We start from the raw sequence: 288,358 nt of genomic DNA, 5'->3' as shown, positions 1-288,358 counted from the left end.
TTCATGGTACAGTTAAGCCCTGAATCTAGAGCCCAATGCCCAATGATCCTATATTCTGATGATCTGTTGTCATATATCAAAACACCCCAAAACTTTTTGATTTAAAACAATAATAATTTTATGATTCTCACAGGTTCTGTGGGTTAGAAATTCAAACAGCACAGTAGAGATAGCTTGTCTATATTTTGCAGTATCCAGTGCTTCAGCTTGAAAGATTTAAAGGGTTTTATGTGACTCAGATGTTCAGGAGATGGAATAGCTGGGGTGGGGAAGTCCACTTAAAGAGGGCATTTTTGCCCTGTGAACATGCTTGGATGCCTGGAAACCACCAAGCCCAATGGGGATTGTCAACTGGAGTGCTCATTCATGGCTGGCTTCCTAGCTCGGGCTTTCTCTCAGCATGGTGGTCTCAGAGTAATGAGACCTTTTACCTGGAAGGCCAGGGCTCCAAGGATAAGTATTCCAGCAACTAAGGTGATGAGGCACTCTCTTCTATGACACAGTCTTAGAAGCCATGCAGTGTCACTGGCCTTTATCCTTGGTTAAATCAGCCACAGACCACCCAGACCCAATGAGGAGACCCACCTCTTGATGCAGGAGTATAAGAGAGTATGCAGCCATATCTTGAAACAGAAGTTGCATTCTTTGCACTGAGACCAGCTTTCTGATGGGGTTACTCAGCTACCACACAGGAAGGTCTGCAGTGGCCCCACTCTGGCAACACTGTTTTGCCTTATGCTGGCAACACCCTCCTAAGAGATAATCATAAAACTAGAGACCCTGAGCCAGCGGTTGTGAAGTTATTCTGAGCAAACCATCACCATAGGGGAAGAAGAAGAGATGGAACTCTCAGATATTAAGCAGCTTCTATGTGCCAACAGCTTATAGCCACCCTGGAGGGTATCATGGGACAGTATAATAGGAGCAAAATAGAGTCTGGGATACAGAAATGTTCATTTTTAGTGGTAATACCATTCTTCTTCATGTTTCCCAAGGAAGGTTCTGTGGATTGCATTTCCCTGTAAATATCTTCCAAAGAGAAAAAACAAAGGCTGTGGTCCAGACATTTAGGGAGTGCTGTGTTCCCACTACCCCACTTCTTCTGACCACATTAAGGCCACTGCATCAATTCTCATAGGCTAGTTGCTGTGATGATCATCTCTGGCTTTCTCTGGCTCCTCTCTGGGGCCTCAGTTTTCCTAACTGCTGGCCCTGCCAACTCTGGCTACCCATGACCAGGTTGCCTCTGGATCCTGGGGGACTGCTGGGAGAGGAGACAACCCTGCCCTTGCTCTGCTGCTGAGCCTGGAAATGTGCGGTTTCCACATGCCTTCCAGTCATAAACCAGATACTGCCCCGGCCACCACCACCCCTCCCACCCCCACCACCCCCAGAACCTCTGCCAGCCTCCAGGAGAGTGCTGGGTGGTCATTTTGGAATTTTCCTCTTTATGTCCCTGCAATGTGGCTTTCTGGGAAGTCTAAGGGTAGAATCCAGCCAAGCTGTAGTTGCAGCAGGCCTGGAACTGGATACAATCACAACCAGGAACCTCCTGACTACATCCAACAGACTGGAACAGGACAGAGGCCAGAACACACAGTGCATGATTGTCACTTTCACCCCTGTCCAGGCCTGCCTCTCAGCCACTGCCTTCGATGCTCTTTCTGACTGAAAATCAAGGGGCCCTCAGGAAAATGGTTTAGGATCCATCAAGGACAGGAACAGAAGTGCCTGCACCTGCTGTTGCCCCTGGGCCCCAGGGCTCAGGACAGGGACCATGGAGGATATTCCATGGAGGATGTCCTGGAATAGCCCCCAACTATTCCAGGACAGGGACCATGGAGGAAACCCTGCTCTGTGACAGGAAGCTGGCCTGTCAGGGACTTGCTTTGTGAATTTTGATGTCTCTGTCCCTCTCTAGTTTCACTGTTGATGAAATTTTTCCCTGGGTCTCCCTCCTCACACTATCCCTGGACTCTGAGCAAGAAGATACAAACTCAGAAGGGCTCCCAGTGGCTAACTGGGCTCAAATTTAAAACAAAATAAGCAAAACAAAAAGAAACACAGAACCTAGCAGTGATTTCTACACAGTCTTATCATGCAAACTGCACTTCAGGGAAAAGCCTGCACTGAACTAAATGCCTGCACTGTGTTCATGACATCTGAGCCAGCCCTTAGAAAGAAGTTCTTGGAGTCTTATTTCAACCAGTGGAATTGAGGCTTTCCCCATCCAATCGAGCTGCACAACAATATCCCCATCATCTTTCATCAACCGATCAGAGAAGCTCTTTTCTGACCAATCAGGACAATGCCTTTTGGACCAATCAAACTGTAAAGATTCGCAGTCTTTATTTACATAAAGACAGAAACAAGCAGAAACCAGGGGCATAGACTCCTGTCTATATAAGTCAGGTCCCCACTGGCTCTGGGAACTTCTTTCCCTTTGCACTGGAGACTGAAGACTACATTTTCCTGGCTGGACCTAAAACACTGGAGCAGAGCAGACCAGCAGGGAGCAGACCACCAGTGAAGAGTGAAGCAGATCACTTGGGCAACACAGAAAACCATTTAGCCAGAGAACCTCAACCTAAGGCCGCGTTACCCCAAGGCTGCATTACCCCAACACCTAATAGCCATGCTGTCTTCACAGCCATGCTGTATTACTATTGAGCTGTTTGCACTGAATAAATTTTCCTTCATCACAGCACCCCAAACTGGGAATTCCTGATATGTTAAATTGATACCAATGACCGTCAGTTGACCTATTTTATTTTCATCTATCTATTTTATTTTCATCTATCTATCTATCTATCTATCTGTCATCTATCTATCATCTATCTATCTATATCTACCTATCATCTAGTTATCTAATCCACCATCTACTTATCTTTTATCTATCAGCCTGTCTATCTATCTTTTATTTGTCTACCATCAATCTAACTTTTATCTATGATTTACCTGTCATTTATCTCATTGTGACTGGGCTCCACCCCAATGCTTTGATTCAGGAAGTTTGGGTGGGCCTGGTGTACATTTTGTTTATTTGTTTATTCATCCCCTAAAATCCTGGTAACTGTGTACATGCAGGGTTGAGAATAACACTGCAGCTCTTACAGATTTCAGGGTGGTTTCTACCCTTAGCTAAGCCATGTCTTCTTTCTTTTTAAGGAGAGGCATAGACCCAATCTCAATAGAAGACCTCTTGCTTCATGGGGTATAATATAGAAATGGCCCAGTGGATTGGCCTGGATTCTCCTTGTGGTTTCCTTGTTTTCTGGACACATGACTGGCTGCAGGCTCAGAGTAGAGGGCAGCTCAGATCTGGGCTTCCTGGCCTGGGGTTCCAAATGCATCATTCCTATTGCTCATTCTACTCCACAGATAGCCGTAGGTGTTGCCTGCACAATTTGGGCTGAAACACCTCTCATAGCTATCCAGCACTCCCTTTCTGACTGGGTTCTTCCCCCAGTTGATTGTTCTGCCCATCACTGCCTTGTCCATGAAGTCATTCTTGGTCCCAGTGTGTGGGTGTGTGGGCCTGACACTGTGAATGGCAGTGTATGTGTGTGTGTGTGCTCACAAATGTGCATTAGTCTATCATGTGGACTTAGAGCTCTATCATGCTCTCATAAAGGTCAGTGACAGCTGAGCATTTAGGCTCAGAGCAGCCTGACCCTCCTTCCTTGGGGCTCACACTGTAAGCAACTTTGATTTCTGTGGCCATCACACTGTTGTGGGGGGGTGTTAGAGGCATGAAGGCAAGTGATCACTCTTGTCCATTATTGTCTCCCAAATAACAGTACCTCAGCCCAACTGTTTAAGCGGATTCTGGAATCCAATTGGGTCATATGATGAAACAGATTTATCTGGATTCAGGACTGCCTCAATACAGGTGTCTAAGTAATTTCTGGTAGGTTTCTGATTTCCTCTCTATCTTTGGGCTCCACTTCCTGTTTTTGACTTGAATCACAGACAGACCTGTCCCTGGCAGTCACAGAAGGCCACTAGCAGCTCTTACATTACACCTTTCCTGATTAAAGAGCCGCAGACAGGTGTGAGACTCTGCCAGCGTGCCAATGGAAAAGGCAGGCATACAACTAGTGATTGAAAAAGCCTGTTCACATGTTCCAGATAGGATGAAGCCCCTGCCTGACCCACAGATCAAGTGGGAGGAGAGCAAAGGAGTGGGCTCCCCAAATGCTGATCAAGGAAGATGGTACACAAGGCAGGGGTGGATGTGGAGGGGCTAAAGCCAAAGGCTGACAACAACTAATAACCAACAACCAGAGCTGGTGAAGGGAGCACTTAGCTGGGCATGGAGTCAGGTGCTTCCCATAAATCACTTCTAACTATCCCTCAGCCATGTGGGGGGCCTCATTGTCCCCATTTGACAGGTGGGAAAGTTGTCATGCAGCAAGGAGAATTCTTACTTCAGGAAACAGTTCTGAAGTGGTACAGGTAGCACTGGGGCCCAGTTGTTTTTGATGCAACTCTAAGTAGGATTTCCATGGACTCATACCCTTCAAGCTTAACCCATGTTTGTTGAATGAATAATACAAAAAATGGAAATGAGTGTTAAGTATGGTTGGGGCTAAGGGGCATGATGGGTATGATGTGTGAGCAAAGGTAGAGGTCAACTTTCTGGCAGGTTCCAGATCTCCCTCAGGACACCTTTCCTGGTGGAAACTTCCAAGAATCCTTGCTGTTCTATTCTCAGGGCACATTCCAGAGGGTTGGCACCTCAGTGGATAATATCCCCACAGGACAGGGTTTTGTAGAGTAATACCACTGATGACTGGAGAAAACCCCAGATGCCTCAGGAGAAGGTATCAAGGTAAGGCAGGTGCATATTCTGACCAGTGCCTGTTGCAACCATTTTATCTTCTTTCCCCTAGAGACATGTGTACTTGGCAACTTCCTGCTCAGACCCGATGAACCAACAGACAGATGTGGAGGCAATAATTCATGAATAATCTAAGTAACTCCTTCCATAAAGAATGCTGACCAGGGGGCAAAACCTCCTTTTCATCCCAGATCTCCTAAAAGACCACCTGCCCTGAGTCTGGGAGTGCTATGCTGTCAACAGCTTTCCTGGGGTCAACTTCCTAACAGGCATTTTAAAAATTAAAATACATTCGACATATAACATTATGAAAATTTAAGGTGTACAACAGGTTGATTTTATACCTTTATATATTGTAATAAGATTGTTACTGTACTGATAATTATGACCTCCATCATATCACATAATTATCATTTCTTTTTAGTGGTTGAAATAATTAAGTTCTGGTCTCTTAGCAACTTTGATCATTATAATATAATATTGCTGTCTATATTCACTATACTGTGCATTAATCTCTAGGGCTTATTTGCTACTAGTTGCAAATTTGTACCCTTAAAACAACATCTGTCCTGGTAACCACCTCCAAGCCCCTGGCAACCATTGTTTTTCTATGTTTGGGTTTTTTAGATTCCACATATAAGTGAGATCATATGATATTTGTCTTTCTCTCTGTGACTTATCTCACTTAGCCTAATGTCCTTGAGATCCATCCACACATTGTCACAAATGGAAGACTTTTCTTCTCATAGCTGAAATGTGTGTGTGTGTGTGTGTGTGTGTGTGTGTGTGTAATTTTCAACCTTTGACAGATATTACACTTCCACATCTTGGCTCTTGTGAATAACGCTGCAAGGAACATGGATGTGCAGATATCTCTTCAATATTCTGTTTCCATCTTCTTTTAATATATAACCAGAAGTGAAATTGCTGGATTGCTTGGTAGGTCTGTTTTTAATTTTTTGAAGATCCTCCATACCATTTTTCATAGTGGTTCTACCAATTTACATTCCTGCCAACAGTACACAAGGGTTCCTTGCATATTTGAGGATAATGTCTCTTCATTTTCTAATTGGAGCCACTGATTCTGGGGTCTGGAATTGGTACCATGGAGTGCAGCCCCAGGTACTGAGATGAGAAAAAGATCTGAAACTAGTTGGCCAGTGAGAGCGTATTATTGCTATATTTCAGGATATTTTTAATTAAATTTTTATTTTGAGATAATTGTAGGTTCACAAGTAATTGTGAGAGAAAAAATGAGAGATCCCACATGTCCTTCATCCAGTTTCCCCTAATGGTAATATCTTGCAAAAGTGAAGCACAGTTTCACAGCCAGGATAATGTATGGATACACTCCAAACACAGAACATCCATCACCATAGGAATGTTAAACACTCACAGCTACACCCGTGGCTTTCCCTCCACCCAGTTCCTGCACCTAACAACTAGTTTCTTCTTCATTTCAATACTTCTCTCATTTTTGAAAGTGTCATTTAAATAAAATCACACAGTATGAAACCTTTATGATCAGTTTTTCTCCCTACTCAGCATAATTCCTTGGAGATTCATCATGGTTTTGTGTTCATTTGCAGTTCATTTCTTTTTATTAATAAGTAATATTTAATGGTAGAGATATACCACAGTTCATCCATACATTCATCAAAGAATAGCTGGGCCACTTCTAGTTTTTAGCTATTACAAATAAAGCTTATATGAAATTCAGGTACCAGTTTTTATGTGAATTTTATCTCCATTTTTCTGAGATAAATGCACAAGAATGGAATTGCTGGATCTTCTGGTAATTTCATTTTTAAGTTTAAAAAGAACTATGAAAGTACTCTGCAGAATGGCTGTACCATTTCAAATCCTCACCAGTAATCTATGAGGGATCTGGTGTCTTCACACCTCATGGCATTTGGTGCTGATAGGTAAGTAAGTATAGCCAATTGCTATTTTATTTTGCATTTCCCTAATGGTTAGTGGGGTCAAGTATCTTTTCATGCATTTATTTGCCAACTAGTATATTCAGTGCAATGTCTGTTCACATATTTTGTGCATTTTATAATTGTTTTGTTGAGGTTTTTCTATTGAGTGTTGAGAACTCTATATACATTCTAGATAGTAGTCATTTTTTTGATATGTAGTTTGTAAATATTTTCTTCCAGTCTTTGTCATCTTACCTGAGTCTTACACAGAGCAAAAGATTTTAATATGATGGGTCCAATTTATCAACTTAGCTTTCATAGATGATTTTTTTAAATTTTTGTTTATTTATTTATCTTTAGAGGGGAAGGAGAGAGGGAGAGAAACATCAATGTATGGTTGCCTTTCGTGCATCCCCTGCTGGGAACTGGCCTGCAGGGAACCGGTCTGCAACCCAGGAATATGCCCTGACTGGGAATCGAGCTGTGATCCTCTGGTTCACAGGCCTGTGCTCAATCCACTGAGCTACACCAGCCAGGGCCATAGATGATTTTTTTAATTGTTATTGTTCAAGTATAGTTATCTCCATTTTCACACCACCTTGGCCCCCTGCCCCACCCATTCCTGCCTCCCACTCTTGGACTTACCCCCTTTGGCTTTGTCCATGTTTCCTTTATACATGTTCCTTGATGGGCCTTCACCTATTTTTCCCCATTGTCCTTCTTTCCCCTCCCCTCTGGTTACTGTTAGTTTGTTCTGTAATTCAATGTTTTTTTTCTGGTTGTATTTTGCTTGCTTGTTTGTTTTATTGGTTAGGTTCCATTTATAGGTGAAAGACAAATACCATATGATCTCGTTTTTTTTTAATGTCAAATGTAAGCATTCTTTGCCTAGTCCTAGATCCTGAAGATTTTCTTTTATCTTTTTAGAAGTATTTCTTGTTCCTTTTACATTTTATATTTAAGTCAGTGATCCACTGGAATTAATTTTGTATAAGTTATGAGATTCAGAGCAAGGTTAATTGTTTTGTTTAGGGATGTCTGATCACTTCACCACCATCTATCGAAAGGCTGGCTGTCCATACTCCCTTGAATTGCTTCTGTACCTTTGTCCAAAACCAGTTGGCTGTAATCTGTGGGTCTTCTGGGTTCCCTGTTCTGTCCCATTGATCTCTGGTTCTCTTTCCCACTGGCACTTCACTGTCTTTTCTGCTGTGGCTACAGAACAAGCCTTAATGTCAGGAGACTCATTCCTCCCTCTTCATCCATAAAAAGTTGCTTTAGCTACCCTTGCCTGTGCTTTCCCATACAGATTTAGAAATGAGCTTGCCTAAGTGTAACAAAAACTTTCTCAGATTAGGTTAGGACTTGAACTGAATGTATAGATCAGATTGGAGAACTGACTTCATCATGTTGTGAGTTGTAATTCATGAATCTGGTATGAGTCCATTTATTAGGTTTCACTGATTTTTCTTCATACAACAGTTTTGTAATTATCAGCATTTCAGATCCTATCCATGTTCTGTTATATTTATACCTATGCATTTTATTTTCTTTGGAGAGAATGTAAGTAGCACTGTTTTGAATTTCAATTTTTACATGTTCATTATTAGAATATAAACATGTGATCAATTGTTGTATGCTTCTAACCTTGCTGAACTCTAGGAGGAGTTGTTTGTTGTTGTTCTTTTTTGAGGGGGGATTGTTTCTTTTGGATTTTTTTACACAGACAATCATCATATCTATAAATAGAGCAGTTTAATTTCTCCCTTTATCATTTGTATTCTCCTTTACCACCCAGCCTTATTCCAGTGGCTAGAAATTCCATTCCTATGTGGAATAAGTGTGGTAGGAATGGGCATCCAAAGGGAAAACAGTAAATCTTTCCCCATCAAGTTAGATGTTACCTGTAGGATTTCTGTAAACATTCTTTATAAAGTTGAGGGAGTTCTCCTCTGTTCCTAGTTTGCTGAAGTTTTTATCTCGAATGGGTTTTGGATTTTGTCACATGTTTTTTGCATCAATTGAGGTGACTATAAGATTTTTCTCCTTTAAACTTTTTGGTATGGTAGATTATATTGATTGATCTTAAAAAAATTGAACTAGGCTTGCATTTTTGGAATAAATCCTACTTGGTTTGGTGTATAATTTTTATTTTATACTATTGAGTTTATTTTGCTCATGTTTTGTTGGAGATTTTTGTTTGTGAGTTTATGACAGATATTGGTTTATAGTTTCTTTTTTGTGGTGTCTTTGTCTGGTTAAGGTACCAGGGTAATGTGGGCCTCAGTATTCACCTCATCAGGTAATTTCAACATCTGATTTATCTCAGCTTGACATATGTTAATTGTATTTTCTTATCATGTGGCAAGTTAATTTTTTATTGTATTGTGGACATTTTTGATATTATATTATAAAACTCTGGGGGAGTTCTGAGGAGGATGGAGGCATAGGGAGAAACCCTTCCACACAACCAAAAACAGAATAACAACAAATCTAAAATCAATAAACAACCAGAAGTGCCAGAAAAACAAACTGCACGGAACTCTGACAATCGTGGAATTAAAGGAACAGTTGAACAAAACAACCAGACCCATAAGGCAGATGTAGATAAACCACAGTGAGGCAGTGGACTGTGGGGGTGGGACTGGCTGCAGCAAGGTGGCAAACTGTGCGGGAGGGGTTGACTTACGGGGAAACTGAGACTCAGAGGTAGCTGCTGTGGTTGGAGAAACTTCAAGTCTCACACCAGAGTTCATTGAAAAGTGCATAGAGACTAGCAGGCAAGCTGCATTTTCCCTCTCTGGCCTCTCCCCCCACAAGCAGCACTGCAGCACAGCAAGGAGAATTGCCTTTCCTGAGTGAATACATGGGACCCCCGCCTCCTTATAGCTTAACAGGGGTCCCAAACAAAGAAATAGGGCCAAAATGAAAGAACAGAGCAAAACCTCAGAAAGAGAGCTAAGTGATGAGGTTATAGCCAACCTATATGATGGAGAATTTAAAGCCCTGGTAATCAAAATGCTCACAGAACTGACTGAGCTTGGTTGAAAAATTTAAAAAACAAATGAAAGATACCCAAAATGAAATAAAGCAAAATACCCAGAGAACCAACAGTGACAGGAAGGAAACTGGAACTCAAATCAATGATTTGGAACAAAAGGAAGTAATATACATCCAACTGGAACAGAATGAAGAAACAAGAATTCACAAAACTGAAGAGAGAGTTACAAATCTCTGGGACAACTGAAAACATTTCAATATCCAAATTATATGGGTGCCAGAAGGAGAACAACAGCAGCAAGAAACTGAAAACTTATTTGAACAAATAATGAAGGAAAACTTCCCCAATCTGGCAAAGGAAATAGACTCTCAGGAAGTCCAGGAAACCCAGAGAGTCCCAAAGAAGTTGGACCCAAAGAGGAACACACCAAGTCACATCTTCATTAGTTACCCAAGATTAAAGACAAAGAGAATCTTAAAAGCAGCAAGAGAAAAGGAGACAGCTACCTACAAAGGAATTCCCATAAGGCTATCAGATGATTTCTCAAAAGAGACCTTACAGGCAAGAAGGGGCTGGAAAGAAGTATTTGAAGTCATGAAAGGCAAGGACCTACATCCAAGATTACTCTATCCAGCAAGGCTTTCATTTAGAATGGAAGGGCAGATAAAGTGCTTCCTAGATAAGGTCAAGTTAAAGGAGTTCATCATCACTAAGCCATTATTATATGAACTGTTAAAGGGACTCATCTAAGAAGAGGAAGATAAAAAATATGAACAGTAAAGTGACAACAAACTCACAACTGTCAACAATAGAACCTGAAAAAATAAAGAAAAATGAAGAAAACAAAAACTAAGCAAACAAGTAGAACAGGAATAGAATCAGAAAAATGGATATCACATGGAGGGTTTTTAGTAAGGAGGGGTGGGGAGGAATAGAGGAGAAAAGGTACAAGGTATAAGAAGCATAATTGGTAGGCATTAAGTAGATGGGGAGAGGTAAAAAATGGTATAGGAAACAGAGAACTGAAAGAACTTATATGTACAACTCATGGACATGAACTAAGTTGGGGAGAATACTGGAGGGTTGGGGGATGCAGGGTGGAGGGAGGATAAAGGAGGAAAATTGGGAAAACTGTAATATAATAATTAATAAAATATACTTAATAATAAAATAAAACTCTGGATTTTATCCCTCCCCCTCCCCTCCCTCTCCCTTTCCTTCTTCTCCTTCTTCCTTCTTCTTTCTTCTTCTCCTTCTAATTCTTCTTCCTCTTCCTCTTCCTCTTCATTTTCTTCTCCTACTCCTTTTTCTTGAATCTACCTATTTCTTTGTAGCCAGGTGGGGGTATATGTTTGGATCCCTCTTTGGCCCAGATGGTTCCACACTTCTTGGCTTGGTTGGTTCTAAAGTGTAGAACCAACATAATCCACCTCATAATCTGTGGGTAGGGCTGTAAGATCAGCTTTCTGCTGGGTCTACTGATTCCACGGAGCAGCAAATGAAGTGTTTATTAGTTCTGACTTGTTAAATCTCCTGGAGGTGATGGAGTCTCAGCTTGCTGCTGGACCTCAGTAATATTATTCTGGAAGGGAAATCAAAACATCACCTGTTTCTGGAGTGGGTTCAGAATTTCCTTTCTCTTTGGTTGGAGTAGGGTAGGTATTGCCACAAAGGTTACCTAATTTTATGGAGGTTGAATGGCTGAGGAAAAAGACTTTGAAATTTTTATATTTTATTTTTCCATCGTGGTAAAATTCATATAGCATAAAATTTTCCATTGGTGATATTTAGTACATTCACAATGTTGTACAACCATTGCAACTACCAAGTTCTAGAACATTTTCATCACACCCAAAAGAAATGCTGTACCCCTTAAATTGTGGTTCCCACATTCCCCTCAGCTCTGGCAACTGCTAGTCAGCCTTCTGTCTCTATGGATTTGCTTTTTCTGGACACTTTATGTAAATGGAATCCTACAATATGTGGCATTTTATGTCTGGCTTCTTTCATTTAGCGTAGTGTTCTTGAAGTTCATCTACTCATACATTGTAGCATGTTTCTATGCTTTAGTACTTTATTATGGCTGAATAACATTACAGTTCATGAATAGAACACATTTTGTTGATCCATTCATCTATTCATGCACATTTGAGTTGTTTCTACTATTTGGCTTTTGAGGAAAATTATGCTATAAATATTTGCCTATAAGGTTTAGTTAACACCTCTTTTCAGTTCTTTTGGGTACATATCCAGTAGTGGAATTGCTGAGTCATATGTTTAATGTATTGAAACACCAGACTGTTTCCACATTGACTACATTATTTTACATTCCACCAGCAATGTATAAGAGTTATAATTTATCTACATCCTTGATAATATTTGTATTTTCTGTTTATTTCTCTAAATTTTAGCCGCACTGATGGGTGTGCATAGGTGTGCAGTAGTATCTCATTGCAGTTTTAATTTTCATTTTCCCTTATGGATAATGATGTTGATCATCTTTTCATGTGTGCCTTGGCAATTTGAATATCTTCCTCAGAGACACATCTACCTAAGTCTTTTGCTCATTTTTAAATTGGGTTGTTTGTTTTTGTTGTTTTTATTGTTGAGTTTAAGAGTTCTTTGATTATTATGGATATTAGCCCCTTATTATTAGGTATATGATTTGCAAATATCTTCTCCCATTTTGTTGGCTGTCTTTTTACTTTCTTGATAATGTCTTTTAGTGCAAAAAAGTTTTGATTTTGATCCAATTTACCTATTTTTTTATTTGTTACCTGTATGGAACATATTTTTTATACTCATTGATGACCATTTGAGGTTGACATTACAAGTATTTTCATTTGTACAGGAGACAACCAAAGTCCAGGGAGGCTGTGTGGTTTGTCAAAACCATTCTCTGGTTAAGCCAGAGTTGGAACCAAGACAACCAAGCTGTGGAGCTCTGCTGTGTTTCAGACACAAAACTACTGAGAGCTTACCTCTCGATTTCCAGTGTCATGAAAAATTAGAACATAGCACAGTGGCATTCTTTGTATAGAGACCAACAATCTCACTTTCAATAAACCAATTGGAACTATCAGAGAACCACATAATTCATAGCCAGGCATTAAACTGTCACCTTATATAAAGGTCTCAGCCTGAAAATTACATAGCAGGTAACTGTTTACTAATGTTTAATACACTGAGAGGTAAGTGATGCAGGAAGACTTTTTTGGAACTACTTTTCCAATGTGGCTTAACCATCTCTTTTCTATGGTTCAAAATTCCATAGGCACAGAAGGTCACACAAGAATACCCCACCTTTTCACTCTGGGCCAACTACCCCATCCTGCTCATTTTCTGCATGTACTTCCAGAATGTCTATGCACAGACAGCATTTTTTCTATAAATTATTTCATTTTTATCAAATACTGTTGAGTTGTACAAACCATTGTGACTTTGTTTTTTTCCCCTTACTAGTACCTCTTAGAGAAATTCCTCATGAGCACAAGGTATGCCCTTGTTCTTTCTTAGAAGACTCACCCTCATCCTCTTTCCTCTTCTCTCTCCATTCTTGGCTTGGAGTCTTTGGAAGAGAGGGCCAAGGAAGAAACCCCAGTAGCCCTGTCACCCACCTGAGACCTTGAGAGCTCTGAGGGAGCCCAGAGTCCTCCTAAGATGCTGGGCTTTTTTGCCTTCCAGGGTGGAGCTGGACATAGCAGGAGGAGATGCGGGAAGGAAATGGGAAAGGAGTGCAACTTGACTCAGGGTAGGAATGATAGTTTCTGACCTGCCCATGGCAGCCACAGTGTGAGGCTCAGTCCATCCAAGGGTGCCTGCACAAGATCTCCTATGGCCTTTCAGAGCCCCAGTAGGGAAGGCATGCTCCTGCAACTAGCAGGTAAAGAGACAGGTGCAGGGAGGAACAAGACCTGGCCCACATGCTCCATCTGGCAAGCAACCTGATCCCCTATGAGAATTGTGGAAAACACTTCTCTGTTTTCATTGCTCTTGGAAGATCATACCCATCCAATTCCCTTGCCAAGCTCAGGTTTGGGACTTGATAACCCACACCCCACTCCTCAGAGGTGCATCCTTGGGTACCTTCTTTGACCTCTCTGAGCTGCAGTGTACCACCTGGTACTTGATTCTGAAGGCTGGGGATTTGAAGCCTCCTTGGCAGTGCCTGGTAGGCCCCACATTAAGAGGAGGTTGAAATTTGAGGGTCTAATTATGCAGCCCCATGTCTGTATTGCATGCCACCCTGTTGGTGTGCTAGTCCTATTGTTGTTTGTTTTCACTGTGTCATTTCCATTGTGATTTATTTGACTTTGGATCAAGATTTAGAGTTTTATAAGCACTCCAGATGTGTATTACTGGTCCTTCTTCTCTGTTTCAGCCCTGACTAACACAGATGTCTGCACCATGAATGGCTTCAGAAAAACTGACTCTTAAGAATGGGTTCTATGCATTGGCTCTGGATATCTGAAGTTGCTAGACTTAAAGACACCAATGACCCTACTTTTACTGGTAAAGAAGATAACGGAAGTCCATGTAAAGATGTGGCAGCAGGTTAATTAGATGATTGCTATTAGACATTTGTAATCATATACTTACATATGGTAAATGTCTCAGTAGCCATATATTTTCTATCTTAGGACATTTTAGTCAAAATAAGCAGTATAATGTCATTAAATGGTTGCTCCTAAATGAGCTGAAGAAAGTGGAGAAATAAGAGGATGAGCTCAGGGCTCCAAGTCCCAGCTAAAACTTTGCATTAATGACCTGAAATCTACAGCTGCCCTGAAACTCTCATTTCCTGTAGCCACAGGGCTGAGATATCTGCAAACCAAACACAGAACCTCATCCTATGAGTGGCTGAATAGCAAAGCAAATTGAAGTCCCAACCTGTGTGCTGTTTGTATTAAGTGAGGGCATTGATTGGGAAGGAATGGAATCCTGAAAGTTGGAAGGAGAACACATGGAAATATGCTAATGAAATTGGGAACATGGAAACTATACATTCTGCTGGGCCACCTTTGCTAAGAGAAGAGCCCTCTTACCCCTGACTGAGAAGTTATCCCTCCTTTACCTGAAGAGCCTATAATGAACCTCACCTCTCTTTACTTCTAGATTTATTTATGGACTCAAATCCCAACAGGCCCCAAGAGATGAGGTACAAAGTGTGACCCATGAGGAAGTCCAATGCAGCCCCAAATTTTCATGATTTTTTCTAGTTTATACAAACAGAAATCCAAGGAACATATATGGGAGTGTATATTAAGAATGTGAAGTAATGATAGAAGGAACACCAAATTGGATTAGGAACACATGGTCCCACTAAACAGATATTCTGGATTTAATGTTGCAACTTGTGGGATGGGGTTGGGGGAAAATGGCTCTGACAGTGTGTTTGGTGGCTTGGCTGAAACATGAACCAAAAGGTGGCCCACAGTAAATGAGGCTGAACTGCCAGAATGGCCTTTTTTACTATAAAGAAGAGACTCCGAAAGCTTAGGGCACAGGTGGCAAACACAAGGCCAGGGGACCAAATCTGGTCCTCCACCTTGTTTTATCTCGCCCAGCACCTTGTTTCTAGCAGCAGCGCTGAACTCCTTGCCCCTAGTTAAGGAGTAGTTACGTTCTTATGGTCCTAAAATTACATTCGGCCCTTTGAAGGCAACTGTGAGGCTGATGTGGCCCCTGGTGAAAATGAGTTCGACACCCCTGGCTTAGGGAGAACAGCATGTTAGAATGAATTTATCACATAAGATCTATTCGGCACCTTGAAAAGATATTCCTTCAGCATGACTCTGAGAAATAAATGTGTGTAAAGAGCCACAACATCCTTGAAGAGTTCCATGATCCTTCTCTGTAGGTCAGAAATTATAGTAGAAATTGCTGTTATGAAATTGGAAAACCAAAATGCAATGGGGATAATGAATCCTAGGGTGGCAAAGCCCAAGTGGCAACTTTTAATTGCCAAAGGCAAGGAGGGTGTGGTTACCATAAAGGCCATCAGAGTCAAAGCAGTGATCAAAATAGTCTGACATGCAGAGGTCTATCTGCTGATCACAGTGTTCCTGAAAGTGAAACAAATGGGTAGTATACTAAATACTTACTTGATCTGTATGAGCATAAAAGTTCTAAGTCAAGTGTACTGAAGTTTGACATGGATGAACAAAGCAGAGTCACACCTTTCAATTCAAAGACTTGAGTCAGGTTGCAGACCCAGACTCTTTGAATAAAAGAGAGGCTGTGTCCTGTGGACAAAAAAAAGGTCAGGGAGTTCTATGGAAAGTAACCTCACAGGGTGATCTGGTCAGAAATTCCTAACTGGGTAGGTTGTGGTGGATAGTCATGCCCCAGGCATACAACTTTTTAGTAAAAATTTATCTTTGCCTGGCTGGTGTAGCTCAGTGGGTGGATTGAGTACAGGCCTGTGAACCACATGATTGCAGTTTGATTCCCAGTCAGGGCACATGCCTGGGTTGCAGGCCAGTTCCCAGCAGGGGACTCACGAGGTGCAACCATACATTGATATTTCTTTCCATCTTGCCTTCCCTTCCCCTCTAAAGATAAATAAATAAAATCTTTTAAAAATTTTATTTTTGCCTTAAGTGAGGTCTGTCTACTGTTTATTTTCATTTTGTATTATTTTATTTTTAAATTAAATTTATTGGGGTGATATTGGTTAACAAGATTATATAGATTTTGTGTGTACTATAATTCTATGATACCTCATTTGTATATTGCATTGTGTGACTGCAACCCAAAGGCAAATCTTCTGTCACCATACTTTTTTTTTGTGCATCCAGGTTAACACACATGTGAAATAAGTGTAGTCATACTTAAGAAAGCACATAATCTTGTTAACTCTTCTGTAATCCAATTCCTGTCTTGCTTTCTCACTCCCTCATGTAATCTTCCTTATATTTTCTCCTTAATTTCAAATGCATAAAAGGAACTGCAGAAACTATTACACCCTTGAAACACTTGAGATCTCGTTTCCCAGCAATTAGTGTCAGTTTGGCTCAAATAAAGTACTAAAAAAATTATCTGTATGTTTAGACAGTCACCTTCAGGAAGAATCTCAGTATGCAGTGGAAAGCTTATTCTGTTCATCGTTTACCAATCTTCTTGAAAGGAACCTATGGCCATTTACCAGGTTGACTGTGCATTGAGGAAAAGCAAATAATCAGAATTTTGAGGAAATTCTGGATAGTAGTTCTGAACTGACACTAATTCCAGGAGATCCCAAATATCACTGTCACCCACCCAGTCAGAGTGGGGGTTTATGGAAGTCAGGTGATTAACAGGGTTTGAATTTAGATCAGTATTACTGTGAGGCCAGTGGTTCCTTGGACCCATCCCGTGGTTATTCCTCAGTGCCAGAGTGCTTAGTTGGAATAGAAACACCTAACAGCTAACAGAATCCCAGTATTAGTTTCCTGGCTTATAAAGTGGGAGCTATTATGGTGGGAAGGGCCAAGTGGAAGCCACTAGAATTGTCCCTACCCTAAAAATAGTAAACCAAAAGCAATCTTTGAGAGATTGCAGAAAATAGTGCTACCATCGAGGTCTTGAAAGATGTGGGGATGGTGACTTCCACCATATACCCATTCAAGTCTCCTATTTGGCCTGCGAGAAGGCAGCTAAATCTCAGAGAATGACAGTGGATTTCATAAGCTTAACCAGGTATAACTCCAATTGCAATTGGTGAACCAGATGCAGTTTCATTGTTTGAGCAAATTAACATTTATTCTGGTACCTGGTATTTAGCTATTGATCTGTCAAATGCCTCTTTTTTCACCTCTTTTGATAAGACCCATCAGAACAGTGTACTTTCATCTGGGAAGGCCCACAATACATTTGCACTATCCTCCCTTGGGGAGTGTCAACTCTCCATCCCTAGACACAGTAGTTTGTAGGGATCCTGATCACCTTTGTCTTCCACAAACAGTGTACTGGTCTGTCACATTGATGATATTATGCAGATTGGATCTAGTGAGCAGGAAGTAGCAACCACTCTAGAATTATTGGTAAGATGTTTGAATATCAGAGGGTGGGAAATAAATAGACAAAAATTTAGGGGTCTCCCACCTCAGTGAAATTCCTAGGGGTCCAATGGTATGGGCTCATGTGCAGATACTCCTTTTAAGGCAAATGATAAGTTGTTGCATCTGGCCCCTGCTACATTAAAAAAAAAAAAAAGGTATGAAGCCTAACTGGCCTCTATGGATTTTGGAGGCAGTATATTCCTCATGTGGGTGTATTACTCTGATCCACTTATTGCATGACTTCAAAAGTTGCGAGTTTTGAGTGATTTCCAGAATAGAAGAAATAGAAGAAAGCTCTGCAACAAGTCCAAACTTCTGTGGAAGCTGCTCTGCCACTTGGTCCACCTGACCTACAGATTCAATGGTGCCTGAAGTGTCAGTGGCAGTTAAAGATGTTGTTACAGCCTTTGTCAGCCCTTAGAGGTGAACTGCAGTGTGGGCCTTTAGGATATTAAAACAAGGCCCTGCCATCATACCCTAATAACTACTCTCCTTTTCAGAAATAGTTATAGGCCCACTACTGAGCCTTAGTAGAGACTGAATGATTAACCATGTAGAACCTTGGTTAAAGGCACAATCTCCTAAAAAAAATGGGATTAAGTTTGGCTGTAATTGATAGAAAAGCCCACATTACAGTAGGTTAATAAAGATGAAAGTTTATTACTTTCTCATATAAAAAGCACAGAGGTAAATGTCAAGGACTCTGGCTCTCCTACCTTCCTCCACAACTATCTTCAACACACAGCTTCTATATCATGGTCAAATATGGTTGCTTGAGTGACAGCCATTACATCTGCCATTCCAGGAAGTTGAAAGTACTACAACAAGCAAAGAGCTCACTACCCTCAATTTACATCACTTCCATAGGTCCCATATGACACTTCTGCTATCATCCCATTGGTTGGAATAAGATAGAGACATGGCCAGGCCTAGCTACAGGGAGGTTAAGAATGTCTGTGCATTCCCACAGATACATGATTCTTGATGAGTAAGAATCAGAGGGAGAATGGGTCATGAGACACAGCCACCTGCTGTTTCTGCAGCTTGGGTGCGCTCCAAGTCCCTTTGGCCTCTGTGTCTGTTTTCCTGTCGTTATTCCCAACTCATTAATAACTCTATTACACTGTTATGAGGAGGAAAAGAATGGGTTGTGAGTCCCTGATGGGCAACCTGTCACTGGGAGCCGACCCTCATGGTCAGTGGATGCTGGCAGTAGTGATCAGTGAGTGATTCCCAGGGAAAATGCCCATAGCTGGCCACCCCTATAATAGGTGAGAGTCTTTCCAGAGCTGTTCTGAGACAGGTGCCTTTCCTCAGGGTCCTACTCAATTCTGAAAACCCCACCCATCACTGATGGTGATGTGAGGTGATGTCAGTGTAGTGGGAAAAACTCAGAACTGGGACATACAGACCTAGTTTGAATCTGAGCTCCACACTGATACACTGAGTAGTCTGGGTGAGTTCTATCATTTTTGAGCCTTCGGGGAGGGTCACTGATTATGGAGGAGTCATAGGAATAGCAGGTAAATAGCACATCTAACAGTCACATTTATTGAGCACCTACTGTGTGCTGGGCATGTCCTGCCACCAAGTATAAAATGGGGCAGGAGTGGTCAAGTCCCTTATCTTGGACTTTACAATCTAGTAAGACAGAAAGTTTGGAAACAATCCAAGTGGGAGTGTGTTACCAAGGGGGTTGGATCCTCCAGGAACCTGCCCAGGGCACATAGGGTCAAGGTACCTCTCCTGTGAAAAGCCATAGTTGTTGAGGCCTGAAGAATAAATGGAGTAACTTAGGCAATATATTAAGCAGCCCGGGAGTCCCCACCTCCTACTACTCACAGTCTTGTGGTCCCTTCTACATGGACCAGGATTGTGTGTGACCAACATGTATTAGTCTTCCAGGGATACAGTAACAAAGCACTACAAACAGAGGAGCTTAAAATGACAGAAATTTATTCTGTCACAGTTCTGGAGGTTGGAAGTCTGGAGTAAAGTTGTTGGCAGGGTTGGTTCCTTCTAGAAGGTTCAATGGGAGAATCCATTCCAAGGCTCATTCCTGGCTTCTGATGGCTACCAGATATCCTTGGTGTATAGATACATCACTCTAATCTCTGCCTGAATTGTCACCTGGCCTTCCTCTCTGTTTCCTCTGTGTCTCTGTCTGCACATTGCCTTCGTATGACCTTAAAAGGACATTAATCATTGAATTTAGGGCCCACCATGCTCAGAATGACTTTATCTTAACTAATTACATATGAAAAGATCCCATTTCCAAATAAGTTCACATGACCAGGTTCTGGGTACATGTGAATTTTGAGGACATCATTCAAACAAGTGTACAACAGAATGTGGCAAAGGTGATACTATATTGCTTCCAAAATCAGGTCATAAAAAGACTGGGCCTTGTGCACCAATTCTCTCTTGAATCACCTGCTCTGGAAGAGCCGGTCACCATATTTTGAGACACTAAAGCAGCCCTGGAACATGTCCCTATGGCGAGGAGCTAAGCCTCCAGCCATGGCCACGTGAGTCAGCTCGGAAATGGATCCTCCAGCCCAGTTCAGCTTTCATATGATACTGAGTCAGCTTGACTGGAACCTCACAAGAGACCCTAAATCAAAGCCACCCAGATAAGCTGCTTCTGGTTTTTTCACTGTTGGAAACTGTGCAATAATAAGAGTTTGTGGTTCTAAGTTGTTAAATTTGTGGGTAATTTGTTACACAGCCATAGCTAACTACAAATTAGGAAAGGGAGGGGAAGTACTCTACCCACAGGAAAAAGCTTGAGCAAAGGTCCCACAATGGGGAGGGGTAGGGCTGAGAAAGGCCAGTGAGAAGATGCCATTAGATGAGGTCTGAGCAGTTGGTCATGGCCTCCTGACCAGACCTGGCACCCAGTATAGTATATCCTCTGTTAACAAAGTTGCTGGTATAACATTTCTCCCAGTAAATGTAGATGGTGCCTCTTCCCTAGCTTCCTGCACACTGTGGAAGAATAGTCTGCTCTTACCACAGAATGGGGGTGTCCTACTGGCCCTTCCCCAGCTGCCTTTTGTTTATGTCGTGTTTTGTTTTTTCTGGGTTCCTCATTTATAGTCACCAGATGTTCAGTGCTTTTAAATGCACTGGCTGGTGTTCATGGAGTGCTGGAGAGAGAGGCTGCCCAGTGTTGCAGAAAGTTACAAATGAGTCCATTAAGGAGGTGAATTTGCTAAAAGGCTGTCTTCCTTCCACCTGGTCCAAAGCAGTGCTCACATGATCGATGATTGCAGAGCCTTCAGTCGGGCGTCTTAAACCTCGGCACATTCTTAATGCCTCAAAAGTTTCCAATTAAAGTCAAATGGCTCTTGGCAATGTCCAAGGCATTTTTACTAACTAAAATAAATACCTGGGCAGGCTCCACAGTTTATGACTTCTTCACGCCCTTGAGGAGAAACAGCTAGAGGCTGGGGTTAGAGGCAGGTTAGGGACGAGAAGCCAGCCAGCCCCCAGAAATCTCCTAGTTGCCCCCACAGGGCCATGGTGGGGACTGACTAGAAGTCATGTCTCCACAGGCACCAAGCTCCCTGCTAGCCACCTCATGCTTTCTGATCCTGTCTGCACCGGCCCACAGGGCCATGGTGCTAAATGGGTGGGAGAAGTCTCTAGAGCCTGTGGGCATATTAGCCATCTCTCAGTGTTATCGCTCCCTTTGCTGCCTCTGAGTGCAAGTGGCCCCTTTACTTTAAAGGAAGCAGCCCACCAGACTACCTCCTCTCCTTTGCTTTCTTCTCACCCTTGTCCTTTATGCTACTTGGCTACCTCATGCCCATTGTCCCTGGGGCACACACAGGTTAATTTCAGCAGCAGCTGGAGTTTGGGAGCATTGCTATGGGGTTGAGTAACATCAGCTTTGTGCTCTGAGAAGAAGCAGCTCCAGAGATCACCGAATTCCATTCTGGGAATAATAGTAACCCTGGCACCACGACTTCTTGTCAGGGGTCTCTTCTCCTCAAACTTTCTGAACTTCCTGACCTGGGCAGGGTGCAGACTCTCTGTTTCACTAGGTTCCTACAAAGAGCCTTCTGACCCAGAGTGCCCTAAGCATTTGGTTGACACCTTGAGAGACCTGTGAAATCCTCTGAGGCCTCCACCATCTGCTCCCTCCCCTTACCTTTCACAGGTATGACCCTAGGTTCCCCCATCTTCCCTCCTTCCAGCTGCTCTACTGTTCCCCCCTCTCCAGCCTCCAGACCTCACTACAGCTCCTCTTGCCCCAGGTCCAGGGTTGTCCTCCTTTCCTGTGTCCATTCTTGGGCCTCCACTTGATTTGCATAGGATTTCTTGTTTTAGGGCTATATGTGGAGTAGGCCTCTGTGCCTTGGAGGGGCCTGGGCCCCACTGGGGTCACAGAACCCTTTCCAGAAATTATGGATACTGAGGCCAGCGAGGTTCAGCCAAAATGTGGGATCAAGCTCCAATCTTAGTACCTGTGCCTGTGTCTAGGGGCCCATAGACTTTGCCTCCTGGTTCAGTATTACCCTTAGGCTCATAAAAAGGCATCTGAAGAAACAGTGAACAAAGAGCTCCCCACAGACGGACCCAGACACTGACAACTTCAGCTCCTTGTTGCCAAGCAAGGACTATGGGATATCTGCTGAACTGACTATACAATATTGATTGAACCCCTATTCTGTACCAATCACTGTCCTAGGTGCTCCCCCAAATCTGAGAGCAACATAGTCACTGTTTTTTTTCCAAGGGGCAAAAAGGGAACCCCCAATCCAGCTGACCAGACTGAATCCCCAACCCTGCATGAGGTGCCCGGGACCAGGAGTCCCGAGGCCTCCAGAGCTGCTGCTTAGGTCCCAGCCTGGTATCCCCTATCCTCAGCTTCCTCATCTTCAAGATGGGCTTGTAGGGATGACATAGCTACCACAGACAACAGGAAGCCCACGCCTGGGGAGGTGGCTACATGGTGAGATAGCACAGGAGTCTCAGCGAATGAAGTTACAGTACCATAGAAAGGCTGTGGCCATGGATTTTATGGAAAGAATAAACATCAAAAATATAATCTTGTTTCCTCACCTTAGAGCCCTTGAGTAGATCAGTCAAAAGGGCCATTCCTGAGGTGTTCCATTTACAATACCCACTGCTTCAGGGGGCTGGGATCTCGTCTTGCTTGCCTTAAAACAAATATTTCTCCTGTTTTTCTCCTTCCTGACCACTTTTTTTTAGTTTTGATTTGTCTTGAGTTATAAATTGCTTTATTGTCTTTTTTCTGTTTATTTTTTAACTTTTACAAACAACACTCTATCAATTCTGAAAAGTATGAGAAACAGAACTGAAAGTATTACAATGTCAGGGTGGGCAAGGGTATGGAGCATGGACTCCTTCCCATCATCAGGCATGTAGAGCTTCCTGGTACTTATAAAACCAGTTTGACATCAGTTGGCCAGGCTTACAGGTGTACACCCTATGCCCATGCAAATTCATTCCTGGGCAAGTGCCTGCTCACAGGCACATGGAGACAGGCACAGGAGTATCCCCAGGAAACTTTTAGTAGAAGCAAAGTTGTCCCCTGGCAAGACAGTAGCCAAATGGTGCATATTGGTACAATGAAAACAACAAAGCCTAGTTGAAGAATTAACCACAGCTACATACTTATCCATGAAAACAGGCAAGTCACAAAAGAATATAGATCACATGGTTGTATTTATATAAAGTCTGATGGAATGTGAGATGACACACTATGTCAGGTAAGGGTAGCACACACAGGCTTCGTGATTATGTCTGAACAAACAAGAGGAGAGTCACACAAGTCTTGGGGATTGGTCATGTCTGGGCAGAAGGACAGAAGGTAGGGCTGGGATGCCCCAAGGGAAGTATAGTGCTCATTTCTAGGTCTTCCTTATACCTCACACATGAGATATAAATAATCACTTTTATGAACTCAATGTCATTAAAAGGGAGCTTTTGAAGATGAAAGTTCTCCTTAGGATTCTACTCCTTCGTGCTCCCATCCTGGCCCTCATGCACCCCGGGCACCCTCATCCTTCCCATCCACTTCCCAGTCTCTCTCCTTCTCATAGGCCCCTGTGTTCTGCTGCCCTTCCACCAGAAGAGTCCTCTGCATCCCCACCATGGGAAGTCTCTGTGATGTCATCCTCTAGATCCACCCTCAGAAAAAACAAGCATTTCACGATGAAATATTCTGGTTTCCTATTTGTAGTGTGTCGTCCCTGCTACATCACTTCATCATGGATGTCCCAACTCTCTCTGTACCTTTCATTCTAGCATGCATCTAGAACCCTCCCAGTGTACCAAAGTGCATCTGTTAAGAAAACTCTTAGAGGCTTAAGGTTAATGGTGAGGAGAAGCTGCTCTAGACTTCAGATCCTTTCCTGGCATTCTTGGACATCCTGACAGGGATCCAGCCTCATCCTAGGGCACAGACAACTTCTTTTTCCAGGCTCCAGGTCCAATCTTCCTTGCAGGGCAGCTCTGCCATTGGAACACTCTATCTAATGAGCTACCCACAGCACTGGGGGAAGCTGTGACTCTCCTGAAATACAAAGGGTCCATGCCCAAATGATGGGCAACTTTGTTTCCTGAGTCATGCTCTACCCACAATCTACTGATGGCCATTTCTAATCACTATGTCCCACCACGTCGGCCAAAGTTATGTTTAAGTCCTAATCTGCAGGATCTCAGAATGTGACCTTATTTAAAGATAGAGTCATTAGAGATGCAATTAGTTAAGATGAGGTCATAGTGGAGTGGGATGGCCCTAACCCAACACAATGGGTGTTTCTATAAGAAGAGGGGCACAGCCACAGACTCAGAGGGGAGAGGACAAGTGATGATAGTCAGAGATTGGAGTGCTGCCACTGTTAGCCATGGAGCCCCAATATTGCAGGTGGCCATTGAGCCGGGGGAGGCAAGGATGGGTACTCCCATGGTCTCCAGAGGAGATGCAACCTGCTGACACATTGATTATGAACTTCTAGCCTTCAGAACTGAGAGGTAAAAAGTGTCTGTTGCCTGTGGTGCTTGGGTATTGTAGGCATAGGAAATAAACACATGGGGTATCACCACTGAATGAAGGTAAATCCTCCTGAAATGCAGAAATTGTAACTAAGGTTCTGATGACAACTTCTTCTGGCAGTTTCTGTGTGCACAGCTGGATACTGACATACAGTTTCTTAGATTATTTAGAGACCTGCTTTGACACTCAAGGATAGATTGTGGACATTAAAACATGAACCTGCAGCATCGTATTAAATAACTTCAGCATTTCAGGCATGGATAGAACATACTTTAGCAAAGCCCCATTAGTGGATACTAGAGTTGGTTTCTCTAATCTTCTCAGCACTGCCTCCTCTCTTTCTTCCTTCCCCCTCATCTTTCTGTGTGTTTCTGTGATGTCTCCATCTCCTCCTCTCTCTTTCTTTCTCCTTCCCCTTCCTTTCATTGTGTTTCTGTTTCTCCCTGTCTCTGCCCCTTCCTCTGTCTCTGTCTCTCTCTTCTCTTGCTCCCTCACTCTTGCTTTCAACCTCTCTGACTCTGTAAAGAAATGAGAAAACACAGACCTTTCTGATTGCAAATGTTTTTAAATGCCTGTGTATTAATGACTGGTGACTACGTGTGTTGGCAAACAGAAGGCAATCTTTCTTGTTTTAAATGAGAAAAAGTCATAGGAAAAATGGGCTTTGTGTTGTCAAACATTAGCCTGAGCAGACGCCCTCTGAGAGCTGGACCCCAGGGCCTTCCTGAAACCAATTTCATTTTTCCTGAAGGAGTGTGTTTAACATCAGCACCTTGAGGAGATTGGCTGAGAAGAGCCCTAAAGACCAAATATTTACAAAGCCAACTCTGAAGCCCATGGAAATGACCTCATAAATGTTGTTTTTAATTCATAAGACGTGGTGATGAATAGAAGCCACTGCTGTGTCTAACACTCATTTCTGGACAGTGTAAGCTGGGGGTTGGGTTCCTGAGTTGTAGTGATGCAGGCAGGGGAAAGGCAGGTCAATGTCAGTACTGGTTCCAACCTCCTCACTGTGTGGTCTTACCTAAATCGCTGTACATCTCTGATCATCAGAAAAAAATTATAATATGTAGATAGGAATGCCACTAACTCCCAGATGCATGGTGAAGATGAAATATCCTGGTGCATGCAGACGTCTGTGTCAGATAGCAGTGGGGCTGGAACCTGAGAGCCTTGTCATCCTGGGTTGCTGTTAAAATCTCCGCAAAGAACCACTGTACCTACCAAGGATTAAATGAAATTGTGTACAAGTTTCTAGGCAAACAGCCAACCCATCAAAAGTCATCATACGTGATCTCTTTTATTCCAAAATTGGGAAAACTCCAACTCATGAGTGGTTGATAGGTGCCTGTCCTTTGGTTTACCACCAAGCCCTTGCCCCTGCAACATTGGAACTCTGCAGCTCATATCCATTGCCAGCACATGAATGTCCACCAGAGGCCTTCTTCCCCCAGACCTTTGCTCTGTCTATATGAGGCAGGCCAGAAATATCTAAGGACTACTGCCTCTCAGGGCCAACCCTCAACCAATGGTTGATGGGTCCTAGGAGATCAATACTTCACCACCTGTCTTCTTTGGATTGGCTACCTCTGAGGAGCAATCTCTACATTGGCTCCCAGAATTTTCCAGTGGGAGTAAGTGTCAGTTGCCTAAAGCACTAACTTTCTTGACAACATACCCTCTGTTTGTCTTGCTTCCTTTCCCTGTCTGACATCTCTTGTACTTTCTGGTGTGCCTAGAACCATGTCTCAAATAAAGTACTTGCACTGTACCTTATCCATAGCTCTGCTTCTGAGATAGCCAAAGGGGCATGTTTTGTCCATCTCTGAATCAACCAAACTGATTTCTCATGTCCTGCACCAGCTATCTTCCCCTTTTCAACAAATTACATTTCATCCTTCCAGTTGCTCAAACTCAAACTCTTGGCAACATTTTTGATGGTTTTTTCCTTGAGTCTCCACATCCAATCCATCACGAATGACCTGCCAGCTCTAACTTCAAAACATATCTTCACACTTATAGTCTTATTTCTGAAAAGTGATTGTAAAAGGAAAATCCTAAGAGTAAAAGAAAAATTGCATGAAGACCAGAGCTAAGAAAAACAGCAGATTTTTTGTCAAATCTATGCAGGCCAGAAAATAATAGAGAAACATCTTTAAGAACTAAAAGAAAAGATTCTTAACCTAGAATTCTAAACTTAGCAAAACATATTGTGGAAAATGAAGGAAGCAATATTATGAAGGCAAAGACAATATCAAAGGATAGCAAGGACATGAATCAACAGTACTCTCATTATTGGTAGAAATGCAAAATGTTGCAGCCACTTTTGAAGTCAGTTTAGCAGTTTATTACAAAATTAAACATACTCTTACCATATGACTAGCAATTACTTCCCTGGGTACTTACTCAAATGTAAAGCTTATATTTACACTAAATCCTGCACACCAGTGTTTATAGCAACTCTGTTTATAGAGCTGAAATTGCCAAAAACTGGAAGCAACCTATAGGTCATTCAGTAGGTAAATGGATAAACAAACTGTGGCAACTTCATAAAATGGAAATTAATACAATTCTTAAGAGGAAAAAAGTGATCTACTGGGTTGACCATAAAGTTCATTTGTTGCTTTCCATAAGATAGCTGTAGTAGCACTTAGTTGTCTTTAACTTTATTTGAAAAAATTTTGTTAGATCCTTTGAAAAAAATTTGTTAGATTGTATTGTGACAGCTGTCATATTGGTGTGCATTTAAAAAGTCAAAATTGGTGAATTTTTGTGTAGCCATTTTCATATTGAGGATGGAAGAAAATATGCAACATTTCTGGCATATTACGCATTATTATTTCAAGAAAGATAAAAGTGCAACTGAAACACAAAAAATATTTGCGCAGTATATAGATAAGGTGCTGTGACTGATTGAACTTGTCAAAAGTGGTTTATGAAGTTTCATGCTGGTGTTTTCTCACTGGACAATCCTCTATGGTCAGGTAGACCAGTTGAAGTTGATAGCAATCAGATCAATACATTAATTGAGAAAAATCAACATTATACCATGTAGGAGATTGCCAACATACTCAAAATATCCAAATCAATAAAGTTATTGTTGAAAATGAAAAATATGTCCTTTGCTTTACAGAAAAAAAAAAACTAAATTGACTTTTGGGTCAACCCAATATTAAGTCCTACAAAAACATGGAGGAAAATTAAATGCAAAATGCCAGGTAAAAGTAACGAATCTGAAAAGATAACTTATTGTATGAGTTCTACTATATGACACCTAGAAAAGGTGAAACAATGAATTCAGGAAAAAAGATCAGTGGTCACAAGGAAAATGGCTGGCCTCCAGTTCTCCAAGGAAAACTGGAGAGTGAGACAGGAACACAGAATCAGAGCTTACCTTGAGCTGGTGCCACTTCTGTAGTCAGGAACTGATAGGACCAGTTGGGGTAAATGACTAATTAGTAGAGACTGAGCATGCACTAGCTTGAGAGATAAAAACTCCTGGAGATCCAGATTTAGGGGGAGCCCCACTTTCGCGAATTTTACCGCTAGGAGTGTTACCAGTTTCTCAGGATGAAGATCAGAGAAAAATACCTTCATATTCCCAGAAGGAAAAGGGTAATTGCAACCCAGGGCATTCTTTTCTTCCCCTAACAAAAGATTTCCCTCAAAAGAAACTATTCAGCCCTGGCTGGTGTAGCTCAGTGGATTGAGCGCGGGCCTGCGAACCAGACAAACGCGGTTCGATTCCCAGTCAGGGCACATTCCTGGGTTGCAGACCAGTTCCCTGAAGGCCAATTCCCAGCAGGGGATGCATGAAAGGCAACCATACATTGATGTTTCTCTCCCTCTCTCCTTCCCTTTCCCTCTAAAGATAAATAAATAAAATATATATAAAAAAAGAAACTATTCATCACAACTGCAACTAAACAACAACAAAAAAATAAAAACTCATTACTAAATTAAAACAATATATTTACAGGAAAAAAGAAACTATTTACCAGAACCTAGCCAACCTGAGTTTTTTCAGAGCCTCACATACTTGAAGTGATGAAAATATCCAATTCCAGCTTACTTTTTAGGCTTCTTGTCTTACATAAGGAGGTGAAGTTGAGAAGCTCTAATGAAGTTCACAGCCTGGGGACACGGACTCACTAAACAACTATCTATTAAAGTACTACAGAATGCTTCCCCTACCCCTATACCTTATCACTAATCAATACAGTCCCTGTATAGTCACATGGGACTATAGTAGAAAGAACTGCAAGAATTAGACCTACTTAAGAAGTAAATCTCTAGGGAAACAAACAAACAACAACAAAAAACAATGGAAGAGGAGACGGCGGTCTGCCGGGGACGCGCCTGTGTCTGGTCTCAGGGCCCTGCAACCAGCTTTCCCATGTCACCACCCCAGGCAGGCCACCAAGCTCCAGGAGGTGGACCCTGAGGACTCTGATGAAGAATGGGCTCCAAGGCAGCAAGACTTTAAGAATTCTATGTGAGTATGCTGGGAAGATGGCGACGGAGTAAGATGGAGCTGATGCTAGCTCCTGTACTCATGGGTGAAAATCCTGGCAGAACTATAGAGAAAGAGCACAATAAACCATCGGTTACCCAGCATTTATGAAATTAAAAGACCAGAGATTGTGACCGACGCTGAAACACCAGACGGCGGCAGAGTCAGCTACTGGAGCTGGGTCTCACGTGGCCCCGGTGCTGCCGCCAGAGCAACAGGCCTGGAAGCCGAGGAGTCAGGTACGGGAGCCGAACACTCCAAGCCCCTATGACGGTCCTGGGCAAAAGAGGAGTCAGGAACCGGAGCGGGGAGATTCTTGGCCCCTGTGCCGATGCCATAGCTAACAGCCTGGGCAACGAAAGGGTCAGTTGCAGGAGCTGGGACACCAAAGGCTCCTGTGACACCGCCATAGAGACAGGCCTGGGCCCTGAGGAGCCAGCTACGGGAGCCAGGACATTCTCAGCCCCTGTGCCGCTGCCATAGTGACGGGACTGGACATCTGGGAGTCAGGTACGGAAGCCTGGATGCTCCAAACCCCTGTGACACAGCAGAGGAGCCAGCTAAGGGAGCAGGGAAGTTCTCAGCCGCTGTGCCGCTGCCATAGCGACGGGACTGGACACTGGGGAATCAGGTACGGGAGTTGGGACATTCTAAGCCTCTGTGCCACTGCCAAAGAGACAGGACTAGACGCCAGGGAGTCAGGTACGGAAACCAGGACACTCCAAACCCCTGTGATGGCCCTGGGTGGCAGAGGAGCCAGATACGCAAGCTGGGACATTCCAGGCCTCTGTGCCGCTGCCGAAGTAACGGGCCTGGGTGCTTGAGGAGGCGGCTACTAGAGCCGGGACATTCAGCAGTGGTAGGCGACCAATGCAGGGTCCAGCGCGGGGACCAGCGTGAGAGTAGGTGGAGACGAAGAACATCAAGAAACTACAAGGAGTCTGCACCACTGAACTTCACAAGGATCATACCACAGAAGTTTACACCATAAAACCAGGGTTTCCGAACAGATCAATTTTAGAAGCAGAGACTAACAAGAAGAGTCTCAAACAATGAGAAGACAAAGGAACAATCCCCAAATGAAAGAAAAAGCAGAAACTTCAGAAAGAATGTTAGATGAAATAGAGGCTGATCAACTATCAGATAGTGAATTCAAAGCACTGGTTATTACAAAGTTCAAAGAGCTCATAGTGAACTACCAGAAACTACAGGGGAACTACAATGATCTCTCTGCAAACTACAGCAACATGAAAAAGGAAATGGAAACTAACAGCAAGGGACAAGAGGAAATGAAGAATACAATTTCCGAATTGAAGAACACAGTAGAAAGTTTCAAAAGGAGGATAGATGAAGCGGAGGATAGGATTAGTGAGTTGGAGGAAAAGGTAGAAAGCATCTCACAGAAAGAGCAAGAAAATGAAAAGAGGCTCAGAAAGAATGAAGAGGGATGAAGAGAAATGCAAGACAATAGAAAACGTAATAATACCTGAATAATAAAAATACCAGAAGGAGAAGAAGAACAACAAGGGATAGAAAACGTATTTCAAAGAGTAATGAGAGAAAATTTTCCTAATTTGATAAGAGAAAAGTCTCACAAATCCAGGAATCACAGAGAGTCCCAATCAAGAGGAACCCAAGGAGGCCCACTTCAAGACACATCATCATCAAAATGGCAAAATTACAAGACAAAAACAGAATCTTAAAGGCAGCAAGGGAGAAAAAAGAAATAACATACAAGGGAGCCCCAATAAGGTTAGCTACTGACTTCTCAATGGAAACACTTCAAGCAAGAAGAGAATGGCAAGAAATATTCCAAGTAATGAGAACCAGAAGCCTACGACCAAGGCTACTTTACCCACCAAGGCTCTCAATCAAGGTAGATGGCCAAATAAAGAGCTTCCAAGACAAAAGAAGCCTAAAAGAATATGCCTCCACCAAACCAGCTCTACAAGAAATACTAAAAGGACTGCTTTAAGGGAAGGAAGGAAAAGAGGGAGACAGAGAGGAACACAGGTACAAAAATGGCAATGAATAAGAACCTATCAATAATAACCTTAAATGTAAATGGATTAAATGCTCCAATCAAATGACACAGAATAGCTCAATGGATAAGAAAGCATGACCCACACATATGCTGCCTACAAGAGACCCACCTAAGGACAAAAGACCATCACAGACTAAAAGTGAAAGCTAGAAACAAGTTTACCAAGCAAATGGACAAGAAAAAAAAGCTGGGGTAGTAATTCTCATATCGGACAAAATAGACTGCAAAGAAAAGGCCATAAAGAGAGACCCAGAAGGTCACTTCATTATACTCAAGGGAAGAATCCACCAAGAAGACATTAACATTGTAAACATATATGCACCAAACATAGGGGCACCCAAATATATCAAGAAATCTTAGAGGACTTCAAGAAAGATATTGACAGCAACACAATTATAGTAGTGGATTTGAACACCCCACTATCAAAAATGGACAGATCTTCCAAACAAATTATCAACAAAGATATTGTGGCATTAAACAACACCCTAGATGAAATGGACTTAACTGATATATATAGAGCCCTTCATCCCAAAGAAGCTAAATACACATTCTTTTCAAATGCACATGGAACATTTTCAAAGATAGACCACATGATAGGACACAAAATGAGCCTCAACAAATTCAAAAAAATTGAAATCATACCAAGCATTTTCTCTGACCACAAGGGACCAAAATTGGAAACCAAACCCAAAGGAAAAAACCCAAAGCACCCAAAATCATGGAGACTGAATGGTATGCTATTACACACCGAATGGGTCAAGAATGAAATTAGGGAAGAAATCAAAACGTTTCTGGAAACAATTGAAAATGATCTCACAAAAACCCAAAACTTATGGGACACAGCGAAGGCAGTCCTGAGAGGGAAGTTTATAGCAATACAGGCCTACTTAAAGAAGATAGAAATATTTCAAACAAACAACCTAACCCTACGCCTGCAGGAACTCGAGGAACAACAACAAAGATAGCCCAGAGCAAACAGAAGGAAGGAAATAACCAAGATTAGAGCAGAATTAAATGACATAGAAACTAAAAGCACAATTTTAAGGATCAATGAATCCAGGAGTTGGTTCTTTGAAAAGATAAACAAAATAGACAAGCCTTTAAGTAGGCTCATCAAGAGAAGAAGAGGACACAAATAAACACAATCAGAAATGAAAGAGGAGAGTACAACTGATACCACAGAAATAGAAAGGATTGTAAGAAATTACTATGAAGAACTGTATGCCAAGAAATTTGAGAACCTAGGGGAAATGGACACATTTCTAGAAAAATACAATCTTCCAAAACTCAGTGAAAAAGAAGCAGAAAATCTAAATACACCAATAACAGCAAAAGAAATTGAAGCAGTAATCAAAAAACTCCCATCACACAAAAGGCCTGGACCAGATGGGTTCACAGGAGAATTCTACAAAGCATTTAAGGAAGAGCGAACCCCTATTCTCCACAGACTATTCCAAAAAATCCAGAAGGATGGAAAACTCCCAAATCCTTTTTATGAAGCCAGTATCATCTTCATTTCAAAACCAGATAGAGACACAACAAAGAAAGAGAACTTCAGGCCAATAACGCTGATGAACATAGATGCTAAAATCCTCAACAAGATATTGGCAAATCGCATCCAACAATATATCAAAAAGATCATACACTATGACCAAGTGGGATTCATCCCAGGGATGCAAGGATGGTTCAATATTCTCAAATCAGTAAATGTAATACATCACATAAACAAAAGCAAAGACAAAACCACATGATCATATCAATAGATGCAGAAAAAGCTTTTGATAATGTACAACACCCATTTATGATAAAAACACTCAGCAAAGTGGGAATACAGGGAGCATTTCTCAACATAATAAAGGCCATATATGAGAGACCTACAGCCAATATCATACTCAATGGGAAAAAACTAAAAGCTTTTCCACTAAGATCAGGAACAAGACAAGGTTGTCCACTTTCACCACTTCTATTCAATATAGTATTGGAAGTTTTAGCCACAGCGATCAGGCAAGAAAAGGAAATAAAAGGCATCCAAATAGGAGAGGAGGAAGCAAAACTGTCACTGTTTGCAGATGACATGATAGTGTACATGGAAAATCTTATAGACTCTACCCCAAAACTGCTCAAACTAATTAATGAATTTGGCAAAACAGCTGGTTACAAAGTCAATATCCAGAAATCAAAGGCATTTTTGTATACCAACAATGAATCAGCAGAAGCAGGAATCAAGGAAAAAATCCCATTCGATATAGCAAAAAGAAAAATAAAATATCTGGGAATAAACCTAACTAAGGAGGTAAAAAACCTATATGCAGAAAACTACACAGCACTGAAGAAAGAAATCAAGGAAGACACAAACAAATGGAAACATATACCTTGTTTATGTATTGGAAGAATTAACATCATCAAAATGTCCATACTACCCAAAGCAATATACAGATTCAATGCAATACCTATTAAAGTACCAATGGCATATTTCACAGACATAGAACAAACACTTCAAAAATTTATATGGAATCATAAACGAGCCTGAATAGCAGCTGCTCTTTTGAGAAAGAAGAACAAAGTAGGGGGGATCACAATACCTGATATCAAACTGTATTACAAGGCCACTGTAATCAAAACAGCCAGGCACTGGCATAAAAACCAGCATGTAGACCAATGGAACAGAACAGAGAGCCCAGAAATCAACCCCATTCTCTACAGTCAATTAATATTCGACAGACAAAGGGGGCAGTAACATAAAATGGAGTAAAGATAGTCTCTTCAACAAATGGTGTTGGGAGAACTGGACAGCTACGTGCAAAAAAATGAAACTTGAGCACAGACTTACACCATACACCAAAATAAATTCGAGGTGGATAAAAGACTTAAATGTAAGTCGTGACACCATTAAAGTCCTAGAGGAGAACATTGGCAAGAAAATCTCAGATATTTCACGCAGCAACTTTTTTACTGATGTGTCCCCTAGAGCAAGGAATATAAAGGAAAGAATAAACAAATGGGATCTCATCAAAATAGAAAGCTTCTGCGTGGCTAAAAAAAACAGTATTAAATTAGCAAGACAACCAACTGTATGGGAAAACATATTTGCCAATGATACCTCAAAGGTTTAATCTCCAAAATATACAAAGAACTTACACGACTCCACTCTAAGAAGACACCTATCCCAGTTAAAAAATGGGAAAAGGACTTGAACAGACACTTCTCCAAGGAGGACATACAGAACATTCAGAGACACATGAAGAGATGCTCAATATCGTTAGCTATCAGAGAGATGCAAATGAAAACCACAATGAGATACCACTTTACACCAGTCAGGATGGCTATCATAAACAAAGCAACACACAACAAATGTTGGAGAGGTTGTAGGGAAAAGGGGTCCTTAGTTCATTGTTGGTGGGATTGCAGACTGGTACAACCATTATGGAAAACAGTATGGAATTTTCTCAGAAAAATAAAAATTGACCTGCCTTCTGACCCAGCAATTCCACTGCTAGGATTATATCCTAAGAATCCTAAAACATCAATTTCAAAGAACCTATGCACCACAATGTTCATAGCAGCACAATTTACAATAGTCAAGAGTTGGAAGCAACCTAGGTGCTTGTCAGTAAATGAATGGATCAAAAAATTGTGGTACATATACACAATGGAATTCTATGCAGCAGAGAGAAAGAAGGAGCTACTACCCTTTGCAACAACATGGATGGAACTGGAAAGCATTATGCTGAGTGAAATAGGCCAGGTGTTGAAAGACAAATACCATATGATCTCACCTTTTACAGGAAGCTAAACAACAAAACAAACAAGCAAGCAGAAAAAAAAAACAAAGACACTGAAATAGAGTACAAGGGGATAGTGACCAGAGGGGAGAAGGAAGGGAAGTTAAGGGGAAAAATGGGGAGGGATTTGGAGGAACAAACAGGTAGGACACAGGGACGAGAACTAAGGAGGGTGGAAATGGGAGGGAGGTGGGGAGCAAGGGGCAGGTGAGGCTGGGATGGGAGAAATAGAGAAAAAACTGTACTTGAAAGATAACTAAAAAAAATTAATTAATTAAAAAAACGAAAAACAATGGAAGAGAAGAAACAAGGAAACTAGTAGAAATTTGAAGTTCTGAAACCCATGGGTGGTGCAAACAGTAAACACAGTGCAATTTTTGTACAGATAAACCTAAGGCCTCATACCAAAGACATCTCAGTTTTTTTACCTGAAACATAATGTTCAGTTTTCAATAAAACATTACAAAACATATAAAACAATACAGTATGAAAAGACAGAAGCATAATGATCAGACTTAAATGTTGCAGAGATTTTGGAGTTATACATCAGGAATTTTAGTACACGTGATTATTGGTTAAGGGATTTAATGGGAAAAATGGATAACATGCAAGAACAGCAGTGTAATGTAATCAGAGAGATGAAAAATTAAGAAAAATTCACTAACATTCTATAAAATAAAAACACTAACAAAAATAAAGAACATATTTGATAGGAGAGAGGAAGATGGTGGCAAGGTAGGAGTGAGCAGATTCCACTTCCCCCTACACAGGGGAGAGAAACCTACTCAATCTACAGAGGAACGGAGCAGACAGACAACAGTACCCCAGCATATATGAAGATAGGTGACAAATAAAAATGTAGCAGACACTGAAAAACCAGAAAGTAAGGAGAGTGCTTCAGGACAAGAAGGTCACAGAAACTGGGGTGGGGACCAGGGTGGCTACAGCCCCAGGTCCAGTGCCCGCAGGGTCTGCCACAGGTCTCTTGGGAGAGAGCTGGGTCAACTGCGCCCTCTCCAGCCAAACAAGGTTTGAGCAGCACCAGGACAGACCTGATTGCTTGACGTGACAGAGAGGGGAGTGAGGACTAAGTGGCAAACACACAGGGGCTGTGAGCATCCACGGAGTCTGTGGACAAAGGCTGGGGAGAGTTGAGAGTTGGGCCATGGTGGGCCTGATACAGGGTGCAGCGAAGAGAGGGGCCCAAAAAGGGATTTGGAATGGGGTCCAGAACTCAGGGTGTATAGGAATTATTGGAGAGACACATAAGATGTCCTTACCCCTTGGCCCACAGGTGTGAGTTAGGGGAAGGGACACATGGAACAGGAACATACAGGGCTGTTTTGTATAGCCACAGATTTGCAGCTAATCCATGGCATGGTCATTTACCATATCTACAGCCTTTGGTGGGTCACTTGGATATGTTAAATGGCTGTGGCCAGGCTTGGAGCCAGGGGGATGGAAGTCACTTCCCCCAAGATGTAACTTGGGAGCAGGTCCCCCGTTATAGCACCTGCGTGAGAGCTTGGAGATGATTGACTACATGCCATGGGGCCACGCCTGCCCAGACTCATGATGGCAGCTCAGTAAACTTGGAATATACAGGAATTCTGGCAGGTGTAGCAGATTGTGGGAGGAGTCAGAAATGGAGCAGCAAAGGAGGACTGGAGCGGGGATTAAACACCCAGTCATGCCTTGGCTGGTTTAGCTCAATAGATTGAGCATGGGCCTGCAAACCAAAGGATTGCAGATCAATTCCCAGTCAGGGCACATGCCTGGGCTACAAGTCAGTTCCCAGTAAGGGACGTACGAGAGTCAACCACACACTGATATTTCTCTCTCTCTCTCCTTCCCTTCCCCTCTGAATATAAATAAATAAAATGTTTTAAAAAACCCCAGTCATGGTAGCCATTGACAGAGAGCCACATGGTTTTGGCAAAGTGAGGACCCCCTCTTGGCCAGGCAAAGGAGAAAACCACATGACTTTGCCAGAGTGGGGACCCCTGAAGCCAGGTGAAGAAGAAAGCCACGCACTTTTGGCAGAAGGCAGACCCCTGCAGATTTGGTAGAAGAGAACCACGGGGTTTTGAGGTTCTCCCTTTGGCCACGTGGCCTGGGAAGCAGGAGCAACTTTGCCTGGAAAAATGGGTACAAAGACCTCTTGCCAGTGTACTGTGAGAAGGTGCCACATGACTTTGGATTAATTAGAGATCCTCCTTGGACAGCCACCCATCAGACGATGGCAGTGACCTGAAACATGGACGTGTGCTTCTTTTCCTGAGATATGGTACCCTGAATTAGGGCAGGGGGAGAAGGAAGTACTGTGGGTGTCTGTGGTTATCCTAAAGGACTTTGATATTTTAATGGGGACATTGGGTCCCTACTTTAAGTCTGTATAGCTTTAAATAAACCTTTCCTTTTCTTTTCACAAGTCACTGGCATTGAGAGACACCTTTCCTCTGACATTGGACAGATGAGCCCAATAGGTGGTCCAGACGGTATTAGTATACTGGCCTTGATGGGGGGGCCCTGTTCCTCTGTAATAGTTTTTGGCATCGCTGGGTGGGCCAAATATTGCCCCCTCCTTGGACCTGTGTTCTGTAACAGGCCCTGACCCCAATAGTCCCAGCCTGGTTGCAGAATTGGGCTGTGTGAGAGGCCAAACCATTGTGCAGAGGAACAGATTTGAGTAGGAGGAATTTCTCAGAAAGAAAAAGTGAAAAAAGAGACACTGTTTTGGGGAATTCTCTTGCAGCAACAGCTGCAGCCTCCACTGCACCCAGCTGGGCAGTGCTCTAAGGTGACCCACCCCCATATAGCACTGGGAAGAGTGAGCACCTGAACCTGAGAGACAGCAGGACTGGCTGAGAATGCGCCTGCAACCTGGGGAGAGTGTGCTCTGTGGTGGGCCTGGATCCCACACCCAGTGCCCCTGGGTGAGGCACCCTGCTAGCCCTGGGGACAGTGCATGCCCAAGGCAGATCAGGGAGGGAGAAAAGAGAAACCGATCACCCCTCACCCTGCTGCAGCCAGCAAGACCAGAAACAGTGGTTTGGCCAGTTTGAAACCAGAAAGGGTTTCTTTTTTTTAAGTAATTCTTTATTTTTTCCTTTTATTATTTTTTTTACCTCTCAATTCCTTTACCTCTTGATCCCTCATTCTTGTTATGTTCCTTCTTCCTTTCTTTCCAATTTTATCTCTTCTTCCTATTTTTTGGCCATCTTTTTAATACCCACAAATGAGACAGAGAAGCCTGGAACTGTGAAAAGACCACAGTGAGACCCAAAGAGGGGGCATCCCAAGAGCTGTGACAGTGAGACAAATTTTACTTTGCTATTACACAGAACCTGCAAGTTATCACAAATTTGTATTATTATTGTTACATCTTTTATTTTAATAGTATTTATGTATTCCACTTCTTTCTGTTTAGTCTTCATTGCTTGCCTGGTTAAATTGTATCATTTTCCATGATTTCCCTGTTTTCTCTTTCAAGTGTATTGCTAATTTACTGTCCTTCACTTTGCTTCTGTTCCAATAGCATACTACTTAAAGTCCTATACTCCCTATTCCAGATCACATAGATTCTGTCATATGGGCGTTGCTCTAATATTATTGTAAATAATAGCTGTTCCATGCAATTGTAAATACTACAAAACATCCCTCCCAGATCTTAGCCCACTTCACGGTTTCTTGAATTCTATGACTGCAGTGCTTAACTGTATTCCCTCACACACTATACCTACTTACTATCCTTTAATCTCACCTTACCTCAGAATCTGACCTCCCACAACCTCACTGCTTTCTAGATCCAACTCACACTCTTTTCCGCCCCAACAAGAGTCTTATCTTCTTTCCATGCTTTCTAAAAAGTGGCTACTTGGAGCCCTGGCTGGTGTAGCTCAGTGGATTGAGCACAGGCCTGTGAACCAAAAGATCAGGTTCGATTCCCCATCAGGGCACATGCCTGGGTTGCAGGCCCGTTCCCAGCAGGGGACACATGAGGGGAAACCATACATTGATATTTCTCTCCTTCCCTTCCCTTCTAAAAATAAATAAATATTTTTTTTTAAAAGTGGCTACTTGGGTGGAAGATCAAAGTTAACAGTATACATAGCCAAAGGACTTCCTATCTCTGCTCTACCGGATGCTACTTCAAATATCATAATATACTCTCTTGCTGTCTTAAACCATTTTGCCTCCCCTGTCTAACTGATCACAAAAAAAGAGTGAGTGGAAGCTGTGAACGCCAGGATACCTGCTGGAAGAGGAAACCCAATGACAAAAGAACCACCAACAGAGAACAACAGAAGAAACTGAAGGAGAAAGTGGAAGCCACACTAACCTCAATCAAGAACCTATCTGGAAATATAACTACATAGTGGAGAAATTACCCAGAACAAACAACTGAACAAGAGCAAGAGAGAATCCTCAAAACCTTGTACACATGGAAGAAACAGCTCCACCACAACCTGACCTCACCAGCACAACAAAATACAAGAACTGGTGGACAGAATGACCATCAGTTAACCATCAGTTAACCACCTGGTGGGAAGGACCCTCCCACAAAAAACCCAACAACAATCAAAACACAAAGAGAAACACACAGTTAACTTAAATGACAGCCCAAGAGCAGTGATCTCAGGAGATCAAGGAGACTGCATCACTGAATCCCACAGGTTTTCTACCACAGAAGATCACACCATAAACCCAGGGAGTCAGCACAGATCAATTTAAGAAGCTGAGGCTAACAAGAAGAGTCTCACAAAAATGAGAAGACAAAGAAACAATTCCCCAAATGAAAGGAAGAGAGGAAGCCTCAGAAAGAATGCTAACTAAATCAGAGGCAACTCAACTATCAGATATTGAGTTGAAAGCAATGATTATTAGGAAGCTCAATGAGCTCAGAGTCAATTACTAGAAACTATAGGGAAACTACAATAAGCTCACTGCAAACTACATAAACATGAAAAAGGAAATAGAAACTATCAACAAGGGCAAGAGGAAATGAAGAATACACTTTCTGAATTGAATAACACAGTAGAAGGAGTCAAAAGCAGAACTGATGAAGCACACAATTGGATCAGTGTGCTGGAGAACAGAGTAGAAAAAAACACCCTGAAAGAGCAAGGAAAAAAAAAGAGGCTAAGAAAGAATGAAGAGGAATTAAGAGACATATAGGACAATATGAAAAGTAATAATATCCATATAATAGGGATACCAGAAATAGAAGAAGAAGAGCAAAAGATAGAACCTATTTGAAAAAGTAATGATGGAAAACTTTCCTAATTTGATGAGATAAAAAATCACACAAATCCAGGAAATACAAAGAGTCCCAATTAAGAGGAACCCAAAGAGGCCCACTTCAAGACACATCATAATTAAAATGGCAAAATTTCAAGACAAAGAGAGAAATCTTAAAGACAATAAGGCAAAAACAAGGGGTAATATACAGGGGAGCCCTGATAAGACTAGCATCTGACTTCTCAATGGAATCCTTCCAAGCCAGAAGAGAATGGCAAGAAGTATTCCAAGTAATGAAAAGCAAAGGTCTACAACCAAGACTACTCAATGTAGTAAGCTCTCAATTAAAATGGAAGGCCAAATAAAGGGTTCTAGGCAAAAGAAGCTTCAAAGAATACACCTCCTCCAAACCAGCTCTGCAAGAGATGCTAAAGAGTTTACATTAAAGAAAGGATAAAAAGTGATAGAGAAAAGAAAACAGGTAGGAAAAATGGCAAGAAATAAGTATCTATCAATAATAAACTAATACATAAGTGGATTAACTACTCCAATCAAAAGACATAGAATAAATGAATGGATAAGAAATCATGACCTACAAATATGCTGCCTACAAGAGACCTACCTCAGAACAAAAGACCTACACAGACTGAAAGTGAAGGGCTGGAAAGAAATTTTCCAAGCAAATGGACAGGGAAAAAAGCCAGGGTCACAATAGTAATAGAGAAAATAGACTTCAACTCAAGGGCCATAAAAAGAGACTCAGAAGGTCACTTCATAATACTCAAGGTAAAATTCACCAAGAAGACATAAACATTGCTAATATATATGCACCCAAATGTAGGAGCATCCAAATATATAAGAAAAATCTTGGAGGACTTCAAGAAAAATATTGACAGCAACACAATTATAGTAGGGGATTTCAACACCCCACTGTTAAAAATGGATAGCTCTTCCAAACAAAATATCAGCAAAGCTATTGTGGCATTGAACAATGTCCTAGATGAAATGCATAAGTGATGTATATAGAACCCATCATCCCAAAGAAGCAAAATACATATTCTTTTAAAATGCACATGGAATTTTCAAAGATAGATCACATGATAGTCACAAATGAAGCCTCAACAAATTCAAATTATATCAAGCATTTTCTCTGACCATGAGGAACTGAAACTAGAAACCAACCTCAAGGAGAAAATGATAAACACTCAAACGCATGGAGATTGAATAGAATGCTATTAAACAATGAATACATTAAGAATGAGATCAGGGACTTCCACCAAGATGGAGGCATAGGTAGAGACGCTTTGCATCCTCGCACAACCAAATCTAAAAACAATAAAGTTTTAACAATAATAAACGCAACCAAACCACACAGAAAATCTAACAATACAGAGTCCGAAAATAATAAACTGCTCAGCCAAACCAGTGAGAGGGGCAAATCCAGCAGCAGAGCGGGTTGGGCAAAAAAGATCCCCCAACCTGGGCAGTGCACAAGCAGCCAAAGGTGCGGATCCCAGGTGCAGGCTAGCTACAGGCGAACCCAGGGAAGAGGCGCAGCTCGGCTGGCTGTTTGCGGTCGGTCACGCATTTGAATTCAGATAAAGCAGTGAAGAGGTGAGCATTGAGACAAATCACACAGGACTCAGTGGTGCAGGGGATAACTGCAATTGAACAACAATTTAAAGAATTTTAAAAATATGCAGTGAAAGAGGGGCCACCACTACTGGTTGCATAGATATTAAAAGGGTAATAAACACCACAAACACTTCCATGCCCACAAATTTGTTAACTTAGATGAAAGAAGCCTATTTCTTGAAATACACAATCTACCAAGACCTACACAGGGGAAATAGATAGCTTACTGAATAAATTTATCAGCCATGGCTGGTGTGGCTAAGTGGATTGAGTACCCATCTGCAAACCAAAGGGTCACAGGTTCAATTCCCAATATAGGCCACATGCAAGCCAGATCCCCAGTAGGGGGTATGTGAAAGGCAACCGCACATTGATGTTTCTCTCCCTCTCTTTCTCCCTCCCTTCTCCTTCCCTTCCCCGCTCTAAAAATAAATAAATAAAATATTTTCAAATAAATAAATAAATAAATAAATAAATAAATAAATAAATACCTCCCAAACAGAAATCACTGGATTCAGATGGCTTCGCTGGTTAATTGTACCAAACATTTAAGGGATAAATATTTCCACTTCCCTATAATCTGTCCCAGAAAACAGAAGCAAAGGGGACACTTTCTAATTATTTTGTAAAGCCAGAATTACCCAAGTACCAAAATCAGACAAAGACATAACCAGAAAGAAAAACTACAAACCAGTATCTCTCATGTAGATGTAAAAATTTTCAATAAATTATTTACAAACAAAATCCAACAATTTATAAAAACAGTTATATACCATGACTAAATGTATTTCATTCCAGGAATAAAAAAATTGGTTCAACATTTGAAAATTAATTAATGTAATCCAGGCTAAAGAATAAAAATTATATGATTGTGTCAATAGATGCAAAAAAAAATTTAATGAAATCAAATGCCCTTCATGACCAAACTTCTCAGCAAACTGGGAATGGGGGGGTGGGAACTTTCTCAACTTGTTAAAGAACATATGAATAAAACCTTTAGCTAACATTATACTTAAAAGTAAGGAACTAAGTCAACTATGGAAGCTGGGATATTCTCGGCCCCTGTGCCGCTGCCATAGCTATAGGCCTGGACGCTGGGGAGTCAGATACAGGAGCCGGACACCCCAAGCCCCATGTGACGAACCTGGGCGTCAGAGGAGTCAGCTACGGGAGCTGGGACACTCAGTGCTAGGCGACCAGCATGGGGACCAGTGAGAGGACCAGCGTGAGAGTAGGTGGAGACGAAGAACATCAAGAAACTACAAGGAGTCTGCACCACTGAACATCACAGGTATCATACCACAAAAGTTCACACCATAAAACCAGGGTGTCAGAACAGGTCAATTTTAGAAGCTGACACTAACAAGAAGAGTCTCAAACAATGAGAAGACAAAGAAACAATCCCCAAATGAAAGAATAAGCAGAAACCGCAGAAAGAATGTTAGATGAAATAGAGGCTAATCAACTATCAGATAGTGAATTCAAAGCACTGGTTATCAGTAAGTTCAAAGAGCTCACAATGAGCTATCACAACAAACTACAGGGGAACTACAATGATCTCTCTGCAAACTACAGCAACATGAAAAAGGAAATAGAAAATATCAGCAAGGGACAAGAGGAAATGAAGAATACAATTTCCGAATTGAAAAACACAGTAGAAAGTTTCAAAAGTAGGATAGATGAGGTGGAGGATAGGATTAGTGAGTTGGAGGACAAGGTAGAAAGCATCTCACAGAAAGAGCAAGAAAATGAAAAGAGGCTCAGAAAGAATGAAGAGGGATGAAGAGAAATGCAAGACAATATGAAACGTAATAATATCCGAATAATAAAAATACCAGAAAGAGAAGAAGAACAACAAGGGATAGAAAACGTATTTGAAAGAGTAATGAGAGAAAATTTCCCTAATTTGATGGGAGAAAAAATCACACAAATCCAGGAATCACAGAGAGTCCCAATCAAGAGGAACCCAAGGAGGCCCACTTCAAGACACATCATCATCAAAATGGCAAAATTCCAAGACAAAGAGTGAATCTCAAAGGCAGCAAGGGAGAAACAGGAAGTAACATACAAGGGAGCCCCAATAAGGTTAGCTACTGACTTCTCAGTGGAAACACTTCAAGCAAGAAGAGAATGGCAAGAAATATTCCAAGTAATGAGAACCAGAAGCCTACGACCAAGGCTACTTTACCCACCAAGGCTCTCAATCAAGATAGAAGGCCAAGTAAAGAGCTTCCAAGACAAAAGAAGCCTAAAAGAATACGCCTCCAACAAACCAGCTCTACAAGAAATACTAAAAGGACTGCTTTAAGGGAAGGAAGGATAAGAGGGAGACAGAGAGGAACAGGTACAAAAATGGCAATGAATAAGAACCTATCAATAATAACCTTAAATGTAAATGGATTAAATGCTCCAATCAAAAGACACAGAATAGCTGAATGGATAAGAAAGCATGACCCACACATATGCTGCCTACAAGAGACCCACCTAAGGACAAAAGACCATCACAGACTAAAAGTGAAAGCTGGAAACAAGTTTTCCAAGCAAATGGACAAGAAAAAAAAAGCTGGGGTAGCAATTCTCATGTCGGACAAAATAGACTGCAAAAATAGGGCCATAAAGAGAGACCCAGAAGGTCACTTCATTATACTCAAGGAAAGAATCCACCAAGAAGACATTAACATTGTAAACATATATGCACCAAACATAGGGGCACCCAAATATATCAAGAAAATCTTAGAGGAATTCAAGAAAGATATAGACAGCAACACAATTATAGTGGGGGATTTTAACACCCCACTATCAAAAATGGACAGATCTTCCAAACAAAATATCAACAAAGACATTGTGGCATTAAACAACACCCTTGATGAAATGGACCTACCTGATATATACAGAGCTCTTCACCCCAAAGAAGCTAAATACACATTCTTTTCAAATACACATGGAACATTTTCAAAGATAGACCACATGATAGGACACAAAACAAGCCTCAAAAAGTTCAAGAAAATTGAAATCATACCAAGCATTTTCTCTGACCACAAGGGACTGAAACTGGAAACTAACCCCAAAGAAAAAAAACCCAAAGCACCCAAAATTATGGAGACTGAATGGTGTGCTATTAAACAACGAATGGGTCAAGAATGAAATCAGGGAAGAAATCAAAACGTTTCTGGAAACAACTGAAAATGAACTCACAACAGCCCAAAACTTATGGGACACAGCGAAGGCAGTCCTCAGAGGAAAGTTCCTAGCAATACAGGCCTGCCTAAAGAAGATAGAAACATTTCAAACAAACAACCTAACCCTACACCTGCAGGAACTCGAGGAACAACAACAAAGATAGCCCAGAGCAAGCAGAAGAAAGGAAATAACCAAGATTAGAGCAGGATTAAATGACATAGAAACTAAAAGCACAATTCTAAGAATCAATGAATCCAGGCGTTGGTTCTTTGAGAAGATAAATAAAATAGACAAGCCTTTAAGTAGGCTCATCAAGAAAAGAAGAGAGAGGACACAAATAAACACAATCAGAAATGAAAGAGGAGAGATTACAACTGATACCACAGAAATAGAAGGGATTGTAAGAAATTACTATGAAGAACTGCATGCCAAGAAATTTGAAAACCTGGGGGAAATGGACACATTTCTAGAAAAATACAATCTTCTACAACTCAATGAAAAAGAAGCAGAAAATCTGAACACACCAATAACAGCAAAAGAAATTGAAGCAGTAATCAAAAAACTCCCATCACACAAAAGGCCTGGACCAGATGGGTTCACAGGAGAATTCTACAAAGCATTTAAGGAAGAGCTAACCCCCATTCTGCACAGACTATTCCAAAAAATCCAGAAGGATGGAAAACTCCCAAATTCTTTTTATGAAGCCAGCATCATCCTAATTCCAAAACCAGATAGAGACACAATAAAGAAAGAGAACTTCAGGCCAATATCACTGATGAACATTGATGCTAAAATCCTCCACAAGATATTGGCAAACCACATCCAACAATATATGAAAAAGATCATACACTATGACCAAGTGGGATTCATCCCAGGGATGCAAGGATGGTTCAATATTCTCAAATCAGTAAATGTAATACATCACATAAACAAAAGCAAAGACAAAAACCACATGATCATATCAATAAAGGCAGAAAAAGCTTCTGATAAGGTACAACACCCATTTATGATAAAAACACTCAGCAAAGTGGGAATACAGGGAGCATTTCTCAACATAATAAAGGCCATATATGAGAGACCTACAGCCAATATCATACTCAATGGGAAAAAACTAAAAGCTTTTCCACTAAGATCAGGAACAAGACAAGGATGTCCGCTTTCACCACATCTATTCAATATAGTATTGGAAGTTTTAGCCACAGCAATCAGTCAAGAAAAGGAAATAAGAGGCATCCAAATAGGAAAGGAGGAAGCAAAACTGTCACTGTTTGCAGATGACATGATAGTGTATATGGAAAATCCTACAGACTTTATCCCCAAACTGCTCAAACTAATTAATGAATTTGGCAAAACAGCGGGTTACAAAGTCAATATCTGGAAATCAAAAGCATTTTTGTATACCAACATGAATCAGCAGAATCAGGAATCAAGGAAAAAATCCCATTCGATATAGCAAAAAGAAAAATAAAATATCTGGGAATAAACCTAACTAAGGAGATAAAAGAACTGTATGCAGAAAACTACACAACCCTGAAGAAAGAAATCAAGGAAGACACGAACAAATGGAAACATATACCTTGTTCATGGATTGGAAGAATTAACATCATCAAAATGTCCATACTACCCAAAACAATATACAGATTCAATGCAATACCTATTAAAGTACCAATGGCATATTTCACAGACATAGAACAAACACTTCAAAAATTTATATGGAACCATTAATGACCCCGAATAGCAGCTGCACTTTTAAGAAAGAAGAACAAAGTAGGAGGGATCACAATACCTGGTATCAAACTGTATTATAAGGCCACTGTAATCAAAACAGCCTGGTACTGGCATAAAAACAGGCACAGACCAACGGATTAGAACAGAGAGCCCAGAAATCAACCCAACTCTCTACAGTCAATTAATATTTGACAAAGGGGGCAGTAACATAAAATGGAGTAGAGACAGCCTCTTCAACAAATGGTGATGGAAGAACTGGACAGCTACATGCAAAAAAATGAAACTTGAACACCAACTTACACCATATACCAAAATAAATTCAAGGTGGATAAAAGACTTAAATATAAGCCGTGACACCATTAAAGTCCTAGAGGAGAACATTGGCAAGAAAAATCTCAGATATTTCATGCAGCAATATTTTTACTGATATGTCCCCTAGAGCAAGGAATATAAAGGAAAGAATAAACAAATGGGGTCTTATCAGAATAAAAAGCTTCTGCATGGCTAAAGAAAACAGTATTAAATTAGCAAGACAACCAACTGTATGGGAAAACATATTTGCCAATGATACCTCAGACAAAGGTTTAATCTCCAAAATATACAAAGAAGTTACACGACTTCACTCTAAGAAGACACCCAACCCAATTAAAAAATGGGAATAGGACTTGAACAGACGCTGCTCCAAGGAAGACATACAGAACATCCAGAGAAACATGAAGAGATGCTCAATATTGTTAGCTATCAGAGAGATGCAAATGAAAACCACAATGAGATACCACTTTACACCAGTCAGGATGGCTATCATAAACAAAGCAACCAACAACAAATGTTGGAGAGGTTGTGGGGAAAAGGGGTCCTTAGTTCATTGTTGGTGGGATTACAGACTGGTACAACCATTATGGAAAACAGTATGGAATTTTCTCAGAAAAATGAAAATTGACCTGCTTTTTGACCCAGCAATTCCACTGCTAGGATTATATCCTGAGAATCCTAAAACATCAATTTCAAAAAAACTTATGCACCACAATGTTCATAGAAGCACAATTTACAATAGTCAAGAGTTGGAAGCAACCTAGGTGCTTGTCAGTAAATGAATGGATCAAAAAATTGTGGTACATATACACAATGAAATTCTATGCAGCAGGGAGAAAGAAGGAGCTACCACCCTTTGCAACAACATGGATGGATCTGGAAAGCATTATGCTGAGTGGAATAGGTTAGGTGTTGAAAGACAAATACCATATGATCTCACCTTTAACAGGAAGCTAAACAACAAAACAAACAGGCAAGCAGAAAAAAAACAAAGACACTGAAATAGAGAACAAGGGGATAGTGACCAGAGGGGAGAGGGAAGGGAAGTTAAGGGGAAAAATGGGGAGGGATTTGGAGGAACAAATAGGAAGGACACAGGGAGGAGAACTAAGGGGTCTGGAAATGGGAGAGAAGTGTGGAGCAAGGGGCAGGGGAGGCTGGGATGGGAGAAATAGAGAAAAAACTGTACTTGAAAAATAACTAAATAAAATGAAAAAAATAAAAAATAATTTAAAAAGTAAGGAACTAGATTTTTCCTATAAAATCAGAAACAAGGAAAGATTTCCCCTCTCACTATTCCATCATACAAGAGTCTTAACTAATGCAATGAAACAAGAAAAAAAAAGACATACGTATTTTGAAGGAACAACTATAACTTTCTTTGTTTACAGATAACATGATTATCTATGTAGAAAATCCCAAAGAGTAAACAAAAATACTCCTGGATCTAACAAACAATAATATCAAGTTTTGAAGACATAGAGTTTATATGTAAAAGTCAATTGTACTATGTTATACAAGCAATGAATAATTCAAATTTGAAATTAAAAGCACAACATCATTTACATTAGCACTATAAAATTAAACTTTTTGGGTATAAGTCTAATAAAAGTGCCTGAGATATTTTTATATGAGAAATACAATATATTCTTACATGAAAACTACAAAACTTTAATTAAAGACTCAAAGGATCCATTCATTTACTGATGAGCACCTAGGTTGTTTTCACTACTCGGCTATTGTAAATTGTGCTGCTGTGAACATTGGGGTGCATAGCTTCATTTGGATTGGTGTTGCCGAGTTCTTAGGGTATAATCCCAGGACTGGAATTGCTGGGTCAAAAGGCAGATCCATTTTTAGTTTTCTGAGAAAATTCCATAGTGTTTTCCATAGTGGTTGTACCAGTCTGCAATCCCACCAACAGTGCACTAGGATTCCCTTTTCTCTACAACCTCTCCAACACTTGTTGATTTGTTTATAATGGCCATTCTGACTGGTGTGAAGCGGTATCTCATTGTGGTTTTAATTTGCATCTCTCTGATAGCTAGTGATGCTGAACTTCTTTTCATGTGTCTCTGGACCCTTTGTATGTCCTTTTTGGAGAGCTGTCTGTTCAGGTCCTTTGCCCATTTTTTAATTGGAATGTTTGTCTTCCTGGTGTGGAGTCATGTGAGTTCTTTATATATTTTAGAGATCAAACCCTTGTCCAAGGTATACTAGCAAATATATTTTCCCATACAATTTGTTCCCTTTTCATTTTGCCAGTGTTTTCTTTAGCTGTGCAGAAGCTTTTTATTTTGATGAGGTCCCATTTGTTTATTCTTTTCTTTATGTCCCTTGCTCTAGGAGACATATCAGTGAAAATACTGCTGCATGGAATATCTGAGATTTTCCTGCCTTGAAAAAAAAGGCTGCAAGTTGCTCCCAGTGACTGCAGAAAATTAAAAAAGAAGGTTGGAATCCATCAGTGTTCTATTAGTCATCTCCTTCATCTTCCCCTTCTTTCTCCCTCATCATTGTCTTCATCTTCTTCACCTTCATCCTCATCATCTTCTTTATCAACATCTTTCAACTCTTCTCCTTCTCCTTCTCCTCCTCCTCCTCCTTCTCCTTCTTGTTCTTCATCATCCATATCAGGGACCAAGTAATACTGTAATGGATTTGGCTAAATATCATCTTTGATGACTTCTCCTAACTCATCTGGACCTGCATCAGAATGGTCAGTAAACCAGGTAAAAAAGCTCTCTGGTTCCTCATAATGACTTTCCCTGCTGGCTTTATTCAGTGTTTCACTTGAATGTTTCATCAGATCCTTTCCAAATTTCCATTTGATTTCAGTGGACTTTGAAGATGGATCACCACTTTATTCCATTGAAATTCTTTGGAGAGAACTTTATTTTCAAAGTAATTTCATCAAAATGAAAGTCTATTGTGTAACCTGATTTAATATCTTCAATTCTGTCACTTCAACTCTTGTCAAATAATGCAGCACCTCTTCATCTTCTTTCCCAAGCAGTGCAGACACTTGTGAATGGTTGACAAATGTTGTTACCCCCAAATTTGGGTTTTGGTGATAAATTCTGTCCTCTTCTGAAAAAAATGTTTGGTGGAGTTTGTTATATTTTTGTTCTACTTTTGAAATGTCCCCACTGGCTTGTTCATTAAGTCTGTCTATTTCATTTTGTACTTCATCAATATGATCAATTGCTTCTTGCTGTTCTTTTTCTTCCTTTGGCAAATCCAGAGCAGTTGACTTCTTCTCTGGCTTGGGGGAAGGAGGAGGTCTTGGTTTCTTCATTAGGGGTGAAAGCAAAGACTGGCATTTGGGAGCCAAGCTGTAAGATAAGTTGGAGAGTCTGATGGAAGGGAACTTGAAAGGCTGGAAGAAGCTCTGCAAAAATCATAAGGCAGGTCTTTGATAAATAAGCAAAGGCAATTCAGTGGAGAAAGGACTGTCTTAAACAAAGGGTACAAATGGATGTCCACATACAAAAAAATTAATCTAAGCAAAGACCTCACACCTCTCACAACCATTAACTCAAAATATAGATGTATATAAAATTGAAAATAATAAAACTTGTAGAAAATAAGATAAGAGAAAATCTAAATGACTTCACATTTTGTAAATAATCTTTAGACAAAACACCAAACACGTGCTCCATGAATTTTTTTTTAAGTTAGATTTCATTAAATTTAAGAACTTTTGATCAGTGAAAGACACTGTTCATGTAATGAAAAGACATGCCACAGGCTTGGAGAGAATATTTGGAAAGAAAATCTAAAAAGGAATTGCATCTAAAATACACAAAGATCCCTTATAACTCAACAATAAGAAAACGAACAATCCATTTAAGAAGTGGGCAAAAGATCGGAATTGACAATACACCAAAAAAGACATACAGATGGCAAGTAAGTATGTCAAAAGATGGTCAAAATCATACATAATTAATGAATTGCACATTAAAAATGATAGTCCACTACACACCTTTCAGAATGGCTAAAATCCCAAACACTGACAATACCAAATGCTGACGAACATGTGGAGCAATAAGAATTCTCATTCATTGCTTATGGGAATGTAAAATGGTACAACCACTTTGGAAGACAATCTGGTAGTTTGTTAGAAAGTTAAAGATTTTCTTGCCATACACTCCAGCAACTATCTTCCTGGTACCTTTTCCACCAGCTTTATTGAGACATTATTGAAATATAACATATCTAAGTGTAAGATGTACAATGTGATTATCAGATACGTTTATATATTGCAAAGGAATCTCCACAATAATGTTAGTTAACACCTCTATCCCCCCACATAGTTACCTTTTTGTGTGTATGGTGATATTTTTAAGATTTACTCTCTTAACAACATTGAACAATATAATGGTATTGTTAATAATAGTTACTACGCTGTGCATCAGATCCCAAGAACTTTCTCATCTTAAATGTGGAAGTTTGTACCCTTTGAGCAATTTATCCCACCCTTCAGGCCCTGGCAACAACCATTCGGTGTGATATTTCATTTAGTATAATGCCCTCAAGATCATCCATGTTTCAAAAGACAGAATTTTCTTCATTTTTATGGCTGAATTACAGGTATATAACATTCTGTATTCATTTATGTATTGATGGACATTTATGTTGTTTCCAAGTCTTGGCTATTGTAAACAATGTTACAACAAACATGGGGTCATGAAGAGATCTCTCTTCAAAATAGTGTTGTCATTTCCTTCAAATATGTACCCAGGAGTTGACTTGATAGATCATATGGTAGTTTTATTTTTTTATTTTTTGGGGGGAAAAATCCATACTCTTTTCCATGGTTACTCTACCAGTTTATATTTCCACCAACATGAATTTTCTTCATAGTCTCACCAACACTTTTTTCTTGTCTCTTTGTTAATTGCCATTCAAACAGGTCTGAGGTGATTTCTCACTGTTGTTTTCATACGCATTTTCCTCATTGTTAGTGATGTTGAACATCTATTCATGTATGTGTTGGTCATTTGTATGTCTTTAAAAAATATTTTATTTATTTATTTTTGGAGAGAGAGGGGAAGGGAAGGAGAAAGAGAGGGAGAGAAATATCAATGTGCGGTCACATCTCTAGCACCCCCTACTGGAGGTGTGACCTGGCCTGCAACCCAGGCATATGACCTGACTGGGAATTGAACTGCCAACCTTTTGGTTTGCAGGCTGGTGCTCAATCCACTGAGCCACACTAGCCAGTTATATGTCTTTTTTTGAAGAGATATTTATTAAGTCCTTTTCTCATTTTTATTTATTAACTTTTTTATTGTTCTATTACAATTGTTCCAATTTTACTCAGTTCCTCTCCCCTGCTCCCACAGTCAATCTGCACCCCATTGTCCAAGTCCATGGGTCATTTATACTTGTTCCTTGACTAGGCCCTTCCCCTCCTTTCCCCACTTATCCCCCTCTCCCTCTCATCTGGTCACTATCAGTCCATTTCTTGTTTCCATGCCTGTGGTTCTATTTTGCTCTTTTTTTTTTTTTTTGATTCATTAGGTTCCTCTTACAAGTGAGGTCATATAGTATTTGTTTTTCAGGCCTGGCTTATCTTATTTAACATAATACTCTCCAGTTCCATCCATGCTGTCATGAAAGGTAGGAGTCCCTTTTTTTCTTTCTGCTGTGTAGTATTCCATTGTGTAAATGTGCCACACTTTTTTTTATCCATTCACTTACTGCTAGGGACTTAAGCTTTTTCCAGTACTTGGCTATTGTAAATAGTGCTGCTATGAACATTGGAGTGCATAAGTTCTTTTGAATTGGTGTTTCAGGATTCTTAGGGTATAATCCCAGCAGTAGAATCACTAGATCAAAAGGCAGTTTCATTTGTAATTTTTTGAGAAAATTTCATACTGTTTTCCACAGTGGCTTCACCAGTCTGCATTCTCACCAATAGTGCAGATTGTTTTTTATACTGAACTGTATGAGTTCCTTATATATTTTGAATATTAACCCTCATCAGACAAATAGTTTTAAAATATTTTGCCCCATTCTGTAGGTTGCCTTTTTATTTTTAACGATTGTCTTTTGTGATACAGATTTTCAGCTTGATGCAGTACCTTTTGTTTATTTTTCCTTTTGTTGCTTTCACTTTTAATGTTATATCTAAAAAAATCTTTGCAAATACCAAGGTCAAGGAGCTTTTTTTCTATATATTTTTCTCACTGTTTTAACTTTTTGAGTCTTACATTTAAGTCTTTTATCCATTTCAAGTTAATTTTGGTGATGTATTCAAGACAGAGTTCAAATTTCATTTTTATACCTATGGCTATCCATTTTCCCCATCACCACTTGTGGAAGAGACTCTCTTTTCCCCATTGAGTCTTCTTGGCTTTGCTGTCATACATTAGGTGACTGTGCATGTGTGGGTTTATTTGGGGACGTTTAATTCTGTTCCACTGATAAACGTGTCTATTTATGTCAGTACCATACTTTTGCTTACTATGCTTTTGCAATAAAGTTTGAAATCATTAATTGTAAAGTCTCAGATTTTGTTCTTTCTAAGGATTGCTTTGGCTATTCTAAGACTTTTGTCGTTCCATATAAATTTAATATATTTCTTCTATATTTGTGAAAAAATATCGCTGGAGTTTTGATGAGGATTGTGTGGAATCTATAGGTGGCTTTGAACACTATGGACATTTTAACAATATTAATTCTGATCCATTAATACAGAATATCTTTCCATTTATTTGTGTCTTCTTTAATTTGTTTCATTTCTTGTCATTTTTAATGTACAGATCATTAATCTTGTTGGTTAAATTTATTCCTAAGCATTTTTGATGCTACTGTAAATGGACTGTTTCCTTTATCTTTTGTTCATATAGTTTATTGTTAGTATATAAGAACACAACTAACTTTTGAATACTGACTTTTATATTTGGCAGATTTATTGAATTTGTTTATTAGTTGTAATAGTTATTGGTGGAATCTTCAGTGTTTTTTAATATATAAAAACCTATCATCTGCAAACAAAGACAGTTTCATTTCTTCCTTTCCAATTTGGATGTCTTGTTTTTATCTAATTACTCTGACTAAGACTTCCAACACTAGTTAAATAGGATGGTGTCTTCTTCATGATTATAGTGGCAAGACTTCCAGTGTTTCACCATTAAGTATGATATTTGCTGCGGGTTTGTCACATATGGCCTTTATTGTGTTAAGTTACATCTCCTCTACACTCAATTTGATGAGAGTTTTTTAATCATAAAATGATGTTAAATTTTGTCAAATGCTTTCTCTGGAGTTCTGGCCAAGATGGAGGCATATATAGATACACTTTGCTTCCTTGAACAACCAAAAGAAGGACCACAGCAAATTTTAAAACAAAGATAACCAGAACTGCCAGAAAATTGAATTGTATGGAAATATGAGATGAGTTGAAGAAGAAACATTTATGCAGACTAGTAAGAGGGGAAGAGAGGAGCAGCTGTGCTGGAGAGGACTTCCAGCAAGGTGGCAGCTGGAGGACCAGGTCGGGGGGCAGTGGCTAGCAGACCAGACAGTCCCACATTTGCATGTGGATAAACAGGGAGAAACAAATGGGGAGACAGGTGGCACAACCCAGGATTCCAGTGTGGGTGAATAAAGCCTCAAAACTTCTGACTGAAAAAACTTGTGTGGGTGTGGGCAGCAGGGTAAACTCCCAGCCTCACAGGAGAGTTTGTTTGAGAGATGCACAGGGTCCTAGAATGTGCCCACCTGGTAATCCCCACCCACCTGGTAATCTGCACCAGAAGGTCCCAATTCCCTTATGAAGGTCAGAAGAAGTGACTGAAAGCCAGCTGAGAGCCAAGCAAGCCACATTATGCCCTCTCTGATCCCTCCCCTACACACAGCACCACAACACATTGATGTGGGTTGCCCCACCCTGCTAAATACCTAAGTGTCCGCCTCTTATGATGTAACAGGCACACTGAGACAAAAAAATATGGCCCAAATGAAGGAGCAGATCAAAGCTCCAGAAAAAAATAGAACTAAGCAATGAAGAGAATGCCAACCTATCAGATGCACAGTTCAAAACACTGGTAATCAGGATGCTCACAGAAATGGTGGAGTATGGTCGCAAAACAGAGGAAAAAGTGAAGGCTATGAAAAGTGAAATAAAGGAAAATGTACAGGGAACCAACAGTGATGGGAAGGAAACTGGTATTCAAATCAATGGTTTGGACCAGAAGGAAGAAATAGACATTCAACCACAACAGAATGAAGAAACCAGAATTTAAAAAAAAAAAAAAAAGAGGAAAGGCTTAGGAACCTCTGGGACAAATGTAAATGTTCCAACATCTGAATCATAGGGGGGCCAGAAGGAGAAGAGGAAGAGCAAGAAATTGAAAACTTATTTGAAAAAATAGTGAAGAAGAACTTCCCCAATCTGGCAAAGAAAATAGACTTCCAGAAGTCCAGAAAACTCAAAGAGAGTGCCAAAGAAGTTGTACCCAAGGAAGCACACACCAAGGCACATCATAACTGCATAACCTAAGATGAAAGATAAGGAGAGAATCTTAAAGGCAGCAAGAGGAAAGGAGACAGTTACCTACAAAGGAGTGCCCATCAGACTATCAGCTGATTTCTCGAAACAAAACTTGCAGGGAAGAGGGGGTTGCAAAGAAGCATTTGAAGTCATGGAAAAGAATGACCTACATCCACGATTACTCTATCCAGCAAAGCTATCATTTACAATGGAAGGGCAGATAAAGTGTTTCCCAGATAAGGTAAAATTCAAGGAATTCATCATCCAAGCCCTTATTACATGAAATGTTAAAGGGCTCATCTAAGAAAAGGAAGATCAAAACTATGACCAGTAAAATGACAACAAACTCACAACTATCAACAACTGAACCTAAAAAATTTAAGAAAAACAAAACCAAAAATGAACTAAGCAAACAACTAGAATGGGAACAGAATCACAGAAATGCAGATCACCTGGAGGGTTATCAGTGGGGAGGGGGGAGAAGAATGAGGGGAAAGTTACAGGGAAGAAGAAGCATAGATGGTAGGTACAAAATAGACAGGGGCAGGTAAAGAATAGTATGGGAAACAGAGAAGCCAAAGAACTTATATGTATCACCCATGTACATGAACTAACATGGGGGAATGCTGGTGGGAGGGGGTAAAGGGGGTTTATTTATTAGTTTTTACATCTTTTATTTTATTAGTATTTTTTCATTTCCCTTTTTTCTGTTTAGTTTTCTTCACTTTGTTTCGTTTGTTAAATTGCATTGTTTGACTGGTTTTCCTTGTTATCTCTTTCAGAGCATATTTTTAATTTTCTGTCTTCCACTTCACTTGTGTTCCAATAGCACACTATTCTAGGACTTGTATTCCTATTCTTGTTATGTAGACCATATAGATTCTTGTTCTTGTAGACCATATGATTTTTGTTTCTTTACTATTGTAAATAACTTCTGTTCCATACAACTGTAAATACCACACAGCACCCCTCCCGGATCTTAGCTCACTTCACTGTTTCTGGAACTTTTTTGCTGTTGTGGTTAACTCTGTTCTCTCACACACTATACCTATTTTCTATCCTTTACTCTTACTTTACCTCATAATCCAACATCCCACAAGCTCACTGCTTTCTAGATCCAATTTACAATCCTTCCACTCCTGCAACAAGAGTCTTACCTTTTTTTTCACCCTTTCTAAAAAGTGGCTAGTTATGTGAAATATCATGTGAAAAAAGTGGCTAGTTATGTGAAAAAACTATACATATCCAAAAGATCTCCTATCTTTTCTATCTTTTCTCTATGGGTTGGTACTTTAAGTCCCATAGAATACACTCCTGCTATCTTAAACCATTTTGCCTTTCCCCTTCAACTGATCACAAAAAAGAGTAGGTGGGAGCTGTGAACACCAGTATCTCTGCTGGAAGAGGAAACCAACCAACAAAGGAACCACCAAGAGATAACAACAGAAGAAGATGAAGGAGGCAGTGGAAGCCACACTAACCTCCCCACCCAGGACCAATCTGGAAGTACAACTAAGTAGTAGAGAAATTACCCAGAACAAACAACTAAACAATTGTGAGAAAGAAGCCTCAAAACCTTGGACAGACAGAAGAACTAGCTTCAACACAACCTATCCACACCTGCACAACAGAATACAAGATGTGGTGGGTGGAGTGACCCAAGTCAATCATCTGGAGGGAAAGACCCACCAAAGAAAGACCCAACAACAATAAAAAAACAAAGACATACAGAGAGCTAACATAAATGACAGCCCAAGACCAGAGATATCTGGAGATCAAGGAGACTGCACCACTGACTCTCACAGGTCTCTTACTGTAAAAGTTCACACCATAAATCCAGGGAGTCAAAACATATCAATTTAAGAATCAGAGGCTACCAAGAAGAGTCTCACAAACAATCGGAAGACAAAGAAACAATCCCCAAATTAAAAAAAAGGAGGAAGCCTCAGAAAGAATGCTAAATGAAATAGAAGAAAATCAACTATCAGATGTTGAGTTCAAAGCAATGGTTATCAGGGAGCTCAATGAGCTCACGTGAATTACCAGAAACTACAGAGAAACTACAATGAACTCACTCCAAACTATATCAACATGAAAAAGAAAATAGGAACATCAACAAGGACCAAAAGGAAATGAAGAATACAATTTCTGAATTGAAGAACACAGTAGAGGGAATTGAAAGCAGAGGATCAGATCAGCAAGTTCAATGACAAAATAGAAAAACACCCAGAAAGAGCAAGAAAAGGAAGAGAGATTCAAAAAGAAAGAAGAGGGTTATGGGAAAGGCGGTATAACATAAAACATAATAAATTCATATAATAGGAATACCAGAAGTAGAAGGAGAAGAAGAGAAAGAGATAGAAAACTTGTTTGAAAAAAAATGATAGAAAACTTTCCTAATTTGATGAGGGAAAAAGGCACACAGATCCAGGAAACACAGAGAGTCCAAATCAAGAGGAACCCAAAGAGGCCTGCCCACTTTAAGACACATCATAATTAAAATGGCAAAATTCCAAGATAAAGAGAGAATTTTAAAGGCAGCAAGGGAAAAACAGGAAGAAACATACATGGAGCCCCAGTAAGACTAGCAGTTTACCTCTCAATGGAAATGCTCCAAGCCAGAAGGGAATGGCCAGAAATATTCCAAGTAATGAGAACCAGAGACCTGAAACCAAGAGTACTTTACCCAGCAAGGCTATTAATTAAAATGTAGGGCCAAACAAGGAGCTTCCTAGACAAAAGAAGCCTCAAGGAATATACCTCTTCCAAACCAGCTCTGCAGGAGATGCTAAAGGATCTACTTTAAGAATAGGAAGACAGCCATGACTTGTATAGCTCAGTGGATTAAGCAGGGGACTACAAACCAAAGGGTTTCTGGTTTGATTCCCAGTCAGGGCACATGCCTGTGTTGCAGGCCAGGTCCACAGTTTGGGGAATGTGAGGGGCAAGCACACATTGATGTTTCTCTCCCTCTCTTTTTTCTTCCTTTCCTCTCTCTCTAAAAAATAAATAAATAAAATATTTTTAAAAAGCATAGCAAAAAAAAAACAGTGAGGGTGGAACACAGGTATGAAATAATGGCAATGAATCATATCAATTACAACCTTAAATGTAAATGTAAATAGATTAAATGCCCCAACCAAAAGACATAGAATAGTTCAATGGATAAGAAATCATGACCCACACATATGCTGCCTACAAGAGACCTACACATACTGCAAATGAAAGGCTGAAAACAAATATTCCAAGCAGATGTACAGGAAAAGAAAGCCAGGGTAGCAATACTCATATAAGGCAAAATAGACTTCAGAAAAAGAGCCATAAAAAGAGACCCAGGAGATCACTTCATAATACTCAAGTGAAGAATCCATCAAGAAGACATAAACATTGTAAATATATATGCACCCCAACATAGCAGCACCCAAATACATAAACAAAATCTTGGAGGACTTCAAGAAAGATATTGACAGAAACACAATTATAGGCAAAAACTTAAAACTTTCCCACTAAAATCAGGAACAAGACAAGGATGTCTGCTTTCACCACTCTTATTCAACATAGTATTGGAAGTCCTAGCCACAGCAATTAGACAAGAAAAAGAAATAAAAGGCATCCAAATTGGAAAGGAGGAAGCAAAACTGTCATTGTTTGCAGATGACATGAAGAAAATACTATAAACTCCACAAAAAAACTACTCAACCTAATTAGTGAATTTGGCAAAACAGCGGCATATGAAGACAATATTCAGAAATCAAAGGCATTTTATAAGAACAATAAAATGTCAGAAACAGAAATCGGGAAAAATCCCATTCAACATAGCAATGGTAAGAATAAAATACCAATGAATAAATCTAACCAAGGAGGTAAAAGACCTGTACTCACAAGACCTGAAGAAAGAAATTAAGGAAGAAACAAACAAATGGAAACATACATCATGTTCATGGATCATAAGAATTAACATTATCAAAATGTCTTTATTACTCAAAGAAATTTATACATTCAGTGCATTCCCTATTGAAGTACCAATGACATATTTCACAGACATAGAACAAACACTTCAAAAATTTATATGGAACCATAATTGACCCCATATAGCTGCAGCAATTTTGAGAAAGAAGAACTAAGTAGGAAGAATCACAATACCTGATGCCAAACTGTATTACAAGGCCACTAAAATTAAAACAGCCTGGTACTGGCATGAGAACAGACATATGTAGCAATGCAATAGAATAGAGAGCCAAGAAATAAACCCAAATCTCTATGGTCAATTAGTATTTGATAAAGGGGTCAGCAGCATAAAATGGGGCCAAAATAGACTCTTCAACCAATGGTGTTGGGAGAGCTGGATAGATACATGCAAAAAAAAAAAAAAGAAACTGGATCACCAACTTACACCATAAAGAAAAATAAATTCAAAGTGGATAAAAGACTTAAATATAAATTGTGACGCCACTAAAGTTCTAGAGAAGAACATAGGTAAGAAAATCTTAGATATTCTATGCAGCAATATTTTCACTCATATGTCCTCTAGAGCAAGGAACGTAAAAGAGGGTTTGATATTCAAAATATGTAAAGAACTCACACAACCCCACTCCAGGAAGACAAAAAAAAAAACAACTAAAATATAGCCCTGGCTGGTGTAGCTCAGTGGATTGAGCGCGGGCCTACCAACCAGACATTTGCGGTTCGATTCCCAGTCAGGGCACATGCCTGGGTTGCAGGCCGGTTCCCTGCAGGCCAGTTCCCAGCAGGGGGTGCACAAAAGGAAACCATACATTGATATTTCTCTCCCTCTCTCCTTCCCTTCCCCTCTAAAGATAAATAAATAAAATATTTACAAGAAATAAATAAAATATGGGCAAAAGACCTGAACAGACACTTCTCCAAGAAGGACATATAGAGGGCCCAGAGACATATGAAAAGGTGCTCAGTATCACTAGTTATCAGAGAGATGCAAATTAAAACTACAATGTAATACCACTTCACACCGGTCAGAATGGTCATCATAAACAAAGCAACAAACAACAAGTGTTGGAGAGGTTGTGGAGTAAAGGGAACCCTACTGCACTAATGGTGGGATTGCAGACTGGTACAACCATTATGGAAAACAGAACAAAATTTTCTCAGAAAACTAAAAATGAATATGTCTTTTGACCCAGCAATTCCACTGCTAGGATTATATCCTAGAACCTTGCAACACCAATCCAAAAGAACCTATGCACCCCAATGTTCATAGCAGCACAATTTACAATAGCCAAGTGCTGGAAGCAACCTAAGTGCCCATCAGTAAATGAATGGATCAGAAAAACTATAGTACATTTACACAATGGAAATCTACATAGCAGAAAGATGGAGCTGCTACCCTTTGTGAAAGCATGGATGGAACTGGAGAGCAATATGCTAAGTGAAATAAGCCAGGTGGTGAAAGACAAATACCATATGATCTCACCTTTTAGTGGAACCTAATCAGCAAAACAAACAAGGAAGCAAAATATAATAAGAGACATTGAAATTAAGAACAGACTGATAGCAACTAGAGGGGAGATAGGAAGGGATAATAGGGTGGGGAAAGGGGAAGGGTTTTCAGGAACAACTATAAAGGACACATGGACAAATTCAAGGGGAGGTTGGATCAGGTGAGGGAGGTGGTGATGGCTGTGGTGGGGGTAGCGGTGGTGGAAAAATGCAGATAACTGTACTCAAACAATAAAATAAAGTAAAATAAAATAAAACTAAACTAAAATAAACTAAACTAAACTAAAATAAAATATATTCCCTAAATTTAAGAATAAGAGAAGAACGTGTGCTTTCACCAGTAGCATTCAATATAGTACTGGAAGTTCCAGCCATAACAACTAAGCAAGAAAAATAAATGAAGTCATCCAAATTGGAAATGAAGAAGTAAAACTATACTTGCAAATGACATAATATTACCAATAGACAATGCAAAAGAATCCACAAAAATATTACTGCACTGAGTAAAAAAACTTCACCAAATTTCAAGATATAAGATCAACACTAAAAAATTAGTTGCATTTCCACTTCTGTACAAGATGGAGATATAGGTAGATACACTTTGCCTCTTCACACAACCTAAAGAAGGACGACGATTAATTTAAAAAGAAAAAAAACAACTGGAACTGCCAGAAAAATTGAACTATATGGAAGTCCAACTACCAAGGAATTAAAAAAAAAACACCATTTGCCCAGACTGGAAGGAAGGGTGGAGACTGGAAGCTGGGGCAAAGAGGAGTTGTAGCAAGTTGGTGGCTAGAGGACTGGGGTGGGCAAGGCAGCAGCTGGCAGGCTGCGAAGTCTAACATTTGTGTGTGAATAAACTAGGAGGAACAACTGGGGACTGAGACAGGCCATACAATGCAGAGTTCAGTGTGGAGGAATAAAGGCTCAAAATTTTTTACTAAATAGACCTGTGAGAGATGTGACAGTGGGAGAAACTCCTAGCCTCACAGGGGTTTGTTAAGGAGACTTGCAGGGTCTGAGAATGTACACAAAGCCACCCACCCTAGAATCAGCACAAGAAGGGCCCATTTGCTTGTGGGTAGTGTGGGCAATGACTGAATGTGAGATGAGAATGAAGCAAAAGACATTATTTCCTCTCAGACCCCTCCCCCACACACACAGTATCACAACACAGTACCTCGGGTTGCCTTTCCCTGGCAAATACCTAAGGGTATGCCCCTTATTACATAACAGGCACTCCAAAACAAAAAAATAACCCAAATGAAAGAACAGATCAAAACCCCAGAGTTAGAACTAAGCGATGAAATGATAACCAACCTATCAGATGCACTGTTCAAAACACTGGTAATCAGGATGCTCACAGACATAGTGGAGTATGGTCACAAAATGGAGGAAGAAGTGAAGGCTATGCAAAGTGAAATAAAGGAAAATGTACAGGAAACCAATAGCGATGGGAAGGAGACTCAAATCAATGGTTCAAAGCAGAAGGAAAAAATAAACATTCGACCAAAACAGAATGAAGAAACGAGAATTCAAAAAAATGAGGAGAGGCTTAGGAACCTCTAGGACAAATGTAAATGAACCAGCATCAGAATAATAGGGCTGTCAGAAGGAGAAGAACAGCAGAAAATAGAAAACTTATTTAAAAAAAAATGGAGAACTTCCCCAATCTGGCAAAGAAAATAGACTTCAAGAAGTCCAGGAAGCTCAGAGATTACCATAGAAGTTGCACCCAAGGAAGTACACACCAAGGTGCATCATATACATTATCATAGATTGAAGATAAGGAGAGAATCTTAAAAGCAACAAGAGAACAGGAGGCAGTTATCTACAAAGGAGTTCCCATCAGACTATCAGCTGATTTCTCAGAAGAAAATTTATAGGCATAAGGGGCTGGAAAAAAGTACTTAAAGTCATGAAAGGCAAGGACCTACATCCAAGATTACTATGCAGCAAAGCTACCATTTAGAATGGAAGGGCAGATAATATGCTTCCCAGATAAGGTCAAGTTCAAGAAGTTCATCGTCACCAAGCCCTTATTGTATGAAATGTTAAAGGGACTTATCTAGGAAAAAGATAAAAATGTAAACATTAAAATGAAAACAAACTCACAACTATCAACAACTGAACCTAAAAAAATTAAAAACAAACTAAGCAAACAACTAGAACAGGAATCACAGAGATGGAGATCACATGGAGGGTTATCAGCGGGGAGGGAGAAGGGGACAATGCAGAAAAAGGTACAGGGAATAAGAAGCATAAATGGTAGGTACAAAATACACAGGGGGAGGTTAAAAATAGCACAGGAAGTGCAGAAGGCAAGGAACTTACATGTATGACCCATGGACATGAACTAAGGTGAGGGAATGGTGGTGAGAGTGGGGGAGGGTGGAGGAGAGTAAGGGGAGAAGAAAATAGGACAACTGTAATAGCATAATCAATAAATTACATTTTAAAAATTAGCTTTATTTCCAAATACCAGAAATGAATAACCTGAAAAGGAAATTAAGAATATAATTTCATTTGCAATACCTAAAAGACTAACACAACTAGGAATAAATTTAATTATGGAGGTAAAAAAAAACAACAAAAGTTGTTCACTGAAAACTACAAACTATTGTTGAAAGAAATTACATAAGACCTAAATAAATGGATTTATTTATTCCTTGTTCATGGATTGGAAGACTTAATAGTGTTAGATGTCAATACTACCCAAAGTGATGTACACATCAATGCAATTTATATCAATATTTCAATAGTGGTTTTTTACAGAAATAAAAAACAACAATACTCAAATGTATGTGGAATTGAAAGAGGCCCTGAATAGATGGTGAGGAAAAATGATGACAGAGTCAGAGGGAACAGATTCCACTTCCCCCTACACACGGGAGGAAAACCTGGCTGATCTACAGAGGGACACAGCAAAGAGCCAATAGTACCCCAGCATATATGAAAATAAGAGACCAAAAATTGTAGTGGATACTGAAAAACCAGATGATAAAGAGACTGTGCAGGACAATAAGTTCCCAGGGGCTCAAAGACTGGGGCAGCTGTAGCCTCAGGCCCAGCGCCTGGCATCCGTGCTGGTGCTGGGTGTACCACAGACTCTTTGGGAGCTGCGGGCCTGCTTCAGAGTCCTTGGGAGAGAGCCATGTTAACTACTCCCTCCCTGCCCCACCAAGCAGGGTTTGAGCAGCAGCAGGAGAGACCTGGTTGCTTGAAGTTCCAATAAGGACAAAGAGGGAAACTTGCAAGGGCCATGATCACCTGCAGAGTCTGTGATTGCAAGCTTAGGGGAGTTGAGTCCCGCAGTGATGTGCACTGACCCTGATAGTACTGGTCTGGCTGGAGAATTGGGCTGTACTGAGCGGCAGGCTTGAGTAGGAGGAATTTCTCAAAAAGTAAAACTGTTTGGGGGAGTCTCCTGTGACAGCCGCTCAGCTTACTCTCCACCTAGCCAGGCAGTGATCCTGAGGTTGGGTGGAAGGCATTCCCCCATGGCACTGGGAAGGGTTTCGTGCCCAAACCCGTGGGATGGAGGCAGCTTGGCAGGGCATGAGCGCCTGCACCCCAGCCCACAGAGATAACTCTTAGGAAAAGAGTCCTCTGAAGAAGACCTAGACCCCCCACTTAAGGCGCTGGGGAGGGGGGAGAAATGCCAGACTAGCTCTATGGAGAGTGCTTGCAAGACTGGCTGAATACACACCAAGAAGGGAGAAAGGCCACACCAATCACCCCTCAGCCTGCTGCAGCCAGCAAGACCAGAAAAACCAGTTTGGCCAGTTTGAAACCAACAAGAGGTGGGTTTGTTTGTTTGTTTGTTTAAAGTAATCATTTATTTTTAAAATTTTATTATTGTTTTATCTTTCAATAACTTTTTCCTCTTTTCCTTCTTTCTTGTTTTATTCCTTCTTCCTTTCTTTCCAATCTTATCTCTTCTTTCTTCCTTCTCCTACCTTTTTGTCTTTTATACCCACAAGTGAGACAAAAAACTTGAAACTGTGAAAGGACCAGAGTTGAATCCAAAGAGGGGGCAACAGTTGAGACAGTAAGAGAAATTTCACTTTGCTATTGAGAAAAACTATAAGTTACTGCATATTTGTATTATTGTTTTTCATTATTCTTACATCTTTTATTTTAATAGTATTTTTCTATTCTTTTTCTTTCTGTATAGTCTTCTTTGCTTGGCTGGTTATATTGTATCATTTGACAGGTTTCCCCTGTTCATTCTTCCACAGTGTATTGGTAATTTACTATCCTTCACGTCACTTGTGATCCTTTAGCACACTACTCAAAGTTCTATACTCCCTATTCGTGTTATCCGTATCACATAGATTCTGTCATATGATTGTTGCTCTAATATTATTGTAAATAATAGCTGTTCCATACAATTGTAAATACTTTGCAACACAACTCTCAGATGTTAGCCCACTTCACAGTTTCCTGAACTCTATTACTGTAGTGGTTAACTCTATTCTCTCACACACTACACCTATTTACTATCCTTTAATCTCACCTTACCTCAGAATCTGACCTCCCACAAGCTCATTGCTTTCTAGATCCAACTCACACTCCTTCCCTCTCCAACAAGAGTCTTATCGTCTTCCTATCCTTTCTTAAAAGGGGTTAATTGGGTGGAAGATCACAGCTAACAGTATACATAGCCAAAGGATGTCCTATCACTTCTTTACTGGCTGCTACTGTAAATATCATAGAATACTCTCTTGCTGTCATAAACAATTTTGCCTTTTCCTCCAACTGATCACAAAAAAAGAGTGGTTAGAATCAGTGAACACTAGGATACCCAGTGGAAAAGGAAACCAAACAACAAAGGAGCCACCAACAGATAACCGAAGACTGTGAAGGAGAGAGTGGAAGTCACACTAACCTCAATCCAGGACCTATCTGGAAATACAACTAAATAGTGGAGAAACTACCAAGTACAAACAACTGAACAAGAGCAAAAGACAAGCCACAAAATCTTGTACACATGGAAAACCAGGCAGAGTGACCATCATTTAACCAGCTGGTGAGAAAGACCCACAAAAGAAAGACCCAAGAACAATCAAAACCCAAACCCAAACACAGAGCCAACTTAAAGGACAGCCGAAGACCAGTGAGCTTGAAAGATCTAGGAGACTACACCACTAAATCTTACAGGTATTCTACCACAGAAGTTCACACCATAAACCCAGGGAGCCAGAACAAATCAGTTTGAGAAGTTAACCCTAAAAAGAAGAGTCTCACAAACAATGGAAAGACAAAGAAATAATCCCCAAGTGAAATAAAAAGAGGAAACCTCTGAAAGAATGCTAGATGAAATAGAAGCAAGTCAGCTAACAGATATTGAATTCAAAGCACTGGTTATCAGGAAGTTCAAAGAGCTCACAATCAGTTACCCAAAACTACAGCAGAACTACAATGAACTCACTGCAAACTGTATCAACGTGAAAAAGGAAATAGGAATTATCAATGGGGGCCGAAAGGAAATGAAAAATATAATTTCTGAACTGAAGAACACAGTAGAAGGAATCAAAAGCAGGACTGATGAAGCATGAGATTGGATTAGTGCATTGGAGGACAAAGTAGGAAAAAAATACGCAGAAAGAGCAAGAAAAGGAAAGAAGGCCTAGAAAGAATGAAGAGGGATTAAGAGAAATGCAAGACAATATGAAACATAATAATATCTGTACAATAGGGATATAAGGAGAAGAAGAAGACCAAGGGATAGAAAACCTTTTTGAAAAAGTAATGAGAGAAAACTTCTCTAATTTGATTAAAGAAAAAGTCACACAAATCCAGGAAACACAGAAAGTCCCAATCTACAGGAACCCAAACAGGCCCACTTCAGGACACATCATAATTAAAATGCCAAAACTCCAAGCAAAAGAGAGAATCTTAAAGGCAGCAAGGGAGAAACAGGAAGTAACATACAAGGCCCAATAAGGTTAGCTGCTAACTTCGCAATGGAAACACTCCAAGCAAGAAGAGAATGGCAAGAAATATTCCAAGTAATGAGAACCAGAAGCCTACAACCAAGGCTACTTTACCCAGCAAAACTTTCAATGAAGATACAGGGCCAAATGAAAAGCTTCCAAGACATAACAAATCTAAAAGAATATACCTCCACCAAACCAGCTCTGCAAGAGATGCTAAAGGGACTGCTCTGAGAAAAGGAAGGAAAAGAGGGAGACAGAGAGGAACACAGGTACAAAACTGGCAATGAATAAGTACCTATCAATAATATCCTTAAACATAAATGGATTAAATGCTCCAATCAAAAGACATAAAATAGATGAATAGATAAGAAAGCATGACCCACACATATGCTACCTACAAGAGACCCACTTCAGGACAAAAGACCTACACAGACTGAAAGTGAAGAGCTGGAAACAAGTTTTCCAAGCAAATGGACAGGAAAAAAAAAAGCTGGGTAGCAATACCTATATCAGTCAAAATAGGCTTCAAAAAAATGGCCATAAAGAGAGACCCAGAAGGTCACTTCATAATACTCAAGGAAAGACTGCACCAAGAAGACATAAACATTATAAATATATATGCACCCAACATAGGAGCACAAAAATATATAAAGAAAATTTTAGAGGACTTCAGGAAAGGTATTGACAGCAACACAATTATAATAGGGGATTTTAACAACCTACTGTCAAAAATGGACAGATCTTCCAAACAAAATGTCAACAAAGATATTGTGGCATTGAACAATGCCCTAGATGAAACGGACTTCACTGATGTATACAGAGCCCTTCATCCCAAAGAAGCTAAATACACAATCTTTTCAATGTACATGGAATATTTTTGAAGACAGACCACATGATAGGACACAAAACAAGCCCCAACAAATTCAAGAAAATTGAAATCATACCAAGCATTTTCTTGGATCACAAGGGACTGAAACTAGAATCCAATGCCAAGGGAAAAAAAAACAAAACACTCAAAATTATGGAGATTGAATACCATGCTATTAAACAATGAATGGGTCAAGAATGAAATTAGGGAAGAAATCAAAAAGTTTCTGGAAACAAATAAAAATGAACTCACAACAACCCAAAACTTATGGGACACAGCGAAGGCAGTCCTCAGAGGGAAGTTCACAGCAATACAGGCCTATCTAAAAAAGACAGAAAGATTTCAAACAAACAACCTAACCCCACGCCTACAAGAACTCGAGGAATAGCAACAAAGACAGCCCAGAGCAAGTAGAAGGAGTGAAATAACCAAGATCAGAGCAAAATTAAATGCTTAGAGACTAAAAGCACAATTCTAAGGATCAATGAATCTGGGAGCTGGTTCTTTGCAAAGATAAACAAAATCAACAAGCCTTTAAACATACTCATCAAGAAAAAAAAGAGAGAGGACCCAAATAAACACAATCAGAAATGAAAGAGGAGAGATTTCAACTGACACCACAGAAATACAAAAGATTCTAAGAAATTACTATGAAGAAATATATGCCAAAAAAGTTGAAAACCTAGGTGAAATGGACACATTTCTAGAAAAATATAATCTTCCAAAACTCAATGAATAAGAAGCTGAAATCCTGAACAGACCAATAACAGCAGATTGACTTGAAGCAGAAATCAAAAAACTCCTGACACACTAAATGTGGCCCTGGACCACATGGTTTCACAGAAGAATTCTATAAGGCATTTAAGGCAGAGCTAACCCCTAGCCTTTACAGACTATTCCAAAAAGTGCAAAATGATGGAAGACCCCCAAACTCTTTTTATGAAGCCAGTATCATCCTAATGCCAAAACCAGATAAAGACACAACAAAAGAAGAAAACTACATGCCAATTAGCTGATGAACATAGATGCTAAAATCCTCAACAAAATATTGTCGAATTGCATCCAAGCATACATTAAAAAGATCATACACCATGACCAAGTGGGATTTATTCCAGGGATGCAAGGATGGCTCAATATTCGCAAATTAGTAAATGTAATACATCACATAAAAAAAGCAAAGATAAAAATCACATGATCATATCAATAGATGCAAAAAAGGCATTTGATAAGTACAGCACTTATTTATGATAAAAGCACTCAGCAAAGTGGGAATAATGGGAGCAATCCTCAACACAATAAAAGCCATATGTGAGAGAAGTACATACAGCCAACATCATACTCAATGGGTAAAAACTAAAATCTTTTTCACTAAGATCAAGACAAAGTTGTCCACTTTCATCACTTCTATTCAACATAGCTTTGGAAGTTTTAGCCACAGTGATCAGACTTAAGAAAAGGAAACAAAAGTCATCCAAATTGGAAAGGAGGTAACAAAACTGTCACTGTTTGCACATGACATGATAGTGTACATAGAAAATCCTACAGACTCCACACTAAAACTGCTTGACCTAATATATGAATTTGGCAAAACAGCAGGATACAGAGTCCATATCCAGAAATCAAAGGCATTTTTTGTATACTAACAATGAATCAGCAGAAGCAGAAATCAAGAAAAATATTCCATTTGGTATAGCAAAAAAAAATACCTAGGAGTAAATCTAACCAAGGAGGTAAAAGACCTGTACTCAGGAAACTACACAACACTTAAGAAAGAAATCAAGAAAGACACAAACAAAGGGAAACATATACCGTGTTCATGGATTGGAAATTAACATCACTGAAATATCCATACTACCCAAAACAATTTACAGATTCAATGTAATACCTATTAAAGTACCAATGGCATATTTCACAGACATAGAACAAACACTTCAGAAATTTATATGGAAACATAAACGACCCCAAATAGCAGCTGCTATTTTGAGAAAGAAGAGCAAAGTAGGAGGGATTACAATACCTTGACATCCAACTGTATTACAAGGCCACTATAATCAAAATAGCCTGGTACTGGCATAAAAACAGGCACATGGACCAATGGAACAGAATCGAGAGCCCAGAAATAAACCCAAGTCTCTATGTTCAATTTATATTCAACAAAGGGGGCAGCAACATAAAATGGAGTAAAAATAGCCTCTTCAACAAATGGTTTTGGGAGAACTGGACAGCTACATGCAAAAAATGAAGCTTGAGCACCAACTTGCACCATACACAAAGAGAAATTTAAGGTGGATAAAAGATTTAAATATACGTTGTGACATCGTTAGAGTCCTAGAGAAGAACATTGGCAGGAAAATCTCAGATATTTCACACAGCAAATTTTTCACTGATATGTCCCCTAGAGCAAGAAACATCAAGGAAAAAATAAACAAATGGGATCTCATCAAAATGAAAAGCTTATGCACAGCTGAAGAAAACAGTATTAAAATGAAAAGAGAACCAATTGCATGGGAAAATGTATTTGCCAATGATACCTCAGACACGGGTTTAATCTCCCAAATACACAATGAACTTACATGACTCCACTCTAAGAAGACAAGCAACCCAATTGAAAAGTGGGCAAAGGACTTGAACAGACACTTCTCCAAGGAGGACATACAGAGGATCCAGAGACACATGAAAAGATGCTCAGTATCTCTAGCTATCAGAGAGATGCAAATTAAAAGCACAATGAGATACCACTTTTTAAAAAAAGATTTTATTTATTTATTTTTAGAGGGGAAGGGAAGGAGAGAAGGAGAGAAACATTAATGTATGGTTGCCTTTCGTGCATTCCCTGCTGGAAACTGGCCTGCAGGGAACCGGCCTGCAACCCAGACATGTGCTCTGACTGGGAATCGATCTGCAGGCGTGTGGGTCGCAGGCCCATGCTCAATCCACTGAGCTACACCAGCCAGGTGTGAGATACCACTTTACATCAGTCAGAATGGCCATCATAAACAAATCAACAAACAACAAATGTTGGAGAGGTTGCGGAGTAAAGGGAACCCTAATGCACTGTTGGTGGGATTGCAGACTGGTACAACCACTATGGAAAACAGTATGGAATTCTCTCAGAAAACTAAAAATGGATCTGCCTTTTGACCCAGCAATTCCACTGCTAGGATTATATCCTAAGAACCCTAAAATGCCAGTCCAAAAGAACCTATGCATTCCAATGTTCACAGCAGCACAATTTACAATGGCCAAGTGCTAGAAGCAACCTACGTGCCCATCAGTAAATGAATGGATCAAAAAACTATGGTATATTTACACAATGGAATTCTATGCAGCCGAAAGAAAGAAGGAGCTCCTACCCTTTGCAACAGCATGGGTGGTACTGGAAAGCATTATGCTGAGTGAAATAAGCCAGGTGGTGAAAGACAAATACCATATGATCTCACCTTTAACAGGAAGCTAAACAACAAAACAAACAAGCAATCAAAATATAATGGAAGACACTGAAATAGAGAACAGGCTGACAGTGATCAGAGGGGAGAGGAGAGGGAATTTCAGGGAAAAGGGGAAGGGTTTACAGGAACAAATATAAAGGACACATGGACAAAAACTAAGGGGTGTGGAAAGGGGAGGGAGGTGGGGAGTACTGGGGGGCGGGCTGGGATGGGAGTAAAAGACAGAAAACTCTACTTGAACAGCAATTAAAATAAAATAAATTTTAGAAAAAAGAAAGAGGCCCTGAATATTCAAAATAATACTGAAAAAGAAAACTTAAAAATTGAACAAGTCACACCTCTCAATTTCAAAACTCACAACAAAGCCATGGTAATCACAACAGAGTGGTACTGATATCAGGATAAGCATTACAGACTACTGGAATCAAATTGTAAGTCCATACATAAACCTATACTGCTAGGGTCAATTGATTTGCAATGAGGGTGCCAAGACCATCCAAAGGTCGAAAGAATAATCTCTTCAAGAAATACTGCTGGGACAACTGGATTTTCACATATAAAAGAACAAAACTGTACCCCTATCTCACTCTTTGTGTAAAAATTAATTCAAAATGGGTCAATGACCAAAACATCAGGACCAAAGTGGTAATACTTTTAGAAGAAAACAGGGTAATTTTCATGACCATGGATTTGGCGAGAGATTCTTAAGCATAACAACAAAATTAAAACTAGACCCACTGGGTTTTATCGATATTAGAAACTTTGTGTATCCAAAAATATTTTTCAGGAAACATAAAGACAACCTCCAGAATAAATGGGAAAAAAAATAAATCATGTCTAACAGAAGCCTTAGTGATCAGATAAGTAAAGAATTCCAACAGTTGAACAAAAGACAAAAAAATTTAGTAGGGAAAGGACTTAAATAGTCGTTTCTTCAAAAAAGATTTACAAATGGCCAACAAGCACATAAAAAGATGTTCAACATCATTAGTCATTAGGGTCATTAGGGAAATGCAAGTTAAAATCACAATGAGCCCTGGCTGGTGTTGCTCAGTGGATTGAGCACAGGCTGTAAACCAAAGGGTTGCCAGCTTGATTCCCACTCAGGGCACATGCCTGGGTTGCAGGCCTCGTCCCCAGTGGGGTCCATATGAGTGCCAAGCACACGTTAATGCTTCTCTCTCTGTCTTTCTCCTTTCCTTGTATTCTCTTTAAAAATAATAATTAAATAAAATCTTTAAAAAGTAGTTAAAAATAAAAAATCACAATGAGATACTACATTACATTCTCTACAATAGGTAAAAACTGTTTTAAAAAGCAACAATACCAAGTGCAGCTAAGGATGATGCCAGTGACCTAGAACTCTTATTACAGTATGAATAAAAACCTGTAAAGACACTGTGGAAACAATTTTCTGATTTCTTATAAATTTAAACATATGTGTAATGTGACCCAACTATTACCCTTCTAGTATGTACCCAAAAGAAATTAAAAGACTCACAGATATCTACACAAAGACTTGTACTTTAATGTTCATATTATTAATATTTATACTAGGCACAGGTCGGAAACAATTTAAATATTCATCAAGTGATGAAAGGATAAACAATATTATGGTACATCCATATAATGAAACACTACCTAGCAACCAAAAGGAAGAATTGACTAGACATACAACAACATGGTTGCATCTCAAAAGCATTTTGCTGAGTGAAAGAAGCCACCCGAAAAGGATGCTTAAGATTATTTATATGAGATGCTGGAAAAGGCTAAACTACAGTAACAGAAAACAGATAGTGGTTGCCAGGAAATGAGAGTAGATTCACTGAAAAGGGACATAAGAGAATATATTGGGGCAATGAAAATGTTCTATATCATGAATGTGGTGATAGTTACATGATTGAGTGTATTTGTCTAAACTTATTAAACTGTATATTTAAAATGGTTACATTTTATTGATGTAAGTTACATGTTAATAAAGCAGATTTTAAAAATAGTATACAGTATCTATCCTCTATTGCCATCCCACAATGTCACTTTGGACTCTTGTCTAAACAATTGAATTTGTCACCTTAGTGGAACCCCCTACAGTAAAGAACCTAGAGGGTTCTTCCTTACTCCAGAATAGCCAGATGGGTCTTTATAAATATAAATCAAGTCTCGTAATTCCTCTGTTTAAATCCCCACAGCAACTTCTTTTTTCACTTAGAAGAAAACCCACACAACTTCTATAGCTTTTAGGGTCTCTGATGACTTCTGACCTCAAAACTCTAACCTCTCCTCCCCCCCTTATCCCACTCACTGTTGTTAATAAATAAAATATAAATGAATAAATTTGAGAATCTAATTGGCTCTATTATAGGATTCCTGAATTGGGCAGCAAGCAGAGAGATACTCCCAGAGGTTAAACAAGATAAAAGGCATTTATAGAAAAAAAGGTGAGACAAGAAGTCCCCAGTAAGAGAAAAATTAAAGTTCACTGGAGGAAAGATAAGAGCTCAGGTGATGATAGCTTCTCATTGGCTGAGCTACTGTGTTTCAATTGGCCAGGCTTGTTGTTGGGCTAGAGGAAAGTTTTCCTTCCTTCTTGCTTGGGTAGTAAAGTAGCAGTGATTCCTGTTTGGGAGTGCAATGCAGGTTTCCTCCGTTGGGGTCTGTAACCCACATCCCTCTGTTTGGGGTAATTAACATGGAGGGTTAGGGCCGGAGAGCTCCCTCTACAGGCCTCTTTAACTCTAATTTTAATTAGAGTTTCCTTTATTAATCTTCACACTGCCCTCCAGCCACACTGGCAAAGCTTACTCTGGCTTCAGGAACCTTTGAAATGCTATCTTCCTGCCACCACTTTGACCCTGGTTCTGCCTGTCAATCATAACTATTCCTAGCTAGTGCCACTTCTAAAACTCTTCAGTTGGCTGTTTCCCAAACTTCACCCATTTGTGAAATTTCTTTTAATCAGCATATTGCTGCTACTACCATTTTGTAATATTGTATTTAAATGTATGACATTTTTAGTTAAACAGATGTATTTCAAAAAGGAAACTAGAGTATGGAGCAGTAGGGGACTGGGTGTGGGTCTAAAAAGATAATACAAGGTACCCTTGTAGTGGAAATATCCGTATCAGTCTCCTGGTTGTGATGCTGTACTATGTAGTCTTGCAACATGTTATCAGTGGGAGAAACTTCATAAAGGGTGCTCTGGGTCTCCATGTTATTTTATATAACTTCAGGTGAATCTAGATGTTTTTCATCGAATAAAATAGATTTCTATACTGTGTGATCACACTTTGAAAAACAACATGTCATCATACAAAGAAGGATATGTATTAAAGTATTAACATAGGTGGTGGGAATGTCATGTCTTTATTTTTTACTTTAGCTTGTCTGTATTTTTTATTTTTCTCCAACACATACTATACTGATTCTGTAATAAAATTTTGTTTCAAAATTTTAAAAAATAAATTAAAAGTTTAAATAAAAAAACAGAATTAATGGTGTACAAGAGACAGAAAGGGGTAAGTAGAATAATTTGTTCTAAGATCTTGGCACTGGTTCAGCAATTGGTAAAAATAGAAATTAAAATTATATTTTAATGAGAGGGTTCCATATTGTAATCTCTGTGGTTACTATGAAAAAAATAGCAAACAAAGGTATTATATAACTAAGAAGCAGATAGAATGGAAAAATGAAAAAGTAAAACCCAGAATAAAGCAAGAAAGTAGAGAAAAAGGAACTTAGAACAGGTGAGGCCAATTTTAAAAATAGTGTATTTAAACACAAATAAATCAGTAATGATATCAATTGTAAATAGAGTAAATACCCTTAGTTAAAAAATAAAGATTTCCAGACTGGATAAAAAAACAATTATACACTTTTTATAAGAAATACCCCTTGATTATAAGGTTAAAAAATAAAAGGATATAAAAATATATTTCTGAAAATGCAGACAACTGTAATTGAACAATAAAATACTTAAAATTTAAAAAATACATAGGTTAGCTGAATGTATAAGAAAACACAGCCCACATATATGCTGTCTACAAGCAATCTACCTTAGAACAAAAGGTATACACAAGCTGAAAGTGAAGGCATGAAAAGAAATATTCCATTAAAAAAAGAAAAAATATATATATAAAACCACCCAAATATAAGCCAGTACCAGGCAAAAAGCACAATAAATATAATTAAAAATGAAGGGAGACATCTCATAATGTGATTTAATTTTACTGTTTTAAGTTTGCAAACATTTTATAATAGAGCCATGAAATATATACAGCCAAAAGTGACAAAATGAAAAAGAAAAAGAGATAAGTCTACAATCATAGTAAAAGATTTTGACTTCTTGGTAACTGCTAGCATAAATATATCTGTAAGTTTATAAAAGATTGGAACAATATGAATAAAATACAATATCTGCAGGGATATGTTCCAAGACACAATCAATGGCTGAAACTACGGGTAGAACTGAATCCTTTTATACTATACTTTTATCTGTGTATACATACATACCTAGATAAATTTCAATAAATTAGACACAGTAAAAATTTATAACAGTACCTCATAACAAAATAGGACACATGTAACAATATGCTGTAATAAAAGTTATATAAATGTAGGCTGTCTCTCTCAAAATATTTTGTTGTACTGTACTTTCCCTTCCTCTTCCTGTAATGATGTATAGATAATATGATGCAGATGTGATGAGATGAAGTGAGGTACTCAGCATGGTATACAATTTAAAACCTATAAATTATGTATTGCTAGAATTTTTCATTTAATATTTTCAGAGTGTGGGTAACTGAAACTGCAGAAGGTGAAACTGTGAGTAAGGGGGACTACTGTAGTGTTACTTGAAAGAGCAATGATATATGGTTTATCCTTATTTTGGTGAATCATTTGACAATGCTTTTCGTGAGAACCTGTGATAATGGGATAAATTATGTAGTATGAATATGAGTATAAAATCAGGAGGATTTAAAAGAGTTTGTGGGAATTCTCGAGTGCCAAAAGTTATGTTCTTGGTTCGGTCCCTATTCTATTTAAGTCTTTTGTAACTAATACCAGTGATGATGGAATCAGATTCAAAACTCTTTTAGTGGCCTGAAACAATGGTTATATGGTTTGAAACTGTGAGATGAAAACTTAGTTGGCATAAAGGCTAAGTCCTGTACATTGTATTTTTGTGTCGAAATAGTTTAGCATTTAAAAAAAATGAGAATTACAAGAGTGTCTGACTCAATGACTTTTCCCTTAAGTATACATCCATGTAACTAGGACATGGACTATTTCCAGCACCCTGAGAATCCTCTTCATACCTCTTCTCAGCTAATACCCTCCCCCAGGGAGGTAACCAATATCTGCCCTCTATTATTGTTGGTAAGTGTTGCCTGTTCTTGAACATCATATAAATGAAAACACACATGTATATGCATGTTATGTATATGTGTGTATACATGTATATACTCTGTGTGCACATCTATCTACTTATCTATCATCTATTTGTCCATATTTACCTATGACTACCTTTATCTATGTATGTATGTACAATATGTATGCATCTATAATTTTTCTATCACATCTCTATTTTCCTTTCTATTAATATGTCTTTCTGTTTACTATCTATTTATGTACTTCTTATTATTTATCTGTCTATCTATCTGAATGAAGCTACATCATGTTCCCAAGGGTGCCCTCCACTCACCCACCACTCAGCCCTGGAGCTACATCTGCTCTGGGTTCCCAAAGAGGAAACCTCACTCTGGACTTTGGGCTCAAAACAGATCTACTTCCACCCACCCTGCAGTGACCAGTTAGGTAAGCTTGGCCGGTCTTTCTGTTGAGCACGTCTTCCCCTGACAATGGCACTGACAGTCCCAGGGCAGAGTGACCACTGACGCCACACCATAGGTGCTCACGCTGGACAATCACCAGCAGAATGGTAGTGGTTTCCACACCCCCTTCTATGTTCCCTCTCCCAACTCAGAACCCCTTACCCACCCCCACATAACCCCTTGACTGTAGGGAGCAGCTGGTGATTGTGTCTGAGTAATTCGGGCCCCTGTTTAAGGAGAGGAAGCAATAATAGCAGCCGTAATTGTCCAAATTACTGCTGCCGCTTCAAGCTTGACATCTGCCTGATGTCTGCGGATGGAAACCTGACCCAGGCAGCTTGCAGGCCCAGTGTGCTGGGGTAGCCAGTCTCCCAGGGCTGACCTTAAATGGTGGGAGGAGCACCTGGCTTTGGACCCCTCAGCTTCAAGAGGGGAGAGCCCACTTCATCTCAAGAGAATGAAGACTTATGTCAGGACCACAGTCAGTCAACAAATGCCTATTGAGCACCTGCTGTGTGCAGAGGCCCAGCTGACAGGCCCCAGGGACAACTTTCTTAGAAGGACCTAGAAGAGCAGCCAATGCAGTTGTGAGCCCAGGGGGGCACACACTCTCCTTTTTTTCCTGAAAAAGGGATGAATCCTTGCCCTTGGAGTTTCCTTTATAAGAATTGGAATGGGAGGAAGGGAGCTAGGGTCAGAGGACATTATGGGACCCTGTGTGGGTCAGTGGAGTGAGAAGGGGCCCAAGGCTCTGGTCCACTGTGAGAACTATAGGAGTGTCTTCCGGGAACAGGTGGACTGGAGGGTTAGCAGAGCCTGGCAGAAAGAGGGTCCAGCCAAGGGAGAGGAGAGAGGATGCACTGAAGGGCAGATGGATGAGCAGTTGGAGAGTAGAGAGAAGAAAGCAGGGAGGGAAGGGTCTAATCATGAAAGGTAAGTAGGTAAGGCCCTTAGGAGGTTTTGTCTGTGTCTTTTTTTTTTTTTTAGCAGGGTCTTGATGCAATTCATGAGCATTTCAGAAAACCTGGTAGGCTGCTCTTCTGCAAAGAAGTGGGGAAGTTGAGGCCTTAAACTGGGGTTGGGGGCTGTGGGAAGGCAGATCCCAGGACTACTCCACTCTTGTACCTGTCCCCACTTACACCTTCCAAGTTTTCCACTGTGACAATGGGACCTCTAGTTCCTCATTTGGTCATTGTTCTGGAGAAGCTGACCCTGGGACAAGGGTCCCAGTAGGCCTTTATTAAAGGGTTAATTCTAGGAAGCATCAGTTGGTTAGAAAAGAGTAATAGGGAGGAAACAATGAAAATGAGGCCCATTCCATCCCTGTCAATCACCATGAGCAGATGCACCTCAATCCTTAGGGCTCAGGTGCCATGTGGACAGTGCCCCCCTTCCCAGGTAAAGACACATTCCCTCTCCTGCTCTTCCTGGCCACACATGGCAGAGGATTCACAAGTTCTGGGACAGAGGCTGCTTTAGGGGAGACCTGAGGGGTAATAGGGTGGGTGTCTTGGTATATTTTGAAATCTGAACCAGTATGGCATCATATATTAAATTTAAAAACATAAACAAGACAGCTACTCTTCACCTCTTGCTTAGATGTCTCCTAAAAGTCGGAGACTCCTGGTGACCTGGCATACAGGTCAGAGACACCTGCTAATTTAGCATCCAAGGAGAGACATCTGGTGACTAGGAGACCTCAGGGAAGGTACACAGCTATGATGTCTGACCCTCCCCTCAGAAGGCTGTGAGGGTCGATAGGCCCAGGAGTCCCTGGTCTTGGGATTTCATGGGTCTGGAACCTTCAAAGTGTGAGGGAGAAACCTGCCCATGGTCATGCACTGGGCCGTCAGGCAAAGAACCTCTGCCATTTGGTATAACAAAGGTCTCAGCATCCAGGACCATCCTTTTAAAGGACAGGGTAAGGATGGGGTAATGGCTTTGGGGACTTCTAGAGGAACCCCTCTCCCAAGACTTAAGGAAAAAGGAGGAGCCGTTCTCATAGTCAGGAGGGGAATGCCCAACAGGTCCCTTGACATCCCGGGGTAGACTACCCTCCACTTCCCAGCTCCATTTCATGGGTGTATCTCCACATTTAGGCAGGACCTCCACTGTCCCCCAGCTTCCTCCTGTATTTGGAAAAAGTTAGGCTAATGGAAAATATGGAGTTGGGTGTCCTGGGGTCTTCGGGGGCAAAGCGGGAAGGCAGGAGAATCCAGGAGATAGGCTTACAGATGGCCTATCCAGCCCTGCAGGCACCCTGAAGCCAGTGGCCTCACCCAGATGACCAAGCAGGGGAAACCATGGGCTTCTCAGAGGTAAACAGAGGACCAGTGCCCTCCCTCCACTGGGACCAGAGGGGCCAGGCACAACTGCAGCTGGAGATCTCCTGCTGAGGCCAGCCCAGGGTCTGGGACTTAGTGCCAGGCTTGGGTTGATACGAAAAAGATGAGGAATGCACTATTTTTTCCTCTCCAGTGTGGCTCATAACCAGTCTCTCTTCATCTGCTTTTCCAGAAAACTTGAGCTCCACGTGTGCTGTTACCTGGCATTGAGAGGGACATATCAGTGCTACTGATCGAATATTAGATCACCTCTGTTTAACCTTTCTGGAGGGTTTCTTTACTTCGTAAGTCATCCATTTTATAGGTTCTTCATGTCTGCCAGCCAAGGGGCAGATGAATGATGGCAAAGAATTCTATACCTGGAGCCAGATGCACACAACTTGAATCCAAAATCCTTGAGCAACTCTGTTTATATTCTATGGGTCAGTTTATCCCTCTAGAAAAATGAGAATGTTGATGCTAGTGTTGTAGGGGCGCTGGGTCCATTAGCCTCCCATAGGCCTCAGGCTTTCCCTGTACAGCCACTAGCAGCCCTAGGCCTGCGGGCTCCCTTCTGTGGGTCCACTCACTCCCACCCCGTCAGCCTGTTGCATGTCACCTAACTCTTATATTTGAGGACTGGGGGTTGCCTGGAGCTTCAGAGTCACAGGCTGATGTACTGGGGGGATTCCAAGAAACCAGGATAGCAGGTGGGATGAGCAGACCTGGGGTATAGGCTGGAGAGAGGGCATCAGGCCTGCGATGCTGAATGCTGTGCATCGTGGCCTTGGACACACAGGTGGCCTGGGGCTTAGAGAGTGGGCCCCCTGTTGGCTCTGATTTCCCCCACCCACTTTATGTCCTCAGATAGCTGAGAGTCTGTTGTGAGTCAGGGGGCTCTGTCCTGGCCACGCTGCAAACGTGGGAGAAGGAGTGAGAAGGGGAAATGGAGGGAAAGCTCAGTGAGCACCTCCCAGGCGCCAGTCCTCTTCCACAGACCCTCAAACTGCAACAGAGGCTACTACAGTCACAGGCAGAGCCCCCCAGGCCTCTAAACCTCTGTATTGTGGGCTGTAGTACTGCTTGACTAGGCACTCTGAAGACAATGGGACATTCCTCAAATCAGAGACCCTGTGAGATACTGTGTGCCCTCACTCCCACTGACCCAGCTGCTAGCCCCAGGCACTTACCACGTGCCCTCCAGAGACTTGGCCTGCAGCAGGCTAGCAAATCCCAAAGTCTGGAGCTCAGGCTGACTGGGTTGGAAAGGGGCTTAGCCCTTGACCCCATGTTCCCTCTCACGCCTGGAACCAGCCACTTCCTTAGGCCACTTGCTAAAAGCCCCAGGTCCTTCCGGCTGCATGGCAGCTGGAGCCTCAAAAAGAGCATAAAAATGTCTGGATGACACTCTTTCACCTTTATTATATACAGAGGCCCCTCATCTCCTGCCTTTCAAGAGAGCCCCTCTGGCAGGCTGCTGTGGGGGTGGCTACTCAAGGCAGTTTATCTGGTGCAGGAATGTCTGTAAGACAGGGGAGCAGAGTGGAATGGACCCTGCCCCACCATCCATCACAGCCTGCTTGAGAGCCCCTCGCTGTGCAGAGCAGTGGGGAGGCCTGGAAGACAACAGCCTGAGAGGTGATGTCAGAGGCCTGCTGGGGGCCCTCCTGGCTAGTTGGGGTTTCATGCAGCCTAATACCAGTAACTCCCACCTGCCTGAGTTAGCCTTAGGCCAGGCCTGCCTCCTGGGAGCAGGGTCATTAGAGCTGAGCAGCCACAGAAGTGGGGTCTGGAGCTTTGCCCACTCAGCATGGCTAAGGAAAGGCCAGGGGAGATGGGGTCCAGCACAGGGTCAGGCTGAAGACCTGTGAGGGACATTTGGAGGTTTGTCAGTGAGCATGCAGATTTCTGAGAGCTGGCTTTTGCCCAGGTCCATGGGGCAGAACACTTTTCAGGGTCCTATACACACTCACAGGTGAGAGTGCCCCAGCTCTGTTTTATACAAAAATGTAAGTTTCTTTTCTATGGCTCTGATATGCTATGAATTTTTCAGGAATGCAATGCCAGTGTGACGTGAGAGACAATGGCTCCACATTTGGAAAGCATTCCTAAGCGCTACTCCACCTCTGCAGGAAACCGAGACCTGAGTGTGCCTGGTGCTGAGGGTCCACCCGGCTCCACTCAGCACTGCCTGGCATCCATCATGACTGTATCATACAGGTGCATATTCATAACCAAGAGACTACTTTCAGATTTCTCATTGGTAACAATGGTGTTGACAGTTTACAGCTGAATACCATCTCTCATTGGGTTCATACCTGCTGTACCATGCACACATCTGCATGTCTCCACATATGAGTAGTGTGGCCAAGCCTCCTGCATTTGTGTATGTTGAAACACACATTTAAAACCATCAGGTTAATGCCTGAATGTCATCTGTTGCAGCTGAGGAATAATGTGGGGATTTGAAATGATGGGCATGGGAGGTTCTGTAGTTTACTGATTTCACCCTAGGAGAGTCACCAACGTCACAGAATACATAAGGAGCTGAGGTGCTGGTTCTGGCCTGGCAGGTGGGGCCAGAGGAGGGCCCATAGCCCTCTCCCCATGGCTATGGTTCCAGGATGGTTCCTGGGACTTGGAGGAGGGTGGCTGTGGTGGTGCCCACACACCTAGCCTGTGCATCCTGAGGTTACTGGTCCAACTGTGGTCCCAGCTCTCACTCACCTATTTGCAATTTCCATCAGGTCACCTCACTGAGTTCTATTACCCATAATCAAGTCTATTGGTACTCCAGCAGGAACAGAGGAAATGGGAGCTAAAGCTGCAGAATAATGCAGCCTTTGGACTGACATTATGCTGAGTGCTCATTCATGTCCTAAACATTTGGGGGCACATATTCCTCACAGGATTTTCTCCAGGTGGCAGACACACATGTGAGCAAAGCAAGCCAAAGCCCTGTGTTCTGATATGATATTCCCATGAGGAAGGCCAAGAGGAATATCTAGACAGAAACAGTCATTTTGGAGAGAGAGAAGAGCTATGAAGAAAGTAACACAGGTCATGTATTGGGGGTGTAGAGCTCTGGCTCAGTTGGCCCAGGAGGGTTTCTTGGGGTAGTCATGTGTGTCAGAGGTGTGTGACATGAGCTGGAGCTGGATTCACACAGGCCTAGGGGGTACAACTATTTTCCCCATGTGGGTGCTGGGCTAGGACCTCTGTAGTACCTCATGAGCACAAGTAGCTGACATTACTCCAGACATCACTCCAGACATCACTCTGGACATCATGTGCACACAGGACCACAGCCAAAGGCAGGATGTGCGGTGGGGAAATGGGGGAGGCTGGAGGTGGTACCCAGGACAGGTATCTCTCATCTTCTCAGGAAAAATAGTATCTCTCAGATGCTTCTTCCCTGGGAGTTTTAACTATTAATCTTTGGCTGAAACTGCCTGCCCCTCTTCTGCCCTGTTTTGCTGCAAAGTCTATCTCTTTCATCCTCTCAGTGAGAGTGTAGGCATGGGTGGGGGTCAGCTAGCCCCTGCCACAGTCCTATCTCTCTCTCCCCCATCTCTCTCTCCTTCTACCCATCCTCTCCTACCCCCTTACTGGACTCTACATGCCAGCCTTTTTATTGTTCCCTGAACCCTCACTCCACTAGGCTGGTCTTTCCCCAGGGCCTTTGCACATGCTGTTCCCTGAAGAACTCGTCTCCACACATGGCTGTCCACTTAGCTCCCTCCCTCACCTTCTTGGGTCTTTTTGTTCAAAGCCCCTTTCTCAGCAATACTCCTCCCCACTTGATTTTGGTATTCCCCCAGGATCTCCTGTAGCACAGACCACAATCTGCCCCTGACATGCTGCCTGGCACGTGGTAGGTGCTCAGGAATTCATTTATTCCTTTATCCATTCATTCAGGAAACACTGATTAGTGTTGACAGGGGAGGTGGAGGTCATTAAAATCCCTCAAGAGCCCTCTGTCTGGTACGGAAGACAGCCTTGTAAACAGACCATCAGAATCCTGTGGTAAGTGCTGGGGTGGGGCGGGGGTGGTGGGGAGGGTTTGGCAGAAAGGCTGCCACATGAATCCCAGTGAACTGAAATGAACTCTATGCCAGCTCCACAGAGAGGCCAGGGCACCGCCAGGTGCCAGGTCTGGAGGCAGAAGGGGACATGGTATTGGGGCCCTGAGTGTCTGGTGAGAGCACAGTGGGTGCATCTTCATCTCTGTCTTCCCCTGTGTGCAGAGACACCCAAGATGCTGAATGCCCTTGTAGGGCAGACAGGCCCTGGCATGCCCCTATGGATGGGGCCCAGCCCCTGCCTCCAGCTCAGGTGTGCCAGGTGCACCCCTGCCCTCCCCACCCTTTAGCTCCCTGAGCCCTCTGTTTATATAGCAGCAGCCAGCAATACAAATCACCTGCCTCCAGTAATGGACCGCCTGCCCTCTAAAGGGGCCCCTGACAGCTGCGAGATGCTTTAGGGAAAGCTTTGGCATTTGGGTGTAATCTCCGGTTCACAGCTCCCCCCTGGCCCAGCTGCAGGGGGCTGTAAGGTAGAGATTCACACAAAGGAGCTTGAAGGACAAAACACTAGTAGATGAAGGAGGAGCAGGTCACAGGCACCAAGTCCTCCTCCCAAAGTTGCCAACAACATTCTCAGGAAAGGGAGCTCAAGCTACAGCCTCTGATATTCTGAGAAGATGCTGAAGTCACATGCTTGAACAAAGACTTGGCCAGATGGTTCGACCCCTGCACTACCAGTGATAGGTGGCCCTGGGCAGGTCCTGGGTCATAACACATCAGTTTAGGAGCACAGATATGGAGTGTCCTCATGAGAATAGGGGGCAGTATCTCCTTTTCTGTCCTCTAGGACTCTCCACTGGGTCCTGGAGCAAGTCCCTGTCCACACAGGCTCTGAGCCATAGCAGGGAGCAGATCTGGTAAGGATTTAATATTACTGTTTGGCTCCTAATGTCTCCATTTTCCAAGTTATGGTTCCCTTTATGGGTTTTATGGTGGTGGTAAGTCTCCTTTGAAGTAAATTAATTTCAGGAAAAGGAACCAAATCCACGGATGGGAAAATAGGTGTGCCACAGTAGGTGAACCAAGCCTTGGCCCAGCCTAAAGGTGGCATGTGATACCAGCCAGCAGGTATGGGTCTACCCTGGCTTGGCATCCAGTTTTGCCTAGCAACCCAGCAGAAGCTGGCCCTCACCTTTGTGCTGCTGTGGGCACTGGTCCCACCACCCGTCCCTTCCCCTCCCCTGCCTCATTTAGTATTCCAAAAAGTACCTTAGGGGGGGTACTGGTGGGAGATGGAGGATGAGAGGAAAGAAACAGTCCCTTTCTCTTTTCTCTTTTTAAAAAAATATATTTTATTGATTATGCTATTACATAGCACAATCAACTGTATGCTATTACAGTTGCCCCACTTCCCCCACTTCATTTCCCTCCACCCTGCACACCCCCTCCCATCCACATCCCCCACTCTAGTTCATGTCCATGTGTCATAAGTTCTTTACCTTCTACATTTCCCATTACTATTCATGCCCTCCCCCTAGTTTCTACCTACCATCTATGCTACTTATTCTCTACATTTTCCCCCTCTCTCTTCTTCCCACTTCCCTGTTGCTAACCCTCCATCTGACCTCCATTTCTGTGGTTCTGTTCCTGTTCTAGTTGTTTGCTTAATTTGCTTTTGTTTTAGGTGTGGTTGTTAATAATTGTGAGTTTGCTGTCATTTTACTGTTCATATTTTTTATCTTCTTTTTCTTAGATAAGTCCCTTTAACATTTCATATAATAAGGGTTTGGTGATGATGAACTCCGCGAACTTGACCTTATCTAAGAAGTGCTTTGTCTGCCCTTTTATTCTAAATGAAAGCTTTGCTGGATAGATCAATCTTGGATGTAGGTCCTTGCCTTTCACGACTTGGAATACTTCTTTCCAGCCCCTTCTTGCCTCTAAGGTTTCTTTTGAGAAATCAGCTGACAGTCTTATGAGAGCTCCTTTGTAGGTAACTGTCTCCTTATCTCTTGCTGCTTCTAGAATTCTCTCCTTCATTTTAATCTTGGGTCATGTAATCATGATGTGCCTTGGTGTGTTCCTCTTTGGGTCCAACATCTCTGGGACTCTCTGAGCTTCCTGGACTTCCTGGAAGTCTATTTCCTCTGCCAGAATGGGGAAGTTCTCTTTTATTATTTGTTCAAATAAGGTTTCCACTCGTGACTCTTCCCCTTCTGGTACTCCTATAATTCAGATATTGGAATGTTTAAAGATGTCCTGGAGGTTCCTAAGCCAGTACTCATTTTTTGCATTCTTGTTTCTTCATTCTTTTCCGTTTGGTTGTTTCTTTCTTTCTTCTGGTCCACTTTATTAATTTGAGTCCCAGTTTTCTTCCCATCACTATTGGTTCCCTGTGCATTTTCCTTCAGTTCAGTTAGTGTAGCCTTCATTTTTTTTCATCTAATTTGTGACCAAAATCAACCAATTCTGTAAGCAACCTGAACACCAGTGCTTTGACCTGTGCATCTGATAGGTTGGCTATCTCTTGGTCGCTTAGATGTATTGGCTCTGGGGCTTTGATCTGTTCTTCCAATTGAGCCATTTTTGGGGGGAGGGGTCTTGTCCCACCTGTTACTTAATGAGGGATGGAGCCTTAGGTATTCACGGGGCGGGGCAAGCCAGTAGCTGGGTTGTGACACTGTATGTGGGGGTGGGATCAGAGAGGGAACAGTGGTGCTTGCTCCACTCTCTCCCAGATTTCAGTCCCCTCTGCCACCTCTCAGAAGCAAATTGGGCCCTTCTGGTGCTGGTTCCCAGGTGGGTGGGCTTATGTAAGTTCTAGGACCCTTTGGTTCTCTCCAACGAACTCTCCTTTGAGGCTGGGAGTCCCTCCCGGCACCTCCACACCCACAAGTGTTTTCAATCAGTCCTTTCAGGTTTTATTTCTTGGTGCTGGAGCCCTGGGTTGCTCGGTCTCACTGCTCGTTTTTGCCTGGTTTATCTGCTCACGAACATGTGTCCAAGGTCGCCAGCCACCTTGTGCGCCTCACTGGGTCTCCCAGTTGCCACCCTGTGCTCAGGGTCTCCCAGCTGCCACCTGCAAGCCTGGAGTCTGCCAGCTGCACTGACGGTGCATCTGGGACCACCGACCACTGCTTTTTTCTGCTGCAAACCCTCTCTGACGGCCACCAACTCCATCCCTCTTCCTGGTCTGGATGAATGGTTATCGGACTTCTGTACAGTTTAATTTTCTGTCAGATCTGGGTTTTTTGTTGTTGTTATTTCTAAGTTTTTGTTGTCCTTAACTTTGGTTGTGCAAGGAGGCACAGTGTGTCTACCTTTGCCTCCTTCTTGGCTGGAAGTGTTGGAACAGTCCCTTTTCATCTCTGCTCAGCACCATCTTGCAAGTGCTGGGGCCATGTGGTAGGGCTGCCCACAGACACCATTACATCCTCCAGCACCTGCACAACCAGATTTCTGCATGAGAGACCCTCTCTTCTTTTTTAATATTATTTTTATTTTAATTTTTGTTCAAGTACAGTTTTCTGCCTTTTACCCCCATCCCAGCCCATCCCCATCTCCCTCCTGTTTCTATCCCCCCTTGTTATTGTCCACGTGTCCTTTATACTTATTCCTGCAAGTGCTCCCCCTTTTCCCCTGAAATTCCCTCCCCTCTCCCCTCTGGTCACTGTCAGCCTATTCTGTATTTCAGTGTCTTTGGTTACATTTTACTTGTTTGTTTTGTTGTTTAGGTTCCTGTTAAAGGTGAGATCATATGGTATTTGTCTTTCACTACCTGGCTTATTTTGCTTAGCATAATGCTTTCCAGTTCCATCCATGCTGTTGCAAAGGGTAGGAGCTCCTTCTTTCTTTCTGCTGCATAAAATTTCATTGTGTAAATGTACCATAGTTTTCTGATCCATTCATTTACTGATGGGCAGTAAATGAATGGATTCTAGATTGCTTCCAGAAATTGGCTACTGTAGACCGTGCTGCTATGAACATTGTGGTGCATAGATTCTTTTGGGTTGGCGTTTCGGAGTTATTAGGATATAATCCTAGCAGTGAAATTGCTGGGTCAAAAGGCAGATCTATTTTTAGTTTTCTGAGAAAATTCCATACTGTTTTCCACAGTGGTTGTACCAGTCTTTAATCCCACCAACACTGCACTAGGGTTCCCTTTTCTCCACAACCTCTCCAATACTTGTTGTTTGTTGCTTTGCTTATGATGGCCATTCTGACAGGTGTGAAGTGGTATCTCATTGTGGTTTTAATTTTCATCTCTCTGATAGCTAGCAACATTGAGCATCTTTTCATGTGTCTCTGGATCCTCTATATGTCCTCCTTGGAGAAGTGTCTGTTCAATTCCTTTGCCTATTTTCTAATTGGGTTGCTTTCCTCTCTTCTAAACACACAAGGAGTTTCCTGCTATCCAGGTTCACCTCATCTGTGAGCTGAGATACACATTTCTCCTCAGCCCTGCTAGCCTCTACCCCCTGGGAAGACTTGGAGTGAACCCATGTACAGGTGTCTCCCCAGCAGGTCCTGAGGCATTCCCCACTTGATGGGCTGTCCTATCCTCAGGTTTGGACTCTGTACCTTCTACCTGACCTGTGGGCATCCTCTGATTTCTCAGGGTGCTTGTTTGATATAAAATGTGAACCAAGCATGGAAATATCATGAAACCACAGTCAGACCCACCAAAGTCACTCACCTTTGACACCCTAAGCTGTCTTGTTCTACACCTCAGTCTCCATTTGTAGCCTGGGGAAGGACTGCTCTCCCTCTAACCTTGAGACAGGTCACCTGGTGAAATATGTGCCAGAAGCACCCACATGTACACAGGTCTTGGCTCTTAAAATAATTTCTCAGAAGAAACTTTCTCAAGAGTGAATTATTTTGCCAAAGGATAGGAGCATTTGGGAGACTGGTTCCAAATGCTCCTATCCTTTGAGTCTGATGGGTCATTTTTTCTTTATTTATCAACCATGGGAGGGCTGGTCACTCTGTTACAAGATTCCAAGCAGTCAGTTATTCCCAAAGATTGTAGGGATTTGCATGAGATTTAGAGTCAAATGGCAAGAATCCATACTCCCCCATGAAATCTGTTAGCCCCTCACCTGCCTGATGAAAACTTGGGGCACACTGAGAATGGCAGAAACAGCTTTGAGACACCAATCAGTGCCAACTCAGATAATTGCTACTTTTTTATAAAACAGTTGTATTGAGATGTAATTCACATGTCATAAAATTTACCCCTTTTAAATGTCCAGTACAGTGGCTTTTAATATTTAAAGTTGCGCAACCATCACAAGTAATTCTGGAACACTTTTATCATCCCAAAGGGAAACCCTATACCCCTTAGCAGTTATTACCACCCTCCCACCCCAGCCCCTGGCATCCAGTAATCTTCTTCCTGCCTCTATGGTTTTTCCTATTCTGAGCATTACATATAAATGGAGTCATACAATATATGGTCTTTCGTGACTGACTTCTTTCACTCCACATAACGTTTTTAAGGTTTATCCATGAATTAGTGCTTCACTCCCTTTTATGACTGAATGATATTCCATTTTGTGGATAGACCAAATTTGTTTATCAATTCAACAGCTGATAGGCATGTGAGTGGTTTCTACTTTGGGGCTGTTGTGAATTATGTTGCTATGAACATTTTTGTACAAGTTTTTGTGTGACACATGTTTTTAATTCCCTTAGGTATATGTGTAGGTGTGAGCTGCTGGGACATGTGGTAACTCTGTTTAACACTGTGAATAAACACCAGACTGTTGGCCACAACAGTCGCATCATTTTCTATCCCATCAGCAGTATATGGGAGTTCCAATATTTGTATACTTGCCGATACTTGTCACTATTTGTCCTTTTGAGTTTAGCCATCCTGGTAGGTATGAAGTGGTCTCTCCTTGTGGCTTTGACTTGCATGCCCCTCATGACTAATGATGTTCTGACTTTTAATTTTAGTTGTGAGAGTTCTTTGGGTATTCTGGATTTATGGCCCTTATCAGATACATGACTTGCAAATATTTCCTCCCATTCTGTGGTGGTCTTTTCACTTTCTTGATGGGGTCCCTGAAGCACAAAGGTCTTTGATTTCAATGAAGTCTAGTTCAGCTGTTTTTTGTTGTTGCCTGTGCTTTCTGTGTCATATCTAAGGCATTGCTGTCAAATTCAAGGTCACAAAGGCTTGCTCCTATATTTTCTTTGAGGAGATTTATAGTTTTATCTTGCACACATGGATCCTTGATCCATTTTGAGTTGCTTGGAACAGTTACCTTTCCCCACCCTCTCACTGGAGGTGGAACTTGATGAGGATTGTGGGTGAGTCCAGGTGTTCATTTCTCCATCAGTCACAATACACCTCACTTTAAGGAACACAGCATCATACCCATTATCCCTTACCCTCCCACCACAGCCCCATGTGAGCATGTTAGTGACCCCACTTCACAGAAAGAACAGGCTCATGAGAGGAAAAGTCACCTGTCCAGAGAAACATGTAGGCCCATGTTCTTTTCACAACCCTTTCTTCCCACAGCCAGCAAAATCCAAGGTATGCTGTGGAGTGGAGTGATTTCTTAACCCATCAGTCATCCTCCCCAGAAACCCCAATCTACTGACTATTCAGGTTTGTTAAGGAGCAGACAGTAACTGAGGACAGAAGGAAAGGAAAGGAAAGGAAAGGAAAGGAAAGGAAAGGAAAGGAAAGGAAAGGGAAGGAAAGGAAAGGAAAGGAAAGGAAGGAAGGGAAGGAAGGAGAGGAAGGAAGGGAGGGGGGGGGGGGGGGGGGGGGGGGAAGGGGAAGAAAGGAAAGGAAAGGAAAGGAAAGGAAAGGAAAGGAAAGGAAAGGAAAGGAAAGGAAAGGAAAGGAAAGGAAAGGAAAGGAAAGGAAAGGAAAGGAAAGGAAAGGAAAGGAAAGGGAAGGAAAAGAAAGGAAGTAACCTACTTCCTTAAGCAGGCACTTAGCTTTCCTGGCCCTAGTAGACCACGACAACAGGAGAATGTGAGTTAAACCACACACTAGCTTGTCTCTTGGGAGACCCCTCAGTCCACATGCATAGCGTCTGATTACCATGTTTTCAAGGATAAGGAAATAGCCCAGATGTTACTTGGGGTGGCTGAGCTCAAGGCTCCAGGGCTAGGTGGCCAGGCAGTGATCCTCAAAACTGTGTACCCTTGTGAGACTCCACATCCCATCTGTCACATGATGGCAGCTAAATAGGAGCCCAGGGCCTGACAGGTTGAAATTCTGTGTGCTGCCTGAGTGAGAGCAGCAAAACCACCTGGGAGCCTGTCAGGGATAACTGGTAGCCTGGGTGAATGATGGTCTCTGGGAAATGACCTGCTGTTTGGCTGACCCATAAACATGGACTTACAGTTCAGGATGACACCCATCCATCACATCTGAGGCCACAAATGGCTGTCTTTTGTAGCCTGTGTTGATGCTGCTTTGGCCTCTCTGGGTGGGGTGCAGGTTGTGCTTGACTGATGGCAGCTCCCTGATGGATGGGTTCCTCCTTGCAGAGGTGCCACATCCCCCAGGCCCAAGAGAGATCAGGGTCTTTAGCAGGAGGAATCTATGTGAAAAAGAGCTGTCCTGCTGGACCACAGTCCTGAACCCTGAGAGCACCTCTCAGGGTTGGGGACAGTGATTACATCTCTCTCTAGCTGTTCTGTGGATCTGGTGGCCTTGAATTCAACCTGAGAGCAGGTTGAAAAGGCAATGTCTCTGGGCCCATGAAGGAAGCCTCTAGCTCAGTCACACTTATACAGTAGACCCTCCAAGTTCCCAACCTGCCACCATCTTCTCACTCCCCTACTGTCGAGGCCAGGCAGTAGGGTTCTCTTCTGGGTTCTCTTTGGCCACAGAGGGAACACCAGCCCCAACCTGGTGGGAAATTGCTAGCATGGGTCCTCTGTTAGGGGATAGTAGGGACTGGTGGGGCAAACAAGATACAAGTCGTCCAGGTCACTCAGAAATCTGGGTCTAGAACAGCTATGTCTTCTGCTTCTTCTAGGAACCTCCTGAATGACTCAAACAGTTATTCCTCTTAAACTTGTTGTTCTGGCCACACAAAACTGGCTAGTTCTTCCTCCCTGCATTTTGTGATGTTGGAATCAGGGCTGAGGTCTAAGGAGAGAACAAACTCACCTGGAGCTCCTGCCAGGCCAAACAGTTGGCCACATGCTCACTGAAGCTTCATACCAGCACTGTTGGTGGTGCTATGGCCTGACCTCATGAGCCAGTAAGATAGGGAACATCACAATGTGAGAATAAACAGTTCCAGCAAATTGTCTCTTCTGTTCACATTTTCACTGCTGCATCATGCCTCGGAGTACCAATAGGAGCTGGGAGGAGGATGCAGAGGGACTGACCCTGACTGCAGACATCTGGTACTGAGCTTGGGGAGGCAGGGCATGGTGAAAAGAGCTGAGATTTCCCCTACTTTCCCCTAATTGCTTCAGTTTTGTTGCCCTCCCCACAGCCTGCTTCCTGCAAATATGTCTTTCTTCTGGGCCTGGCTATTCTACACCATGCCTAGTTAGAAATTTAGGCTTTGGGGAACAGAAGGGCTCTTGGTATCCAGAATTACCTCTACAGCCACCCTAGATTTAGGGAATCTATCCCTGCTTGTATATCTCAAGTGACAGAGAGCTCATCACCTGTTAGACAGCCATCCCTATCCTAGCTTCCTTACTTCTGGCATCTGCACCTTCCCCTTTTCATCCCTGTCCCTGCCCTATCTCATCCATGGCTCTTGCTCTGCTCTTCAGACCCTAGGATTCCCTCAGCTCCCCCTGCCCCAGGACCAGCCATGCAGAGGGTTGGGGACAGTGATTACATCTCTCTCTAGCTGTTCTGTGGATCTGGTGGCCTCAGCTCTCCAGGGTTTGGAGTCTCCACCCCCCTTCTCACCTTGGCTGCCTCCAGTGGGCACATTCATGTTCCTCCCCAGGTCAACACCCCAGACAGTTCTCCTCCCACACATGTTCATCAAACTCACTTTGGGGCAGAAAGTTTTCTTATCCACAGACCTATTAGATAGTTTTTTTTTAATTTTTAAAAAATGTATTTAATTATTGTTTAAGTACAGTTTTCTGTTTTTTACTCCCACCCCCCCAGTGCTCCCCACCTCCCTTCCATTTCCAACCCACTTAGTTGTTGTCCATGTGTCCTTTATACTAGTTCCTGTAAATCCACACACCTATTAGATGTTGGTCCGACATGCCACTTTAAGCCTTTATTGCACACCAGTATCGGTGGATAGCTGTGCAGATTGAGTGTCCTTTCTCCCTGTGGTTGTCCTCAGGGCTACTTCTAAGTGCTGACTCCTGGCACTCCCAACTCCCTTCTCAGCTGGGCATGGCACATGACCTGCTTGGTTAGTGAAACATGAGCAGAAGTGGATCCACAAAACTACCTTTAGGGCAAACCCTTGCCCTTTTTTATAGCAGCATCTTCCCCCACTGCCATGGACCATTACTAATACATGAGAAACCCTCTTCCTAGATCCCATCACTTTCCCCACACTGTCTGGGACAGAAAATCGGGCCAAAATGCTTGTTGAATAAACAAAAGAGCAAATCTCTCTTTACCCAATGTCATTCCAGGGCTATGATCAGCCCCCATTGTACCTATGGCACTAAGACAATCCCGAGCCCCCCACCTGAACCTGCTGGGTTGCTGTTGACATCAACAGTTAACTGTTGCTGTTAACTCCCTAGTCCTTACTACTGAGTTACCCAGCCCCAGTAAACCAAGCCAGTCCCCCCCACCCCCACCTAGGGCCTTCAAATACTACTTCCTCCCACCAAACACTGTCTCTCAGTTGTCTCTTCTCACACTTCAGGCCGCTGCCCACTACCCACCTCAAATCATCCACCCCAATCCGATTTCAAGTTACCCCTTACCCACATCATATGTTTTTTACTTTTTATTTGGAAATCATTTAAAATTTGCAGAAAGTTGCAGGAATGAGAATGGGACAGAGAATACTGGCATAATCCTCACCTACTGTTAATTTTTTATTGTTTACTGTGTTGTTGCCTCTTGTTCTTTTTGTCTCTCTCACATACACAATTTGAAGGTGAATCACAAGCATTGGGGTTCTTTGTCCCTAAATACTTCAAGGTGTATTTCCCAAGAATAGGGCACACTCTTACATGATCACAGTTCAATCCTCACTTTAGTAAATTTAACATTGATACCATACTTCTCTCTGATTTGCCATTCATATGCCAATTTTTTTCAACTAACCTCATAATGCTCTTCATAGCATCTCTTTCCCCTTCATCCCCAGATTAGATCCAAGTTCAGACATTGCACCTGGCCATTATCACTCTTTGGTCCCCTTTAATCTGAAACTATGTTCAGGCCATTTTGTCTTTTACTGCAGTGGCCTTTTGAAAAATGCAATCTCTTTAATGGAATGCTCCCCACATGGATCTATTTGAGTTTCTTCCTGTTTGGGTTTGGGTTGTGTCTTCCCAGCTGGGTATGAACATGTCCTTCTTGGGGCGCCATGTGTAAGCTCATGGACCCATCTGCTCTCTGTGGTGATGGTAAACCTTGTCACTTGCTAACATGCTGCTTGGTTTCTCTGCTCTGTAATTTTCCTTTTTGCATCTAATCACAGTCTGTGAGAGAACTCTGCAAGAGCATACAAATATCATCTCCTTATAAAACTTTCCACATTGACTTCCGCCAAGATGGAGGCATAGGTGGATAAACCATACCTTCTCACACAACCAAGTTTAGAGACAACTAAATATTAGCAACAGAAAACATAGCCAGAACACAGAAAATTGAACTTTTCGGAAGTCTGTTAACAAAAAATTCTTCAGCCTGACCGGTAAGGGGCAAAACCAGCAGCTGGTGGAGCGGGGTTGCACAGTAAAACTCGGTCAGACAGACTCAGGCGCGTGGAATCCAGGTGCAGGGTTGGACCTAGTGGGCAACTCAGCAAGCAATCGCAGGGAAACAGCGAGGGAGCAGGGCTGCAGGTTGACTGTGGTAGCGCATTGGTGCGCAGATAGACAAGTGAGGGAGTGGGCAATTGGACCGGGACCCAGCTGGTCCCGCAGCAAGCGGCAGGGAGGGTACCGGCCATTTCCCTGCTCTGACCCCACCTCCACATACAGCGTCATAACCCAGTGACTCTGAGTGGCCCGGCCCAGGTGAACCACCTAAGCCTCTGCTCCTCACCCAGTGGCACGAAACAGCAGAGGGAGCCGCCATTTCCCTGCTCTGACCACGCCCCCACATACAGCGTCACAACCCAGCGACCTGGGAGTCCAAGGCTCCGCTCCTCACACTTAGAGGGCGCGAACAGACCAAAAATGGCTCAAGAAGATCTCAAAGCCCCAGAGCCTATAAATCTAAGTGATGAAGAAATAGCAAAACTCTCAGACGCACAGTTTAAAACACTGGTGATCAGGATCCTCACAGAACTGGTTGATTATAGCCACAAATTGGACAAATATATGAAGGTGAAACTAATTGAAATGAATGGAATTGCACAGGAAACCAATAGCAATGAAAAGGAAACTGGGACTCAAATCAATGGAGTGGACCAGAAGAAAGCAAATAATGGCCAAACAGAAAAGAGTCAAGAAGCAAGAATTCAAAGAAATGAGGAGAGTCTTAGGAACCTCCAGGACACCTTTAAACGCTCCAACATCCGAATTATAGGGGTACCAGAAGGGGGAAAGGAACAACCACCAGTGGAAAACTTATTTGAACAAATAATAAAGGAGAATTTCCCCAATCTGGCAAAGGAGATAGACTTCCAGGAAATCCATAAAGCTCAGAGAGTCCCAAAGAAGTTGGACCCAAGAAGAAACACACCAAGGCACATCATAATTATATTAGCCAAAATTAAAATGAAGGAGAGAATCCTAGAAGCAGCAAGAGCTAAGGGGACAGTCACCTACAAAGGAGTCCCCATCAGACTGTCAGTGGATTTCTCAAAAGAGACCTTACAGGCAAGAAGGGGCTGGAAAGAGGTATTCCAAGTCATGAAATCCAAAGACCTACAACCAAGATTGCTCTATCCAGCAAAACTTTCATTTAGAATGGAAGGGCAGATAAAGTGCTTCTCAGATAAGGTCAAATTCAAGGAGTTCATCATCACCAAGCCCTTATTATATGAAATGCTAAAGGGACTTATCTAAGAAAAAGAAGTTAAAGAAACATGAGCAGTGAAAGGACAGCAAACTCACAGTTATTAACAACCACACCTAAAACGAAAGCAAACTAAAAGGACAGCTAGATCAGGAGTGGAAACATAGAAATGAAGATCTCAAGGAGGGTTAGCAACAGGGGAGTGGGAGGAGGAGAAGGGGGGGGAGAAGGTACAGAAAATAAGTAGCATAGACAGTAGATAGAAAATAGATGGGGGGGCAAGAATAGCATGGGAAATATAGAATCTAAAGAACTTGAGACACATGGACATAAACTAAAGGGGGGTAATGGTGGGGATGGGGGGGGTAGGGTGGAGGGAAATGAAGGGGGGAATAGAACAACTGTAACAGCATAATCAATAAAAATTTTTTTTAAAATAATAAATTTAAAAAAAAAACTTTCCACATTTAGCTTCCATGGATGTTGCCTGCCTGAGATGATCATTGTTACACAGTCTGTAAAGTGCTGATTTTCAACCCAAGCTCTCTTCCACACTTGCCAGCTGGTGACAGAATCCTTGGTATTCTTCTGTTAAAAAGAACCCTCCCTGCTCTATTGTTTATTTATCTATTATTATAAGTATAGATCATGAATTCTTATTTTTCCCAGCTTCATAATCATTGCTCTGCTTATTTGGTACTCGAATTATCTCAGATTCAGCTAGTGGAGCAAACTGGCTCCTGTAATCTTTGACATGCCACCATCATTTTGTTCTAGTACTTTCTTTATCCTGAAATTTGTGGTCCATGTTTGTATTGTATCAACCCTGGCCCAACTTTGAAATGAGCTATATCATAGAAAACAGGTTCCTTTACCTAGTCCAAGGCCTTAGAGACCACAGTCTGGGTGCTGGATGTGCTCACAGCTCCAGAAGTGTCTTAGATTCAAAGTTGTCTTATCAGACAGAAGTAGACACACATTCTGGGGAATATATTTAAAAACTGACAAAAAAGTAGGTTCAATATGGCAGTGTAGGAAAATTCTGAACTCACCCACTCCCACAGACATACCAATACTACAACTAAATATAGAAAAACTCTATGAAAAAGATCTGAAGACTAGAAGAACAGCTGACCCACAACTAAGGACAAAAAGAAAAAGTCACACTGAATGGGTAGGAGGGTCATGTCATGACCCACACCCCTGGCATGATGACCAAAAAGCAAACAGGATATTGAAAACACATAGTTCCTCCCTGAGGAGTAAGGGGTTTGAACTTCACATCAGGCACCCCAACCCTGACCTATACCCAGAAGATGGCTTCTCATAATGTCTGGCTTTGAAAATCATCAGCAGGGCTTATGTCCAGGAGAACCAAAGGGCTATAGGGAAACTGAGCCAACTCCATACTTAGTGCTTGTGCCCAGACTCACTCACTCAGAGTTTCAGTACAGAGGCAGCAGTTTGAAAAGTTCCTGGACCACATATGAGAGATTCATTTATGAATCTTAGAATGTGTGCTGGAGGTGCAAGTGTTTGTTGAAACTGTCTCCAGGGATAGAGACACTGTGGGTGCCATTTTTTACACTCCTTCTATCTTGCTAGCCCAACACTCATAGGGACCATTTCTTTTGTTGCTCTTCATCTATCTGGTTAACTCTCCCAACATGGCATAACCCTGTGACCCAAGCCCAGTCAGCACTCCTCCATGGCAGTAGCCTTCCTAGTACCCCTCCACTATGGCCCCCATCCAACCATGTCTAGAAGGTGAGCTCTGCTAATCACAGTGCACCTCCACCACGGCCCCTTCCCCACCAGCACCAGAGGGTGCATGCACTTCACACAGGAGACACCCTTTGAGTTCCTGGTGCTGATAACCAGGGGGGCTTGTATTTCTGGGCTCCACAGGAATAAAGAAAATGGAGAGCCAGTTTTTGGCAGGATACCAACACCAGGACACTGCGGAGGTAACAGACTGAAACCTACCCACAGTCTTCCAGTGACCATACATTCAAGAATGAGAAACAGCTGTTTCACCTAATACATAGAAACAAACACAGAGTCAAGCAAAATGAGGAAACAAAGGAATATGCTTCAAATGAAAGAACAAAATAAAGCCTCATTAAAAAATACTAATGATCCTCTTCCTGGGTGGACAAAGCCAAAGAGGGTGGGTTTGAGGGTGGGAGGTGAGAATGGGTGGGGCAGGGGGAATAGTGGGGTAAAAATGGGGACAAGTGTACCTGTGCAACAACAGCAACAACAAACTATACTAATGAATGCACATAAGAAATCTTCCTGATAAACAATTTAAAATAATTGTCATAACAACCAAGGAGTTAAAGAAGAAACATTCATCCAGAACAGTAGGAGGGGTGGAGGCAGGCAGCCAGGTGTAGGCTGGAGGACCTGTATGGGCAAGGTGGCTGCTCACAGACCTGGTGAGGTGGGGGCTGGAGGAGTAGGTGGGCCTACATTTGCATGGAGATAAACTGGGAAAAACAACTGAGGAGCAAGACAGGTCACGCAGCCCAGGGTCCCAGTATGGGGAAATATAGCCTCAAAACCTTTGACTGCAAAAGCCTGTTGGAATTGAGGCAGTAGGAGTAACTCTTAACCTCACAAGAGAGTTTGTTGGAAAGACCCAGAGGGTCATAGAACATACACAAAACCACCCACCCACGAATCAGCATCAGAAGGGCTCGATTTCTGCTTGTGGGAAGCAAAGGAAGTGGCTGAAAGCTGGCAGAGAGCTGAACAAGCAACATTGTTTCCTCTCAGACCCCTCCCCTACACACAGTGCCACAACTCAGGGACGTGGGTTGCCCCATTCTGGTGAATACCTAAGGCTCCACTCCTTACTATGTAACAGGCCTGCTGAGACAAAAAAAATATGGCCCAAATGAAAGAACAAATTAAAGCTCCAGAAAAAATACAACTAAGGGACGAAGAGGTAGCCAACCTATCAGATGCACAGTTCAAAACAGTGGTAATCAGGATGCTCACACAGAAGTGGTTCAGTATGGTCACAAAATAGAGGAAAAAGTGAAGGCTATGAAAAGTGAAACAAAGGAAAGTGTACAGGGAGCCTACAGTGATGGGAAGGAAACTGGGACTCAAACCAATGGTTTTGGCTGGAAGGAAGAAATAAATATTTGACCACAACAGAATTAAGAAATAAGAATTCAAAAAAAAAATAAGGAGAGGGTTAGGAACCTCTGGGACAACCTTAAATATTCCAACATGCAAGTCATAGAGATGCCAGAAGGAGAAGAGAAAAAGCAAGAAATGGAAAACTTACTTGAAAAAATAATGGAGAACTTGTCCGATCTGGCAAAAGAAATAGACTTTCAGGAAGTCCAGGAAGCTCAGAGAGTCCCAAAGAAGTTGGACCCAAGGAAGCACACACGAAAGTGTATCATAATTACATTACCTGAGATTCAAGATAAGAAGAGAATCTTAAAAGCAGGAAGAGAAAAGGAGAGTTACCTACCAAGTAGTTTCCATAAGACAATCTGCTGATTTCTGAAAAGAAACCTAGTAGGCAAGAAGGGGCTGGAAAGAAGTATTTTAAAGTCATGAAAGGCAAGAACCTACATCCAAGATTACTCTCTCCAGCAAAGCTATCATTTAGAATGGAAAAGCAGATAAAATCCTTCTCAGATAAAGTCAAGTTCAAGGAGTTCATCATCACCAAGCCCTTATTATATGAAATGTTAAAGGGATTTATCTAAGAAAAATAAGATAAAAATATGAACAGTAAAATGACAACAAACACAACTATTAACAACGGAACCTAAACAAAAACAAACTAAGCAATCAACTACAACAGGAACAGAGTCACAGAAATGGAGATCACATGGAGGGTTATTAACATGGCAGTGGGAGGGAGGGGGGAAAGGTACAGAGAATAAATAGCATAAATGGTAGGTAGAAAATAGACAGGGGGATGTTAAGAATAGTATAGGAAATGTAGAAGCCAAAGAGCTTATATTTATCACCCATGTACATGAACTAACGTGGGGGAATGCCGATGGGAGGGGGCGTGCAGGGTGGAGGGGAATAAAGGGGGAAAATGTAAAAATTGTAATAAAATAATCAATGAAATATATTAAAAAATAAAAAGTAAAGTAATTGTCATAAATACTCACCAGTCTTGGGAGAGAAATAGATAAATACAAAGAGCTTCAACAGAAAGATAGAAAATATAGAAAAATCTCAAACAGAAGTAACAGAGCTCAAGAATACAATAATTAATCCAAAAAATATTAGAAGACTTCAATAGCAAACTGGATGAAGCAAAATAACAGTCTGCAAACTGGAAGACAAAACAATAGAACTCACCCAGAGCAGTTAAAAGCAAAAAAGAATTTTTAAAAGGTGAAAATGGCTAAAGGGCCCTATAGGGATAGTAGAATAACATTCATGTTATAAGGGTCTCAGAGGGAGGATAGAAAGAGAAAGGAGCAGAAAATATATCTGAAAAAATAATGGCTGAAAACTTTTCTAACCTGGGAAAGGACACAGGCATCCAGGTCCAGGAAACCCAGACAGTCCCAAATAAGATGAACACAAAAAGACCCACATCAAGACACATTATAATTAAAATGTCAAAAGTTAAAAATAAAGACAGAGTCTTAAAAGCATCAAGAGAAAACAAATTGTTACATACAAGGGAAACTCCATAAAACTATCAGCAGGTTTTTAGAAGAAATTTGCAGCCAGAAGGGAGTGACCTGATATATTTAAAATGCTGAAAAGAAAAAACTTCCAAACAAGAATACTATATCCATTTGAAGGAGAGATAAAGGAGTTTTGCAGGCAAACAAAAGTTAAAGGAGTTCATCACCAACCATACAAGAAATGTGAAAGGAACTTCTTTAACCTTAATGAAACATATTGAATAAAAAATTTCACTGGTAAGGGTAAATATATAGTAAAGGTAGTGGATTAATCACTTATAAAGGTAGTATAGAGGTTAAAAGATACAAATAGTAAAATTAAAACCACAACAATTAGTTAAACAATTCATAAAATAAAGAAGCAAATGTAATATTAATAACATAAAACCAGGGGATGTAAAAATTTAAAGCTTAGGAATGTGTTCAAATTTAAGCTGCTGTCAACTTAAAATAGACTGTTATATATAATATGTTATATGTGAACCTCACAGTAACCACAAAGCAACAATTTATAGTTGATACACAAAAGAAAATTAAAAGGGAATCAAAACATAATACTAAAGAAAGTCATTAAAACCACAATAGAAGAGAGAAACAGAGGAAGAAAGGAACAACAAAACAGAAAACAATGAAAATGACAATAAGTACATACCTAAAATACTTACTTTAAATATAAATAACTAAATTATCCGATCAAAATATAGAATGGTTGGATAATTTTTAAAAAAAATCCATTTCTATGCTGTCTTCAAAAGACTCAGTTCAGAAGTAAGAATTTGCACAGACCAAAAGTAAAGGAATTGAATATGATATTTCAAGCAAATGGAATGAAAAGAGAGGTAGGGTATCTCCACACATATCAGAAAGGCATTACATAATGATAAAGGGTCAACCCAACAAGAAGATATAACATTTGTAAATGTAAATATACTTAACATAGGAGAACCAAAATACATAAAGCATATGTAAAGAGAGAAATTGACAGTGATAGAATAATAGTAGCAGACTTGAACACTCCACTTCTATCAATGAATAAATCATCTAGACAGAAAATCAATGGCACATTAGATGATATGGAAATAATATAGATATATGAAGTCTGTCCAGAAGGTATCCAGCCATGTAATGTGAAAAATAGAGACACTTATTGAAGAATGTACAAGATACAAGAAACATTGTACATGGGACAATGATGTCTCAATCCCCTTCAAAGTGGGCATCTTGGGACCTCACACAGTTCTCCCAGTTGTCATTAGTTGCCCCATCACATTTTCCTGAATCTCATCAGTGGTCTGAAATCTCTTCCCTTTCAAAGATGATTTACATTTTGGGAAAAGCTAGAAGTCACAGGGCACCAAATCTGGGTTATAGAAGGGCTGAGTCACCTGGGTGATTTGATGTTTTGCCAAAAAACTCCATGAGACATAATGTATGAGTGGGTGCATTGTCATGATGAAGGTGCTAATCACCAGTTGCCCATAGCTGCAGCCTTCTGAATCATCTGAATAGTTTCTGCTGAGAAGTGTTCAAGCTTAATGCAAAATATAATGCCAATTCATTGTTCTACTTGCCTGGTCGTTTTGAATGTGATGGCCACACAGTACATACGCTGACTTAAAGGCATCTACCACCACCACTGGCTAGTATAGTAAAGTTGTCATTGTGCATGCATGCACATTCCAATCCATTCTCCTTGACTGCATTGATGTTGCACAAACCATTCTTGTTATGTTAACAATGGCTGGAGTTTTCTGGACAGACCTCATATACAAAACATTCCATCCAAAAGCAGCAGAATATACATTATTCTCAAGTGCACATCAAACATTCTCCAGAATAGATAAAATGTTCAGCCACAAAAAAGTCCCAATAAATTTAAGAAAGTTAATATCATATCAAATTTTTTTCAGACCACAATGGTTTGAAACTGGAAATCAGTCACAAAACGAAAAGTGGAAAAAATCACAAATATGTGGAGACTAAACAATATGGTATGAACAACCAATAGATTGATGAATAAATTAAAGGCAAAATCAAAACATATCTTGGAACAAATGAAAATGGAAATACAACATTCAAAAATCTATGGGATGTAGTGAACACAGTTCTAAGAGGGATAGTCACAGAGTTACAGACCTATCTCATGAAACAAGAAAATTTTCACATAAAAAATCTAACATAGGAACTATAACAAGAAGAACAAACGAAACCTAAAGTTACTGGAAGGAAGAAAATAAATATCAGGGCAGAAATAAATAAAATAGAAATGAGAAAAAGAAAAGATCAATGAAACAAAGAGCTGGGTCTTTGAAAAGATAAACAAAATCAACAAATCTTTAGCTACAATCCTCAAGGAAAAATGAGAGAGGGCCCAAACAAATAAAACTAAAATAAAAAACATGACATTACAACTGATATCACAGAAATAAAAAAAAATTATAAAAGACTTTTGTGAACAATTATATATATCAACAATTACATATATCAACAAAAAACAGAGTAGTTTCTAGAAACAGTCCTCTAAGACTGAACCATGAAAAATAGTAAATCTGAGGAGACCGATAACTAGAAAAAAACTGAATTAGTAGTTTAATAAAATCCCAGACTTCCAGTCAATATGGCAACATAGGTAAACAGTTTGCTTACTAGCACAATCACATCAATGTTACAACTAAAATATAGAACAACCATAACTCAGAACTGTCAGAAATCTAATGGAATGGGAGTCTGACAACTACAGTATTAAAGAAACCATATCCATCCAGACTGGTAGGAGGGGCAGAGATGCCAAACAGGCTGGTGTCACATCCGCATGTGGTGGATAAAAATTCGGGAGGGATATCTTGGAAGCAAGGAGTTTCAGCCCCATACCACTCCATCCAGCTCAGGGTTCCAGTGCCAGGAAGATACGTCCCCATAAATTATGTCTGCAAAACCCAGCAGATATTGAGTTAGTGGAAAAAACTTCTGAAGTCATAAGCAGTTCCCCTTAAAGAACCACATATTAACTTACTGAGATTCATTCCCTCTGAGCTCCAGTACCTGGGTAGGCACTAGTGGCATACAGAGAGGAAATGAAGTGTACAGCATCAAGGCAGGAATTAAGGGAGAGCTTTATCCCAGACAGAAAGAAGGGCAGAGGCCATGGTCCCTTTTCTGAGTGCTCTCCCTACACAGCTGCAAGTGGGTGCCACATCTGAAACACCATCAACCTGGCTAACAGTTTGCTCAATCCTGGAGATCCCCTGAGACTCCATCCCACCCAATTTAAGGGCCCACCCAAACTGTTAACCATGACTTTTCCATATAAATGGTTGGACTTGGTTCATGCTTCACGACTTCCTCAATCCTATTAAGCAAGCAACAGCCTCTGTAAGTCCACAGCCTCCACACCTGTTGTTAAGTTGCCCCAAGATCAGCACTAGCAGCAATCAGCATAGATTCACAGCTTGGCTGTGCCTGGGAACCTCCAAGCCCAGCAAAAATAGCAGCCATCATAGATTGCTTTATGGCTCATGCAGAGTGGCCCCAGGAAGACCACAAGTGGGGACTGACCTTGGCCTGAACTACCTAGGAAACCCCAGAGCCTGTGCACCCAGTGGACAGCTACAGTCCACCTCAGATGACCACTATGCTATCCCTGTATAGCTGATCCTCTCCTGAGGGCAGAGGTTGGTGACCAGTGGTCACAGCTAGTCCTTGCAGCTGACTGGCCTAGGTAAATACTTCCCAATTGACCTGCCAACAGCAATCAAGGCTCAACTACAAAAGTAGGATGTATTCAGCTCACACAAGGGCAGACCTTGAGTACACAGCTTAAGTGATAGGGGAGGCTGTGTCATTGGACCCGACAAAACACCCACTACATTAGGCCACACTACCAATACAGAAAGTCAAAGCAGCTCTACCTGATACATAGAAGCAAACACAAAGAGGCTGCTAAAATAAGAAGACAAAGAAACATGGCCCAAATGAAAGAACATATTAAAACTCCAGAAAAAGAACCAAACAAAATAGACATGAGCAATCTATCAGATGCAAAGTTCAAAACACTGGTTAAAAGGATGCCCAAGGAACCAAGTGAGGACCTCAACAGCATAAAAAAGATCAAGTCAGAAATGATGTATACACTAATTGAAATAAGGAACAATTTACTTGGAAATAACAGTAGAGTGGATGAAGGTGAGAATCAAAGCAATGATTTGGAGCATGAATAAACAAAGAACAACCAATCAGAACAACAAGAAGAAAAAATAATCCACAAAAATGAGGATAGTGTAAGCAACCTCTATTTAGGACAAGTTCAAATGACCAACATTTGCATTATAGGAGTACCAGAAGGAGAAGAGAAAGAAGAGGAAATTGGAAATCTATTTTAAAATAATAATGAAAGAAAACTTCCTTAACTTATTGAATGAAATAGACATGCAAGTCCAGGAAGCACAGAGAGTCCTAAACAAGATAGATGCAAAGAGGCCCACTCCAAGATACATCATAATTAAAATGCCAAAGGTTAAAGATAAAGAATCTTAGAAGCAGTAATAGAAAAGGAGTTAGTTACTTACATGGGAGTTCCCATAAGGCTGCCAGCTGATTTCTCAAAAGAAACTTCGCAGGCTAGAAGGGATTGGCAAGAAATATTCAAAGTCATGAAAAGCAGGCACCTATAGCCAAGATTGCTCTACCCAGCAAAGCTATAATTTAGAATCGAAGGGTAGATAAAGAGTTTCCCAGACAAGAAAAAAAAAAGGAGTTCATTATCACCAAACCATTATTACATAAAATGTTAAAGAGATTTATTTAAGAAAAAGATCAAAACTATTAACAATAAAATGGAAATAATGCATATCTATCAACAATTGAATCAAAAAAATAGACTGAGAAAACTGTTGGGAACTTCCCTGCTTGGTTTCAGGAGCTGTAACCGCCCCCCCCCCCCATGGCTGAGGCTGAGTAAAGAACCTTCCGACCATAAGCGACTAAGGAGACAAAGCTTATCTCCCTGGCAGGAGCACTGCTTCTGCTTCTTTTTTCATAACTGGCCCCCAGTGCTTAATCAGTTAGCCAATGATGGGTAAGATTCCCCTAGGAAGGAACCACCTAAGATAGGCATGATCACATGGAGGCCCCAGAGAAGGACTTGGGGGAGCTATGGAGAAAGGGGGTGATGGACCCTCATCCCTCAGTTTTGATGAAGCCTGACATCCCTGAGTTCGTGAGAAATCTCTGAAAATTCCTTGGTCATCTGCCTCCTCTGCCTGACTTAAGCCTGAAACAATGACAGAGGGTGGTGCAGCCCTGTGATGGAAAGGGCGGGCTCCCGGGGTGCTCAGGCCTGAGAAAGGGTATGTAAAATTCTGTGGAGCCTGCTTTGCTAAAAATGCTCTTAGTTAAATGATAAAGGTCCAAGCAGGAAATGAGTTTGTTTCCCAAAGTTTTGTAGCCTTTTAGCTGATAGACCCTGACTCAGAAGAAGCCCTCATAGTTCTTTGTATGCTATCTACTGTTTGATCCTTACTGCCTGATAATGATTAATGTGCTGTACCTGTATTCCTGCATAAATTAAACCCAATAAAAGCCTGTCTAGGCTAGGGTCAGCACGCTCTCCCCTTGAGAGAGTTGCCAGGCTACTCTGAGGTGCTCTCCCCTTGAGCGAGTAGCCGTGGCATCCCTTTTCCTTCACGGGACTCAGTAGTCCATGTGAATTTGTCTCATATCTCATCCATAACTCTATGGGCACCATGGCCGGTGTCCACGTCAGCAAACAAGAAGAACAGAGACAGAATCATGAATGTGGAGAGCATTTTGATAGTTGCCCACGTGAGGTGGGGTGTGATAGAATGGGTGAAGAGGTGAGGGGATTAAGAAGTACAAATAGGTAAGTACAGAATAGTCATGGAAATGTAAAGTACAGTATAGGAAATGGAGTAGCCAAAGAACTTATACACATGACCCATAGACATGAACAATTGTGTGGGGATTACCTGAGGGAGTAGGGGGTGCTGGGTGGAGGGGCAAAGGGGGAAAATTTGGAAAACTGTAATCACGTAATCAATAAAATATAATTAAAAACAAAGAACTCCCAGTAAACAAAAATCCAGGACAAGAAGTCTTCATTGGGGAATTCTAACAAATATTTCAAGATTAAAGGTCTATCCTTCTCAATTCTCCCTGAATACTGAGTAAGCACGAATGCTTCTAATCTTATTTTATGAGGCCACCATTATCCTGATACCAAAGCGAAGCAAGGACACCAAACAGAGAGAATATTACAGACCAATATCCCTGGTGAACATAGATGGAAAAAAACTAAAAAACAAAAAAAAAGCAAACAGAATTCAACAATACATTAAAAGGATCATACACCATACTAAAATGGGATTTGTCTTGGGGATAAAATAGTTTAACATTCATAAATCCATCAATGTGCTAGCTCACATCAACAAAATGAAAAATAAAAATTATATCACCACCTCAGTGATTGTACAAAAAGTACTTAACACAATATAACATTCATCTATGATTAAAAGCTCTTGTCAAAGTTGGTATAGAGGCCATATATGACAAACACACAGGTAACATTATACTCAATGTTGAAAAGCTTAAAAAGTTTCTCTAACATTACAAGGATGCCAATTTTCACCACTGTCATCCAACATAGTATTGGAAGTACTAGCTACAGCAATAAGGCAAGATTAAAAATAACAAAAAGCATCCCAAATGGAAATGAAGAAATAAAGTCAACTCTATTTGCCGATGACATGATATTATATTCAGAAAACCCTAAAGCCTACACACACACACACACACACACACACACACACATTCCTGTTATAATTAATAAATGACTTGGTAAAGTTGCAGGATATAAAATTAATATACAGAAAATTGTGGAATTTCTATATATAAATGTCAAACTATCACAAAGAAAAACTAAGAAAATAATCTTATTTACAATTGCATCAAAAAGAATAGAGTACCTTAGGAATAAATTTAACCAAGAAGGTGAAAGACCTATACAATAAAAACTAAAAAACATTCTTGAAAGAAAATTAAAAACACAAATAAATGAAAGGATTACTGAACTTATGCACTGAAATACTAAATATTGTTAAAATGTCCAAACTATACCAAAGCAATCTACAAATTTAATTCAATTGCTATGAAATTTTTCACAGAACTAGAACAAATAATTCTAAAGTTTGTATGGAACCACAAAAGACTCCAGGTAGCCAAAACAATGTTTGAAAAGAACAAAACTCTTGGTATCCCACTCCTCAACTTCAAACTATACAACAAAGTTATAACTGTCAAGATAGTATTGTACTGGCTTTAAAACAGGCACACAGAAAACTGAGACATAATAGAGAGCCCAGAAATAAACCTGTCCATATATGAACAATTTATGACAAAGGGGCAAACAACATACAGTGGGAGAGGGAGAGTCTCTACAATAAGAGTTATTGGGAAAACTGAATAGGCACATGGAACACAATGAAATTATACCACTATCTTACACCACACACAAAAATTAATGCAAAAAGGATTAAAGACTTGAATATAAGACCTGAAACCTTAAAGTTCCTAAAAGAAAATATAAGTGGTAAGTTGCTTAACATCAGTCTTAATGTTTTTCCTAGCAACGTTTTTTCTGGATATGATTCCAAAGGCAAGTGAAACAAACACAAAGCTAAATAAATGGCACTACATCAAGTAAACCATCTATTGGTAATCTACTGAAAAGACTAAGATATTTGCAAATTATATGTCCAATAAAGATTAATATCCAAAATATATAATAAAATCACACAACTCAACAACATAAAAACAAACAACATTGTTTTAAAATGAGCAGATGATCTTAATGGATATTTTCTGAAGGCATACTGATGGCAAACAGACATATGAAAAAATATTCAATGGCAATAATCATCAGGGACATGAAAATCAAAACACAATGAGATATCATCTCACACCTGCCAGAATGGCGATCACCCATAAATTAAAAACAAGTCTTTGTGAGAATGTGGAGAAAAGGGGATTCTCGTACACTTCTGGTAGGGATGTAAAATGGTGCAGCCACTATGGAAAACAGTATAGCGATTTCTCAAATAATTAAAAATAGAACTACTACATGATCTAACCATTCCATTTCTGGACAAATTTTTGAAGAATAAATAAACACAAATTCAAAAATATTTTGATACTTCCATTTTCATTAGAGCACTATTTACACTAGCCAAGATATAGGAGCAACTTAAGTGTCTATCAATAGATAAAGAAGATGTGATATCTCTCTATATCTATCTATCCATATAGATGTAGATGTATATAGATATATATGTGTGTGTGTATTCATTCTACCTGGAGAAAGTCCAGGTAGAATGTTATATAGTTATAACTATATAAAAAGTCTTGTTATATAGTTAATATAACAAGAACAGTTTGTACAACATTGGTGTAACCTGGCAGCCAAGGAGAGTGGGTTGGAATGTTCATGCATACACAATGACAACTTCACTGTACCAGTCAGTGGAGGTGGTAGATACCGTTGAGTAAGCATGTGTACTGTGTGCCATCACATTCAAAATGACTGAGCTAGTAGAACAACAAATCAGATCAAATTTTGCATTAAGCTTGAACATTTCTCAGCAGAAATTATTCAGATAATTCAGAAGGCCACAGCTATGGACAACTGGTGATTAGCAGCTTCATCATGACAATGCACCCACTCATGCATCATGTCTCATGGAGTTTTTTGGCAAAATATCAAATAAATCAGGTGACTCAGTCCCACCATAGCCCAGATTTGGTGCCCTGTGACTTCTGGCTTCTTCTAAAATGTAAGTCACCTTTGAAAGGGAAGAGATTTCAGACCATTGATGAGATCAGAAAAATATGATGGGGCAGCTGATGGTGACTAGAAGAATGTGAGGTCCCAAGATGCCCACTTTGAAGGGGACTGAGACATCATTTTCCTATGTACAATAGTTCTGGTATATTAATCAATAGGTGTCTCTATTTTTCACATTACATGGCTGGATAACTTATGGACAGACCTCATATGTATGAATATATACATGAATATTACTCTGCAATAAAAAGGAATGAAATCTTGTCATTTGTGGTAAAATGAATGAATCTTGAGGATATCATGCTAACTGAAATAAGTCAGATGGAGAAAGACCAATACCATATGAACTTGCCTTTATGTGGAATCTAAAACAAAACAAACAGACAAAGCAAAACAAAAACAAACTCATAGAACAGATTTGTGGTTACCAGAGGGTAAGGGAATTGTGGGGAGAGTGAAATGGGTGAAGGGGATCAATTGTATTGTGATGGATAGTAACTAAACTTACGGTGATAAACACTGTACTATATACAAATATGGAATTATAATGTTGTATACCTGAAATATATATAAAATTTTATACCAATTTTACTGCAAAAACATGACATATATGTACATACACCACATAATGTTCCATCATATCACCCTATCATGATTTTCATAGGAAGCTTTGGAATGATCTGTGTTTTTTTAATCTTTGCCAGTTTATCAGTCCATTTTTTTTCCATCCCCAAGACCACTGAAGCATCAGTTGGCCTGTCTTGTCCTTCACAGTGTGCCCAGAGCAGAGGTGGTCTTGAGAACTCGCTAATGAGTGGATACACCTCTGTAGACCTTGTAAGGATTGGTCTCAGTTTATGGGATTTGGAGAAAGGTTTCACAGAACAAGCCAGCTGGCTGGGCGGAGTGGTCTCAGCCCCTGGTCCCTGCCTCTCAGCCACACTCTCCCCAGAAGGTGAGCCCACCTGGGGATAGCAGATTCAATACCTGAGTCATCACAGTGGCCCTGTTCTTTGAAGAACCAGAATCTTATTTTTCAGATTAGGAATCCAAGGTTCAGAGAGGCCCTGTCATTTTTGTGGAAAGAGGTTGTGGAATGGAGTTGCCCAAGTGCTTCAGTCCAGATGGATCTATTACCCCTTGGAATAGGTGTCTTGTCTGTGCAGTGAGGCAGCTGCACCCTTGGTACCATCTGACTCCTTTAATCCTCTTCTGGTGGCCTTATTCAGGCCACTCCATCTGACTCATTTGTCTCAACCCCAAGGGTTTAAAGTCTCCTAGGGCTGCCCTCTGGCCCTTACTGGGCCTGACTCCCACCTGTCTGGGTTTTTGGTCCTTGCTTTGCTACCACCCTCAGTATGACCTTTGGCACTCCCCGCGCTCCCCACCACTATACTCAGTTCCTTATCGGTAACTGGGGTAAGTCTCCTCCCCCTTGCAGGGTGACTTCCACCTCCCCCTAGTCCTAGGAATGAGCCCCATGGAGGTCCCATCTCTGTCCCCAAACTTAACTGGCTGTTGGACCGGCAGACATGAGAAAGGGGAGGGCAGCTCATTTTTCAAACAAAACGGTATCAGATGTGGGATTTGGTTTAAAAAAATATATTTCTGGCAATGGCTTGAGCTTCGCTCAAGAGAGCGCAGTGGGGGAGGAGTAGAGGGGACCCATTCCAGTGGCTTAAAAAACCCCAGATAAGTGTGTGGTGATTAAGTGCAACCATTAGCTCTAATGGGCAATAATTGGCTATGAGAAATAATTTTCTGAGGCACAACTGCCCCTGGTGCCCCCACGTCCCAGCTTCAGTGCAGGGATGGCCAAGGGGCTGATTAATTCCTGGGCTGGAGGAAATGTCGGAGGCACAAAAAGTTTCCAGATTCAAGGGTAATTGGGAGAAGTTATTTCACTTTCCACATCAGGCTGATGAGGGGCCACCCACCTGCCACTGAGGGAGGGGCTGAGCTGTAAGCTGCTTCCTGCCAAAGAGCAGAAAAGACTCATGAGAGCTGGAGGGAGGAGGAAGGCGTTCCCACCTGTGTGAATGCCCACCCATCAACCTGGGCAAGTTCCCAGCAGTGCAGAGACTCAGGTTCTCACCAGTGGGGCTGAGGATAATACCCTGCATGAAGGATAGCTGTGGGTCTGACAGCAGAGGGAAGATGGAGGCAGTAAGGGCTGAGGTCCCAGCACAGTAGGCCAAAGGTTTGTGTGCCCCTCCCCTTCCTCCAGACTTGCTTTTCCCATTAACAGGGTCCAGTCCGTCCCACCCTAAAACCCACAAACAGACCAATACAGGGGTGGACTGCCCTGTGGTCCCGTGTCTCCCTCCCCTCCAAAGCCCACCCAAGACCTCTGCTGGCCTTAGGACATCTTTGTGGGATTCAAGCGAAATCCCCTCTGGTTAGTGCAGTCTCCCTCCAGAGCACTGAGGGTGTCCAAAGTGAGCCCCTGTGTGCAGTCCCTCTACAGCCCTTCACCACCCACCTCCCCACTCCTTCTACTCAGCTTAAACCCAGAAAGGATCTGATCACTTCACATGGCTCAACCCAAAACTCACCTCCATTCCATCTGCCTTTCCACTCTTTTTTCAAGGCCTGGCCACTCTCTCTACCCTGTCCTCACTCCGACTTCCCCAATCCAAAGAACAGTCCTCATCGCCACTTCTCCCTTCCCTTTTTCTCTCTTTGTCTACCTCTCTCTTGCTCTCTCTCTCTCTCTCTCTCTCTCTCTCTTCCTTTCCTTTCTCTCTCTCTCCATTTCACAGTGACTATGATTCAGGAAAGGAAGATGAACATGTTTACTGTCCTGCTGAAGCTTATGTTCTAACAGGACTCAGATGAGAGTTGACCAACCTTTGAACTAGATCATCTCAGAGAGGAATAAGCACATAATTAAACATGTCCAAGGGTGGGGAGAGAACAAGGTGGATGGTCAGACTTCTCTGAATGAATGCCTGAATGATTAAATGAATGAGTGATTGAGAGGGAGAGATCTAAGATCCCACTGGGGGACCTTAAAGCATAGACTCAAGGTCACCAGGGAGGTGGCTTCATTCAGTAGGAGGATCCTTCACAAGTCTCAGGGCTGCAGTATTCTACCAGGCATAGGGCTGAGCTCCCTATCTCAGGATTCATTCGGACAAAGCTTGGAAATTGCCAAGGGGAATCCTGCTTTGTGAGCGGCTAGGTTGAATATCTGCAGGGTATGCTGGCTAAGACTGAGCTGAGGCCCCTGAGCTGACCTCAAACACCCCACAGTAGTGTCCCTTGAACATCCCTCTCTGCCATCTGCAGGCCACGAGCTCAGCTCTGAAATTGCACATGGGGGCTTCAGGCTCAGGACACCTCCACCATTGACCAGCCATGGTTATTATAGGCCTCTCTAGGTCTTCTGAAAATGATACTCAGGGTGTCATCAACCTTATGGGACAGGTGTGGGGGACACCTACAGGAATGACTAGTGCAAAAGTCTCCAATGACTATAGCTGCTGGCCTATTTAAGAAGACAAGAAACATGTGTGGACAGGCTCCAAGCTTCCCCAGGTAGGTTGCCACACAGTGCCTTCTTTTTGTACAGTGTCTCCAGGCAGCATGGTGACAGTGACAAGTGTGCATACCACTGCTCAGCGCTATTCCAAGCAAGTTGATATATGTATTTATTCTGCCCCCAGCACCTCTAGGAGACAGGAACTCTCATGTCCCCATTCTATAGATGAGACTGGGAGACAGATGTGGAATGACTCATCATGCATTGTCTAAGCCCAGGCACTCAGGTTTTTATGTATACCTCATGTGTAATATTGCTTGCTGTGGTGGCATCTCTCATTCTATCATCATGCCCTGTCCATAGAACAGCAGACTAAGTCTCTGGCACATCCCGGTGGGGGGAGGGTGCTGTGGACTGCAGTGGCCCACAGGTGCGTCTGGCCACTGACCTGGCCCCTCCACACACCTGCACAGTGGGCGCCTATGCGGCGGGAGCTGGCCAGGCAGCCAGGGCTTTCAGCAGCTTGTCGGCGGAACATTTGCATGTAATTTGGGAGCAGGTCACATGTGGGAGTCATCAGGCAGAGGAAAGGCTCAATCAGGGCCTAATCACTGTCTGTTTGGAGGGGTCTAGGCCTAAGTGAAAAATGAAAACGGGCCTATTTTGCTTGAGTGACAACCATCAGTGGCCACCTTTGACCTCCCCCTCCCTCGGCTGGTGCTGGGGTCTGCAGGAGGTTTAAAAACCAATCACAATCACAGGGGCTTCTCCCCCTCTCCCTGTGCTCACTGGATCTGGTCTGGCAGAATTCATTCATACAACCCTCCCAATTTCATTCTTTCAATAGCCCAGCATCAGACAGCATTGCCCAGCAGTTAGGGCTCTCTGGAATGGACTCAGTGTTTGAGTCCTGACTGTGGCACTTACCAGCCAGGCAACTTTGGGCTGTTGGCTGTCAAAGGCTCAGTATTTTTATCTGTTAAGTGGGCACACGTGGCATGATGAGAATAGTGCCTAGTAAATGCTAGGGAGTGTGATGCAGGCCCCAAGAATGATGCAAGAGTGGGGGCTGCAGCACTGTGTGCAGCAGGCCAGTACCTCTCTCTGCCCTCTACCAGGAAGGAGGCTCCTGTGTGTAAGTCATAATGTGGTCCCCATTCTACAGAGGAGGAGTCTGGGGCTTGTGTGGTGAGTACCACACAGTTTGCCATGAGAACAGGAAGAGGAGCTGTGCAGTCTGGGAAGGTAGAGCTTGGAGACCTGAGAGAGGGCAGAAGCAAACACTTCTTTAGGGAGCTGTCCATGGCAGTAACACTCAACTAAGCCCCCACTAGCTGGGTACAGAGTTCCTGCCCTTTGTTCACTCCGCTGAAGGGGTCCCTTCAACAGAACTCCTCCAAAAATGGTCTCCTGAGTTCAAGGACCTATGAAAGGGCTGTGAGATCCTTCTCTTACCATTTCAGGGCTTGTCCATGCACAGGGTTCACTAAATGAATGACCAACAGCCTGAATGAATGAGTGTGTGAGTGAAAGAGAAGCATTAGGACATGGTCCCTGTCCTCGTAGCACATACTCCTGAACAATCCATTTCTTTCCAGGTGCCAGGACCAGGCCACTGCTGGGGTGGGAATAGAGGGATGGGAACTCAACCCTTATGACACTGTTCAGCACTTTAAGTGAGTACATGCTAAAAACCCTGTGAGAGGTGACTGGCAGGGCTGCCATACATCTTGGGGCCATCAGGAGGAAGCTGTCACCTGCAGCAGGGGCTCCTGGTGGTGAGTGCAGGGTTCCTGCCCAGGAAGGTGGGGAGGGAACAGACTGTCTACCAGGACCAACTCATGGATGCGCTGACAACCACAGCCTATTGGGAGAAGACTGGGACCACCAGGGGCCCCTGCTGTGCATGAGTTCCAGGCAGGGCTGGGCTTCAGGTCGGGCCCTTTCAGGCCTGAGAAATTGCTCTCAGTGGGGCATGGGGCCATGGGGTTGCTACATTAGTGCCTGCCTTGCTCCCTGATGGTGTTTATCGGGATGTGGACAGGCCTCCAGGAAACCGTCTGGCAGGCCCAGCTTCAGCAAATGGATTGCCAATTAATCAGCATCTATTTATGAGAACATTTAAACCATTATTAGTGTAGTGTAAATACGGAACCGCTGGCGTCCCAGGGCAGGCAGGCCAGTGGGGGCCATCAGCTAGGAAAACACCATCACATTCCTGGGGTCTGTTCCCTCTACACCTTCCTGGGCAGGGCCCCCACCCTCACCACCTGCTGTAGGTGACAGCTTCCTCCTGATGGCCCCAAGATATATGGCAGCCCTGCCAGTCCCCTCTCACAGGGTTTTTAGCATGTACTCACTTAAAATGCTGCACATAAGGGCTGAGTCTCCATCACTCAGTCACTTGGCAGAGGCTGAGCAACAGCCCATGGCTCCCTTGACTGGGTGTGTCTTCACCTGTGGGGAGCACTGGACATGTCCCCAAGTTGTTCCGTATTCTCCTGCCCTCCACCCCCTGCTCTGGATCCACCAACTGTGTCCAGGCCCTGAGTCTGCATCCTTGGATACAGCAGCAGGAGGTGTAAGTGTGGGAGTGGCTGGTGTTCCTAGCCCCAGCCCTCAGTGCAGGCCCAGCTCTCAGACTTAGGGAATAGCTAACCCTCTGTGCCATCCAGTTACTCTACCTTGTCCCCTCACCTCATTCACACCTTTACTTCTCTTCAGAGATGCCAGCCAGCACTGTCACCTCCTCTCACACTTGTACTCTGGGCCTCCAGTATACTTCCAGACAAGCTGGACTGGCTTCTCTCAGAGCTAGGTACTGAGCTAAGCACTAGAGACCAGTGCTTAGTAAATGCTAGCGAGTGTGATGTGGACTAAAGAAACCCTCAGCCTCACTGGGGTTGGACCACTAAGCACCCATGATCCTTCTTCCTCAATATTGCCTCAGTTGGTTTTTATTTGCCATTGAACCCATTTTACAGAAGAGAGACTGTGGCCACAGAAACATAGTGAACCAGGACCACAGCTCCTTCCTGGCTACACCCAAGCCCATGTGGCCCTGTCTTCAGGGAGAATCAAAGTGTGGTCTGACCCTATGTGGCTACATATTTCTATGATTTATGAGTTTTTACAAATGCTCCCTAGACTTTCCTAATTTTTCCATTTTATAAGACATTCTTCCTGCTTCTTGCTGAGCACTCGAATTGAGATAAATACGCATCTGAGAATTGGGTGTCAAAAAAGCCATTAGCCTAAAGATGGTTCTCTGTAAAAAGGGGGAAAATTGGCTGTGGTACCAGTTGTTATCTCGCTGGTCTCGGTGTTCCCAAGGACATTTCTTCTCTGGATAACTGAGGTACTGCTTCACCAGGGCACCTGACAGAATGAAAGTCTGCCACTCACCTCCACCCATAAGAAGGCCAATGGCACGGGCCCTAAAGACATGGTCATATCCTTTAAAGCCAGGCCTCTGAGCCCTAAGCAGTGAGGATCCATCCCGCCTGTCCCTGATCTGGGCATCCTGGGGCATCTGAAGCTCCATCCTGGACCACTACTCTGACACATGGTTGCTGGACATGTGGTTTCTGTGTGTGTGTGATGTCTTCACTAGACTCTACACCTCCCAAGAATGGGGACAGTGTCCTAACTACCTTCATATTCTGGTGCCACAATAAGACACTAACAAGTATTTGTTGACTGACTAATCAACAATTTGGGAAACTCTTGCTTACAGTAGCTTCCCTAGGCTCCTGCCCTTTTCCCCTGGTTGTCTGCCCAGCTGACCTCCTCTCCTGTACCCCACCAGCCCCCAGAGCAGGCCCAGGGCTCTGAAGCCTGGAGAAGACCAAGGAGCCAGGACTGTGTGTTCCTCACTGACAGTCTGGACACCCACAGACCCATCTGTCCTACCCACTAGGGCAGGAATGTGAGGCCTTGAGGGGCAGGGTCTTGCCTGTGGTCACTCAGCACCAGAATCCTAGGTTTTAGTGTTCTGAGGACCAAAAGCTGGTCTGCTCCGGAGCCCAGGCCACACCATGCTGCACAAGCATGTGGGAGGGGAGAGAACAAAGAGCAGCATGTGCCCCCATTTCCCGGCCCCGCTCCCCAACCCCCATTAGCTGAGCGAGGCTTGTTTATATTACAGCAAGAATTATTCCAGCCCTAATCAGAGGCCCTGCTAGGTTTCGGCATTCGAGGTATTTCTTTACCCAAGGACACTCTCCAATCCTATAATTTCCATTTCCCCAGACGCCCCTGATTGAAAGCAAACATTTTATATTTGGAAAGGAAAAGGGCTGTGTGCTATTCATAGCCCAGCCAGGCTGTCCAAGTTAGGCCCTGGGGGTTCTGGCCTGGGCAAATGGACAGATCTGAGAGGGCAGCAGGGGGTGTGGGCAGGGTGCCTGGGAGGGTACCCTGGGTTGGAATACCCCAGAGCACCATTTCAAGGGGAAACTGAGGATGAGGGTGAGTTAGGTGCAGTGTGAGCCCCTTCCTTCTACTCATCATGACAGGTAGCTCTTACTGCCTTTTCTAGGTGAGGGTGCTGAGCTCCCCCACCCCCACAACCCTCATGGGATGGGGTTGAATACAGTACTAATTAATAGCAGGGGGCCTGTTTTTAGTTATTTGGGGGGCAGAGTCCAGCATTTCCAAAGGTACTTTGAGGAGTGTGTGCTCTTAGGGACACTCATCTTCATTTTGGCAATCTCTATCTTTGTTGGTCCCATAAGATTACAATGGATTATAAACAAAAATTTGTCTGCAATGTTGCAAGAAAAAGCTGGACCTGACCATGATGTTGAATTTACTGCTAGTTCTGGGAGGTTTAAATAGATGAGTAAGGAGGAAGCTCAGCATGTTGTCCACTCACCATGTACCCATATGCCTGTAGTCCTGCTCACAGCTGGGGTCCAGAATTGGCAAAGAAGGAAACAGAGTGGACCTAGGAAGAGTGGATCCCAGGAGCCCACCTACCCTTGCGTGCACACACACACATACTCATTTGCAAACCTACTTCCCTTTCTTTCCTCTTTTCTCTTTTTTTTGTTTCCTTTCTTTTCTCTTTCTCTTTTTTTCCCAATCACGTTTCCCCTTCCTCCCCTTCTCCCTCTCCCCTCACCCTCTTTCTTTTATTATTTCTCATCTCAAGCTTTATCTCTCTAGGTCTCTTTTGACCTCTGCTCTCCCTTTCTTTTCCCTTGTCTCTCTTCCCTCTCTCCTTTCCTCCTGCCTTCCTCCTGACATCTAATCTCCCTTCACAGCCCTCCTCCTGCCTCTTCCAATGTACACAACGGCACACACTTTATCTTTTATATCACATTTTTACAATACTTTTTCCATGTTTAACTGTGTTTAGATGCACAAATACTTGCCACTGTTACCTATAGGATTCAATACAGTAACATGATATAAAGGCTTGTAGCCTGGAAGCAATAGGCTATACCATAGAGCCCAGGCATGTAGGCATGTAGTAGACTATAACATCTAGGTTTGTGTAAGTATACTCTATGATGTTCATACGATGATGAAATCAATTAATGATGCACTTTTCAGAAAGTATACCTGTTATTAAGTAACACCTAACTATTACTTTTTCTTTTACTTTTTAAAAAAGATTATTTATTTATTTATTTTAGACAGAGGGGAAGGGAGGGAGAATGAGAAGGAGAGAAACATCAATGTGTGATTGCCTCTCATGCACCCCCTACTGGGGATCTGGCCTGCAACCCAGGCATGTGCCCTGACTGGGAATCAAACCAGCAACCCTTTGGTCCACAGGCCAGTGCTCAAGCCATAAGCCACACCCAGGACTTTTTTTTTTACCACTTTAACTATATTTTGCTGCTGACTTCTGGCCTCCACTGTTTCTGATAAGTCAGCTAGTAATCTTATTTAGGTTTCATTGTATATGACAAGTCTTTTTCTCAATGCTGTCAAGATTTTTCTCTTTGGCTTTCAGCATCTTTACTATGATGTATCTGGGTGTGGATTTCTATTTGTCACAATTGGACTTTGTTGAGCTCTATGAATATATAGATTAATGCTTTTCAACAACTAAAATTTTCACCTATTATTTCTTCTAACATTAGTTCCTATTTTCTCCTCTCATTTTAGTATTTTCATTACATATATGTTCATGTGCTTAAAGGTGTCTCACATTTCTCTGTGGCTTCTTCAATTTTCTTCATTCTATTTTCCCTCTGTTCTTTGAATTACATAATGTCTATTGATCTGTCTTTAAGTTTACTCATTATCTCCTAGTTCAAATATACTGTTTGAATCACTGTAATAAAATTTTAATTTCATTGTTATTCTTTTTAATTCCAGAATTTTATTTGATTATTTTTAGTAGTTTCTATATCTATTGATACTCTCTATTTGATGAAACATTGTCTTCATATCTTCCTTAACTTTTAAAATTATATTTTATTGTTCATGCTGTTACAGTTGTCCCAGTTTTTCCCCCTTTGCCTCACTTCACACAGCTCCACCCTACTCTTTTAGGTAATTGCCACAGTGTTGTCCATGTCAAATATGTTCTTCGGCTACTATATTCCCTTTGTGGTACTTTGCATCCCCATGACTATTCTGTAACTACCAATTTGTACTTCTTAATCCCTTCACCTTTACTGCCCATACTCTCAACCCCCTCCCATCTGGCAACTGTCAAAATGTTCTCTCCATCTATGATTCTGTTTCTGTTCTGCTTGTTTATTTATTTTTTAGATTCAATTATTGATAGATATGTACTTATTGCCATTTTATTGTTCATATCTTTTTTCTTTTCTCCTCCTCCTCCTCCTTCTTCTTCTCTTCCTCCTCCTACTTCTTCCTCCTCTTTCTCCTTGAAGAAAACCTTTTAACACTTCATTTAATAGTGGTTTGGTGGTGATGAACTCCTTTAGCTTCTTTTCTGGGAAGCACTTTATTTCTCCTTCAATACTAAATGATAGCTTTGTTTGGTAGAGTAATCTTAGTTGTAGGTCCTTGCTTTTCATCACTTCAAATATTTATTGCCAATCCCTTCTAGCTTGCAATGTTTCTTTTGAGAAATCAGCTGACAGTCTTGTGGGATTGTAGGTAACTAACTTTCCTTGTAGGTAACTAACTGCTTTTCTCTTGCTGGCTTTAAGATTCTCTCTTTGTCTTTAACCTTTGGCATTTTAATTATGATGTGTCTTGGTGTTGGCCTCTTTGTGTTAATCTTGTTTAGGACTGTCTGTACTTCCTGGACTTGTATGTCTATTTCCTTCACCAGGTCAGGGAAGTTTTCTGTTGTTATATATATATTTTAAGTAGGTTTTCAATTTTTTTCTCTCTCTCTTCTCCTTCTGGAACCTTCATGATGTGAATGTTGGTTGGTTGAAGTTGTCCCAGGGGCGCTTTACACTATACTTGTTTTCTTTATTTTTTTTTCTTCTTGCTATTCTGTTTGGGTGTTTTTTGCTTCCTTATATTTCAATCTGCTGATTTAATTCTCAGTTCATCCACTCTACTGTTGATTCCCTGTAAGTTGTTCTTTATTTCAATTAGTGTGTGCTTTGTTTATGATTGGATTTTTTTTTGCTATTGAGGCTCTCACTAAATTCATTGGCCACTCTTATTTTTTAGAGATTTGTTTATTTTATTTTTTATTCTCTTCAATAATTTTTAATAAATTGTATTTACACATTATATATACTTTCATGAACTGTATCTTAGTAATATTTATTTTTTTAACATTTAAAAATATATTTTATTGATTATGCTATTACAATTGTCCCATTACCCCACACTTTATTCCCCTCCACCTTGCACCCCCACTCCCACCTGCATTCCCCCACCTTACTTCATGTCCCTGGGGTTGTACATATAAATTCTTTGGCTTCTACCTTTCCCATAATGTTCTTAACCTCCCCCTGTCTACTTTGTACCTACTATTTATGCTTCTTATTCCCGGTACCTTTTGCCCCATTCTCCTTGCCCCTCCCCTCTGATAACCCTCCATGTGATTTCCATTTCTGTGATTCTCTTCATGTTGTACTTGTCTGTTTAGGGTTTTTTTTTAGGTTCAGTTGTTGATAGATGTGAGTTTATTCTCATTTTACTGTTCATAGTTTTTTATCTTCTTTTTCTTAGATAATCCCTTTAACATTTCATGTAATAAGGGCTTGATGGTGATGTACTCCTTTAACCTAACCTTATCTGAGAAGCACTTTATTTGCCCTTCCATTCTAAATGATAGCTTTGCTGGATAGAGTAATCTTGGATGTAGGTCCTTGCCTTTCACGACTTGGAATACTTCTTTCCAGCCCCTTCTTGCCTGTAAGGTTTCTTTTGAGAAATCAACTGATAGCCTGATGGCCACTTCTTAGTAGGTAACTGTCTACTTTTGCTGCTATTAAGATTCTCTCCTTATCTTTCATCTTGGGTAATGTAATTATGATGCACCTTGGTGTGTGCTTCCTTGGGTCCAACTTCTTTGGGACTCTCTGGGCTTCCTAGACTTCTTGGACATCTATTTCCTTTGCCAGATTGGGGAAGTTCTCCTTCATTATGTTTTCAAATAACTTTTCAATTCCTTGCTCTTTCTCTTCTTCTCTCACCCCTATGATTTGGATGTTGGAACATTTAAAGTGGTCCTGGAGGTTCCTAAGCCTCTCCTCATTTTTTAAAAATTATTGTTTCTTCATTCTGTTCTAATTGAATGTTTCTCTTTTGCTCCAAACCATTGATTTGTGTCCCAGATTTCTTTCCCATCACTGTTGGTTTCCTGTGCATTTTCATAGCAATTCCTGTGCATTTTCATAGCAATTCCTGTGCAATTAACTTTTCATAGCCTTCACTCTTTCCTCTATTTTGCAACCATACTCGACCATTTCTGTGAGTATCCTGATTACCACCAGTGTTTTGACTGTGCATCTGATAGGTTGACTATCTCTTGAACTCTTAGTTGTATTTTTTTCTGGAGCTTTGATTTTTTCTTTCACTGGGCCATATTTTTTTTTCAGCTGGCCTATTACATAGTAAGAGGCAGAGCCTTAGGCATTCACCACAGCGGGGCAACCCATGATGCTGCATTGTGACACTGTATGTGGGCGAGGAGTCCAAAAGGGAACAATGCCCCTTGCTGGGGGCACTTGGCCACCTTTCAATCACTTCCTCCTCTACCCACAAGCAATTGGGCCCTTCTGGTGCTGATTCCCATGTGGGTGGTTTTGTGTACCTTCTATGGGCCTGTGGGTCTCTCCAACAAACTCTCCTGTGAGGCTGGGAGTTTCTGCCCCCACTGTAAGCCCCACAGGTGTTTTTTTTTTCAGTCAGGTTTTGAGGCTTTATTTTTCTCCACTGGAAGCTTGGGTTGCACAGTCTGTGTTGCTCCCTAGTTTTTCCTCCTGGTTTATCTATACGCAAATGTGGGACTGCCTGCTCTGCCAGCCACCACCTCACCCAGTCTGCAAGCTACCACATTGCCCTTCCCCATCCTCCAGGCACTGGTTTGCCTGGAGTCCTCTCCACTCAGGCTGTCCATCTCTGCTCCTTCTACTGGTCTGGATGAATGTTTCTTCTTTAACTCCTTGGTTTTTGGACTTCCGTACAGTTTGATATTCTGGCACTTCTGGGTTTTTTTATTTTTTATTTTTTGCTTTTAAATTTGTTGTCCTTTTGGTTGTGGGAGGATGCACAGTGTATCTACCTACGCTTCCATCTTGACCAAAAGTCCCTCACTGAGCATTCTTATAATGAGTGTTTTGAACTCTGAATCAATCAGATTGCTTGCCTCCATTTGTTTAGTTGTTTTTGGAGTTGTATTCTGTTCTTTCAATTTGGGTTATGTTTCTTTGTCTCCTCATTTCGGCAGATTCTCTGTGTTTGTTTCTATGTTTTACATAGAGCTGCTATGTCTCCAAGGCTTAGCAGAGTGACCTAATGTAGTAAGTGTTCTATAGGGTCCAGTGGCACAGTCTCCCTGATCACCCATGTTGGGTACTCCAGGTGTGTCCACTATGTGGGTTATGTACACGCTTCTCTTATAGTTGAGCCTTGATTGCTGTTGACACATCCAAAGTTAGCCACTACATGTGTCCTGTCCAGGGCCACCTGGCATAAGCTACAAAGCAATATGCAGATGACTACTACTTATTCTGGGCTTGGAGGTGTCGAGGCAAGGCCAGATGCTGCTAGTGTTGGTCCTGGGGCAAGAGGTACAGGGACCACTGAAGCCAGATGCTTCTTGTTGGAGAGAATTAGGAAAATCTGAAGCAAAGGGCAATATAAACCATTCATAAGAAGATGCCACTGGAAACAGCTTGGGTGGGCCTGAAAGTTGGGTGGGGTGGGGCCTCATTGATTCACCAGGGTGGGGCAAGCAGTGTGAGCCAGGCTGATAGAGTCTCAGGTATGGTTCCTGCCTGCCAGCTCTGTGGGGGGAGGGCTCAGAAAAGGAACAGTGGCCTCTGTCAGCATGTCTGTCTGGAAGAAAGCTACCCCTTAATTCTCACTCTGATGCTAGACAGTTTAGTTTCTCCCTGTATGTCTCTGGTGCCTTTCAATCTGCTGCCTCTGTGTTGAAGCTCAGAGAGTGAGTCCATATAAGTCCATGTGTGGGGCCTTAAACAGGAACTGCCTTGTACTCCAGAAGTTTCTGTCCCATAGTCTCAATACCTGCTAGTTTTTTCAGCCAGAAGTTATGGAGACTTTTCTTCTTGGCACTGGAACCCTGAGAAGGGGGGCTTAGTGTGGGCCCGGGACACGTGGGACTCCTTAGATATCCCTTCTTATTTTAATCCAGCACACATGGGACTAACTTGTTCCATGCCTCCACCCCTTTACCCATCTCAGTGTGGTTTCTTCTTTAATTCTGTAGTTGTAGGATTTCCTTTTAGCTCAATTTCTGGCATTTGTGAATGATGGTTGCTCTGTAGTCTAGTTGTAATTTTGATGTGGTTGTGCAAAAAAGCAAGCTGTGTTTACCTATGCCACCATGTTGACTGGAAGTTCCTTAACTGCTTGAAGCATGATTTGCTTTAGTTCTTTGAATATTTATAATAGTAACTTTGAATCAGTCTTTACCTGTTATGGACCCTCTGGGAAACACTTTCTTTTTCCCTTTGTAAAAATATTTCTGTTTCTTTGCATGTCACACTTCTTGTTGAAAACTACACATTTTAGGTAATATATTGTAGCAACTTTGGATCGCATTTCCTCCTCCCAGGGGCTTGTTTTTGTTGTTTTGTTGTTTGTTTGGTGACTTGGCTAGACAATTTTAGTGACATCTATTTTCCCCATAGTGTGAAGCCATTGCTGTTTCTCCTCTGGGGGTAAAGACTTGAATATGTACACACTTACCCTGGGGTGACAGTGATTTCAGCGGGGCTCTCCTTGACAGTCTCTTTCCTTGACTTCTCTGTTAGGCTGTCTTCTTCATTTGGTATTACTCTTCATCCTTTAGGCACCACCAATTACCAAGTAATTGCTTTATAATTTTTGACAGTGCCCTGGGGCATACATTTCTCAACTATGTGATACAATTACATTTGGACAAGAATAGATTTTGAGGTCACTCTTTGAAGTTTACTTTGTCCTCAGGTTGGGGTAGGGGTGTCTTTTTAGCTGTCTCTTTCCCTGGTTCTCTCTGGTAAACTAGATGGCCTATGCTTACCTTGTTTATATATATTTTTATTGTTGTTCAAGTACAGTTTTCTGCCTTTTCTCCCCATGCCTCCCCACCACCCCAGCCCAACTCACCTCCCTCCCCCCGTGCCTCCCCCTTGTTGCTGTCCATGTGTCTTTTATAATTGTTCCTGTAAACCCTTCACCCTTTTCCCCCATTACTCCCTCCCCTCTCCCTTCTGATCACTGTCAGCCTGTTCTCAATTTTAATGTCTTTGGCTATAGTTTGCTTGCTTGTTCGTTTTGTTGTGAATGGATCAAAAAAAAATGATGGTACATCTACACAATGGAATTCTATGCAGCAGAAAGAAAGAAGAAGCTCCTACCCTTTGTGACAGCATGGATGGAACTGGAGAGCATTATGCTAAGTGAAATAAGCCAGGCAATGAAAGACAAATACCATATGATCTCACCATTAACAGGTATATTGTTTATCTTAATACAGAGGATCTATTGTTTTTGAGAGCAGACTTAAGATCAAAATTCACGTTCTTTTCAAATAATGTCAGTTTCTTTGGGGCTCTCTTTTCTTATGGTCTGCCTTTTCTCCTGATAAAGTCTCTGATCCACTATTCTGGGCCCTGGATGAAGCAATAAACTCTGGTCTTTAGGGCTTGTTTTTCTTGATGTGGCAACTCTGCCCTAAGGTAGGGCAAGGATGGTTAGGGCCCTTGTATTATTGGTCTTCTGTGCTAGTGTAGAACCTCTGTCTTATAGATGAGGACTTGGTAGAGGAAGAGAGCTACTGACCACTTAGCCACAATCACCAGGAATACTTTAACTGGAGCTTAGAGGAATTAGAAATGCTGGTGGCCTGCTCTTCTCAGTGAGATATAATAAGGTTCGATTTGGTGCTGAAGGGAAAGGAAACATCATCTTCTTAGTCACACTCACCCAGGGAACTTCTATTGAGCTGAGAGTGGGGAAGGAGAGAAGAAATGAGCCATGGCTCAAATACCACAGATTCTTACTGTTCTTACTGAATTTTAGAATATTTTCTTGAACAATGTTTCTTCATTTGTTTTATGCCCTTAGAACAATTTTCAGAACTTTTATCTTTTTTAAAGTAAAGTACATTTCATTGATTATGCTATTATAGTTGTCTCATTTTTCCTCCTGTTTATCTTCCTACTCACCCTGCACCCCCCTGCATTAGTCCCCTTAGTTCATGTCCATGGGTTGTCCATATAAGTTCTATGTCTTCCCCATTTCCTGTACTATTTTAACCTCCCCCTGTCTATTTTATGCCTACCAATTATGCTTCTTTTTTTTTAAAGATTTTATTTATTTATCTTTGAGAGAGGAAGGGAAGGAGAGGAGGAGAGAAACATCAATGTGTGGTTGCCTTTTTATCCCCTGGGATGGCTAAATCCACTGAGCTATGCCAGCCAGGGCCCAATTATGCTTCTTATTCCCTGTACTCCCCCTGCCCTATTCTCCAACCCTCACTGATAACCCTCCAGGTGATCTCCATTTCTGTGATTCTGTTTCTGTTGTAGTTGCTTGCTTATTTTGCTTTTGCTTTTTAGGTTCAGTTGTTGACAGTTGTGAGTTTGTCATTTTACTGTTCATAGTTTTGATCTTCTTTTCCTTAGATAAGTCCCTTTAACATTTCATATAATAAGGGCTCGGTGATGATGAACTCCTTTAACTTGACCTTATCTAGGAAGCACTTTATCTGCCCTTCCATTCTTAATGATAGCTTTGCTGGATAGAATAATCTTGAATGTAGGTCCTTGCCTTTCATGACTTTGAATACTTCTTTCTAGCCCCTTCTTGCCTGTAAGGTCCTTTTGAGAAATCAGTTGATAGTCTTATGGGAACTCCTTTGTAGATAACTGTCTCCTTTTCTCTTGCTGCTTTTAAGACTCTCTCCTTGTCTTTATTCTTGGGTAATGTAATTACTATGTACCTTGATGTGTACTTCATTGGGTCTAACTTCTCTGGGATTGTTTGGTCTTCCTGGACTTGCATGTCTAGTTCCTTTGCCAGATTAAGGATGTTTTCCTTCATTATTTCTTCAAATAAGTTTTCTATTTCTTGCTCTTCCTCTTCTCCTTTTGGCACCCCTATGATTTGAATATTGGAATGTTTCAAGTGTTCCTATAGGTTCGTAAACCTCTCCTCATTTGTTTGAATTCTTGTTTCTTCATTCTGTTCCAGTTGGATGTTTATTTCTTTCTTTTGTTCCAATTTGTTGATTTGAGTCCTGGTTTCCTTTCATTTCTTTTTGGTTTTTTTTTTTTGCATATTTTTCTTTATTTCATTTTGCATAGCCTTCACTTTTTTCTGTTTTTTGTTTTTTGTTTTTTTAACCATACTCCAGCAATTCTGTGAGCATCTTGATTACCAGTGTTTTGAACTCTGCATCTGATAGGTTGGCTGTCTCTTCATTCTTAGTTCTATTTTTGGAGTTTTGATCTGTTCTTTCATTTGGGCGATATATACATATATATACATATACATATATATGTATATATATGTATATGTATATGTATATGTATATGTATATAGGCATGCCTGTTACATTGTAAGGGGTGGAACCTTAGATATTCTTCAGGGTGGGGTAACCCCGTGTTGTGGCATTTTATGTGGGGGAGAGCTCGGAGAGGTAACAATGCCACTTGCTTAGCTCTTGGCTGGATTTGTTACTTCTCTGGCTATCCATAAGCAAATTGGGCTCTTCTGGTGCTGATTCCTGGGTGAGCAGCTTTGTGTATGTTCTAGGACTCTCTGGGTCTCTATAACAAACTTTCCTGTGAGGCTGGGAGTTTTTCCCACTGCTGCAATTCCCACAGGTTTTTACATTGAGAGGTTTTGAGGGTTTATTTCCCTGTGCTGGAACCCTGGATTGTGTGGTCTGTCTTGCTCCCCAGTTGTTCCTCCTGGTTTATCTGCATGCAAATGTGGGGCTGCCTGGTTCTCCAGCAACCTCCTTGCCTGCCCTGGCCTGCAGAGCTCACCCAACTCAGTCCTTCAGCCTCTGCCTTCCCACAAGTCCTCTCCATGAGGGCTCCTTGTCTTTGCCCCTCCTACTATTCTGAATGAATGTTTCTTTTTTAACTCCTTGTTTGTCAGACTTGCATACAGTTTGATTTTTCTGTCAGCCTTGTTATTTTTTGTTTTTTTTAAATTTGTTGTCCTTCTTTTGGTTGTGCAAGGGCACAAAAACGTATCTATTTACACCTCCATCTTGGCCAGAAGCTGGATTATCTGTATTTTTGGTGTTGAGTTGTATGAGTTCTTTATAAATTTTGGATATTAATCCCTAGTTGGATGTATCTTTGGCAAATATGGTCTATTTGGTAGGTTGTCTTTTTGTTTTGTTGATGGTTTCCTTTGCTGTACACAATCTTTTTAGTTTGATGCAGTCCTATTTGTTTATTTTTTCTTTTGTTTCCCTTGCCCAAGGAGATATGTCAAAAAAATTGCTAAGGGCAATGTCAGAGGGCATAGGATTTACTGCTTATGTTTTGTTCTAGGATTTTTATGGTCTAGTCTTACATTTAATTACATTTTGAGTTTATTCTTATGTGATATAAAAAGGTGGTCTAGTTGGGTTTTTTTTTGCATGTATCTCTCCAATTTTTCTGATACTGTTTATTGAATAGACTGTCTTTACCCCTTTCTATGCTCTTGTCTCCATTCTCATATGTTAATGGACCATATAGGCATAGGTTTATTTCTGGGCTCTCTATTCTGTTCTATTCATCTTTGTGTCTGTTATTATACCAGTACCATGCTATTATCATTACTATAGCCTTGTAGTATAGTTTGATATCAGGAAGCACAATATTTCTAACTTTGTTCTTCTTTCTCAAGATTTCTGTGGCTATTTGGGGTCTTTTGTAGTTCCCTATAAATTTTAGAATTTTTTTAGTTCTGTGGAAAAAATGCCATTTGTATTTTGATAGGGATTGCATTGAATCTATAGATTGCTTTGCTATGTATAACCATTTTAATGATGTTAATTTTTCCTATCCATGAGCATAGTATATGCTTCCATGTATTTGTATATTCTTCAATGTGTCTCTTCAATGTCATAATTTTATGAGTGAAAGTCTTTTGCCTCCTTGGTTTTAAATTCATTCCTAGGTATTTTATTTTTTGATGCAATCATAAATGGGATTGTTTCTGATAGTTAACTGTTGGTATATAAAATGCAACTGATTTCTGAATATTAATTTTCTATCTTGCTACTTTACTGAATTTATATATCAATTCTAGTAGTTTTTTGTGGAATCTTTAGGGTTATTTCTATATAGAATAATATCATCTGCAAATAATGACAGTTTTACTTCCTTTTTAATTTGGGTGAGTTTTATTTCTTTTGCTTCTCTGATTGCTGTGGCTACGACTTCCAATACTACATTGTATAAAACTGGTGAAAGTGGACAACTCTGCCTTGCTCCCAATCTTAAGAAAACACTTTTAGTTTTTCTTCATTTAGTATGATGTTAGCTATGGGCTTATCACGTATCACCTTTATTATGTTGAGGTATGTTCCCTTTACTTCCACTTTGCTTAGAGTTTTTATCATAAAATTATATTGACTTTTGAACATTAAACCAACCTTGAATTCCTGGTATTAACATATGCATGGCACATGTGTACACACACACACATTTTTTTCCTGGAATTTGTTTGCTAATATTTGTTAAGGATTTTTTGTGTCCACATTCTTAAAGGATATTGGTCTTTAATTTTGTTTTTTGATAGTGATCTTCGATGGTTTCATATTAAGATTTTGTTAGCTACATAGAATTATTTCAACTAAGTCTAGAGTTCTCTCAGTGGGGTAACTGAAAAATTTTAAGTGTGGGGCTATTGATGTTTACTCTGTGTGTGTGGTGTGTGTGATGGGGGAGAGGATTAGAGAAAGAGATGATTTTGGCTCAAGTTATTTGTTAATTTCATCAAGATTGTCTGATCTACTTGTATAAATTTGTCTATATTATTCTTTTGTTCTCTTCGAGACTTGTAATTGCATCTCCTCTTTCATTCAAAGTAATGGTAATTTGTGCTTTCTATCTTTTTACATTAATTGACCTACCTAAGGGTTTTACCAATTCTATTGATTGTTTAAAATGACCAACTTTTATTTCATAGAGTGTGTGTTCACTTTATATTTTGTTGATTTCTGTTATTATGTTTATTATTTTCTTCTTTCCACTTTGAGTTTAACTTGTTCTTTTTCAAAATTTTTAAGGTGGATACTTAGATAATTGATTTTAGACCCTTCTTTGCTAATATAAATCTTTAAAGCTGTAAATATTTAATAAATTCTCTTATTTCCCTTGTGATTTTGTCATTGACCAATGGGTTATTTGAAAGTGTGTTGCTTTTAAAATTTTGAGGATTTTCTTAATCCTTTACAATTATGAATTTCTAATTTAATTTTATAGCAGCTAAAGAACATATGCTGTGTACTTTCAATGATTCTTAATTAAAACTCACTTTATTGACTTAAAAATGTATTAAATATATTCTCCAGTACTGTGTTTTGTAAATGTCAGTTAGATTAACTTGTTTCATAATGTTGTTTAGATGTCCTATATTCTGATTTAATTGTGTATTTTTGTCAGTTATTCAGAAAGGGAGATCAAACCTACAACTATATTCTTCGGTGTGTCTATTTTTCTTCTTACTTCTCTCAGTTTTTACTTCTATGCATTTTGAGTCTCTGTTACAAGGTGCATTAATGTTTAGAATAACTATATCTTCCTGAAGAATCCACCCATCATCATAGAGAAACCTTGTTTCTCAAGTAATATTTTTTGTTTTTATATTTTCCCACATATTTACCATTACTGGCATGCTTCATTTATAAATGTAAATGTGGTTCCATCTAATATCATTTCTTTTTAGTCCAAAGAACTTCATTTAAAATCTCCTGGTGTTGAATTATCTCAGCTCTTGTTTGGATAAAAATGCCTCTTTTTTTGAAAAAAAATTATTTTAATTGTTGTTCAAGTACAGTTTTCTGTCTTTTAGTCCCATATGAACTCACCCCACCCAGTACTCCCCACCTCCCTCCCATTTCCACACCCCTTAGTTTTTGTTCATGTGTCCTTTATGCTTGTTCCTGTAAACCCTTCCCCTTTTCCCCTTTAATTCCCTCCCCTTTCCCCTCTGGTTACTGTCAGCCTGTTCTCTATTTCAGTGTATTTGGTTATATTTTGCTTGCTTGTTTGCTTTGTTGTTTAGGTTCCACTTAAAGGTGAGATTATATGGCATATGCCTTTCACTGCCTGGCTCATTTCACTCAGCATAATGCTTTCCAGTTCTATCCATGCTGTTCCAAAGGGTAGGAACTCCTCTCTTTTTGCTGCATAGAATTCCACTGTGTAAATGTACCATAGTTTTTTTGATCCATTCACTTACCGATTGGCACATAGATTGCTTCAACACTTGGCTACTGTAAATTATGCTGCTATGAACATTGGGGGGGTGCATAGCTTCTTTTGGATTGGTGTTTCAGATTTCTTAGGATATAATCCTAGCAGTGTGGAATTGCTGGGTCAAAAGACAAATCTATTTTTATTTTTTTGAGAAAATTCCATACTGTTTTCCATAGTGGTTGTACCACTCTGCAATCCCAACAACAGTGCACTAGGGTCCCCTTTTCTCCACAACCTCTCCAACACTTGTTGTTTGTTGCTTTGTTTATGATGGCCTTTCTGACTGATGTAAAGTGGTATCTCATTGTGGTTTTAATTTGCATCTCTCTGATAACTAGCAATATTGAGAAACTTTTCTTGTGTCTCTGGATCCTCTGTATCTCCTCCTTGGAGAAGTGTCTGTTCAAGTCCTTTGCCCACTTTTTAATTGGGTTGCTTGTCTTCTTAGAGTGGAGTCATGTGAATTGTTTATATATTTTGAAGATTAAACCTTTGTCTGAGGTATCCTTGGCAAATATGTTTTCCCATACAGTTGGTTCTCTTTTTATTTTAATACTGTTTTCTTCAGCTGTGCACAAGCTTTTTATTTTGATGAAATCCCATTTGTTTATTCTTTCCTTTATGTCTCTTGCTCTAGGGGACATATCAGTAAAAAAGTTGCTGTGTGAAATATCTGAGATTTTCTTACCTATGTTCTCTTCTGGGACTTTAATGGTGTCACAGCTTATATTTAAATCTTTTATCCACCTTGACTTTTTTTTTGTGTATGGTGCAAGTTGGTGTTCGAGCTTCATTTTTTTGCACGTAGCTGTCCAGTTCTCCCAACACCATATGTTGAAGAGGCTATTTTTACTCCATTTTATGTTGTGCCCCCTATTGAATGTTAATTGACCATAGAGACTTGGGTTTATTTCTGGGCTCTCTGTTCTGTTCCATTGGTCTATGTGCCTGTTTTTATACCAGTACCAGGATGTTTTGATTACAGTGGCCTTGTAATACAGTTGGTATCAGGTATTGTGATCTCTCCTACTTTGCTCTTTCTCAAAATTGCAGCAGGTATTCAGGGTCATTTATGGTTTCATGTAAATTTTTGAAGTGTTTGTTTTATGTCTGTGAAATATGGCTCTGGAACTTTAACAGGTATTGCATTGAATCTGTAAATTGCTTTGGGTAGTATGAACATTTTGATGATGTTAATTCTTCCAATCCATGAACACGGTATATGTTTTCATTTGTCTGTGTCTTCCTTGATTTTTTTCTTCAGTGTTGTGTAGTTTTCTGAGTATAGGTCTTTTACATTTTTGGTTAGGTTTTCCTAGGTGTTTTTTTTTTTTTTTTTGCTTTACGGAATGGAATTTTTTTTCTTAATTTCTGCTTCTGCTGTTTCATTGTTGGTATACAAAAATGTCTTTCCTTTCTGAATATTGACCTTGTATCCTGCTCTTTTGCCAAGTTCATTTATTAGGTGGAGCAGTTTTTTGGTGGAGTCTATAGGATTTTATATGTACACTATCATGTCATCTGCAAACAATGACAGATTTGTTTCCTCCTTTCTAATTTGGATGCCTCTTATTTTCTTTTCTTGTCTGATTGCTGTGCCTAAAACTTCCAATACTATACTGAATAGAAGTGGTGAAAGTGGACAACCTTGTCTTGTTCCTGATCTTAGTGGAAAAGATTTTAGTTTTTGTCCATTGAGTATGATGTTGGCTGTAGGTCTCTCATAATGGCCTTTATTATGTTGAGGAAAGGTCTCTACATTCCCACTTTGCTAAGTTTTTTTTTTTTATCATAAATGAGTACTATACCTTATCAAATGCTTTTCCACATCTATTGATATGATCATGTGATTTTTGTTGTTGCTTTTTTAATTTGATGTATTACACTTACTGATCTGTGAATATTCAACCATCCTTGCATCCCTGAGATGGATCCCACTTGATCATGGTGTATAATGTTTTTAATATATTGTTGAATGCTGTTTGCCAATATTTTATTGAGGATTTTAGTGTCTATGCTCATCAGCGATATTGGCTTGAAGTTTTCTTTTTTTGTTGTGTCTTTATCTGGTTTTGAGATTAGGATGATGCTGGCTTCGTAAAAAGAGTTTGGGAGTCTTCTATTATTTTGGATTTTTTTGAATAGTCTGTGAAGGATAGGGGTTAGCTCTTCCTTAAATGCTTTGTAGAATTCTCCTGTGAAACCATCTGGTCCAGGGTTTTTGTGCTTCGGGAGTTTTTTGATTACTGCTTCAATTTCATTTGGTCTGTTCAGGCTTTCAGCTTCTTCTTCATTGAGTTTTGGAAGATTATATTTTTCTAGAAATTTGTCCATTTCACCTAGGTTTTCAAATTTCTTGGCATACAGTTCTTCATAGTGATTTCTTAGAATCCTTTGTATTTCTTTGGTGTCAGTTGTAATCTCTCCTCTTTCATTTCTGATTGTGTTTATTTGGGTCCTCTCTCTTTTTTTTTCTTGATGTGTCTGCTTAAAGCCTTGTTGATTTTGTTTATCTTTTCAAAGAACCAGCTTCTGGATTCATTGATCCTTAGAATTGTACTTCTAGTCTGTATGTCATTTAATTCTTCCTTCTACTTGCTCTAGGCTGTCTTTGTTGTTGTTCATCGAGTAATTGTAGGCATCAGGTTAGGTTGTTCATTTGAAATGTTTCTATCTTTTTTAGATAGGCCTGTATTGCTATGAACTTCCCTCTCAGGACTGCCTTTTGCTGTGTCCCATAAGTTTTGATTTGTTGTGAGTTCACTTTCATTTGTTTCCAGAAACTTTTTTATTTCTTCCTTAATTTCATTCTTCACCCACTTTTTGTTTAATAGCATGTTGTTCAATCTCCATGATTTTGAGTGTTTGGGTTTTTTTTTTCCCCTGGCATTGGTTTCTAGTTTCAGTCTGTTGTGGTCAGAGAAGATGTTTGGCATGATTTCAATTTTCTTGAATTTGTTGAGGCTTGTTTTGTGTCCTATTATGTTGTTTATCATTGAAAATGTCTCATGTGCATTTGAAAAGAATGTGTGTTTAGCTTCTTTAGGATGGGGGCTCTATATATATCAGTGAAGTTCATTTCATCTAGGGCATTGTTCAATGCCACAATAGCTTTGTTGATACTTTGTTTGGAAGATCTGTCCATTTTTGACAGTGGGGTGTTAAAACCCTCTACTATAATTTTGTTGTTATCAATATCTTTCTTGAAATCCTCTAAGATTTTCTTTATGTATTTGGGTGCTCCTATATTGGGTGCATATATATTTACAATGTTTATGTCTTCTTGGTGGATTCTTCACTTGAGTATTATGAAATGACCTTCTGGGTCTCTATTTATGGCCATTTTTTTTGAAGTCTATTTTGTCTGATATAGGTATTGCTACTCTGGCTTTTTTTTTCCTGTCCATTTGCTTGGAAAATTTGTTTTCAGCCCTTCACTTTCAGTCTGTCTAGGTCTTTTGTCCTGAGGTGGGTTCCTTGTAGACAGTATATGTGTGGGTCATGCTTTCTTATCTATTCAGCTATTCTATGTCTTTTGATTGGAGTATTTAATCCATTTATGTTTAAGGTTATTATTGATAGGTTCTTATTCATTGCCATTTTTGCACCTGTGTTCTTCTCTGTCTCTCTTTTCCTTCCTTTCCTCAGAGCCGTCCCTTTAGCATCTCTTGCAGAGCTGGTTTGGTGGAGGTGTATTCTTTTAGATTTGTTCTGTCTTGGAAACTCTTTATTTGGCCCTGTATCTTGACTGAAAGCCTTGCTGGGTAAAGTAGCCTTGGTTGCAGACCTCTGGTTCTCATTACTTGGAATATTTCTTGCCATTCTCTTCTGGTTTGGAGGGTTTCCATTGAGAAGTTAGTAGCTAACTTTATTGGGTCTCCCTTGTATGTTATTTCTCTTTTCTCCCTTGCTGCCTTTAAGATTCTCTCTTTGTCTTGAAATTTTGTCATTTTAGATATGATGTGTCTTGAAGTGGCCTCTTTGGGTTTCTGTTGGTTGGGACTTTCTGTTTTTCCTGGATTTGTGTGACTTTTTCTTTCATCAAATTAAGGAAGTTTTCCATTATTTCTATTTCAAATAGGTTTTCTATCCTTTGCTCTTCTTCTTCTCCTTCTGGTATCCCTATTATATGAATATTACTACATTTCATATTGTCCTGCATTTCTCTTCATCCCTCTTTATTATTTCTGAGCCTTTTTTTTTTTTTTGCTCTTTTTAGGTATTTTTTTCTACTTTATCCTCCAGCTCACTGATCTGATCTGCTTCATTGATCTTGTTTTTTATTTCTTCTACTCTGTTCTTCAGTTCTGAAATTGTATTCTTCATTTCCTTTTGGCTCTTTGTTTATAGTTTCTATTTTCTTTTTCATGTTGATATAGTTTGCAGTGAGTTCATTATAGTTTCCCTGTGGTTTTTGATAATTCTCTGTGAGCTCATTGAGCTTCTTGATAACCATTGCTTTGGACTCAGTATCTGATAGCTGACTTGCCTCTATTTCATTTAGAATTTTTTCTGAGCTTTCCTTCTTTTCTTTCATTTGGGAATTGTTTCTTTGTCTTCCCATTGTTTGTGAGACTCTTTCTATTAGCTTCATCTACTTAATACTATACTGTCTTTATAAACCCCAGTGACTGATTCTGTCTTTGACACTAGAGAAGGCTTTCGAGAGTCAATCTGAAATGTCTTTATTTTTCACTTATTTTAAGAGGTGTTTTGCTGTCTATAGAATTCTAGATTGACAAGTTTTTTTCTTTCAGAATTTCAAAGATGTAACTTTATTGTCTTTTGCTTTGTTTATGATGATAACTGGGTGGTATTTTTATCTTTGTGTGTGTGTACATCTTTAAAGATGTGTATATGTATATATATATATATATATGTGTGTGTGTGTGTGTGTGTGTGTGTGTATATATATACACATCTTTAGTCTGGCTTAGTTTAGGATTTTTTTATTTATCTTTACTTCTTAACCATTTGAATATGATGAACTTTGGTGTGGTTTTCCTTCTGTTTATGCCACTTCAGTGTTATTATGCTTCTTGCACTTGTAGGCCTATAGTTTTTATTCAAATAAAACAATTTCTGCCACTATTCTTTCAAATAATTTTCTGCCCCAATCCTCACCCCTCTTTCCTGTTAAGACTTCAATTGCACATATATTACAGTAATTGATTTTTTTCCACACAATTCTGAGGTTCTGTTGATTTATTTTTTGGGTCTTTTTTCTTTGCATGCTTTGTTGAATACATCTGATTGCTTTCAAGTTTTACTAATCTTTTCTCCTGTAGTTTCTAAATTGTTATTAAACCCATCTAGAAAATTTCACTTTGCAAATATTTTATGTGTCAGCTCTAGAATGTCCAGGTGATTCTTTTACATAGTTTTGTTTTTCTAATAAAATTCTATTTTTTCTTTTCCCCATCTTGTACTTTAAATTCTTGACCATGGTATAATATATAATATAGCATAGTATAATAATCATTTGAAGTTTTTGTCTGCCAATCTAGTATGTGTTATATGCATGTCTGTTCACATTGATTCACATTTTGCTCCTGATTGTGAGTCCTCTATTAGTGCTTGTTTGCATGTCTAGTAGGTTTTTTTAAACCTGTTTCAAATATTGTGGATGGATGCTATACTATCATGAGTCTGGATGTTGTTGCTCTCTAAAGACTATTTTCTGCTCTTCTGAAAGGCAATTAAAGCCGGCAGATGAACTTGATCCTTCTGAGGTTTGATTTTAGGAGTTCTAGGGTGGTTCTACAGTAGGAAGACCTCCAATGTCTCTGATCATTAAACAACCTTCAGATTCTCCATTTAGATCTCAAGTATACAATAGTTTTTCAGTTAAACTTGGCAGAGTCCTGCCCTGTACACTTAAAACTCCATATTTTTCTAAGAACCTGAGGTTCCAATGCAGAATTATGGTACATCTCTGCACATCATCCTCTTTCCCAGTACCTTGCCCCCATAGTCTATCTACCTCAGCAGTCCTGAGTTCCAGTCATTTCCTATTCCCAGTGAGTTCTCTGTTTAGGTTCTACATCCCTGTGCCACACTTTGGTGAGTAGCCCCACACATAAAGCCAGAATGGAGAGATTTCCTTGTGTGTTTTCATTCTCTCAATAATCACATCTCTGCTTTGTCTGATGCTCAGTGTTGAAAAGGGTTTCTATACTTTGTTTAGTTTTATAGTTACTTGTGGGGATAGGGTGAATCTGACACTCAATACTTCATTATGACTGCAGCCGGAGTTGTGACTTACTCCTTACTTTTCATCTTTTTAAAACTTTTAACCTTGTGCTTGTATTATCTTTATATTAATTTTTAATGCTGCTGTAAAAAATCCTAATGCATGCTTAAAGACTGCTTGGCTAACCATCCATGCAGGCTGCTTTGAATCTCTCCCCTCTCAGTGTGAGTTTGGGAATTTGGAATGAGCTAAATCTGGAGTAATGGTTCAGCCACTTAACTAGTTCTGTGAACTTGGATAAGCTGCTTATTCTCTCTGATCTTCAAGTTCTTATAAGCAAAATAAAGAAGATAATCCCTCCCTCATTAGGTAGCATTGAGAAACAGATAAAACTGATCCTCCAAAGTGCATATCAGAGTCTATGCTATAGTGTACATGCTCCATAAGTCTTGTTTCTTTCTTTCCATCTTCCCCACTTAGTGCTTCAGTAATAGAAATATGGTCCAGAGCCTCAAACTTTGTCTTTCTCCTGTTACAATTTTCATCTTGGGTGAGTGAGTGCAAGAAATCGTCTGTGTGTTCAAGAGGCCACTGGACCCAATCCCTACAGGACAACCCTGGATGGACAGATGAATGGGTAAATAGATGGATGAGTGGGTGGATAAATGTGTGGGTTGTTGTAGAGGTGGGTAGAGAGATAGAGGGTGAATGAATAGATGCATAAATAGGAGAATAAATTAATGTTTATCTTATTTACCTTTCTATATCCCTTTCTAGAAACTTAGCTCTTTGAAGGCAGGACTATACCTCCTGCATCTTGTATATCTAGAGCCCTTGAACAAAGAATGAGTCTTCTACTTACATGTCATTACCACCTGGAAGCTAAGGACATGTTTTGTCCATCAGAATTCTCTTTGTCCCCCACCCTCAGGATCTGCTAAATACCCTCCAATAACTCCCTAAAATAAATTCCCAGCTCTTTATCTTGCCCACAGTTCTAATGACCTCATCACCACACTGGAGCCCTCGTGCCCATGCCCAGACACTTGACCTCCTCACCATCCCACAGATGCACTATGCCCAGCTTGGCACTGAGACACCTTATCAAACAGGCTTCATATATCCAGTCATTTCAAATGGTGAACAGTCCTGCAAGCAAAACAAGACAGGGTAATTGGTCAGAGTAGTAGAGCAGAAAGACTTCCAGCAACATTATCCCCAAGCAGGGCACCTTCCTCCCTCTGGGATGAGTGAAACTTCCCTGTGGGACCCAGCTCAGGACCCAGTGGTGGAGGTGCCTAGTGTCCCAGGAGGAATGGGGATTGGGGAATGACATAAACCCATTCAGTCATTCAATCACCAGGCTTTTATTAAGCACCTACTATGTACCAGACACTGTTCTAGGCACTGAGGACAAAGCAGTGAACCTATCAGACAGGTTTCTGCGTTCAGAAGCCTCAATTTTTTTGTGGGGAGACAAATAAAAGGCATATGAATCAATAAGTATGTAATATAAAATAAAGGCTGGGAAGAAAACAAAACAGAGCAATAGACTGCAGTAATGCATGGTCAGGGCCCTAAGAATGGAGAATGAATCAGATGTGCAATTGTTGAATCAAGGTTGTCCTAGGCAGAGGAAACAGCATGTGCAAAGGCCCTGAGACAAGAGCAGGGAACCACAGAGATAGCTGGAATGTGGTGTGAGGAAAAAGATGGGAGGTGAGAGAATGGATATGAAATAGGTGCTAAAGTTGGAATAGTGGGGTATTTCATATCAAAAGCCAGATTCTTTTGAAATTTGTCATTGCTAGTGCCACCAGGCTCATTAGCTGAAGCTATGAGGCACTGCCCCCTCCTTCCCAGGCTGTGCATAAGTCTCCCTTTTGCCCCCACCAGGGCCCAGTGTGGCTCTCAGTCCCATATAATGGGTCACATCTGTATACCCAGACCCCACATTTACAGTTCTGCCCCTCACCGCACCTGTGCTGTACCCTCCTCAGACCCTACAGGACAGAGGCTTCTCATGTTCCTGAACCCCAACTCTGGCCTGGAGCCTGACCATGCTGAAAGGATCCCATGCTTCTGCCTTCTTGCTGGCTGCCTTCTCCTCAGCTCAGCTCAGCTGTGCCAGGTCTGTGGACTCCTCATGCCTGAAGGTACCCTGGGCAGCCTGGGATAGAGGGTGAGAGCCCAGGGGTAGAGGAGACTCCATCCTGCCCTGCAGCCTGGCCTCTCCCTACTCCAGGAAAAGCATGGCCTCCCTTCTTTGATGGGACACAGTCCTTCTGCTCCCTTTAGCTGTCTTCCCCCTCAAGCAGTTTCTGAAGCTGTTCTTACCACATCCCTCATTTTATCCTCAGACAGACTTTGGTACTCCCTCTTAGAGAGAAGGGCTGAGGCCCCTCGATGGGCAATGTTATGCCCAGGAGGAGCCATGTTTGTCTTTGACCAAGGAAGGGCACAGTCTGGCCCGGGTGGATAATGAAGTGTGAGAAACAGGTAGGTGGGTAGAGAAAAGTGTTAGATTTCAAGTTCCCTTTGGTATCAACTGTGGCGGGGGAGGGAAAGAGCATCTGAGCCAAGTCATTGGTTTGTTGCCTATGTACCCACATTCTATTTTCACCCAAAAGACATAGACAAGGTGGTCCTGTCTAGCTGCTCTCACTCATACCCAAGCCTCTGAGTAGAGGTCCACCCCTCTAGATCCCAGGGGTCATAGCCCAGAAGCTACATGCCAGATCGGGGGGCTACTGTCCAGTAAAGTGGGAGCTCAACTGCATCACCCCACACGGAAGTGCCCACCCCAACATCCTGCATCCTCAACAGCCCATGAGCAGGATTTTATAAATGTGGCTTACAATTAAGTACATAAGAAAATCCCGCCAGGCAAGGGAGATGTCTGATTCCTACAGGCCATAATTTCTAGGGAAAGAGACATTTTTTTTTCTCCACAAATGATGGGAAGTTGGTGGTTACAGTTACAGCTGGCTGTTGACGTTGGGAAGCTGTTCTGATGCCCAGAATCCCACCTACCTCAGCTAAATGGTATCTTTATGAAATTAGCAGAGCTAGGCCGCACTGAGGGGAGGTAAAAAAAAATGAACTTTCAAATTTTAAGTATAATTGGAAAACTGACCTTTGGAAAATATTTTCCCACCCCAGCCCCATGTTAGAGAAGAATGGGCACTTTATGCTGTGGGTGAGCAGAGACCTTAAGGGATTAGCTGGTCTCTCTGGAGGTAGAGGTGGAGTGGTGTGATGGGTTGCAGGGTCCCTTTGGGCCTCCTTGAGTTACAGGGTTACAGTGAACTACTGAGGAGGGGTTGGGGACTCTGAGGCAGTCCTGGGCTGGGAGTGTATTGAGGAGCAGCTGACGACAGGCAGGGCCCAAGAGCACTTGGTAGGTCCAGCTGAAATTGCCTGGTGGGAGGTGGGAGCCTGCTGGGTGATGTCCACAGCATCAGAAAATGTCAAACCAGAGAGACTGGGAGTAATGCACACTGGAGTGATCCTGCACCCAATCCTGGCCTGATGGAGCTGAGGTGGAGAGGGCAGGAAGGTGCTGACTGAGCTTCCAGAATGCACCCTACTCCTCACTAGGTACTGGGGGCTCAGGATAGAAACAACAAGGTCCTATTCCATCCAGCAATTCTGTGAATGTTGATTCAAGTCTGGAATGGAACAATGATATCCCCTCTGAGCCTCAAGTTGCTCATCTGTAAAATGGAATAATAATAACAGGAGGAGGAAATGACATGCAGCTTGGGGAGGCCGGATGAACCCTCATTGTTAGGACTTGCAGTGTGTGTCTCTCTGGCAGGTTGAGCTCTGGCTGTTTGGCTCATGGTTCTATCCTCCATCCAATAGGACCCTCACTCTGGACAGGTACTTTCCACACTGCTGAGTGTCCAAGGATGCATGCTGGGACACAGCCACCAGGACTCCCCTCTCCCAGTGACCTCTGTCCTCTCCTCCCAGGGTGCTGACTCAGGCCACTGGTCCATGAGAGGGCCAGAAATTGTGTAAAGTGTAAGAATGTAACCATTGGGCTGTCCTGGGGCCTTTGCAGGGAGGAGCCAGAAGCCCTTCTGGAGGGAGAGGAGGCAAGCCCAGCCACACTGAAACCCATGGATGCTGTTTTTCCCAAATCTTTCAATGATAGGGCACTTCTTTGGGGTCATCCCCAACATTATGGAAAACCAGGGGGTTCTGTCTTCTGTGGGGCCCCTGGGCTTTGTCTGACACCATGCCTGGAGTCAGTATTCATGGCTTCATTTCGCAGAGTCAGTTCCATGCTCCTGGGTGTGCTCCCTGTATAATTTACTACAGCTTTTGACAATCCTGAGAGAGGGCTATGATTAGTCCTGTCTTCAGATGAGGAGGAACCCAGTGTGGTGCCAACAAAAAATAAGGGGCAGAGTGGAGTTGGGCCCTCTGGCTTGGCTGCCATCTTCCAGGTTAATGTCAGTCCAGCTTGGTGCCCCCTTGGGGCTGGTATCTCTGCTGACTGGTAGGCTGGAGATGTACTGAATGTGGAAGGAGGTGGCAGGACCTGTTGATTTCAGCTGGTTGGTGTCCAGGGCTCCCTGGTATTTACCATGGGAAACAGGTGGCAGAAAGCCCTACCCCCACCCCCCACTCCTGACCCTGAGCAGGTTCTGGTAGTTCTCCCTTCCTTCTCAGAGTGTCTGCCCTTCTGGCCTCTCTGAGAGTCTGCTGCTCCCTTCTCCTCGCCATGGCTCCTGTGGGCAGTTCCTCAAGATTTCTGGGTACAACAGTGACAATGACACTCATGTATGTCACCTATGTGCCAGAAACTGCTAAGTGTTTGGCATCCTTTCCATTCCCTCCTCATGGCCCCATGCAGTCAGTATTATCACCCTGCTTAGAGATAAGGAAACTGAGGCACACCTGGCCACATCCAAGGGCACAAGGCCCTTCCCAACCCCCCAGCCACCAATCCCACAGTCAGCTCCAGCCTGCAAAGCTGAGGAGAGGGGTACAGGGCAGATTTCTCACATGTGTCCTCCTTGGAAGAAAGGAGAGTGTTTACTAATTACTGCTGAAGCCATTTTCACGATTGTCTCAAGAAAGGATTTTATCAAACAAGCTGGGGAGAAAACCTAAAGGCATATGCTCAGAGAGCAAAACAGGGAAACCTAGAGTCCAAGTCCATTCACACCCCTTCCTACCCGCAGAGGGAAAACGAGGGCCATCGAGGCAGGTGACAGGACAGGTTCACAGAAAATCTGTGCAAACAGAAGATGTGCGTGTTCCTCTGGTGGTGCTGTGTGGCCTGGAAGTCCACCCGCGCACATCATGCTCAAGAAAGCCCTCGAAAAGACAACGCATGATTCCTTGACGCTAATTGCTTTAGTTTGAGGTAATATCGTCACAGAAACACCAGCAGTAACCTTTGGTCTTGGCAAATTCTCCCTTCAATCATGTAACGTAAACAGCGATAAACGAGGGCTTTTTAAGGCTTTCTTCATAATGCGATGCACATGCATTTGTTACCGAATCTGCCTTCGCTCCAAGCCCTGAAACCTGAGCGGCTTGGAGGTGAGCAGCGGGGCGCAGGGGGTGGGGTCAGGGTTCCCCCGAGACAGCCCAAATGCCAGGGCCGCCGCCCTGCCCCCCACCCCCCTGCCTCCCTCCCCTATCCTTCCCTTATCCCTGCCCCATCCCTTCCCCCTCTCCTCCCCTTTAGTTTCTCTAGTTCTCTCCCCCTTTCTCTCTCTTTGTCTCATCTCCTTCAATCTCCCTCTCCCTCCCTCTCCCTCCCTCCCTCTCCTTGCTTGATTCTGTCTTTATCACTCTCATTGTTTCCTCACTGCCTGTCTCCCCTGGTCTCTCTCTGTCCTTATCTGTCCAAAGCTAACTTCTGATTTTTCTACCCCAACCTTTGCTTTCCTCCCGGCTCTCACCCTCCAACTTTGCCCCTTCCTCTCACACAACTCCCCACCACATTGCTCCATTCCCTCCCTTCTCAGCACCTGGGACTCAGAGGGTACTTGGACATAACCCCTGGGCTGCAACCCCTGGGCTGCAACATCCCCTGGGGTATGGGATGTTGCAGTGGAGAATGAACAAAGTGTACAGAGGGACACAAGAAAGACCAGTCTTTTGGTGGGGGTGAAGAAATCAAGGCTGACTACATGGAGGTGGTGACATATGAGAAGAGTCTAGAAGGAAAAATGGGAAGTGACCTCATGAAGATGATAGGAACAGAGGACTGTGTAAAGGGCACAGAGGGTAAAGTCAGGAGAGGCTTTGCTGATTGGGGTGACTGGCAAGGGCAGAATGGAAGGGTGCACATCTGGGGACTAAGAAGGGCACTGCATTGTGGGCAGAAAGAGAATCCCAAGGGCCCTGGATAAGGGGCAGAGCATAGAAGAGAGGGCCTGTTCAGGCTGTAGAATTTGGGGCAGCCCCATTGCTGGGCAGGAAGGGTGGGACAGCTGGCAGGGGTTCTGGGGGCCTCGAGGAGAAAGGCAGCCAGAGCAGGGTTCACTGTAGGCCTGGGCACCAGGGCCCAGCACTTCCATGAACCTTCACATGATGGATTTTCATCTCCAGGCCTTATGTCTCTTCCACAAGTGAGGATGCTCATGTGGACCAGCTGAGAGGGTTCAGGGACATCGTGCATCAGCCTGTCTCTGAACACCTCATCACCCCAGTATCTGGCATGCATCTTAGGCACACACTTGTTCCCTGCAGTCATGTGACAACCAGAGGATGGCTGCTGTATCCCCATTTTAATAGGCTTGGAAACAGGCACACAGAGGTTCAGCAACTGGCCCTGTGCTGTGCAAACAGAAGGCACAGGGCCAGGACTGGAGTGCCACCCTGGAGCCTACACCCCTGTCACTGCAGTGCTGTGAGTGTGGTCCTGAGTGGGGCACAGAATCCAGACCAGAGGGTCCCCCTTTTTTCCATGGCTCTCCTGGCAATCGGGGTCAGTGAGGTAGAGCTAGACCCAACCTGTTGCCTGACACCCCCAGGCATCGTGCTTCCTATCCCAGATTCCCATAGCAGCTCACCAGGTAGACAACTGTCCCCTTGCCCACCCACTGAGAGAGCACATGTGGACTGAGGAGACACATCCATGGAGTTGGGCCTACAACTGGTCGGGAGAGGCAGGCAGTAAAAGGAGCAGAGCAGACTGGAATTATCTGGGTGAAGACCAGAGCCTGCCCTGGTTCTCAGGCCGAGAGTTCACTGACTACTCCCTATCCTGAGTGGATGGACATCCAGACACAGCATGGACCGCCAGGCGGGACCTGGTCCTAGGAATGTCTGCCATTTAAGAATTGCTAATGAAAGGTAGTATTTCATTGTTAAAATTATTTTCTGCTTCAAAGGCTTTGGCTCCTCAGAAACATACAATGCTGCTTCCCTGGAACATAACCTGGACTTTCCTTGTCAGGCAGAATCCTGTCTCCACAGAGAACAACCTGGACTCCTGCCTCTCTGCCGCCTTGGGACCGGGAGCTGAGCTGCAGGAGGGGCGGTAGGGAGAGGCCTTGAGGACCCTGTGAAATGCCACAGGGCTATATTAAAAGTCCATCAGTTTTCCTCAGATTTGCCTCTTGCAACCCTGCTCCTTTGGGCCATAAGCCACAGTTGTCCTCCACCATCTCTATACCTGCCATCCAGCACTTGTTCTCAGCCCTTGCGTGTCAATCCCTTGCCTCCACTCCTCAACCCACCTTAGATGACAGGTTGCCCCTCAGCCCACTCCCCTCAGCCACCAGGGTCTCTCAGAGAGAGGCCAATACCTCAGAGATTCCCCAAGTCCCCTGCCTGCTCTGACCTCTGAGATACTGACTAGCCCCCCCTTCACCAACCCACCATTTGTCCTGGAATGCCACTTTCTCAGTGGCCCCCTGCACTCAGCCAGGCCCCCCTCTATGTTTCCTTCATGGCTATTTCTCTCTTCACATGTTATGTAATCAACTTACTTCTGAGATTATTCTCTGTTCTACCCTGGACATGGCTCTGGAGGGCAAGGGGCTCCCCTGGTGGGGCTCAGCATGTGTCTGTGGAACAAATGAGTCTGTAAGTCCCATTCCCACACTGACCCCAACCTTGGACACAAGACTGCACGCGTGGAGGAACAGGAGCCTGGACAGGGAGGCAGGAGCAGGCTGGGGGTGCTTCAAGTGAGCTGGCAGGGTTGGGTGATCATGGTAGGATGGGAGGGGTCTGCCAGAGTGTGTGATGCCAACCCTGAAGCTTCCCAAGGGCTGGCAAGTGGAGGTTGGGCTGAGGCTACAGACCTGGATTCAATCTAGGAGTGGGAGCCCAGCTATTGAGGCAGAGGGGGAAATGGCCATCTGTGCCTTCACCTGAGGCCCTTTCCTGTGGACACATCTGGCCCCTGGGTGTCCTGTGCCCCTTATGGAGCTGTACCCTGCTTGCTGGGCTCTAGAGTTGTCCAGCCCTGGGCTGCTCCAGAAAGGGAATCAGAGCACTCAGTAGGCCTGTGCTGCTCAAATGTCAAGCAAATTGAAAATTGAGGCAATTTAATATAAAAAGTCATCTTTCTATTTTTAAACTTTGTATTGTTATTCTATTACAGTTGTCCCAATTTTTGCCCTTTGCCCTCCTACACCTAGCCCACCCCCACCACAGTCAATCCCCACATCACTGTGTCTGTGGATCATTCATACATGTTCTTTAAGTAGTCTCTTCTCCTTCTTTCCACCATTATCCCCCTCCCTGCCCCCCACCCCAGTCACTGTCAGTCTGTTCCATGTTTTGATGCCTCTGGTTCTATTTTGCTCATTAGTTTATTTTGTTCATTACATTCCTCTTATAGGTGAGATCATATGGTATTTCTTTTTCTCTGATTTGCTTATTTCACTTAGCATAATAGCCTCCAGTTCCATCTATTCTGTTGCAAAAGGTAGGAATTCCTTTGTTCTTTCTGTTACATAAAATTCCATTGTGTACCAATGGCGTATTTCACAGACATAGAACAAACACTTCAAAAATTTGTATGGAATCATAAACGAGCCCGAATAGCAGCTGCTCTTTTGAGAAAGACGAAAAAAGTAGGAGGGATCACAATACCTGATATCAAACTGTATTACAAAGCCACTGTAATCAAAACAGCCTGGTACTGGCATAAAAACAGGCACATAGACCAATGGAACAGAACAGAGAGCCCAGAAATCAACCCAACCCTCTACAGTCAATTAATATTCGACAAAGGGGGCAGTAACATAAAATGGAGTGAAGATAGCCTCTTCAGCAAATGGTGTTGGGAGAACTGGACAGCTACGTGGAAAAAAATGAAACTTGAGCACCAACTTACACCATACACCAAAATAAATCCAAGGTGGATAAAAGACTTAAATATAAGCCATGACACCATTAAAGTCCTAGAGAAGAACATTGGCAAGAAAATCTCAGATATTCCACGCAGCAACATTTTTACAGATATGTCCCCTAGAGCAAGGAATATAAGGGAAAGAATAAACAAATGGGATATCATCAAAATAAAAAGCTTCTGCATAGCTAAAGAAAACAGTATTAAATTAAAAAGACAACCAACTGTATGGGAAAACATATTTGCCAATGATACCTCAGACAAAGGTTTAATCTCCAAAATTTACAAAGAACTTACACGACTCCACTCTAGGAAGACATCTAACCCAATTAAAAAATGGGAAAAGGACTTGAACAGACATTTCTCTAAAGAGGACATACAGAATATCCAAAGACACATGAAGAGATGCTCAATATCGTTAGCTATCAGAGAGATGCAAATTAAAACCACAATGAGATACCACTTCACACCAGTCAGGATGGCTATAATAGACAAAGCAACAAACAACAAATGTTGGAGAGGGTGTGGGGGAAAAGGGGACCTTAGTTCACTGTTGGTGGGATTGCAGACTGGTACAACCATTATGGAAAACAGTATGGAATTTTCTCAGAAAAATAAAAATTGACCTGCCTTTTGACCCAGCAATTCCACTGCTGGGATTATATCCTAAGAATCCTAAAACATCAATTTCAAAGAACCTATGCACCACAATGTTCATAGCAGCACAATTTACAATAGCCAAGAGTTGGAAGCAACCTCGGTGCCCATCAGTAAATGAATGGATCAAAAAATTGTGGTACATATACACAATGGAATTCTATGCAGCAGAGAGAAAGAAGGAGCTACTACCCTTTGCAACAACATGGATGGAACTGGAAAGCATTATGCTGAGTGAAATAGGCCAGGCATTGAAGGACAAATACCATATGATCTCACCTTTGACAGGAAGCTAAAGAATAAAACAAACAAGCAAACAGAATAAAAACAAAGACACTGAAATAGAGAACAAGTGGGCAGCGACCAGAGGGGAGAGGGAAGGGAACTTAAGGGGGAAAAGGGGGAGGGATTTTGAGGAACAAGTATGAAAGACACAGAGATGAGGACTGGGGGGGGTGTGGAAATGGGAGGGAGGGGGGAGACCGGGCGGGGGGGGGGGTGTGGTGGGATGGGAGAAATAGATTAAAAAAAATGTACTTGAAAAGTAACTAAATTTTAAAAAAAATTCCATTGTGTAAATGTACCAGTTGTTTGATCCACTCGTTTACTGATGGGCACTTAGGCTACAAGACAAACAATCCAATTTAAAAAGGCTGTCTTTCTTTACCACTTACTTTAGTGAGCCAGAGGCAGACCTGAAAATGATTTCTTGAGGGCCCCAAACTCAAGAACACCCCCACCCCTCGTCCCTATTCCCTATAGCCGAGGTCAGCAGAGTCTGGGGCCCACCTTTCCCAGGCTTCCTGAGGCTCCAGCCTCCCCAAAATGCTTTTGTCCACTTCCCTCTCTTCCAGAGACCACTTCCTCAGTGGTATCTCTCTACCCTGACCTCAGACCTCCAATCTGGGTCTCATAGCATCCTCTTTTTTGTGCATTATGAGTGTTTCAATACTTGTTTTTCCAATTCCACCAGCAAGCCTGAAACCACCACTTATTGATTCAAGGAATCCATGCCCAGTGCCTGCTGCTCATTTTCCTAAATGGAACCCTCAGTATGGGCCATTTGCCCTGAGCATCATCAGTTCTTATGGTAACTCAGCTTTCTTATCTGTAAGGTGGTCATAAATTCTCCCAGACTTGTTGGGGGTTAAAGTTGAAGCTGCTGACAGAATGCGTGGCATAGGTATGTGCAGTGGGTGTAGGGTGGGGAAGACAATGGTGATGGTGAAGAAAGCAATTGGTGTGTGTGCATACATGTGTGTATTATGTGTGTGCTTGTGTGCATGTGTTTGTGTATTTGTGTGTGTAGTATGATTGTATGTGTGTACCTATATTTATGTTTTCTCATTATGTGATTTTTTACACCAACACCATGGGTTTTCACTTCCAGACCCATATTTGTGTCACTTTCCTGGGGACCTGGGGGTCATTAGCTCAAAGCTAAAGGATATTGGAGTCTGTGCCCTGGGCATTTATTCTGAGCTGGACAGGACTCTAAGAGTCTGTTACTTTTAAGAGTGTTCCTATTTCACAAAGGCCCCAGAGGAGACAGACAGGGGATATGAGGACAGTCTTGTTGAGACAAAAAGGAGCTATAAACAGTGAGGGGAGTGGACAGTGACATTCAGTGGACACATTGCTGAGAAGACCAGGTGACAATAAGAGGTGCAGGTGAGCCTTAAGAACACAGGGCTAAATGGAAAAAGTAAAAAATCCAAATTAAAAACTCTCAGACACAAAACAATATGTGTTCGGTGAACAAATCCCAGACAAAAAGTAACACCAACACATCAGAGTGGGCCTCACTGGCAGCAGTTCAGAAATGGAAAAGTCAGAGGCAGCCCATGCAACAGCTTCCAAGGAGCTGAGGGCCCCAGTTCATTTGCCCAGGTGATACTAGTCACCACAATTTACTCACAAAGGGCACAAACCTGAGAAACACTGTCAAAATGGGGTGTGAGGGTGTCACCCAGGTCCAGGGTTTCTTGAGACTTTTGACAGTTTCCCATTTGATTGTTATGGGGGTGGATTTGATCTTTGCAATAGAGTGGTGCTTTGGAACCAGTGCAGGCCTTTCAGATCAGCGTGTGCGTGCATTTGCAAGGGGAAAATAACCCAAATCCAAAGCATGACCTGGGTTCCCTGTGCACTGGGTACTGCAGGTGGAAGCCTCACATCCACCCTCAGGATCCATGGCAGGCAACTCAGGTTTGGGATGCTTGACCAAGGTCATGGTCATGCAGTGGTCCCCTTGCCCCCCATCACTGAACAGAGAAGTCTTTGATCCCCTACTTTAACTAGACCAACACCCTTCTTTTACAGTTGCAGACACTGAGATCCAGAGAGAGGAGGTTAGCTTTAAGAACAAACTGAAAGTGAAGGAATGGGAAAAGATATTACAGCAAATGCTAACCAAAAGCAAGCAGGGGCAGCTATACTTATAGGAGACAAAATAGACTTTAAGTTAAAATGGTCATAAGAGGCAAAGAAGGTTATTATATAATGATAAGGTATCAATTCATTAAGATATAACAGTTATAAAAATTATGCATCCATCTTTAGAGCACCTAAATATATAAAGCAAATACTAACAGAACTAAAAGGAAATATAAACAACCATAAATAGTAGTTGGGGACTTTAATACCCCACTCTCAACAACGAATAAATCATCTAGATACAGACTCAATAAGGAAACAGCAAATCTCAACAACACAAAAGTCCAAATAACACTAGCAGAGCATACACAGAACATTCCGTACAACAGCAGCAGAGCACACATTCTTCTTGAGCACACACAGAACACTTCATAGGATATATCATATGTTAGGACACAAAACATGTCTCAACAAAAGACAGAAATGATATCAAGTATCTTTTTTGAGTACAATGGTATAAAACTAGAAACTAAGAGGAAAAAGCTGAAAAACTAATAAATATATTAAAATAACACACTCCTGAACAACCAATGTTTTAAAGAAGAAATTAAAAGGGAACTAACAATATGACATATGAGAATGTAAACATAATATTGTACAAACTTATGGAATGAGCAAAAGTAGTTCTAAAAGGAAAGTTTGTAAGTGTGTGCATCAAAACAAAAAGACCTCAAGTAAATAGCTTAACATTATACAACAGGAAACTAGAAGAAGAACAAACTGAGCCCAAAGTTAGCAAAAGGAAGGAAATACTAAAGATGAGAGTAGAAATAAATGAAATAGAGACATGGAAAAGATTACCAAACCTGAGCTGGTTCTTCGCAAAGGTAAAAATTTACAAACCTTCAGCTAGACTAACCAAGAAAAAAAGAGAACCCAAACAAAATTATAAATGAAAAACAAATCACACTGATACCATAGAAACGCAAAGGACTATGAAAGTACTAAAAACAGTATACACCAAAAAATTAGACAACTTTTTTTGAAGAAAAGAATAAATGTTTAGAAATAAACAATCTGCCAACTCGAAATTATGAAGACAGAGAAAAATCTTAACAGTCCAATAAAAAGTTAGGAGATTGAATCAGGGAGCAAAAACTTCATAACAACAACAAAATGCCCAGGATTGGACAGTTTCACTGGCATATTCTACCAAACATTTAAAGAATTCATGCTCACACTTCAAAAATTAAAAAAGAACACTTCCAAACTCATTTAATGAGTCCAGCAGTACCCTCATATCAAAGCCAAACAAGAAAAATGCAAGAAAACTAAAGGCCAATATCTCTGATGAATATAAATATAAAAACTTCTCAACAAAATATTAACAAAGTGGATTCAAAAGCACATTAAGAAGATCATACACAATGATTGAATAGGATTTATCTTTGGGATGCAAGGATGATTCAACATATATAAATCAATAGATGTGACACATCACATTAAAGGAATAAATAATAGAAATGATGTAATCATCTCAATGGGTCTAGGAAAAATAACATTTGACAAAATCTAACATATATTCATGATAAAGAGACTGTCAACAAATTGGAAATAGAAAGATTAAAGGCTAAATTTGACAAGCCCACAGATAACTTTCACCACATGCTCAGTGGTGAAAGTTTGAAATCTCTTCCTGTGAGAGCAGAAACAGGAATAGCGTACCCATTCCCATCACTCATATTCAACATAGGCAATTGGGGGGGAGAGAGACAGAGACAGAGAGAGAGAGATTTAAATGAGAAAAGAAGCAAAATTGTCCCTGTATGTAGATTACATGATCTTATACACAGAAAACACTAAAGGATCCAGCAAAAAACATACATATATCAAATCATCACATCGTCCGTCTTGAACTTACATAATGTTAGACTTAATAAATAAATTTAGTAAAGTTGCAGGATACAGAATCAACATATGAAAATCAGTTGCATTTCTATACACTAACAATGAAATAACTGAAAAAGAAAGAAAACAATGCCATTCACAATAACACCAAAAACAATAAAGCATTTTGGAATAAATTTAACCATGGAGATGAAAGATCTGTACACTAGAAACTATAAGACATTGATGAAAGAAATAGAAGACATAAATATCCTGTGTTCATGAATCAGAAGAGTTAACATTGTTAATTTGTTAAATTGTTCATACTATCCAAATACAGCTATAGATTTGATGAATCCCTATCAAGATTTAAGTGGTATTATTTACAGAAATTGAAAAAATACTCTATGGAACTACAGAAGACCTCAAATAGCCAAAGCAATCTTGAGAAAACAAAGGGGAGAAAGCTGGAGGCATCATACTTCTGTATTTCAAACTATGTTACAAAGTAGTGTAGTGCTGGCATAAAACAGACACATGGGCCGACAGAATAGAATCAACAGCCCAGAAGTAAACCCATGCACATATGGCCAATTAATGTTTGACAAGTGGGCTAAAAATGCTCAATGTGGAAAAGATATAGGGTTCTCAATAAATGGTGTGGGGAAAAAACAGGTATCTCCATTCCAAAGAATGAAATCTTGGACCTTTACCTTACAAAAATTAACTCAAAGTAGATTGAAGACCTAAATATAGGACTTGAAACTAAAGATTCTAAAAGAAAGCATGAGGGGAAAGCTCCTTGACATTGATCTTGGAAATGGTTTTTTTTGGATTTGACACTAAAATAAAGGCAGCAAAAATAAACTAGTGAGAATACATCAAACTGAAATGCTCCTGTGCAGCAAAAGAAATGATCAACAAAATGAAAACGAATATAGAATGGGAAAATTAGCAAACCACATATACAAAATGTGTAAGAAACTAATACAATTCAATAAGAAAAACTCCCAAATAATTTGATTAAAACATGTACAAAGGACCTGAATAAAAGTTTTTTCCCAAAGAAGATATGCAAATGGCCAACAGGTACATTAAATGTGCTCAGTGTTACAAATGATCAAGAAAATGCAAATCAAAACCACAATGAGAGATTACCAGTTGCCTATTAGAATGACTGTTCTGGAAAAACAAATAACAAATGCTGGTGAGCATGAGGAGAAAAGAGAACCCTTGTAAACTGTTGGTGGAACTACAATTTGACACAGCCACTATGGAAACAAGATAGAAAGAATTTTAAAAATTAAAATTATAACTACTATGGATCCAGCAATTTAACTGCCTATTCATATTTGATGAAAAAGAATTCACTATCTTAAAGAGACATTTGTATTCCCATGTTTACTGCAGCATTATTTACAATAGTTAAGACAGAAACAATCTAAGTGATGATGAATGAATGAAGAACATGTGATGGGTATAATGGGATATTATTCAGCCATAAAAAAGAAGGAAATCCTGCCATTGGCAACAACATGGATAAACCTGAGGGCATTGTGCCAGGTGAAATAAGTCAAGACATAAAAAGACAAATATCATATGATCTTATTTATATGTGAAAGCTAAAAAACTAAACTCATAGAAATAGAAAGTAGATTAGTACTTGCCAGGGCAAGAGGGAGGGAAATAGATGAAGTTGGCCAAAGGGTACAAACTTGCATTTATACAATGAATAAATTTTGGGAATCTGAAGTATAGCATTGTAACTGTAGCTAACAATACTGTAATGTATACTTGAAAACTGCAAATAGAATAAATCTTAAAAGTTATCATCACACCCCCCAAAAGGTAACTATACAAAATATTAAGAATGTTAACTAACCTTATTATGGCAATTGTTTTGCAATATTTATATACGTATAAAGTCATCACATTGTATACCTTAAACCAACAGAATGTTATATGAGAGAGGACCACCCAAAACAGGATTCATTTATAAAAAATTATGTATTTATTCTTACATGTTTAAACTTCAGTTGCCTTCAGAATACTCTCCATTTGATGCAATACACTGATTGAGATGGTTTTCCACAGCTCAAAACAGTTTTGAGCTGTTTCAATGCCGTTTAGTGCTTCTACTGTTTTTTGTTTCACCTCTTCCACATCAGGCAAAATATTTCTGTTTGAGGACTTCTTTCACCTGAGAAAATAAAAAAAGGTCGCTTGGGGCAAGATGGGGTGAATAGGGAGAGTGGGGCATGAAGGTCATGCCGTTTTGCATCAAAACCTGCTGAACACTCAGTGTGGTGTTGGCAGTCGCACTTGTAAATCACCCATTAAGAAATGGGTAAACACATTGAAAGTCTTAAAAAAATTTTTACTGAAGCCAAACAGCCTCTCACAACAACACCCCCTGGTACACTGATACAGATGGGTTGCTAGAACACTCATCTAGTGGGGGAAGCCTGTACAACAAGAGGCCCACCCTCCAGAACCTAATTCCAGTTTTTTAGGTTCCCCTTCATATGTCAATTATGTCTCAAAAATGCTGGGGGGTGGGAAATAAAGCTCAAATACATTAATAAAACTTTGTCAGATTTGAAGGAAGAAGTACACAGTTTTAAATTAATGATTAGAGATTTCATTAATAATAACTAGACAGAAGTACAATAACAAAATAAAGGAACTAAACTAACTTAGACCCAACAAACATAAAAAAAACCCTCAACCTAATAACAGTAGAATACACATTTCTCTAAAGTACACATGGAATATTCTCCATGATATACCATATGGTAGACCAGAAAACAAGCCTCAGTAGATTTTTAGAAGGTAAATATCATGCAAAGTATTTCAATATCTTCTCTGACCACAGTGGACTGAAACTAAAAATCAATAACAGAAGGAAATCTGGAACAAAAGGAAGTGTGTGCAAATTGTAAAACATACTCTTAAACAACCAGTTAGTCTAGAATAAATAATAAGAGAAATTATAAAATGCTTAGAGACTAATGAAAAAGAAAACACAACATAACAATACTTATGGAATGCAGGGAAAATAGTGCTAAAAGGGAATTTTTAATTATATATTCATTTATGGTGTAAAGCTTAGTGGTTAGACAAGCATATACTTTGCATAATGTTCCCCTCAATATTTCCAGTACACCAACTGACACTATACATAGTTATAACAATATTATTGATTATATTTTCTATGCTTAACTTACTTCCCATGACTATTTTGTAGCTATGCATTTGTGCTTCTTAGTTCCTTCACTTATTTAACACAGTACCCTAATCCCCAGCAACCCACAGTTTTCTTTTTGTATCTATGAGTCTCTTTCAATTTTGCTTGTTTATTTATTTTGTTCTTTAGATTCCACATTTAGGTGAAATCATATGACATTTGTCTTTCTCTGACTGACTTATTTTACTAAGCATCATACCCTCTGGGTCAATCCATGCTGTCATAAATGGTAAGATTTCATTATTTTTATGGTCTAGTAATATTCCATTGCATATATGTATTACAGATTTTCACCCGCTCATGTATTGCTGTGCCCTTGGATTGCTTCCATAGCTTGACTATTGTATGTAATGCTGCAAAGGGGTGCATATATTCTTTTGAATCAGTGTTTTAGGTTTCTTCACATAAAGCTCCAGAAGTGGAGTCACTGGGTCTTAAAGCAGGTCCATTTTTAATCTTATGAGGAAACTCCACACTGTTTTACATAGTGGGTGTGCTAATATGTATTGCCACCAACAGTGCAAAAGGATTCCCTTTTCTCCACCTCCCTACCAACACTTGTTTGTTGACTTATTGATGATAGCCATTTTGACAGGTGTGAGATGGTATCTCATTGTGGTTTTAATTTGCATTTCTCTGATGATTAGTGACACTGAGCATCTTTTCATATGTCTATTGGCCATCTGTAGGTCTTATTTGAAACAGTGTCTATTCAGTCCCTCTGTTGCTTTTCAATTGGTTTATTTATTTGTTTTAGATATTAACCCCTTATCAGATGTGTCACTGGGAAATATATTTTCACATTTAGTAGGTTGTTTGTTTGTTTGTTTGTTTGTTTTTGATGGTTTCCTTTGCTAAGCAAAAACTTTTTGGTTTAATCCAATTGCATTTGTTTTCTCTTTCTTTTCTTTCCCTTGTCTGAGAAAGTATATTAGAAAAAGAATGGTACAAGAAATGTCCAAAATTTTGCTGCCGAGATTTTTTTCTAGGATTTTTATAGTTCTGAGTCTTACATTAAAGTCTTTAATCTAATTTGAGTTTATTATCATATGAGGTTTGAGGAGGTGGTGTAGTTTCATGTGTTTGCATGTATTTGGCCAATTTCCTCAGCTCCATTTATTGAATAGATATCTTTCTTAAGTACATTTTATTGATTATGCTATTAGAGTTCTTCCATTTTTTCCTACCCTTTATTCCCCTTCAACCTGTACCACTCTCTGACCAGCATTCCCCCCAACCCTTAGTTCATGTCCATGGGTTGTACATAAAAGTTCCTTGGCTTTTCCATTTCCTATACTATTCTTAACCTCCCCCTGTCTATGTTGTACCTACCACTTATGCTTCTCGTTCCCTGTACCTTCTCCCCCATTCTCCACCCTCCTCCTCCCCACTGATAACCCTCCATGTAATCTTCATTTCTGTGATTATGTTCCTGTTCTAGTTGTTTGCTTAGTGTGCTTTTGTTTTTGTTTTCTTTAGGTTCAGTTGTTGATAGTTGTGAGTTTGTTGTCATTTTACTGGTCATAGTTTTGATCATCTTCTTTTTCTTAGATAAGTCCCTTTAACATTTCATATAATAAGGGCTTGGTGGTGATGAACTCCTTGAACTTTACCTTATCTGGGAAGCACTTTGTCTGCCCTTCTATTCTAAATGATAGTTTGCTGCACAGAGTAATCTTGGGTGTAGGTCCTTGTCTTTCATGATTTGCAATACTTCTTTCCAAGTATTTCAAGTATTTCCAAGTATTCCCCCTTCTTGCTTGCAAGCTTTCTTTTGAAAAATCAGCTGATAGTCTTATGGGAACTCCTTGGTAGGTAACTCTCTCCTTTTCTCTTGGTGCTTTCAAGATTCTCTCGTTGTCTTTAATCTTGGGTAATTCAATTATGATGTGTCTTGGTGTATGCTTCCTTGGGTCTAATTTCTTTGGGACTGACTGAGCTTCCTGGACCTCCTGGAAGTCTATTTCCTTCACAGATTGGGGCATTTTTCCTTTATTATTTCTTCAAATAAGTTTTCAGGTTTTTGCTGCTCTTTTCTCCTGGCAACTCTATGATTCAGATGTTGGAACATTTAAAGTGGTCCCAGAGGTTCCTAAGCCTCTCCTCATTTTTTTTTTTTTGAATTTTTGTTTCTTCATTCTGTTTCAATTGGATGTTTATTTCCTCCTTCTGTTCCAAATTGTTGATTCGAGTTCCAATTTCCTTCCCTTCACTCTTGGTTCCCTATATATTTTTCTTTATTTTACCTTGCATAGCCTTAACTTCTTCCTTTATTTTGCAACCATACACAATCTCTTCTGTGAGCATGCCGATTACTAGTATTTTGAACTTTGCATCTGAGACATCAGGGGTGTCGAACTCATTTTTGCCGGAGACCACATTAGCCTTGCAGTTCTCTTCAAAGGGCTGAATGTAATTTTAGGACTGTATAAATGTAACTACTCTATAACAGTTAAGCAAGAGTTTGGCACTGCTGCCAGGTAGAAACAAGGTGCCAGGCTGGATAAAATAAAGTGGAGGGCCAGATTTGCCCCACCAGCCTTCTGTTTGTCGCCTGTGTAATAGGTTGTCTATTTCTTTGTCACTTAGTTCTTTTTCTGGAGTTTTGATATGTTCTTTCAGTTAGCTATATTTCTTTGTTTCAGTGTACATTTTACATTGTAAGTGGTGGAGCCTTAGGTATTCACCAGGGCATGGTGACCCACTTCAGTACCTTGTGGTGCTATATATTGGGGAGGGGTAAGAGAGGAAAAAATGCCACTTTCTAGGCTCTCGCCTCAATTTCAGTCACTTCCCCTCACTTTGAATACACTGTCTATACTCCATTCTCTGTTCTTTACTTCTTTGTCAAATATTAATTGACCCTCTAAACTTGGATTTATTTCTGTCCTCCCTATTCTGTTTTATTCATCTATATGTCTTGTTTTATGCTAGCACCATGCTGTTTTGATTACTATGGCCTTGTAGTATAGTTTCATGTCAGGCAGCATAAGTCTTCCAACTCTGTTCTTCTTTCTCAATATTGCTGAAGCTTCAGGATTTTTTGTGGTACCATATAAATTTTTGAACTTTTTGTACTAGTTCTTCAAAATATGCCATCGGTATTTTGACAGAAATTGTGTTGAATTTCTAGCTTGCTTTGAGTAGTATGGATATTTTAATAATATATTTCTTTCTATCCATGAACACAGTATATGCTTCGATTTTTTTTTGTATATTTTTAATTTTTTTCTTCAGTGCCTTATAATTTTAAAGTACAGGTCTTTTACATTTTTGTTTAAATTTATTACTAGGTATTTTATTTATTTTGAAACAGTTGTGAATGGGATTGTTTTCTTAGATTCTATTTCTGATAATTCATTATTGGTGTACACATATAAAAATGTAACTGATTTCTGGACTTCTGGCCAAGGTGGAAATGTAGGTAGATGCATTGTACCTCCTTACAAAATCAAAAGGACAGCAACAAATTTAAAAACAAAAATAACCAGAACTGCTAGAAAATTGAACTGTATAGAACTCTGACAACCAAGGAGTTAAAAAAGAAACATTCATTAACTCCAGTAGAAGAGGCAGAGAGGACATGTGGCAAGCTGGGCAGCTGGCAGAGTGGAAATTTCCACATTTACATGCAGATAAACTGGGAGGAACAAGTAGGAATTGAGACAGACCCTGCAACCCAGGGTTCCAGCGTGGGGAAAAAAAAAGCCTCAAAACCTCTGGTTTTAAAATCCTGTGGGAATTGAAGCAGTGGGAAAAACTCCCAGCCTCACAGGAGAGTTTGTTTGAGAGATCCACAGGGTTCTGGAATGTACACAAGCCCACTCACCCAGAAATCAGCACCAGAAGGGCCCAATTTGCTTCTAGGTAGCAGGGGAAGTAACTGAAAGCCAGATGAGAACTAAGCAAGTGGCATTATTTCCTCTCAGATCCCTTCCCTATATACAGTGCTACAATGCAGTAACATGGGTTGCCCCACCCTAGCTAATACCTAAGGCTCCATGCAATGTAACAAGTACACCCAGACAAAGAAATACGGCCCAAATGAATGAATAGGTAAAATCTCCAAAAATAGACCTAAGCAATGAAGAGATAAACAACTTATCACATATAGAGTTCAAAACACTAATAATCAATATGCTCACAGAAATGGTTGAGTGTGGTCACAAAATAGAGGAAAAAATGAAGGCTGTGCAAAGTGAAATAAAGAACAATATACAGGGAACCAACAGTGAAGGGCAGGAAATTGGGACTCAAATCAATAACTTGAAGCAGAAGAAAGAAATAAAATAAACATTCAACCAGAACAGAGGGAAGAAATAATAATTCAAAAAAATGAGGAGAGGCTTAGGAATCTTGGGGACAACTTTAAACATTCCAACATCCAAATCACAGTGGTGCCACAAGGACAAGGGGAACAGCAAGAAACTGAAAACTTATTTGAAGAAATAATGAAAGAGAACTTCCCCAATCTGAAAGGAAAGGAAACAGCTGTAAAGGAAATAGACTTCCAAGAAGTCTATACTTCCTAAGCTCAGACAGTCCCAAAGAAGTTGGACCCAAGGAAGCATACACCAAGACACATCATAATTGAATTACCCAAGATTAAAGACAACGAGAGAATCTTGAAAGCACCAAGAGAAAAGGAGAGAGTTACCTACCAAGGAGTTCCCATAAGACTATCAGCTGATTTTTCAAAAGAAAGCTTGCAAGCAAGAAGGGGGAATACTTGGAAATACTTGAAATACTTGGAAAGAAGTATTGCAAATCATGAAAGACAAGGACCTACACCCAAGATTACTCTGTGCAGCAAACTATCATTTAGAATAGAAGGGCAGATAAAGTGCTTCCCAGATAAGGTAAAGTTCAAGGGGTTCATTATCACCAAGCCCTTATTATATGAAATGTTAAAGGGACTTATCTAAGAAAAAGAAGATGATCAAAACTATGACCAGTAAAATGACAACAAACTCACAACTATCAACAACTGAACCTAAAGAAAACAAAAACAAAAGCACACTAAGCAAACAACTAGAACAGGAACATAATCACAGAAATGAAGATTACATGGAGGGTTATCAGTGGGGAGGAGGAGGGTGGAGAATGGGGGAGAAGGTACAGGGAACGAGAAGCATAAGTGGTAGGTACAACATAGACAGGGGGAGGTTAAGAATAGTATAGGAAATGGAAAAGCCAAAGAACTTATATGTATAATTCATGGATATCAACTAAGTGGGAAGAATGCTGGTGGGAGGGTGGTGCTAGGTGGAGGACAGTAAAGGGTAGGAAAAATGGAACAACTGTGATAGCATAATAAATAAAATATATTAAAATAATAATTAAAATGTAACTTATTTATGAATATTTATTTTGTATCCTGCTGCTTTACTGAATTCATTTATGAGTACTAGTAGTTGTTTTGGTGGAATCTTTAGTATGCTCTCTATATAGTACTATGTCATTTGCAAGTAATGAAAGCTTTACTTCTTTCCAATTTGGATGTCTTTTATTTCTTCCTCTTGTCTGATATCTGTGGATAGGACTTCCAGTACTATGTTGAATAAGAGAAGTGAAAGTGAACATCCACATCTTGTTTCTGATATTAAGGGATTTATTTTTCAGTTTTTAGTTTCTTAGTTTTCCTCATTGAGTAAAATGTTAGCTATGTGTTTGTTATATATGGCTTTCATTATGTTCAGGCTTGTTCCTCCTATGCCTGCTTTGCTGAAAATTATCATAAATGAGTGCTGGACTTTATCAAATGCTTTTTCTATGCCTATTATCATGTGTTTTCATTCTTCATTTTTGTTATGCAGGGTATCACAGTTATTGATTCACAGATATTGTGCCAATCTTGCATCCCCAGAATAAATCCCATTTGATCATGGCGTATGATCTATTTAAGGTATTCCTGGATCCAGTTTGCTAATATTTTATTGAGTATTTTTACATCTATGTTAATCAGGGATATTAGCTTATAATTTTTTTCATGTTAGTGTCTTCTCTGTTTTTCAAATTAGGATAATGCTGACTTCATAAAATGAGTTTGGGAGTCTTGCCTCCTCTTGAATTTTTTGGACTAGGTTTAGAATAGGTGTTAGTTCCTCTGTTAATGTTTGGTAAAAATTCACCTGTGAAGCCATCCAGTCTAGGACTTTAGTTTGCTGGGAGATTATTTTTTTATTAATGCTTCAATATCATTAATTATAATTGGTTTGTTCAGATTTTTTGATTTTTCCTGATTCAGTTTTGGAAGATTGTATGTTTATAGGAATTTATCCATTTCATCTAGGTTTTCCCATTTGTTGGCATACGTGCATAGTTGCTCATGGTATTTTCTTACAATTCTTTGTATTTCTCGGTGTCAGTTTTTACTTCTGTTTCATTTCTGACTTTATTTATTTGGGCCCTCTTTCTTTCTCTCTCTCTTTCTTTCTTCCTTTCTTTCTTTCAAGTCTGATTAGAGGTTTCTCAATCTTGTTTAGATTTCAAAGATCCAGCTTTTGGTTTCATTGATCTTTTGTATTTTTTTAGTTTCTATATCATTTATTTCTGCTCTAATCTTTTTCATTTCCTAACTTCTACTCACTTTGGGATTTGTTTGTTATTCTTTTTTCTAGTTCCTTTAGGGAAAAAGGTAACTTGTTTATATGAGATTTTTCTTGTTTCTTGAGGTAAGCCTGTATTGCTACAAATTTTCACTAAGAGGGAAATTTATAGCTGTAAATGCTCACATTAAAAGATAAGAAGGGTCAAAGATCAATAACCTAAGTTTACACCTTAAGGACCTAGGAAAAGAGAGGAAACCAAAGCTAATAGAAAAAAAGAAAATGACAAAGTTCAAGCAGGAATCAATGAAAAAGAGAGTAGAAAAACAATAGAGAAAAATAAATGAACACAAAAGTTGGTTACTGAACTGAATTATGCCCTCTCCAAATTTATTATGTTGAAGACTTAATCCTGTTCTAACTGTATTTGGACTGTATTTACCGCCTTTCAGGAGGTAATTTATGTTAAATGAGATCATAAGGGTGGGGCTTAATAACAGAGGGCTAGTGTCCTTTTAAAAAGAGGAGCAAGCACACAGAAGAAAGACTATTTCCTTTTCTTGTCTAGTTGTTCTGGCTAGCCCAAGTGCAAAGTTGCATTATAGTGGTAAAAGTGAGCATTTTTGTTTTGTCCCTGATCTTAGAGGGGGTACATTTTCAGTCTTTCATCATTGAGGTTACCAGAGCCAAGACTCCACAAAAAAAAAACTTCATTGCTAGGTAGACAAAGCATTTGGGGGCTGAGGTTGTTTTCCTCAAGAGTAACCACAGCCTTGGCTGGTGTGGCTCAGTGGATTGAGCACCAGCCTGGAAACTAAAAGGTTGCCAGTTCAATTTCCAGTTAGGGCACATGCGTGGGATTTGGGCCAGGTCAGGTGTCCAGTAGGGGGGCATGCCAGAGGCTACCACACATTGATGTTTCTCTCCCTCTCTTTCTCATTCCCTTCTCCTCTGTTTAAAATAAATAATTAAAAAAAATAGTAACTACATGCCTGTGTTTGGGTCACTCCACCAGCCTCTGTTTCCTTTATTTTTCTCTTAACAAATGATTTTTCTGTCCAGTGATAAAGTTCAAGTTGCTTCATTAAGAGGACTTTCCAGATGGCAGCAGAGTAAATGGGAAGTAGGCACTCACTCTCTCCCAGGACCAAACTGGGATTACAACCAATTTATAGAACAAACATCCTGAATAACCAACTGAAGACTAGCTGAAGAGAAGTCTTATAACCAAGGATTTACAGAGGAAGCTACATCAGGACTAGTAGGAAGGGTAGAGATGTGAAAAGGGCTGGCCCCACTCCCAAGAGTAGTGGCTGAGATTCAGGAGGGTTATCTCAGCTTCAGGGTTTCCGATAAGACTGGGATCTACTCCCCAAGCCAGGCTTCCCAGTCCAGAGCACTAGATCTGGGAAGAGACACCCATATAACATCTTGCTGTGAAAAGCAGTGGGGGTTATATTCAATATATGGTGTTGAAAAAAATGGATAGATATGTGCAAAAAATTGAAGCTAGACCACTTTCATACAATGTACATGAGAATAAGTTCAAAATAGATTAAAGACTTAAATGTAAGATTCAAAGTCATAAAAATCCTAGAAGAAAACATAGCCAGTAAAATCTCAGACATTTCTCTTAGCAATATATTTTCTGATATATCTCCTCAGGTAAGGGAAACAAAAGGAAAAATAAACAAATGGGGCTACATCAAACTAAAAAGATTTTGCACAGCAAAGGAAACCATCAACAAAATGTAAAACCCACTGAATGGGAGAGCATATTCACCAATGATACATCTCATAAGGGGTTAATATCCAAAATTTGTAAATACCCCCATCTCATACAACTCAATACCAAAAAAACAAACTATTTTTTTTTAAATGAGCAAAGGACCTGAATAGACACTTCCCCCAAAAGGACATACAGATGTCCAACAGACATTTGAAAAGATGCTCAACATCACTAGTCATCAAAGAGATGCAAGTTAAAACCACAATGAGATATCATCTCACACCTGTCAAAATGGCCATCATCTATAAATCAACAAACAAGTGTTGGTGAGAAAGTGGAGAAAAGGGAACCCTCATGTACTGTTGATAGGAATGAAGATTTGTACAGCCATTGTGGAAACAGTATGGAAGTTCCTTTAAAATTTAAAAATTAAACTGCCTTATGACTCAGCAATTCTACTTCTGGGTACATATCTTAAAAACTACAAAACACTAATTGGAAAGAATATATACACCCCTTTGTTCACTGCAGCATAATTTACAATAGCCAAGATTTGGAGGCAGCCAAGTGCCCAACAGATGAGTGGAGGCAGGGGAGAGTAATGGGGGAAATGGGGACAACTGTAATTGAACAAATAAAAAATCTTTGGTACATTTAAATAATAGAATACTACTTGGTCATAACAAGAAATAAATCTTACCTTTTTGACAGCATAGATGGACTTGGACAGCATCTTGCTAAGTGAAATAAGCCCATCAAAAAAAGACAAATATCATGTGATTTCACTCATAGGTTGAACCTAATGAACAAAATAAGTAAGCAAAATAGAGACAGACTTGTAGATTAAGGGTAGACTATCAGCTGTCAGGGGGATTAAGGGGCTGGGTGGTACATGTTGTGGAGGAATTGAGAAAAAAAAAGAAAGAAAATAACTCAGGGACACAGACAACAGTGTGGTAATTGCCAGGAGGAGGGAGGTGAGGGAAGGTGGAGAAGGGTATAGGAGGGATGAATGGTAATGGAAGGAGACTTGACTTGGAGTGATGAACACACAATACTGATGACGTGTCATGGAATTGTGCACCTTAAACCTGTACAATTTTGTTAAGCAGTATCACCCCAATAAATTTTAAAAAAAAAAGAAAAAAGAGCCCTGGTCACAAGACTCAGTTAGTTGGGCATCATCCTGCAATGTGAAAGGTCACCAGTTTGATTCCTGGTCAGGACAAATGCCCGGGTTGCAGGTTCGGTTCCCAGTTGGAGTGCATACAAGAGTCAGCCATTCAATGTTTCTCACTTATACTGAGGTTTCTTTCCTTCACTTTCTCCCTCCCTTCCCCACTCTCTAAATAAATAAATAAATTGTTTTTTTAAAAAGAAAAGAAAAAAATGTGATCTATTACATGAATTGATTTCTTTAAGTGTGAACAAATTTGCATTCCCAGGATAAAGCTCAATTTATCATAGTGTATAGCCTTTGTACTATTCTGTTGGGTTCAGTTTGTTACTTGCTATGGACATGAATGTTTGTGTGTGCCTCCCCATTCATATATTGAACCACTACACCAACAATGTGAGAGTGGAGCCTTTAAAAACTAATTAAGTTTAGATGAGCTCATGAGGGTGGGATGCTCATGATTATACTAGTGCCTTTATAAGAAGAGAAAGACAGATCTCTCTGTGTTGTGGTTTCTGCAGGAAAGACAAGAAAGAGCGAATGGGCTTGGGTTGGTCCACTTGAATCATTTCGGTGAGCTCTTGGTCACAGGGCTGTGCCAAGTTGTCTGGCACTTGGGCCTAGAGTGACAAGGGCCAGGAAATGGCAACTCATGCAGGGAAATTTGACTGCCCAATAAAGCAGCTGGTGGGACATGTGAATCTGGCCACAATAAAAAAAATGAATTAGAAGGGATATCAGTTAGCTAATGCTGTATAACAAATCACCCCATTACTCAGAAAGCATTCATCATTGCTCACAATGCTATGAGTCAGTTGGGTAGTTTGTCTGGTCTTGGCTGGACTAACCAGATGTCAGAAAAAAAGTGTCGGCTGGGCAGGCAGCTCTGTCCATCTTGGCATTTCACATACCCAGTGTCTGACTAGCTGGAAGCTGATCTCAGGTAGCCTCAGTTGGGGTGACAGCTCTACTCCATGTGACTGTCACCATCCAGCTGGCTAGTCTGGGATATTTGTCCATGGTGATCAGTGCTGAGAGAGGTGGAGTGTGCCAGACTCTGAGGCTTGGATCCAATACACTTTTGACATTTCATTCTGCTGACCAAACAAATGGTGAAGCTATTTAGCCCAGATTCACAGGGCAGGACACTAACCACCCCTCCATGGAAGGAGCTGAAAGTCACACTACAGAGGGCATGGATGCAGGAAGGCCTAACAAATGTTTCTGTAATCAATCTTGCACTGAACTTGGGGAGACTATACACTTACTTAAAAAAAGTTTTATCAAGACACAGCCAAACCCCTCTGTTTAGTCATCTCTGGCTATCTTCATGCTACTATATAGCACGTAGAATACTTGTGACAGAGATTATAACCCACAGAGCACTTCACAAAAGTTTGCTGGCCCTGCTCCAGCATGAGGAAAGGAGCAAAGGCACAGAGGCTTGTGGGATGCATCTAGAATGGCACAGAAGGCAGCTAAACCAGGCCAGGGTTAGCCTGGCCACACTGGGAAGGAAATGCTGAGTCTGGGTAAGAGGCAGAAATCAGTGGCAATTCCAACTCCAGTGCCCCTACTCTTTCCTGGCTGTGTGACTATGGGTAGGCCACCTGACCAACTTGAGCTCAGCATCTAGGCATCTTTGGGCTTCAGAGGGAGAACCTGTAAAGCATCCTCCCCAGAAAAGTGCTCAGCAGAGTGCAGACAACCAGGGTCTCCAGGGCATCTAGGGCTGGAGTTCTTCAGGCTGTAGGCCCCTCTCACCAAGCTCTGCTCTAGTGGGAGGGTGCATTCCTACATCCGCATCTGTGGGGAGATCACCTTTCCTGTCTGTGTTCTGCTAATAAAGAGTAACACACTTGGCGAGGTTAGACAAACAGCGGGAGTGATTGACACCACCACAGCCCTTGGCCCAGCCACATGTCCATCCAGCAAGCTGCTGAGAAAACACCATGCAGCTCCACATCCCTCAATGTTAGCTTTCAATTAGCCTCACTTTTTGCCCGTTAGTCACACTCTGTCTATCAAGGCTAGTGGGGAGGAGCCTACTCCCTGACAGCCAGCCACTATGGGGCAGTGCTGCAGGTCTCCGTGTCCCTCAGTGTGTCCTGGCTAGTCCCCACCATCTCACCGAGCTGTGAATGAGGCTCTTTCTGGGACCCCACACTTAGGGCTCTGAGCCTACCTCTGCCTGGAGTCACACCCAGCCATCATGAGAATTGAGTTGAACTGGGCCAGAGCCTGGATTTAATAGCTTCCTGGACATGTTCCATGTGCCTCTAATCAGATATCTACCTGGGACCCAAGAGGAATCCAGACTAGAGACGGGCAGGCGGCAATCTTGTCTCAGGGCAAAAGGTCCAACACACCAACTTGGCCCATTTCTAAAATGTCCCTGCCCAGGATGGGAGGCCACACCCCTTACCCCTTGCTGGGGAGGGAATGAAAGGTCCCTGGGCTCTGCCTGGTCCTTCCCTCACCCCAGTGGTCACAACAGTCACATGACAGACAGAAAGGGTATGAGCTCCAAACCCAAGCCCTTCCAGCCTTTCCCATGGGGCTTCCTTCTGCCTACTCCCGCCTCAGGTGCCATCTCTTTAGTTCCAGACCCTGGTCCTGTTTATATCACAGAGCACTCTCCCTAGGGCTTCATGCAGACTGTCCATGGTCATTTCCCAAGCATCTTTGGAGGTGATACTCTGCAGAGCTGTGAGCAGGATTCAAGGGTAGTAAGAAAGCAGGCAGGGAAGGATGTCCCAGAACTAAAATCTTGATGTCCCAGAATGGCAGGAACCTCATGGTGGTCTGATTCACCCTAGCAAGGCCCAGGTCCTCTCTGTGAAACATAATTTTGTGCAGATAAAAAAACTGAGGTTCAGTGTGAGCAAGCCAGCTGCCCAAAGCCCCAGAAGGTGAGCTAGTAACCTGCCCTAGCCTCCACTCTGTTTTCCACCCACTAGTAAAATGGTTTTGCAGGCTTTGTGGCCCTCTTGGTCCTTCTATCCCATGCCCTCTTGTTTGGTGGCATTGTTGACAGCTCAGACTCAGACAATGCTGGGCTCTGGCCACCCACTGAGTGTGTTTGGCCAAGCCACAGCTTGCTCAGGCCTCAGTTTCCCCATCTGTCCATGGAGATTCTGGTGGGAAGGGGTTGAAAGGCTCCAGATGGGAAGGCCTCATGCTGCCTGCTTTCCCAGCAAGGCTCTCTTCTCCTTCCTCCTTCCACTGAAGGGGAAATTACCCATTAATAAGAGAGAATTATAAACGCAGCGTCTGGCCCCACGCCCAAGGTCCTTGGGCAAGCAGGGAGGGAGGGAGCGTGCTGGAAGGGGAATTGGAAACAAATGCATGGGTGTTTTCTTTGGTGGATCCATAGTCCGCTCCCCACCCCCAACTTCTACCACTGTCCCAAATTTGGACTTATACGGAAACGGATTCCATGCCTGGGCTTCCCATGAACTCTCTTAATTCAATTGAGGGGCCATTATCAGCACCGGTTGTAATGGGCTGTTTCCGTAGCCTGGGGGAGGCCTGTGGAGGCAAGGGGTGGTTCATCTCTCCTCTGCAGGGGGGGAACAGGGGGACTGCTGGGCTGAAGTCTCTATCCTGATAGGTGCCCAGAGGGCTGAAAGGGGAGTATGAACCTCCTTTGGGTGGAGGGCACCATAGAAACAGAAGGCAAAGGAACAAACAGCAGGTGAGTCTGGGGCCAAAAAGGCCACCTATGGTGCGGGTGGCCAGGGGTTCCATGGGACTTGGTGGGAGGTGTTGTCAGAGCCATGGGTGGGAGGAGCCATGTGCTAGTATGCAGGGTCCCTCTTCCAGGAAGCACTTTGCCCATGCTCTATCCTCATCTAAGGATTCTGTCTCACCTACCCCATCCCCATATAGTGGCCCATCTGCTCATTCTTTGGTTAATCCCATGATTACCTCCTCCAGCAAGCCTTCCAGGGGCCCATTCAAAAGTTCCCACTTCTGCCCTCATGGCCGAACGAGGGTGGGACCTGACTCAATACTGCATCTGGGAGGGAGAGGCTGAGGTACAGTGAGGGAAGACAGGACCGGATGGTTCCTCTTAACAGGAGGGGGAGGGTTCCAGGCTGGGGTGCCTTCTCCCAGATGGACATCAGGGAGCAGGCTCTGTCCCCAGCCCCGCAGCCTCTCCTTATCAGAGGGGTGCTCATAGTCAACCTCAAAGACTGGAAGCAGTGTGAACATGAGCAGAACCTAGCTAGGTTACTGGAGCACCTCCTGAGGGATGCTTTGTTTCTGCAGAACAGGTTCCCAGTCCCTCCATAAGTACCAGCAGAAGGGAAAAATGGACCCCAGTGCCAGCCCCTATGGCAGTCCCTCCAGAAGTTCAACATTGGTCCAAACTCTGTCCTAGCAGAGCCATGTGCCCCTGCCCCAATGGAGGCCATTGCATCCTGGTCTAATGGGAGTGCCTGGTGATGTTAGCCCAGGCTGCAGAAAGCAGACCCAGGAGGGGCCTTTGTCCTAAACCAGATCCAGAGCAGAGGCTCCCAAAAGCTGGGGGTGATGCCCAGAAGCTGAGGTGGGCTGACAGGGTGGAAGAAGTACAGCCGAGGCCTGATATACACTGGGCAGGTACAGAGGGGAGGACACCTCGGTGTCCTCCAGGCTCCAGCATCAGTGGACATCTCTGGTTTTTCACACAAAATGGCTTAGCTCAGTAAACACTGCATTCCCAGCCTCCTTGAAATCAAGGAGGGCTGGAGGACTAGTTTTGTTGGAAGGTCTGTGGGCAGAGTGAGGGGTCTCCCTGCCAGGCTAGAACAAAGAAGAGGCAGGTTCAACCTCCCTGTGGGGCCACAAGTGTCACTGCAGGATGGTGGAGTTCCTAGAAGCCTGGGGCCCTGATTTTTTCTGTAGGGTGCAGAGTCCTAGCCGACTTTTGCAAGATGTGGAGTGCATGTGTGAGAAATGGCCTTCAGGGTGCTAAGCTTGAAAGTCAAGCAATTTGTTTTTGTAGCAGAACCTGATTTATCCTAACTCACACCAAGGATTGGGTTAGTACCAGAAATGGGGAGGTAATGGAAAACAACTGCAATGTGTGGCACTGGGGTGCTGACAGTGGTGAAGGGCTTGGGCAGGAGGTGGGGTAAAATCTATATCAGAGATTGGAAAAACAATGGCCCACATGATTACAGTGACACATAAAACTTTGAATGAGTGGTTCTAGGAGAAAAGGTGAGAAAAGCAGACATTGGCAGTGTATTCAGTGGTTACAGGAAAGACAGGAACTTGGGAGAGAACTAGTTGGATTGCTAGCAGAACAGAAAGGAAGTAGTTTCCAGAATATCTGGCCTGGAAGAAATCAAAGATGAACTGCTTCCGAACTCACAATACAAGGTGAGCCTGAGAGGTGTTTGAGGGACCATGCCTAGAAACATTGTGTAATCCATCAAATTTCCTTAGGCAAGATCAGGGTAAAAGTGCATCCATCCAGGATAGCTCTATCCCCACAGAAGCCTGATGGCACAAAGAGAAATTATTTCCTGGGGCTAAATAATAAAGCATTACGACCTGGGCAGTTTAAATAGTAGACATTTATTCTTTCACAGTCTGGAGGCTGGAAGTCTGGGATCAAGGTGTCCGCAGGGTTGGTTTCTTCCGAGTCTTCTCTCCTTGGCATGTAGATGGCCATCTTCTCTTTGTGTTCACATGGTTGCCCCTCTGTGTGTGTCTGTGTCTTAATATCCTCCTCTTTTACAGACACCAGCCATGTTGGATTAGGGCACACCCCAATGACTTTGTTTTACCTTAATCACCTCTATAAAAGACCCCCATCTCTAAACAGTCAGATTCTGAGGTGCTGGGGGACACAATTTAGCCCACAGCAGAAAGGGGACAGTGGAGGAGGAGGGTTAAGTCTGAGGGCCAGAAAGCAAAGACATACAGCAGAGAGCTGAGAATTGTGCCTCAAAAAGTGCTGTGGTCATAGCTGCCTGCATGGATGCCAGCTGCACTGCCAAAGTCACAAGACAAGCCCTGGGCTCCTAACCTTCCCCAGACTGGAAGGAGGCCTGCAGGGGTCTACAAAGCAGCCAAAGAAAGCCAATAAAGCCGGTGGGAGAGCAGACTCTCCTTGGGCAAAGGGCCAGGGCCCAGAGCACCCAGAGGACAAGGGAACTGTGTCCAGAGAGTGGAAGCAGGACCTGCTCAGGGTACCACGCTCTCCACTTTGTGTCGGGCCCTGATATTGCTGTCACCAGTAGGACATATTCACTAGGAACCCCAGGAAAGAGGCCCTCTACAAAGGAGAGACCTGAAATCCTGAAGGGCTAAGAACTTCCTGAGACTCCGTCTGTGGCTCTAATAACCTGAGAGTATAAGTCTACTCTCGGGTGTTCCTGTTTCCAGGTCTGGAGCTGGGTTCCCCAGGGCAGAGCTGAGGGCCGGGTACAGCCAGGCTGGGGACCTGAGTCTGAGCCTGCTCCAGCCCAGCCCACAGGGAAGGCAGCCAAGGCCGGCAGAACTTCAAATGCTTTGGGGTTATTTTATTTTATTTTACATAAGTGGAGACAAAAATTGGTTTCTTATGTGGTCCTATGCTTTCCAAGTCATCACATCACTCCCAGCTCCTGCCACTCTGGATGGAGTCTGGATGGAAGAGGAGGGGTGGATGGTGGGCTCTAACTCCCTGTCCTCACACGAAGCCACCTCCAGGGATAGCCGCAACAGCCTCGGCCTGGCCATCAGTGGCAGGCATTCTCCAGTCCAACCCCTCTGGGCCATCTGTTTGAATTGGGCAGGTTATCCAACGTCTCTGAGCCTCAGTCTACCAACTATCATTTAAGCTGTCTCCGATGTGAGTTCCTCACCGCCCAGAAGTAATAGTAATATGTTACAATCCTACTTTACAGCTCACCTGGGCTTGGCCTGTTCCAGCTGGAGCTGGACTGGCTTGCTATAAACCAGGATCCCTAAGGCAACTCACTCCCCCCACAGAAGCTCAGCCCACCCTGAGCAGGGGTGCCGATGGCTTAAGCTGGAGAGCCAGGGCGTGTGCCTTGTTGCTTAGCTCTCCTTCTGAGGGGCCCTCAGTCACAGCCTCCCCTTCCTCTTCACCCCCAACTGCTCCCAGCACTTGCCCTCAGTTTAGTACTGATGTCCCCAGGGTTCCTGGAGAGAAGATTCTCAGGGTGAGTACCCTAAGTCTTCTGACTGATTCCCCTGTTCCACTGTGTCCCCCATAACTTCATGCCAATGACCAAACCTCTAGGATGGCTTTGTCCTCGTGCTTCACAAACTGCTGCCCTCAGGACAAATCACCCAAGGCCCTCGAGGTCCTGCCTCTGCCCACCCAGCAGCCTCATCTCCCTCACCCAGATCCTGAAAACCTGTGCTCTATACTCTGTCCCTCTGCCAGAAATGACCTTCCTTCCTCTCTCCTTCCCTTACTTACTCCTACCTTCTTCCTCCTACCTTCCTTCACTCCCTCCTTCCCTCTCTCCCTCCCCTCCTTCTTTTCTTCCTTTGTTACCTGCTCAGCTCAAGCACACCCCTGAATCTTCCAGACCCCCAACCCTACCATTCTCAAAGTCCCCAGAGATCCCTGTATTGTGTCTCTCCAGCCTTTCTTCCTGGCTTGTAGGTGTTGACAAGCCATATCAGTTAGCTCCTTTTGTGTAACCAAGTACCTAGAACTTGAGGGTCCAAATCTACAAGTGCTTATTTTTGCTCATGAGTCTACTGTTCATCTAGTTCTCTTAATTTCTACTGATCTTGGCTGAACCCATGGAGACATGTATGGTCAGCTGGCAGTTTGGCTGGGAACTGGCTTGTTTAGGAGAATCTCTGTACTCATTTTCTATGCTGCATAAAGAATCACCTCACACTTATTGGCTTAAAACAGCACCCATTTTGTCAGCTCACTTCTGCAGCGTGGAAGTCCAGAATGGCTTCGCTGGGTCCTCCATCCACTGTCTCACAAGGCTAAAATTAAAGTGTTGTCCAGCTGCATTCTCATCAAAGGCTCTAAGATAAACCTACCTCCAACCTCATCCTTTTTGCTGGCAGAATTGAACTCCTTAAGACTATGGTCCTAGGGTTTTTATAAGTGGGATATCTGCTGCCACGAGCAAGTCCCAGGCAGCTAAACCAAAAGGCCAAGAACTAGACTCCACATCTTGGTGGGAGGAGCTTAGTGGCCCCTGGGATGGGTACCCATTGCTGCCATCTCCCCACACTGGAGTGGCCTGTTTCTGTGTCCTCCACATGCATTGGGTAGGGGCTACTAATGAGATCAAGAGGCCATGGGGCTGGGCATATATTGACTTACCTACAAGGCAGGCAAGTCAAAAAATCCTGTGGCCCCCTCCAGGCTCCCCTCATGGCCCTCCAGGGCAGAGGGCAACTGGTAATCATGCCCAGTCAGCAGCCCAAGGGCATTAGAGCCCCTGCCATAATTGCCAGGGCCACACAGAGGATGTTCATCACTTGGTAATATGGCCTCTTTGTCCCAGGTGCCCAGTAGGAGAGAGGCTGGCAGCATGCCTGAAAGGTACCACCCCAGGCCTTCCACAGCCCTACCATACTCCGTTCTGTCTCATATGCCAGCTAAGCGGAGAGGTGGGAGGGGTGGCCAGATCAGAGTTAGGCCAAGCCTCAGTGGGAAAGGAGCAGGGGTCACCCTGGCCATGTGGGGCAGAGCTGGCTGTGGCTCTGGCTATGGCTAGGGTATGGCTCCTGGGAAGACATGCCTGTGCCTACCATGCCTGCTCCTGGGCCCAAACTCAACCTCTCCTGATGGGTCAAACTAGCTTGAGGCCCCTGGAGATCCACAAGGGAGCTTTACCATATACAGTGAAGCAATGCTGTTCAGCATGCTGTCCAGGAATGCTGTTCAGCTGTGAGGGATTCTGAGTGTAAGATGGATCATTTCAGAAAACTGGCTGTGGGGGGATATGGAGAGGGAATAGGAAAGAGGAGGAAAAGAAGGAGTGGAGGTTGGGGAGAATGAAGAACACACAGAGAAAAGGGAAGTAGCGAAAGGAATGGGCCATAGTAGGAAGGTGCCACCTTGCCAAGCATGCATTTGCCTCAGGACCCTGGGTCCACAAGCCTCGGCTATTTCTACCGCGGAGGGGCACAGGCTCAGGAAGCTCTGGGGCCAAGGCAGAGATGGGGCAGGAGCCTGCCCATAACACAGGTGAGCTTTGAGACCCTCATGTGTGGCATCTGGTCTCAGAGGCTGACTTTTCCCTCCAGACCCCTGGAGTCAGGGAAGCTTCTCTCCCCATCACAGGCAAGATTCAGATGCTGAAAGAGCCACCTGGGCTTCCCTGTTGTGCCCTAGTTCCCTCAAGAAGACACATCCCCCATGGATAAATGGATACATTTGGGGGCATTTCCCAATGACACACCCCAAACTCTTCGCTAACCAGAGCCGCTGAGCCGCTGTCTGCCTACTTCTCAGTTACATCCTAATCCATTCAACAGACATCATGAACACCTAGCAGCCAGGTTGCCTGTTTGATCATCTGCAAATGAAGAATGACAGTGCCTGCCTTGGGGGCTTACAGAAGAAATCAGGGACTACAGGGTGTTGCCAGTGTGGTGTGCACTCGGGGTTAGAACCTAGGGTTTAAACTCTGGTCTTGCCTGTCTCCAGTTAGGTGACTTTCGCATGACAGTCAGAGAAATAAGGCCACTGGGCACAGGATGGTGTGAGTGTACTAAGCGACCAGGGAGCCACCCTGAGAAGGAGTGATGACAGATGCTCAGCTATTACCGTGTCTGGAGCCGGGGCCTTCCCACTCACTGGGGGCAGAGGCAGTCCCAGCAAGGATTCACCCAAGGTGCTGTGTCACTGTCGGGCCTGTCATTCAGGCCTAATCCCTGCCCTTTGTCTGCCTGCCAAGGGGCTTTGGGCTGCCACCTGCCTGAGTCAGGTGATGTCACAGGGAAAGAATGTAGTGGGTGGGGGCAAGTGAGGGGAACTCCTGGAGAGGCGCCAGGTTCCCACCCCAAACAGGCATTGGGCTTTTGGAGACAATGTAGCAACTCAGAATACCCCTTTGCACTCCAGGGGCCTTGGGTGTAATCCTGTCCTGCAGGTGGCAAGGTCTCCAAGAGGTCAAGGACTCAACAGCCACAGAAACTTCCAGAGCCCTGGGCCACAAGCTGCCAGTTCATGGTTACAAATCGGTGCATGATACTGAACAGCAGCTTGTCTGTTTCCAGGGCTCTGTCAGTCCTCAGTTGGATGCAGAACCACGTGGGCATTTTCTAAAGGAGCATGGTATTGACTTCATGGGATTCCCAGGGAAGTGGGAGCCTGCCATCTTGTGGGATCAAAGCAGCAGCAGCCTCAGCCCTCCTTGAACCTCAGTTTCCCCATCTCTGAAGCAACTTTGATGTCTCCTATTGCTCTTCCACCAGCCCAGGAAATCATGGTCAGTTTCCTTAATCTCCTCTGGTCACTCTTGGTCATCTCATTCTTGCAATATACCTCACCCCCTGTAAGGGTGGGACTGGTTCCCAAAGAGAAAGGGAGAAGAGGCTTTGCATGCTCAGGTACAGGTGCTCTGTTCACTGCTCTGAGGATTTCTCCCCTACCAGCCCCTCAGGGCTCTTATCCAGAGGCCTTTGGGACCTCTTCATGTCCCTGCTGAGGTTTCCTTCCCTCAGTCATGTGATGACTGGGTATCCAGCCTCCTTCCACATGGGGACTCCACCATTTCATAGGGCCTCAGCATTCTCAGTTGGGCCCTCTGCAAGCACCAAGAGATGATAAAAAATAAAGAGTCCAAGGGGTTGGGGGGGAAGCCCAGAAAGGTACACATCTCCCCCCTTGCACTGCCAAAACCATTCAGCCACTCCTGGGATTGCAGGAAAAGGCACTCCTCTCACATTCCAAGGAAATAAAATGGGGTACGTGGACTCTTCTCATAACACTTGGTGCATCCCATAACTCCTGGTCACCTTTTAGGAATGGAGATACTTAGTTGTAAATGAGTCTTATTTCAAAAATTAGAATGTCCTATCCTGCAGAAAATGAAAGCTCTGAACTTGATAGGAATCACACCATCTCTCCTCCCCAGGAGCCAGGGTAGATTCCTTTCCTGGTCCCCAGTTGCCCAGTCTGAGCATACCTGAGAGGAGGAGAGGTGGGCAGTGGGGGAGGGGCTGTGAATTCTTCCGCAATTGGTCTCACTCCTCTGAACCTGGCTGTGAGTGAAGTCCATGCTCAGAGCATATCTGTGGATGTTTGGGAGATGCTCTTGCTGCCCTCTTTCTGTGACCTCTCTGGCACAGGCAATGCCACGTCTTTTCCTGACTGACCTGTCTTCTCCCCTCAGCTCTCACTGCTGGTTTCATTGTCCAGAGTTGTGGGCAGGATCCCGAGGTGGGCCAGGGCCCACCCCAGAGACCTTCTTCCCTGACTGTGACTATAACTGTCAATCAGTCAGTCCTGGGTGGACCTGACCTAATCGAGGATGGGAGACTTTAAAAGAAGGTGAATTGTCAGAGAGATGCACTCCTAATGCCCTGGAAGGGCACTGTTTCTGGGGGCCACGCAGCCACATGGGTGGGTTCTGGGGACACCACAAGCTGGAAGAGGCAATAAGGACCTTCCTGAGAGTCTCTGGGGGAATACTGCCTCGCTGGCAGCATTATTTCAAAATCTGGCCTCCAGACTTGGGGGAAGACACATTTCTGTTTTAAGCCCCTAGATTTGTAGCATTCCCATGGCAGCCACAGAAACCAGTACAGACCCCGAGGTCTCATCAGTCGGCACCTCTTCTGTCTCCGCAGTCTGCCCTCCTGGAGGAGTCCATTGGGCAAGACTGGGTGAGGCCAGACAGCAAACAGTCCAGGCCACGGAAGGGAGCCCAGCCAGATATAGGGATTCTTGCCTCTGAGACCCTGTCTCTTGGATGCGAAGCACCTTCTCTGTCTCCACAGAGAAAAATGAGGACTTGGGTGTATGACCTCAGGGAGTCCAACAGAATTCAGACATTCCTGCTCCTGACGAAGGAGAAATCGAGGCTCAGAGAGGGGAAGTGGTATGCCCAAGAGCCAGCCATTATCCCCAGAAAACACTCAGAGGGTGCAGAAAGAGAAAGGCAAGAATGTTAATTGCAGCCATGTTTTTGTAGCAAAACCCCTGACCAGCTTAAATGTGTCTTCGTCAATAGAGGTGTGACTAAATAAATTAGGAAGCCCTCTGATGCTTTCTGCAGGTTTGAACAGGACAGGTCCCCAAGACACATGGGGGAGTGGAGGAAACGACCTGCACAGTGAAGTGCAAAAACAGGATCCCGGGAGCCTTTGACAGCCCCGTAAATCCCGAGTCAAACAAACCCATCCCAGGAAGACATTTTTGAAACAATCGGAGAAATGTGAAGACTGATGAGGCATTAGATGTTATTAAGGAACAACTGCTGATTTTGTTAAGTGTGCTGATGGAATGGTGTTAAAGGAAGAAGGAGCCTTACCTCAAGGAGATGCTTGCAAATGAGACAGTGATGCCTGGGATTTGCTTGGAATAATCCTTTGGGGGAGGGGCATAAAGAATGGTTTTGAGAGGAGATGGGTATGGTTTTTAAATGGGCACACATTTTGTGTATTTGAAAATTTCAACAAAAAGTTAAACCCCATGAAACAATACTATATGTTTTCTATGGGTACACATGCAGATAAAACCAGACATGTTTTAGTATCTGAAAGGATGTGCTCCAAATAGGCAAAGGTGGACCCCTGTGGAGGTGTGACAAGGGATTGGGAGGGTTTGCTATCCATGTAGCTGTGAATCTTAACTTTTGAGCTTTTACAGGTTTTACAAAAAGCATGCAGGAGATTTTATTCATGCTGCCCCAACCAAATGATCTAAGAGAAGAGAAAAGACTGAGGGTATAAAAGTTTACTTATAAAATGAATTAGTTTTTCCATTTGCTATACAGCGTGGTGACTATAGTTAACAATACTGTAATGTATATTTGAAATTACCAGGAAGGTAGATCTTAAACACTCTTACCACCACCACGACCAACAAAAAAAGGTAACTAAGTAAGGTGCTAGATATGTTAATTAGCTTGATTGTTAATTAGCTTGATTGCTATATATATACATTTCGTAATGTATATATATATCAAAACATCACGTTATACACCTTAAATATATGGAATATTCACTTGTCATGTTTTTAAAAAAAGAAAAGCCTGGAGCTATAGGACTCTATGCTGGCTTGAGAGCAAGGTGTCCCCATGGACCCACCCACCCTGCCACTAGGTTCCTGAGAGGCAGCTGCCCCTTCAGTGCTTGCCAGTACCCCCTGAAGCCACCTCTACCACTCCAGGGACAGGAAAGCACAAACATGGAGAGAAGAGTAGGGTCCCCACCAGCAGTTTGGTTTTCACTAACCCCAAGAACTGAGAAAGGAAGTTCCTTGGGCAGAGGGGAGCTGGGAGCAGGCTGTCCATAGGACCAGTGTGAACGGCAGGTTTGTTGCTCAATGATGCAGCTAGGGAGCCACTTCTGGATTCCGTCTTCATAGTGGATGTGATAGTGTCCCTAAAAAGATATATCCACTTGGAATCTAAGAACATGACCCTATTTGGAAGTAGAATCTTTGTAGACATGATTAGTAAAGGAGATCATACTCATCTTGGAGTAGGGTGTACCCCAAACTCAATGACTAGTGTTGTTATAAGAAAAGGAGATGCAGATACAGAGGCATACGAGAGGAGAGACCACATGAAGACAGAGGCAGAGATTAGAGTGATGCAGCCACAAGCCTAGATACACCTGGAGCCACCGGAAGCTGGAAGAGGAAGAAAGAAGCCTCCCCTAGACCATCCGGAGGGAATGCAACTGTGAAACATCTTGATCTCAGACTTCCAGCCTCCAGAACTGGGAGAGGATAAATAACTTGTTTAAACCCCCAGTTGATGGCACTTTGTCATGTTAGCCCTAGATTTAAATTAAGACCACGGCAGTGTCTGAGTTACAGATGTGGCTGTTCTTTGGGAAAACATAGGTGATATTCACTGAATAAAGCTCACATTGTGAGGATACCCTGAACAGAAGCTGGTGAAAATGGCACAAACCAGATCAGTCACTGGGGTTGGTAGGGGTGGCTAGAAGCTTGTTTGGACACAAGGCTCAAATGGCAGGATGGAGACTCAACTTCCCTTCTCTCAGGCTCTGAAGATGGTGCACTGCTTCTCTGTGGGGCCTCTGCCTTCAGGTTCTCTCTTAGCTGCCAGGACAAGGACTCTTAGGCTCAGGCCATGTGGTCCTTCCAGGAACTCAACAACCTGCTCAACCACTGTTACTGGAAGTAATCCACTGACAGTGTGGGACCAGGTCACTTCCTACAATTCTGGGGCAGGAATATAGAGGGCAAAGAGGAGGAGGGAGGTTCCCCACACACTGTGGGTGCCACAAACCAACAAACGTCTTTCACACAGTTGGTGTCAGGGACAATGCTAATCAAGGAAGGAGATCCACACAGAACTCATCTTCTCCATCCTTGTCTTGGGAAACATAACAAATCACCACAGTCTGGGCATCAAAGATCAAGGCACCCACATGCTCGGGTTCTGGTGACAGTTCACTTCCAGGTTGCAGATAGCAGCCTTCTTGCTGTGTTTTCAAATGGCAAAGAGAGAGCTGTATTCTTATGTCTCTTCCTCTTCTTATAAGGACACCAGTCTTACAGGATTAGGGTTCCACCCTCACAACATCATGTAACTTGAATCACCTCCTCACTGCCCTGTCTCTAACACAGACAAACTAGAGATGGGGGCTTCACCTTGTGGATCTGGGGGGCAGAACTCAGTCCACGGCTGTCCCTCTGCTTTTCCCCACTCAGCCTGTCCCCCGCCCCACTAGCCCTTAAAGACCCAGACCTGACTTGGTTCCCACCCAAGGCTTTCCCAACCCTGTCATCAGCAGGACCTTCTATGTGGCCTGGGACCACATGAACTTTCTGCTCCTTTGTCCCCATATCTTCTCCTCCCTGGAGGGAGGAGTCCTTTCACCTCCCCTCATGTATGGACTGGCTTAGTGACTTGCTTGGACCAATGGAAGGTGGTAAGAGGGACCTTGTTGACTGCAGGCTGGGTCTTTCAGGGCCTCGAAGCTCCCAGGACCACTTCCCGGGACATTCCCTCTCAAAGTACTCTGGCCTTCCAGGTCACTAGAACTGGCAGCTTCCCTGGACCCCAGCAAGATGAGAAGCCATGCCCCACTGAGAGTGGTAGACCCGGCCTTCACCCATGTGCCAGGTCTGTAAGTGGGACCACCAGGGAGCTACTGAGTTGTCCACTGGACACCATGTGGAATAGGAATGAGCAATCCCTGCCCAGCTCCACCCACATTGTAGAACCTGGAGCAATTAAAGTATTGTTGTTAAAATACTAAGTTTTAGGGTGGCTGTCACACAATATTAAGTGATACAGATCTCCACTCACCTTTGGGGGCTGTGACCAGGGAAATGAGGTACATACTGAGCATAGCTGCTGCCCTTGGTTCCTTAAAGAGAAGCTTCAGGATGGTGAGTGGGAGGTGAGAGAGAGAGATCTGGGAGTGTGGGTCAACTTCTATCCCTACTCTGGACCTCAGCGTTGGATCAGACCCCTGACTTTCAGACATTATTTAGCCCTTCTAGTGAACATAGGCAATTTTCAGCAGCCAGAATCCACAGCAACTGGAAGTAACACCTGGTTTCCTCTCCACAATTCCCAATTCCCTTGGATATGATCACCTTGGACTGCTGTTCCTGTCCCTGTCCTCACTGCTGTGGAGAGATTTAAGGAAGGACCCCTGAAATCTTATATCAGAGCAGAGCACTGAGACCCTTTTCCCAAGGCATCCTCAGCTGAGGGTTTTTTGCAGCCCACAGAAACAGAGCTAGCCACCTGGGACCAAGGTCAGGGTGCTGTATAATCCCAACGCCCCTACTCACCACCTGTGCAACCTTGAGCAGGTTGCTTGCCCAGTCTGTGCCTCAGTTTTCTCATCTGTGCAATGGGCTAATTATGAATGCTGAGAGAATCCAATGGCAGGTGCCCAGCACACTATGAGCCATCATACAACCTGGGCCCATGCAGCTGTAGTGACGTTATTACCATCAGTCCTGGTTTCAGGATCCCCTGGGGCTGGTTGAGTTACTGTCCCTTTCCAAATCTAGCACTTGGGCTGCTCCTCACCCTATAAGCTTCCAGTTCATGCCCTCCTTGCTGATGCTGGCTGCAAAGCTTCCCTGGTTGGCACAGCTTACACCAGCTTGGTGTCGCTGCACAGAGACTCCTAATGGGAAAGAAATAGATGAGCAGCCTCATATACATACACTGGAATAGGAGTGGCCAAAGGCCACTCTAGGAATCCAGAGGGTCCCAGCTCAGCCCCCAGCAGGCAATACAGAAGCCCTGGCATTCATGCACCCACCCTCTCCCCTGGGGAGAACAAGGCCAGAACATGCACTGTGGGAAGTCTTATTGAGAGAAGACCATTGGGCAGGCATTTGAATGATTCCCATGGAGCATCTGCTGTGGGCCAGCCCTGTGTCTGGGGTCCTGTTGGCCACAAATATCAATAGCATAGAAGTCAGAGCCCACAGCCACCCTCAATATTAACTCGGCCCCCACTAGACAGTAGAGACGTAATGTCCCATTTCATAGATAAGCAAACTGAAGTTGAAAGAGCATCTCCAGTGGAGCCAGTATTGGGTGCAGACAGATGGCTGTAAGTGGAAGCCTCATGCTGGTGAGCTCGCGTCACCATCCTATCCCACTCCTCCTGGCCACACTCCACTTCTGGTCACCTTAGTGTGTGACAAACACAGTAGGGAGCTGGATAGGATGGGGAAGCCTGGAGCCTAATTCCCCTGCCCTAACTGAAATAGTCAGGGGAAGTCAAGGCAGAGCCCAGCATGCTGCCTGCCGAGACCTAGCAGCCACAGAACCTGCAGTCATGTAAATGATTAATGTCAGCTCCGTGGAGGGCTGGGGTCCACAGGAAATTAGAGCCGATGAATTTAAGAGAGAAAGTCCTTTTTTAAACAGAACTACTTTAGAAAATAAATACTGCTGAACTTGATGGTAAATAGAGATATTTGTGCAGAACGGAGGTAAAAATATGAATTTAATAAAGGTGCTAGCACGTGACCTTGCGAGCCAGTGTCACGGCAGTCCAGGCCTCTCAGAGCAGGGTTGAGCAGCCTGTTTCCTGTCCCACTCCACCACCAAGTTGCTCTGTGACCTTGGCAGCTTTTGTGCCCTCTGAGCATTGGAGTGGGCTGCAAACTAACCCACGTGCAAATGTAGAGCTATAGGCTCCCCCACGTTCCTGACCACAAACTCACAGGCACTGAAGTCAAGGCCACGCAGGCTGTGAAGCTTCACTTGTTTGTTCCCCACCCACTGGGAATCCCTCCTATGTCTCCCTTTCTAACAACAGGGAGGCGCGTGATGGCTGACACTGTCCCATAAAGATAGGGTCAGCCCTTGCCAGCACCCCAGGGGACCCCTCTCTACATGCACATAAGGACCCCACAGAGGCCAGTCATACTGCAAGCCCTAACCTCTGCCGTTTCCCTCCTGGCAAAGTGCCTGGCCCCTCAGGAAGCCCACAAAAACCCCTGACAGATATTCCAGCCACTCTAGGTCTAGCCAAGTGTTTTGGAGAGCTTGGTGCTGAAACCCTCACAGTGCCCTGAGAGGGATGTGCTGTCAACACCTTCACCTTTCAGGTGGGGAAACCAAGGCACAGAGTGGGTAAGAAACCCCCTTAAGGCTGCACAGTATATGGCAACTCCAGGATGCACTGAGGTGGCTAGGGGACTGTAGGGGAAGACTTCTTGGATGCTGGAACCCCGTGTCCCCATCAGACTCACAGGTCAGCTCTGCTGCTGGAGCTCAGCTGGAGCAAGTGGCCCACCACATGCACCCCTTTCTCAGATGATAATACTGAGCCCCCAGAGATGGCTGGCCAGAGGGCCAACTTGCTGGGATGTCTCAGGGCCCCCTGAGTATGACTGCCCACCCCCCCCCGCCCCAGCACTGGAGACCAGGCTTGGAGCAGTGATGCTGCTGTGTCAAAGTGTGTGGATATGGTGATTTACATGGGCCTCCTAATCCCCTGCCAGGCACCCTGACTCATGCAGCCTGGCACCCCTGCTTGTGCCCACAGGTGGACGGGCATTCACTGCGACGGCTGCACTGTTATTTTTTCATAAGCCTGCCTTGAAATTTGTCAAACCACATATTGTTCATGCACACGCCTGTCAGCAAAGCCCAGGCCAGATGGGCCGGCTCCCCCCATGTGCTCCAGGCAGTGAAGTTACATACACATCGACTTCAGTTTTATGTCAAATCTTTAAAAGGGGAAATAAAAAAGAAGACGGAGGAAAGATTTTTTAAAAAGAAGAAAGAAACAAGTCGGAGTCTGAACAGGCAGGGCTGTGATGGTGCACAAATCCTAGCTCACCGGTGCCTGGGTTTTATATGGAAACTTGGGCAATAGTAAATAGAACTTCCCGGCTGTCAGGCGTTCATTAGCGAGGTGTGCATAATTTATGTATTTAAGAGCTGCCTCAGCCAAGCTATCACACGGGGAGCATGCTTTATAGGTGTTAGTGTTTATACGGACAGTAAATAAATGTCAAACACACACAAAATCCACTCTCAGGCGAGCGCTGACGGGGCCCCATCCATCATCCGCCCAGCTGGAGGCTTCCAGGGGCTGCCAAGGCCTGAGGGTAGGCTGGCCTGGCAGTGAGGCTGGCAGGGCCGGAAAAGGGAGTGTGAAGGCAGGAGGCCTTGGGGCTTTCACACCTGTTCAGAGGGGCAGGAGCCCCAAGGCGTGTGGGGCCTGCCCATCCCCTTTGTTCTTCCACATCAGGCCAGGTTGGGCTGGTGGCAAGGGTTTGCCTGGGTAGGGTTGGAAGACATGGTCATCTCTGCTCAGCCAAGGCTGAGGGCCTGGAGCTGCCTCAGAGACCAGTGTGACCAGGAGCTAATAATAGAAGCTCTGCTGGGTGTTTCCATCCATTAGCCCACTGGTTCCTCATGCTGCCTCCCAGGTAGGTCCTGTTTAAAGGTTTGAAGCTATTTTTAATGAGCATTTTTTAGAAACAGTTTCGCATGGTCCACAATTTAAATTAACATTGAGTGGAAAATCAGAGCCAGCTAATCACTCCATATCATCCCTGTCCCACAGACTGGGTCTTCTGCAGTTCAGAGGGCTATTACAGAAAAGTGTGCATGTAAACAGCACCCCCTGCCCACATACACACACACAGACAACCTTGTCCCTGTATTTCTCCCTAAGGCCAAACCCCCAAGTCAGCTGGCAGACACAGGAACTACTCTACTTCCTGGGAGGCATTCCCCACCAAGTTCACACCCCCACTCCCCTAGCTGCCCACAGCCAGCCAGGGCCACAGTCACAGGACTGATGCTCACACTGGAGGGCTGTCATGGGTGAAATTGTGTCCCCTCCAAATGCATATGTTGAAGTCCTGATCTGTGGTACCTCAGAAGGTGACCTTATTTGGAAATAAGGATATTGCAAAGATAATCAACTAAGATGAGGTTGTACTGGGGTATATTTGTACTTGAGAGGTGCGTGTGAGTGTAAACAAGTATGTATGAGTATATATGTATGCTGTGACTGTGAAAGGAACTCCCAAGGCAGAGGCAGAAGTCCAGTGGAGATGTTCAGCTTCCCACTACCCAAGATGGTACAGGCATGTGTCAGATGGTGATGGGAGCCAGGGGATATGTCATATAGGTAGGCGATTCCAGGAGACAGCCTGGGCTGCCACAAAGCACAAAAGCCTTTGCTCCCTGTACCATTTAGAAGGTTGGCAGGCAGCACAGCCCCAGAGCCAGAGCACTCACTGTCTACTTCCCAGCCTTTTGCCCCTTGGCTTATCAGAGGAGCCCATAGCTTCTGCCCACCAACAAATGGAGACCCCAGAGGGCTGGGTTCTCAAGAGCAGCCTTCACACAGAAGTTCCCAAAGGCCTGGGTCCTTAGCAGGGAGAATTCCATGGCCATGAGTGGATGATGACACTTGGGTCTCTCTCTTCCTCCCTGACAGGTGGCACCAAGGAGGCTACACCACAGGGCCCAGTACTGGGCTTCCTGCCACCACCCCACCCCCACCTTTCAGAAACCTCTATGAGGTCCACACCCACCTACCCAGTCACACACCCTGACCTAGCCCCACCCCACTGAGCTCACTGCTCCCTCCCCAGACCTCCCCCACCCTTGATCTTTCTAAAGCCCAAATCAGATCTTCATCCTGATAGACACTTCACTTAGTGCATTCCTCTTCAACTCCTTTTGTACAGTAAGCACTCAGGAAAGGAATGGAGGGTTCACTTATGTGGAAATGGTTTGCCTATTCTACTGTCATTAAGGAGCCTTCAGACTCTATGCCAATTGTTGCCACTCTGTGCCTCAGTTCGCCATGTGTACGGCAGATGGTGATGATCACACTGCTCCCCAGGGCTGCTCTGAGGGTAACGAGCTAGTACAGAGCACCAACCCAGGGTGGGGTGCTGCCCTGAGTTGTGGAATTTGCCTGGCCTTCAGAAAACTGACCTGGTGGCTCTATTGATGCTGAACAGCATTACCCTAAACCCCCCTCACTCATCATTAACCAAGTCATGGTGTTGTGACACCCCCAAAACAGAGGACTGCAGTCCTTCGCTTTTCTAGATGTGGAACCCTTGATGCCTGGAACTGCATGACAGTGACATAGAGGAAAACAGCCTCCCTTGGGAGCCCTGCTTTCTTTCTCCCATCTTTAGATTAAAAAGTGCAGTAGTTTCTGCCTTGCCAGTGTGGCTCAATTGGTTGGGCCGTCATCCCATAAATTGAGGCTGCGGGTTCAGTTCCTGTGAGGGCACATCCCTGGTTTGATCCCTGGTTGGGGCACATATGGGAGGCAACTGGTCAACATTTCCCTCATTGAGGTCTCTTTCTCTCTCCACCTTCTTCTCTCTCTGTGAGCAATGAGGATTAAAAATAAATAAGTGCAGTAGTTCTGTTTGCAACTGGCCCCTGGGCTCTATACACCCCACTGTGGAGATCCAAGCCCACAGACATGTTTGTGAGCAGTCTTCTTGCTTCTGCCTCATCCCCTTCTCCCCTCCCAGATTCACTGAGCAGCTCTCCACCCACTTCTCCCACCTGACCAGTCCCTATCTCCCATCAGATGAGAGGTCATTCTTTTCGATCTGGTCACCTGGTCCTTTGTCACATGCTACCCCCCTTTGAGTCTGTGCTGGGTCTGTCTCCCCCAGCCCCTCCATGCTGGTCTAGTGTTTGCTCCAGTAGACACTAGAACACATTGGAGACTGGGGGACAGGTTGCTCCTGGCATCTGGTAGGTGCTGGTGGAAGGAGGCAACCCTGCAGGGCCCTGTGGCCCCAGAACAGAGGGTGATCCAGCCCCAGAGCTGAGCACTAGAGGGGTTTACTGAGAAGAGTGGCAGGCTGGGCTCCTAACAGTCCCCAGCACTTCCCTTTGCTTTTCTCTTCCCTGATTCTCTTGCCAGAAGAGAGCCAAGGAAAACACTCAGGAGTCTCCACAGACCAGAGTACAGTACCAGCCTGGAAGGATTAGGTTTCATGGTAATTAGATCCATTGTGGGAGTATGTAAGGGAGGCCAGTCCGTGCCCACACTATAGGGATAGGGGGCAGGTAATGGGGAGAAGGGTCTGGGGTCACAGTGTGAGGAGGGGTACCTTTGGATGTGCACTAGTCTATCTTTGTACATGAGGGATCCAGACTAGACTCCTACTAAGTCCCTAGGCCTATGCCAGGTGGAGATGGACAGATGCTACTGTACACTTACACATAAGATGCCCTCGAGGCTTCCACCCCCTGAGCCATTGCTGCACATGATACATGCCAATGAGAGAACCACAGGGGTTTCTAATCCCCCACATCCCAAGTGGAGCCCACCGGGCCCCCAGCAGACCTTGGGGAACATAACCAGGGCAGGCAGGTTCTCCTCATCTCAGAGCACTGGTGTTCCCACCCATTCCCCTGATCAGAGGCCTCACCTATCCTCACCACATCCAGCCACTCTGTGAAGCAGCCATTTTTCTAGATAGAGTATCTGCCCATGTCCCCCTGCAAGGCCATACAGTGACCCCAAGGCTGGTCTAAGCCCTTCATCAGACTTGTCTCCCAAATCTGATGCTGCAGCCTAAGGAGTCCTACTAATAAAGCATCTGCACCTGACCCATGACCTTTGGTCAAATTTGCAAGAGGAATGAACACCAGAACTAAGATGGGCAGTCATGGGCTTGGGTCACAGGCTGGTAAGCCCCTGGTATGTGGTGGTACTGGCTCCTGGCTTGGGTGACTTCTGTCACATCTGGCCCTCCCACAACTGTATATGGGCAGCTGAGCCAAGGTTGGAGTCAAGGGAGACAGGTGTGTGGCACCAGCCACATTGCATCATCAAAGAAAGTTCTACTGGCCAACACTATTCCAGCCTTTAGTATAGGTGTATGTAAAATTTCCAGCCTTATCTAAATAGGGCCATGCATGATAGAGCTTGTATGCCCACACTGGGAATACTAACAGAGGAGTAGCCCAACATGAAAAAGGGATCTGGGCAGCATGGCTTGGCTTGGAAGTCCTGGTGCTTCCATTCATGAGGATGTTCTCTGATTTCAAACCCAATAGTACCTGGGCCTGACTGCCTAGCTCTTGTCATGATGCTCAATCAAGACATGTTGGAGGAATTATGTTGTAGAAAGAAATGAGAAAATGCTTTAACCTATGCAATAGGTTACCTATGCATGGCACAGGCTGATGTCTACACCTCTAAAATCTTAGAAAAGTGGAAGAGACAACTCCATAGGCTTTTTTGCCCTCAGTTGGTCACTGATTCTTTGCTGCGCCCCCACCCCAGCACACATTCCGCCTCCACAGTGGTACCCAGCAAATATTTGATGATTGAATTTTAAATAAATGAGATGCAACCTCAAGACCTCAAAAAATATTTTGTTAGCAAAGCTCTGCCACTATAGCATAGCCCTGATAACCACCTTCTGGTAGAAGACTAATGCATTACCTCCTTGTCCAAGACCTGCGGGGGCACACAGTGAGTGACGATCCTATATGATCAGCGTGAATCCTCACAGGACCTGCTGGCTACTCCTCCAATCCAAAGTCAAAGTCGAGAGTGAGCTCCTGGTGACTCCCACAGGGAGTGTGTGAGTCATTCAGAAGAGGCAGCATGAAAACCTGAAATCCTAACACTCCTACTGTGAGCAGTGTGACCTAGCAGCTGTAGAAGAAACCGTTAGAGGTCCCTTCCTTCCACTCAGGTCCATCAGTGATTTTCCTTGGAACTCCTCCCTCAGTTCTTGTGGTTACCAGGGCTAACCAGGCCCTGAGGCATGGGATGAGTACATAGCCTGGTCACCCCTACCTGCCGCCAACTATGGTGACTACTAATGGGATAAGCACAGGATCCCAGGACAGTCAGTCCCTCCTTTACTTGGGCTATTGAAAAGTGAGGTTTCTTTCCATAAGGTGGCTGCTGGGCTTGGAGGACAGCCTAGAGCCCCCACTACCAGCTTTCCCCCAGTATAACAGGGGTCAGCAAAGGGGGTGGGGGGTGGCTGGAGGATATAGAGGAGGGACACCCACTGAGAGCATTTGTTCCCTTTCCTGGATCTTCAAGCCCCTGGGCTTCTCAGTGATATGAGCCAACAATTCCTTTCTATGTTCAAAGCAGTGAGGATTGGTTTCTGTCACTTGCAATCAGGAGAGTCTGTGCTGCGTGAGGTGGCTTAATTCCAACTTCTCATTTGTAAAACAGAGGCTGCCCAACTTTTGCAAGATTCTCTATGAGGTAAACATTGCCACCTACACAATTCAATGCAAGGGTGGCTGGCTTATGGACAGTGAGGTCAAAGCCATGGCTGGGAGCCACAAACCTGACCAGAAACAGGGCTGAGCAACAGAAGGGTCAGTTGTCAAGTGGAGAGGAGGGACAGCATCTGGGAGTCCAGTGTATGTCATCTAGTCAGTAAACCTTGGAAAGGATGGAGAAGAAGCAGAAAAAACCACTTATTGCCCCCATAGAAACTTATGCACAGGAATTCAAAAAAGTAGACTGTATGAGTGGGGATAGAGGCAGGAGCAGGAAGGATGAGGTGAATTTCAGCTGAGGAGTTGGGGAGGCTCCAGGGTAGAATTTCAGAATGTAGCCTCATCATTCGGCTCCTCCTTACTTTCTGCAAGCACATCCCTCCTCTGCCCTGCCCTGATCCCCAGGCCCCTCACACATGTTGGCCCTGACTTTGCTGGGTGACCTCCTGCTTTTCCTCCAAGCCCTGATCCAGAGTTTCCTGCTGCATCAGGACTTCTTGACACATATGAAGTCATCCTTCCCTGAGACAGACCTGATCCACCACAGTATTGTCATGAATCTCCTCCTGATTCTGTCCCCCAGGATGGCAGATCGGGCACTGCCATCAGGCCTTAGGTCCAGCTCTGATGGCAGAGGGTGGGCACTGACAAGCCAGGATCTGGTTCACCTGACAGCCATCTGGGACCCAGTAGCTCTCATGGAAGGCCAACTCACAGAGGCATGCTGATCGTTAAAAGATGACAAGAAGAAAGAAGTAACAAACAGCGAGAAAGAAGCGTGCTGGGAAATAGCACGTGGCTGGTGGAATGGGTGGCTTCCCCCTCCTTTTCTGACTTTCCTGTCCTGCTCCATCTTGGTCAGACATTCAATACTTCCTTTTGGAGAACACATAGATTTGTTTGACTTGGAATATTGAATTTGGAGGCTGTTCAGCAATTTCAAATTTCAGGAGTGGGACGGTAGGGAGACACTGTAAATTAAAAAATTCTTTCCTCTTCAGTTTCTACCCAAGATTGTATATTTTTTGATGGCAAAATTAAGGATTAACTATAAACATCTGTTTGTTCAATACCGACATGGCTGTGAGAACAATGGCCAAACCATTGGCGCTGGGGGTGTTCAGATGCTGCAAGTCTATGGTGGAAATTCTGGGCCTCCTATCAGGATTCTTGGAGTTGGAGAAAGGAGAGGTATAGAGCAGAGACAGGGAGGAGGAGGGGAGATCCAGGAGAAAGAGCAGAGAACCTTTCAGCACCCCAGAGTTTCTGCATAAACTTCAGCCACGACTCGTCCTCACCCCACACCAGGCCTCCCCATCCTGCTCTTCTCACCCAGTCCTCATTTTGAAGTCTCATTTCCTCACTAGCCTCCCAGGTTCTTCCTGAGCACCTACTGTGCACCAGGCAATGTGCCGAGCTCTGGGATTGTGTAGAAGTATGGCTGCTGGAAACTGCGGGGAAGTGCCACCAAACAACTCATGGCATGATGAGTCAACTTATAACAGTGTTGATAAGTCAGTGCCTTGAGGATACAGACAGAAAGCTATGTCTATGAATGGCAGTGGCTAATGGAGGCTCTTGGAGGAAATGACTTTCAAGTAATATTTGAGGAATTAACTGGGCAAGAAAGTGGGGAGAACATTCCAGTCAGAGGTGTGGCCTGTTCAAAGGCCCTGGGGTGGGCTAATGTGTAGATCTGGGGCTAAAACAAAGCCAGTGAGTACAGAGAGCATGTAGGGGTATAAGGAAGTAGCTGGAGGCTTAAAGCCACCAGAACCTCCAAAGACTCCTAAGCAGAGCCAGGAAACAAAGAAGATTTTACCAATAGCATTTAGGAAACAGACTCGAGGTGAAAAGAGAGCTGTTGGGAAACCTGCCAGAAGGCCAGGATCTCTATAAAGGTGATGGCAACTCAGGTGAAGGCCGAGGCGGTGGATGATAATTTGATGATACTCGGGCTTGGGGGAGGAAGAGTTAGAAGGAGAAGATGATGAGTCCGAGCTGCCTTTTGGACATCCCAGGAAGAAATCAGGTCTGAAAGATTGAGCCAGGGATGGGACAGGCCAGGAGCACATATTTGTAGTTTTGAAAGAGAGGAGTAGGGGTTAAAGGTAGACCCCCAAAGAGCCCTGCATGACAGATTAGGAGATGGAAGAGTATTCTGAGAGGATAAGGCAGCAGGACCTGAGAGAACTAGGCAAGAGGGGTCATTGAATTGGGATGGTAGTTCCCTGGAACCCCTTGAAAGGGGTTGAGGTCACCTATTGGGGAAGGTCAGAAAATGACCATTGACCATGCTACCTCTTGACACAAAGCACTAGAAGGGAGCCGTGGGTTTCAGTCAGCTCAGGATGCATAACAAATACACAAACTGGGCAGCTCCAGCAACAGAAATTTATTTTCTCACATTCTTGTAGGCTAGAAGTTTGAGATCAAGATATCAGTAGGGTTGGTTTCCCCTGAGGCCTCTCTCTTTATCTTCACTTGTTCATACCTGCGTGTGGGTCTGTGTCTTGTTCTTAAAAGGACACCAGCCACATTGCATTAGAGCCCACTCTAATGACCTCATTTTACCTTAATTACCTCTTTAAGTCACAAAATACTGTCACATTCTGAGGCCCTGGGGGTTAGAACTAAACATATTTCTACCATAATGATCCAGCAATTACACTCAATATTAACCCAAAGGAATTGAGTTGAAAGCTTATATCCACAAAAACCCCTCCAAACAATGTTTATAGCAGTTTTATTCATAATTATCAAAACTTGGAAGCAACTAAGATATCCTTTGGTAGGTGAATGGGTAAATAAACTGTGGTACATCCAAACAGTGAAATATTATTAAGCACTAAAAAAGCTCTGGCCAGTGTGGCTCAGTTGGTCAGAGCATTGTTCTGTTTACCAAAAGATCTTGGGTTTGATTCCCAGTCAGGATATATGCCTAGGTTGCAGGTTCCATCCCTGGTCAGGATGTGGTTGGTGAACATATGGGAGGAAGCTGATAGATGTTTCTCACTCACATCAATATTTCTCTCCCCCTCTCTCATCCTTCCCCACTCTCTAAAAACAGTAAGCACATCCTTGGGTGAGGATTTTTTAAAAAGAGCTATGAAGCCTTGAAAACACATGGAAGAATCTCAAATGTATATCACTAAGTGAAAGAAGGCAGTCTGAAAACTCTACATACTGTATGATTCCAACTATATGACATTCTGGAAAAGGCAAAACTATGGAGAAGGTGAAAAGATCAGTGGATTCAGGGATTAAGGGAGAAGGGAGGGATGACTAGGCAGTGGATTTTTAGGGCACTGAAAATACTCTGTGTTATACTCCAGCGATGAATACATGTCAATATAATTTGTCCAAACTCATAGAATGTACAACACCAAAAGGATTCTAAGGTAAACTATGAACTCTGGGTGATAATAATGTATTAATATAAATTCATCAATTGTAACAGATGGATCTCTGTGGTGGGGTATATTGATGGTGAGGAAGGCTGTGCATGGGGCTGGGGACAGGGTATATTAGAAATCTTTGTATCTTCCCTTCAATTTTGTTGAGAACCCAAAACTGCTTTAAATACAAAGTTTATTTTTGAAAAGATATTGCAAATTTCTGAAATATAGAAGTAAGAAATTCTTGCTTTTTAAATAAATTAAAAGGTCCACCAAACCCTCCAAAAGCAAATAGCTATAAAGAGAAACATGATTCAAACCATGGTGGATCAGGTCTGCAGGTAGGACAAGTATGAGGCTGAGGATGTGATGACCAGAGTGCCCTTACTCTGGAGTCTCCGCTGCAAGACAAGGACACAGCTCCAAGGCTCAGACTCATCGTTTCATTCAGCATTCAGATATTATGCACTGAATACCTACTGTGCACTGGGCCAGCTGTGTCCTTGTGTTGGGTCCTGAGTGTCCAGGATAGCACTGGCCCTGCCCTTTTAGGTCCCCAGTCAGCTGGAGAAACAGATAATTGGACAAACAATGGTGCAACAGAATGACCGGTGAGAGCACCAAGGAGGCTTCCTCTCAGCCTCTGAAGAGCATCTCCACACTACTGGGGGCAGCCTCTAAATCAAATCTGAAGGAAAGCAGTTCCCCCAAACAAGTGGTCAAGTGAACATTCCAGCAAAGTGTCAAGGATGTAGCTGGCCAGGGTAGTGGGGGAGTGGTGGCCTGAGATGGGAGACCCTGAGCACAATTTCTGAAAATGGAGCTTTTCAACCACATTTGTAAGACGATGTGTTGACAAAAAACATTATTAAGATAATGGCTAAAAGATGACAAAAAGAGGAGGGCTTGTGAAAGCAAACCAGAAAGGCGCATTTCTATTTGTCCCCTGTTACTCTGGGGCCCCGTCACTGGGGCAGTCTGAGGAATGGCCTAGCAGTGCACACCAGCTCCCAGCAGATAGGAAGGTGGGGCATGATGGGCACTGGTCATGCCACAGGGACCAAGTTCTTTTGCAACCCATGCAGTGACCAAAGCGTTTATCCAGAATATGTACAGACTTCTACAATTTAATTTTAAAAATAAACCAGATAGCTCCCATATGAAACTGGACAGAAGTCCTGAATAAGCATTTTACAAAGAGCATATACACATGGCAATAAACTTAGGAAAAGCCACTAAATGCAAATTAAAATCCCACTGAGCCACCACTATAGCCACGGAACAGGTAGCATGAAAAAGACTCACATTGCCATGTACAGGGACCAGAGGGTACCTGCTCTGGAGAGCTGTTGGCAGTTTCTACCTGAGCTGAATCTGTGCACATTTGTGGCCCAGGAGTTCCCAACTAAAACACGGGCAATATATCCACCAAGAGATGAGATTCGGTCAATCAACACATCTGTCCAGTCAGCCCCAAACATTTACCAGACCCCTGCCTATGTGCCAGGCATTGTGCTAGAAGCCGAGGACCCAAGTGCTTGGAGATTTCATTCTAGAAGAGGCACAGATATAAATAAGAGGAAATAAAAAAAATGGATAATGTGTCCCACAGAGAGAACACTGGGGCAGGGAAGGGAGGAAGTAAGCTGGGGTGCTTGGCTGAGAGCTATAATGTGAGTGTGGGAAGGGTGGAGGGTCTTGCAGAGAAGACAGCTTCTGAGAGGCAGAGGGAGTTGGTTGTCTATTTATGTGTCTAAAGAGACAGCACTCCTGGCAGAAGGAACAGATCAGGCAAAGTCCCTGGGACAGGTGTTAGGGAAAGGGCCCAGAGACCAGTGTGACTAGAGGTTTGAAGCAGAAGTGGGTGTGAAGGGAGCCAGAAGGACCCAAGGGCCTTAATGAGAGCAAGAAGGAAGGTGGGGTTCATTAATCTGTCCATCTCTCCATCAGCATGAGCTGATGGAGTCAGGGCTGGCTCTCATTCACCTTTGCATCTCTGGAGTTGCATTTTTGAGTGCAGGTTCTCAAAAATGCAGTAAGTCAAGTTGGCCCCACAGGATCAGGACTTGGCTGCTCAGTCCACTCCTGTGCCTACACAGGATCAGACAACATTTCTCACCTGACCACCACTTTCCCTGGGGCCTTACAGCAGGTCCTGGGGTCCACAGGTGGGCATCTCATGCTGCTGTGTGCAGGAGGCTGCAGTCTACATGCTCAATCCCTGAGTTCTGAAGCACTCCAGAGAGAATCGCTGGGCACAGGCACCACCCGAATCCTGTGTAGTAGAGCTGCCCTCCACACTGTTTACCATTCTGGGTGCCTATAAATACCCTCGAAGAGAGCCTCCTGATCATATGATGACCAGCCTAAATAAGATGCCTTTAATAAAAAGAAACACATGGCCCCATTTATAACAAGAGTGTAAAATATATTAAAATAATTTTAATTGCATGAGTCATTCAAAGGGAGTGTGTTTTTTAAAAACTCACAAACAGTATTTTGTAGTGAAGACAGCAGTGAACAGTGGCTTGTCCTGCAGACAAGGGCCAGCAGAGAAGGGGCAGGAACAAGTGTGGGACACTCTTTCCTGTGTCCACTAAAACTCTGCATTCCTTACACAGGGACACCAAGTGCATGCTTGCACCCAAGCAGTCGATGGTATTGCCCAGGTCAGAGCCTGAGTCCTCCTCACTTTCCATACTTCAGCCACCAGCACAGACACCGCAGACAAAGAGCATAGTCTTGTAGTTAGGGGGCCTAAAAATGACACCCTGGGTCTTATTCACTCATCTATTTTCAATGTCCTCTTTTATGAACTGGAAAGACAAACCCTGACTCTAAGGGCTCGAGGTGCCTTCAGATGTAGATCTACCTGCCACAGCAGTCCTCCTATGCACAGCCCCTTTGCATTGTACACCTCCCATGATGAAAAACTCAACCCCCTCCAAGGCATCCTTGGCAGCTGACATTGGGAGAAAGCACCTCCTTGTGGGCACTAGCCTCCTGGAGAAAAGAGAGCACATGGGGCTCCATGCAGAATGAAGCCCCCAGCCTGTTGCAGCTCTTCACCAACTCATAACTTTGGAGGTTAGGGTTTCAACATATGAACTGGGGTTGGGGAACAGGTTCAGTCCACAACACCTAGCATCCTACACATGCAACCACAGTGATGTGCTGAGTAATGACATTTCTGTCAACAACGGACTGCACAGATGGCTGTGGTCCATTATATGGAAGATACAAAACATTTCTATCATCTAGTGATGTTTTAGCCATAGAGCAATGTATTACTCACATGTTTGTGATGATATTGGTATAAACAAACCTATTGTGCTGCCAGTCATATAAAAGGACAGCACATATAATTATGTGCAGTACATAACACTTAATAATGATAATAAATGACTATGTTATTGGTTTATGTATTTACCATGCTATAGTTTTTACCATTATTTTTTGAGTGCACTCTTACAACTTAAAAAAAATAATTTGCTGTAAAACAGTAGCATATTGTGCAGGCAACAGACTCATATATCTCCTGTTTACTATGTTTCTTGATCACACCATTTTTTCCTGTGATTAATTTAATCTTGTATTATTTTGTACAGTAACAGGCCATACAGGTTTGTAACCATGAGCAATAGGCTGTACTAGGTGCATAGTAGGCTAGACTGTCTAGGTTTGTATAAATATACTTCATGATCATCAACAATGAAGTTGCCTAGTAACACATTTCTCAGAACATATCCCAGTTGTTAAGTGGTGAATGAGTGTAATGACTTTTTCTTGGTATCATAAAATCTCCAGTTTTCAAATAGTTGAAGTGTTTCAACCCATGGTAGTTATTATAGATGGTCAAATTGTCCCATCTTTAGCCATGAGAGGCCCTTTTACTGGCCCTTGCATTCTTGGCACTGTACCCATTAGTCCTTGTCACTTCCTTGCTGCCAATGGTGACAAAAAGATCCAGGCTCAACTTACGTAATTCCTACCCCAGACATGGACCAGCCATTTCTTTATGGATCCCTGATTCCTTTTGGTAGAAATGATATTTATAGTCCACAGTGAGGGTACTAGGTGTACTCTTGTGACTTGACGTATTGTATCTATGAATATTCCATGAATAAAATGAGAACGTATGTATTTTCTAACAATTTTTATTGTGCTAAAATACATGTAACATAAAATTTATCATTAATCATTTTTAAGTGTAAAGTTCAGTGGAATTAGATACATTCACCTTGTTACAGAGCCATCACCACCCATTCCTATAACGTTTTTTCTTTTAGAAAATTGTACCCATTAAATGTTACCTCCCCATTTTCCCCTTGCCTAGCCTCTAGCAACCACCATTCTACTTTCTGTCTATATGTGCTTGCTATTCTAGAAACCTTACATAAGTGGAATGATGCAATATTTGTCTTTTTATAACTGACTTCTTTCACTTAGCATACTGTCCTCAAAGTTAATCATTGTTGTAGCATGTGTCAGAATTTTCTTTTTTTATTGTTGTTCAGATACAGTTGCCTCCATTTTCCAGCCACCACTTGCCCCTAGCCCACCCACCCACACCTCTCATTCTCAATCCCACCACCCTTTAGCTTTGTCCATGGATCCTTTACACATGTTCCTTGATGACTCTTCACTGTCATTCCCTGGTTATCCCCCTTCTCACTCCCCTCTGGTTGCTGTCAGTTTGTTCTTTATTTCAGTGTCTCTGGTTATATTTTGCTTGCTTGTATGTTTTGTGATTAGGTTTCACTTACAGGTGAGATCATATGGTATTTATGTTTCACCATCTAGCTTATTTCACTCAGCACAATGCTCTCCAGTTCCATCCATGTTTTGGCAAAGGGTAGGAATTCCTTCTTTCTTTCTGCTGCATAGTATTCCATTGTGTAAATATACCATTGTTTTTTTTTTAACTTTTTAAAAAAATTTTTATTTAGTTATTTTTCAAGTACAGTTTTCTGTTTATTTTTCCCATCCCATCCCACCCCTCTCCCATGCACCCCACCTCCCTCCCATTTCCACCCCCCTTAGTTATTGTTCTTGTGTCTTTTATACTTGTTCCTCTAAATCCCTCCCATTTTTTTCCTCTTAAATTCCCTCCCCTTTCCCCTCTGGTCGCTGTCCCCCTGTTCTCTATTTCAGTATATTTGTTTTTATTTTGCTTGCTTGTCTGTTTTGTTGTTTAGCTTCCTGTTAAAGGTGAGATCATATGGTATTTGTCTTTCAACCCCTGGCTTATTTCACTCAGCATAATGCTTTCCAGCTCCATCCATGTTGTTGCAAAGGGTAGTAGTTCCTTCTTTGTCTCTGCTGCGTAGAATTCCATTGTGTATATGTACCACAATTTTTTGATCCATTCATTTACTGACGGGCACCTAGGTTGCTTCCAGCTCTTGTCTTTTGTAAATATACCATTGGTTTTTGATCCAGCAATTTACTGATGGACACTTAGGTTTCTTCCAATACTTGGCTAGTTTAAATTGTGCTGCAATGAATATTGGGGTGATAGGTTCTTTTGAATTGGTGTTTCAGGATTCTTAGGGTATAATCCCAGCACTGGAATTACCAGGTAAAAACACAGTTTCATATTGAGTTTTTTGAGGGAATTCCATACTGTTTTCCACAGTGGCTGTACCAGTCTGCATTCCCACCAACAGTGTACTAAGGTTCCCTTTACTCCACAGCCTCACTAGCACTTGTTTGTTGATTTGTTAGTGATGGCCATTCTAATCAATGTGAGGTGGTATTTGATTGTGGTTTTAATTTACATCTTTCTGATGGCTACTGGTGTTGAGCATCCTTTCATATGTCTATGGGCTTTCTGTATGTCCTCCTTGGAGAAGTATCTGTTCAAATCCTTTGCATGTTTTATTATTGGGTTGTTTGTCTTCCTGGAGTGGATATGTGTGAGTTCTTTATATATTTTGGAGATCAAGTCCTTGTCTGAGGTATTGTCAGCAAATATATTTTCCCATACTATTGGTTGCCTTTTCATTTTGCTGATATTTTCTTTAGCTGTTTAGAAGCTTTTTATTTTGATGACGTCCCATTTGTTTATTTTTTCCTTTATGTCCCTTGTTCTAGGGGACATATCGGTGAAAATATTGCTGTGCAGAGTATCTGACATTTTCTTGCTTATGTTCTCCTCTAGGAAGATTATAGTATCATGACTTATATTTAAGCCTTTTATCCACCTTGAGTTTATTTTTGCATATAGTATAAGTTGGTGGTCAAGTTTCATTTTCTTGCATGTAGCTGTTCAGATCTCCCAACACCACTTGTTGAAGGGACTATTCTGAGCTCTCTAGTCAATTCCATTGGTACCTGTGTCTGTTCTCATGCCAGCACAAGACTGTTTTGATTATTGTGGCCTTGTAATATAGTTTGATATCAGGTATTGTGATCCCTCCTACTTTGTTCTTCTTTCTCAAAATTGCTGCACTTATTCAGGATTGTTTATGGTTCCACATAAATTTTTGAAGTGTTTGTTCTATGTCTGTGAAATATGCCATTGATATTTTAATAGGGATTGCATTGAATCTATAAATTGCTTTGGGCAGTTTGGACATTTTGATGATGTTAATTCTTCCAATCCATGAGTGTGGTATATGCTTTCATTTGTTTGTGTCTTTCTTAATTTCTTTTTTTAGTATTGTATAGTTTTTCCAAGTACAGGTCTTTTACCTCCTTGGTTAGATTTATTCCTAGGTATTTTATTTTTCTTTTTGCTATATCAAATGAGATTTTTTCTTGATTTCTGCTTCTGCTGTTTCATTGTTGGTATACAAAAATGCCTTTGATTCCTGGATATTGACTTTGTATCTTGCTGCTTTGCCAAATTCACTTATTAGGTAGAATAGTTTTTGGTAGAGTCTATAGGATTTTCTATGTACACTATCATGTCATCTGCAAACAATGACAGTTTTACTTCCTCCTTTCCAATACAGATGTCTTTTTTTTTTCCCCTTGGGTGATTGCCATGGCTAAGACTTCCAATACTATGTTGAATAGAAGTAGTGAAAGCAGACATCCTTGTCTTGTCCCTGATCTTAGGGGGAAAGCTTTTAGTTTTGTCCATTGAGTATGATGTGGCTATAGGTTTCTCATATATGGCCTTCATTATGTTGAGATATGCTTCCTCTACTCCAACTTCACTGCGTGTTTTTGTCATAAATGGGTGCTGTACCTTATCTAATGCCATAGTCTGTTAACCCCCTGTTGATAACAGGTACAAATGCTTGTATCTGTTATTAAATGCTTTCCCCACATCTGTTAATATAATCGTGTGATTTTTGTTTTTCGTTTTTATGTAACAAATTATATTTATTGATTTGCAGATATTGTACCACCCTTGCATCCCTGGAATGAATCCCACTTGATCATGGTGTATGATCTTTTTAATGTATTGCTAGATACGGTTTGCCAATATTTTGTTGAGGATTTTAGTGTCTAAGTTTATCAGTGATATTAGCCTGTAGTTTTCTTTCTTTGTTGTATCTTTATCTGTTTTGGGGATTAGGATGTTGCTATCTTCAAAAAGAGTCTGGCAGTCTTCCCTCTTCTTGGATTTTTTTGGAATAGTCTCAGAAAATAGAAGTTATTTCTTTCTTAAATGTTTTGTAAAATTCTCCTGTGGAACTTTCCTGTCCAGGGCTTTTGTTTTCTGGAAGTTTTTTGATTACTGCTTCAATTTCATCTGCTGTTATTGGTCTGTTCAGGCTTTCTGCTTCTTCTTCATTCATTTTTCTAGAAATGTGTCCATTTCACCCTGGTTTTCAAATTTCTTCACATATAATTATTAGCAGTAATTTCTTACAATCCTTTGTATTTCTATGGTATCAGTTGTAATTTGTCCTCTCTCATTTTTTATTTAATTATTTGAATCCTCTCCCTTTTTATCCTGAAGAATCTGTCTAAAGTCTTGTCAATTCTGTTTATCTTTTTGATGAACCAGCTCCTGAATTTATTGATCCTGTGAATTGTGCTTATAATCTTTATGTCATTTAATTCTGATCTTATATTGATTATTGTGTTCCTTCTACTTGCGCTGGGCTTTGTTTGTTGTTTTTCTCCAGTTCTTGTAGACACAGGGTTAAGTCGTTTATTTGAAATGTTTCTATCTTTTTTAGGTAGGCCTAAACTTTTTAGGTAGGCCTTGTATTGCTATGAACTTCCCTCTCAGGACTGCCTTTGTTGTGTCCCATAGGTTTTAGAGTGCTATTTGTTCATTTGAATTTGTTTCTAGAAACTTTTTGATTAGGAAACTTCTTCCTAATCTCATTATTACCACATTAATTATTTGATAGCATGATATTCAGTCTCCATGAATCTGAATGTCTTTGAGGTTTTTCCTTGAGGTTGGTTTCTAGTTTCATGACATAGTAGTCTGAGAAAATACATGATATGATTTCAATTGTCTTGACTTTGTTGAGGCTTGTTTTATGTCCTATTTTTTTGTGTCCTATCATGTGGTCTATCTTTGAAAATATTCCTTGTGTATTTGAAATGAATGTGTATTTTGCTTCTTTGGGATGAAAGTTTATATATATATATATATATATATATATATATATATATATATATCCTTAAGTCCATTTGATGTAATGCATCATTCAGTTCCACAATATCCTTGTTGATATTTTGTTTGAAAGATCTATCTATTGTTGCTGGTGGGGTGTTTACATCCCCTACTCTCATTGATTTGCTGTCAACATCTTTCTTGATTTCCTCCAAAAATTTTCTTATATATTTGGGTGTTCCTATGTTGGGTGCATATATGCTTAAAATATGTATGTCTTCTTGATGTATTCTCCACTTGAGTATTATGAAGTGTCCTTATGTGTGTCTTTTTATGGCCTTTGTTTTGAAGTCTATATTGTCTGATATCAATATTGCTACCTGGCTTTTTTTCCCTATCCATTCGCTTGTGATATTTTTTCCAACACTTCACTTTCAGTGCATGTAGGTGTTTTGTTCTGAGGTGGGTCTCTTTTACGCAGCATATGTGTGGGTCATGTTTTCTCATCCATTCAGCTATTCTGTGTCATTTGATTGGAGCATTTAATCCATTTACTTTTAAGGTTATTATTAATAGGTACTTAGCCACTGCCATTTTACCCTCTTTGTACCTATGTTCCTCTCTCTCTCTCTCACTCTTTTTCTTCATTTCTTAAAGCAGTCACTTTAGTGTATCTTGAAATGCTGGTTTAGTGGAGGTGTATTTTTTAGTGTTCTTTTGTCTGGGAAACTCCTGTCACTTTAATTATGAAGGGTCTTGGAGGGGACCTCTCTGGGTTCCTCTTCACAGGAACCCTCTCTCCTTCCTAGACTTGTGAGACTTTTTCTCTCATCAGATTAGGAAAGTTTTCCATCATTACTTTTTCAGACAGGTTTTTTTATCCCTTGTTCCTCTTATTCTCCTTCTGGTACCCCCATTATACAGATATTACATTTCATGCTATCCTGCAGTTCCTTTAACATCTCTTCATTCTTTCTGGATATTTTTTCCTTTTCTTGCTCTTTCTAAGAGTTTTTTTTTTTTTCTGTCTTGTCCTCCAGCATGCTGATTTGATCCTCTGTTTCTTCTAGCCTGCTTTTGATTTCTTCTAATGTGTTCTTCAATTCAGAAATTGTATTCTCCATTTCCTTTTGGCTCTTGTTGATTGTTTCTATTTCCTTTTTCATGTTGATATAGTTTGCAGTAAGTTCCTCATAGTTCCCCTGTAGTTTCTGGTAATTCTCAGTGAGCTCATTGAGCTTCCTTATAACCATTGTTTTGAACTCAATATCGGATAGTTTACTTGCCTCTATTTCTTTTAGCATCATTTCTGAGAATTAGTCCTTTCTTTTTAATTGGGTCTTATTCTTTGTCTCCCCATTATTTGTGAGACTGTTCTTGTTTGCTTCTGCTTCTTGAATTGATCTGTTTTGACTCCCTGACTTTGTGGTGTGATCTTCTATGGTAGGAGACATGGGATTCAGTGGTGCAGTCTCCTCGATCCCCTGAACTTGATGCTCTTGGGATGCCCTTTATGCCATTTCTGTTGGCTTTCTAGATGTAATTGGGTTTTTGGTTGTGGTTGGGTTGTTTCTTGATGGGTCCTTCCCTTCAGCTGGTTGACTGAAGTTTACTCTGGTCACCGTATCTTGTGTGCTGTTGTGCAAGTGCTGTCAGACCAAAACCACAAAGCCCAGGAAACACACCCACACCCACAAAAATAACTCCCCACCTGCAAGCCCACTATCAACAGCAAATGAACAAGTATTAATAAAGGTGTAAAGAGATTAAGAATATTATAAGACAGGAGCATGAATATGAGATGACCTACTAAAATAAAAATGATTTTGAGAGAATAGAGGGAGGGAGGAGCACTACTAGGAATTGTGAGTCAGAGCAATGGGAAGAGAGAAAAATTTACATCATGAATAAAAAAGGGAATGAAGAAGGCAGAATACGCACAAAACTGATGGACAAGAAATGAATGTTAAAAAGCTATACAGGGAAGAAAATATTGCAAATCATGGAGAAGACCACAGTGGATTTTGCCTTGGGGCCTCTAGTGTTCACCACTATTTTTTCTTTTTGGATCTTCCTCTGGTGATGTCAAATGTTAAAGCTGTTTGACCTTAGGCAGCCTGTTCAAGATTTCCAGGAATCTGCCCTGACTGGTGTGGCTCGTTGGATTGACACCAGCCTGCAAACCAAAGGGTCGCTGGTTCGATTCCCAGTCAGGACACATGCCTGGATTGCAGGTCAGGTTCCCAATAGGGGGCATATGAGAAGCAACTGCATATTGATGTTTCTCTCCCTCTCTTCCTCTCTCCCTTCCTCTCTCTAAAAATAAAAATCTTAAAAGACAAAGACTTCCAGGAATCTACTGTCTCTGGCTGCCTCCTTCAGTTGTTAATCTAGTCACTCTACACTCAGCAGTCAAGCTTAAGCACCACAGGATGGGGTAGAATTCTTCCTGGAACTAGGGTTATTGTTTCTCCTCAGGCTGCTGCCACTTGGAGGGAAGTGGTCTGCTGAGCAAGATGGCTGTTGTTGTATGGGGATGACTAAGCAACAGGATCCTGGCATCTACTCTCTCAGTTCTCTCCCCAGAGCTTGTGTCCCCAGTCTCTCTTCAGGTGTCTCTAGACCACTCTGCCACCACCTTTCTTGGAACCCAGGACAAGTGGCTCCAAATAAAAATTTGTATATTGACCTTTTAAATGGCCCTTTGCAGCTCCATCCATTTGTCTCTGGCAGAGAGCAACCCTGCCACTCTTCATCACTGGTTGTTTTCTGTGTATTTTTTGGCTCTGGCACTCTAGGCTGGGGATCCTGGCTTAGGGATTAGACCCCACTCTTCCTAGGGGTCTAATTATCAAACAGACACTTAATTATCCCTCTGGCACTGCCATCTGTGGGCACCCAGCCACCCTTCTCAAGTCTCCATCATACTTCTTACCAGTCAGGTTGTGCTGAAGCTGATTCTTCTGTCTGTGCAAGGTTATAAGGCTTCTCTCTCACTATTGTTCAGTTGTTTGTTCTGGGTGATTTCTCCACAATTTAGTTGTAATTCCAGCTTGGTCCTGGGAGGTTAGTGTGGCTTCCATTCACTCCTCCTCCATCTTGCCAAAAACCAAAATTTCCTTTTTCTAAGGCTGAATAATATTCCATTGTATGTATGGGCCACATTTTGTTTATCCATTCAGCAACTGATAGACAACCTGGATTGTTTCCACCTTTTGGTTGTTCAGAATAATGATGCCATAAACATGGGTATAAATATAGGTGTAAGTAACTTTTTGTTGCAGTATCAAAGGAGGGAATGAGCATGTGAGTACATGAATGAATGAATGGTGCATGCTCAGAGCATCTAGGCCTGGGATTTCTCCCACAGACCCCGTGGTGTGGCTCCTGCATCCTCTTTCCCTCTCCATGAGTTGCACTTGTGCCAGTGGGCAGGGTTATGGCTACAGACAAACAAATTGCGCCTTGCTTAGAAAGGCTCCTGCCAATTTGTTTCATACAATTCTAAAGGTCTCCCTGACAAGCAGAAAGTGCAGGCAGATATCTAGGATTTTTTCAGCAGCAGCAGTTGGTATTACACAGACAAAACATGCGGGCGGCACTGGTATTATTCTTTGCTTTCTCTTTTCTTCTGTCTGTCCTCTGCTTCCTTCCCTCCCCTTCCTTCTTCTTTTCACAAATGAGGGTGGCTATTGCACAGTAGAAGCAAAGCCACCAGCTGCTTGAAGGGGGACACATAGCTCCAGAGGATTCCAGCAGCTGTGAGTTAGAAAGGGTCCTCAGAAAATATCCATTTTATCCAATAATATTAAGCCTCATTTAGCAGCTATTCTCTTGTCCACATAAAATCCTGCTATAGCCCCAATAACTCAGAGCTGTGAGTGGAAGCTGCTTTGTTATTACTTCTCCTGATGGCCCTCATGGAGTTCACCCTATGCACTCATTACAGAGGGCAAAACACCACATACCAGACAAAGGGTGTAGTGTCTAGCAAGTTCCCCTTGGGATCAATTGGTGGTGCAGGGTTGTGCTTGCCCACCTACTCCCTGGCAGCCACTGGTTGGGGGTTGCTCACAGAGAGCATGGGGTGTGACTCTCTGCAATGGTGGCCTTGTAGCAGAAGTCCTCAGCCATTGGGAAGCCAGCACTTACAGGCAGAAGTTGTCCTGGCTCATCATTCACTCATTCATTCATTCATTCATTCATTCATTGCAGGCCTGACATTGTGTGTTCACAGCCTGGAGAGAATGTGTGTGAGTGTTCAGGTTCTGGGCAGGCTCAATGGACATGAAAGCATCCATAGCTGCCCAATGCTGACGGGGATGAAGTCAGAAGAACTGCTGGAGAAGCTGTGCCTGGAAAATATCTGAGGTTGGCCAACCAAAGAAGAGCAGATATGATGCCTCAGGCAGGGGAATGGGCCATCATTCTGGATGGTGAGAGGGTCTGGACTTGGAGCAACCCACAGGATGTGACAGGAAATGCCAGGCAGAGGGTGGTAACAGGAGAGGGTGAATGGGTAGTTTGGGGGACTGGGTACTGGGTTGGCTAGGGAGATGGTAGCTATTGATGAGCAAGATGGAAATGACACAGCCCTGAGTCCCACTCTTCAGTGAGTGGAAACCATCCCAGACCCACACCCAGTCTAACAAAGACCTGGCAATCATCCTGTCCCAGCCTCAGTTTACCACCACAAGGCACTAGGAGAAGGGGAAACTTCATTCTAAAGCTTGTTGGAGGGAAGGAAAGGCTATTACTGTAGGATATCTTCATAAACACCTTCAGGACATAGGTGGGGTGGGGTGTTGGCCAAGGATCTTTCTGCCTGTCATGGTTTTCATGCTTGAGGCCCACAGGTGCTTCCTGTGTACTCATTGCATGTCCTAGGCAGTGTCCATGAATGAAGGAACAGGGATGGAAGGATAGGCAGGGTCCAGCGATGATGGGGCAAGGAGGGCAGGATAGGCAGGGTCTTTACCCTCCCAGGGAAGTCATATCAGTGGGAGACATGGCCAGGGATCTATCAACTGATGACCTCTTTAAAAACTGTACATGATGGTAAATCACACTAACTCTAAAAATCCTTGTGAGGAAAGCCTGCTTGCTAAGCAGTCAGGAATTACAAAGATGATGTGAGATTTTTGTTAATGGTCCTTAATTTAAAGAGAGGGAAACTGAGGCACAGAGAGGACAGGTAACTAGCCAGAGGTCATACAGCCAATGAGTGACGAAGTTGGGATTTGAACCTCTAGCAGCCTGGCCTTAGATCCCTGGGCCATACTACCCCTACTATTCCACCTCCTTTGTGGGGACCCACTCAGGCTTAAGGATACAGAGCTAGCCCAGGAAGTTGCTATGGCCTGAATTTACACCTCACCTTCACGTGGGTGGACATGGGCAAGTCACCCCTTTTCTGTGGTTTAGTTTCCTCATCTGAGAAATGGACTCTGCAGTCAGCTGAGGAGGATTAATCAAGGCAGTCAGTACCTGGCTTTCATTCTCTGCAAATGGTGGAGTTGGTGTTGCCACGCTTACAATCTTAGGGAAGGTACCGGGTTGTGGTGGCTCCAAGACTTGAGGATTGCCCTGACTGTTGTGGCTCAGGCTCAGTTGGTTGGAGCATTCTCTCTCTCTCTTTCTATCTCTCTTCCTCCCTATCCCCCTAAAAATACTATAAATAGTATAAAAAGAGAAAAAAGACTGGGAACTACAGCCCCATGAGGCATCCTGGAAGGTGCCTGGCTCCAGGGCCAGCCCAAACCCCTCCAGACCCCACTGTGCCCACAACCAGCCTCTATTAAGTCAGGACAGAAGAACCCACACAGACCTTGGAAGAAAAGAACCCAGTCAAGTAGCCCCCCAACTCTGGGAGTTTTCTGAGCATTTGCAATAGGCATTGGACACAACAGAAGCCAGGAGTCTGCAAGTCAAGTGTTCCTTGTTGCAAAGGAAAATACCAGGTGGAAAGGAGCTTCTGCCAGGGGCCTCAGGTTGGGCCGGGACCAACAGAGACAGCCATGCCCCAAGACAGACCCGAGACAAATGCGCAGGACATCACAGCAGGGATGAATGCCAGCAGCAAGGCAAAAGCAGTCAAAGCAGACAGCCCTGGGAATGATGTGGTAGCCCAGAATGGAGAAGGAGGAAGGACAGGGCAGCAGTGGAGTGCAGGGAAGGACATCACAGGCCTGGGAACAGAATATGCAAGGGTCCTGAGGAAAAGGGGCTTTTTGGTGTTCGAGAAGCTGAAATGTGAGTGAGTAATGGACAAATGCACCCTAGACTGCTTCCATTCTCCCCTCCCTCCTCGCCTCCCCCCCCCCCCCATCTACCAGGCAATACTCACTCCTGCCCAAGGTCATATAGTAGTCTGGGGAAGAGTGTGCCTCAGAAAGAAGCCCAGTTCTGCAATCACTTCCTTCCAGCCCTGCCTTTTTCCACCTTCCTCTCCTTCTAGCCCCTTTGTCTTCTGTCTCTTTACTCTTCAAACTTCAGCCCCTCATGCCCATCTCTGCCTCTCTCTCTCTCTCTCTCTCTCTCTCTCCTTCTCTCTCCTTCTTCTTTTCTCTCTCTCCTCTTTTTTGGGTTTCTGTCTTTCTTACCCGCAACCCACAGCCACCCCCACCCAGGCCCCACAACCCCCAGGGCCTGTTCCACCTCCACCTGCCCCTTCCCCAGCAGGCACTGACTCCAATATCTTGGCCCTTGCTAATGCATTTCGCATGGTTTGTCAGTCAAACGCATTTCTAATGTCCTTAAAGCACGCAGAAAATTGCATCCTTATGAAAAGGGGGGAAAAAGCAAATTGCCTATTGGAGGCTGAGCTGCCAGGGGTCTGGCAGTGCACACCAAGTTCAGAGGAACTGGGCTGGTAGAGGTGTCTGCCTGGGGCTCAATCCAGGATGCAGCCTCCTCCCTACTTCCAGGCAGTGCTTAGGTTCACTGTGTCACCTCTTTACCCTCTACCCTTGCCCATCCCTCCACACTACTCCCTCCACTCTGGAATTCCCCCCACACCTTTAAGGCCAAGCTCCTAACTGCCTCGGGGGCCTTTGTATATGCTTTGCCAGCTCCCTGGCACACACTCTTCTTGTCATTCGGGTCTCAACTGAAGCATCAATTCCTAAAAGACCCTTCCTGACCACCCTGACTAAAGCCCCTATTCACTCATTGTCTGCCGCCTGCTTTATTTTCTACATAGCATTTGTTAATCCCTGAAATCATCATTTGGATTAATTGTGGCTTCTTTGCTATCTATCTAAGCCTTCTCACTTCCAGCGTGAGCACCTTGGGTCAGAGGCTGTGTCCCCCATGCTTAGCACAGTGCCTGGCACAAAGCAGGTATTTAATGAATACTTGGTGAACAAATGGATTACAGACAGGCAGAGGCCATGGGGGACCCTGAGACATCTGGGACACCACACCCCAAAGTGAACCTTGAGGCTATTGGTTAAAGGACAGTGGAGACCCCTAGAGCTGAAATCAAACCCAAATTCTGCAGTTAATAGTTGTGTGTCCCTAGGCAAGTTGCCTCATATCTCTGAGTTTTATTTTCACCTGAAAAGTGGGAGGAGGGCACCTCCCTTACTGGCCATTACTGGATCAAGGAGGCAAGGCAGGGACTGTGTCTCAGCATTGTGATCTGCCTGCCACACTCAGTAAGTGTTTGTTAAGTGAATGAATGGACCAGTAAAGGTTCGATTGATATTAAAGTCTGTGATGCCACTGATGTCAGACATCATTATTTCCTGAAGCACAAAAAAGGAAAAATTTAAAAACATTGCCATTGAAGCCCTGACCCAGTGCTTATCTATCTCTTTTTGGCTTATTTGGATACATGTTTATTACAGACCACTGCTGAATTTACATAAAAAGGAAATTATCAGGGAACTCAGTGGGTTAAGGTGTCCCTAAAACTTCCTGGAGGTCTCAGTTTACTCTGGAAGGACCCCCCCAGCATTCCACAGCGCCATCCCAGTTGACCACTGCCTCACAGGTGAACCAGCCAAGTTCTCTCCATGCCGCGGCCCCTTGTCTTTCTGCACCTAGAGGAAGATCCTGTCTCCCTTGCAGACTTCTTGGCTTTCTCCATCTAGGCTTTGTGCCCAGAACCACCTTTGTCCTGTCTGGAACCCCTCCCTCAGGGACAGCCACGTGCTGCAGGCACAAGACCCACAATGCCTGGGACCTCCCTCACAAACTGCCACATGAACCAAAATTTAAGAAACCAGAAAAAGAGGTCTTAAAGCTGATGATATTCAGTAATACAATGTGAGAACTAGGACAAAGGGAACTTTTGAAGTCACACGAGTGAGAGGCCCATTGCAAAGTCAGGGAGCAGTCAGAATGGAAGGCCCTGCCAGCTCAGGTGCCTTCACCAGGCCTTACTTCAAACAGAAGGTGAACCCACCTTCTGCACTGAGTGTGCGAGCTTGGCCCAGAGTCAGGCCGACACAGCCTGCAAGGCCTTGTCACTGTAGCCATTTTTGGGGCCCACCCACCAGCAGGGAGTGAGGATCTGCACCTCTTTTACAGCCTTAAAGTGGGGATGGGCAGGTGGTTTGAGAAGTTTCCTTCAGGTCTCAGAGCCTGGGCCAGGCTGAGCTGTAGGGCCCATGGGCTCCTTAGCCTGGCTTTGGCCCCTGGAAACCTGGGCAGGGAGAGGCCTTGAGGGCAGAGGCTCAGGGGATCAACTGGTCCTCTCTCTGGACAAGGGAACTCAATCAAGGATATCATTTTGGACCAGGGGTTCCTCTCCAGTGCAGAAAGAAATCAGGCAGCAGGGCAAAGAAAATGGAAGAGGTGCCAAGTTTCTCCTCAGAACCTGCAGCTCCGGGAGGGTGCCAGGTTGAGAGGCTTGGGCTGCCTCGGTCTCTTCATAGGTACAGTAAGAGAGGTCCCTCTGCCCCAGCAGATGTGGTGAATGTACCCTGGGGCCACGGTTCTCCCCTTCGACCTTATGGGTTTCCACCATTGACCTTCCAGGAGAATCCAGACCAGGAGAAGGGAAACCAAAGTAACCTTTACTTTTTACAGAGTGGGAAGGCAGGGGGAGGGATGCCCCCCCCACCTCCGCGTCTGGCTGCGCTTGTCACATTCTGTCCGTACCCACGCCCCGAGGAACCAGCCACAAGTCGGAGACTCAGATAAACTTCAGATCCCAGGCCCCCCGTTTCCCGCCCGCCTCTCTCCAAACCTTCCTGAGTGCCGGCTCCAGTCGAAAGGCACCAGAACTAGGGTCCCTCTTCCATCGCCTTGGTCAGGTTCGGGGGCACCGGCTCCGGATGCAATCCTCTATCCCCTCCCTTTAGCCTACCCTCCCCTAAATTCTCCCCTAAGCCCCCCCAACCCCTTCCCCAAGTGTAAACTTCGCGCGTGTTCGTGGCCCTGCTGCCAAGCTAAACCTGGTGCTCAGCACATTTGCCGCCCTGGCTCTTAACGTCGGGAGGGTCCTGGCCACCCCCGCGCACCCTCCACTCACCCCAAGTCCAAGGCTTTTGCAAAACACCTAAAGTCACTCCCACACCCCCCAACCCCCGCCGGCCATGGGCTCCGGAGGCAAGGCGCTGCGGCGAACTCGTTCGCTTACTGGAGCAGTCTCGGGTTTCGTTTCCCCGGGATCCTGGGTGGGAGAAGAGATGTGAGTTGCGGGAGAGCGGCCAAGGGGACTTTCTCTCCCCTAAGCCTGGGACCTGGACTGAGGGGAGAGGTTGCTGGCGGAGGGGAATGAGGCCTTATGTGCTGGTGGCTTGGGTGGCCAGAGCTGGGTGGCCGGGGCAGGTAATACTCAGGCCGGGCACAAGGCTTCGCCTCCGTGGATGGGAGACAATCCTGTACCTAGAGGTGTGGCTGTGAGGGCTGCGGTCCTCGCTTTGGAATTCGGCATGCGGGGGCACATCCTTTACCTCCGCACCTTCGCTCTCCCAGTAGCGGGCCAGAGCTTCTGCGGAGTCTCACGGACTCGGTCTGCCGTGGTTGCCTTGTCCACAAGGAGCTCGGGTGGTGACAGAAACCACTCCCACCCCGCCAGCACTGGAATCTAGGCTTCTTGTGGAGGGCCCAGCTCCCCCACTGATCAGCTGGTGTTGGGGCAACCGTGCCTGCCTCAGGTTTCCTATCTGTGCCTGGCAGGCTGTGTTTGCTGGAACATTGCAGCCGCTATGCTCTGTTGTGGGATTTGCTTGACGTCCCCTCTTAAAGCCCTCTCCTTGGCAGCTGATTAGTCCAGTCCAGTGAGGAGGTTCTGTTGGGGAAAAGCAGTGGAACCACAGGGCAATCTGCATAAGGTGAAGTTCCTCAGACTTAGTAAAACCTGAGACTTGGAATGGTCTGGGGGGAATGTGGGTCAGAATCCCTCCTCTCTCCTTTTGTGACCCTCCTTCCTTCGACTACGCTGCATGGTTGACAAAGGCTGTAGCTGGAATCTCCGTCCTCCAGGTGCAGCCCAGACAGAACTTCTAGGACCTTCACTCCCCTCCTGTCTGCAGTAGAGAGGATTAAGTGCAGCAGTGTGCCTCACTTGGCTAGCCTGGTCCTTGGGCAGAAAGATTCCCAGAGGACTGAGGACCACTTCATTGAGTGGACCCGGGGCAGCAGGAAGCATCCTGGATTTCACTCCTCCTGGTTTTAAGTCAAACTCTGAGGTGCCTGGGCACCAGCAATTCAAGTGCAGGTTCCAGGAAGGGTAAGTCAAGCCACGATTAGAAAAGGAAGCCATGCCCACTACAGGTAGAAGCCATAGTTGTTCTTATGTTCTTTGGAAACGCAAAGCCTGCATCTGAGCATGATGTTCCTCTTTTCTGAGTATTTGCCACCTGGAAGGACACGGTTTCAAATCCTTATCCTGCTTGGAACTCTGTAGGTCTCTCCCCCAACTTTAAAAAGGAAAGTGGTCATCTCCCAAACCCATCCTGTGGCCGTTGTCTTAGTAGGAAGAGCAAGGATCCCACCCACATGTGAGCCCCCAGCCCAGCTTAGACCCAAAATAAGGCATCTGAAGCCTTCCTGCAAGGAGGGGGTGCCCCGGGCCAGACCCCAGGAAGATGTGCCCCTGGAACGCCTGCCCTCACAGGAGCTCAGTCAGCTTGCAGTCCTCAGCTCCAGTTAGCAGCCCTCACTGCCCCAAGGCTCTCCCGCCAGGGGCTGCCACCCAGAGTGCGCCTCTGGAGAACACGAAAACTCGGAGGCTGTCGCTTCTGGGCTGGAGCTGCCGCTGGTGTGTCCTCTGTGTGAACCTCAAGTCCTCGGCTCCCCATTGGCCTCAGGAAGGGCCGGCCAGCAGCACCACAAACGGTCCTTAAAGTCTTAGGACACCAAACAAGAAACCGAGGAGGCTATCAGGCCCCACCACTTCCTGAGTGAACCCCGAGGTGGCCTGGGGCTCCTGCTCTTTTGACTGACGGGACCCCTATAAAGCCTGGCTGCTACGCCTGAGCACTCTGGGCTGAGCAGTTCAGACCAACCCTGCAGCCCAGAGGGAAGAGATTCTGAGGATCCTGCAACCGGAGCCACAGCCATCCATGCTCAGCGTGGGCCCAGTGGCGCAGGTCAGGGGTCCTTCTACATGATCCAGGAAAGAATATTTCCGAAGCCACTGATAATATCTCTCAACTCAACTCCACCCTACCCCACCCCCCGCGCGTACTCAGAAACCCCTAATGTAGACCCGTTGTGTCATAAAATATTTTATTGAAAAAAAAAATCACTGTCTTCGCAAGAGAGGGGTGGGGACCCCAACAACGCTGGGGACCCTGCCTCAGGGCTGAGCTGCCAGGTTGTCCGTAGGGGGTCTCTGGCCATGGGGGCCTGTGCAGCCACAGGGTCCCGGAAGCTCGGAAGCTGGTGTGTGCCTGAGGCCTCCCGGCCGAGAGACGTCCGAGGCGGGTGGGGTGCGGTAAGGAAAGGGGCATGAATGTGCATGGCGCGCCTGGTGCCAGGAGCTCTGGGCACAGGCGACTTTCGGCCGCCGGGGTGTGTCCAGGCTACGGGCGCACTGGGGCCCGGGTTAGCTTCAGGGTCTGTGTCCTTCCTTCTTTGGCCCCTAACTGTCCACATTCAAGGTAATAATAAAACCTTTACAAAGCAGACAGCGTGGAGGCAGAAGGGCCGGCTCGCGCTTCTCCCGGACTGAGGGGGGCCGCGGTGGCGCAGGGGGTCCCGGGACTGCACACTCAGTCCTCGCGGCCCTTGTCACTGGCCTCCCCCAGCGGCTCCGCCGGCTTCTCAGCCTCCTTGGCTCGTTCCTGCTCAGTGAGCTGCTCACTGGTGGGGATGGAGTTCTTCTTGGGCCGCCCTTTGGGCTTGGTAGGGGACTCCAGACCACCGCCTTGCAACACCTGCGCAAGGGCATGGAAACGGGTGAGCCGGGACACAGTGCCCTGCGCCCTGTGCTGGAAAGAACCTGAAGGGCCGACTGGCCATCCGAGGCCACCTCTAACTAAGGGAAATGGCGGCCATTTGAGCGCGGCTGGGGGAAACCGACCAGAAGCTGGGCCGGGAGTTCAAGACTGCCAGGAAGCAGAGGGTGCAGCGGGGCACAAAGAAATGTGGGCTGCGCGAGGGCACCCAGAGGGAGAGAGAGGGCAGAGAGGGTCCCTTTGGGCACCAGGCCCGAAAGGCTTGGGGGGTGGGGCGGGGCAGAAAGCGGCTCCTGAAGAGCTCAGGGGCCTGGCGGCAACCGACAGCAACAACGAAGAAGCCATCGAACACTCACTATTTTCTTCCACTTCATCCTCCGATTCTGGTACCAAGTCTTCACCTGCAACTGGCTCAGGCCCAGCGACTCGGCGAGATCTATTCTGGAAGAAGCAAGGCGCACCCTCAGCAGGGCGAGCAGCACCTCCTCCCAACTGCCCGCTGAGCTAGGTAGGCCTGGCCCCACGCTACCTGTCCGGGGTGGAGAGGTACTTCTGCTTCTCGAAGCGTTTCTCTAGGCCCATCAGCTGCAGCTCGGTGAACACGGTGCGGCTCCGACGCCCCTTCTTGGCTTTGGTGCCTGGCTCCCCCGTGCCCGGTGCCTCTAGCTTCCCACGGAGCTGCAGCTCCAGAGGCAGGTGCGGTGCGCCTGCAACGCTGGGTAGCCCAGGCCCAGCGGCCAGCAGCGCGGAGCCCAGCCCGGAACAGCCAAGTGGCGCCAGCGGGAACTTAAACACCGCCGCTTGCTCGGCCTTCAACACCGCTGCGGGGAAAAGAATAGGGGGCCAGATGAGCTCAGGCGCTGCTCCTCCTGGGGGAGACACCCCTGGCATCCCCTGCTGCTGGCCCAGGGCTAGCGCCCAGCCAGCGCCAACCAGCACAAAATTCTCCTCCCTAGCTGCGAAGCCTCACACTTAAGCCACACCTAGGATGAGCCGCTTCAAAGCCAGTGTCCCCCAGTCTGGGAATGGGGACCTACCCCACCTCAGACTCTGTGCTGGTGTTCCTCTGGCCTATACCACCTTTGAGATTTGGGGATTCTCAATGAACAAGTTCGAAGCTACAAGGTGCACACAGTGTGTTTCACGGAAAGTGGAAACCAAGAAGAAAAGGCAGCGAGATAGGAAGATGAGCATTTGCCCAATCAAATCAGCATTGCTGTGTTCAGGAAAAGAATATCGGTGGAGTAAGCAGGTCTATTCTCATGTGTGGGCATAATGGCCATGGGCAGGCAGTGGGTCCACAGCAAGGGGGAGGTTTGAGCCCTTCGCAAAAATGTCCCAGCACCCCACAAATCCCAAAATCGTTCTTCCTGTTTTCTCTGTGTAGTCTTTACCCTGTAAAGATGTTTCCATTTTCATTACTTGTAAATGAATTTGTTTTTGCCCGCTTCAAACGAATTATTAACCACAGGGCAGCTGGAGGCAACACTCAGCGGTGAGGCTGCATCAAAGTTGGACTTAAAACGAACAAACCGGTCCTGCTAACCCACGGGAGTGCAGAGCACAGGCTGGAGGGTAAGGGGGCCCCAGGAAGATGGCTGGCAGGACTGCAGTCCCGCTAGAACAAGGAGGCCTCCCTTCCCCACGGTCATCTTATTGCCGGGCAGGTGCTGTCCTATGGAGCTAGCGAGGGCTGGCCGAGCTTCATCAAGGGAACCGGAGGGACCCAGAAGGCAGGCGGGACAGGAAGGCACGCCCGCCCCACTGAGAGGCCAAGAGAGGTGGATGTAGGGTGAAGAGAACCGGGGAAAGGCCGAAAGAATACGGGGCGAGGTGGGGAGGACACGGGCCGGGCAAGGCAGGCTCCACCAAGGAAGGAAGGGAGTCCGGAGAACCGAGAAAGGCCCCCGTGGGCAGCTCAGGCTCCACGGAGGCACAGCAGACCTGGAAGCGGAAGGGCCGGTCGGGCAGCGGCTCACAGCCAGGCCTCTTGTCCCCAGGCAAGGCTAAGGGGTGTCTGTGCTGCAGTGCAGGCCAGTTTGTGGCCCGCCTGAGACCGAGGGCTCCGGGAGGCTTCGGGCCGGCTTTGGCCCGAGTCCGCCCCCTGCGTAGCCCTCGGAGATGCAGGGCTCTCCCCCAATGTCCGGATTCCCTGCCTAGGGCAGTATCAGGCAACCCGGGCCATTCCCGGCTAGTCCTTTCTGGCGAAGGCCTAAGCACCCGCGGCCTGAGGTCGCTCTGACTCGCAGCCCGAGGTTAGCAGTCCAGACCTATGCCCGCGTTGGGAATACGGGCTCGGTGCGCAGGGCTGGAGGCCGCAGGGCAGCAGAGAAGGAGAGAGCAAACACCCTCCCCGCCGGCCCGGTCCGGGCACGAGGCCTGGTTCTCGTAACGCCAGGCTTGCTCCCGCCTCTCCGCCTCCCGGCCGGGCGCGAGAGAACAACCTGGAGTCCACGGTGCGTCCTCACGACGCCGAGGCTCGCCCCCTCCCTCCCAGCCGCAGGCACCCGAGGGCCCGCACGTACCCAGGTGGCTGTGGAAGGGCCGCGCGGCCAGTAGCGCCTGGACGCCGAACTTGAGAAGCTCGCCCGCGGCGGCGGCAGCGGCGGCGGGTGCGGCGCCCTTGGGCCCCGGTGGCTCAGTGAGGATCTCCTCTATCATGAAGCTGCGGTAGCGGTGCGGCCTGTGGTCGACGCAGCCCTCGGGCGGCCCGAAGCGCGCAGCTCCCGGTTCCCCGGGCCGCTGCATCGCGGCTCCCGCAGCTCAGCGGCAGCGGTGGCTCGGGCGCAGGGCCCGCACAGGGCTCTAGGCCGGCCCGCAGCTCCGGGCGGCGCGCGGGTGCCGGCTCATGCCCCCTCCCCCGCCAGCTGGCCGGGCGGAGGCACAGGGCGCGGGCGGGGCTCGCAGGGCTCCGCCGGTCGGACCCGGGACTGTGCCCCCGCCCAGCGCCGCTGCGCCTCTAGCTCCGCTGGCTTCGCGTCACCGCCCCGCCCCGCCCTGCCGCCCCGCCCAGCGCGGCCAGCCGCCCCCCACCCCATCCCACCCAAGGCTGAGCCCGAGGGAGGGCCGGAGAAGGGAGGAAGGCGGGAGGGAGGGGGCCTCGAGAAGGGCTTGTGGACCCAGACCAAGGAAGACCCAGCGGAGCGCACACCCAGGAAGGAGAGAGCAGGAGAGATCGGGCGAGGAGACCCCCAAAGAAGGGAGCAAAGGAATCGAGAGAGGTGAGAGAGGGGCCAAAGCGAGACAGCAAGGGCCACCCAAGATGCGAGACGGGGATGTGAGGGTGCCAGGGACGTCTAGCCGTGCGCAAAGAGAGACCAACAGAGGCGCTGGAGCCAACCGGGCCGTGACGTGCCGGCGGGCACATAAGCAAAGCAGGGCAGAAAAAGGGTGCATTAAAGAAAGAGGGGACAGCTAGGAAAGGGAGCAGCCTGTGCTGGGGTTAAAGCAGCCGGAGGAGGTCGCGAGGGAAAGAGGCAAAAGCCGCTTGGCTTGGCTGGGCAAAGGGTGGTGGTGTGCAGCCTCCCGGCCAGGGTGCCTGCTGGCAAAGGTGACACAGTGGGCAGGGGTGCAACTGGTAGAGCAGAGGCTGTACCTGTACACTCCTGCCTCAGTTTATCAGCCACGGCTTCATTTCCCTTCTCCCCTCCCGCAGCTGTCCTGAGAGAAAAAGTTTCTCCAGCCTCAATCTGCTTATATTGTCAAATGGTTCCTGGACACATCGTCCTTGGCAATCCCAGGAAACGGGTGGGTTGTATCCCATCCCCGTAGACAGAGGAAGGGATGGATAAGAGGAAAGGAAAAGGCTACATTCCACCTTTTCTGAGCATTGGAGCCTTATTAAAGTTGAGGAAGGCTGTAGCCTTCTCTAGCACCTTCTCATCACTGCAGGCATATAAGCTCTAGTCGTGGGGAGAACCCCAAGACCTCATCTCTCTTCTAAGCTTCTCTCTTTGCCCCTGCCACTCAGGAGAGGCCACTGTCCTGTTCTGGGCCTCAGTGCCCTGACCTGTCTGAAGAAGATGCTGACACTTGGCTCCAGTCAGGTTGTGAGGACCGAGTGGGGGTCCTCACAGCCTCTGCTGGAGAGAGATACATAGTTCATTCACCAGGGCAAGGAGGGTCAGGGGAAGGTGGATGGGGATGTGACCCCTGGAGGCTAAGGGAGGGTGCCTGCCGCCCCTGAGGAGTTCCACACCTGGGATCCTGGGTCACTTCTCCTTCTTGCGTGAGCTTGGCCTGGGTTTTCAATGGTCACTTTGGTGGAAATAGAGCCTACCGTACCCAAGGCCCTGCCCCACCTCAAGGTGATGCGGTTTCTGTAGCTCCAGCTGCTGTCAGGGAGATCCTCAGTCTGGCCCCAGTCCTAGCACCTGCCCCAGACTTTGTGTGGAGTAGGAAATGACTGAGATTCTTTGTCCATAGGGACAAAGAGACTATCTTACCAGAGGCTCTGGCAAGGCTAGGACCCTAAGAGTACAGCTGCCTCTCCCCACAGTGGTTGAGAGACTTCCACTGCGGCTGCCCCTTCCTGAATCTCACAGTCGTCATCAGCACAGAAAGGTGGCCTCCAGGTTCTGCACCCATGCATGGTACTGTGAGTCACTGGGCTCTTCAGAAGAGGATGGTGTGGGACCCCACTAAGAGTGATGGTGTCCCACACAAGGCAGGCCTCCCTCTCAGTGAGAGGTGGAGAAACTGGATAGAGCCAGCCAGGCAAACAGAAAAGCCAGTGTTTCTTGGAGCCCTGTGTAGCCCAGCTGGGACCCCTCCACAGGTGTAGACACAGAGAACCTCTCCCTAGATGGATGCTGTGTTTGTCACCCTCTATAACTACTTACTTTCTCAGATGGGGAAACTGAGGCCCAGCAGAGAGGAGGCAATGGCCCAAGGACCACAGGGAGTAGAGCTGGTTTTCTCTTGCTTCCTGTAAATATAGTATGGGACCCATTTTCACACACACACACACACACACACACACACACACACACACACACACACCCTGCATCCAGGAGAGCCTACCCAATGTGTCCTTCTCTTCTTGCTTCCACATCTTCCCAAGGAAATAGCCTGGGGATGGTAGCATCATTGGAGGGTCAGGCCCAAACACTCTGCTCCATCCCTTCACTTCTTATCTGGACCACTGCCCTAAACTGCCAGCTCTGAAATATCTCTGCCCCATGCAGGGGCTCAGATCCGATAGGAGGGCTTGGGGATCACATTGATCAGCCCTTACCAAACCTGTTTTGTACCTGGGGTAACTCAGATTTAGGGGTAAGTCACTTTTAGAACCGAGGCCTCACCTCTAGCTTTGGAAGAGTCCGAAGACTAGTGCAGTCCAGCCGCCCCTTTCACAGGCTCAGGGGCTTGCCCAGTGACCCCACCCCTGCCCCCTGACCTTGAACAAGGGCCAGGAGAATCCTGAGTGGAGGGGCGGCCCCAGGGAATGAGGCCCCGGGGTTCTTTGGGGGAATGCGTGGCAGGCCTTGGCAGGCCCCTAGGACTGAGGGAGCCCGGCCTCCACCTTGTCGGACCCCCAGGCACCCGCCTCGGCGGGTAGGCCTCCGATCACCTCCTCCGGACGCAGTCTCCCCGCAGCGCCATTCAAAAGCAGACCCACGCGCAAAGAAACAAACCCCTTTTAGGCGAAAAAGTGCACACAAACAGCCTCCTTTTCTCCGGGAATTGCCGCGTTGGTGCCGGGCAGGGTTTTCTCAGAGTGGGGTCTATTCCGCCGAGAATGGAGGCCCAAAGAAGGGAAGCCCCCGGTCGGGGCGGCCTCCGGACCCCCACGCGATCCCAGCCCAGCAGACTCATCCCAGGGGCGAAGCCACCCCGCCCGACGCCCGCGACCCTCCGGGCCTCCTGCCGCCGCCGCGAAAATCCCGGAAACCGTCCGCTCGCAGCGGGTGCTGTGGAAAAGGTGACTTCAGCGCCCGAGGCCACCCGCCCGTTCCCGCGGCCGCCACCGGGGGCTTCGGCAGCAGGAGGCCCGGCGCCGCCCGGACGCCGGGTGGGCTCCCTCCCCACCGCTTCTCGGCTTCTGCCCCGGAGCCTCGCAGCGAAGGTGACGACAGGGGGGACCTCCCTCCCTAACCCAACCTCTCCGCGCCCGGGCGCAGGTGCCAGACCCTCCCCTCTCCGGGCGGCCTCGCGCTCCCTCCGGCACCGCCGAGGGGGCTCCGGAGTCTACGGGGGGGCGGCGGGGAGGCGGGAGCCCGAGCCCCGGTACCGACGCGGAGTTGGAGTCCGGAGGGGCGGGCGCAGCGGGGCGGGGGCCGGTTCCGGGCGATTCGCCTGCGCCCTGGCTGCTGCCAGTGCCCGCGCCGACCCTCGCCGTTTTCCAGTCTCCTCTCCTGGCTGCCTCGGGTTTGTGTTTACTTGGCAAAATGCAGTCGGGGCGGGAATGGAGGGGAGGTTTCTTCTGGATCGAGGGGCTCCCCTGAGACCGCGGCCGTCCAGCCGCTGCCCGCGGGGAGTCCCGCCACCTCCACCACCGCGGGCCGATGGACGGGGAAGCCGAGCCCGACGGGCCCGGCCCCCCCGGCCCCGGGCACTCCCGCGCCCCGCCGCGGCCTCGGCGTCCGGGACGAAGCTCGTCCTCCTCCCCCTTTCTTTCCGGCGGCCTTCGGTTCGCGCGGCGGTGACCGGCTGCAGGGCCCGCCGGCGCGTCGGTCTCCGTGAGCAGCCCGCGGCCGAAGCCGCCTCGACCCGGCCCCGAGGGGCCGCCCGGCTCGCGGCCCGCGCCCCGTGGTTGCTTGGGAGCTTGCGACGATGGTCGAAGACTCTTGTCTCGCTTTCAAAACAGGATTTCTCTGGGTGATAAAACTACCCACTCCCGACATTCGCAGGCCGAAGCTCCCCGGGACCGCTCTGGAACCTTCGCGTTGTGAAAGCGGGAGTCTGCGGCGCCTTCCCGCCCCGGAGTTTGGAGTCCACTGTGGACTTTTCGTTGTGAATCATTTCAAACGCCCGTGAGCTCCGGGCTCGGATCGCGTTTGGGACGAGCGTCTTCAGACACACCCCTCCCTCGCCTGTGCAGATTCTCCCTCTTCAAGTAATTTGCAAGTTTTTTTCCTCTGGAATTGTTGACTTTAAAAAATGTTATTTTATTTAGAAGTGTGCTTTTTAAAATATCCACAGGTAGTCAATAACTGTTTTGATCCATTAAAAATCGGTTCTTGGTGCCCCCTGGGACTCAGGGCGATTCGGCCCGACGCTGCGCAGCCCCGGGGCCCCTCCTGCGGAGGAGCCGGGTCCATTTCACACCCACACCTCGGCGGGCCCCACGGCTGTCAATGCTACGTTGGCGGCGTGGGCTCCTCCGCGCAGCGTGCGCGGACCCTTCGGGACTTGTCCTGCCTGAGCTGTGGCGGCTGCGCATCCGAGACGAGAGTGCCAAGGCCGGGACGCTGGGTCCGACACCTGCCCTGGCTCGGAGCGTTCCTGCCTTCGGGAGAGAGTAAGTGTCAAATGGGTGACTCCATCCCGACAGGTGCCAGGTCGCCAGCTCTCCCCCGAGCTCTTGGAACCTGAAGATGCGGGGGGACTGCCTTCGCGACGCAAAGAGAAGGCCCCCTGAGGAGGGCCGGGTCTCTGCAGCCGCAAAGAAGAGGCAAACGTGAACATGGCTAGAGATATTCCTTCCTTCTTTTTTCTTTCCTTTACTCCTTTGCTCTCTCCCTTCCCTCTTCGCTGCCTCCGTTTAGTCCCTTTCTTCTTTTATTAACTCTCCCTTCTCTACCGGCATCACATTCTTTTGCTCCCACTCTCCGTCCTTGCTGCTCTCCTCTCCCTTTCCCAATTTCCTTCTGTCAGAAAAAGGGCCGAGCCACAGTCTGTCCCCTACAAATAAAGAGGAGGCCTGGAACTTACTGTCGCTCCACTCCCCCAGGTGTTAAATGCAGATCCCTCCAACGGTTCAGATGACCTGTTTCCTTGGGCCAGAGATCCCTCCCAGCCAGCAGGGCAGCCTGGGGGTGGAGGGCTGGGGGCCAAGCCCCATTTAAGCAAGACTTCCTAGCCCTGCCCCACAGCGAGGTGAAGGGGGGCCACTACACCTCCTCTAGGATGTCTTCCAGAAGCAGCTGGGAGGCCGGATCACATTGCCTGTTCCAACAGGGACTCACATTAGGATCTCTCCACCTGGCACAGAAGTCCCTCCTCCACCTGAGAAACAGAAAGATGCCACAGCTGCCCAGTCCTCTCAGAAGCCAGGCCAGGACTGACCCCGGGCTCCTGGGTTCCAGGCCAGCCCTCCTCCCTTCTGCTCGTTTGAGCAAGAGGAATGAACCAGGAGCCCTGCGCCCCACCCGGAGTTACTGAGCTTTCCTGCCCTCCTCCCCCACATCACGCGTGTGCTTTCTGCACCCTCTTGTGCCAGAACAGGCTCAGAGGTCCTCCTCACAAATGCCCAAATGCCATGCAGAGCACACAGGGGACTCCACAACAAGCCCAGGGCCCCTGGCTTCAGGTCCTTTCCTGCCACAGGCCTGGAGCAAAGCCCATTCCCTGACCAAGCCTCCGTTTCCCCACATGAAAAGACGACAGGGAATGGAGTGGGCGAATCCTCCTTACAAATTTTAAGAGACTAGATCAGAAGTCACAGGACTTTTTCTGTAAAGGGCCAGATAATTGAATAGTTCAGGTTCTGCCTGCCGTGCGGTTCTGTTGCAGCAATGCCACTCTGCTGTTAGTGTGAAAGCAGCCGTAGGCGGCAGGTAGATGACGAGTGTGGCTGTGTCCCCATCAAACTTCATTTACATATGCCACAACCTGAATTTCATGTAATTTTCACATGTCATGAAATATTCTTATTCTTATTTTTATTTATTTTAACCATTTAAAAATGTAAAAACCATTCTCAGTTTACAGAAATAGGAAACAGTCAGTGGGCTATAGTTTGCCAATTCCTGATCTAGATTTACTTTTTTTTCCTTGTATAAATGTACCCACTTACATATCAGAAGTGTTATCTTATCTAAAAATATTGGAATTAAAATTGTTTCATAGTTTTGGGGCCTTAGAAACAATTCATCTGGTACATCTCCTACTCCCATGTCTGAATTCTCAACAATGTAACATCTTCTGATACTAATATACCCACACTCTGGGCTGGATCATTTACAGTCATCTCATTTAACCCACAATAGTCTTTGGAGTAGAGATTACTCACTGCACTTTCCAGCTCCTTGCACACCCCAATGACAGGGTGTTCACTCCTTTAAATGGCAGACCTAATAGGCTCTGAGGGCTGCTGACAGCCCAGTGACCTGGCCAGCAGTCCCCAGAGAGTGAAGGCCACCATGGATGTGTGTATGTACTCCCTCTGGTCCAGTCCTTCCCATTTCCTCTCCATTCCATCTAAATCCTCTCCAGCTGGTGAAATGTGGATGGACCAGAGGTCCATGGCTTTGATTTTTCTGGGAGTTTCCCAAGCCCTGAGCCTCTGCAGGCCTTTGCAGCTGCCAAGGGATAAACGTTGCAAGGAATAAGCAAAGGGGAAGAATATGACAGAAAAATAACGATTATTAATGCTTTACTAAAAGTGTTTTCAGGAAATCTTGCTTACTCGATGTCACCCATTTCTGCAGCCTCAAAGGCTCTTGCGTCCTCTGCTGGCCAAATTGAGTCCTAACCAGGCTTGCTAGGACCCTCTTTTCCTCTTTGAAAGGAAAACCCACCCAAGGACTTTCTCCCCCTTTCTGTACCAGACACCTGCAGGATGCAAGGATACAAAGGAAAAAAAGGCATTTCATCTGTCCTCAAGAAGTGAGACAGATGTGCTCACAAGTGACAGGAAAGCTGTAGGATGAGCGGGTAGATGGGTGGCAGGTGCAGACAGGCACTCACTGCTTCTGGAGGGTAATGTTCTAGTAGTGAGCTGGCTATGTGTGTCTGTTGTTAAATGTTTGGGTAGTTGTAGTGCCAGCCAAAGGTCCATGGGGAAGTTTCCTACTGCTGAGGAATCTCTCAGTTCAGTTATTGGCTCCACATGTACTACTCAACCTATAATAGTCCCAGGAGCTGCCTGAGGAGCACATACCTCAGTATGTGCACGCACTGAGCCTCCCCCTTATAAGTATCTCATTTCATCTCAGGTCTAGGAAGAGAACACTTGACCCTTAATTTATGAGCAAAGGAAGAGGGGCAACCTAATTTGCCCAAGTGGCAGAGCCAGGGTTTGAGGCAGTCCTCCCTCCATAGTACCACCGTGGCCTTTTAGGGTCCTTTTCCATTTTCTCTCCAGCCCTTATTGCTACTGAGGTTCAGACTGGTAGCTTTAGTAGCCAAAGTTTAGTTATACGCAGTGTCCACAGGTCCGCCACACTTACTGTGTCCAAACATGGGCTCCTCACCATTTGCCTCTCCAAGGCATTTCTGCTCCCAGGGCCTGGGCTGGGTACAGAAGAGCAGCCAAAGAAGCCATAGGTGTGGACACACCTCACTGACCATTGACCAGGGAGAGCCCTGGGAGGCAGGGCCTGCTCCTACCAGAGACAACAGCAGGCAGGGCATCCCCAGCGGGAGGGCAGAGGAGCCAGGGCACACAGCATCCTTCCACAGGATGGCCCCCATGCTGGCCCCTATCCAGGTGCATCCCAGCTGTCTAGGAGAGCTGATGGCTTCCAATAATAGAGGGCGACATGTGGTGGTAGTTTTGGGAAAGACAGGCCACTATGAGAACCCAAAGAAGAGTCAGGAAAGGCAGGGGAGGAGGCGGCTGAGGAAGCGTCTGTCCTGGTATGGCAGGTTGGCACGAGGAGGCAGAGGAGCACCATTGGCAGGGCTGGGAAGCCCTCTGGAACACTGAGTTCAGAGGGGGTGTCAAAGACCTGGGAAGTGTGGACACCAACCACTTTGAGGTTGAAAGGTTTGTCCCAGAAACAAGGTTGTTCCCAAACAGTTTTTGCATTCTATGGTGCCCACAGCAGTTTGCTCTCAGCCAGGGAAGTATAATTGCAGACCCTCCTGGTGCCTAGATGCAGCTATCAGAGACCCTGGGAAAGATGTGGAGACCTCTGTTGTCACCACATAGCTCCCAGGGGTATCATTAACTGTTCTGTGCATGGTGCTCCTGGTTGTGCGGTATACAATCCACAGCAGTCCTGCCAATTATTTGCTTCCTTCTGTTCTCATAGATCAAAATGGGGCTGTAGAAACTGTTATCATTGTTCTTGAACATTCTGTATGCCCATTTCCCAGATGATAAGCTACACGTTGAAAAAAGTGTGGACAACATACCCTATGTACACACTTCATGTTAAAAAATCTACCTTAATTTAGAAATCTGGTGACTTGCTGTTGTATGTGTCTTTTGCAGATTAGAGCAAAATTTATCTCTGGGAGTTTTGAGTGAGGGAAGTGTGGCAGGCCAAGCTCTATGACTGTCCCCTGGTGTACATGCCCTGGACCACCCCAGCCCCCTCGCCATTCCCAGGAATTCTTTTTCCTGGAATGTGGGCTGTCCTGTCCTGTGATAGGCTATCACCGACTGCTCTGATCCAGTTACCTTAAGGGTGCGGGGAAGCTAATGTAATTAAGGTCCCTAATGGGTTGCTGTTGAATTGCTCCACAGGGCCAGGACCCCAGGGTAGCCTCCAGGAGTAGAGAGCAAGGAAACAGATTCTACTGACAGTCTGAGTGACCTTCCAAGTGGACCCAACCTCCACTGGGCCTCCGGATAAGACCACAGCCCAGCCAGTGCCCTGACTGCCACTCTGTGAGACCCAGAGCAGAGCACCTAGCTAAGCCCTGCCTGAACTCCTGAGCCACAGATACCCTGAGATAACAAGTGTTTTAAGCCACTACGTTTGTGGCGATTTGTTTTGCCACAACAGAAAGTAATTTAGTAAGGGCTGTGCGTGGGCAAAACCTGACTTCAGCCTCAGCAGAGAAAATACAAAAGAATGGGACACCACTTTAGGGACCTTTGCTCTCTACCATGACCCAGGGCAAAGCTGGGAGTCTCCCTGCTGAAAGACTGTGATACATCTTTATCCCCAATGTGTGTGCCAGCTACTGTCTGAGGAGGCCCCTTTGGCATGAAGCTGGCCACAGTGTGGGCAGGACTTATGTCCTGCTTCCTTGTATGGAGTGGAGAACAAGAGGGTTAATTCTAATTGTCCTGTGTCCTCATGTCTTGTAACTGCCATCTTGCTGTGAGTAAGAGTAAATCCAAGGAAGCCCCCATCAAGAGAGGGGTGGTTGTCCCTAACATTCCTGAGGCCACTGGCCAGTGGTGGACACGGACATAGGGGGAGGAGTGGTGTCCAGCTCCTCTTTATTCCACCCCTCCCCATCCCAGTTTACTCTCCTGTGCTCTAGGATACAGGACAAAATAGCAAATGGAAGTCAACCTCACTCTCAGACTCCAGGTCTGGTGCACCGGGGCCCTACTGTGCTACCACATCTAGAGTTTGCTCTGCAGCCAGGTTTTATTTAGCCTTTTATTCAGGCTGTTTTCCTGGCAAATGCACTACCCACAGGAAGCCTCTCCTCCCCTCCCTCCCAATAACTCACTTAGGTTGTGGGTCCCATTCTCTCCAGATAGAGTAGTGGCTTGGGTGACGGGACCTTCCTTCCTGCTGGCTGGGCCTGGGCCCTGGTCAGTGTGGCTTTGATACCCAGCTGGCCCTGCTCTAGCCCTCACTGTCCTCTTTCATGCCCAAAACATTTGGAGGAAAGCAGGGTGGCCTGTGGATAAGTGGCAGACCTTGGCTAATCTCTATCAGAGCGAACTGCAGACTGTGAACAGCTGGAGTGAACATAGCACTAATGACATTGCATCACAGTGTGGATGTTATTTATTTACTTTTTTATCTTTCTGATTAAGTCCTATCTCCATTTGCCACCGGGGTGGCTTCACCATGCTCACGGGCTGGCCACTGTCCTTTCAGTGGACAAGCCCTGCCTCAGCCCCACAGCTGGCAGGCAGCAGTGCCCACCGATGCAGACAGTGTTGTGTTGTAACTGGATTCATCTTAATACTTGACTGCTTCCCAACTTTGGTAAATGATGCTGGGGTTTTTTTATTACTTAAAATGCGGATACATTTTAAATGCATTTATTTATTTAAAAACATTTTCATTTAAAAGAAAAAACCCTCAGATCAATAATAGCCCAGGTGGCTCATAAGGAAACAGCACAATCATAGAAGTGGAGCGCATGGGGCAGCTTAGATCGGGGTTTGCTCTCATGATCTAGGGCACCGGCCTTCTCTGTGCCTCACCTTCTTCAACTAAGAAAGGAGGATAAACTCTGGGAGGATATTCACAAAGCCCTCAGCCGGTGCTTTAAATAGAATTGTGCTTGTTAAGTAGAATTGGCCCCTGGAGTTTGGGAACCTGCACAGGGCACCCTCTGAGCCACAGGGTGACAGATGCCTCCCAGCAGAGATCACCTCACACTTCCAGATGCTACTGGTGGGAACTGACCTGGGCAGTGTGAGATGTGAGGTGTGCTGTGTGGGTGAAGGAAGTGACTGAGGGAGACTGCAGCAAGGAGGCTGTGTTGTTCTTGAAAATTTACAGTTCTGGGAGTGAGGCAGGACGTCATGGAGGCTCGAGGACCACAGCCCCACATAACAGCCGGCAGTGAAAATCAGCAGTATTCTGTCGACACAGAGAGACAAAAGTCTGCTAGAAACCCAGGTGCTGTCTTAAAAGGCCAGCAGAAAAAAATCTCATTCACAACCACTTACCCTGGGCTCCGACAGAGGGAGGGCGGATGGAAGCAGCCTGCAGTTGTGTGCAGACAGACTGGGTTGTGTGGCTCTGAGGAGAGAGCTGAAGGGACAGCTGCCAGGTTCCTTGTGCTGAGTCCCTCTCCTACTCCACCCATAGACACCATCTTTCCTGGGTCAAGCACTCCCATCCATACTGCATCAGCCTGGGGGACACACTAGACCCACCCTTCTGACTCCCAGTGGCCCTGCCCTGTCAAGCTTTTGACTTGCATAGGAGTCAGCTGGCTATGGCCAGCCTGGGCCCTTGGGCAGTCTTCCTTGGATGGCTCTCCAGGAGGTCTGGGCAGGCTTGGGGAGAGACTGAGTTTTGTGGAACTAGTGCAGGGTCCATTTTTCCCTTGCAGGCCTGACCAGCACGACCATTCCTGTGGAGAGCCCTCCCTTCCCATGGCTAACTCTTGGTCTGTTTGGGCCTGATAAACTGCTGGCCTTATGCTGACAACACCCTGAGAGCCTGCCCCACCACAAAGGTCCATGGTGGTGGCTGATTTTGGTGTACCCTGAGACTTTTTCTGAGTGACCTCAGTCCAGCACAGTCACTGAGTTTGATTTTATATCAATAGGCACTGCTCTACCACTTGCTCTGGTGACTACCCTGAATGCTCCATGACTCACTGACAACCTACCTCATGCAATTTGCCTACCACCAGAGGCTCTTTTAGTAACTGAGCCTAGCAGGCAGTTAGCAGAGGAGAATTGCATGAGCAGGGTGTCTTCAGCCTTTTATTTATACCCCAACCCTGCAGCGCTGGTGGAAGCCTTGGTCCACTGCTTGTCCTCTCTGGCCCCTCCCATGTACACCCAAGACCTACAGAGGAAGCCACAAACTTTAGTTTCTTAGCTTCAAACAGGCAGCACAGGGCCAGTTACAGGCAGAACCTGACATTAACCAGCATCCAGAGGCAGGATTCAGACCACATCAGAACATAGCACGATTAGCTCCCCAAGTGGAACACCCAAAGGGAGCTCTTGGCAGCCATCAGACCCTGCTGGGGGAAGTTCTGATTCCTGGGTCAGCCCCACTCAGCCGTTTGTACACTGTGATTGAAGTTGATCCTCATAGTCAGCCAGCCCAAGGGTCAACCACACCTACAGATGTGCCAATACCAATCAAGATTCAACTACAACAGGGGAGTTCACAAAACCCACATAAAGGACATTGCTGGAACACCTAGCTCAGGTGATCGGGGAGACTGTGCCACTGAACACCACAAGATACCTACTATATAAGGTCACCATACCAAGACTAGGAGGCATAGCAGGTCTACCTAACACACATAAACAAATATGGAGAGACAGCCAAAATGGGAAGACAATGAAAGATGCTTCAAATGAAAGAATAGGATAAATTCCCAGAAATAGAACTAAATGAAATGGAGGCAAGCAAGCTATCAGATACAGAGCTCAAAAAATGATTATAAGGATGCTTCAGGAACTTAGGGAAAGAATGGGTAAATTCAGTGTCTCTTAAAGAGACACTAACCATAAAAATGAACCAGTCAGAAATGAAGAATACAATATCTAAAATAAAGAATGTGCTAGAAGGAATCAATAACAGGCTAGATGAAGCAGAGCATCAAATCAGAAATTTGAAAGAGAAGGTAGCAGAGAACATCCTTTCAGAGCAGCAAAAAGAAAAACATAGTTTAGAAACTGAGAGTGGTTTAAGGGACTTCCGGGAGAACAAACATAAAAAACATCTACATGATAGGGGTACCAGAAGAAAAAGAGAGAGATCAAAGGATTAAAAACCTATTTGAAGAAATAACAACTGAAAAGTTCACTAACCTGGTGAAGGAAAAGAAAACACAAGTCCAGGAAGTAAAGAGAGTCCAAAACAAGATGGACACAAAGAAGCCAGCACCAAGACTCATCATAATTAAAGTTGAAAAGGTTAAAGACAGAATCTTAAAAGCAGCAAGAGAAAGACAGTTACCGACAAGGGAATTTCTATAAGTCTTTTAGCTGAATTCTCAACAGAAACATTTCAGGCCAGAAGGGATATTAGCACAAAATATACACAGTAATGAAAAGCAAGGACCTACAACCAACACTACTCTACCCAGATGCTTCTAGGTGTACAGAAAATTCTTGCTACTATTTGAACGAGTATCTGGTGGTACACGCAGAAACCCTGTGGCATTAGGTAGTACTAACTCATAACTCTGATGAGGAAACTGAGGCTTGGAAACATTAAAGAAATTGCCTGAGGCAGTTAGCAACAGCACAGTCAAGATTCAAACTCTAGCCCTGACCAGTGTGGCTCAGTTGATTTGGCATCATCCTCCAAAGTGAAAAGTCTCTGGTTTAATTCCTGATCAGGGCACATACCTGGGTTGTGTGTTCAGTCCCCAGTCAGGCACATATGAGAGGCAACCAGTTGATGTTTCTCTTTCACATCAATGTTTCTCTCCATCCCTTCCCCCTTCTCTGAAAAATAAGTAAATAATTAAAAAGATTCAAACCATATGGTAGAAGATCTGTGGGGACCCAGTTCTGGTGGGAGTGGCAGGGATAACACCCATATATACTAATACTCAGAAAAAGAGGTATAGAGCAAAGGCCTGAGAAGGCCGGAAGCAGGTGCCGGTGCTCAGACGTGTATTTCAGAGCAGCCTTGGAAAACTGGATGTAGAGACGCTGCCAGTGCTTCTAGGTGGATGCTGACATGGCCTCCTTCCACCTCAAAACCCCCTTTCAGCAGGCACTTTTCTTGTATAAGGGGCTTGTGGGCCCAGAGTCATGCAGCAGGCCAGGGAAAGATTTGCCACTGGAGTCAGCTATGTGGAAGCCCTCCCTTAACTGTCTGGAGTCCCTGGCTGCCTCCTGTCACATGCTTACAGCATCCAGCTCTGTCTTGTAGAGGCTCAGCCTTGGGTTTGAGCTTTTTAAGTTATGCCAGGAATCTTCCCAGGATGGGCTGGGAAGAGGAAATGCCTGGATTGGAGAGAAGACTCAGGGTGAATCCCTCCTTCCCTCTCTGCCTTGAACCTCAGCTTCTTTTCTGGGGAATGAATGAGTGGTGGATTTCAGGAGGGAGCCCTTGGGTGTAAGCACCTTCCTAGAGGGAGTGATTGACCTGCAGTGGCCCTGGGACCACTAAGTTGGTGAGTGAAATCTTCCAAGGAGAGGAAGAAGGGGCTATGGAAGTGGCCCACATCCCTGGCTGAGCTCAGACTCTCTCTGACCCAACAGAAACTCATGGGAAGCCTACCAGTCACCAGGCCTATAACTGAGCACAGGATGTGTGTGTGTGTGTGTGTGTGTGTGTGTGTGTGTGTGTGTGTGTGTGTGTGTGTGTGTGATGACCACATGGGCTGCCTGCCCTCTGCTGGGCTCTCTTGGAGCAACAACTGAGCTCCAGCCTGTTTTTCCAGCCACCCACGCTGGTGGGCAGAACTCCTAGGGAAGGAAGCGTTTATTTATGTATTACATGTTTACTTATTTTTTAATCTCTGCCACTAGGTCTTTAAGATCTTTGAGAGCAAGACTGACAATCTGTACTTCCACCCCCTACTAAGAACTTTATATTTTCTAGGGAGATGGGGGCCATTTCTGATACTTAACAGCACTGAAAAGAAGGATTCTAGAACAAGGCCATCTCTGCCCCTGTGAACTTCCTAGGGCTGCAGTAAGAAAGCACTGAAGATGAGGTGGCCTGGAACAACAGAGATCTAGTCTCTCAGTTCAGGAAGCCAAAAGTCCAAGATCAAGTTGTGGGTAAGGGCACACTCCCTTGGAAGGCCCAAGGAGAATTCTTTCCCTTTTCTTCCAGCTTCTGCTGGTTCCATCACTCTTTAGCTTGTGGGCATTATGCTAAGTGAAGTAAGTGAGGTAGAGAAAGACAAAAACAGTATGATCTCACTTATATGTGGAATCTATAAAAGCAAAACAAACAAAAACTTCTAATTCAGTGAAAGAGTAGATCATTGATGTCAGAGACAGTGGGTGGGAGTGGGTGAAGGGGGTCAAAAGGTACCAACTTCCAGTTATAAAATAAGTAAGTCCTGGGTTGTACTGTACAGCATGGTGACTAGTTGATAATACTGTGTTTTAAATCTTTTTGTTTTTTAAAAAGATTTTATTTATTTTTAGACAGAGGGGAAGGGAGGGAGAAAGAGAGAAGGAGACATCAGTGTGTGGTTGCCTCTCGCACATCCCCTACTGGGGACCCAGCCCACAACCCAGGCTTGTGTCCTGACTGGGAAGTGAGCCAGCGATTCTTTGGTTCACAGGCTGGCACCAAATTTACTGAGCCACACCACCCAGGTCCTGTGTCTTATATCTAAAAGTTGCAAGAGAATAGATCTTAAAAATTCCAATCACAAGAAAAAAATTTGTAACTATATGGGGGGATGGATATTAACTAAATTCATTGTGATGATCATTTTGCAATATATACATATATCAAATAATGCTGTACACCTGAAACTAATATAATGTTATATGTCAATTATAGCTCAATTTGAAAAACCTAATTAACAAAATAAGCAAGCAAAATATAACCAGAGACAGTGGAATTAATAACAAACTGACAGTAACCAGAGAGGAGAGGGGGAGGGATAATGGGGAGGAGGTTTTTCAGGAACGTGTGTATAGGACCCATGGACAAAACCAAAGGGGGTAGGATCAAGAGTGGGAGGTGGTGATGGCTGGGGTGGGGGAGAGTGGTGGGGAGAAAATGGAGACAACTGTACTTGAACAACAATAAAAAATGTGAAAAAACAAAGATAAGCTAAAAATTTTTAAATGGAAAAAGATACACAGTGAAAACTCTAATCAAACAAAATCTAGAGTGGCTATAATGATATCAAAATAAATTTCATCACAGGCAATATTAATAGAGATAGTAAAGGAAAGTTTATAATTGAAAGAAAGTTAACTTTTTAAAAAGATTTTATTCATTTATCTTTAGAGGGGAAGGGAAGGAGAGAGGGAGAGAAATATCAATGTGTGGTTGCCTCTTGTGTGTCCCCCTCTGGGAACTGGCCTGCAACCCAGGCATGTGTCCTGACTGGAAATCGAACCGCGATCCCTTAGTTCATAGGTCCACGCTCAATCCACTGAGCTACACCAGCCAGGGTGGAAGTTAACTGTTTAAAAATATTTAATCTATGAGCATGAATGACAGTACAAATTGACCAAAAAAATTAGTAAGGATATTGAACAAGTGAACAATACTATTGGCCAACTTGACTAAATTAACATTGATATTCGCCTGACAGCAACATTACACATATTGTTTTCATTATAACATGGAACATTTATTATGGCAGACCAAAGGCTGGTCAGAAAAATCAAGCATCACAAGGGACACAATTCACATCATAACATCCTGCCACCACCTACCATGACCATGGAGGATCCTGAGGCTCCAGAGGATGGAGAAGTTGTGAGATGGAAGAAGCCGTGATCCCTGAGTTACTGCTGGGAGAAACACCATCCACAGACCAGGAACACCCATGTCCAACAGAATGAAACAGAAACCGCTAGTGTGTTAAGCCACAGAAGTCTTGAGGTTTATTTGTTAGAGCAAGTGTTGATACTGTAACTATTAGAAATAGGTTAAACCTTCAAAAATACTGCTAAAACATGAATTGTAGGATTAGACACAGTAGGGTAAAGACACTGGCTAGGAAACACAGGAATGAACAAAGGAAGATGGAGATGGACCCAAGGTAAGATCTTTTGGTGAGGATCCTGGTTCCAGAATAATGAGATACCCCAGTAAAAAGGAGCCAAGGGACTCTGCTGGGGACTTCCCTGGACTGTCAGAATGCCTGGAATTTTTCAGGTGTATTCTCACTGAGTATAAAAATCTGGGCTGACATTTTTTTCTTGCAGCATTTAAAAATACTGTTTTATTGTCTTCTGACATGCATGGTCTATTGTCATCCTTACCTTTGTTCTTGTATTCTACCTTTTCTTTTCTAGACACTTTATAAGATTTTCTCTTTATCTTTGGTTTCCAGAAATTTTATTATGTTGTAATTTGGTATGGTTTTCTTTTATTTGGGGTTGCTTGAGCTTCATAGATATCTGGGATTGCAATTTTTCTCAAAGTTAAAAAATTTTAAGTGTTACTTCTTCAAATATTTTTCTTCCCTTCCTTTCTTTCTGGGATTCCAATTACAAGTCTGTTAGGTCACTTGATCTTGTCCTGCAGCTCACTAAAGTTCTGTTCTTTTTTTTCTCTGTGTGTTCTATTTTGGGTAATTTCTGTTGCTATAGCTACAAGTTCACTGAACTTTTCTTCTGCAGAATCTGATATGCTTTTAATACCACCCAGTGTATTTTTCATTTTGGTAGGATATTTTTCAACTCTACACTTTCACATGGATCTTTATTTCTCTTTCAGCCATTTCTTTTTATTTACAGTTTGTGTTCAGTGCAAATCAATTTCATAACAAGAGAAATTATTATGAATCAAAGTATAAATACACAAACCCAACTTATAAACAGATGCACAACATTTAGTTATGAAACAAAAGGGAATCTTCACTCATACTCAGTGACTTGAGATCTGTTGAATATGGTGTTTGTGGGTAAATTTCTACAGATGGAAAAAAAATGACTTTGGTTATCAAGTCTAGAGTGACCATGTTAGATACTGGATCTAAGCATCAGTGTGTGACCATGCAAATGAAATGCTTTAGGAATGTCTATTTTCAAAAAGTTTTCTGTGCATCGAGGCAATTGTGAAAAAATTTACTTTCCAGAATCAAGCTCACATTAGGCTTATGATCAGATTCTATCTAAAAATAATGACCAATTATAGAATGTGTTCCCAATGTGGCTATTCTGATCCATAGTTTTTTTTAAGTATGTATAGAAAAAATCTAAAAGTTTTTTTTTAAATTTAATGTAACTAAGCTTCTAATCTTCACTTCCCAAAAACCTGATTTGGGTTCTTTCATATATTTGCCTTTTTAATTTTAAAATTTGTTTATTTTACCTTCAAAACACATCATTTAAAAAAATTGTAAGAAGTGTTGAACATATGCAGAAATAAAAAACACTTCGAAATTAGTTGAGGTCAGTGTTTTTCTACTTTTTGGAATTAGTTTTGCTAAATGAATCTGGTGTTCTTGTTAAATAGAAATAGATGATAAGCAGATACATAAAATTTATTTATTATGCTTGGATTTGGGGTAGATTCCAGTCCACCATTGCTACACAAAAAGTAAAATTCAATGTCAAATCCATGGACTCACAGAAAAGAGTTTAGTTCCCAAGAGAACAGGGATAGCTTGACAATGTAAAACTTTATCTAGAGTTACAATGACATTAAATTAGTATTTTGAAACAATATCTTGAAGATTTGCAGGAACACCTAAAAGTTTCTTCTAATATACATATAACTAGAACCATGAAAGCTTTTTGCATGACCTGTTTGATGGCCTTATAGCTTTTTAAAAAATATTTTATTTATTTATTTTAGAGAGAGGGAATGAAGGGAGAAAGAGAGGGAGAGAAACATCAATGTGTGGCTCCCTCTCACACATTCCATCTGGCCTGCAACCCAGGCATGTTTCCTGACTAGGAATTTAACTCATGACCTTTTGGTTTGCAAGCCAGCGCTCAACCCACTGAACCACACCAGCCAGGGCTGATAGCCTTATAGCTTTAATAAATCATGAGAAAAGAGACTCTGTTCCAAACCCCATCCCTTATCTCCAGATGAGATAAAATTGATTCATTTTCAAGGTAGAGTTTTATGTGTCCATGCGTCTTAAGCCAAGTTTAAGGAAACCATCTCTGAGCTAACTTTGGGAATGTCTCTCTTCATCTTGTACATGAAACCCCCACAGATTTAATATTGGCATTCATCATCTAGTCAAATATTGCATATGATCTTCAAACCAATCAAATATGGGATCCTCATTTTCTGTGTCTATAAAATTAGGTGTGGGATTAGCAGATTCAATAAATACCTATTTTTCCTTTTCCACACTGGATTTCTAGATGCCATTTGGATTGAGTTTAGAAGAGGGAGAAGAATAGATTTTTCTTGGCCAGGGTCTCTCAATGGAGATGTAGAAGGAAGAACAAGATCACGAAGAGACTGACTGTTGAATTTAGAAAACCGCCACTTGCCTTGGTGGTGAAAATTGTGAAACTTGGGGTAGTTGAACTGTTGTGGGAGGGGTGACTGCAGTATTTGATTTGCATAAATCTGCATGGGTAGAATCAGCACCAGAAGCAGCAGTCCCAGCCTGAACCTGGCTACCATTGCTCTGCCCATGTCAGCTCTGGCTGTAGGCAGCCATCTCACTGGATGCCGGGGGATGGAGAGCCGCTGGCTTTGGGTGGGCTCAGGCAAGGTCACCTCTTTCTTTTTTTACATCCTCTATTTCTTTCCTCATTGTCGTTACATTTTACTTTATAGGCTTGAGCAGAGTTGTAAGATTTTTTATAGTTGTTTCAGTATCTTTGTCTATTAACTCCATTATCACTGCTACTTCTCAGCCTCAAAGTGATTGATTTTTTCCTGGTCATGGGTTATATTTTATGTTACTCTATATGCCTGGTAGTTTGTGATTGAATGCTGAATATTGTTTTACAGTGTTGTACAGTGCTGGATACTGTTATATTATTTTAAAGAGTGTTATACTTAGTTCTGGCTGTAGTTACTTGCAGATCAGTTTGATCCTTTTGAGGTTTGATTTTAAGAGTAGTTATAGGATTTTCAAAAGAAATCTTATTCTGGGGATAACTTAGCTCTACTATTTGGCATGGCCCTTGTGAACATGCAACCCAATGCCGCAGGCATTATGAGACCTGTGGGAATACAAAGTATTACCAGCCTTAGACAAATCCAGGAATTGCTCTGTCCACTCATTTCTGGGATTTTGTTCCTTGGTCTTTTCAAGTTTCCCCCCAAATAGGCACAAGTACTCTGACAAAGATTCAATGGGAATGCTCTGCAGATTTCTGGAAAGCTCAGTACAACATCACCCTCTTTCATATTCTGTCCCGCAATTTCCAGTCTCCTTGACATTCCAGAATACAATATCTGTCTCTTCAACTCAGGAAGACTTCCTTGTCCTGTAAGGTTTCTCTGTCTTGTCCTGCACAACTCCTCGGAACTCAATTCCAGGCAGAGCAATTGTGGGGCTCACTTTCCTTTCAACTTCTCCTGTGCTACCTGTACAATGCCTGAAACTATCATTCCAGATATCTTGCCTAGTTTTCTATATAGGAATTTCTGAGGGCAATTCCTATAGCGTGTAATCTGTCATAGACAAAAGTAAGTTATTCATTGAGTTCTTAATTTCAGTGAGTATTGCTTTCAATTCTAAAATTTCCATTTGATTGTTTTTAATAGTTTCCAGTTCTCTGGAAAAAATTCTGCATTTTCTCATTTAGTGTATTGAACATATGAAATACAAAAATAATTATTTTAATGTCCATGTCTATAACCCCATAGCTGGACCTTCTGTGGGTGTGTTTTCAGATTTTTTTACCTTTAAATTTGGTCAGTTCTTGTCTTCTTCTATGCCTGCCTATCTTTGGTTGGGTGCAAAACACTGTAGTTTAAAAGACTTTGGACTCATTGTACACAGAGATTTACTTTTGCTTCTGGCAGGCAGTGAGGAACAAACCATTTTATTCAAAAAAGAAACTGCTGATTTAAAGCTGGTTTTGGTCCTTGTGAGAGCTGGTCTGCCTGGTTTGCTCTTTCTCTTAAGGTGTAATCTTTCAGAGACCCAGCTGAGAGTTGTGATGTCTGGCAGGCCTTTCCTCCCTGGCAAACTCTGAATGACAATTGTTTCCAAGTTAATGGAACCACCAATAGCCTTGCTGAACTTCTCAGCCTCTGCAGCAGAAGAGGTAAATGTCTTGAGAAGAAAATGTACCATATGTAGGGCTTTCCTCCCTGGGCTTTCAACAGAAAGACCCGTATTTAGCTTTTGTCCAGTTTTGGTGCAGGGTTAGTTTCAAACAAGCTGGCTCACTGTTAGAAGAAGTGAAACTCACCCTGATTTCTTTCTAGTAATATTTTTGAAGTTGTGCCCAATAATGAAATCTACTCAACTAAAAACTTCTTTGTAATCAATGTTAATTCTATTTCCTAAACACTGAGATCATAAATGTGATAGAATTTCCCCCCAAGAACTGGGGTGGGTATAGTCTTTAATGAAGCCAGGCAGCAGGATCCTTGAACTAAAACAATTTCAGGCATGTGCAAATACCTTGTTGAAAAGTATGTGGTTGCCTGTGGTAGGTATGCTTAGGAACAACTAATATCCAGGGAAAATCATTATAATAGCTATTGCTGATATATCAAGCCTCCAGAGATTGAATTTCCTGAGGATATATCATAAAAATCTCTATCCCAGATCCATCTATTAAGTTCTAGACCCTTTTTCTTCATTGCCTCCAGCATTCTCCCCCTGGGTGTCTACAACACCTCAGACTCAAGGGACCAAGCTAAACTTCCTGCCTTTCCCCCCAATCCCAGTTTTTCAGAGAAAATTTTCTGGAAGTACACAGAATAAAGTATTTTAATAGTGACTACATCTGGGAAGTTTGCCTGTGGAATTGGAAAGTAACAGAAGGCAGGGAACAGCTTTTGCTTTTTATCTTTGACTCTATGCTCTTAAAAATAAGTGTAAACTAAGAATGGGTATCATCCTTAAAATAAAACCAACCCATGCCTCACAATTACCCCCTAGGACCATTAGGGTGAGAATCTGGAGCCCTCCTTATGCTGGTTCCCACTCCTCCCAGTCCATCTGACACCAGACCATTTTTCCAAACCCACCAACAGGCATGAATGCAGAATGACTTCTAAAGCTGCTCCTAAGCCTTCCAGCTTTCCCTCCCCACTTCAGCCCAGCTCCTCTCATACTCAAATTCTCTGACACATAGCCAAGCATTGAAGCAGCAATGGTCCAGGGTCAAGTCCCAATCTTTGGCATGGAAGAGAAATAACTCATGACCCAGTGTCAGCCAACTAGACTGACCTAAATCTGGTCCCTAACCTGCTGGTTCTGCTTGTTTCTCATTATCCCTGAGCTCCTTGCCAGACAAGGGCCAGTGATAGTGATCTCTGGTTAGAGTTACATGAACAATGAAGACAAGGCTGTGACAGTGACCTGTGTGGCCCTAGCCTAAGGATGGCCTACAATACTCTTCCTTTCCTTTTCTTTCTCTCTTCTTTCTTGTCTGTGTATAATCCACTTTCAAGCCCACTGCTGCTTGTTGCCCACATTCTGATCACAATGCAGTTTCCCATAATGGTGTCATAAAAATAACACAAGTTTAGGAGTCTTAGAGACCTGTATTCAGTTGTGGAAGGTGATTTAGCATCTCAGAGGTTCAGTTTTCTCTTTCAGAAAGAGGATTTCATGGGGTTATTTGGAGGAGTAAAAGGGAAAGGGATGTTAAGACCCCCCCACATTTCCTGACACTACAGTTCCCCTAGTCCTCCTAGGTTCTCTGTGTCTGCAGCATCCTCTCTGTGTAGCCCCTCATTCAGCCTTCAGCACCCAGCTTGGGGTCACCTGCTCTGTGGTTCTGCAATCCAACTGGGTCAGCATTCTTCCAGGGCATGGTATACAGAATAATTGTCCCTAAATGTGTCCACATCCCGATCATCAGAACCTATGACTATGTTACCTTATATGGCACAAGATGTGGTTGAGTTGAAGTCCTTGAGATGGGGATTTTCCTGGATTACTCAAATAGGTGCAATGTAATTCCAAAGGTCCTTATAATATGGAGGCAGGAGAGTCACAGAAGCAGGTGTGATGATGGGAGCAAAGGCTGAAGTGATTCTTTCCTCTACAAGCTGGAAAAGGCAAGGAAATGAATTCTCCCCTAGAGCCTCCAGAAGAAACAAGCCCTGCTGACACCTTGAAACCAAATTCACATCTTCAGAATGATGAGAAAATAATTGCATGTTGTTTAAATTAGTAATTATTTGGTAATTTGTTACCAACAACAGGACAGGGGAACAGCTAGAAATGGACTCAGCACCATCTTCCCTGTGGTTTGCTAAAGGGTCAATTGTCTATTTCCTTAAGTCATAGCTCCATCATATTTAATATTTTTGAAAAGGTCAGTGAATGTCTGCTGAATTTAGTCAATGGCCAACATGGCCAAATCTTCAAAATCTGTAGTAGCCCACATGTGTGGCCAGATACATCCTCCTAACCCAGAAATATCTTTGAAGGTTGCTGTTACATCTGTGGTCAAGGACACACACCAGAGTAAGAGCAGGAGGAGGTGCTGCCATCCTCCCAACTCATGGAAGCCTCAGAGTTAATGTGTGTGGTGGTGTCTTGTCTGCAGCTCCTACCGTCTCGTGTTTTTATAGATGCCAGTGAAGGACAGAGAGGCCCACATTGGCTTACTTCTTTTCATGGAGCAGAGAATTGCAGGTATAGTCATAGAAAATGTGAAATGCAAAGAGATTAAGCAATCCACCCAGTTTCAGAATAAATTTCTTGAATGACATGTGGTTACTGTGGGAAGTTATTTTATAATTTATCAAATCTCAGGATTAACTATACCAAGGGTTCTCAAAGTGTAGAACTAGTTAGAAATGCAAGCCCTCAGGTCCTACCCTGAGCCTATGTGTTATAGACTGAGAGTCTGTCTACAAAACATATATTTTGAGGCCCTAGCCCCAAGGTGATAATGTTAGGATATGGAGCCTTTGGGAAGACATTAGGTTATAAGGGTGGAACCCTCATGAATGGGGTTAGTGCTCTTATAAAACAGTGTTCCCTTACTCCTTTGACCACGTGGGGGTACAGTGAAAAGATGGCTGTCTGCCAGCTGTCACGCTGGCTCTCTTACGTCAGACTTCCAGACTCTAGACTGTGAGAAATAAGTCTCTGTTGTTTAAGCCACCTAGTCTGTGGTATTTTGTTACAACAGCCGAAGCTGTCTGAAATACTATGTGTCCCCAAATACCCAGCAATCCATGTCTTACCAAGTCCCTGGTGATTTGGTGCACACTCAGTATTGAACACTGACCTACACGACTCCTGCTGGACACACCTGCAGTAATCACCACCGCAGTAAGTAATAGAGAACCAAGTAGCCTTGCCTACATACTTCTAGTATCAAGGGCTCATTATCTTATTTCACATTTGGTTGGCAAACACTAATTCTTGTACTGAGTCTGTCCCTGTGTCCCAAGCCCACAGGCTCCATTCTGCCCCTGGGAGACACGTAGACAATAAATCTATTCCGTGATGTCCTTCTTACCACAACACTCTGAGGGAGCTCTGGTGGCCGCTGCCTCTGTTTGAGTAAGAGAACATTCTTCATGATTTGTGCAGTCCCTGGGGAGAACAAAGCAGAACCTGGACAGATCCATGTCCAGAAGCTGTTGAGGCAGCTAGAAGTCCCAAGCATGGACACTGTGCAAGCTTCTTGCCTCACAAGCTTTAAGTTTCACTCCCTGACAACACCACTGCCCCCTCTGAAGAGTGCAACAGATAGAGCAGGAACATGGGTAACCAGAGATGGCTGCCTTCTCACATGACAGCTTTGTCTACCCGTCATCAGCTGTTCTCACTGAGGTTGATATGTCCTGGTGCTTATGGAGTTGCATTCTCAGACACCTGCATGGGTTTTACTTTGCTTTCATTCTCACCTTGAGCCTCCATCCCAGTTACCTGATGCTCTGTGACATAATTCTTTTTTGGAATTGCCTCCAACTGCACTAGCTGTTATGTCCCCTAACTTCAGATGGACTCTGTCCCTTATTGTTGGCATTTTCTCATGGCTTCTAGTTGTTAGGGTGTCCACACATCCTCACTCCCACCAGAGCACTGTGGGAAGACCCATACCACTGAGCATCAAATGTCATTGAAGCTTCAGAGCAACTCTACGAAGCAGGTTTTATGAGTAATACCATTTTATACACAAGGAGACATAGAGAAGTGACATAATTTGCTTGAAATCATCCAAACAAGAAACTGGCATTTCAGAAAACTTATGGCCAAGCCAGTCTATGTTTTAACCCAAAGTCTACCACTTATTAACTTAACTACTGTAAGAGTGTCCCACAGCTGACATAACAAAGTACAACGAGCTGGGTGGCTTAGAACAACAGGGATTTATTCAATTAGAGTTCTGTAAACCAGAAGTCTGAAATCAAAGTGCCAGTAGGGCTGCACTCCTGAAGATGTAGGGGAGAATCTGTTTCAGACTTTTCTCTACGCCACTGGTGGTGTCTGACAATCCTGGGCATGCCTTTGCCTACAGCAATGAAACTTGCTCTGTGGTCACACAGTCCCTGTATCTGTCTCCACATGGTGGTTTCTCTTCTTAAATGCAGCAGTCATACTGAATGGTATGATATCTTCATTTTAACTTGACCATCTCCAAAGACCCTATTTCTAAATAAGGTCACATACAAGGGTACCAGGACTTAAGCCTTCGGCATATTTTTTTAGGAAAAACAGTTCAGCCCATAGCAAGCACTATATAGCCTTGATCATATGACTTTACCTTTCTAAATCTCACATTCCTCATCTGTACCTCGTCTGATTCACTCAAAAATTACTTGTGGTACTGGACCTGTAGGCAGTACAGGCATTGGCGACACCCATAGGCAGCCCTGTTCGGCACAACTATCATCAGATGATGAAGATACTTATTAGTATGCTTCAAACACAGTAAGAAAAGAGCTGTGAACTAAGAGGTCAATATCCAGTGAAATATCCTTGAGGAATAAAGGGGAAATCAAGATATTCATAGAGGGGAGGATGCTGGGAAGATGGCGACGGAGTAAGATGGAGCTGATGCTAGCTCCTGTACTCATGGGTGAAAATCCTGGCAGATCTATAGAGAAACAGCACAATAAACCATCGGTTACCCAGCATTTATGAAATTAAAAGACCAGAGATTGTGACCGATGCTGAAACACCAGATGGCGGCAGAGTCAGCTACTGGAACTGGGTCTCACGTGGCCCCTGTGCTGCTGCCAGAGCAACAGGCCTGGGAGCCGGACACTCCAAGCCCCTGTGACGGTCCTGGGAGACAGAGGAGTCAGGAACCAGAGTGGGGACATTCTCGGCCCTTGTGCCGATGCCATAGCTACTGGCCTGGGCAATGGAAGGGTCAGTTGCAGGAGCTGGGACACCAAAGGCCCCTGTGACGCTGCCATAGAGACAGGCCTGGGCCCCGAGGAGCCAGCTACGGGAGCTGGGAAATGTTCAGCTCCTGTGCTGCTGCCATAGCGACTGGACTGGACGCGGGGGAATCCGGTATGGATGGAGCCGGGACACTCCAAACCCCTGAGACGGCCCTGGGCAGCAGAGGAGCCCGCTACAGGAACCGGGACGTTCTCAGCCCCTGTGCTGTGATGGAGACTTAGTACTTAAGGGCGCTGCCGCCCCTGTGCCGCTGCCATAGCGACAGGACTGGACACTGGGGAATCAGGCACGGGAGTTGGGACATTCTAAGCCTCCGTGCCACTGCCATAGAGACAGGACTAGACGCCAGGGAGTCAGGTACAGAAAACAGGACACTCCAAACCCCTGTGACGGCCCTGGGCGGCAGAGGAGCCAGATACGCGAGCCGGGACATTCCCAGCCTCTGTGCCGCTGCTGAAATAACAGGCCTGGGTGCTTGAGGAGGCGGCTACTAGAGCCGGGACATTCAGCAGTGGTAGGCGACCAACGCAGGGTCCAGCGCGAGGACCAGCGTGAGAGTAGGTGGAGACGAAGAACATCAAGAAACTATAAGGAGTCTGCACCACTGAACTTCTCAAGGATCATACCAGAGAAGTTTACACCATAAAACCAGGGTTTCAGAACAGATCAATTTTAGAAGCAGAGACTAACAAGAAGAGTCTCAAACAATGGGAAGACAAAGATACAATCCCCAAGTGAGAGAAATAGCAGAAACTTCAGAAAGAATGTTAGATGAAATAGAGGCTGACCAACTATCTGATAGTGAATTCAAAGCACTGGTTATTACGAAGTTCGAAGAGCTCACAGTGAACTACCAGAAACTACAGGGGAACTACAATGATCTCTCTGCAAACTACATCAACATGAAAAGGAAATGGAAACTATCAGCAAGAGACAAGAGGAAATGAAGAATACAATTTCTGAATTGAAGAACACAGTAGAAAGTTTCCAAAATAGGATAGATGAAGCGGAGGATAGGATTAGTGAGTTGGAGGACAAGGTAGAAAGCATCTCACAGAAAGAGCAAGAAAATGAAAAGAGGCTCAGAAAGAATGAAGAGGGATTAAGAGAAATGCAAGACAATATGAAACGTAATAATATCCGAATAATAGGAATACCAGAAGTAGAAGAAGAAGAACAAGGGATAGAAAACGTATTTGAACGAGTAATGAGAAAAAATTTTCCTAATTTGATAAGAAAAAATGTCTCACAAATCCAGGAATCACAGAGAGTCCTAACCAAGAGGAACCCAAGAGGCCCACTTCAAGACACATCATCATCGAAATGGCAAAATTCCAAGACAAAGAGAGAATCTTAAAGGCAGCAAGGGAGAAAAAAGAAGTAACATACAAGGGAGCCCCAATAAGGTTAGCTACTGACTTCTCAATGGAAACGCTTCAAGCAAGAAGAGAATGGCAAGAAATATTTCAAGTAATGAGAACCAGAGGCCTACAGCCAAGGCTACTGTACCCAGCAAGGCTCTCAATCAAGATAGATGGCCAAATAAAGAGCTTCCAAGACAAAAGAAGTCTAAAAGAATATGCCTCCACCAAACCAGCTCTACAAGAAATACTAAAAGGACTGTTTTAAGGGAAGGAAGGGTAAGAGGGAGACAGAGAGGAACACAGGTACAAAAATGGCAATGAATAAGTACCTATCAATAATAACCTTAAATGTAAATGGATTAAATGCTCCAATCAAAAGACACAGAATAGCTCAATGGATAAGAAAGTATGATCCACACATATGCTGCCTACAAGAGACCCACCTCAGAACAAAAGACCATCACTAACTAAAAGTGAAAGGCTGGAAACAAGTTTTCCAAGCAACCGGACAAGAAAAAAAAGCTGGGGTAGCAATTCTCATATCAGACAAAATAGACTTAAAAAAGAAGGCTATAAAGAGAGACCCAGAAGGTCACTTCAATATACTCAAGGGAAGAATCCACCAAGAAGACATTAACATCATAAATATATATGCACCAAACATAGGGGCACCCAAATATATCAAGAAAATCTTAGAGGATTTCAAGAAAGATATTGACAGCAACACAATTATAGTAGGGGATTTGAACACCCCACTATCAAAAATGGACAGATCTTCCAAACAAATTATCAACAAAGATATTGTGGCACTAAACAACACCCTAGATGAAATGGACTTAACTGATATATATAGAGCCCTTCATCCCAAAGAAGCTAAATACACATTCTTTTCAAATGCACATGGAACATTTTCAAAGATAGACCACATGATAGGACACAAAAGGAGCCTCAACAAATTCAAGAAAATTGAAATCATACGAAGCATCTTCTCTGACCACAAGAGACTGAAATTAGAAACTGATCCCAAAGAAAAAACCCCAAAGCACCCAAAAACATGGAGACTGAATGGTATGCTATTAAACAACGAATGGGTCAAGAATGAAATTAGGGAAGAAATCAAAACATTTCTGGAAACAAATGAAAATGATCTCACAACAACCCAAAACTTATGGGACACAGCTAAGGCAGTCCTGAGAGGGAAGTTTATAGCAATACAGGCCTACCTAAAGAAGATAGAAACATTTCAAACAAACAACCTAACCCTACGCCTGCAAGAACTCGAGGAACAACAACAAAGACAGCCCAGAGCAAGCAGAAGGAAGGAAATAACCAAGATTAGAGCAGAATTAAATGACATAGAAACTCAAAGCACAGTTTTAAGGATCAATGAATCCAGGAGTTGGTTCTTTGAGAAGATAAACAAAATAGACAAGCCTTTAAGTAGGCTCATCAAGAAAAGAAGAGAGAGGACACAAATAAACATAATCAGAAATGAAGGAGGAGAGATTACAACTGATACCACAGAAATAGAAGGGATTGTAAGAAATTACTATGAAGAACTGTATGCCAAGAAATTTGAAAACCTAGGGGAAATGGACACATTTCTAGAAAAATACAATCTCCCAAAACTCAGTGAAAAAGAAGCAGAAAATCTAAATACACCAATAACAGCAAAAGAAATTGAAGCAGTAATAAAAAAACTCCCATCACACAAAAGCCCTGGACCAGATGGTTTCACAAGAGAATTCTACAAAGCATTTAAGGAAGAGCTAACCCCTATTCTCCACAGACTATTCCAAAAATTCCAGAAGGATGTAAAACTCCCAGATTCTTTTTATGAAGCCAGCATCATCCTAATTCCAAAACCAGATAGAGACACAACAAAGAAAGATAACTTCAGGCCAATATCGCTGATGAACATAGATGCTAAAATCCTCAATAACATATTGGCAAATCTCATCCAACAATATATCAAAAAAATCATACACCATGACCAAGTGGGATTCATTCCAGGGATGCAAGGATGGTTCAATATTCGCAAATCAGTAAATATAATACATCATATAAACAAAAGCAAAGACAAAAATCACAGGATCATATCAATAGATGGGGAAAAAGTTTTCGATAAGGTACAACACCCATTTATGATAAAAATACTCAGCAAAGTGGGAATACAGGGAGCATTTCTCAAAATAATAAAGGTCATATATGAGAGACCTACAGCCAACATCATACTCAATGGAAAAAAAACTAAAAGCTTTTCCACTAAGATCAGGAACAAGACAAGGTTGTCCACTTTCACCACTTCTATTCAATATAGTATTGGAAGTTTTAGCCACAGTGATCAGGCAAGAAAAGGAAATAAAAGGCATCCAAATAGGAAATGAGGAAGCAAAACTGTCACTGTTTGCAGATGACATGATAGTGTACATGGAAAATCCTATAGACTCTACCCCAAAACTGCTCAAACTAATTAATGAATTTGGCAAAACAGCTGGTTACAAAGTCAATATCAAGATATCAGAGGCATTTTTGTATACCAACAGTGAATCAGCAGAAGCAGAAATAAAGAAAAAAATCCCATTCAATACAGCAGAAAGAAAAATAAAATATCTGGTAATAAACCTAACTAAGGAGGTAAAAAACCTGTATGCAGAAAACTACACAGCCCTGAAGAACGAAATCAAGGAAGACACAAACAAAGGGAAATATATACCTTGTTCATGGATTGGAAGAATTAACATCATCAAAATGTCCATATTACCCAAAGCAATATACAGGTTCAATGCAATACCTATTAAAGTACCAATGGCATATTTCACAGACATAGAACAAACACTTCGAAAATTTATTTGGAACCATAAATGACCCAGAATAGCAGCTGCTCTTTTGAGAAAGAAGAACAAAGTAGGGGGGAATCACAATACCTTATATCAAACTGTATTACAAGGCCACTGTAATCAAAACAGCCTGGTACTGGCATAAAAACAGGCACATAGACCAATGGAACAGAACAGAGAGCCCAGAAATCAACCCAACTCTCTACAGTCAATTAATATTCGACAAAGGGGGCAGTAACATGAAATGGAGTAAAGATAGCCTCTTCAACAAATGGTGTTGGGGGAACTGGACAGCTACGTGCAAAAAAAATGAAACTTGAGCACCAACTTACACCATACACCAAAATAAATTCAAGGTGGATAAAAGACTTAAATATAAGCCATGACACCATTAAAGTCCTAGAGGAGAACATTGGCAAGAAAATCTCAGATATTTCATGCAACAACTTCTTTGCCGATATGTCCCCTAGAGCAAGGAATGTAAAGGAAAGAATATACAAATGGGATCTCATCAAAATAAAAAGCTTCTGTATGGCTAAAGAAAACAGTATTAAATTAGCAAGACAACCAACTGTATGGGAAAACATATTTGCCAATGATACCTCAGACAAAGGTTTAATCTCCAAAATATACAAAGAACTTACACGACTCCACTCTAAGAAGACACCCAACCCAATTAAAAAATGGGAAAAGGACTTGAACAAACACTTCTCCAAGGAGGACATACAGAACATTCAGAGACACATGAAGAGATGCTCAATATCATTAGCTATCAGAGAGATGCAAATTAAAACCACAATGAGATACCACTTTACACCAGTCAGGATGGCTATCATAAACAAAGCAACCAACAACAAATGTTGGAGAGGTTGTGGGGAAAAGGGATTCTTAGTTCACTGTTGGTGGGATTGCAGACTGGTACAACCATTATGGAAAACAGTATGGATTTTTCTCAGAAAAATAAAAATCGACCTGCCTTTTGACCCAGCAATTCCACTGCTGGGATTATATCCTAAGAATCCTAAAACATCAATATCAAAGAACCTATGCACCACACACAATGTTCATATCAGCACAATTTACAATAGCCAAGAGTTGGAAGCAACCTAGGTGCCCGTCAGTAAATGAATGGATCCAAAAATTGTGGTACATATACACAATGGAATTCTATGCAGCAGAGAGAAAGAAGGAGCTACTACCTTTTGCAACAACATGGATGGAACTGGAAAGCATTATGCTGAGTGAAATAGGCCAGGTGCTGAAAGACAAATACCATATGATCTCACCTTTAACAGGAAGCTAAACAACAAAACAAACAAGCAAGCAGAAAAAAAAAACAAAGACACTGAAATAGAGAACGAGGGGATAGTGACCAGAGGGGAGAAGGAAGGGAAGTTAAGGGGAAAAAGGGGGAGGGATTTGGAGGAACAAATAGGAAGGACACAGGGACGAGAACTAAGGGGAGTAGAAATGGGAGGGAGGTGGGGAGCAAGGGGCGGGGGAGGCTGGGATGGGAAAAATAGACAAAAAACTGTACTTGAAAAATAACTGAATAGAATTAATTATAAAAAAAGATATTCATAGAGGAAAGAAAATTAAAATTTTTCAGCATCAGATATAACCAACACCAAAAGTTCTGGAGACTGAGAGGAATTTTGGAACATCAAGAAGAAAGAAAATAGAGTAAAACTATGGATAAGTACAATAGGCTTTCCTTCTCTTCCTAAGTTCTCTAAAGCATGTTTGACAGTTGAAACAAATCCATGTTACCTAGACTCTACCATATAATGAGGAGCATAAAGGTGAGGCATGCCTTGTTCTTGATGAGATTACAAACTAAATTGAATAGTTCATAAGATGCTTAGAATGCACCTGATACACTATTAAACAATATATAATTGTTTGTTAATTAAATACAATAAATGTAAGAAGGCAAAGCAAAGTCAACAGGAAACCCACTAGCAAAGAAGGCCTTAAATCCTACAACCCCTGTGTCAGTAAAGTACAGGGAGACAGAATTCCATCCAGCAATTCCATTGGAGTCCCACCCTGAACTGTTTTTAGTGTGCCAGAGTCAAGGTGGTCATGGAAACACTGGGGAGAGATGTGAGTTTTTCCTAGACTTCACTGGCTAATCAGCTGTCACTTCACATCACTGACTCAATCAGGAATCTAATATCTGTTTTCAGAGAAAAGTTTTCTTTTCTGAACACACTCTTTGACCAAAGCTCCCAGCCACAGGATCAGAAATATCAGTAAAAAGCTCTCTTCCTACTGTCTTTATCCAACCTCCTTCATTCGACTACTAATTAGGTAATAAATTACTAAAGTCACTTGTTATAATTGGTTTTCTTTTCTTCCAATGTCAGGAGAAAGGACATTTTTTCAGAGCTTAAAATGCATTTCCCAGCCCGAAATGCTGGGCTACATAGGTTTTCTGCTAGGCCAGATCAGAATGAACCAGTGCAGGGGCAAGCAAGAAGGGAGATTTCTCTTATGGCCCCACTTTCTTGATGACCATCTGTCACAGCTTGGAAGGCACAGTCTCTGCTCTCTCATCTGATTCTGTTTCACGGAGCACAACAGAAAGAGCTCTGCACTAGAAGACCTGGGTATAGTCCCAGATCCATTACTAACTAGCTATGTGACCTTGGACAAGTCAACTCCCTGAGCCTTGTGTGTAAAATAGGTACAAATCTACCCGATATAGTCTTTGAAAAGAATTGAATAATTATGTCTGTAAAAGCCCTTTGTATACTGTAACATACTGCAATTACACATTACTCAGAATGGAGTGTAGGAAGAAGGCTTCCTGAAAGAAACAGTAACTGGGCTGAAGCACGGAGGTGGAGGTGGAGGAGAGGAGAGCACATCCAGGCCAAGGGAGCAGCATGGCAAAGGCAAGAGAGGATTGGGTGTATCCGAAGAACTGCCCAAAGATTGCATAACTAGATTCAAGGATTGAGGGCAGTAGGTAAGAGGCCTGATGCTTGGAACATAGGCAGGGCAGGATCATGAAGCACTCTGCATATCACCCAGAAGAGTTTGGATTTTTGAAGGATGTGGGAAGCAAAACAGCATTTGAAGAAATGCTGGACTGACGAGACATGACGTGTGGAAGGCTCCCTGGGAGGGCAGTACAGAGGACTGCAAGCAGTCAGACTAGGCTGAGATCACTCAGGGGCAGGTGCAGTCACCCAGGCCACATGTGGACTCAAATTAGGGTGGTCATACCATATGTGGAGAAGAGCATGTTAATCCAAGTGGTTCTGAGGAGGTGGAGTCAAGACAGACAGCCAATGAGCAAGTGAGGTAAAAGAAGGATGGAGGATGCCTGCTGGCTTCTGATCTGGTCTGATGAATCAAAGGTAATTCCATGCGCTCAGCTAGAAGAAAAAACAGTTTAGGGAAAGAGAGAATCCAGTTTTAGAAAGCTGAGTTCGAGGTACCTGTGGGATAAGCCAAGTAAAGGAATAATGTGCTTAAATGTAGTGTACCGAACATAGAACATGTGGAATGGAGATAAATGGAAGAGCATCTTCCATTTATCAGTATTAACAGTGTGATATTGGGATCACTGTTTTACAGCTGGTAAGGAAGATTCTCTAGATTCAGTGCTCTCCCCCTCATTCCTCAAGTTTTTAATAAAAAGAAACTCCCATAGGCAGAACATATTTTAAAAGTTCTTTAGAAGGATTAATGCTTCATCTGACACAGTTCAGCTTGAAAATGATCAGATGCAAACAATCTATCCTAAGAATACTGCTGTAGACATGTGTTTCCAGGATGGAGAATCCTCAGTGGGGTGCCCGGTGTCACAACACTTGCCATCAAGGGTATCTGTCCACATCCAACCTACCTCTCTTGCCTGGTACGTTCATAGCTTTTGGTTCTTGTCCTCATTAGAAGCTGTTTAATTTCTCACCATCAAATTACACAATACTAGTTTTAAAATTTAAACCTGTGATTTGACTACTTCAAACATATGGATGAGAATAAAAAATTCTCAAATGTCTCAAATATAAGCAACAATTAACATTTTTTTATTGGTTCCCCACATCCTTAAAACAGAGGCAAGAACAGCTAAAATGGCCCAGGAGGCCCCGCGTAACCTGGACCCTGACTCCCTCCTCGGCCACAGTGCGTGCCCTTCCCCCGGTGCCCATCCTCTCCTGCCACACTGGGCACATTTGGGAGCCAACAGGCCTTATTTGCACCAACTGCTTCTTTATAATGACTGCAAATAAACTGACATACAATTTGAGGTTTAGGGCACAAAGTGGATCATTTGCTTTCTTTTAGGCCATGGTTTCTTCATCTGTAAAGTAATAAGGTTGAACTCAACTGATGTTAAACTCCAGGAATGGGATCCCAGGAGGCCCTCAGTAATGTGAATGAGGATCAGTAAGATGATAAAGTGGAACTTTTGCCCACAAAAAGTCCACAAAAGGAATAAACATTTACTAAAAGTTCACATACTAGACTCATGCTTTCTCAATTACTTGGTTAAATAGATGCTACTGTACTGATTTTACCATTTTCTAACTTCTGACAAGGAAATAGTCCAGGAGAAGTGAGATGACTTTCTTAAGGCAGAATTGTAGTAATACAAAGCTGAATAGAAGAAATAATAAAACTCCAATTTTTTGCTTGTATTTTATTTTTTAAATTTAATATAGATGGTATATACAATATTATTTTATTTTCAGGTGTACAATACAGTGAGTTGACTATATATACCTTATAATGTGAACACTATACTTAGTCTAGCAGTTATCTGTCACTGTTTTTATATAGTTTTTGCCTTTAAGTAGAATTATATCAATTGATAATGCAACCAGGATTATCCACATAATGGGAAGTAGGGAGAAAAAGAAGTGTATTTCTGTTTGACAGATACCTTTGAAAACAAGACCCATAGGGAGGCAGGTTATCACATGTATCATTTTCACTGAAGTTTGGAATCTATGGAATAGTTGTCTTTTTTTTTATTCTTGTTCATTCTATTACAATTGTTCCATTTCCCCCCTGTGCTCTCCTCCACCCAGCCCATCTCCTGCTTCCACAGTCAATCCCCAGACAGTTGACCATGTCCATGGGTCATTCATACATGTTCTTTGATTAGTGCCTGCTTTCTTTCTTTCTTTCTTTCTTTCTTTCTTTCTTTCTTTCTTTCTTTCTTTCTTTCTTTCTTTCTTTCTTTCTTTCTTTCTTTCTTTCTTTCTTTCTTTCTTTCTCCTTCCTTCCTTCCTTCCTTCCTTCCTTCCTTCCTTCCTTCCTTCCTTCCTTCCTTCCTTCCTTCCTTTCTTTCTTTCTCTCTCTCTCTCCCTCCCTCCCCCCTCCCTACCTCCCTCCTTCTTCTTCTCTCTCTCTCTCTCTCTCTCTCTCTTTCTTTCTTTCTTTCTTTCTTTCTTTCTTTCTTTCTTTCTTTCTTTCTTTCTTTCTTTCTTTCTTTCTTTCTTTCTTTCTTTCTTTCCCCACCCCGCTCCTCTCTGGCAGCTACCAGTCTGTTCCATGTTTTTATGTCTTTGGTTCTGTTTTGCTTGTTAGTATTTTTTGTTCATTAGATTTCTTTTACAAGTGAGACCACATGGTATTTGTCCCTTACCACCTGGCTTATTTCACTTAGAATAATGCTCTCCAGTTCCATACATAGTGTCACAAAAGGTAGGAATTCCTTCTTTCTTTCTGCTGTGTAGTATTCCATTGTGTAAGTATACCACAGGTTTTTGATCCACTCATCTATTGATGAGCACTGCAGCTGTTTCCAGTACTTGTCTATTGTACATTGTGCTGCTATGAACACTGGGGTGTATAAGTTTTTTTGAATTGGTGTTTCAGGATTCTTTGGGTATATTCCCAGCAGTGGAATTGTTGAGTCAAAAGGCAGTTACAATTTTAATTTTTTGAGGAAATCCCAAACTCTTTTCCACAGTGGCTGCACCAGTCTGCATTCCCAGCAACAGTGTACTAGGGTTCCCTTTTCTCCACAACCTTGCCATCACTCCTTGTTTGTTAATTTGTTTATGTTGACCATTCTGACAGGTGTGAGGTGATATCTCATTGTGGTTTTAATTTACATCTCTCTGATGGTTAGTGATTTGAGCATTTTTTCACATCTCTGGGCCATCTGTAAGTCCTCCTTGGAGAAGTGTCTGTTCAGGTCCTTTGCCCATTTTTAACTGGGTTGTTGGTCTTCCTGGTGTGGAGTCATATGAGTTCTTTATATATTTTGGAGCTCAAACCCTTGTCTGAGGTATCATTGGCAAATACATTTTCCTATACAACTGGTTTCCTTTTCATTTTAGTGATAGTTTCTTTAGCCATGCAGAAGCTTTTAAATGTAGTCCTATTTGGGGGGGGGCGATATAGGACAAGTAAAATAATGGAGTAGTCTTCTCAAGCAGGGATCTTCCTGCTCAACAAAAATTACTAGGATTCTGAGAAAACCTGTTGACACAATGTGTGCATTGATAATTAGCTACCACAAGGTGGCACAATTCTCATTAAAAGAAATGAGGTTACTCCAAGTCTGAAATCTCAACACTTGCCTTCTCCACTTACAGCATCCTTCTTCCTTTAAAAATTGAACTTTGCTTCTTTTTAATCTATAAGGACTAGATTACATGAATGTTGTTTGACTTCAAATCCCTCCCATCCTTCTTTCTCTCCCTCTCCTGGTAACTCACATTCACTTTTAATTATCACCTAAATATTTCCTTAGAGAATTTCACCTCACTGAACTAAGTTACTTCCCCAAAACTACACTTCCAGAGAATCTTGCCCTCGGCCATCAGAAAAGTTTACACTCTTGAATTTCTAACTTCTAGCTTTTAAGCTTCATGTAAGGCAAGGAACCCCATTGATTCATTTGTCGCTCAAACCAAGAGGCCAGCCCAGCATCTGAGTCATAGTAGTCATCCAACGATTAACGTTTGTTCAACATAGAAATTAATGGTAAACAAATAGTAGAGGAATATATAACTCTAAGGTTTCTTCCTGACTGAAACTAATTTCAGGGAGGAAAAAGTCTTCCCACCAGAAAGAAACAAAAGATTGACCCAACCAAGTTTTCATCTTGTCCGATCTTTAACTCTGGATAATTGTGGGAGGAAATCAGCAATGTTTAGGAACCATCTGAATAATTCCTGTTTATATTACATTATTATCTATAATTTTTGTGTAATTTAAATAACCAAACTTTTAGTGGCTGACGAAAATGGCATAGATCTAGTGTGGAAGAGGATTTCCTCCAAGCTCACCGGCTTGTAACTGAAGGACTGTTCCCAAAAATAGGGTTTGCAATGCTGATTCACCTGGAGAAGGGCATTTGAACCAATAGGCTCTGTGCTTTGAGGCCACTAAGGTTTGGTGCATGCAAAAGTCCTGAGCACAATCCATCAGGGAGATTTTGATACAATATCTGCTCCTTTTTTATGTGTGTGCTAATTCAACTCATTTCAAATTAAGTTTAATCCACCACTGAGCATCTGCTGTATGCAAGAAACTGTACTAAATGATTTGTGATATCAAGATGTGAAAGACTGGACTATGGCCCTTGAGGAGTCTACAATCCTGTAATTCTGGTTTCAGCACTACAGATAAGGGTTGATTCAGTGTGCATTTATTGATCCAATCATTCTAACCAGAGAAGGTAAAGTTCAACAAAACTACCCCCCCCAGAAGGCATATGCACATGATTAAGGATGAATGGGTATTGACTGTGTGGTTGAAAATTACAGAAGTAATATCAGACTCAGAGCACAGAGGTGCCTAATCCCCTCCTGCTTCTCCACACTAGCAATAACCTCCTAACCACTACAAGTTCCCTCTGACTGAATACCCACCAGGGTTTCAGTTTCACAAGTGTGATCCACCTTCTGCATGTGCTTTGAACTCTGTTTCTGCTGCTCCAGCCTACCAGCCTGGGAAACCTCTCACCTTCAAAACCCAGCCCAGGCTCACTGATGCCTGTGATGCAGCTCTTCTCCCTACCCCTCACCCACCAGGAGCTCCGATCACTATTTTGTCACAGTCCATTCAGGTGGACACCACACTCCCATATTGCACCTCATTTCCACAGCACTTCCTGGTGCTTCAGGATGCTGAAGGGCATCCTATCTCCATGTGCTCCCTGAGGTCTACAGCAGAGGGTCCCTCTCTGCAGTCAGAAATTATTTCTCTTCACTGTATATCCACTGATGTAGCCCTATACAGATTACTTTCATGGGAAACTGACCTAGAATATCCCAAGAGGTCATCAGATAACTACATACAATATTAGATTGAGTACTATTCTCTTTCACTGGTACATATTCTCAACATTAAAGTGCTTTCGCATGCATTGTTTTCTTTCAATCCTTACAAAAACAGTTTTAAAAATCTTAGAATCTTCTGAGCTAGAGGAATCTTAAAGATCATATGTAACTCTTTCAGACAAAAATGAAGAACAAAAATTAAAATATATGCTCCAAATCCTAAGGTTTAGCAAGGTAAACAAGGCAAATTACCAGAAACTTAAGTCACTTAAGAGAACACTCATTTATTAGCTCATGGTTCTGCAGGTCAGAAGCTTGGCCCTGTGTGTCTGGTTTCCTGCCCAAGGTCCCACAGAGCTGAAAATCAGGTATCAGTTGGGCTGCACTCCCACCTAGAGGTGCTGGGAAAGGCCTAATCCCAAGCTCATTCTTTAAAAAATTTTTTTAAATTTAATTGTTGTTCAAGTACAGTTTTCTGTCTTTTACTCCCATCCCAGCCCATCCCCCCAGTGCTCCCCACCTCCCTGCCATTTCCATCTGCTTAGTTGTTGTTCATATGTCCTTTATACTAGTTTATGTAAATCCTTCCCCTTTTCCCCTGAAATTTCCTCCCCTCTCCCCTCTGGTCACTGTCAGCCTGTTCTGTATTTCAGTGTCTTTGGTTATATTTTGCTTGCCAAGCTCATTCTTGTTGGCAGAACTCAGTTCCTCTCACTTGCTGGAATGAAGGCCCCTTTCCTAGCTCACTGCTGGCTCTTGGCTCCTAGAAGCCACTCTGTCCTTTCCATGTGACTGCCTCTATCTTTAAAGCCAAAAATAATGCATCAAATTCATCTCGTACTTCACATCTCTGACTTCTGCTGTTGCTACCAGCTAGAGGAAATTCTTGGTTTTTAAAGGTCTGGCATAATTAGGTTAGGTCCAGCAGGATTCTCTCTTCTTAACATCAACTGTGCCAGGTAGCATAACCTAGTATGACAGTAAAACACATCAGATTGAGTTCCAAGGATTACATAGGATATGTGCACACAGGTGGAGTGGGAGGGGGATTTTTAAAAGACAAGTTAGAATTCTGCCTCCACACAAGCGCCTGCAGAATCACACAGACACGGGCCTGATACCAGTTTCACCTCACCATATCTCTGCAATGGTACATTATCATTACATTTGAGGCTCTGTTTCTTCAGCTGTAGAATGAGAACAACAGAGACACCACCAGGGTTTTGTAATGGTTAATAAGAAGATGGACATAACAAGTGGCTTTCAGTTATAAGGCACTACCCAGAAGGTTCTAGTTGAAGTAGTATGTACAGGTATGTGGCAGCACTAGAATCAAAGTTCCTTAAAGTTAGAGGAAAGTTTGTCTCTTTACCTGCCAAGCCAGGGGCTTCCTCCCCTGCAGTATGAGCCTCAGTCACAATGAGATGGAATTTAGGGTACCGTGAATTGACAAGTAGCCATAGGGTTTCAGACAGCCTTGTCTTCCTACCCAGGGGAATACTAAACTGCCTTTGGATGTATCTGGACTGCTCCAGCCCTCAACTGAAGCTGGAATTTCTTTAAGTGACCAGACAGTTCTGGAATCCCAAGGAGACATGATTCACCTGGTAGAGTCAAGGCTTAACAGCAAAGACCATCTACTAATGGGAGCCAGGCACAGTGGAGATCACCAAGCAAGTATTTCAGTAGAGAAGACAGCCTGGCTACCTTGCCCTGCTCTTAAACATTCCTTAGGGCAGAAATTGTGAGTTATGATAACATATAATCATAATTGTCTTAATTTAGAGTAACAAGGGGCAAATGCTTTACTGCCTGAAAGAAACACCGAAAGCAAACCAGCACACATATCTGTAGGAGCCCCATTCTCTCTTTCTTCAGTGTGGCTTATTTTCTGAGAAGGAGCACATATGTTGCTTAAAAATGTTACATATATTAGCCCTGCTTTCCCTGTCAGCAGAAGAAATCATTATGTGGTGGTCTTGTCAGCCTCACCCTTTTTTGTTAAATGCATAAAATAGAGCACATCTGACACATAACAAATATTTCAAAAAGCAGTTGCTGAGTAAATAAATCAATAATAATAAAACAATGAGCTGGAATCCAGTTCTCCTACCCTTCATCCACCAGTTTTTCTAGTACACTGTTTCCCATTATATTGGCCTGGTGGCTGCCTTTTGAAAAGATTTAATAAGCAGGTATTAAAGCTTTACCTGAACTTGAACATGTTAGCTCCCACAGCTGCTAGCAAATTCCAAACCAGCCTGTCAAGTTGACATGTCTCTAGAAATAGTTGTGCAACTGGGGAAGTGAGCAGCACATTGACCATTTGCTGTTTTTCTTCTCAGCAGAGCTGAGTTGAAGGAACTTGGAAGGTTAATGAGTTTTCCCTGGCTCACTGTCTTACACGAGCTCAACCATTTGGGAAGATAAACACCCACATGAAATGCCTTGGGTGTACACATGCCTATAAAATGATTTGAGTTTTCTTGCCATAGTGATCTGAGAACTTTTCAGAGGCTATGAAGGGATGCTGGAAACTACTTGGGCTTTGTAATCAGACATCTCAGGGTCTGAAACCTTGATTCCTCCACTTAATGGAATAACTTTGGTTCCTCTCTGACCTTCTGTTTCTTCACACGTAAAATGGGAATAGTAATAATATTTATATCTCGTGGGAATGTCATGAAGATTAAATGAACTAAGTGTGCACAGCACTTAGTAGAAATGGGCACCCCATAAAGCGGCTACTGTGGTTGTTGGCATGTAACTAACCTTCCTCTTATTTCTTCAAACCATCTAATCATTTATTCCATAAACATTCACTAAGTGCCTAACTTAGTCACTGTGCTAAGTGGTGGGGTTAACAAAAGTAAGAGGCTGGGTTAGGGGAAGGGGGAGGAAAGACAGTTCCATTGAGACAGTTTGGTGTTAAGTGCTGGGAATCTCAGGAAACAAGTCACAGCGTTCAAATTTAATGCCTGTGTCTGCTTCTTCATTTTACAATTTAATTCAAGAGACATCAAAGCTCACAAAAACTCCTTTGGCTGTTTGTGACCAGGATTTCTTTTTGAACATGTTTTCTCTGAATTTCACTGGAGCAAAAGAGTTGTAATTGAGAGGTGTGCCTGACACTCCAGCCAGGCCTGGGTTCCATCTTGGCCTCCACTGCTTCTGAATCACCTTTGGTTTCCCATTGCAGCCATGAATAACTCTCCTTTCTCAACACAAGCCTAGGTGACTTGGCTGCAATATGATTGCTTTTTTTACACATTTTAAGCATTTATTTGTTCATTTTCTTAAGTGGTCTCAAATGGTGACAATTTCAAGGTGTTTTTTAAATATGTATCTCATGTTTCTATATAAGAATGGAGGCCTTCTCTATTTAAAAAATTATTTTATTATTGTTCAAGTACATTTGTCTGCATTTACCCACCACCACTCCCCCGGACCCCAGCCATGCCCATCTCCCTCCTCTGCTTCCATCCCCCCTTGGTTGTGTCCATGAGTCCTTTATATTTGTTCCTCAAAATCCTTCCTCCCTTCCCCCACATTATTCCCTCCCACCTACCCTCTGGTTCTTGTCAGATTGTTCTTAATTTCACTGTCTCTGGTTATATTTTGCTTGTTTGTTTGTTTTGTTGATTAGGTTCCACTTAAAGGTGAGATCTTATGGTATTTGTCCCTCACTGCCTGGCTTATTTCACTTAGCATAATGCTTTCCAGTTTCATCCATGCTGTCACAAAAGGTAGGGGCTCCTTCTTTCTTTCTGCTGTGTAGTATTCCATTGTGTAAATGTACCATAGTTTTTTGATCTATTTATTTACTAAACAGTATTTAGGTTGTTTCCAGCATGTGGCTATTATAAATTGTGCTGCTATGAATATTGGGGTGCATAGATTTTTTGGGATTGGTGTTTCAGGGTTCTTAGGATATAATCCCAGCGATGGAATTTCCGGGTGAAAAGACAGTTCAATTTTTAGTTTTCTGAGGAAGTTCCATACTGTTTTTCACAGTGGCTGCACCAGTCAGCATTCCCACCAACAGTGCAGTAAGATTCCTTTTTCTCCATACACTCTCCAACACTTGTTGATTGTTGATTTGTTTATGATGGCCATTCTTACCAGTGTAAAGTGGTATCTAATTGTGGTTTTAATTTGCATCTCTCTGATGGCTAGTGAAGCTGAGCATCTTTTCATATGCCTCTGGACCCTTTGTATGTCCTCTGTGGAGAAGTATCTCTTCAAGTCCTTTGCCCATTTTATTTATTTATTTATTTAATTTTATTTAGTTATTTTTCAAGTACAATTTTTTGTCTATTTCTCCCATCCCAGCCCCCACCCTGTGCTCCCCACCTTCCTCCCATTTCCACCCCCCTTAGTTCTCATCCCTGTGCCCTTCCTACTTGTTCCTCTAAATCCCTTCCCTTTCCCCTCTGGTCACTGTCCCCCTGTTCTCTATTTCAGTGTCTTTGTTTTTATTCTGCTTGCTTGTTTGTTTTTGTGTGTTGACATTCTTTTCTTTTTTTAAATATATTTTTTATTTTATTGATTATGCCATTACATTTGTTCTATTCCCCCCTCCATTCCCCTCCACCCTGCACACCCCTCCCTCACCATTCCCCCCCTTTAGTTCACGAACATGTGTCTCACATTCTTTAGATTCTATATTTCCCATACTATTCTTACCCTCCACCCTATTTTCTATCTACTGTCTATGCTACTTATTTTCGGTACCTTCTCCCCCCTTTTCCATCTCCCACTCCCCTGTTGCTAACCCTCCTTGTGATCTTCATTTCTATGGTTCACCCCTGATCTAGCTGTCCTCTTAATTTGCTTTTGTTTTAGGTATGGTTGTTGATAACTGTGAGTTTGCTGTCCTTTCACTGTTCATCTTTTTATCTTCTTTTTCTTAGGTAAGTCCCTTTAACATTTCATATAATAAGGGCTTGGTAATGATGAACTTCTTGAATTTGATCTTATCTGAGAAGCTTTATCTCTCCTTCCATTCTAAATGAAAACTTTGCTGGATAGAGCAATCTTGGTTGTAGGTCTTTAGTTTTCATGACTTGGAATACTTCTTTCCAGCCCCTTCTTGCCTGTAAGGTCTCTTTTGAGAAATCAGCTGACAGTCTGATGGGAACTCCTCTGTAGGTGACTGTCCCCTTAGCTCTTACTGCTTCTAGGATTCTCTTCTTCATCTTAATCTTGGCTAATGTAATGATGATGTGCCTTGGTGTGTTCCTTCTTGGGTCCAACTTCTTTGGGACTCTCTGAGCTTCCTGGATTTCCTGAAAGTCTATTTCCTTTGCCAGAATGGGGAAGTTCTCTTTTATTATTTGCTCAAATAAGGTTTCCACTCGTGACTGTTCCTCTTCCCCTTCTGTTACCCCTATAATTCGGATGTTGGAACACTTAAAGATGTCCTGGAGGTTCCTAAGCCTCTCCTCATTTTTTTGAATTCTTGTTTCTTCATATTTTTCTGTTTGGTTATTTTTTCCTTCCTTCTGGTCTACTCCCTTGATTTGAGTCCCAGTTTCCTTTCCATTACTATTGGTTTCCTGTACATTACCATTCATTTCAATTAGTTTAGCCTTCATATGTTCCTCTAATTTGTGACTAAAATCAACCAGTTCTGTGAGCATCCTGATCACCAGTGTTTTGAACTGTGTATCTGAAAGTTTGGCTATTTCTTCATCGCTTAGATTTATCGGCTCTGAGGCTCTGAGTTGTTCTTGAGCCATGTTTTGATCTGTTTGTGCCTGTTACATATGAGGAGAAGTGCCTTAGGCGTTCACCAGGGTGGGGCCACTCAGGTGGGCTGGTTTGTGATGCTGTGTGTGGGGGTGGGGTCAGAGAGGGAGCACTGGCGGTCCTCTCCGCTAGCCCAGTCTGCCTCACCGCTTGCCCTCTGCCTGTTTATCTGAGCACAAATGTGCGAGCTGCACAATCTCAATGCTTCACTGGTTTATCTGCGTGCAAATGCTTGACGGACCACAGACAGCCAGCTGCGCCTCTTCCCTGTGTCCACCCATAGCTAGCCCGCACCTGGGATTCGCGCTCTCTGCTGCCTGTGCACTGCCCGGGTCGGGGATCTTCCCTGCACCACCCGCTTCGCTGCTGGCTTCTCCGCTGGCTTTGCCCCTCTCGCTGGTTTAGCTGAGTGGTTTGTTGTTTTTGGACTCCGTATTGTCGATTTTCTGTGTGGTTTGGTTGCATTTATTGTTGTTAAAACTTTATTGTTTTTAGGTTTGGTTGTGCGAGGACGCAAAGTGTTTCTACCTATGCTTCCATCTTGGCAGAAGTCCTCCTTTGCCCATTTTTTAATTGGGTTCCTTGTCTTAGAGTGGAGTCATGTGAGTTGTTTATATATTTTGGAGATTAAACCTATGTCTGAGGTATCATTGGCGAATATGTTTTCCCATACAGTTGGTTCTTTTTTCATTTTAATGTGATTTTCTTTAGCCATGCAGAGCTTTTTATTTTGATGAGATCAATTTGTTTATTCTTTTCTTTATGTTCCTTGATCTAGGGGACATATTGGTGAAAATATTGCTGCGTGGAATATCTGAGATTTTCCTGCCTATATTTTCTTCTAGGACTTTTATGGTATCACAGCTTCTATTTAAGTCTTTTATCCATCTAGAATTTATCTTTGTTTATGATGTAAATTGGCAATTGAGTTTCATTTTTTTTGCATGTAGCTGTCCAGATCTCCCAAGACCATTTGTTGAAGAGGCTTTTACTCAATTTTACTCAGCATGCTTCTGCTGCCTCCTGTGTCAAGTATTAATTCATCATAGAGACTTGCATTTATTTCTGGGTTCTCTATTCTCTTTGATTGGCCTATGTGTCTGTTCTTATGCCGGTACCAAGCTGTTTTGATTTCAATGGCCTTGTAATACAGTTTGATGTTAGGTACTGTTATCCATCCTATTTCGTTCTTCTTTCTCAAAACTGCTGCAGTTATTCTGGGTCATTTAGGGTTTCATATAAATTTTTGAAATGTTTGTTCTATATCTGTGAAATATGTCATTGGTATTTTAATAGGGATTGCACTGAATCTATAAATTGCTTTGGGTTGTATGGACACTTTGATGATGTTAATTCATCTAATTCATGAGCATGGTACATACTTCCATTTATTTGTATCTTCCTTAATTTCTTTCTTCAGTGTTGTATAGTTCTGAGTACAGGTATTTTACATCATCCTGGGTTAAGTACTTATTTCTCTTGTTGCTATATCAAATGTGATTTTTTCCCTTATTTCTGTTTCTGATATTTCATCATTGGCGTACAAAAATGCCTTTGATTTCTGAATATTGACTTTGTATCCTGCTGTTTTGCCAAATTCACTTATTAGGTAAAGTAGTTTTTCAGTGGAGTCTATAAGATTTTCTATGTATATTATCATGTTATCTGCAAACAATGACACTTTTGCTTCCTCCTTTCCAATTTGGATGCCTTTTATTTCTTTTTTTTGTCTGATTGGTGTGGCTAGGACTTCCAATACTATGTTGAATAGGAGTGATGAAAGCAGACATTCTTGTTTTGTTCCTGATCTTATTGGGAAAGCTTTAAGTTTTTGCCCATTGAATATGACATTGGCTGTAGGTCTCTCATATATAGCCTTTATTATGTTGAGGAATGCTCCCTGTAGTCCCAGTATAGTGAGTGTTGTTTTTTTTTTTATCATAAATGGGTGCTGTAACTTATTGAATGCTTTTTCTGCATCTATTGATATAATCATGTGATTTTTGTCTTTCATTTTTATGTGATATATTATGTTTATTGATTTGCTGATATTTTGCCACCCTTGCATCCCTAGGATGAATCCCACTTGATCCTGGTGTATGATCTTTTTAACATATTGCTGGATGTGGTTTGCCAGTATTTTGTTGAGGATTTTAGTGTCTATTTCATTAGCACTTTTGGCTTGTAGTTTTCTTTCATTGTTGTGTCTTTATCTGGCTTGGCAATTAGGATGAGGCTGCCTTCATAAAAAAAGTTTGGGAGTCTTCCATCTTCTTGGATTTTTTGGAAAAGTCTGTGAAGAATAGGGGTGTACACTTCCTTAAATGTTTTCTAAAATTCTTCTGTGAAACCATCTGGCTCAGGGTTTTTGTGTACTGGGAGCTTTTTTATTACTGCTCAATTTCATCAGCTGTTAACGGTCTCTTCAGCTCCTTCTTCATTCAGTTTTGGAAGATTATATTTTTCTAGAAATGTGTCCATTTCACCCTGCCTTTCAAATTTTTCGCCATATAGTTCTTTGTAGTAATTTCTTAAAATCCTTTGTATTTCTGTAGTATCAATTGTAATCTCTCCTCTTTAATTTCTGATTGTGTTTATTTGGGTCCTCTCTCTTTTTTTCTTAATGAGTTTGCTTAAGGCCTTGTTGGTTTTGTTTATCTTTTCAAGGAACCAGTGCCTGGATTTATTGATCTTTAGAATTGTGCTTTTAGTCTCGATGTCATTTAATTCTGCTCTAATCTTGGTTATTTCCTTCTTTCTTGTTCAGGGCTGTGTTCATTGTTGTTCTTCCCATTCTTGTAGATGTAGGGTTAGGTTGTTTGTTTGAAATGTTTCTATCTTTTTTAGATAGGCCTGTATTGCTATGAACTTCTCTCTGAGGACTGCCTTTTCTGTGTCCCATAAGTTTTGGGTTGTCATGAGTTCATTCTCACTTGTTTCCAGAAACTTTTTGATTTCTTCCTTGATCTCATTCTTAACCCACTTATTGTTTAATAGCATGCTATTCAATCTCCATTAGTTTGAGTGTTTTTGAGTTATTCCCTTGGGGTTGGTTTGTAGTTTCAGGGTCTTGTGGTCTGAGAAGATGCTTTCTATGATTTCAATTTTCTTGAACTTGTCGAGGCCTGTTTTGTGTTCTATCAAGTGTCTTTCTTGATAGACACTTCTATCAAGAAGTGTTCCATGTGCATTGAAAAGAATGTGTATTTTCTTCTTTCAGATGAAAAGTTTTACATATATACATTAAATCCATTGATATAGGGCATTGTCCAATGCCACAACATCCTTGTTGATATTTTGTTTGGAATATCTATCCATTTTGACAGGGGGGTGTTAAAATTTCCTACTATAATTGTGTTGCTGTCAATATCTTTCTTGAAGTCCTCCAAAATTTTCTTTATATATTTGGGTGCTCCTACATTGGGTGTACATATGATTATAAGGTTTATGTCTTCTTGATGGATTCTTCCCTTGAGTATTATGAAGTGTCCTTCTGTGTCTCTTTTTATGGCCTTTGTTTTGAAGTCTATTTTGTTTGATATGAGTATTGCTATCCTGGCTTTTTTTCCTGTTCATTTGCTTGGAATATTTTTCTCTAGCCCTTCACTTTCATTCTGTGTAGTCTCTTGTTCTGAGGTGGGTCTCTTGTACGCAGCATATGTGTAGGTCATGATTTCTTATCCATCAGCTATTCTGTATCTTTTAATTGGAGCATTTAATATATTTATGTTTAAGGTTATTATTAACAGGTACTTATTCATTGCCATTTTTAGTACCTGTGTTCCTCTCTCATTCTCTCCCCCACCTCTTTTCTTAAAGAAGACCCTTCAGCATCTCTTCTAGAGTTGGTTTGGAGGAGGTGTATTTTTTGAGGCTTCTTTTGTCTGGGAAACTCTTTCTAGGCCTCCCATTTTAAGTGAGAGCCATGCTGGATAGTGTAGTATTGGTTGAATGCCTTTGCTTTTAATTACTTGGAATATTTCTTGCCATTCCCTTCTGGCTTGGAGCATTTCCATTGAGAAGTCAGCTGCTAGTCTTGTTGGGGCTCCCTTGTATGTTACTTCCTGTTTCTCTCTTGCCACCTTTAAGATTCTCTCTTTGTCTCGGAATTTTGCCATTTTAATGATGATGTGTCTTGAAGTGGGCCTCTGGGTTCCTCTTGATTGGAACTCTCTGTGCTTCCTGGATTTATGTGACTTTTTCTTTCATCAAATTAGAGCAGTTTTCTATCACTACTTTTTCAAACAGGTTTTCTATCCCTTGCTCTTCTTATTCTCCTTATGATATCCCTATTATATGGATATTATTACATTTTTGTTGTCTTGTAGTTCCCTTACACTTCCTCATTCTTTCTGAGTCTGTTTTCCTTTTCATGCTCTTTCCAGGTGTTTTTTCTACTTTCTCCTCCAGCTTGCAGATTCAATGCTCTGCTTCATCTAGCCTGTTTTTGATTCCTTCTGCTGTGTTCCTCAATTCAGAAATTGTATTCTTCATTTCTTATTGGCCCCTGTTGATAGTTTCTATTTTCATTTGCATGTTGATATAGTTTGCAGTGAGTTCACTATAATTTCCCTGTAGTTTTTGGAAATTCTCTTTGAGCTCAATGAGCTTTGTTATAACTATTTCTTTGAACTCACTATCTGATAGCTGACTTGCTTGTATTTCATTTCACATTCTTTCTGAGGCTTCCTCCTTTCCTTTCATTTGGGGTTTGTTTCTTTCTTTTCCTATTGTTTGGGAGACTCTTCTTGTTAACTTCGGCTTCTTAATTTATCTGTTCTGACTCCCTAGGTTTATGGTGTGAACTTCTATGGTAGGAGATCTGTGAGGTTCAGTGGTGCAGTCTCCTTGATCTCCTGAACTTGCTGCTTTTGGGATGTCATTTATGTTGGCTCTCTAGATGTGATTGGGTTTTGAGTGTTGTTGGGTCTTTCTTTGGTGGGTCCTTCCCTCCAGCTGGTTGACTGAGGGTCACTTCACCCACCATGTCTTGTATGCTGTTGTGTGGCTACAGGCAGGTTGTGTTAAAGCTGGTTCTTGTCTTTCCAAGATTTTGAGGCTTCTCTCTTTCTATTGTTTAGTTGTTTGTTCTGGGTAATTTCTCCACCATTTTGTTGTAATTTCAGATTGGTCCTGGGTGGAGGTTAGTGTGGCTTCAACTCACTCCTTCATCATCTTCCATTGTTATCTGTTGGTGGTTACTTGTTAGTAGGTTCTGTGTTGCAGCAGTTAGTGGTGTTCACAGCTTCCACCTACTCTTTTACATGAGCAGTGTGAGGGGGAAGGCAAAATGGATTAAGACAGCAGGAGTTGATTCCATGGGATTTAAAGTACCAACCCGTGGAGAAGAGTTGGGAGATCTTTTAGATAAGTATAGTGTTCACTGTGATATTTCACCCAACTAACCACTTTTTAGAAAGGGTGGAAAAAAGATAAAAGTAGCTTTAGAGGGGAGAAGGATTGTGAGTTCGATCCAGAAAACAGTGAGCTTGTGGGAGGTCAAATTATGAGATATAGTGAAAGTAGAAGATAGAAAATAGGTGTAGTGTGTGAGAGAACAGAGTTAACCACAAGAGTAATAAATTTCTGGAAGACAGTGAAATGGGCTAAGATCCTGGTGCTGTGTAGTATGTGACACTGTATGGAACAACAATTATTTACCATAATACTGGAACAACAATCATATGGCAGAATCTATGTGATCTGGATAACAAAAATAGGGAGTATATGACCTACTGGATGAATGTGTCTTCTTTAATTCCTTGGTTGTCAGACTTCCATACAGTTCAATTTTCTCGCAGTACTGGTTGTTTTTTGTTTTTAAATTTTTGTAGTCATTTCGGTTGTGTGAGGAGGCACAGTTTGTCTATCTACACCTTCATCTTGGCCGGAAGTCCTCTCTCCTTATCTTTTTAATCTTGGATAACTTAATGATGATGTACCTGGTATGTTCCTCTTTGGGTCCAACTTCTTTGGGATTCTCCGGGTTTCCTGGACTTCCTGAAAGTCTATTTCCTTCATCAGTTGTCCTTCATTATTTGTTCAAATAAGTTTCCAATTTCTTACTGTTCTTCTCCTTCTGGCACCCCTGTGATTCAGATATTGGAACATTTCAGGTTGTCTCAGAGGTTTGTAAGGGTCTCTTTATTTTTTTGAATTCTTGTTTCTTTATTTTGTTTCAGTTGGATGTTTATTTTTCCCTTTTGTTCCAAATCATTGCTTTGAGCCCTGGTTTTCTTCCTGTCACTGTTGGTTCCCTGATTATTTTGCTTTATTTTATTTTGGGTATCTTTCATTTGTTTTTTCATTTTTCAACCAAGCTCAATCAGTTCTGTGAGCATTTTGATTAACAGGGCTTTAAATTCTCCATCATATAGGTTTGCTATCTCCTCATTGCCTAGCTCTTCTTCTGAAGTTTTGATCTGTTCTTTCATTTGGTCCATATTTCTTTGTCTTGGCTCATCTGTTAAGTTGTAATGAAATTTTAGGTATTCACCAGGGAAGGGCAATGCTCTTTGCTGTGCCGTGGCATTGCCTGTGGGGGAGGGGCCAGAGAGGGAACAATGCAGCTCACCTGTTCATCTCTAGTCTGCTCTCCAACAAACTCCCAAACTCTCATGTGAGACTGGGAGTTTCTCCCACCATGGCAACCACTGTAGTCCACAGTCAACTCTGAGTCTCAGTCATGCCCATGCAGTCCACTGTGTCACTGAGGTTTTTCTCAGCTGGCCCCGTCCACACAGCCTCATCATGGGTTCTTGCCATATAGTTGTTCTGGTTGATTTTTCCTTTAATTTTTTTGGTTGTCAGAGTTCCATGCAGTTTGATTTATTGGTGCTTCTGGCTGTTAATTGATGTTAGATTAGTTGTTATCCTCCTTTCGGTTGTGTGAGGAAGTGAAGGGTTTCTACCTATGCCTCCATCTTGGCCAGAATTCCCTATGATATTTTTATTCCATGTTGCTGAATCCGGATTGCCAATATTTTGTTGAGGATTTTAGCATCTATGTTCATCAGCAATATTGACCTGGAGTTTTCTTTCTTTGTTGTGTCTTTACCTGGTTTTGGCAAAATAGCAAGATACAAAGTCAGTATTCAGAAATCAAAGGCATTTTTATTTTGTTCACCAACTATGGTATATCAGAAACAGAAACTAGGAAAAAATCTCATTTACTACAACAATAAGAAAAGTAAAGTACCTAGGTAAAAACTTAACCAAGGAGGTAAAAAACCTGTATTTGGAAAAGTACAGAACACTGAAAAAAGAAATTAAGAAAGATACAAATAGATGAAGTGTATACCGTGTTCATGGATTAGAAGAATTAACATCATTAAAATGTACACACTACCCAAAGCAATCTATAAATTCAACACGATCCCTATTAAAGTACCAATGGCATATTTCACAGATATAGAACAAACATTTCAAAAATTTATATGGAATCAATAATCATCCCAAATAGCCTCAGCAATCTTGAGAAAGAAGAACATAGTAGGAGGGATCAGCATATCTGATATCAAACTATATACAAGGCCACTGTAATCAAAACAGTCTGGTACTGGCATAAGAACAGACACATAGAACAATGGAACTGAATAGAGAGCCAAGAAATAAACCCATGTCTCTGTGGTGAATTAATATTTGACAAATGGGGCATGAGCATAAGATCGAGTAAAAATAGCCTCTCACAATAACTGGTATTGGGAGATCTAGACAGGTACATGCAAAAAAATGAAACTAGATCATCAACTTACACCATACATCAGAATAAATTCAAGATGGATAAAAGTTAAATGTAAGCTGGGGTACTATAAAAGTCCTAGAAGAAAAACATAGGCCATAAAATTTCAGATATACCATGGAGCAATATTTTTGCTGATCTCCTCAGGCAAGGGAAATACCCATCTCCTAGAGCAAGCAAAATAAACAAATGGGGCTACATCAAATTAAAAAGCTTCTGCTCAGCCAAAGAAAACATCATCAAAATGAAAAAGGAACCAACCATATTGGAAAACATATTTGTCAACGATACACTGAGCAAGGGTTTAATCCCCCAAATATATAAAGAACTCATTTGACTCAACACTAGGAAGACAAACAATCCAATTATAAAATGGACAGAGGACTTGAACAGATAGCTCTCCAAGGAGGATATATAGAAGGCCCAGAGACATATGAAAAGATGCTCAACATCACTAGCCATCAGAGAGATGCAAATTAAAACCACAATGAGATACCACCTCACACTGGTCAGAATGGCTATCATAAACAAATCAACAAACAACAAGTGTTGGTGAGGTTGTGGACAAAAGAGAACCCTAATACACTGTTAGTGGGAATGCAGACTGGTGCAGCCACTGTGGAAAACAGTATGGAATTTTCTCAATAAACTAAAAATGGAACTGCCTTTTAACCTGGCAATTCCACTCCTGGGATTACACCCAAGAATCCTGAAACACCAATTCAAAAGAACCTATGCACCCTTATAGCAGCACAATTTATAGTAGCTAAGTGCTGGAAACAGCCTAAGTACCCATCAGTAGATGAGTGGATAAAAAGCTGGTACATTTTTCACAGTGGAATACTATGCAGCAGAAAGAAAGAAGGTACTCCTATATTTCATGACAGCATGGATGGAAATGGAGAGTATTATACTAAGCGAAATAAGCCAGGTGGCAAAAGACAAATATCGTATGATTTCACCTATAATAGGAACATAATAAATAAACAAATAAATGAGCTAAATAGAACCAGAGGCATGGCAACAAGTAACAGACTGACAATGACCAGAGGCAAGAGGTGGGGAGGAGAAGGTGGGAACGAAGGGGAAGGGTCTAGTGTAGGAACATGTATAAATGACCCATGGACATGTACAACAGGGTAGATACTGTCTGTGGGAGCTGGGGGTGGGTGGGGCAGTGAAGACTAATGGGGGAAATTTTGGGACAACTGTTAGAGAACAACAGTAAAATTTTAAAAAAATTACAGCAAAAAAGTATGTTGTTTCATTTGCACACATTTGTAGTTTTAATTTTGTTAATGATTTAGAATTTTATTCTATTGTGGTAGAAAAGTGATTTTTTGTGTGGTTTCAATCATTTTCACTTTAACAATAGTTTTGTGGCCTAATATATGGTCTATCCTGCAAATTTTCCATGTACAGTTGAGAAAAATGTTCAATTTGCTACTGTTGGGTGTAAAGCAGTGTATATATCTACTAGGTCCATTTCATTTATACTGTTACTTAAGCCTTCTCTTTCCTTACTGATCTTCTGCCTGGTTGTTCTTTTTTATTACTGAATGGGGAATATTGAAGTATCCAACAATTATTTCTTGTTTATTCTGTCAATGTCTGCTTCATCCATGTAAAAGTTCTGATACTTAGTGAGAGTGTTTATATATTTTTTCTTGGAGAATTGACTCTTTTCTCATAATGTAATTTTTTTGCTTTGTCTCCTGTAGGAGGTTTAACTTAAGTTTACTTTGTCTGATATTAGTTAGGCACACCTACTTCCTTTTGGTTATTATCTGTGTGATATACTTTTTCATTCTTCACTTTCAGTCAGTGTGTGTCCATAAATTTAAACTGAGTCTCTTGTACACAGCTTATAGTTGGATTCTGTTTTTTTATCTATTCTGTCAGACTTTTGATTGGTGAATTTAATCTATTGTATTTAGAGTAATTTTGTCATTTGATATTTACTTTCTGTATGCTTCATAAAAATTGTCCCTTATTTTTTATGGCCTTATTTTGTGTTTAAGTTTTCTGTACTGACACATTTTGATTCCCCTCTCACTTCCTTTTCTATATATTTTGTAAATGTTTTTGTTATCATGGGGATTATATCATGGGGATATAACACCTCAAGTTCTGACAATAATTTAAAATAATAAAGTCAGGGACTTCTGGCCAAGATGGAGTCATTGGTAGACACATTATGCCTCCTTGCACAACCAAAAGTAGGACAACAACAAATCTAAAAACACAAAACAACCAGAACTGACAGAAAATCGAACTATATGAAAGTCGGACAATGAAGGAGTTAAAGAAGAAACGTTCATCCAGACTGGTAGGAGGGGTGTGGAGACAGGCAGCCAGATGGAGAGGACTCTCAGCAATGCAGTGGCTGGAGGACTGAGGCAGGAAAGGTGGTGGCTGGTGGACCAGGTGAGGTGGCAGCTGCCAGACAGGGCAGTCCCACACTCATGTGTGGATGAACCAGGAGGAACAACTGGGGAGTGAGATAGACCATACAACTCAGGATTTCAGTGTGGGGAAATAAAGCCTCAAAGCCTCTGACTGAAAACACCTGTGGGGGTTGAGGTGGCAGCAGGAGAAACTCCAGCCTCACAGGAGAGTTCATTGGAGAGACCAACAGGGTCCTAGGACATACACAAACCCACCCACCTGGGGAAGCAGCACCAGAAGGGCCCAATTTGATTGTAGGCAGCAAAGGAAGTGACTGAAAGCTGGCAGATAGTGGAGCAAGCAGCACTGTTCCCTCTCAGACCCCTCCTCCACACGTGTGTCACAATGAAGTGACGCTATATGTCACTTATGGGTTGCCCTGCCTTGGTGAACATGTAAGGCTCCACCCCTTACTATTAACAGACATGCCAAGACAAAAAAGAAATGGCCCAAATGAAGAACACATCAGAACTCCAGAAAAAATGCAACTAAGCAGTAAAGAGATACCCAATCTATCAGATGCACAGTTCAAAACACTGGTAATCAGGATGCTCACAGAGTTGGTTGAACATGGTCACAAATTACAGGAAAAAAATGAAGACTATGAATAGTGAAATAAAGGAAAATGTACAGGGAACCAACAGTGATGGGAAGAAAACTGGGACTCAAATCAATGGTTTGGAGCAGGAAGAAGAAAGAATCATTCAACCAGAACATAAATGAAGAAACAAGAGTTCAAAAATCAAGGAGAGGCTTAGGAACTTACAGGACAACTTTAAACATTCCAACATTCAAATCATAGGGGTGAAACATATCTGAAAAAAATAATGAAGGAAAACTTTCCTAATCTGGCAAAGGAAATAGACTTTCAGGAAGTCCAGGAAGCTCTGAGAGTCCCAAAGAAGTTGGACCCAAGGAAGCACACAGCAAAGCACATCATAATTACATTACTCAGAATTACCCATAATTCTCTCCTTACCCAAAGATAAGGAGAGAATCTTAAAAGCAGCAAGAGAAAAGGAGACAGTTATTTACAAAGGAGTTCCCATCAGACTGTCAGCTGTTTTCTCAAAAGAGACCTTACAGGCATGAAGGGTCTGGAAAGATGTATTCAAAGTCATGACAAGCAAGGACCTACATCCAAGATTACTCTATCCAGCAAAACTATCTATCATTTAGAATGGGAAGGCAGATAAAGTGCTTCCCAGATAAGGTTAAGTTCAAGGAGTTCATCATCATCAAGCCCTTCTTATATGGAATTTTAAAGGGACTTACGTAAGAAAAAGAAGATAAAAAATATGAACAGTAAAATGACAACAAACTCATAGCTATTAACAAACAAACCTAGAAAACAAAAAACAAAAACAACTAAGCAAACAACTAGAACAGGAACAGAATCACAGAAATGGAGATCACATGGAGGGTTACCAGCAGGGAAGTGGGAGGAGGAGAGAGCTGGGAAAGGTACAGAGAATAAGTAGCATAGACGGTAGGTAGAAAATAGTCATGGGAAGGCTAAGAATAGTATAGGAAATGTGAAAGCCAAAGAACTTATATGTATGACCCATGGACATAAACTAAAGGGGGGGAATGTGGGTGGGAGGGGTGTGCAGGGTTGAGGGGAATAAAGGGAGGAAAATGGGACAACTGTAATAGCATAATCAAGTAAATATATTAAAAACAATAAATCAGTAACATACAAAATTTCTACTGCACAGCCATACCCCTCTTTATTTATAAGATTGATGTTAAAAAGTACATCTTTATATATCATGTACCCATTAATATAGATTTATATTTTTCTTATTTTTCTTTTAAATCATGTTAAATATAAAATATGGAGTTACAAACCAAGTATCAATACTGCTGTTCTCCATATATGCACCTTAAACTTAGAACTTTATATTTTCTTCTGGGTTTGAGTTACTGTTTAACATTTTGTCTTTTTAAAAAATTCTTACTCAAGGACATTTTTTAAAAGATTTTATTTATTTATTTATGTTTAGAGAGAGGGGAAGTGAGGGAGAAAGAGGGGGCAAGAAATATCAATGTGTGGTTTTCTCTCACACACCTGGCCTGCAACCCAGGCATGTGCCCTGATTGGGAATTGAACCGGTGACCCTTTGGTTTGCAGGATGGTGCTCAATCCACTGAACCACACCACCTAGGGCTCAAGGCCATTATTTTTTAGAGAGAGAGAGGAAGGGAGAGAGAGAAACAGTGATATGAAAGAGAAGGAGAGACTGACTGCCTCCCATACACACCCAGACCGTGGATTGTACACACCCAGACTGGTGATTGAACTCACAACCTTTTGGCTCTGGTATGATCCTCCAACTAACTGAGCCACATTGGCCAGGGCTGTTTAACATTCTTTCCTTTAACTTGAAGGACTCCCTTTATGTTTTTTGTAAGAAAGGTCTAGCAATAATGAAATCCCTAAGTTTTAAATATTTTAGAATGCCTTGATTTCTCCCTTATTTTGAAGTGCAGTTATCCCAGATATAGAATTCTCAGTTTATGAGCTTTTTCTTGCAACACCTTAAACATATCCTTCTAATATCTTTTAGTCTGAAAGATTTCTGCCGAGAAATCCATTAATAATTATATTTGGGATCACTCACATGAAGAATAACGTTTGTTGCTGCTTTCAAGATTTTTTGTTTTTTACTTTTGTCAGTTTGATTATAATGTATCTCACTGCAGGTCTCTTTAATTTTGTCCTACTTATAGCTTGCTTAGCTTGCATTTTTTAAATATACATGTCTTTCATGAAGAAAGTTTGGAAAGTTTTTGTCTATTATTTCTTAAAGTAACCTCTCTGCCCCTCTTTCTTGTTCTTTTTTACCCTTACTGGACTCCCGTAATGCCTACAGGATGGGGCAAACATAGGATTAGAGTTGTTTGTATGGAGAATAATAAAACAAGAATAAATGCTAGCCCTGGCTGGTGTGGCTCAGCTGATTGAGTGCAGGCCTGCAAACCAAGGGATGGTGGTTCCATTCCTAGTCAGGGCACATGCCTTGGTTGCCGGCCAGTTCCCAGCAGGGGGCCCATGAGAGGCAACCATACATTGATGTTTCTCTCTCTATCTCCTTTCCTTCCCCTCTAAAAATAAATAAATAAAATGTTTAAAAAGAATAAACTCTGTTTGCGTACTCACAACCGTAAACCTATTTTGCTCCATTCTATATATTGGTTTTGTTGGTGGATTCCCACAATTCCCTTAGGCTCTGTTCACATTTCTTGATTCTTTTTCTTTTTTGCTTTGAGAACTGATTAATTTTAAATGACTTGTCTTCAAGTTTGCTAATACCTTCCTATTTCTGCCTGTTTGATTCTGTTTTTGAAATCCACTTGTGAATTTTTCAGTGTAGTTATATTGCTTAGCTCCAGATTTCTGGTAGTTTTATTTTAATAAATTCTCTTTGTGATATTCTCATTTTTTTCCTAATGCCATCTTTCTGATTTCCTTTAAATCATTATTTGTGTTCCCCTATTGCTCTATGAGCATATATAAGATTGCTCTTATAAAATATTTATCCAGGAATTCTGAAGCCTGTGTTTCTTTAGGGCCAATTTGGGAGATTTATAATGTTTTTTTGAATGGACTATGTTAACTTGTTTTTTTCTATGTTTTCTAAACATTTGTCAAAAATTTCATATTTGGAAAAAAAGCAACCTGACAGTCTTGCAGACTGTGTATGTGTAGCGGAAGGCCTCCACTAATCAGCCCAGAGTAAAGGTTAAACACTGTAGAGGTTGCAGTTAAAAAAAAAAAAAAGAAATATGAGCATAGGTTGTGTGTATCCGAGGGAGACATTTATTACTAGTACATGCTAAAATGCAAAAATAAATGAAAAACACTGAAAACTTGCATTTCTTATATTTATATAATAAAATACATGATTTTAAATTTTTTCCAGTTACAATCTAGGAATTTTTAAACAAAAAATATAAAAACATAATATGATTTTTTCTTTTCAAATAATGGAAACATGGATATTGCTGAAAATACAATAAAAAATGTCTTTCTTATTAATTAGAATCTTCAATAGTTGGCTTTGCAAAACTTTCATAACAGCCATCACAAACAGTATTGCTATGTTTAAGGCATAAACACCTTTCACAACACTTGCAAAAATATTTTGATAAGTGATATCTCTCAGATACAATTTACTATTGAATACACCCTTATGAAACACATGTTATAACTGAACTGATGGCTTAAATGTTACGGCTTAATGTTAGTCACGTACAATTGTGTACCTAGTCATGACCTTGAACCTATGTACCCAATATATGTTACAATATTTCAGAAAAGAGTTTGGTTGCACTTTTATATGCCAGTAACAAACTAACAGAAAGGGAAACTAACAATTCCATTCACAATTGCTTAAAAAATAATAAAATACCCAGGAATAAACCTAACCAAGGATATAAAAGATCTGCTCTCAGAAAATTATAAGACACTGAGGAAAGAAATTAAAGAAGATACAAGTGGAAGCACATACCACGTTCATGGACAGGAAGAATTAACATCAAAATGTCCATGCTACCCAAAGCAATCTATAGATTCAATGCAATTCCTATCAGGATTTCAATGACGTATTTCACAGAACTGGAACAAATATTTCAAAAATTTAAATGGAACCATTAAAGGCCCTGCATAGCAACAGCAATCCTGAGAAAGAAGGATACAGTTGGAGAAATCATGCTATCTAATATCAAAGTATACTATAAGGCCATAGTAATCAAAACAACATAAAAACATGGTACTGGCATAAAAACAGACAATGAAACAGAATAGAGGGCCCAGAAATAAATCCACACCTTTATGGTCTTTTACTATTTGACAAAGGTGGCAAGAACATACAGTAGGGTAAAGAAATCTATTAAATAAATGGTGCTGGGAAAATTGGCCAGTTATGTGCATAAAAATGAAACTAGACCACCTTCTTACACCACGCACAAGAATAAATTCAGAATGGATTAAAGACTTAAATTTTAGACCTGAAACCATAAAAATCAGAAGAAAACATAGGCAACAAAATCTCAGACATTACTCATAGCAATATTTTATCAGATATATCTCCTCAGACAAAAAAAAAACAAAATAAACAAACAAATGGGACCACATCAAACTAAAAAGTTTTGCACAACAAAGAAACATCAACAAAATAAAAAGACAACCCACAGAATAGGAGAACATATTTGCTGATATATCTGATAAGGGTTAATATCCAAAATTTATAAAGAACTTACAAAACTTAACACCAAAAACCAAACAAACCAATGAAAAATGGGCAAAGGACTTAAATAGACACCTCTCCAAAGAGTCCAGTAGACACATGAAAACATTCTCAATGTTGGTAATTATAAGGGAGATGCAAATTAAAACACAATGAGATATCATCTCACACCAGTGAGAATGGTTATGATGAATAAATCAGCAAACAAGTGCTGGTGAGGATGTGGAGAAAGGGGAGCTCTTTTGCACTGTTGGTAGGAATGCAGACTGGTGCAGCCACTGTGGAAAGCAGTATGGAGATACCTCAAAAAATTAAAAATTACTCTGCCTTTTGACCCACTGATCTCACTTCTGGTAATATATATGAAGGAACCCAAAGCACAAATTTGAAGAAATATAAGCACTCATATGTTCATTGCAGCATTATTTACAATCACCAAGATATGGAAGCAGCCCAAGTGTCTATCAGCAGAGGAGTGGACAAAACAACTATTGGGACATTTACACAATGGAATACTACTTGGCTGTAATAAAGAAGAAAATTTTACTTTTTGTGACAGTATGGATAGACCTGGAGAAAATAATGCTAAATGAAATAAGCCAGTCAGACAAAGACAAATACCATATAATTTCACTCATATGTGGAATTTAATGAACAAACTGAACTAACAAGAAAAATTGAGACAGACTCATACATAGAGAGCACAATGACAGGTAAGGGGGGAAAGGAAGGGGGTGGAACGATTGAGCAAAAAGGTAAAAGGACTCATGGATGTGAACAACAGTGTGGTGATTGCAGGGGAGGAAAGGGCATATAAGGGGACTAAATGGTAATGGAAAAATACATAAAGAAAGAGTTATTTGTATCACTCAGATTATCTGTGACCTCCACAGGTTTAAGGTCTTTTGAGATCTTCTCTGAGGATGCACCTTGTCTGGGCCTTTGCATGGCCTCCCATATACACAGCCACTTTTAAATGTCTTAATTTTCCTAAGATTCTTGCCCCTGGCTTCTTGAGCCTTAAATGTTATGTTTTATTCCTGTGCTTGTAATCTCTGACCTACAGGTGTGTACAAGTCTGCAGTTGCCATAAAGTTTCCACATACCATAGCATCCATTATTGCTTTCACAGTCACCAATCTGATATACAAAATATTTCACCATTCCAATCTCAGCTCTGAATCATGTGAGACAGAAATCAGTCTCTCAGCCCCTGGCAAGCCAAATACTGCAATTCCATTTCACCCTTTTTTACTTTTCTTTCAGTGAAGAACCAGTAATTGGATGGATTTCACTCTGCTACATGATAGGGAGCCAAGAACGGGTTAAGAGAAGAGTGAGAAAAAATGCCACAAAGATCCTACAATTTTGAATGTGGCTCTTTTTTATTGGGTATTCACTTGGTTGCTTCAGATCACTGACTGGTTTCTAGAGCTCCCACAAAGCAAAGGTATTTTTTACTCTGTCCATGATTTCTTGATGTTTTCAAGATCTGAAGCTTCCTACTCTGTCGTGGACTGCTCTGCCTGGTTTCAGTAACTGTAACTCTACCCCCCATGGCTAAAGATGAGCAAGTGACCTCTGGGAATGCAAGCTACAGGAGACAAAGTTTGTCTCTGGTAGCAAATGCTGCTTCAGTTTCTTCTCCCTGTCCCCAAAGCATGGTCTATGTTGATAACAGGTAAGTATCCTCACAGAGAGAGTGGCAACCTAAGCCAGACATGATCACTTGGGAGGTCATCATGGAAGGACTCAGGGGTTGCAACAAAGAGTGAGCAATAGACCCATGTCCCCAGGCTATGTGACATAGCCTGAGTCCCCAAGTCCTCTGGGAGAAGCACTTCCTGGCTCTAATACACTTAAGCCTGAATACCTGATGGGGAGGGGTGCAGCTCCTTGCCTTGCCAGAGCATGTTGAGGGGGATGGAAATCTGGCATCACAAAGAATTCCTCAAAATCCTGTGAAACCTGCTCTGCTAAGAGTGCTTTCATTCATATGTTAAGGGTCCAAGCAGGAAACCCTAAACTTTTTGCAAAACCCCCTTCCTGACAGACACTGACTCAGACTAAGCCCTCAGATTTCTTTGAAATGTTATCTACTGTTTGATCCTTGCCGCCCTGTATTCCTCTGTATTACAACCCAATAAAAGCCCCTGGAGGAAGGGGCTCGAGGCCCTTTCCCTTTGAGGGATCAGCTACCTCTCCTACTTAAGCGAATCATGTCTTGGCAGTGTTTACTTTCATCTGTGGCGAATGGGGGCACTTGCGGGAAAAGTTGCCCCCACACTACTCTAACATCTCACATCACATCTCTCTTCCATTTTTGAAAGGTGGTTTTGCTGGGTATAGATTCTTAGTTAACATTTTTTTCATCACTTAGACGTATAATTCACCTGTCTTCCCTCTTGGTGCTTTCAAAATTCTTTATTTGTTTTTAGCTTTGATAACTTTTAGTGTTTTTGCATAGCTCTCATAATATTTATCTTGCTAGAGTTCATTGAATTGCTTGGATATATCATATATTTCATAATATTTGAGGAGTTTTGGGCAAATATTTCTTTAAATCTTTCCATCAACTTTCTATCTACCCTTCCCCTCTGGAATCCCTATTTGTGTATATGTCACATAATGATGTTTTTCTCAATGACAGACCACATAAATGATACAGTTGAGCTGAAAAATTAGAATCACGCAATTATGTCCTACCAGTCATAACATCATAGCTGTCATGACATCATAGCCATCATAATGTCCTAGCACAACACATTAATCACTAGATTGTGGTGATGTTGGTGTAAAACCTGTGCTACCAGTTGTGTAGAAGCATGGTGCATGCAATTACAGTACCAGGTTTTACCATTTAGGTTTGTATAAGTGCATTCTGTTATGATACCCCAATGACAAAGTCGCCTGTTTATACATTTTTCAAAAACATATCGTCATCATTAAGTAACATATGACTATATTGATATACTTGGTGATGTCCTTTAGGTCTCTTAGATTCTACTCATTACTTTTCACTCTTCTCTCTTTCTGTCCCTCAGAGTGGATACTCTCAACCAGTTCTTCATGTTTGCCAGTTTTTTATTCTGCATGCTCAAGTCTGCTTTTGAACACATCTAGTGAGTTTTCCATTTCAGTTAGTGTACTTTCCAAATGCTAGAGTACATATTGGTTTTATTTTGTAATTTCTGCCTCTATTAATATGTTTTATTTTGGGAGAAACCATTCTTCTGATTTCCTTTAGGTTTTTTTTCCCTTTAGTTTATTTAGTTCTATGTGAATATTTAAGACAGTGATTTGAAGTCTTTTTAATGCCTGGGTTATCTCATAGATGCTATCTATTAATTTTTCCCCTGGTTTATTTCCATGCCTCATAACTTTTTGTTGAAACTCATATGTTAAATAATATAAAGTAGAAATTCTGGATATCAGATTTTTCTCCTTCCACCAGCATTTGCTGTTGTAGCTGTTTGGTGTTGGTGTTGGTGGTTCTCCTGTTTGTTTGACTCCAGCTTGCATTTGGGAAGATGTTTTGGTTGGTATAGGTAGACAGGAAGTTTTCTGATAAGAACTCTATACTGCTTTTGTGATTTTTATTTTAAATTTAAATTTAAAAAGCCAAACACTATGGCTTTTTTGGATGTATTCTTTTGTTCTAGATTATCAACATTTGACATTCAAACCTTTGATAAAGTATATTAAACATGATCATCTTTTTTATGCATCTGACTGAGAGTATTCAGTGGAAATATGATGCCGTGGACTGCATCTTTTTAAACCACTAAAAATAGATTCTTTAGTGCCCTCGAATGCAGTTAGATTAGTGAACCAATTACAGAAACCCCAGAATCAATTTGGATAGACTTTTTATTAAACTAAGGTACAAAAACAAGTTTGAGTGATTTGCTCCTAACTATACTGGATATAGCTATATTCCATTATGTACTTTTTCTTCATTTGTTCATTATTGTCAATAACATGGAAGTGAAAATATTTCTTTATAATCCTGATTTAATACTTTTGGGAATATATTCTCAAGTAAGGTTGCTGAATCATATGGTAGTTCTAGTTTAATTATTTGAGGTGCCTCCATGCTGTTTGTAGCAGTAAAATCACTTTACATTCTTACCAACAGGGCACAGGGGTTCCAGTTTCTCCACATTATAGCGAAGACTTGTTATCTTTTGATTTTCCGATGGCCATACTAACAGGGATAAAGTGATCTCATTTTGGTTTTGATTTGCAATTTCTTGTTGGTATTGATTTTTTCATATACCTGGTAGCCATTCATATGTCTTCTTTGGAGAAATGTCTGTTCAAGTCCTTTGTCCATTTTTGAATTGGTTTTCTAGCTTTATGCTATTGAACTGAGGGAGTTCCTTGTATATTTTAGATATTAACCCCTTGTCATATATAGTTTGTAAAATTTTCTTCCATTCTGTCAGTAGCCTTTTTATTATATTGAAATATAATGAATATTATATTCAATATGCTGCTTAGCAAATGAATTTATGCTTCATTTGCTATGCAGAAGCCTTTTAGGTTCATGTAGTCAAATTTGTCTACTTGCTTCTGTTGCTTGTGTTTTTGGTTTTGCATTTAAGAACTCATTCCCAAAACAATGTCATGAAGATTGCTCACTTTCTTTTAGGGGTTTTCAAGTTTCAGGCCTTACATTCAAGTCTTTAATCTATTTTGAGTTGTTTTTTGTGTATGGTACAAGAGAAAGTTTTATTCTTCTCAATGTGGATAGCCAATTTTTCTAGAACTATTTGTTTAGGATACTGCCCATTCCCAATTATATATTCTTTGCATTCTTGTCAAAAATCTGCTTATTATATTGGGTTGGCTAAAAGTTCATTTGTTTTTTTCTGTAAGATGGCTCCAGTAGAGTTTAGTTGTCTTTAAGCTATGTCATTTGAAACAATTTCATTAGATTGTATTGTGACAGCTGTTGTATCAGCATGCATTAAAAATTTACTGGTAATTTTTTGTGTAGCCATTTTAATATTGGAGATGAAAGAAAATAAGTGACATTTTGGCATATGATGCTTTATAACCTCAAGAAAGGTAAAAATGCAACTGAAATGCGAAAAAAAAAAAACAAAAACCTAACCACATTTGTGCAATGTATAGAGAAGGTGCTTTGACTAATCAATCTTGTCAAGAGTGGTTTGTGAAGTTTAATGCTAGAGATTTCTCACTGGATCTCCACAATCAAGTAGACAAGTTAAAGTTGATGGAGATCAACTCAAGACATTAATTAAGAACAATCAACATTATACCATGTGGGAGATAGCTGACGTACTCGAAATATCCAAATCAATAAGATTATTGGTAAAAATGAAAATGTGGCATTTATTTTACAAAAAAACTAAATGGGCTTTTTAAGGCCAACCCAACATATATGTATAGGTATCTTTCAGTGCTGCCTATTCTGATCCATTGGTCTATCTTTAAATCAGTACTTTAATGGTTGTAATTATTATAGCTTTGTAACATATTTTCTTTTTTTCAGGCATTTTATTTTATTTTGTGTTTTTTAATTGATTATGCTATTACAGTTTTCCCAAATTTTCCCCTTTTATCGCCCCTCTGCCCTGCCTCCCCAAGCCTCCAGCACCTCCACCCCTTAGTTCATGGCCATGGGTTGTACATATAAGTTCTATGAGTTCTGTTTCCTATACCATTTTTAATGTCTCCCCATCTATTTTATGCCTACTAAGTATGCTTCTTCTTCCCTGTACCTTTTCCCTGCTATTCCTCCCTTTCCCCTCCCCACTGAAATCCCTCCCTGTGCTGCCCATTTCTCTGATTCTGTTCCTGTTCTGGTTGTTTGCTTAGTTTTTGTTTTCATTTTTTTTCATTTCTTTTAGGTTCACTTGTTGATAGTTGTGAGTTTGTTGTCATTTGCTTTCATATTTTTATCTTCTTTTTTTAGATAAGTCCCTTTAACATTTCATGTAATAAGGGCTTGGTGATGATGAACTCCTTGAACTTGACATTATCTGGGAAGTACTTTAGCTGACCTTCCATTCTAAGTGAAAGCGTTGCAGTAGAGTAATCTTGGATGTAGATCCTTGCCTTTCATGACTTGGAATACTTCTTTCTGACCCCTTCTTGCCTGTAAGGTTTCTTTTGAGAAATCAGCTGATAGCCTTATGGACATTCATTTGTAGGCAACTCTCTCCTTTCCTCTTGCTTCTTTTAGAATTCTCTCTTTATATTTATTCTTGGGTAACTTAATAATGATGTGCCTTGGTGTGTTCCTTCCTGGGTCCAACTTCTTTGGGATTCTCTGGGCTTCCTGGACTTCCTGAAAGTCTAATTCCTTCGCCAGATTGGGGATGTTTTCCTTCATTATTTGTTCAAATAAGTTTTCAATTGCTTGCTGTTATTCTTCTCCTTCTGGCACCCCTATAATTCAGATATTGGAATGTTTCAGGTTGTTCTAGAGGTTTGTAAGAGTCTCTTTACTTTTTTGAATTCTTACTTCTTCATTTTGTTTTGATTGGATGTTTATTTTTTCCTTTTGTTCCAGATTGTTGCTTTGACATCTGGTTTCCTTCCTGTCACTGTTCACTTAACATTTTGCTTTATTAAACTTTGGGTATCCTTCATTTGTTTTTTCATTTTTTGACCAAACTCAATCAGTTCTGTGAGCATTTTAATTACCAAGGCTTTAAATTCTCCATCAGATAGGTTGGCAGTCTCCTCATCGCTTAGTTATGAGGTTTGGCTCTGTTCTTTCATTTGGGCCATATTTCCTTGTCTTGGCACAGCTAAGTTATAAGGGGACAGGGCCTTGGGTATTCACCTGGGTGGGGCAACCCTCTTTGCTACACTTCAGCACCACTTGTGGGGGAGGGGCCAAAATAAGGAACAATGCAGCTCACCTGCTCATCTCTAGTCCCACTTTCCAAGGGACTCTAATGTGAGACCGGGAGTTTCTCCCACTGTCACAACCACTGTAGTCCACAGCACCTCTGAGTCTCAGTTTTCCCCTTAAGTCAGTTCCTCCCACTCAGCACACCCTGCCCCCAGCTCAGCAGACCCTGCCCCCATGGTCTGCCACCTCAACACAGTGTTTCTGAGTTGGCCATGTGGTCTGCTGTATTACTGGTCTGATTGTTCTGGTTGATTTTTTTCTTTAATTCCTTGGTTGTTGAAGTTCCATGCAGTTTGTTTTTCTGGTGCTTTTGGTTGTTTATTGATTTTAGGTTGGTTGTTATACTCCTTTTGATTGTGTGAGGAGGCAAAAGGTTTCTACCTACACCTCCATCTTGGCCGGAACCCCGTATGTAACATATTTTCAAATCAGTAAGTGTGATATGTCAAGATTTATTCTTTTAAAAATTGTTTTGCTTATTTGGGGTTCTTTGTGGTTCCATACATATGGGATTTTCACTTCTGTGAATTTTTTTCTTTGGTATTTTTATAGAGATTGCAATGAATCTGTAGATTGATCTTGGTACTACGGACACTTTAACAAAACTAAAACCTGAAATCCATAAAATGGCATGTCTTTCCATATATCAGTGGGAATTTCCTTCATCAATCATTTTGTACTTTTAAAGGTAGAGGTCTTTCATCTATGTGGTCAAGTTTATTTTCCAGTAGTGTTATGCAATTTAATTCTTTCTATACTGTTAATATGTCTGGATTTTCTATTGATTATTAAAAGATGTCATTCTGACACTTCAGAAGTTTGTAACAAGAAGCTTGTTGATATTCTGCTGGCCCACAATGAAACTAAAATAGTTTTCCTTCTAGGTATTCTTTGTCTTTAAGGCACAATACAAAGGGGCAGAATGACAGATGTTTTTCCCCTTAATTACTTAGAGTTTGCTCCCCCTTTCGTTACTGTTCTAAACATTGGTCACCAAATAGGTCCAGTTTGGCACATCAGCAGAGAGTTTCTGAGAAAGTACTTGTTTTCTGATCCAGGCAGGGCTGTTTCCCACTTCTGTTGTTTTTCAGGTCAATCACAAATACACAAAAGCAAAAAAAAAAAAAAACACTTTCCAAATATGATGGGGCAGAATGATAAAATTAGCCCTGCTCATTTATCATGTAATTGAGCTGCTTTCTCCCCAACCCTGGATTTTTTGTTAGATGAGAATTAACTCTGATATTAAGTAGAGCAGGAAACCCTAATCTGGTTTCCTGCATTCCTGATAAAGAATGACCCACCTAGAAATGGAATTGCAAAATGCAAATTTTAAAAAAGTTTTTATTGTGTTCCAATTACGCTTGTCCCCATTTTCCCTCATTGCTCTCCCCTTCCCTGCCTATCCCCCCATTGTCCTAGTCCATGTATCTTGACTTGTTATATGTTCCTTGACTTGACCCTACCCCTTTTTGCCCTCATTACCTCCACCCCTCCTTATCAATCTGGTCACTATCAGTTGTTCTTTATTTCCATGTCTCTGGTTCTGTTTTGCTTCCTTGTTTGTTTCTTCATTAGGTTCCTCTTATAGGTAATATCATAGGGTATTTCTCTTTCACCATCTGGTTTATTTCACTTAGCATAATGCTCTCCAGTTCTATCCATGGTCTGTCTCGCTCACCAGTTTCACCTGGTTTATCTGCACTCGAATGTGACACCACCAGGTTCTGCAAGCCACCTTATGTGCTGCACTCCTCCACAATCTGCTGTTTTGCTGGGTCCACCTGCTTCTGCCCCACACATCTGTGCAGTCCGCCAGCTGCTGCTTTGTGAGCCCAGGGTCCACCAGCCACCACTTTTTCTTTTTTTTTGCCATGATCCCTCTCCACCAGGCCACCTGACTCTGCCCCTCCTACCAGTCTAAATGAATGTGTCTACTTTAACTCCTTGGTTGTTGGACTTTCATACAGTTCAATTTTCTGTCAGTACTGGTTGTTATTTTGTTTCTAAACTTTTGTTGTCTTTATTTTGATTGTGTGAGGAGGCACAGTGTGTCTACCTATGCCTCCATCTTAGCCAGAAGTTCCATCTTTCTACTATTAAGGCCTTGAGCTGATTTGGTGATGGTCATTCATATTATGGAGGGTAATCTGCTTGCTTTACTCCAAGTCCAACATTTGAAAAGGCCTGTGCATTGGAAGACAAGAATTCATTTTTTCTTTGTTTTTTGCCTTTTCCTTTTCCTTCCTTCCTTCATTTTTCTCTTCCTTCCTCTCTTTTCCTCGCTCCCTTCATCCCTCCCGCCCTCCCTTCCTTCCTTCTCTGTATACTCCATTCCATCATGCATTCCTTCCATTTAGCAGGAGAGATATCCTACCAACCCCAAAAATGTGGAATTCACAAAACAAAAAAGGCCTAAAGTGTATCCTAAAATTCTGCTTTAACTCTGATGGCATTAGGGACATCCTGATTAGACCAGAGTCCCTACATTGTATTTATGGCTTAAAATTTACCTTTGTTTTTTGATCTCAGATGTTTTCTTTTTTTATTATCTTTTTACTTTGAGGTAATTTTACATTCACATAGAATTAAGAGATAATACATAGAGGTTCTTGTGTAGCTTTATTGCTTCCTGCAATGGCAATGCCTTGCAAAACTATGGTACAATAATTTGTTAAGGATATTAACATCTAGCATAATGCTCTCCAGTTCTATCCATGGTCTGTCTCGCTCACCAGTTTCACCTGGTTTATCTGCACTCGAATGTGACACCACCAGGTTCTGCAAGCCACCAATCAATCCATCAATCTTACTCAGGTTGCCCAGTTTTACATATGTGAATTTGTATGTGTATTTACTTCATACACATTTATCTCATGTGTATGTTCATGTACCCACCACCAGAGTGAAGACACAGAAGAGTTTTATTACAAAGATCCCTTATGTTGCCCTTTTATAGTCATAATCCCTCTCCTGTCCCTGTAACTTTTTCCCTAACCCATGATAACTGATCTGTTCTTTATAATCTTGTCACTTCAAAAATGTTATATAGTTTACAATCTTTTGAGACTGGCTTTTTCAGTTGGCATAATTTTCTGGAAACTGATGAAAGTGGTTGTTTTAATCAATAGTTCATTCCTTTTTGTTGCTGAGTTCCTAATAGTAAACCAGACATGCATATGTGAAATAAATTCTACTTGGACATGAGGTACAAGCATACCTCATTTTATTTTATCTAGCTTCGTTGCACTTTGGGAATAATTGTGTTTCAAACTGAAGGTAAGACTATTCACAACCAAAAAAGATTATGACTCACTGAAGACTCAGATGATGGTTAGCAATTCTGTGCCAATAAAGTATTTTTAAATTAAGGTATGTACATTTTTTAAAGAGATAATGTCATTGTACACTTAACTGACTACAGTTTGGCTTAAACTTTTATATATAATCAGACACCAAAAAATTGATGTGACTTGTTTTACTTTGATATTCATTTATCATGGTGGTCTGGATCCAAACCCACAATATCTCCGAAGTATGTCTGTAGAATTTTTTTAAAAATCATGGTTCAATATGGTAATTAATTTTTTAATGTGTTTTTATCCACCTTCATTAGAGATACTGGTCTGCACTTTTACACTTTGTTTGCATTGGTATGAAGATAGTACTGGCTTCATAAAATAAATTAAGAAATGTATCCTCTTATTTTCTGGAAAAGATTGTGTAAAATTGATGTTAATCTTCCCTCAAATGTTTGGTAGAATATCTTAAACCCTTGCAAAGAACATTCTACTAGTTGCTTCTAGGAGTTTTGCTATTTTATATATTTCCTATGAATGGAATCATACAGTACTTGTTTATACTGTAATTTCCATTTGATATTTTGATACTTCTATTTTTTAAATATTTTATACTCTTTCATGTTTTAAGACAATTTAAAATTGCTTGAATCTCGGTAATGGTAGCTGCTTTAATATTCCTGTCAGATAATTCTCATGTGATATTCATCTCAGTGTTGGTATCAGTTTATTGTCTTTTTCCACTGAAGTTTTGATCTCCTGCTTCGTGTTATGATGGTTAATCTTTTATTTTATCCACAACACTGTTAAGACACTCTTGGTTCTATTTAAATCTTTGACTTTAGCAAGATATCTTCCTGTTTTTAGGTTTAACACCCACATCCTGGTCTACTTTTCTTTCTCCAAACACACTTTAAGTGTCAGAGCTCTTGTGATGGTAGTTTCATCTGCTCATTCAGTAACACCATTACTTGTACTTTTTTAAAAAGTTAATTAATTAATTAATTAAAAAATTATTTTTCAACTATAGTATTCTTTCTTTTACTCCCTTCCCAGCCCACCCCCCACCCCTCTCCACCCTGCCAGTAGTTGTCCATGTGTCCTTCCTGCTAGTTCCTGTAAATCCTTCCTTTATTTCCCCTGAAATTCCCTCCCCTCTCCCCTCCGGTTGCTGACCCCCTGTTCTTGATTTCAGTGTCGTTGTTTTTATTTTGCTTGCTTGTTTGTTTTGTTATTTAGCTTCCTGTTAATGGTGAGATCATATGATATTTGTCTTTCACCGCCTGGCTTATTTCACTCAGCATAATGCTTTCCAGTTCCATCCAAGCTGTTGCAAAGGGTATGAGCTCCTTTTTCTTTCTGCTGCAGAGAATTCCATTGTGTATATGTACCATAATTTTTTGATCCATTCATTTACTGATGGGCACTTAGGTTGCTTCCAGCTCTTAGCTATTGTAAATTGCGGTGCTATGAACATTGGGGTGCATAGGTTCTTTTGGATTGGTATCTTAGGATTCTTAGGATACAGTCCCAGCAATGGAATTGCTGGGTCATAAGGCAGGTCCATTTTTAGTTTTCTTAGAAAATTCCATACTGTTTTCCATAATGGTTGTACCAGTCTGCATTCCCACCACCAGTGAACTAGGGACCCTTCTTCCCTACAACCTCTCCAACATGTGTTGTTTGTTGCTTTGTTTATGATAGCCATTCTGACTGGTGTAAGGTGGTATCTCATTGTGGTTTTAATTTGCATCTCTCTGATGGCTAGTGATATTGAGCATCTTTTCATGTGTCTCTGGATCCTCTGTACATCCTCCTTGGAGAAGTGTCTGTTCAAGTCCTTTTCCCATTTTTTAGTTGGGTTATTTATCTTCTGAGAGTGGAATCGTGTAAGTTCTTTGTATATTTTGCAGATTAAACCCTTGTCTGAGGTATCATTGGCAAGTATGTTTTCCCATACAGTTGGTTGTCTTTTTAATTTAATACTGTTTTCTTTAGCCATACAGAAGCTCTTCATTTTCATGAGATCTCATTTGTTTATTCTTTCCTTTATGTCCCTTGCTCTAGGGGACATATCGGTAAAAATGTTGCTGCGTGAAATATCTGAGATTTTCTTGCCAATGTTCTTCTCTAGAATTTTAATGGTTTCACGGCTTATATTTAAGTCTTTTATCCACCTTGAATTTATTTTGGTGTATGGTGTCAGTCAGTGCTCAAGTTTCATTTTTTTGCACATAACTGTCCAGTTCTCACAACACCATTTGTTGAAGAGGCTATTTTTAGTCCATTTTATGTTACTGTCCCCTTTGTTGAATATTAAGTGACTGTAGAGAGTTGGGTTTATTTCTGGGCTCTCTGTTCTGCTCCATTGGTCTATGTGCCTGTTTTTATGCCAGTACCATGCTGTTTTGATTACAGTGGCCTTGTAATACAAATTGATATCAGGTATTGTGATTCCTCCTACTTTGTTCTTCTTTCTCAAAATAGCAGCTGCTATTCGGGCTCGTTTATGGTTCCATATACATTTTTGAAGTGTTTGTTCTATGTCTGTGAAATATGCCATTGGTACTTTAATAGGTATTGCATTGAATCTGTAAATTGCTTTGAGTAGTATAGACATTTTGATGATGTTAATTCTTCCAATCCATGAACAAGGTAAATGTTTCCATTTGTTTGTGTCTTCCCTGATTTCTTTCTTCATTATTGTGTAGCTTTCTGCATACAGGTCTTTCACCTCCTTGGTTAGGTTTCTTGCTAGATATTTTATTTTTGTTCTTGCTATATCAAATGGTATTTTTTTCTTGATTTATGCTTCTGCTGACTTATTGTAAGTATATAAAAATGCCTTTGATTTCTGGATATTGACTTTGTATCCTGCTGTTTTACCAAATTCATTTATTAGTTCAAGCAGTTTTTGAGTAGAGTGTATAGGATTTTCCATATACACTATCGTGTCATCTGCAAACAATGACAGTTTTGTTTCCTTCTTTCCAATTTGGATGCCTTTTTATTTCCTTTTCATGTCTGATAGCTCTGCCTAAAACTTCCAGTACTATATTGAATAGAAGTGGTGAAAGTGGACAACCTTGTCTTGTTCCTGATCTCAATAGAAAAGATTTTAGTTTTTGACCATTGAGTATGATGTTGGCTGTAGGCCTTTCATATATGGCCTTTATTATATGGAGGAATGCTCCCTCTGTTCCCAGTTTGCTGAGTGTTTCTATCATGAATGGGTGTTGTACCTTACCAAAAGCTTTTTCCGCATCTATTGATATGATTATGTGGTTTTTGTCTTTGCTTTTGTTTATGTGATGTATTACATTTACTGATTTGTGAATACTGAACCATCCTTGCATCCCTGGGATGAATCCCACTTGGTCATGGTGTATGATCTTTTTGATATATTGTTGGATGCGATTTGCCAATATTTTGTT

At 42.6% G+C, this 288,358-nt stretch overlaps 1 protein-coding gene and 1 pseudogene across 1 annotated transcript; both read right to left on the bottom strand.

The window, feature by feature from the left end:
• Positions 1-49,751: 49,751 nt before the first annotated feature.
• On the bottom strand, positions 49,752-210,571 carry LOC119041982 (protein SET-like; annotated as a pseudogene).
• A 1,424-nt stretch (positions 210,572-211,995) lies between these two features.
• On the bottom strand, positions 211,996-214,958 carry BARX1 (BARX homeobox 1). Its single transcript, XM_037130109.1, has 4 exons — positions 214,736-214,958; positions 212,740-213,031; positions 212,567-212,651; positions 211,996-212,189 (listed from the first exon to the last, which is right to left on the bottom strand). The coding sequence occupies exons 1-4, from the start codon at positions 214,956-214,958 to the stop codon at positions 212,025-212,027; spliced, it is 765 nt and encodes a 254-aa protein (XP_036986004.1). The 3' UTR covers positions 211,996-212,024.
• Positions 214,959-288,358: the final 73,400 nt, after the last annotated feature.

Source organism: Artibeus jamaicensis, unplaced genomic scaffold, assembly GCF_021234435.1.
Source record: "Artibeus jamaicensis isolate MK-2021 breed Jamaican fruit bat unplaced genomic scaffold, CSHL_Jam_final scaffold_1964, whole genome shotgun sequence".
Lineage (NCBI taxonomy): Eukaryota > Metazoa > Chordata > Mammalia > Chiroptera > Phyllostomidae > Artibeus > Artibeus jamaicensis.
The sequence above is the reverse complement of the archived record's forward strand: the minus strand, read 5'-3'. Positions and strand labels throughout refer to the sequence as shown.

Excerpts from the sequence above, each read along its gene's own strand:
- BARX1 (XM_037130109.1), bottom strand. The coding sequence starts at position 214,958 with ATGCAGCGGCCCGGGGAACCGGGAGCTGCGCGCTTCGGGCCGCCCGAG. Across the intron at positions 213,032-214,735 it reads GCCCTTCCACAGCCACCTGG|CGGTGTTGAAGGCCGAGCAA; the intron begins GTACGTGCGGGC and ends TTTTCCCCGCAG. Across the intron at positions 212,652-212,739 it reads TACCTCTCCACCCCGGACAG|AATAGATCTCGCCGAGTCGC; the intron begins GTAGCGTGGGGC and ends TGCTTCTTCCAG.